The sequence below is a fragment of the Neolamprologus multifasciatus genome, chromosome 12 (genome assembly GCF_963576455.1).
Source record: "Neolamprologus multifasciatus chromosome 12, fNeoMul1.2, whole genome shotgun sequence".
Lineage (NCBI taxonomy): Eukaryota > Metazoa > Chordata > Actinopteri > Cichliformes > Cichlidae > Neolamprologus > Neolamprologus multifasciatus.
The window spans coordinates 16047183-16335540 of NC_140450.1; the positions used below are offsets into that span (position 1 = coordinate 16047183).

Consider the following 288358-nt stretch of genomic DNA (forward strand, 5'->3'; position numbering starts at 1 on the left):
TCACCCACCGTCTGATGGAAAAAAATCTGTTACTTGGACCTAAATGGACCCTAGTTGTGTGGCAAACTATACCAACTGTTTTCGTAAAGGTTGCTAATTATATATACTAAGAATACTAAATTTGTATATGTCATATATATATAATGCATATCACTTTGTTTCAGTTAGGTTAACATGTAGCTTTAAATTTATCCGAATCTTACAAGATAGTTTATTTTACTCCAGACTGGGTTAAAAATGTAGGGAATTTAAGCCACACAGTGTAAATGCTTAGGCAATGCTTTCTACTAGCTGTCTTTTTAACTCAGTTTCATGAATTAAATTATGTAAATACAACCTCCACCTGTCTCCCGCATGTAAATGGCTCCAAACGTTTTTTTAATTTTTAGGCTGACTTTCCATGAAAAGTTCTCACATTGCAAAATTTAACCACCGGGACAATCACACTGATACCTTATACACAAACACACCATGCCACCCACGACCTTTGACCTTTAACTGTGCCACGACCCCATTATGATGATGTACAGCAAGCTCATCATCTCCATGGTAACATGAAGGAGTTGCACAGAGCAGCGCCACAGGGGAGTGTGCACATGTGTGTGTGTTTTAGAACATTCGTGTATGTGTGGTGGAGCTCAATACACTTATTGATGGCAGGCGGCGTGCACAGACTGACACACACACTGACACACACACTGACACACACACTGACACACCAGGGTTCTCCATCTGTCTATGTAAATCAATCCTGACCTTTGCTGAACTCTGGCTGTGCAGTTTGACAGTTAATCACTTGATAAGTGTGCTGTGGTGTGTGTGTCTGTTTTATTATGTGTGTGTCTTTCTGTGTTTGTGTGAGCCTTTTCATTTTATTTGTTAGCACTTAGAAAAATATAGAACGTTGTATACATTTTTATATTTTAACTCTTGAATGTGATTTGGAAATAGTGTAATCCTATACTTGTGTTTGCCTTTAGAAAAATTATAAAACAGTGATTGCAGTCCAACACTTGTATGACAAAACCTACTAAAGAAAAATTATGCACCACTGCTAAAGAAGCACTTTTCACTAAGAGCACTTTCTTACTACAAGCTCATTCATTCATTCACGCATCCAAACACGAGCTGTGTCCTTTGCCTAAGACGTTTAAATAAACATTCACACACTTACACTCCAGTGAATGCATTGGGGGCAACTTGGGGTTCACTGTCTTGCCCAGGGATACTTCGACATGCAGACTGCAGGAGCCAGGGATCAAACCCCTGACCTTCTGATTGGTAGACAGCCTGCAGGCAAAACAGAAGTTTTAAAATCTTGGGGGGAAAACTCATAGAGAAAGAGAGGAAGAGAGTTCTCTGTGCACTTTTATTTATTTATTTATTTATTTGCCAAGTAGCAAAAAGTTTTAATTTATCATCTTAGAAACATGTGCTCAGTTTTATAATCTCTAGACTTGTCATACATGATATTTTTGGGCTTTGACAACTTGCTCTGTGCACAGCAGCTGGGGGTAGCGATCCATAAGCCCTAACAAACTACAGTGTTTTATTCCTCTGGCTGCCTGCAGGACTGATTTTAATATTCAAATACTTTTTTTAATCACTGGAATCAAACAAAACCAGTCTGTATATCAGTATTTTTTTACACGCACCCTTTGCCTCTGCACTCTCTGCAGAAATCAGCCTGTAGCCACTGCAGCTCCAGTCTGCATTGGCTACAGGATCTTAATGCACACGTTTTAAAGTCTGGCTTTAATAACCCCATAATGCCAGTTGTATCATATGTGATGTGGGATGGGTTTTTGTAGGTTTTTGAGACCTCTACATCAAAAGTGTGATTTTTTTTCTGAAAAATAAATTGCACAATACATTTTTAAGCAATAAATTGCACAAAAATACAGAATATAGCAAAAATAATCCAAACTGAAATTGGTTTATTGTTTTATTTGTCAGAAGTGTCAATAAAATTTTTAGGGCCTTTTTTTTCATGGTTTTACAGGGTTAAGTTGGCTGTTGAATTTACTAGTAAATTAGTACTTTGGTTAGATCTCAGATCTTTGGGTTTTCCTTTGCCATTTGAACTTTTAGCAGTTTTATTGTTGTAAATTTGATTTTGCCTTTTCAGTCAGTGCAGCTTTAATGCTCATTTGGGCTGCATCAATCCACAAGAGGTGATACGTACATAAAGCTGTGTTCAGCTGATTAAACCATATGGCAGCTGGTCTAAAGTAAGATAACACTGCTGTGAGAGCAGCATGTCGATATTGGTTTCTCTTGTGTGTGACGAGGTTGGTCAATATGCCCATATAGTTAAATGAGATCTCTGTATTGTTGTGCAGGTCATTATGTCAGTGGGTGCCTGCTTTGTGTTGAGCACACATAGAGATGTCAGTGGACCGTCAGGGGATACTGGTGATGGAAGTAAAATGAACACGATCTGTGTTTTACTCTTTGGCTCACGGACACCGTGTGGAATCTGAGTTTTAGCAGTTTTTAAAATTGCAGGATTGCCACCTCAGACAGAAGTACAGATCTGTTCTGGTCCCTGAGGAGGATTCGGTTTATAACAGAGGGCGACTGTGGACGTTGACTGCGATGACAACTCATTGACAAGACATCAACAAAAAAGCTGTTCGGACACTGAAGAATACAGTCTGGCATCCCCACCGTTAGTCGGTCATGTAATGTGACTCTATCAGCAAAGACATTTTAAAAGGCTGTCTGCAGCTGAGCAATGCACCAGCTTTAATCCTGCCACAGTGCAGCCAAGTTGTCATACACACTGATATACAGTCACACACAAACATTCTCAGATTAACCTGATCAAGTTAATCTGATTAACACACATTATAAAATCTACTAATCCCTGCTCGTCCTTCTACAGAGCTGAACGCTCACCAAGAGAAGCACAAGTGCATCATCTCCTCAGTTATTAGACCAAATCCACATTATCCACAAACAAAACTATTTCCCTTCCCTTCATTTACTGCTTTATGAAAATCGTAGCGGTTGAGCATCCAGCACACAGATGAGTGGCCTGTCACTTAGGATAAGTGTTTGCTGGATTTATTGGACCCTTACAGCAGTTACTATTTATATACATATATATCACATTTATGCATAAGTGAGTTAAAGCGTTCTTTTAGAAAACTGGACTGCAGCACTGATTCCAAGTCTTAGACATATTGACTTCAGTAGTCACCAACATAGCCCAGGTGTGGTTTTACAGTTACAGTTTTACAATTTCCTTCTTGGCAAACAGCATAAAAAATACCAAAAAAGTTGCACAGTTTTGAAATAATTCACAAATTAAGGGCTTAATTTGCAAAAAAGAACAGTTAAAAAAAAAATCTTTCACCCAAATAATAGGCTATATAAATTCTTGTAATTCTACAGTGTATTACAACATATTATACAATGCAATGAGCTAAGCTTGTATCATAGTAGGCTGCTGCCCTCTTGCCTGCAGATCTGGTACAGCACAGTGTTGTTGACTGGCAGCCTGCACTTACAGAGAAAAACATGCAGTTATCATTGTGCAGAGAGAAACATATGATTAAAAAAAATAAATGCAATAAAAATAGTAAACCCAATAGTTCCAGTTAATGATTTTCCACATATGTGCCTTTATTTTAACGCTAACACAGTATCTTCACACACAAATACACACAAACGCGCTGGCTGCACTAGACTGTGTAAGCACTTGTGCGTATCTGACATGGGTGTGGATTTGTACGGACTGTCTGCCTTCCCAGATGTCATAAGAGTGACCACTGGTTCCATTGCATGACCTTTGACCTTTCCAGATGGTGACAGTCCCTGCCTCGATCAGAGGACGCTCAAGGAACATTTTCTGTGTGTTGTTGTTGTGTGTTGTGTGTGTGTGTGAGAGAGTGTGTAGTGTTCCTGAACTAGCAAAAATGCGTCCCATTGATTAAAAATCTGTTTAATCTTGAATTATTTATCTTTTGAAACTTTTTAAGGAGATGCTGAAGTTTTCCCGTTTTATTGTTCTTCCTTAGTGAACCATCAGCTTGAAATCATCAGTGATTTTTGCCGTGGTTCAGTCTGCTGTTGTCACTTTTCTAAACCTGCTGATGGAGAGGAGAAAAGGAGAACCTGCTCCGTCTCCTTTATGGTAATATATTCATTACTGTCATTAACCTTTCGGCTACACGTTCTCCTTTATCTAATTATCCCCCTGCTACCAGTGAACACTCACACACACTCGCACACTGCTCTCAGCTGCTTCTCCCCACACACACAGACCGTCCCCACCTCAGCCACCCCACATGTTGTTTGACAAATGAATGGTCTCGCCTCATCAAGCACATGACAATGTACACAGATGGGAGGTGGAGACAGGGACCCGTGCCAGCTCTAAACACACACACAGAGCGAAATCCTTGACATATGTTGCAGTTATTCAAACAGCCATGCTCACAGACACTTCCAGACGCTCAGGGAGTATGGCTAAACAGGAGGGTCTTTTTTTTTTTTGAGCAGCAATCAAGGAGAAAATATCTGATTTATTGATTTGTCTCCTCCTTTGTGCTGTTAATGGGGCTGCAGATTGCATGAGTATCAGTGAGGAAGAGACAGACAGATGGACAGTCAAATCAAATATCACCAGACTCTTTTGTCTGATATTGTTCTGATACTTTTAGTGTAGCAGTAATACCTTAAATTTGTTTTGATAATTTTTTGTTACCTATTTGTAACTTGTTGTATTTCTCTTCAGAGTTAGTAGAGTTTCATGTTGTACTTTTTGCTTACACAGTGGATATGTCTGGTTTATCTCTGTTATTGTTTGGTTTCTGTTGGGAGTTTTTCCTTCTCACTGTCGCCAAATGCACGCTCAAAGGGTTTCCCTTGATCATTGTAGGGTCTTTAGGTTAAAGTATAAAGTGCCACGGACTCTTATGTTAAAATATGCAACTTTACAGTATTAAAAAACCCATTTAAGCCAGGTCTCTATGGAGAGTTTCCCCGTTCATGGTTCAGTAACTCTGAGTGGAGTTATTTTATCCTCAAACTGGATAACTCAGTTATAGTTCGAACGGTGTGGCCATGTGAATGACAGACCTGCACAGCTGAAACTTTTAGGTCTCCTCCTCTCATGAAACTGGACTTCTTCACTGTGTGTCTGTTGTTGTAGTCTTTTTAATTGATTATCTACTTAATACCATGTCTTGGACTGAGTTCAGTATTCAAACTACTACTACTAGAGCTGAAAACTTCTAAAGCTCATTTTAATGCTTTTCTTTTTTCCAAGGGATGATATGCAACAGGAGATAACAATGAAACTGTTCTTCACATGTGTAACATTTACTTTTTTACATATTTTTGTACCAGTGAAATAACTGAAGAAGAAAAACTGCCTTTCCAGCTCCAACCAGTGATTTTATTTCCGAGCTTACAGACACCGATACAGTCATTCAGCAGTTAGATAATATAACTGTTTTTTTCTCTAATATTAATAAAAGAGATCCATAAAATGAGTTGGAACAAATCACCAGGATTACAGCTTTATACAGTTAAAGCCATACTCTGTTTTCTGCCACCTGTATTTCATGTCTACCTACTCATTGTGTAATAAATTAGTTATTTAAAGGTTTACCTAAACTATCGGGTCATTTCCTAAGATAATAAATTCTACAACACAAAGTTATCTTCAGTGAAAAGACGAAAAAGTAACACTGCTGTGGCATCATAATAATAAACATGGTAGGTTGCGATATTGCACCAGGGTTTGTAGTGATGAACAGAGAACGAGCCTTTGTCACTTTAGGCTCTCCCGTGACTCTTAGTGTCTACGTGATGGCGGTAAATTTTGATATGACCATAAACATAAATAACATCAAACATTTCAAGCTGTACATAGAGGAAAAATAACCGAGCGCAAATGTAATTACATGATTGTTGCAGTGGTGAGCAAAGCTACAGTGCCATGAAAAAGTATTAACCCACTTAGTTTTAGATGTCTTAGTTTTTTGGCATATTTGTCACATTTAAATGTTTCAGATCATCAAATAAATTTTAATAGTAGACAAAGATAACCAGATTAAATACAAAATGAGGTTTTTAAATGTTTTTATCTTTTCTTAATGGTTAAAAGCTATCAAAATCTATTTGGTCCAGTGTGGAAAAGTAATTGGCTCCCGTTGTCATCATAGTTAACAGTTTCTGTGATTAACCACAGAAGCTGTGTGACAAAGTGGAGAAGGCTAAAATATTTCAAAACCCAACACATCGTGCTATGATCAAAAGAAATGGCTGAGAGACAAAGTCATTGATATGGATCAGCCTGGAAAGGCTTATGAAGTCATTTCTAAGGCTTTGGGACTCCAGTGAACCACAGTGAGAGCCATTATACATGAATGGAGGAAACTTGGAATAGTGATGATCCTTCCCAGGAGTGGCCAGCCTGCCAAAATTACTCCAAAAGCACATCGATGACTCATCCAGGAGGTCACAAAAGAACCCAGAGCAAGAACTGCAGGCCTCACTTGTCTCAGTTAAGGTCAGTGTTCATATGCAACGAAGAGAAAGAAACTGAGCAAAACTGACATCGATGGCAGAGTACACAAAAGCTTGTCTCAAATTAACCAAAAGTTTAACAATTTGGAGAGTTTGAGTCCTGTCACATCTGCATACAACTAACACAGCATGCCCTGCCCTCAAGTCTGGACTTAAATCAGATTGAGACCTTAAACAAGTCATTCATGCATCATATCAGGTGGATTTAAACAGCTTTACCCCCCTTAATAAATGAAATCATCATATAAGAACTGAAGTGTGACGAATATGCCAAAAAAAAAAAAAAAAAAAAGAATCAGGAAGGGGGGAACAAACTTTTTTGCAACACTGTATATCAGGATCTGTACTTTCTTGTCATGAACATAAACCAAACTAACTTTCTATTTTCTGCCATGTGCAAATATTTAATAACATAAATATCTCAACCATACTCACTCACCTGGCCTCAGATTTAAACCTCACATTAAAGGTCTACTTTACTCTCACAGCTACCTTTCGCTTCTCCTGTGTCACCTGCTTTATTAGTCAAACACTGTAAATTACACCAAACAGAAAAAGGCAAATTTGTTATAGCATAATGAAAAAAACTTTGACATGGCGAGAGGTTTAAGCCAAGATCCAGCGACAAAGTCAGCGGTTAAAAGATTTAGCAAATAAACGTTTGTAATGTCCCGTCTCTCCACTTCTTTACTTCACCCTCTTAATCCAGCTGCGGTTATTCACATTGATAATTTGTTCCTGCTCTGCTTTTCATGTCTTTTCGCATGTGCACAGTCCACATTAAGTCCAGTGTGGACGAGTTTGATCAGGTGCAGCAGGAGAATTTTGGCTGATTTCTGGGAGCGTCTAAAATCGGCAGCGACTGACGACTGCTTATTTCTTCATAGTTGGCGAACTTTGTTACCTGTCTGTGGAGTGGAAAAAAACACAGGTAAGACAGGTAAACAGGTGAAAGAATGGGAATGTGGAAGAAAAAAGAAAAAGAAAGTTTTACTTTTAAATGCCAGAATGCAGAAAATTATTAACAATTAAGAAAGCGTTTCACTTGTAAAACAAAAGATCAAGCAGTATTTATTGTTATCATACAATGACGTATCCCTTGGTGGACGTTTAAACTTGTTGTTCTTAATGTGTTACTGATCAACACTGGCAATGCTTAGTTAGTGATGCGATATAAGCTGTATATACAACATCCATCCTCCAATAACGAAGTGAAACACCCAACTAATGACAAAATGTTAGCTTCTTAAGGTCTAATTCATGAAGTCCCACAGTTTTGTTTTGTTTTGGAATAATCAGGTGTGTGAATCTCACCTGGCCAGGTGCAGCACGGCCTCCAGGATGTTGGATCCATCTTTGGCGCTAGTTTCACAGAACAGAGTGTTGTATGTCTGTTGGTCAGAGACAGGAAACATTTAATGTTTTAACATTTTTATTTACTGCCATTCATTCCTCGAATTACAGGTTACAGTTTATATGATTTCTCTCAAAGTTGGAGGTGTAACAGGTAACTGTAAATGTAAATGTCTGGTAAAATAAAGGGTTTTTTATTTGTAATTACCATGGCAAGTTTCTCCCCGTAGCTGGCAGGAACGCAGCCAATTCCACCTTGTCTAAGATCAGACTTATTACCCACAAGCATGATGGGAATGTCCTCGTGGGACACATCCTGCCAAGAAAAACAATGAACAATAATAATAATCATATTGAAATCTCTTGTGACAGGTTACGGAAGGTGTGCTGAACTTGTTTTACACTGAGCACAAACTTCTGTACAGTGCATTATATGAGGAAACCACTGACCGAATATACAAAAAACACACACACACAGAACACCAGATCATATTGAATGTATGCTTATCCAACACTTACATATTGGCTGCATGTAAATGAAGAAAAACAAGCAGAATAATCAGTATGACCTTTAAATATCTTTTGATAACACAAATGCTGCCAGCGTCACAGTGGACACACTTAACCATATGACTATATTATACATGTTTCTGATGCCTGGACACCTCATTTCAAAGTGTGTCAGGTGGTAACCGTATAGCTGTGGAGGGTATTGCTTTACCTCAATCATATCCACCCACTCTCTAATATTGAGGAAGCTCTTCTCGCAGGTGACGTCGTACAGCAACAAAACACCGTCTGCCCGGCGGAAGTAAGACTTCGCAATACTGCGAAACCTGAAAATAGCACAGGAGATGGCTCAAACTAGACAGTTACAAACCTCATGTACTCCACTAATGAAGTGCTATTTATATATTTGTCAAGAAACAGCAACACGCACTATCCACACCAACACATACCTCTCCTGCCCCGCCGTATCCCAGAGTTGAAGCAGCACGGGCTCTCCGTCCACGATTAGTGTTTTCATCTGGAAATCCACTCCTGAAAACACAAAGAAGATCCAGTCAAGAAGGAAGCAAGTGAAAGTGTTTAATAGCTGATCAGAATAACTACATTATACTATTTTAATTATCTTACTTCACAGTGTACAAAAATTAAGCATTAACAAGTCAGCTGAAACTTCCTCCAAGCTTTTATTTACAAGGCTTCTTGTAGAGAAGAGGACATGACATTAAAATGCTTGCTTTTAGTTTGTGTCCAGCTCACCCAGAGTTGCACTAGAGTTCATTTTGAATTCATTCTTGCAGAGGCGAAGCAGGAAGCTGGATTTCCCCACAGCAGCGTCCCCAGCTAACACGATCCTGTAAGCCTTCTCGGACGTCATGTAGCCCAGGTCAGTGCTGTCCTTGTCCTCCTTCTGTAGCGGTGACAGGAAGGTAGTGCTCTCCAGGAAACTTTTCTGCACATTTGCTTCAAGTTGAATTCACTTTATCATCAGCAATGATCATTTTGCAGTTTCCTCAACTCTTACTAGCGATGACTTACACATAATAAGTCCATAGCCATAACTACTACAGAGCGAAATGTACCTTCCTCATACATTTTTCTTTCTACAATGTCAAAATGTTAGGAAGAGACGAAGGGTCACAAAGTCTGGTAAGGTCTCTAAATAATTACAAAAACTTTTCTGACCTTTCTTACAAAATAAAAGAACCCTCTTTTATGACTCCTCTCATAATTTTCTCTCGCACCTGAACATTGATGGCACTGAGGGCCTTTCTCGTTGTTGGAGCTGGTGGTTCAGATGGCTTCCAGTCCAAAACTGAGCTGCTGTCTGATCCGAATGCTGATTCCCCATCCTGTGTCTCTGCTGGCTGTGATGTAGACACAAAGTAGCAGATAGTTAAGCATTCAAGGCAAGAATACGCTTTTTCCCCCTGGAGTTAGCTATTTTCACTCTCTATGTGTTTAAACACCAGTTTTTATTTAATCATTAATTATTATCGTCTATGTAGGTTCTCAGTCATCCAGGTCATGGTGGTCTCAAGAGCTTGAAAAAGAGGGAATTAAAATGGTGTATGCATAGGTATCATAGGTAACAGCACTATGGAACAACTTGGTCATCCCTTTTCAAACTGGTTAGTCAGAGAAACTTATTCAAGCATGACGGTGCAAAAACTGGTCCATCCCAAGATCAAAACTCCCAAACACAAGCTAAACATCAAAGTGCAGGAGTACTTGGAGATCTACGCAGGAGAAACCAAACAGCCACTCCACAAATGCATGACACAACATTGAAGAGGCACCTCAACAAGAACAGACTCAGGTGTAGATCTACACTAAAAGGTAAAAGGAAGCTCTTTGGAGGGAAGACAGATGGTTTAAAGGAGGAGCAAAAGAGGCCATCACCATGAACACTGTGTGTGCAACAAAGGTTGGCAAAGGTTTCCAGGCACTTCAACGCCCATTCAAGTCTTTCCACTGTTGCTGTAGGTGACCTCAATAGGTCACATGATAGGGTGGGGCGAGGCCTTACAGTGGCTTCACCCTTAACCCCCGGTGATGGTAACGCCTTTTTTCACAGCATGGCTCATGTGATGACGCACGCGATCAATAGCAGACCAAGAACCACCTCCAAAGGGGACCACCCCCACTAAGGGTTAAATACCTGGGACTCTCCATCTTTTGCTTTTATACCTGAAGAAACCTCTTAGATTGGAGGTGAAACGTCTCCACAGACTTGAATAAGCCCACTTCCTTTCTTCTTCAAGTTATTACATCTGTGGTGTCAAATATGTAGCTATAAGCTGGACATGATTATGGTCTTACCTCAGTGTCAGAGAGTTCTCCGATTACACTGTCGTTGTTATCGTCGTCCTCCTTTTTCTTCTCCGGACTGTGATTCTCGTCTTCTTCTTCTTGACCCTTGACCTCATGCTCTGAGTCATAGCCTCCATGTGAGCCTCTGAGCGTCGACAGGCCACTGTCCACGTAGATCTCAGGCAGGCTGTCCTCCTCACACTCGCTGCTGTGTCTGCGCCTCAGGCCAGGGTCACACATGGCCAAGGCAAGGGTGTCACCGCTGGGCCGGCGGCTGAACAGAGGATACTCGTCCATGCGGTACCTGAGGAGGAGAAAGGCAATAAAAAACACAAATTCAGGTAGTAGGTCATTTCACATATGAAGTAGTTTTGTTGGTTTTCCTGTAGCTAGATGTGAGGGTTTTTTTTTAATGTCCTGGACTTATTTTGGGTTAATACGCTCTTTTGTAATAACATTTACACAGTCTACATTGTTTTTAATGAATAGTAATAAAGTAAAGTAGTAAAAACATATGATAGATCAATTTTTAAGTTATATATAAAACCTGTAAACAATATTTTAAAATGTTATATGCATGTGTAGTTTTTGTATAAAATACATGATCTTGTGTGCACACTCCCATAAATATGTTGTTTTCATATTGCTTCTGCCTAAATGCCTGTAAAAGTGCCAAAAGGCATCACCACAAGCGAAAACTGTAATAATTACATACCTGAATCTTTTTTTAATTAACGTTTCAGAGAGGTAAAACTAATCCTCACATACATTGTATTCACTGGTCAAAAGAAAAGACTTTTATTGTCTCTTTTTAAGATGCAAAAAGTTCTTATTAGTGCAAAACTGGGCCTGAATTTGCTGCTTTATGGTACAAAAACAAAACCTTTATGCCGGATAACTGCAGAATCTCATGGTTCAGCTTCTCACAGCAACTTAAATAAATAACTTGCAGCAAAATCTACTAGACAAATAAAAAAGTCACATGGGAAAAGAAACCTTATCAGTTCCAAATATATATATATATATATACATATATACACATATGTATATATATATGTGTGTGTGTATATATATATATATATATATATATATATATATATATATATATATATATATATATATATATATATACAATTCCATTTTTGGTGTAAGACCAGCTCTAGTGTGCCAGTGCAGAGAATATACAGGTGATTAATGTAAATTTAATGCACAGATGCTCTTCTTTGTCATCTGTGTTGTTTGTAGACCGTACCTGTCTAATAATGCATATGGTGATGTGTAGCAGATGCTTTTACTTCTGCTTCTTTCCTTAAATTCTCCTGGTGATCCTCCGTTAGACTGCTACACACAAGAAACAAAAATAAACTATAAAATGTATTGTTATAATGTTAGATGTGAATGATGTTATGTTGTAAGGCAGTGCACAGTTTTTAATGACCCCTTAGAGCCTAACTGATGAAATAATTCCCAGAAAATTATTATTATTATTTTTTTTTCAAATGACTGATAACTTAAATTAATGAAATAACATTTTGCACATATGAGCTTTTAGGATAAATTTATTTAAAGACTAATTACTTTTTAAAAATAGGCTGCAGTCCAATCAAATGAGTGGATCAAATCAAACTAAGATACTAAAATGTGCTAAGTGAAGACATTTAAAATGTCTTTATTTATTTTGTGAATGAAGTAACTTTATTAAGTGTTCAGCTTTACCCTTGTTATCCTCTCCAGAGCTGCTCTCAGGCCGTCATTGCTGTCATGGAGCTTCCTGTTGGCTGTCCTGCACACACACACACACACACACACACACACACACACACACACACACGCACACACACACACAGTGGGAGAGAGAAAAGACATTTTAAATGTAGGCAACCTTGTAAAATCAGTTTCAGCAGATGTGTGTGTTTGTGTGTGTGTGTGTGTTTGTGTGTGTGTGTGTTTGTGTGTGTGTGTGTGTGTGTGTGTGTGTTATTATCTGGCTTACTGTAGAATCTCAATCTGATTCTCCAGGATGTCTCGTTCATCAGAGAAGTGTTTCATGAGCTCCTCGTCTCTGCAGGAAAACAGAGACAGACAGAAACACAGTTAGTAAGTCTAAAGAAAAGCTTTATACCAGATACCCTTCTTCCTTCTTTTAAGGTGAATGTGTAAACCACTACATTGTGGAGCCAATTGTTACTAAATCTGAACACAAGCATATATTTATCTATCAATTTAAAAAAAAAACATATCTAAAGTGTTACATATTTTTGTATGTTCATCACTGTTTAGGGCCTCAGTTTCTACACAAAGCTTAAACAACACAAACTCCTTAAATGTACGGATTACTTTTATTAACCCCGATTCTTTTGTCCCCATGATAGAACAGAGAAAACCGACTCATAGTGTGTTAAAACATTTATATTTCTTCTTATTCAATCATCTTCCGAAAGAGAGAGACCCCTGCACAGCCCAAACGCCAGTTGCAGGATCTCTAACATTAGAATCATAAACTGTGCCTCATATAGGTGTTATTTTGGTACTTTACACGTCACACAGTTTCAAACATTGCTTATATGGCAAAGTTCCTCTTTTCTGTGTCTTATCTATTAATATGCCTGTGCACTTAAACTTCCTGTTTTTCAGTCTGGCTGAGCACTTAGTTTATGAGTCAAAAGTGGCCTTGCTTTACAAACCTTCATGATTAAAGTTCATAAAACAATATAATGAGAAAATAAGGATACTAAGGATATTAATTACATGACACTTTCAAATGATAAATTCTACAATTTTGACTAATTCTTATATTGTTAAACCAGAAGGGGAAGCAACCAAAGTAAATTAAAGATGCAACACTCTAAAATAAATTTAGGATCTTCAGTCAAACAGCAGCTACTGCAAAATATAACCAACATGGGTACCAAAACCTGCAGTATCTCTAGTGGCCACTGGAGGCTGCTTCAGAAGTGAGGTGATTCCAATAGTAAACAAAAATTGCATACAGCCTGACACAGAAAACTGGCTTTAGCACTATGGTTTTCTTTTATTTACAGTCTGCTGTCTGAAGGCAGGTAATGTAAAATATAAACATCTGGAAGAGGGATCCCTCCTCTGTTCTGCTTTTTCTTTTTCCCCTGCTAAATGGTTTATTGGGAAGTTTTCTCTTATTGTGATATGTAAAAACATAGTAGGTAAAAACATCAATCTTGAATCTATTACATATTTTCAATAAAATCATCATAGTTTCCCCATTAAATAATGGCTGATATTTTTATACAGTCTTCTCCTTTTTTCCACGTCTGTCACAATTTTGCAAAGTTACTGAAAGACACGCGAGACTCCTCAGAGATGGAGGAACAAAAGTGTCAACCTAATGAATCAGAAGCAGGCAGGGTTTTCTCCTCCCTTTGTCTCTGTTGCGTCTGTTACTAGGTAACGCTCCCAAAGATGTTATTGTACGTGTGAAGGCACTCCAGGATATCCTGTTTCAGCTGTGACAACACAATAAAATTCCCAGGAGCCAACATGCAGACAGACAACCAAGAGAGGTTATGCCTCCGTCGTCTGTCTATGTTACACGGCTCAGGGGTGGGGTCGTGTGATAAGGTATAGTGGATTCTTCTAGAGTCAGTACATTTAGCTTGTATGAAGTGTATTCAGTGGTTTTACAAGTGTAAATATTTGTTTTTCTCAAGTTGTCATTAATCTTTAAACAAGGAAAGAAAAAGGTGGAAATACAAACCTGTTCTGCAACTTCTTTTCATCAATAGTGGAGGTTTAGACTTTCATAGTGTGCTGTGAAACTGTATGTGTTTAGAGAGAGCTAAATGATGTGAAGTAAAAATCTTTTTTTCTTTTTTTGTTTCTTTTTTAATCATCGATGTAAAAAAAGTAAAAAGAATAAATAACATGTGGCTAATTAGATCTGGTGCTCAACTTTAACTCCACAGACCACACATCAAAATCTGTGCTGAGGGTTTAAATTATTTAACGAAAGCAGCCAAACCGATTTACCGCTCGGAGTTGATGCTTTGATCGGTTAGCTCGGTCTTCAGCGAGTCCATCTCACTCTGCAGGCAGGCGACTTTGGTCTGAGACCTCAGCAGCTCCTGCTTTAACCGCTGGTTCTCCTGCAGATGCACAGACAAGCAGCAAAACAGAAGATTGCAGCTGTGTGTTGTAAGCAGGAAGCATAATGACTGTATAAATGAGTTCAAATACATTCACTCTGACCAGTGTTAGCTCATTGATCTTCTTCTTCAAGGCCGGGCTCTCGTCTTTCACTGTGATGTTCTTGTACTTCTCCTCTATCTGGTAAAGTTGAAATGTATAGGATAAAGATTATTCGACCTTCTCACTCTTGTGGGCTACTTTTACTTGTACATGCATCCAGAAATGTCGATTCTAATTGATTAAAAAAAAATAAAAAATAAACAGCTCTTACAAATCAGTTTCAGAGGAGTGGGGGAAAAAAGTTTCATAAAACTGATAAATTTGTACTATTTAAACATTTTAACCTGATGACTTTCGGGATGCTTTTTTCCGTGCATGTTCTCAGACCTGATGCTGAGAACATGCATCAGGTCTGAGACCTGAGACCTCAGACCTAAATGCTTGGACACATACACAGATGTCTTCATTAAGACCAACCCAACACAATAACTTGCTTCTCTGTATGCTTGATCTGCTCTTCAAGATTGTATGAAATCACTTCCTTTGTAAACAGCTGACTTAAAATCTTCAGTGAGAAGGACCTTAGTCAGATTGAGAGGCAATAGTAAATTTTTCTCATCCAAATATTTACTGTGAAGTTTCAGTTAAAGAGGTCCAGCTGAGATTTAATGGACTCTGTGAAGCTGCTTCCTGCTTTCAAAGATGTTAAGTTCTGAAATGGACCCAGAAAATGATTCTTCATCTTCAATAAACATGAGATATATAAAATCAATGGTTTATTTACTCAATTAATTAATCATTAAGAAAAATGTGGTATAAATTGAACAGTATACCAATCAAATTTAAACCCAATTCCATTAAAGTTAACATTTTACATTGTACTAATATATTTACTAATAATGTTCTAATATAATTAAAATGAGTTAAAGCCAGCATTTTGGATCTAAATTTGTTTCGAGTGTAAAATCCTTATCGTGTCAGTATCATATAAATATGTTTAAAACCACCACTACAGCAATTATGTTGTAAAAAACCAGAACTCAGCCAGACAAGTGAAAAATGTACCATCTGCATCCTCTGGATCTTACACTGCAGCTCACACACTTCAGTTTCATAACTTCTTCGTAATTCACTCAGCGAAGCCTCTGCTTGCTTTTTCTCCTGCAAAAGCACAAATACAAACCCCCCCAAACAGAAAATATATCAATCAGTTGCATCAGAAAGGCAGTTTACTGTATGATTTGTGTGTTTGTGCATGTGTGTGATTGGTTTTTTGCTTCTTACTCTGCATAAAGCCATTTTAAGGTGGATTTTAAACCCCTTGATGAAGGGTCTGAGGAATCAAAAACTTTTTTTAATGTACAATTTCCAAAATAAATTCCTCCGTTACAGGTGCCAGGATATGACAGTGTGTATATCATGGTGTGAGAGGATACAGGTGACCGCCCTCTAATTTTGTGTGCTTTTCTTAGACAAAACAAATAGTAGAGCCCGAGTTACATGAGTCAATGGAGAACACTTACATAACTTAAGGCACAGTGATAAAACAGAGTTTATATTCACAACTTTTAAAGAAACGTCAGAACCACAGATAAAATCAACGTGTTTAAATAAATTCAATGGTTTGTTTCCTGATATAACAAGTGATGCTTTATGTTTCTGCCAGTCTTTGTCAGCTATTCTTCCTTTTATTGCATTTTATTTCATGTTATGGAAAGCTAAATGCTGTTATCAAAGCTTATCATTTTCCACAAAACACTGATTATGTGTGCTGCTGGATTTTGGGAAATATCCGCAGCTTTCATGAGGCTCCAAATCCAGGGGCTTTTAATTCATAGACGATATATTAAGACATAAACAGACCTAAATTTAGGCATTAAAAAGTTGCTGTAGTAACAAATTTGCCTACTCTAGCTGTGGATGTGGATTGACAAACAGACAGAATTCATAGAGATTTAACTTTATCAGTCAATAAAAAGCAGGTTAAACAATTCAAAGTTCAGGTCAGCCACATGTTGATGTAGCTGACCTGGCTCTTTATAGATTATCATCTTCATCCACACACCACCATCCTTATCACCACCAACACATACAGCCTTATCATTTTAGAATAGAGGATAAAACATGCCCCAGCACCTCGAGCTATCTGCTGTTTTATATCCACAGAGTTGTGAGAGCAGCAGGCGTGTCTGAATTGGGATCAGTAAGCTGCTACACGGCTGCGTATGTTTGTTTGACATGAGGGAAGAGCTGAACAAACGCGCCCTGCTTATCACTTTGCCTACACAAACTCTAGGGAAAGAAACGCATCATAGCAACTAGCTGGAAAAAGCAAACAGTGTAAAAACACAAAGTCACGGGTCTGCAGTGGAGGGTCTCATATGTGTGTCGTGTGGGCACGGCATTGGTCCCACCTTCTCACGTGTTTTTCTCTCGGTAGCTTGAATGCGTTGGTCCATTTCTTCCTCCATTTCACTGAGCTGCATTGATGCTTGGTCCTGCGCTCTGTAACACAGTAATAAGATCACCTCACTAGACTCCAGATACTTCTATCCATGTGATCCAGGCAGCTGACGCTAACTTAACTTTCTGATTTGTGACAGTATTTATTGTTCGCCTGACAATTGGATTGACACAAAAACATTTGTAATTTCTTAGAAAACAAGCTTGACTATCAGTATCAAACAGTCATGCTACTTTTGTCCAATCATACATAAGAACGTTTTTGAGGCCAGATACTGATGTTAGACGAGAGGGCCTGACTCACACTCTTCTTTCCTGTTATCCCTACTCCACCAAACATCACAGCTGGCACACAACTCGGGTTCTCCTGGCACTGGCCAGACTCAAACTTGCCCATCAGACTGCCAGACAGGGAAACGTGATTCATCACTTCACAGAAAGTGAGCTTGACTTTTACTTCCACTGCTCCTATAAGCATTGGCATGCTTTGCACTGATCCATCCAATACCTGACATTGTGCTTGCATTTAGCTCTTGACCTTGGAAACCAATGACACGAAGCTCCCTGAGAACAGTGTTTGTGCTGATGTTAAATGCCAAAGGAGGTTTATAACGCGGTAATTACTGAGCCAGCTGCGCGTTAGAGACTTATGTCCCTCACAACTCAGTAATCCCGCTCATAATATTAAATGTTTTGCCAATTTAGGAACAAGTTGCTGTAGTTCTTTTATTCTTCCACTTTGCGATAACAGCCACTGTGATGAGCAGTTGGAATACTCTCCACTTGTCTCAGAAGTATTGACTTTTTCCACATTAAGCACATTATTCTCTACCTATGTTTATTTGCTATGATTTGCTATTGTCAAAGTAATATTGCTGCACCTACTACCCTGTGTTTGTTTGTGTAAGCTTTATGTTGCCATCAAAATCAAACATTCAGCAGATTAAAGCAAATACTCAGTCACAGGTTGCTTTATATTTTTTAGGCTGCAGAATTAACTACTTTGTGCATACTTACATCGACTGTTCTCAGCCTTCGTGTACGTCAGGTGTAGGGAAAGGCCCAACCAGAGTTTCCTGATTTTTAAAGTACTGATGATGTCATGTCTGACATCAACAGGTCAAACTAAGAGGTTCAGTCTACATTGATGTACTGGTAGTTATATGTTTTACTTATGATCTGGTTGCTCAAGTCTCTCTCCTGTGGTTCATACTTGTCCTGTCTACATCTTTGCCGCATGCTCATTAGGGTGGCTGTAGTTCAGTATGTAGAGCAGGTCATCTGCTAATCATTCACAGGTAATAACTGATCATATATGTGCGTGTGCATGATACTCACCGTTTGATGGCAAGTGCCAAGTTCTCCATCTCTGAGTTCTGCTGTTTGATCTCTTTGGTGAAGTTGAGGATGATTTTCTCAAACTGAGGAATCAGTCTGGGCTCAGTCAGACTGATGTTCTGATACAGTGTTGCTGCTTGCTCACGCCTGGAGAAAAATCAGGAGATAAATGAGCTCTCTGCAAACAAATTTTTGCTAGCAGAAATTGAGGATTACATTGAAGAATTTTGGTTTGTACAGTTTGATTCATTAATATTTTTGTAGTTTTGTCTATTTTAAATTTTAAAAAATCAAGACGCAATTGAAGTGAAGCCTTCCTGCTTTAATTCAATGGTTTTGCAAAAGGATGGCAGTAACTGTTTAGACAATAGCTTCACAAGCAATTGACAATTGACTGACAATTTTCATGGCCAAGTAAGGTCTGTGCCCTATTTCATGACCAATAAAGCAGATAAAAGATCTTAATTCCAAGTGTTGAAATACAATTTGTTAGTTTTTCACAGGGATGCTCAGTATGAATGCAATGACCAGCTCAGCAACACCAAAAGGCCCGAAAGACCACTGTGCATGATGACAGAATTATTTTGATGGTTAAGAAAAAAAGTTTACAACATCTAACCAAGTTAAGAATAAACTCTTGAAGAGGAAGACATATCATTGTCAAAGTCTACAATCAAGAGACATCTTCATGGGTTTACAACAAAATGCCAACCACTGGTTAGATTTAAGAAGATGAAGGCCAAATTAGCCTTAGCCAGAAAACATTAAGAAAATACAGTAATGGAAACATGTTTTGGACAGATGAAACTAAGGTTAATTTGTACCGAAATGATGGGACGAGAAGTTTGTATGGCTGTGACTAGAACTGGGTCACAAGTGTTTACTGATGATGTGACTCCTGATAGAAGTAGCAGGATGAGTTGTAAAGTATACAGAGCTGTACTCTCTGCTAATACTGATCAGGCACAGTGTAAATTCACAGTGCAAATGGATAATGACCCAAAGCAGACTGCAAAAGCAACCCAAGAGTTTCTCAAGCCAAAGAAATGACATAATCTTCAATGGCCAAGTCAGTCACCTGATCACAACCTAGTAGAGCCGCTTTCAGTCATGAAATAAGACAATAAAGGCAGAGAGACCCAGAAACAAGCAGCAGCTGAAGGTGTCTGCAGTAAAAACCCGGCGGAGCATCTCAAGGGACGAAACACAGCATTTGGTGATGTCCATGGGCTTTAGACCTCAGTCACTGACTTCAACGGATTTCGTCTGGGCTTGGTTGTAGTATAAAAAATGTCTATAATTCCTAAACAGTTCATGAAAGTTTTTTTTTAATCCGCTTAACCCTGTAAGACCCAACCAATCAAAAAATAGCCAGAAAATTCTGATTTTTTGGAACTTATAACAAATTTATAACAAAATCCACAAACATTTTTTTGCTATATCATGTTGTGTATGATATATTTTTATGATATATGAATTATATATTTTTTGTATAGCATTTCATACATTGGGTGTGTTTGGCAACTTTATGTTAACAACAGTGTTAATTTTAGACAAAAAAAGAAGTTTTGTCCATAACATTTTGAAATTATGGCAAGTGCTGATGATGTTGATGAGAACGAGGTCTCAGAAACTCATGCGTCAAATATGATACAAAGGTCATTATAGGGTTATATTTAAAGCTGAAAATGCACTCAGTCTTGAATGAAAATCCACTGTAGGGTACACACAGATAAAATAACAAACAATTCTGTCTTTGTTCGGACTCAGCTGAATATGCTCAAAAAACAGACATTATCCAACAAATTCACAAGAGGTTTAATTATTTATTGAATATTTTTTGAGTATTTGTTTTATATTCTTAATAACAATGGCGGTGTGGACACACAAAAAATGTACCTTTTTATTATTAATTAGATAAATGGCAGCCAACAGATTATTTCTTGTAGGTAACACTGGATTACAGTAACAGTGTCAAAAGTCTTTAACTGTGGGAAAATGTTTCAAATGATAAAAATCCTTTTGTTTTCATCGCAATTGTGCATTTGGAGTTCTGATTTTCATTTGATCTGCTAACAAGACTGATGTTACGATATGAAAAATGGAGTGTAACAAATGAGTCAAGGTGTAGTACAGCTTTAATTACACTAATATTAAACAAAATAAACACTAAATAAACAATATTGAGAATGCCTTAAGTCAACACTCCTTTGACAGGTAGACAAACTGTTCTACTTTATTCTGAGTGGCTGAAGAAAGTATTTCATCAGCTCGGTAGAAAGTTTGCTATAAAGTTTGTTCTATATACCTCTCCACCCTAACAGCAGTTAACATAATTGAGATATTTAGCAAATCTACATTTTTGTTGAGCCTTTAAAGATTATTTAACAAGTAGAAAACAAAACGATTTGTGTGTCAGTTTAAGTAATATCTAATGTTGGAATAACTCTTCTAATTTTAAAGACTGATTTTTAATGAATACTTCTTTTCATGTATGTCACTTTGCTTCCCAGTGACGCAGCCTCTCGTTTATTTACCCTGAAAACAAAATAGCTTTCCTGGTGTGTGTTAAACCTGAATACCTGCTACTTCATTATGCAATATAGCCACTGAATGTCGTTTCGGAGTGATTATGGTAATACGGTGATAAAGTGTTCTGTATTTTCACATCCTACACCGATGGTAAAAGTGGGTCATAAAGCGGTAGAGAGTTTGTTTGCTTTCTGATAGGGTGGACTGGCTGTAATCCTGTGCATACATAGACTGCTTCATGTACATACAGTCATACATTGCTATACACAAACGGGTCATGAAAGAAATGCATGCAAACAAACTAACGTCAGACCTGCAAAGGTCAGATATAAACAGGAGCAGTTGTTAGGTGAGTCACATGATCTACAGCTCCTGAAAACTCAGAAACGCAAAAGCCTAAAGTATGAAATCAAATGAAGAGACCCAAATTAAACCCTGTAAAAGCTTGTTTTTATTTATGAAATTTGTGTTCAAATGCAATTTTTGTAAACAGTTGATCATGTCAACAAATGCAGAGTAGAGACATTTGACCCCCCTAGAAGAAAATTCTTGAAAACCGAGCAGTGAAAGCCTTTTATAGGTCAAACCATCTTTCCAGGCTCAGTCTCCATCAGCTGAGAGACTGAACAAAGTTCATAACTCATTAGATCATTCTCAAGCATAAGAAAACTCTAAAGAAGGAAGAAATTGATTTTTTGCTCTTGACTTGTCTTCTTGTTCTCACACAAAATATCTTTTCAGCTCCTGAAAACAGACATCTGTCTGAAGTGAAGCGTGTGCCGGGTTTTCCAAACTATCCTCCCTCAGCTGACTGATGTAACAGTGACTATAAATGCTTGAAGATGAAAGAGTGCATTTATCCGACGGCACCACCGTGACAATCAATGTCCTGATGCCGCAACACAACAGCATGAGAAAAAGTCCCATGTAAGGCCAGTGGCCACACGCACATGGATGGGTCTACAGTGTGTGTAAAGCGAGTAGGCATTATCGAGCCCAGTCATTGGATGTGACCATTTTCAGAGAGCTGTTTTTATCACTTAATACTGATTTATGAATAATTCAAGCATAAAAATGCACCTAACTCACAGGATGAGCCACATACACATAACAAACCACTTAGGAAAACAATCAGTTTTAAACTGTATTTTTAGGCACTTTGTTACTAGCAGCTTGTTACAAAAACACATCATTTATTCTCATTTCCTTAGCTGAATCTACAAAAATGCAAAACATAAAGAGAAACGGAGAAAAAAAGCTGAACTGGACTGAATCAGTTGCACCATGTCTTATGAATCTAAATTTTAAATGTTTGGTTTCAATCATAGTCAGTGTGCACAATGGAGATCAGGAGAGAAGTGCAACAGTCAGAGTCTACAGTCATCTGTAAAACACAGAAAAGGCTGGTTTAGGGGATCTTGCTGAATTTGGAAAGCATGGCGAAGTGGCTTCATGTTTCAGCATGACAATGCTCCCAAACACACTTCCAGAGCAGTAAAAGCATATTCAGATAGAAAAAACACAGTGGAACACAGTCAGTCATGGACCGGCCTCCTCAGAGCCCGAATCTCAATATTATTGAAGCAGTGTGGGATCATCTGGACAGATAATCGAACAAAAGGCAGCCAACATCCAAAGAAGAGCTTCAAATGTCCTTCAAGAAGCCTGGAACTACTGCTGAACATTACTCAGAGAATGAGATGGTGTTAAAGAATAAAGGAAATATCAACTCATAAGAATAGTACCAACTCTTTTTTCCTTATATACTATATTTCCATGTATGACTTCACATTTCAACCAATCCTTTCCCATTTTCCTAACAAAATATAAAGAAAAGAGGAATGACTTTGCAGAGTGCTGTATTTAAATTAGGCCTTATCTGGTCAAATAAGTAGCAATAAAGCCTGAAGAGATGTCATGTTTTTGAAACTGGGTTAATCAAAAGTCAGAAACTGCTCACTTCATCCGACTAAACAGCCTCACAGCAGTTGATGAACTGCATCCCTGAGTTATACTTAATGCATGTTTATATTTTATGATAGTTGATTTTGGGGGGCATCATGAAACCTTAATAATCAGTAAAGAAAACTCAAAGTGATGACATAATAAGAAATTGAATATACTTACCAGGAAGATCTAAGAACTACATGAAAAACCATAGCAGATACAGCGCACCACAGTGTTGTTTTCAATGACACTGATGTATTTCTCTGTGGAAAATGCTGAGTTTGCATATAAAAATATTCACTGGGAGGCCTAACCTGTACAAAGTTTTGAGAAATTATCGGAGAACATCCTTCATTAAGGAGCTAAGGAATAAATAACACTGCAGGTCAAGAGAGAAAAAAAAACCTCCTCCGCTTTTTAATTACTTATTTTTCATGTCACCTCTCCTCCAACAAAGAGCACAGACTTTTAAAACAATTTAAAAACATCACATTAGGTGTTATATTGAAGGTGATTACTACAGTTATGGAAGGTGAAGCACGGAAATGCAGGATGAACACCTTCCAGTCGCACTCTAGTACTCTAGTATCTACTGTCATGACACCGACTACACTGTGCTGTATTATTCACATTCACAGATCCACTGCAGTGGATCTGTACATGGATCTGTTCTGGGATCTCTCTGTGCTTCCATCTGGACACATTAAAAGCCAAAAGGTGAGACCAGCAGCAGCAGCAAGGACCCAACATTGTCTTATTTGTGCCAACAACAGTGACAACACAAACCACACTGATCAAGTCATAAACAGCATTTAGCAAAATAAAATCACAATATGAAATTTGCTATTTGAGTTCAGCCATGATGTCGGTGATGATGTTACACTGAGATCAGCTGTTATCTTGCAGGAGTGTGGCTAAGCTTGGCTTCATGGCTTATCTGAACTAATGCTAAACGTGATTATGTTACTGCTTCAGATGTTTTCATTTTAGTGTCCTTTAGCTTTAGTTAAATAAAAAAAGACATTTCTGTCTACACGAACATCCCTGTACACACGTGACCATTCATATAAACTGGATATAGATGTGCTATAGTGTAAACAGGAACGTCCTTAGAGCTTCCATTCATATTTATACTGGTTGTGTTATTACATGCCTGCGATTCTTGTGGCTATTTCTTTACATACTTACAGATAAGTATTGGCTAAGTAATGTGTGTAATGTGTGTTAGTCCCCATAGGGAAATTGCTCCTCTGCATTTAACCCATTCACCCAGTGAAACAGTGGGCAGCCACCAATGCAGCGCCCGAGGAGCAGTGTGTAGGGATGGTACCTTGCTCAGGGGTACCTCAGGGTAGCCGTTCAGTGGAGTCGAACCCCCGGCCTTCCGATCATGGGACCACCACTCTACCTACTGAGCTATCCCTGCCCCTAAGTTGGTTTATGTGTTTTTAATCTGCTTAAATAAGGTGAAACAAACTCACTTTGAATAGAGATTTTACAACCATCACTGAAAGTGAGAACAGCTTCAGCAGGTCTTTGTACCTACCCAAAAAGGAATGGATGAATTTATTTAGTTTAAAGTGTTTATTTAAAGGAAAACCTCAAAGCAAACTTTTTAAAGCAGTATTATTTTTTTAGTTGGCACAATTGTTAAACATGCTTTGGAGTTTGCTCCCCTTGTCTGCTTTTATGTTAGAACATGAGTGATTTGCACAGCTTGCACCTTCCCATACACCTGTGTGTGTGAGGGGGTTCACCATTAATGCCTCTCTTTAGCTTACATGCATTCTGGAAAAAACAAAAAAATAAAAACTTGAACATCCAGAGATTTTCACACAGGCGCACTCTCATTTTCATATTATTAATAATGATTTTAGTCATGGATGGAAATGGATTCGTCGTTTTGTAGCAGCAAACTTTGAAATGTGCTCTACTGGAATTTTCCCAGAGTTCACCTTTTTAAATTAGATGTGTGCTTTACTTCAGAGGTGCTATTTTCCCTGTGAAGATTAATTGTCACTATCACCTTTACGCACACTGCGCTCACTGTTGAACGCACTCATATCTCCTGAACATTTCCATATTTTAAACACATCCGCCCTTACCGGCCAGAGAACAGCTGTGCACTCTCACCTGGGGATGAACTTGGCCTGCTCGTTCAGTCTGCTCTCAAAGTCTTCCCAAGCAGCGGACGGGTCGCCTCCTTCTGACTCCATGTCCGCCTCGTAGCGGTCGTGAAATCCGCTGATGAACTCTTGCAGGGTGACAGTGCCGTCGTTGTCGACGTCTAACTGGTCAAATATTCGGTCAGCCTCGGCTGCTGACACCTGTAGCTCTGCGCAGATTGTGAGAAACTCGTTTCGTTCGATCTGCCCGGAGTTGTCCACATCGTAGGTGTGAAAGAGGGACCGCAGCCGGTCCTGTTCCTCTGCGCTCATTCCCTTGATAGGGGGCTGTGGCTGGCTGGGGTAAAAAAAAAGAAAAAAAGAAAAAAAGAAGGCGTTTCGGTAAATTACAATCACCACCGAGACGACGAAACCCTGAAACCTTACAGGAACGCCAGCGTTTTACTTTCCAGACACCAGGAAAAAACAAAAGTAGTCCAAACTCCAAACTTCCAGAGTTAATCCGCTCCTATCCAAACATTACCACAGCTGGTGTGCGTTTACAAAAGTTTTGATCAAAGAAATCCATTTTAAACAATCCAAACTATCATTAAAATAAAAGCATTTGCTCCCGCGTAGCCTTCACGCGTGATGTTACAGATTGTTGTAGCCAATGTTCCAGCTGGACGGAAAAAGCTGCGGTGTCTCACTGCCTCAGGTAACGCGCCTGCCATCGCTACCTGCCAGTGTGATCACTCCCCTCTCTCTTCCTAACAATAGACCTCTGGGCTTCAGGCCAAATGAAAGTGGCTCTGTGGCGAAAGGCTATTATCGTTCTAGCTGAATAAACTGAAGTTTCTGTAACTGAGACGAAGAACAGACACGTAGTCTAAATTTCCATTTTTTTCCAGGCATAAATTATTATTTGACTCATCACATTAAATACAGGCGAAGATAAAAAAAACACGTATACATAAATATTAATTTATTTATCAGTTTCAACTCAATAATATTAACTATTTGATAGTAGACTTTACATTTATATCATACTGAGGACCTTTCAAATTCAAATCAGTTTTATTTATATGGTTTCAAATCACTAAAACAGTTGCCTCAAGGCACTTTATATTGTGAGATAAGGACTCTACAAAAACATGGAGAAAACAGAGAAAACCTCAACATCAAGTGTTTGCTCAGGATCACCTATGAGCAAACACTTCATGGCAGCGGCAAGGAAAAAACTCCTGTTTAATAGGAAGAGACCTCCTGCAGAACCAGGCTCATGGAGGGGTGGCTATCTGCCTGGGTCAGGGGAGGAAGACAGGACAAAAAACACTCTGTGGAAGAGAGACAGTGATTAGTAACAACTAAACATGTAGAGAGTGAAAAAAGTCAGTGAGCAAGAAACACTCAGTGCATCATGGGAAGCCCCCAACAGCCTAAGCCTACTGCAATATAACTAAAGGGGGATGCAGGGTCACCTGATCTAACCATAACTATGTGCTTTATCAAATAAGAATGTTTTAAGCCGAATCTTAAAAGCAGAGAGGGTGTCTGTCTCCCGAATCCAAACTGGGAGCTGGTTCCACAGAAGAGGGGCCTGGAAGCTGAAGACCCTGCCTCCCTGCTTCTACTTTGAAATATCCAAGGATCCACACGTAAACCAGCAGTCTGAGAGCGAAGTGCTCTACCTGGTTGATATGGTACTATGAGGTCTTTAAGATGAGATGGCTCCTAATATTTTAAGGTTTTGCATGAGGTGGTAAGGATTTTAAATTAAATTCTGAATTTAACATCGAACTAACGAACATACACCAACATGGAAGAAATATGTTCTTTCTAGTGTTTGTAAGTATTCTCACTGCAGCAATTTCCCATTTCCACTGCAGTTTATATGGGATAATACACAAAAATAAACAAAAACATACTAAAATACTCCAATGTTATACTAGCAGATATCATAATGAGCCTGACGTCCTTGTCTTATAAAGTAATCATTTACAACAGGTTAAAGAAACCTCACATGTAGCTTTCAGATTGCTAAAAAGTAATTGCAGCTTCTACCTTGTGATTGAAATGCTGTTTCTACTTTATTTGTTCATCATCGTCATCACTTTTTGGCACATTGACACAATTGCCTGATTTTCCTGCTCTGCCATGATAACACAGGCCAACCTACTCTTGTTATCTAAGGATGGTTTCCTTGTGTGAAAAACATTAGGATCCACTGACAAAAAAAGCTAAAATTTGCGTGCAATACGTGGAATACAATGAAGTCACCCAGCACATTGTTCAGTTTTTACTGCCTATGGCAGGTTAAGCAACAATCCTCCAGCTGTGGATGCCCACTGACCTGATTTTACAGACTGCTCTGCAAACCAGATACCTCAATTGCATATCTTACAAAATGTGACAGCTGTGATATTGTTAATTTTTGTTTGACACCCAAAAAAAATCTAGATTAGTACATCACACTTTGTTTTTCAGTAAAAATCAGGTTAACGAACCAGATTATTGATTATGCTTCCTGTTTAAGGACATGTCAGCAATGCTTGGTCCACATTTTCATAAATAAATTGTCATCTAATTTATCTTCATATTCAGCTTCCTTTCAGGTCAAAGTATCAGTTTCTGTTATCCTAAACTACACGATCCGTACCCACAAGAATAGTTGGATTCAAACCTTTCATAAATCCTACTCTACCATTAAAGAAGACCGCCGCATGCAGGCAAAAGCATATTTTACACATTTTGCTATGACATGTTGCTGTTAGCTACACTCAGAGCACCCAGGCCTTTTCACCTCTCACCTGGATAGGACCTGCTCTTTTCTATCCCAAGCTGAGGAGTCTGTGTCTTCTTCAGCATCATCTTCTTCCTCCTGGTGCTGTTCTTTGAAGCCACTAAGGAACTCCTCTAAGGTCACCGTGCCATCCTTGTCGACGTCCAGGCGATTGAAAATGCCTTCTGCTTCCTGGGACGAGACGTGGAGTTCTTGGCAAATGGTGCTGAATTCATTTTTTTCAATCCGCCCAGAATTATCCACATCGTAGGCATGAAAGAGAGAGCTCAGGCGCTTTTGTTCCTCCTCACTGTTTTTCTTTGCTGCTGCCATAGTTTTGTTTTTAATTTCTGCAGCAATGTGGCTTTTAGATTTGAAAGCAAGTATTTGCAGATAATAAAAAGAGCGAAAAAAAAGTACTAGAAAAACAGGCAGAACCTACAGGACTTTAGCTGTTAGGTAAAGTGAAATTAAATTTAGAGCTGGATTTCCTTTTGATAGTTGATAGCCAGTAGTAAGGTTAAACCCCATTGTTGGAAGGAGATGGAGTGCAGCTCCACGAATAGACTCACTCCTTCTGATACGTTTCTTTTATATCCTCCCCCTCCCGTCTCTCTTTCTTTTTTATAGGTATGCAATACTGATAATAAACTATTTTAGGACCATAAAATGTGGTGTTGCAAATGCTGTTAAACCAAACAGCATCAAGCAAGAATCCTAACAGTGTGGTCAAAATCTGCAAAACCAGCAACTGCATAAAAACAGCACTTTTTTGTGTTTTGCCCTCAAACAAGTTAAAAGTAAACCCTCGGTATTGTCTCATTAAAGTGCCACTGCTGATGTGGTTCCTCGTTTGACTTTGTAACATAGTTAGCCATTCACAGCATATGAATTATGTGTCCTATCTTTAATTATTAGTACTCATTGGAGCTTTTATTGGAAGGCTCTTTAAACCTGGAGTCAGACTAGTGCAAAACACACTGCTAGTCCTGCTATGATGATACCAGCAATGCTACACAGGAATGCAAATTATAGAAATTCAAAAGTACTCCTGCATCTTTTATTTTTGCCAATTCCATGTACAATATCGTGCCTTTGTAGCCAGACTGTAATCTTTACATTTTAATGTAAAATATAATCAGACATATTATTAAACCCATTGCCCCAATTCCTGTTTTATAAACAGTTTATTAAATCTTAGTATTCTTAGCTTCTGTTTTTAGTTTATTTTTAGTTTATTTGACTCGATTCAGATGAAAAAAATAAGCTCATAGTTTTGCTCTAAGTAGCAGTAACCCACTACGCCACTACAAAGTCAGCGGCACATACAAAAAACTGCAGTTTTTTTTATTTTATTTTTTATTTTAAGTTGTCAAATACGATGAGATGGGTTTTTCCTAACAACATTAACCTGAGTTAAAAGTAGAAAAACAAGCAGCTTTTTAAAAAATTCCCGCAAAGTTATATAATGACAGAAAATATTTAATGCTTAGACGATACACCCTTCAGATTTTTGCACATCTGATAACAATCTTTAAACACATGCAGTCAAGCACATATATTAAATGCTTTTTAGTCATCCTTGAAAATAGTCCCCCAGACCATGGTAGACCTCATTTAGCCTGTTGCTCATGTAATAGCATAGAAAAATAAAACTAATAATGCTAAATCAACATTTCCCTCTTTGATTTGTTCAATAAATATTTCATGGAGATATAACTGTCAGGGTCAGGACAAAGGGGAAACATTAACGGTGCTGTTCACTTCTTTGATCTCGTGTTCAGTGGGTAGATGTGCACAGCCATAGAGATGAAGCACCTTCAGCCTAAAAGGAGACAAACATGGAACCAGATCATAGGTGCCAGCATGCATTTTTCATATTTTGTAACTACAGAAAGACATTTGATTTGGGTATAGATTGCTCCTTTATTCTGCCATGTCAACACTTATTAGATCACTAGCAGCTGACTTTCATAATTTCTAATAATTTCCACCAAACAGATCATCATTGTATTAATTACTGCAGTGCTCACATGCTTTATTTTCATGGTCATTTACAGTGTGCTCATGATAAGATGGAAGGTAAGTCTTTTTTTTTGCAACTTTCGGACCTGAGTTTCACACTGCATAATCATGTCTCAGCATGTAATTTGTTTACACTCATATATGAGTTTACACTCGTATGAACTTCTAAAAGATTGTTCAATTGAATTTAGGAGACAGATACAATATAATGAGCATAGTGTCAACTCAGGCAGACCCATTAAATGGAGCCCACAGTCCTGTGACATCAGCTGACCTCAGCGCCTGTCCTCAATATTTGATGGCTCGGCTGATATCCTTCTGCACATATTATCAGGACATTTTATAAAAGGTTCACTATTTAAGTTGTCCCAGTCTCCCTGCTACATCCCAATTCTCCTTTTCATGTGACACAGCTTCACCAGATGCTACTAGATAAACTACAGTCCATCCAGAAAGTACTTTTTTTTACACATTTGATTGTGTTACAGCCTTATTCTACACACACTGCCCATCATTGATAAACATCATTTATATATGAGCTAATTATAATTTTATCCTGTAAAAGGTCATGGGGGTGAACCTAATGTGTTTGTAACCCTGGTAAGATTTACAGCAATCAGAAGTACAGGGTTCTTTGAATGCATCGTAGTTCTTGTTTGATAGTTTAATTTCCGGGCATGCCCTGAAGGCATCATCTGCAGCTCGGTGCGCGTGAAGGTGTGGTGTAGGGGAACAAAGACGGCAAGGAAAAACTCCATGCTGCCGCGGAGCACGGTTTTCCAGTTGAAAGAGAGAAAAAAAAGAGGTTCAATTAACATTTGTGAGAGAGCTGTCGTTAGCGGTGAACCACAGACGGGTACCTACCTCGAAGGAGTCGGAGTGTTTCTTCGAACTTTTTGAACTATTCTGGTGAGTTAGCCTAGCTCACTTAGCACCGCTATTGCAGTTCAATGCACTGAAATAAATAACTAACCAGTCAGAATAGTAGTAAATGTGTTTAATGATGTTTAAGATGTGTTTTTTATAGTATTGTGATGTTGTGACAGTTTGTTTATTATGAGTGTCTAGTGTTTTTTTCTTTTTTGGGCCTGCTAGTTCAGCCGCGGCCAGCTAAGTGGTTATGCGCAGTTCACGTGCAATAGCTGTGCTGTAGCTGTAACTGCGGGTGATGCACAGTAATACCGGTGTATTTACTTTTAATGTGTCACAAGATGCAAATTTATTTTAATATTTAAAAGAACCAAGGACATTTAAGGAATGTGGACATCTAACATTCTGCGTATTTGTGTGCAGACTGGTTTTTTTTTTGAGGTACAGTTCCATGTGTGCCAAGTGAGGAGCTGGTATCGTGGGTCTAAGACACTGTTGCTGCTGTGGAGGCCTTCTGTGTGTCAGGACGCCAACACGTGGATGCCTGCCGTACCAGGAGGGCGGTAGGGAAAAAAACAAAGGGAAGCCCACCTGAGAGATACTTTATCATTTTCTTTTGCTACTTTTTCCCCGCCTGAGATTCGGGTCGTTTTCAGTTCTTAACCCAGGGCAGTGGGTAACTGAATAAACTGACACCATAAGGAACTGGACACTCACATGCTATTTTCTTTTCTTTTTTCCTTTTCTTGGGGTGTTGAAATATTGTGTTTCTTGTCTTAAATCTATTTTGATTGTTCAATTATTTTTGTTATGCATTTGAGATGGTTACTGCATTTAAAGGTATCCCTACATTGAGGATGAGCAAAGGGAACTGATCCAAGGAAAATATATATAAAGCAAACTTTGTTTCACAAACCTGTGGTTGTGCGTGTTATGTGGGTTGGAAGTCTTATTGCTCTTACAGAGTTGCTACTGCCAATCTCCTTCCCAAACCTAGATTCGGATATTGTAGACATTGCACTTGGGCGAGCAGTATAGATCATCTCTTTATAGATAGAGGGACACACGTCCAGGTTACATGTTCGTGTGTGCTACATTTAGAACTGCAACAGTGGAAAACCTTTGACATTTAAATTTGTAGAGAAATGAATAGAAATTGAGTTTGAAAGCGTGTGAAGAGCAGCTACTGCACTTTTCTGAAACACTGTATTGATACGTCCTTGTGTTCATTCTGCTCAGTGGAATTAATGGCAGTACACAGTGACTCTGCATTCTGTGCAGAGAATAAAGAAACATCTTTGAATGTGTGTTTTTACCTCTTGCAATGTTGGCAAAGCTTCAGTATTTTCTTTACGGTGATGTGGCAGAAACTGAGTTTGATGGTATGAAGATGTCTGTTGCAGTAATTTGCTAGCAGAGAAACCCTGGGTCACATCATGCATGCACAACACACACACACACACACACACATTATGTATGTAGCAGCAACACCAACACTGCTTTAGCTGTGTTGGTGTTTTTGGTTTGAGCAGACAGAATCCATTCAGTTGAGGGTTCACTTGTTCGTCACTAACACTGACACTAGCACATTGATCACATGTGGTGTGACGTGCGTTGTACCCTCTGTTTCCGGTGCTGGTGGAGCTGAGATCCAGCTGCTGAAGTCTTGTGCAGCCCAGAGCCAAAGACTGAACACCTGCATCTGTTACTGCTTTGCAGCCACTCACATCAACAGCTCTAACTCACACAAACAAAAACCCACATGGATATCATAGATGTTAATTGTTAATATGTCAAGTATGAAAATATAAATTTAACGTTTTATTTTCTAAAGTAAAACATATTTTTTATACAGTTCCTCTGGATTTATTTATTTATTTTTGCTTTTAACTGGTCAAACAAACCCACTGTCCTGAAATGTTGTGATTGACTTTAAGGCTGATTTTTATTGATAAGAACACCGCTGGCAACGCTTGGTTCTTATTAATTATGTGCACTTTGCTTCCCTTTGCATATGCGTGGATACCTGATACAAGGTGAATATTTGCTGATGCTATGCAGTGTCAGGTCAGTGACTCCAGGACAGGAACTGAAGGAGAGACTCTGAAGTTCAACGCAGTTCTGGAGCAAAGTATCAACTATGGCATGAGTGACCTGTTAGCGGCAGGGACTACATTTAGAGCACTATTAAAGACAGAGCTGCAACTCCATAAACATTCAATGTGTAGATTCAAATCGAGTCACAGAAAACTATCCACCTGTAGCCCTGTGAGATTCAGTGAAATGAGGCTTTTGAGCCGTGCTGTCAACCCAGTGAGGCTGTTTACGGTGATTTTTGGCACTCGTCCGATGTTTAGATGCTGAAGGCCGGGGCACATCTGGATATGAAGACACGAAGAAATGTACAAGGAGTTACTTTTTCACATGCTAAAGCATGTTTAGTAAATGAAGCTCTGCAGAGCATCATAGTTTTTTATTTTTATTTTATATTAATAGTATGTGTTTTTAACTGTTATATCAAAATTTAGCACCTCATATACTGTCTGTAGCCAGGATGAAGTAAGGAACTGACAGCCAAACACCTCCAACCTGCGCAGGCTAAAAGACAATGTTGTAAACACCAAAAACAACAACATAACAAGCTTGATGTGGTGGTTATTTAATGTCCTTCTGATAATCACGTCTCATTCTTCACGAGACGAAGCGGTATTTATTTCAAATAATAAAAACATTCGGTGTCCAGGAATTCAAACTAAGCTTAAAATAAGGATTGCGAGGATTAACTAAGGATTATCTGAAACATAAGAGCAGCGTCTTTCGAGGCTTAGACTTGAGGATGTGCGGTGTCAGCCACTACAAGCCGTTATCAGAATAACATTATAGTTTTTCTCTTTGATGCAATTCTCACAACTCCTCCAGTTATAAATCAGTTAAGTCAGAGGTTTCAACGTCTTTTTTTGCCAGTGGCCACAACAGCCGACTGTGATCTTAAGTGGGCTGGACCGATGAAAATCCCCTTTCTGTCAGTGCAAAGACATTTAATCCCTGCAATATCTCAATAGAAGAAAAAGAAGTGCAAATTTAACAGTACCTTGAAATTCTCTGTCTGACAGAGAGACTGTATTTCATGTTTTCATGTCTGAAGTGTAATTCATATTTCAACTTGACTAAACTAAAACTCATCTGACAACCACTTGAAGACATCCCCCCAAAAAACCCTTCATGCACGATATTTACAAAGACAGTTTATCCAGAGACAAACATGCACGTGCATTATGGGACACTTTCTAACCCCCACCTAAGCCTACAGTGTAGCATGAGTTACACCACCATTAGCAGTAAATGTGTTAATAGGGAAGGATTCTGACCTGTCTTTGTGTTTCAGGACAAGTTCTTTCAGAGGGGCATCAGTGACATGACAGCCATTCAGGACAACAGATTTTAGGCTGTAGAAGAAGAAACAAAGTTATCCGCCCATGTCAGATTCTTTATCTGGTATTATTACAGAGGTTAAGAAACTGGATGGACTGATTTCAACAAACACTTGGCATCAGTGGGAAGGAAAAACTTAACATTAATAAAACTTAGACAAAACCAAACTCATGGAAGTGCGAACATCTACCGGTTGTGGATGGATGCATGGATGGACAGACCCACAAATATGAAGATATAATATTTTCACCATACAACATGGCCTTCCTTACTCACAGTAAACAATTCAACATGTAAAACATTTTTGTCACTTCACTAAGATAAAAATGACAAGAAGTCAATTATACACAACCTGTGATCAGGACAAAAATCATCCCTTCATCATTTAAAATGACGACATTTTTTAGAGTGAAGGTTTTTACTTTGTTAGAGGTTTAGAGGTTAGGTCAAGGCAGTTAGTGGGAGTTGTTAGGGTCACTGTAACATCCTCCTGTGTGTGTGTACTTGTTTAAATGTCTTCATGAGGACCATAAATTGGCCTCTCACTGTATTCATGGGGACCAACAGTCAATGTGGGGACTAAATGCCGGATTTCATGAATTTGAAGGCATGCTAAAAATGTTGTATTTAGGTTATGGTTATAATTAGGTCATGGTTACTCAGTAAGCCGTGAAAACAAACATGTGTGTGTTTACTGACCCTTTTCTGTAATCCGTCAGAGCCTTCACTCCTGTGTCTGTTGCTCCACTCCAGCTTACATCCACACTAGTCACGTGATCACAGCACTGACTAATCACTGACAACATCTGATCACCATGGAGACCAGGACCAGTACAACTTGTGACCCTGAGTTCCTGAAACGATCGCATGACTTTATATTCACGATATTGGCACTGCTGTCACAAAATACTGACGCAAGCAGCAAAATATCACATTTTACACACTTTACATCTATGAGACTTGTGACCAGTGATGCAAGATGCATTCAGAGTTTGGGTTTAATAAAAAAGTGTCAGCACAAAAAATAGATAATGAATGTGATTTTTTTACATAACAGTCAGACACAACTCTAAGTTATGTGCACAGCCTTTCAGCAGAACTTCCAATCCTGCATGATTATCATTTAGTTATTTACCCTTTTGAATCATATTTTTGTATTATTTTTCTTGTAATTGGATTTTTATTTTATTTTTTACCTTAAGCGAATTCCTACACAGTGAGAAAAACATCTGCAGCCCACTGGAGCAGACAGAGAGGCCACTGCAGCTATACAGAAACAAACTTCGAGGACAACGTCTGCCCACACACAGCAACCACTGGTCAGTTAAAGCCGAGTTTTCAAGCCTTAGATTTTTCCCTTGAAGGAGGAGTAAAACATAAACCTTTGTTTAATGTAAGCAGCTTTTTTGTTCATTCAAAACTCTGAACTGTAGTTTCTATGCATCACTGTGCAGGTCAGTGTAATCATGTGTATGTTTGTTCAGGGAGCAGTAGTGCACACACCAGCTGGAAGCTCTTACATCATGAGAACGTACCATGTGCTGCTACTTGGAAAAGTTTAGAAAATCCCTCTGACATCTGTCCTGTGTTTGATCTGAATTTTAGCAGAATGATACTAAAATCTAGCTGAAGTGTTTACAAAACTACAGGTTCACTCACACAGTGAGTGATCAGATGCCAGTGCATGCAGGCGGTGGCAGACCTGCACCACTCTGGATAAATCCCTATGAGGCAGCAGAGACAGGATGGACAGCCACACCTCATCAGGCAAACACAACCAGCGGTCTCTTACAGGGACGCCTGCTGACTAGCAGGTGTAACGACACCACAAAACAGAAAGTAGAGGGATTATTTCAACAAGACACCGTGAAATGTTACGAGCGGTGTTAAGATTTTTACATTAAAACACCAGATAGACTTGGGTTTAAAAAACTGTTTAAAAAAAGGTTAAAACTATGTGTGCATGTAGTAAAGATTTCCTACCTGGTATTCAAAGGTATTGTCCATACTGACATCCGTGGCAGAGTCTGTAAGTGTGAACGAAAGTTACACATTATATTCTGATGTAAAAACAGCGCTGATTCGGAGCATTTACTTGGTTAAAAAGTACACATTTTATTGGCTTGTTAACCAGAATGTCTGATAAAGAGTGAAATGAATTATACATAAGTTTCAACAGTTGGAGCAAATTTGTCATGTGAGATGTTGGTGACTGAGCTTTCCTTTGATCTTCTGTTTTTTATAGCACTTTATCATCTTTTTGCAGTTTTGTCTGTAATTTTGATGTCAAGCTTACACTCACATGATGTAAGTCCAGAGTCATCATGATGAAGAGTGTGTGTCTGTACAAGTTGTGGGATCGAATTCAGTTTCTTTGTGTACTTGATTGCTTGTTGATGTCTGCAGGAGACAAAGGGTGAAGTTCAACTTGTCATCATCACACACTAGACAAAATTATTTGGCTATTAAAATTTAAATTTTGTTCATATACCCTTAGATAAGAAGAGAAAAGCGTACATCAGGAGAGCGTAGACGTCTGGGCAAGTTTTTCTAGTATAAACTTGTTCGAAGGTTATGAACAACTCTCCACACACTATATAAGCTAACCTTGGAAATCTTTCTCCCAGTGAATTATCAGTGAGGATCCAGCGAGCTCTATCTCCAGCTCTCTTTTTTGGATCTTTGAGAGTCCTCTGATGATCTGTACTGTCTGGATGATGTCTAATCCTGTTTTGAAGCAAACCTGACCACAGACACAAGAGGAGGGAAAGACATATTAGCAAGCTGCTTAAACCTTTTCCTCTCAGCATTCCTTGAATTACAGTATTTATTTATAAAACCCCTTGGCACCTTGCTGTAGAGCACTTGTGAGTTATAAATGACTCCATGACAGGCTGATTTTTTCTTCCAAGGATAGAAGTGAGGAAATTTAGTTTTTGATAAGAAACAAAAAAGAAATGAAAAGCCAAACGTTAATGTCCAAATGTAAAACTTGATCATCTTTTTTTCTGTCCTGTTTATCTCATAACCTAAGGGTTCATTTTATGACAAAGTGAAAGCATCTTGACACCTTGATAGTAATAATTAACAATGCCACATTTTTAATCTTTTGAATAAATTAAAACTATAGCATTTTAAAGAAACACCAATCCATCTGTCTTCTTCTACAGATGGATGGATTTGGATGGTCTTGGTTTGACTGGAGCCCTTTCCAGCTGACATAAGGTGAGGGATGATGGGGTACACTGTGGACAGGTTGCCAGAGACAGTCATTCACACTCACGTTCACATCTAGGGCCAGTTTAGAGTCAGTAATTAGCCTAACCTGCACATATTTGGGCTGTGGGCGAAAGGCAGAGAACAAGGAGAGAACATGCCAGGAGAGACTCCACACAGAAATGCTCCAGTTGGCTGGTGGATTAAAACCCCGGACCTTCTTGCCACCACACCACTGGGCTAACTGGACTGTTGTTTATTAGAGTTTTCAATCATCATTTATTGTTATCCCGTTAAACCCATATTTTACTGTTTTAAATTGTTGTGTAATAATCTAGTTCTTTTACATATAATCTAATTGACTATAGCTTGAAATATTGAACTAATACAATCTTTTAATATTCTTTTTAAATTCTGTAATTTTGATGTGGATTCACTGGAAAATCCAAATTTTCCAACTATATCTTGTCTTTTAAAAGGTTATAGGAACTGAGTAACAAGGCTCAAACATCATGACAAGAGGACTACATATGAATGGAAATTAACTACAAAAGTAAAACACTAAATTAGTAAGGATAAATAAAACAAGAAAACTATGTAGTAAGCTTGACATGCAGGAAAGACAGATGGAAAACAGAGGAAAACACTAAAGAAATGATTCATTAAAATTCAAGCTGTAACTGGAACAAAGAACTAAAGACTCAAAATACTGAGAAAATAAAAGAAGATTAAAAGGAAAATAATAAACAAACTAAAGGCCAAAATACAAGGTCCATAAACTCTAAACTCAGGGTCCACCCCAGGACCATCAACACACGTCGACTGATTGCATACAACATATATAACATATATTTCCATACCTGGGTTAGAAACGGGAGCAGCATCCTTCTCCACACAGTACACATCACCTGGCTTGTTCTCATCATTCGAGGCTCTCTCTTCTGCAGCTTCCTTCATAAAAGCTGTAGTATCTGCAGGTGTTTGCTTCACAGTCAAATTGCTGCAAGATTTAGCATTTCTATATTTGCTAGGAGTTTTCTTGGTGCCATGTGAGCTTCTCTTCTCTGCACTTTCTGCTGCGGTGGCTCTTTTGCTTCCTGTGTTGTTAACCTGTTTTTTAATCTCAGGATTTGTGATGTAAGAGTTCAGTTCAAAGCAAGACCCCGGACAAGCTGGAGCTTTAACATAATCGCCCATTTCTCCAGATGTCGTCCCCTCTTTCACAGGTGACTCAGGCTTGAAATGCTGGCTTATTCTGAGGTGATTTAGCTGAGCCACACATAGCTGGTACTGCTCATACACACTCAAATTTAATGACAATTTCAAGGGATGGATAAAATGGGAATTGGCTGTTTTTGCCGTCTGCTCAGGTATCATCTCTGGCTCAGCGAGGCTTATTTGACTATGTGTGTGATCTGAGCTGGATTCCTGTTCTTTTCTATAATTTCCCTCAATCCTGTCATCTTGTATTTTCTCCTTCTCATTTTCTTCCATCCACTTGTCCTCTTTTCTCCGTACCTTTTGACTTTCTGACACCTCTCTTTTAGCTCCAGCTCTTTTAGAAGTCATGCCACTGAAATCGTTGCTTTCATGTAGCGGTTTTAAGATATTCACTTCACTGTGCGCTGTGCTCTTTTTACAAATGGCATTCCTCCCAGATGATGTGGACTCTTTGATCAAGTGTGTTGCAGCATCAGATGTGAATGTGTGGTCCCTTTGATTAGACATGTGAAATCTGTTTGTTCTGCGGTATTCTTGGCAAGAAATGTGTTTATTGGTGGCATGTTGTTGCTCTTTACTTTTTATATTTTCAGTTTCAGTATCAGGCCAATTTTCCTCCTCCGTTCCTGGGGAAAACGAGACAGGACTGTGGAGGTCATATGAAAACTTATAGCTACAGGAGCTGGTTAGATCATTTAAAGATCTGGATTGACAAGTTGTTTTCATACTTGATCCTCCCCCATATACCTCATGAGCACCGGCATCAAAGGAAACTGGATGATGATATTTAGGTCCAGATGAATGTTTGGGTGAGATTTTCTTGGTTCCTTTGTTTTTCATATCGTTTATCAAACTGTCAGCTCTGCAGAGTTCATGGCAAATCACTGAACCACTGCAGAGATATCTGTTAGCCCAGTCCAACACATGCCTGAGCTTCTGCTGCTCGCTGAAGAGAGAGTCACTGAGAAGATGAAGGCTCAGCTCCTGGTTGATACTCTGCCTACAATTCCCAACATCCTCCAGGAGTTCAGACACAGCACCTTTTGTTGCAGTAGTTAGATCTGGCATTTGAAAAGACGTCTCTTCTCCAGTTTCATCCATTATTGCATGCTTTAGTATTTGGCCTTCCTATATACACCTTAATATGTTCTCTGTAAACGATCAAATTATTTAGATTAATGGCAGAACAGTCCTGTTTATTAGAAGCAAAACAAATGTTTAATGCACGCACTATGCAAAACAAATTGAACACATCGACATACAATACGCTGAAAAAGTCACCCCTCATTTCTTTATATTTTGCTAGGACTATGGGAGATAATGTTCAATGGGGGTCAAGTTGAAGAATGAAGTTGTTTCCAATCAAATGCTTTTCAGAAAGTTTTACAAAGTATATCAAAATCTGATGGCACTTTCTGCATTCATAGTTTCATCGGTTAAGAAGACATTGTTAATACAACTGCTTGAAATGCACTCCCAAACCATTAAGTAGCCTCCACCATGTTTTACTGATGGCTGTAGATACTCACTGTTGTGCATCTTTTCTGACCTCCGTCATACATACTGACAACAGTTTCAACCATGAATGTCAAATCTGGATTCCATCCATTTCCTTCTACCTATGCCAGCTTTCATGGGGCAGAGGAAGGATACACCCTGGACAGGTTTCCAATCTATCAAGAGAAAGATAAAATCCACATTTATACCTGTGGTCAGTGTGGAATCATTTAATCTAACAGCCAGGGGCAGGCCGGAGCACCTGGAGACGATACGCAGACTTCACAAAGAAAGGCTGGAGGATTCAAACCCAGGATATTCTTGCTCTGAGGTGAAAGTGCTAACTACAGCATTGCGCTACCCCAAATTTAGATTTGTTTCTCCATAAGACCTGTTCCACTGATTTTCAGTCCAGTTCTAGTGTCATTTGGCGTACCTCAGCCTTTTGTCCGTTTACTCTTTTTACAAATGGCTTCTTGATAACCAACCCTCCACTTGTTTGTGAATGTGTGATTGGTCCACTTGGAGTTTTTCTGTTTCCTCTTTTTTATTTAAACACAAACTGTTTGATATTTTGCAATGACCCTGATGAAGGCCACAAGCCGAAGCGCATTGGTCACCTAATAAAGTTGTTCCCTAATACTTCAAGTGTCGCTGGAGTCTTCACATCATCCAACCTTTCACTGAGACTGTTTCCAATCAGGCTTTGGTGAACAGCAGCTGGATCAACTAAGGAAAAAAATACATCTCTCAGATCTTTTGCTTTTTCCTATTTCTTACAGACACAACTTTCTGATACTGTTCATTTACTGCAGTTAGTTTTTTAAGCCTGCAGTTTCTTCTTTTGTCCTCTGCTTGTCCAGTTTCCTGGGGGTTTTTTTGTTGTTTTTTTTTTGGGCAGAGACACCATCGATCAAAAATATGCCAGATTTTCGGCTAATAGCTTGTTGGGAAATACCTTGTTGGTGCAAATTATACTATCAGACTACATTATCACACAACCTTGGTTCACTGAAAAAGCGGCCAATGTCAAAAAACCCAAAACCAAATCAAAAAAACTCAAAAAGCCTGGAAAACTTTAGATGAAGATAGAAAAAACAAGAAACAAGTGTTGCTCTCCAACATCCACTCTAAGAATTACATGGTTTGGCTATTTATGCCACAAAAACAACAGCTTTAATTTGAACCAGTTTAAGAGAATATCACTCTTACCCAGAACTCTTTCCCAGCTTGTATTTTGATAGTTCCAGCCAAAGAAAACATAAGTAGCATCTAAAACACATGAAGCTCAGGCTGCAGTAAAGCTCTGAACACACCCATGGAAGTCTTGTGTTGCTCACACAAATATCACCATAGAGATCTCAACACAAGCTGCAGCAACTCCTTTTTACCACAGGAGGGAGGCAAATCTCTGACAAAATGGGAACATGATTTATTAGGATATTAGCAGGAATAACTCGCACAGTAATAACAACATTTCAATGTATATTCATCAGGGAGCTTTATTGTGGCAGTATTAACATATAAAACAAACCATGTTTTCTGTTATAACATACAAACATTCAAAATGTTCACTTCACAAAGTTCATAAGGCTTGGTTGTCCCAGTAAAGGGGGGGGGGGGGGGTCGTTACTCGAGGGATGGTTTTCCCCTTTTTTTCTGACTCTTCCTAAATCAAATCTCCCAGAGTTTATTATTAAAAGTGACAAAATGACAAAAAAGAAACAACAAAATGATTTGACTAACTGATAAAATAACAAAACAATCAGATTTAACAATAACAATCAAAACAATACAGGGACCGTGCAAGAGATTCTGCTACTACTGTACATGCCCACACAACACTGAAATAATATACAGTTTATTTTGCTCTACCATGTGATGTCCAGTAGTTTTGCATATAGTAGACCTGAGTTCAAATATTTAAAATCTTAAATAAATGAATTAAAACATGTATTAGTGTATTCGGTTGTGTATAGTAGTTTTAAACAATCTGATTTCCAAGTGTTAGTTAAGCGTTTTTGCTGTTAACTTTCCAGATATGTAGACAGGCAGTTAAATTTAAGGTTTGTAAATACTTGACTCATGCCGATATCTTCTGAATTTGCACTTAGATGTGACATCAAATTGTATGTGATTTTTTTTTACTTTACTATTTTTTTATTTATCACAGTTTTCTTTATAATTAGGCAACAAAAGTTGTTCTCCCAGTCCATCCTGTATGCTGTTTGTCAATAGCAGAAACCCAAGTTCTGTAGCTAAAAAAAAAAGAGCTGAATCTCAAAGTGGTTCAATTCTCCTTTTCTTAAAGGGTGTTAATGTATAAATGAGCTACAGACTAACATAGTGCTACAGTATCAAACAGACCCCAAAGGCCTTTCTGTTGTTTGCAATGAGTCAGTGGTTGATTCTAATTTTCTAGTTACAAACTAAAGATCTGAGCAAGTTGGAATTAATACTTTACAATTAGTGAGATTAAATTCATTTCTGTGAAGTGAAAGTGAATGAAATCTAGCCTTGCTAATGGCATCAGTGGCTAATATGCTAGCATGCTCTGTTAGCAATGAGGTCTGGCTTTAATGACGTACAAGCACACAGCAAAAGCACAATGTAGCTAACTAGAGGAGCTGCTCTTCATCTGATGAGAATATTACTTAAGTTAACACAGTTAGCAACCACCTGTAGTCTATGTTGAGAAGTGAGTGACTAAAATTAAGTCCAAAGATCACCGCAAAGTGGTTTTTGGTTTCAAAAAGATCATCAGTTTCTCCTCTTGGTAAAAACACAGAGAACATGCATTTATCTATGATGGTTGAGACAGCCAAGACTGTAATCTACAGTGGATTGCTTTACACAGACAAGACACACAGAGGAAAGAAAGAAAGGAAATCTTTAACCAGACTGTTTTTTTCTTTTGCCACAGCTATAAACACAGTATTTACAGATGAAGGGCATGCAACCTGCACTGAGAGGTCAGCAAAAGGAACCAAAAAAGATAGATTCCCTGGTTTAACTGCAGGAAGGTGGAGCACAGAAATAAAGAACCAAGTCCTGCATCTTTAGAGCCGTGAAGAGTCTTTTAATCTGTGGTGAATCTCTTGAGCACTTTGATGCCTGTGCATACACGCTATGAAGACAGAGATGATGTGATCATTTAGCAGTGCATACAGATCAGCTTTGTTCACTCGAGTGAAACCGTTTAAAAAAAAAAAAAAAATCTCAGAATCTGCAGCGTTAGATGCAAACATCGTCATCAGAGTCATTTGGCCCTTTGCTCAGTTTCGCCTTTGAAACTCAGTGCATGTGCTGTAGTAGGAAAATAAATGCTTTGTCCTCAAATAAACTTGTTCCTGTTGTTACTGCATATCTGCTATATATGCATAAAGCTTGTTAATGCATAAAGTCCACAGTTACACGACAACACAGCTGATAACACGAGGCAGAATAGATAGAAGAGAATGTGAGGGCTGTGCACTGCAGAAGCCTCTGTAGCAGCTCACTTACAAAGAGTACGAGGAGTGGAAAAATCAACTTTAAGTGATGATTTTGTAATAGACCCTCGAGACTGGCTAGAAATTATACTCTGTTGCCATTCCCAGTTGTGATAGTAGTGTAAAGAGCATTGAAGTTTATCTATGAAGGCCAAACTGCACGTGCAGGCTCTCAGAGAAGGAGTTTTGTGTAGTATTTTAATGAAACTGACATGGATGCATACATTAGTTATGTGAAATTATGCTACAACAACACAGACAGTCAGCCAACATATTAATGTCTAACTTCACCTACAGTGCTTGGCTATTCTAAATAGCAAGACATATGAGATAAAGGTTATGGATAAATTACATGGTGTGTATATGCATGTTTTTTTTATTAATGACTTTTTAATTTTTTAACACAAACTGCATAAATGCCCTTTCCTGAGAAGTTGATCCAAATCAAACTACATTTCGGACACAACTACATTTGTTTTCATTTGATCTGAAGCCATTTAGCATCATTCAGAGTCACTACGTTGTAACAGACAGCCATCGTCACAAGTTCAACCAACAAGTTGATGGCTGTAAGGTCCAAAAAGTAAACTTTTACTTACTGACAGTTTTGAGATGATCTATACAGACAGCACACACACAGAAACCTTGACTTGCTTTATATTTGACCTCACCTTTTATACTTTCATGGTAGACAAATGTGAATAATTTCCAAAATCCTACACTCTCTGGTCCAGATCAGTTTTCCTATGTATACACATAGCAGGATGTCACTTCCAATGACTTGAGTCGATCCTAAATTTACACACCAATCAACAACAAGTTACAGTTGTGGTCAGATGTTTACATGCACTCGTCATGAAAGTCATGGCAACTTTGGGCTTTTAATGATTTCCTCGAACTGTCCTTTTCCCGGCAAGGAATCAATGTACAGCATACACCTTTAAAGACCGGCTGCACTATTTTGAATGTATTTTGGATTTTGTCTAATCCACACAGGGTGGACACAGGGTGTCGCTTGAATAAATAATAAATAAACTACCAGTTCTGCCAAGAATGGTCAAATGTCCAGCTAGAATTACAACAGACATGTTGATGGCTACCAAAAGCATGAGGTCAAGGTGCAACAAGAGATTTTCAACAAAATATTAGTCAGAGTACATCTATATATTTAAGCCTGCATACTTTTGACTTCGTGAATTAGAGAAAATCCAAAAATAAATTGAAACTTATGCACAAAGTTTGTGTTTTTATAGTCATTAAAGATGTATGTTGTAAAATCATTCCACCCTGAAAAAAACTGCTCAAAGAAATCATTAAAATCCACAGATTATTATGACATTGATGATGAGTCTATGCAAACACTCATACCTGAAGTGAATAGGGGCTGTTTCGCTATGAAACTGTAGGCCTTCGTGTTAATATACTTTGATATCTATCAAGTAAAGCAAATAAAGCAGTGCTGACCTGTCATCCAATATCCTTAGGTCCCAATCTGATCAAGCATTCCCAGGAAACAGAGGATCGCTAATGCTCACTCTCAGAGGATTTTGCCAGTACCTGTGGGGCCTATACAGTGCTAGGAAAGAGGTTTTAGTTTATTTGGTGACTGGTCGGGGTAAATACTTAAGCCAAATCAGAAGTATATATCCATGAACAGAACCTTAAATCTCCTCAAACCAGAATCCCATGATTCACTGTGTCTACACTGCAACATGATACCTCTGTCTTTGGTCACGTCCAAAGATAAATACTCAACATGATGCAACCACAGAACCTTTTAGAAATGTACTCCAGTGACTGTGTCTGTGACCAAACTGCTGATCTTATTCTGCAAGATTAATAATTGCAACTGCAACCGCGCCAATACATTACCTTCATGAGCGGTTTCAGGCCATTAAACGCATCACTTGTCCCACAGTGTCGTTGGAGCACACTCTTTTGAGTCAGCCACACCGACCCATTGTTAGTTTCTCCTGAAACTTATGCACAGCTCCCTGTGAAGTAGCACATTGCTGACTAATCAAAAATGAACCTCAATTCCACGATCATTTTCCCTCATAAACTTCCATGTAACCTTTTCTTCCTTTTTTCATACGTTTACCGCAGACTCTGTCCACACTGTTTGAAGATGCATGAGCGACCGTAAACTAATGAGCTAACATTTAGTTCAGATGACATTTACACTTTCATCGAAACACATTTTATCAAAGAAAACAAGCTGAGAGTTTTTCTCCGGCCTTCCTCATCTTTCCAAAATGACATCACGTAATCTGAAACAGTTGTAATCAGTGATCTGTGTAAAAGATTTGTGCTATAGCCTCTGTAGGAAAAAGCCAGGGTGCTACCAAGCCAACAACTGTTGTTGGTAGTCCTAAAAAATAGTTTCTCAACACTCACACCCTGATAAATCTCAGCAAATTCGCTTTTTTTGTAATCTTTTGTAAACTATTAATTTGAAAATAAGCTCAAAGTAGATCCTCTGACTGAAAAATTCCTGAAAGATCTGATCACATAAAAATGTACAAAATGTTAAAAACAAGTTTTTTTAATTGGCATTATTATCAATATCTCTTGTTTTTTTAAATATATATGTATATATTTATATAATGTACCTCTGACTGTGGATGTTGTTGTTCAGTGACTAATCAATCATAGCTTTCTGCGTCCACCCACTCCGTCATGACTGACAGGCTCTGTTACCAATCAGGTGCTCCAAGGACAGGAACCAATCAGAAAGGTTCGTGGAGAGTCTCCTCATCAACTTATCAGCATCAGGAGTGAACAGCCATTCAAATTTCTTCTTTTTGTGACTTTTTCTATGTCCATTACATCCCTATCCACAAGTTCCTCCTTGAGCATCTACTGTCCTCTATCTTTTCACTTCATCACTATCTGAAGTGTTTATCTTAACAAGTGACTAAATGCTACTATTAAAATCGTATTTCTATCTTCCAAGCAGCAAATTACGCAGCCAAAGAGGTGAAACAAATGCTCTTGTCCCAGTGTTTTTGCCTCATTTTAGGGATCCTGACAGAAATGTAATTGATTTTTTGAATGAAACATCCAACAAGAATTTTGTGAGCCAATGTAGTGTTGCATAAACTACAGTCTCATTTCATCTCTTTGGCAGACTGGTGTTTTTGCTGAATACTAGATTAAATATAAGATTAAATCACATGTTAAGACATACACTTGGACGTATTTGTTTTCCTCACAGTGCCTCTTCTCTCTGCTCTTTTTCTGAATGTCTTTTCCCTTCTCAGTCTGACCACAGGTTCTCCATGGCCATGCTGATCTTACACAGGATCCAGCGTCGGAGCGGGCAGTAATACTCGTAGTGAAACTGCTCAAACTCCGGTGTCTGCCGGATCTCATGGAGGAAGGACACGTCAATATCTGACTCCAGCAGCAGCAGCAGTGTGGGCACGGTGACGAGCAGGACCCCCATTACCACAGCGACAAAGCGGGCCACGCTCAACACGCAAGCATTGACTCTGTCATTGGATGACAGCAGACGCAGACTGCTGGTCAGGACTCTGCTCATTCGACTTCTCGCAGCCAGGCGGGTGCGCTCATAGGCCCTGTCTCGCTCCCTCTCGGCCTCCAGCTGGGCCTGGATGTCAGGATCAGCATGGAGCTCCCTAAGCAACCTGGCGGGGCTTTGAACTGGAGAGGAGAAGAGCAAGTCGACTCCTCCCTGGCTGTCGTCCACTGGGGTGGGAAGCATGCTGGCACAGGGACTGGAGAAGAGAGAGAATAAGCAAACCTGAGCCTATAAACATGTGCACCACAAAAATGACAATTTAAGTTTTATCAGGTAACCATGTGAGAAGAGTTGCACCAGGACCTAATGAATGTTCACCTGTTCACCCAATGAATGTTACTAATGTTCAGATTCAGTGTCTGCTGAATGTCCTGAATCTCACTTATGCCTGAGAGAAACCTTTTGCTCCTAAAATGTTAAAAACTCTAACATTTGTGCTTTGCTAGAGAAAATGGGTTGAAGTTGGAGTTTTCTTTCCAAAAACAGGCAACTGCATCCATCAAAAACACAACAATCTTTACTGTTTACACCGAACACATGAGCCAGAAAATAATCATTCAGCCGAAAGCAGCTGATGAGGCTTTTATAATAATAAAAAAAAGCTGCTTTTGACAGTTTATTATAAAGATTTATTGACCTGTAAGTAAGCTCAGAAATGGTCAGTGTGCCGCTGGCCTCATCGTCTTCCTCCAATTCATGTTCAGCTTTGGGCGTCTGAGGTCGGAGACTTGAGGTTTCCATGGAAACACGAGGCTGCAAGTCATTGCCCGAAGCAGAGTTTCCTGCTTCAGTACTTTGCTGCTCTGCATCTGCAGACCCAGCTGAAGATTTGAGGGGAGACAGGGGGACCGAGTCCTTCACAGCAGCAACACCTGGTGAGGGGTAAACAGAAGTCAGAATATCTTTGTTTTTAATAAACAGTCATAATTATTTCACCTTTTATTTACAGAACAGATGATGAGCAGACTTCGATACTTTTTTAAAAAGTGCATTTTCAGCGTTGTGTCTTGCACAGTTCACAGCAGAGCTACAAAAAGCACATTTAGAGTTTGTAACTAAAAGACAGAAGATTATTTTGCTCTCCAATGTGATCTCTCTTTAATGTAAATATGAACAATTTCACACTTTGCAAAGCTGGATGTTTTAAAAGCAGATTATTTGAATAAAGAATATAATAGTTTTAGTCTAAACATATATTGAGAGCTCTGCCTTTATCACCACTTGCTTGACTTTTTCTTAGTATTAGCAAACTGTGCAGGATGTAATCGGCCTGCAAAAATCAATATTACTTTGTATGCAGCTGGGAATAGAGACCTCTAAGCTTTGCCTTTTTTGTGTGTGTTGCTGTTGACAACATTGACCACAAGATGGCGTTATTCGCTCATGTAAGGATAAAGCTTCGGACTTGGAAAAACAGCAACCGAGTAATAAATAAATACCCAACTGTGGCATCAGCACACAATTTGGTGAAACCATAATAATGCTATGTTGCAAGTGCATACCATAGATATAAGTCACTGCGTTTGGAGCAGTGATATGAGCAGCTGACAACACCTCTGTGAGTGTGAGCAACAGTTGAAGCAGCGATGAAGACCTCATGATTCTGTTGGTGTGTACAAATTTCAGCTAGCAAAATAATACTGTGGTGTGCAGTTACACATTACTTTTTGAGATTGATGAGGTGCGAGAGATTAATGCCTAAATACACACACATTTGTTGATGAATGGAAATATATGAAGTGTGTGTGTGTGTGTGTGCGCGCGCGCGCGTGTGTAAGTGAGTGTTAAAAATAAGCCTAGCTGTCTTCCTGCTGTGGATTAAGTATGAGCTGGGAGGTAAATGTTCAGTGACATATGAGTCAGTCTACACCTGTAATCCATAATCATTCTTGCTGTCTTGTGGTACTCTTGTGTAAGGTCAAGACTCTACTGTTGGTCCCCACAAGCATAGTAAACCTCACATTTTTGGTCTCCACAAAGATATGTAAACAAGGTTACACACACGCGAGCGCACACACACACACAAGCCCATTCAGCTATCTTAGTGAGTACCTTCACTGACATAATGGTTTCCCTAGCCCCTTACCCTAACCATTAAAAATGAATGCCTAACCCTAAACCTAACCATAACCTAATTGTAACCCTGACACTAAAACCACATTTTGAGCCTCAAAAAGGCCTTCAAACTTGTGAGGACCAGTGAGTGTGTCCTCACAAGTGACTGTCGGTTCTTACAAGTATAGTAGAATGCAGATTCCGGTCCTCACAAAGATAACATGTAGCCTCACAGACTGAGAAAGAAGGGTTAAAACCTGATGAGAATACATGACAAACATTACATCTGCAATGTTTTTATGATCCATTGATTGAAAGTGGAATAATATCAGATACAGAAACTCAGTGTCAGAGTGACTAATGAGTTACCATGCTCCCAATTCAATTATAAATTGATAAAAAAAAAAGAAAGAAAAAAAGAAAGAAAGGGCAAAGGAGTGCTGAAGAGTGAGTGGTGACTGCTACCATGGAAACACAGCAGGCAAAAAGCCAACAAGTGTGTGAACTCAGGGAGGGAAAAAAGGGGGGAGGAACAAAAACATGGAAGCTGCAGCAGAAGAAAAACAACACAGTGATGGCGACGACGACGACGATGATGATGATGATGATGCTTGCAGTAAAAGAAAACAAAACTCAGTTGTAATTATTGCAGTTTGTGCCTGTACTGAAATTCTACACTGGACTTGATTTTTGATTATTCCCTTTCCATAAATGTGTTGTCGTTACCAGAGATGGGTGCGTTACTGTAATCCGATTACTTTTTTCAACTAACAAGTAAAGTAAGGGATTACTATTGCAAAAACGGTAATTAGATTACCGTTACTTTCCCGTAAGAACGCTGCGTTACTAAAACTGTGATTTTTTTGCAAGAATGTCTCATGACAGTGACGTAAGCGAGTGCGACGTTCGTGGCAACAGCTGTGTGCAGGTCAACAATGGATCATATATCGAGTGCGGGAGAGTACCGCTGAGTCTTTGACTTTATTTATTTTCTGCTGTGTTTTACTTGCATCTATTTGAAAGAGTGAGTGCAAACACAAAAAAATATTTTATTTTATGTGCTGGAATGTGCAGAAAAAAGGTTTAAATTTCTTCCAGGCAGAGAATGTTGCATATAATAAAAATTTTGCTTAATGCATAAAGTTAAAAGATTAAAACTAATAAAACAAGTTTAAAAAAGAGACTTTTCCATTTGATTACATTTTATATGATGGATTATGCAGAAAAAGTAGAAGTGGGCTGAAAGATCTATCGCTTTATCACCTATTCAGGTTGTAAATCGTGTTTTTAAAAAGTAACTAAGTAATTAATTACTTTTGAAAATCAGTAATCAGTAAAGTAACGGGATTACTTTTGGGGGAAGTAATCAGTAATTAGTTACTGATTACTTTTTTCAAGTAACTTGACCAACTCTGGTCGTTACCCATCACAACACCAGCGGTAAACTCCTCTTATTTTCTTCCATTTAAAATCTTCCTAAATTCTTCCAGTAACACTGCTTAATAATCAGCTCTCAAATCTGTTGAAATGCTAAATGGACTGATACTGACATATCGCTTCCCTACTCTGTTCGAGCACTCAAAGTACTTTCTCACAACAAGACTTGTTCGCACATTTACACGAGTGCTTTTCTTTTAATGAATGAGAACTTTTACAATAACATTCACAATCCGATGAATGCATCAAAGGCATCTCGGGGTTCAGTACCTTGCCCAAGGATACTTCAACACTCAGACGAGACTACTAGACTAGACCACCAACCCTGCGAATGGAAGACCTACTCTGCCTTCTGAGCCACAGACATCTGATGTGGGGAGGACAAAAAGAAAGCACGCAAAAGCAACCAAGGAAGAACTGCTTGGCACACGATACATAAAACATTATATGTAAAATTATGAATCAGAACAGAGTCCCACTCTATGTCAAGCTAACCCTCCGTTCTCTTTCAGTCATGCCTTCCTGTTTTATTGTGATAGTTGCTTTCTGTGACTTGTGTTGCGTTTGCTTCCCCTCCCTCGTTATTTTTCTTTGTTGCATCATCCCTTACTCTTTTTTGCATCCCGTGTGCTATGTGTCTCCAGTATAGTTTTCTAGTTAGTAAATTCCTGGTATCTGCTCAGCTTAGGTTTTTTTGATCCCTGTGAGTCCAGCAGTAAAGCTGTATTTTGAGTTCAGTGTTGCTTCCAAGTCCTGCATATTGGGTCCTAATCTTGATAGCCACACGGCAACATATGACTGCCTCAGGTGCATCGCTTATTATTAAATCTATCTTTCATAAGTGTGGCAGTGTGTCCATTACAGTTGGATGTTTGATTTTATGACACACTGATTGGAAAGCTGACTAACATTAAAATGGTACCTGTATCCTGTTTGCACTGTAACGTATTAGAAATCTATGCAGCAGGGACTGTCGAGTTCACATCATGACCAGCTAAGCCTGAGATTAGGAGTAAAAATAATTTTGTAAATTACATTTACAAAGAAGAAATCCTGAGTTCTGTCTGACTTAACTAAACACATCACTGCTGCTGCAGCTGCTGCTGCTATTTCCCATTTATGATCCAGTCTGTCCTGTTAGCTCACATGCAAGCCTCTCCACAGATGAGGTGATTCACACCTGAGGTGTTAGATTCCTCATGCCTATGCAAACACACACACACACACTAGTACTCAGAGCAGCGGTTTCCCTTGTTATGCAAGTGCCGACAGACCGATTCATCTTTGTCATGTAACCTCATCTTTAGCACTCAAACACTTCAAAAGTAAATTTGTCTCTATGATGGTTCAGAAATAAATCAGCTATCAACTCCATTAACTGTGTGCTCAGCTCTTTTTTTAAAAAAAACTTTTAAGCTCATTTTTTGAGCTGTTTGAAGGATTACTGCTTCATCAGTCGAATTACAAAATCTATTTTTCAACCAAAATCATCGCCGATTTGTGAAATTGATATAACTTTGTTAAGTCAGCTAAACGCACATGAGTGCATAACTGATTGCAGTCTTTCATGATGAGAATACATGTTTTGGCATCGAAAATGCTGAAATATAATAGGTTAGCAATAATTCTTTCTCACTGTGTCTGTAAATGAGGGAATTTCTTTTACCTCTTTCATCTGCATGTCAATTGTTCATAGGATCACTGATGAAGCTCAAAGGATATTTTAGCCAATGGGATAAAGATAGGCGGAGTAAAACTAAAACTATTAAGCATTATCATTAAAAAAATCAGTACTTGTGCTTTTGTTAATCCTTCACTATTTACTAATTTATCTTAATCATTTAATTCATTTAAACGTATTCCCAAATCTACTAATCAAATATTTGAAGTGGCTTATCTTGATCCATATGCTTAATCATCATTTCATTTTAGGTTGTAAATATGCAGAGCAGGGTGCTAAACTTTAGCAGATATTATCCAGCAGAAGTAAATGTCAGATGCAAATGTCCAGTCTTTAACCAGTCAGGTCCTCAGGATGCACAGAGCCCCTGTGACATCACATTGCGCAGATGTGAGAAGAGAGCAGGTAATGAACTGTAAATTTACAGCTAACGAGTGGGTGTCATATATGCTGCTTCCCACGCGCTCCATCCAGCACACTTTCCACACGAGCCACATTTAGTATTTCTAGTGGTGTGAAGAGCAGCTGAAGATTTAATCGTACCACTAGATCCTCAACAATAACCCTAACTTCAATCTGACCTAATTCTAACCCTATTTCATGATTTACTTCTGGGTACCCAGATGTTTAATGTTATGGGAACAAAATCAAGTCCCCATAACATGAGTAATACTTAAACTATGCACACATGCACACTTCTATTAAAGCAGCCTCTTGAGAGTCCCATGTTTGGCAGCTTACATTCACAGTTTGCATCAGGCGGTTGCCACAACAGACCTGGCAACAAACTGCTGAGCTAACCAGGCTCACATATTTAAAAGGCGTTTACCTCCTGGTTAGACTGTGGGAAAAAATGTCAAAGGATACGTTTATTAGGAGCTAAAAGAAACTTCACACAGTGACCTTTTCCACTCGGCTTACTCTCTTCCAGTATATTTCTCTGAGGTCCAGTACTGAATCCAGCGATGCGACCCCCATTGCCCACCAGTCGCACATAGACATCCCGTCTTGTGTGATTGGCTATACGTAGGTGGAGGCTTCGCCTGGTTGTTATCTTCACCTGGCACCTCAAGGCCTCAGCCACTACTATCGATGAGTCTTGCTCATCTTCAGCCTCTCCTGGGTGGAATACTTCAAGAGCTCCAACCTCTCTCTGCTTCATCCCTTCTTCCTGCAGCCTCTCTGGTGTCGTGTCGAGTTCGAGTCCCCCTATTTTGCTCCCGTAATTCTGGGTGTTGTCGACACCGGGACCGTCGCCCAGTTCCAAACTACCCTGCATGAGGCTGCCTTCAACATCACTGCTGTTTCTGTGCCCTAGAAGCTCCATCATTCAGTTTGATGACAAAAGCCGGACCAGCTGTCTGTACAAAGACCCTCACAGCCTGACTGACTGGGCTGCCAGCTGAGCTCCACGCACGCATATACACAAACACTTATAGAGATGGTGAGAGACACACCAGTGCACCAGAGACATTCTCTCTCTCTCTCGCTCATGCACAGACATGGTGGGCCCTCCTGTGAATGTCAGCGATGGTAACAAAGAGTGGAGGGGGCATTAGAGGAGGATCAGGCCCAAAGCTGCAATTTCTAAATATAACCAGGTGGTCCTGGTGGCAAAGGGGCAGCTAATCTAACTGATTACAGGGGGAAAGGCCTGACTCAGGACGGGATGGGGGATCATTTTCTTTTCCTCTCTGCAACCCTCTCTTTATCTGAGTCTTTCCACCAATAAGATAAACCTAATTCGAATTCTACAGCAAACTGGGTACAATCCAACTTTATTCACTACAATACACGCCTCGCTGTGAGACTGAAAATGAAAGATTTTGTTGGATCACCCACAGGATCACATGCTGCATTAACTGCTGCAAAAACATGGATGACGCCTGGATTGTGAGGCGGAAATATGAAGCCTGATGGCTATAAAACATCCATTAATGATGTTCCTAGAGAAAAGTCAGAGTGTATGTGTTTGGATTGTGGTAGATAAGAAGGGAGCAAACTGTACAAACAGAACAAGGTCAGCTATGACCTTGGGTCAGCTTCCTGTTTCCCCTGTAAAGGCTGAGATTAGTGCTCTGAATATAGACTGTGACCCTAAACCATCTTGAGGACACTTTATCTTAAAGTCCTTGCGTCAGCCACCTTAGCAGAATCAGCACATGAAACAGTGATGTGTCGTCCAATCACATCGGTTGGGTGAAAGCAATCAACGTAATTAAACTCTCAAATCACATAACTCTCATCTGACTCCCATGGAAGCTTGTTTTCTTTCTCCTTTTTTTCCCCTGCCATTGATTAGTCACATTTCAGGTTATCATCTCAAAATTTTTACGTATTAACTCCTTAATGCCAAGTGCAAGACAGAACATTCCTATACTGGCTTCCTGTCACGTGTTTTCTTTGTATTATTGTAGAGTCTTGACCTTACTACATAAAGCACCATGAGGAAATTGTTGTTGTGATTTGGTGCTTTTTAAATAAAATTTAATGGAATTGAATTTAATTAATTAGTTTTTTTATAGCTCCACAACATTAGCACAAAAAACCTAAATAAATGGCAAAACAAATGTTTAAAGCAATAAATTGGAAAAACTCACATGCAGATTTTTATTTACATTTTCTTTTTATTTGTTTAGTTCAATGAACACTCCATTTTCAATTTTGTTTGTTATTTCTAATGATTATTTCATGGTTCAGGTTTTAAATGGTGAAGTTGAAATTTGAATGTAATTCATTTTTAATAATAAATTAACATTTTAACTTAGCTCTACTCAGCATCTTTTTTTTTGTCAGTGAGGAAAAAAAGCTTCTATAAACTCCCGTATGCAATGTTGGAAACTTGTGGGAGGAGGACTACAGCACGGGCTGATGTACCTGCTTCACATTAAGACGCCTGTGTTAAGAAGTGCTCTCTCAAATTCTCTTTCTACATTTTTAATGCATATTGTGAGTCTGACATACATGAATATTTAAAAATCTTAATTTGAACAATCTATGTCTTCATCTCTTTTTAAAATGTCTTTTTTCTTCTAAACTCTTCAGTTTATTATATTTACTGTTAAACCTCTAATGTTTTAAAATAATTTACAACTATATCACTTAATATGTAATTACCAGAGGGAAAGGCAGGAACTGCAGAAGGAAACAAGGCATTTTCAAATTTAATCTTATGTTATTTACTCAGCCTGTATCCTGTACAAGGCCCTTTATTTGATGACTGCCTACTGCCCCTCCCAAACCAGCTGAGACAGCCGAGATGGTTTCTACTGCAGGTCTTTGACCCCGAGCCAAGAAAGAATTGATTTTCTTGTAAATGGGATGAAGGGAGATGAGTGAAAAACAGAGAGAAGCAACAAAGAGGAATAGAGGCGGATAAAACGACGGAGTGACCTTAAAATCTGTCAAAAAAAGGCATGAGAGAGAGCGATGAAGTCTATAAATAATTTGTAGACAGTGATGGTGCAACAGCATGACTGCACTGTACACATGCGAGGACCTAATGAATGTGGTTCAGGTGGATTAAAGGTGAGGACAGGAGAGGTGAAAAATACTGACTGAAGTAATAGGAGAGGAGAAGCTCTGAGGCGATGGAAGAGACGTGCCTGGCTGGATGGATATAATTTTAATTGAGGGTAAAATGAGCATCAAATCGTTCTTCATCCACAACAATGTTTTGACCAAGAGTTTTAATCCTCTAATCAACAGCAGCTAAGTGAAGACAGGACTCAGGCACTATCCGTGGTTTGAAAACATACCTCCTGCATGTTGCTAGAAAATCGGAATACCATAACTGATGTAGTAGCTCATGATTCATAACAACTGGAGATAAAGTATCTAAATTTCAGTAGCTCAATTCATGTCCAAGCCACATTCACATTTACCTACTAAAACACCATCAAGCCTAAAATGAGGACACCCAGCGAGTGAATTCACAGGTTATTGTAATGTGTGAAGTACACAAAGAAAATGCTGCGAGAAATGATATTGAGATCAAAGGAGATTTTCAAAAACTTGAACTCTGACCTTTGGCACCGCTCATCTCAACTCATCCTAGATATTTAGCCGATGCACCTATTTCATCCATTTGAACATCCTAGGTCACTTTCTTCTCAAGTTATCTCATTCATAAGATTTTAAGAAAACTTGACCTCTGACCTTGAGGTGGAGGTTACTAAGATTATTTGTAGATACATCTATGGTATCAGTTTTCATTTAAAAACTTCTGAGTATGTGCAGCCTGCCTGGCAGGGTGACATCAACGCCCCATCAGCCTTTTATGTCTGAGTAGGAAAAATGGAATCTTAGTCTGCAAAAACACACAAAGGTGTAGACACATGGAAAAACAGACAGTCAGAATTATAGTGGGATCCTTAGGGGGGATCATGAGAGGGTATTTTTAGTATGTCGCAATTGGTCACCAGGGAGACAGGATTGATGGCGAGATGGGAGCATCAGCTGCTCAATTAAAGCTCTCTCTCTCTCTGAGTTTTGTGCATGGACTTCTTCCTACACAAGGAAGATCCTATGTGACTTCACAAATGTCTCTTAGAGAGGGCATGAGTGCATGTCTGTTGTGTGTATTTGGGTCTGTAGTAAGCAGTATCCTCCTACCGCTGTCTACGGCCGTCTCTTCGTATTCGTTGGTGGAGGGCAGTGCAGGTACCAAAGGTTCCATGTTCATGATGAGATTTTTATGGCTCAGAGAGTTAAAACTTCGACTCTGACCAAACTGAGCTCTGAAAAACATGAATGTCATACATTTTTTAACACCCTTACATAACACCACCATGTGCACTCTGGTATTCATATCTGCACAACAATAGATGAAATTGTCATTATTTTTATGTTTTATATGAAATAGTGTGACTTCAGGTAATTTCTCAGATGTCCTTACCTGCGCACTTCTGGTGGCTCTCTCTGAATTTTGGAGCTGGCTTCTATCACTTCCTTGGCTACTCTGCCACTAACACAGAAAAACACACAAGTTAAAGGTTGGTTTGTGTTTATAAAAATACTGTAATTGAAAATAAAATGTTACGATGGCAGGTCATTAGTCTCCCTACAGGCAGGTATGTAAAAAAATGTACTGCTTTCCATTTACATGCATATTTGTAGAACTATACAAACGTCCCGAGGCCCTTTGTGACAGTGATATGAATAAGTTCACTCTATGCTATCGTCTGAAAAAATAAGCAGTAGCTTATAGAACCACCTTTTGCAACAATAATATGAAGTAATCATTTTCTATAAGTCTCTCACATCACAGGTATTTGTTTATGCGCAGCTCTCTTAAGGTTCCATCACAGCATTGCAGTCAGTTTGAGGTCCAGACTTTGACTGGACCATTGCAACGCCTCGAATCCTTCCTTTTTCAGACAGTCTGTTGTAGTTGCTTGGGATCATTGTCATATTGACCCAAGTTGTTTGATAGACAGCCTCACATTTGAATCTAGAAATCTTTAGTGTGCAAAGGAGTTTATGGTTGGCTCAACGGCTGCAAATGTAGAGGTCCTGTGGCTACAAATTAAGCCCACATCATCAACCCTACCCATATGGAAAAGAAATAGTAAAACTTATAAAAGACTTGCATAAGATGTGGCCTATTTCATACAGTGAATCATATAAGGCTTATATGATTTACTCATGAAAGTGGCCACTTTCTCATAACTTTCATATATTGTTTTAGTAAGTATCCAAAACATACAAGTTTCATTTATATAATTTTTCAACGGCTCTTATATCTGTTTTCACTCTTGTATGCTTTTCATACAAGTTTCACACAAGACAGATACAAACTTTATAAGATTTATATATATCTTTTCCATATGGGTATACTACCATGCTTCACAGTTTGTGCTGAAATTCGGTCCACTTTGACTTTCATCTGTCCAAAGCACATTGTTCCAAAAGTCTTCTTTTTTGGACAGATATAATTTTGAACACCTAAGCTGTACTGCCTTGTTGTTAGAAAGAAGAGGCTTTCTCCTAAGAATCCATCTCACCTAGCCACACTTGTTCAGTTGTTATCTAAATGTACTGTCGCGAACTTTAGCATTTAACATGCTAACTGAGTTTTATAGAGTCTGAGTTTCTCTGAGTACTGCACGATCTGACCTTGGGGTGAATTTTCTGGGATGTCCGCTCCTGCGAATGTCTCGAATGAGTTTTACTTGAAGTAATCATTCAGTTAACGAAGTGCATTTGAATAGCAGCACTTGGCTGCTACTTATACTCTTAATTTATATTAATGCAGTAAGGGTCTATGACGTTTTTCATATGAATGCAGAGTTTCCCATGAGCATTTTTTGTTTTTTAATGTGCTACTATAATTTCACGGACAGTATGTCTGAGTTACACCGATTGCTTCATGTCATAAAAGAAAAGGAGAAAATCAGATTTGATGCTACTCGGCTTACATTCAGTGTTGTTCCTGTTGAGCAGACAGTTTCCTGCCATCAGTCGGCAGCTTCATTAGTCAGACTGTAACTGCACTGTTTAAAGCCAGCAGGCTTCTTCATCTTCATCACCCATTAATCTATTGTTGTTTAGACTGATGTTTAAGTCATAAATTAGGGGGTGATATAAAATATACGCACTTCATTTCTCAAGAGACAGTGGCATCAGCACTGGTGGAAATACTGGAATCAGCTGGATCAACACACATTATGTGAAGACCCGATCTGCTCGGCTTTGCATAAACTGCCTTCATTTATGGGATACAAATCTCAGTCCTGTTTTGCACAAATGACCAATTCCCATTTTTCAGAACAAATTCCACCATATGCTATTACTCATCGCTGAGCCCTTAAACCAAAATGCTTCAGCAAGCTGATGAAATGGGGCAGGCTGAAGTGTAAGCCTGGTAAAGAGCTTTGTCTGAGAGGAGAATCAGGGCTCACTTAGCTTCAATAACAGAGTATATAGAAGCTTTCCGGTGATATTAGAGTCAGTAAATCATAGAAACCGGGATGTACATGCTGATGTGCAATGACGAGAACTCCCATCTTGGTTATTTGGTGTCTTGATGATCTAATTTTCCATCCATTTTTGTCACTTTGGCAACAAATGCAAGGGGTAAGATGATGCTGCTGTTAGTAAAGAGTAAGGTGACAATGTGCAGGACCGAAACACTCTGTACACTTTTACACAAAATTAAATCTTTACATTTCAGTGCTTGAAATTTACCATACCCCCTCGTCTCTGTTGTTCCCAATTCTCTTTGCACATATTCCTTATGATTTCTTTAATCATATAATACACCTCACCTGTATCTGAACCTGCTGCCTTTGAAGAAGATATTACTGCTGGAAACTGTTTTTATCTGACTTGACTTTGCACACCTGTCAGACACAGAAAGGAAGAATCAAAAAGAGACACATTACGTACAGCAGCCTTGCACACTGAACCCTGACTAACACATGTACTCGCAGAATAACAGATTTTTAAAGGCTCAAACTCTCATCACAATAATGTTTCACTCATTTTTTTCTCGCAGAACACAGAGTAGCCTCTCAGCAAGCTTACAGCACGGTGTGTCTTTTTAAAAGCTTATGGCTGGAGGTCAAACCTTCATGTTTCATTCTATATAATTTATCATGTGAAACCAGACTCCAGTGCAGCAGAGAAGGAGCTAGAGCACAGACACACACATGTCTGCTCTCCTTCGTGCACGAGACACCATATGCTGGAAAAGCTCTGCTTGGCTGCCGTTCACAAACTCAATTCACTCTGATTTGATTTAGCGGCTCTGATGCTTGTCTGACATCCAAGCTGACATCCACTCCATCTCAGTCCGCCTTTTAGAGACACATGAGCTGCTGTCATTAGGAAGTAAGTATTCAGGGTTGTATGGGCAAGGGCTATTTTACAAATTCATAACGCTGTCTTCCTTTTGTAAGATTGTCTGCATGTATGGTGCTTCTTGATAAAATAAAGCAAGGCAGAGAGAAAAGCATGTGAAAAGTGAAGAATGCCTGCAGTTAAGAGAGAGCGGGAGACCTTCAGAATGACTGACAGTGTGGAGGAGGAAGGCCACCGTAGAGAAATCCGTCACAAAGCAGCCTCCAGTTCTTGCGTCAAACCTTTGGAAAATCTCATCTCCTTCAGCCTGACCTCTCTCCATCAAATGAGACCAGCTGTTCAGAGCCGCTGAGCCTTCTTATCCCCCTCCACGCCCACACGCACTTTGCTGTTTGGTGCCTCTTCCTTTTCTTTTCACACGGCTCATCTTCTCAGACATGAGCAAAAGATCCAACTGCTAATATCAAGCTCAGGAACAACCTTAAATGAAGAATAGCTATCTTGGTTGTGGAATGATGAATAAGTGTGAAGCTGATAGGAAAAGATGAACGGTTCAGGATCTCTTGAAGATCCTGGGTTGTTATTTTGTGCAAATTTTACATTGCAGATGTGACATCCTCTTGTGTTTTTCCATCTCAGTTGTTTTATATTCATCAGTCTGCTCTCCTCATATTCTCACTGAACTGGGATTGACAAAAAGGAGCAGATCTGTTGTGCTTGCCCACTATATTTGATTCTCAATTACATTAATGAACATAGATGTTAGCATCTTGTCTTGTCATGAACCTTGTTTCCATTCCCTCCATGCCAGTGGGGTCAATAGTCTTTGCAGATGAGATCAATGGCCTTGGAGCAATCAGCTGCTCCCCAGTGAAGGATGACGACATGTCCTTGCAGTACTGGGAGTAAATTAAGGAGAACGGCTGATAATGTGCTAAAATTACGTCGGTTTTGAAGTGAAGCAAAATCTTGGCTCGATATAAGAGCTCAAAACGTTTCTACTGGAAGTGGGGTTTTGGTGTAAGCTGATCCTGCACAGTCTCAGCAGTTACAGGAAAAACTCAATAAAAATACAAATGAATTTGTGTGCGTGTTTGTGTGTGTGCAGACGTACTTGTAAAAGGCCTGGTTCTCCACCCCGCACTTCCATAAGTGCTTACACGCTGCAGGGGTCGAGGTGTGAAATGTCAACACCAGCTTCTTCTACACAGAAAAGGACAAAGACAGAAAGAGTAACAGTGAGGATGAGAAACGAGCTTACTGGAAAAGAAAAAACTGTGAATAAGGACAAGAAAAGAGCTGAACGTAATGTGAGGGAGCTGTGCAAAATGCTGACCCACAGACCCTAAGCTGTAAGCTTGGCAAGATAAAGTCATTCGGTCACAGTGCTCAGCATTAAAAGGCTTCTACCTTGCAGAACATGGGTTTTTATGGACTAAGAGGAGAGATTTATTCCCGTAAACGTCTAGTCTCTGGCTCTGCAAGTCTGGGAACGTGGGACGCCAGATCAATAAAGTTCAGCAAAGAGGATAGAGGCAGAGACGAAGCAATGAAATCAATAACATGAGAATGAGATACTGTAACAGAATATGATATTATACCACTATAAGTGTCTGTTAAAATAAAAAACACTTCACTGTTAAGTTGACAGCAGTAAAAGGGTCCAGTCTATGCCCACTTCATCAGCTATATTGCGCAGCCCCCAAACTGTCACATATCAGTTATATTAGGTATGCAGGTGTGATTTACACACATGTGCTTCAGTTGCCATGTGTGTGTTCACAGGTGTGTGAAGGCGCCAGGACTGCGTGTTAATCTGTCTTTGGTCCCACTTTGGCTGACGTGCAAAAGCGCTGACTTGGATTTTTTTTGGAGAAAAAAAGAGCTAATTGAAAAAAAATCATCCACTGAGGGTAGGAAGAGACCGAAATTGTACATTTTAAAACAAAAAAATCAAGATGTCAGAAATGTATTTAACTACAATAAAGATGATGCTATTTACTCTGTGTGCCTACAGTAAAGGACCAATTAGGTTTATTAAAAGATCACAATCGTGGTTCAAATACAGCCTTTTACAGCTGCAACCACTTCTCTGCAAAATGCTTTTCAAACATGCATGAACGCACAGCAGGGCAGTGTCCTGCATCAGCAGAGCCTATGTGGTCATTGCTGCGCGTTCACCGGTGCGTTGTGACACCTGATCGAGTGGCAGATGGGTTGCTCAAAAACACGTTTGGGGAAAAAAGGTTTTTCTAGAACTGCTCATCCAAACAAATTGAATCAAATGGGATTTGAGGTACAGTAGTTGAGCTAACCTTGAAAACTGAAGTAAGTCTTTTTTGTTCTTTACATATCACAGCTGATTATGAAACTGAGGTCCATGCACAGGGTAAGCCATGCTTGTGTGTTAGGAGTTAACTGTTGAGTCAGCCAAAAAGAAACTGACCAAGAATTTGTGACTTTGATCTCATAAAAGTGTTTCATCTATATAACCTGCAATCAGCTCAAAGTGGGACAGGTGGGTTTGGGTAATCAGAGGAGAGGGAAGAGTGAGGAGTGACCTGCCACATGGTGGAAAATTCAGGAAACAAGCATCGACACACAAATCCTCACATAAATAAAGTACACACACACCCACACAATCAAAAGGATGAAACAGTTATGAAAAAATTGAATGAGATGAATGAGGCATGGATAGAGTTATAGATTAAGCAGCGTAACACTGCATGTTAATCTATAGTTCACTGGAAGTCAGAGGGTGAATTTGATTACATGGTGAACATGACGGGGACGGAAGCCACAGAAGAACTGCGATCATATGAAATGAGAGCAGAGAGAACTTTTATATGACACACAGCAGACAAACAACACTTAACGACAATATCATGAAAAAAGAAATAAAACATGGATAAAAGGTTCCTCCAATCATAAAGTGAGGTGAGGGCAGGGCTGCGGGTAAAGATGTCAAATTGAGGATTTAAATACAACAACGATTTGCGCTACTGTTTTTACTTGTATTTACTCACCAGAGATGACTATGTTTACACACAGAGAGAAGAGACAGAAACACAGAGATAATAGTGCATCTTCAGCCTTTCACGAGGAGCCGAACAGACAGACAAGGCAGACAGACTGACAAGTTAAGCAGCGATGAAAGAGCGGAACTGAGCTTCTGTAATGAAGACAACAGCTTTGACACTCATCGATTGGCTGATTGGTAGATTTAAGAGCAAAATGGCTTTAGCTGCAAGGATTTTCAGGTGTTTTTGAGCCACTTCAGGCAGACTGAAGGTAAAGAGCACATCGGTTGTAAATCCTGAAAAAATAAAGTATGCAGATAGATGAGGCACGGAAACTGCTGCTCAGAATCTACCACAGCTCTGTTGGTTGATAAACATCAAGCAACCAGATGAAGCATGTGTCCCAAATGCAAGACATCCGCTGTTTGAAAGTTAGTACTTGCTTTCTGTTTCAGTTTGGAGACACCGTGTCATATACTGTAGTTTATCTTTGTTAGGGATGCGGTGCAGTGAAGGAGTCTAATATTTGGGCCACAGTCAGCACATAATGTGAATTAGGAGGTTGTAACACACCCACCATCCTGTTACAGTGAATCCTGCCTGTTAAGGAGATCTGAAACAGCGACACACATATACAGTGTGTGTGGTGGTGGACAGGATAACAAACAGTACAGTCACCTAGCACATTTATCTGACAAAACCATTACACAGATGAGGATAGGGGAAAAGGGGAGGGAGAAGGGAGGAAAGAAGGAGGAAAGAGAATGAAGGACGTCCGTTTTGCTCAGGGTTGGCAAACAGTCACTAACACATAACTGATCTCAAGTTCTGCAGACTGACTGTGCAACGTTTGCCTTTGTAATAAGTAATGAACACATGTTAGACGTTTATATCTAACAAGTCAGCAGGATGTTGATGACTTTGGTGCAAAAATTCACAATTCATCATCAGGACATAGAGGAAACTACACATCTCACTTGAGTCATCATTTTTAACCTTTAAGAGATACCTCGCTCACCTCTTTCTGAATGCCAATGACGTAAAAGGTTTTTCCTTCAAACTTCAGCTTGCTAACGTCAGCCCTGCAAACAAACACAGAGTTAAGACTTTGAAATATCTGCAGATGAGAGTTAAATATAGGCTAAATGCTAAACTTAAAGCTTTAAGTACATTTAAAGTACTGCTGTCATCGATTGTGTCATTGTAAAGATGTCTTCACAAGAAGCCACCCGAGCAACACAAGTTCCAGTTGCTGATGTCATAGAGAAAAAATGCCAGTTAAAAGAAATATTGGGTTAAAGGAAACTTTGATTAAAGGAGCAAATGTATATTTGTACTATGGTTGGCCTATAACTGTTAACCAGGTACAAGTATATCAACTTAGAATAGTACCTTTAGGTAGGCAACCTCCTTAAGACCAACAAAGAGCATCACAGTCTGAAGTGATTACACTCACTCTCAGAAAGTTTGGTGGGATTTGCAAATAACTGCAGCCGAACAGATTGGCAACACATTGCAATCAATCTACGTAAGTCTACACTGATGAGCAGAACTTGCTTGCAACGCATCTCTTAGCAACAGAGGACTTCACTCAGTTGGTTGTCAGCTGGTTGTATTCTTTTTATATTCCTATATAAAACCAAGGTTGCTAAGCGCCTATGTCATTTTGCCATTAAATCGCCATCTATCGCCATTTATCACAGTTATTTGCTGTAGTATCACAAACAGATTGCAGGCAATTGCCAACGTGATGCCATTCATTGGCAAATGATAGCAGAGTTCCTATAAAGCAGCAACTATTTTAAACACGATGACTTTGCAAATTAAAGTGCAAGTTCATTGCACTGTCATTTGTTGGGCTGCGTTCATATTCTTTTTTTACATTTTTTTACACACATAGCTCACTTCAAAAACTATTGTGTGTTTTTATCAGTTTAATTACCAATGGTGCATAGTTTAAAATAGCACTCTATCAATTCTTATTACTTTTGATAGATAAACTACATTTTTCTCCTTATTCTTATGAACTTTTGTTTAAAACTATGAATATGGAGGTACTACAACTGCTGCTTAAGGAAAGCATGGCTATAGGAAATGTATGGATTGGTTTTAAGTGTATTTTAACACTTTGTAGCAAGATAATCTTATGGATGTCATGTTTAAATAAACAAACGGTTCTGCCTGCAAGGAAAAGTTAGAGATGATTATTTTCATTTGCTTCTAATAAAAATGATAAGTTTAGCAATACTTCAGCGATAAATCATAAATATAGATTTTTCTGCAGTTAGCTTTGTTAGTGATTAGACATTTAATATTTATGTTTAATGATTGACAATTGTGGCTACACAGTGTAGTGGTTTGCTTTTTTCCCAGCACACAAAAGACTCCCAGTTCAAGACTGGAGACGGTAATCTGTTAAATGCTGTGAAGGGAAGGGCGTCTGGTGTAAGAATATGTGGAGCCTTCTGCTGTGCTGACAACCTGTGATTAAGGGAGCAGCCAAAAGAAGCTTTTTACAGGTTGATGTTTTTACCATTTGAGGAGGTGAATCCTCTTGTTTCCCTGGAAGACCACAAAACCTGTGGCTGTGAACCCAAGAAAGGCAGTAGAGCCTGTAAAGTCCTGAAAAAAAAAAACACATATCGTAGCATGTGAGGCAAGTGGACTATCTATGACCTCATTGGTTGATGCATAAAATCCCATGTTTGTCATTAAACTTTTTAATTAATCAAGAACAACGCAGTTAACCTGCAAAATCTAAATAACAACTTCCACATCATTGATCATCAGTAAATCTCTAAATTTGCATTCATCTCTATATATCTGTGTAAATCCCTCCCTTTCCCCTGTGTGCTTCCCACATCTTAGTGCTTACTTACCTTATCTCCATAGATCTGCATGTGCATGATAGTACAGTACTCGCAGTAACAGCTATTTCCAGCAAACTAATTTAAAAAAGCCTGCCAGACAAAAGTGGAACAGATAAAGGGGATCCTTCCCACTAGACAGAATTTAAATATCTTGTTAATCTGCTTTGTATCCTTTGATTTGTCTGTTCACAAGAGGATGTCCCTATTTCACACTTCAGCTTGGCAGAAGATGAACAGAAAGGATGAGAGCGAGCCATGAGCAAGTTGTAAAATATTGTTTTTCTTTATCAGATGCAGTCTGTTCAATCTATTGGGATAGCGCAAGAAACAAAGAAACAAGTAACAGGAGAATGAAGCAGAATAGCAAGTGTAACATATCTGATAGTACAGTCTAGTTTTAGCAATTTAAAGCTGAAAGACAAATCAATGACACTGACTAACCATGGTGGTCTCTGATCAGTCAGTGAAGTCACTGTTTCCTCAGAACAGTGGCTTCTTTATGGACCTAGTTTATTTAGTTTTCCAGGAGGGAACATTAACTAGCTGGCTTGGATGTGATAGCGTAAATTGCACATAAGCTCTTGGCCTTAAACTATTTCCTAATCTGCTTGGCGCAAGTATGTGAGGCCAGATAGAAAGGTGCTATTATACGACACGCCACTGGATGGCACTGTTTCTTTTGGGAGCAATAGAGACGTTTACGGAATTGCTAGCTTGCGTCAGCACAACGTGTGTGTGCAACGGTGTTTTCGTGTAGTAGTAGTAGCAGTGGGTTACCAGTGTGGAGAGCTATTAATTGGTGACAGCGGTCGGCAAAATATTATTTTCTTGTAAAACCTCCATATTTTCATCTGGACACTTACTTAATCTGTGTCCTGGGCTGGTTAATTTTGCCAGCTGCACAGCTGGTGCTATTGTCCATAAGATACAGTATGTACCATCTGTCTATAAGGTCACAACAAATTTCACAGGCCCAACCATAGACTGTGTGCATAAAAGATGAATGTAGCTGTGGAATGCACTACACACAGGCACAGGTCTTTGTTTTCAGACACCAACTTTATTTCTTTTTGTACGTGATGACCGACACAGTCTGACAGCTGTCGGACACAGCTGATCTCCAGCCCCCCTCCGCTCCTCTCCCGTCTCACTATAAAGGGTAAGGAAAGCATCATCAGTTCAAAACGCCATCAGCTGTTTTCACCTGCGTTTCCAGCACCGCCCCGTTGAGCTTACCGCACCACCCCTCCCCTGCAGCCGCGCCCGGGACCACACCTCCGCCACAGTAGCTTTTGCATCTGAAAAGTTCGTCCAATGCATAATTGCCTTAAAACATGCATACTTCTTAATGGCCAGCAGGGGGCGCCTCATGTTGGTGCAAAAACACTTCTGGGTGTATACAAGTCTTTGGGAATACAGCCCTTGGCTCTCTTGCTCTGTCAGCTCAGCAAACCCTTTTCTGGTGACTTTATGAGCTCAACCCTTAGTTTAAGGTTGTACTTAATAAAATATTACTTTCTTTTCTAAAAACTTATGGTCATTATTAAAATGGAAAAACTATACTCACTGGCTGTTGAGCTGTACATCTGAAATCATTAGTCAATGAGTGTGTGGTTTCACAGTCAGATCCAGCACTAGCTTTTCAGATGGCAAAAATACTCACCTCAAAGCTTTAGAACGGGAGCTCACTAATCAACATATGTCACGGTGGCTACATCCATCTTTTATATACAGTCTATGGAACACGCAACACCCTATGATGACGAAATTACACGAACACAAGTGGATACGCACATGCTTGTGTGCATGGAAAGTATAACACCCACATGAAGCCATCTGTGTGAAACTCAGTGCGTAACCCATTATGTGTAAAGCTACTGTGTACTGTATATATTCTCCAGTTACGTTACCTTGCATGGGTGAGGGTCGACTCCATATGTTTCAAGACTGTGAGCCCTTTGGAGCATATTCAGCTCTGCTAGCTCAGCACACTGGCCCCTGAAAGAAAATAGAGGAAAGACCCAACTTTATACACTGACAGACTGAAGAATTTGTTATTAAGGTGTTCCTATGTTGGATTACTTTCAATTGGATTTCCGTTAAATGTCGGATACAACCAGATAGAGAATCAATACATGCAATTATCTTATTAGAGTTTTGAGATTTAAAGGTCAATATCTAGTGAGTTTGGTTGTGAACAAATTTGCGTTGACTTTTTAGGATTGCTATTTTTTCTCCAGCGGTAAAGAACAGCACTAACCACCCACTGCTAGGCTAGTTTCTTTTACAAGGACAAGGTTGCTTGTCGTACTAATTCTACAGTATTTAGACAATATCTGTTTAAATAAAAGTATTACAGAATTTTTAACCAATTAAAGTGAGTACAATTATCTCTTATTATTATAAAAGGAAACAGTCATAACAAACCAGGCAAAGGGGTTGTGTGTGTGTGTGTGGGGGGGGGGGGGGGGGGGGGCATTAATGCTTTACTTGCTCATTAGTCTAAGTGCTGCAAATTAGGAAAATGAGTGTGGTACACTGGTTCACTTCAAGACTCCAGACATATAAATCAACTTTAAAATTGCACACACATATATTGGATCTGTCTGTGCAGATAAAGGAAAGCATAAAAACCATTATAGAATGCCTGTGGAAATGTAGCTTGCAGACAGAGTGCTTCCCATTCAAAAATCACCTGAAGTCTCTCTACAGCTCAGTACTGATCAACATGCTGTTAATCCTGTCAGTCGTACCCATCGGGCCAGACAGAGGGCACTTGGCATCATCTGCCTCTGTGCTGTGGGAAATGAAGGATTTGTCTTTGATGTTTTATAATCACTGTTAAGTGTGACGGTCACGACATTATTAATCTGCTGCAGCAACACACAAACAACTCAGGAGAGGGGATTTATGTATACAGTACTGCATGTAATGTAATGTAGAAACTTATTCTGTACCTGTAGAGTACATAGTCAATCGACTGAGTACATGCTTTTTTAATGACTTTTTACTCAAACTATTCTTTATTGCAGAACCATTTTCCCTTCAGGAAAGGTAATCACATGGTTGAAAAGAGGCAAATAAGGGTTCAAAGATACAGTTGTGGTACCCAGAATGCCTAGCTTTTGTTCATATGCAAAAGAACACAAGACGATCAAATTTATCAGGGATGACTGATTTTCATCAAAATTTAAATTCTGTAGTAGAAACAAGCGAGGTGTCTAAACGGAGCATGAAATAAATAATTCATGCTCATTCCTCTAAGCTAATGGATGTTTTTATTTACTTTCAAACAAATCTCGACTGAGAATACCTTCTCCAGTGCAATGAAGCTTAAATCTCTGGGTATCACACAATTCTGTGTCTAACCAGAAAGAAAGGGAGCATTTTATTGTCTGCTGTGTAGACAGTTGTCTCAGCAGCCTGTTATAAAACACAGATCACAGGAGTGAGCATAGCACCTGTCACCAACATCAAATGGTACAACAATAAAAAAAATCCTGGCGGCCGGTAGTGCTATCCCTCAGCCTCCTAGTAGATGCTCCTATGGTATAAATGTGCAACTCCTTCATCACCTTGTTATCGTGTTCTCAAGATCTTCAAAAAAGTAGATGCGCCAAAGCTCAATTAATTCAAAAATCCTACATTGCCTTATCATCGAGTTATCACATTCACAAACTTGGCTGTACACACTGCCTGTCTGCCTGGCGAGGTGATAACAATACTCCCAAAATCCCACAATAGACCAAAAAAGCCTTCTCCAGACAAACAGTAAAACCACGAGACAAAAAAAAGATATTAGTCTTTCACCTGAGCTCATTCTTGTGAATTTCCATTATCTTCCTCTCCAGTTTGAGGGATTGTTTAGGGAACAGCTTGAAGTCTCTGATGTAGTCTGATGGGTGCTCCTCTGGGTCATAGTCCCCAAGCTCAGCTATAAAGAGAAAGGGTGATTTTAGTAAAAACAAATATCTGTAAATAGGTCAAATACATCAGGAAATGAGTATATAGTGTTTGAGAACTTATATAAAGAACTAATTTAACACACCTTGACTGCATATATAGTATGTAGCTACAGTTAGTAGTCATGTTGCTCAGGTTAACATAAAAACTGCATTGTAAAGCAAAATTAAATAAAGAAAGACATGTTTTATTTTGCAAATAAGCTTTACTCAACTTGAACGTTGCATATTAAGCAAGCTTATAATTTGTAACTTTAATTTTATAGTACTTATTCCATTTACATGCAACTGCTTATATATTTCTATTGTAGGATTGCAAATGGCTGGGTCAGGACAGTTATAGACTGCAAGCTATTATTAGGCATGGTCACACTGAGTTGTTTTGTATTTGTGTGTAAAGTGTTATAGCTGTGACACCATGAGTGCAGCGGGTGGCTGGACTAACGGCTATGGTAAATGGCCTGTATTTGTATTGTATAGCGCTTTACTCAGTCCCTAAGGACCCCAAAGCGCTTTACACATTCAGTCATTCACCCATTCACACAGTGATGGCAAGCTACAGGGTAGCCACAGCTGCCCTGGGGCGCGCTGACAGAGGCAAGGCTGCCGGACACTGCCGCCACCAGGCCCTCTGACCACCAGTAGGCAACGGGTGAAGTGTCTTGCCCAAGAACACAACGACCGAGACTGTCCGAGCCAGGGCTCAAACCGGCAACCTTCCGATTACAAGACGAACTGCCAACTCTTGAGCCACGATCGCTACGACCATATTAACGATTAGGGTTAAAAAAACTTCCAGTTTCCCCCCACAGAAAGATAGAAAGCTCATATAGCACCAAGTACAAAATGCCCGCTGTAATATTAAACAGCTTTGCATCATCAGCAAATTTCCTGGTTGCTCAATCTAAGACAAAGGCCCAAAGACAGATCTTTCCCTTATTTTATTTTATTTCCACAGAATAAGATACTTATGAGCAATTGACTCAAATAACAGATTATTGTTGTGCTCATTGAATCCACTAATTTATTTTTTTAATGATAACTTAATTAAGTATCTTTATAAAGGTTCAATCAAAAACTTGCCTGGAGTTTAATTAAACAATAATCCTCAAACTATTCCCCAGCTCTATAATCAACACCCTGACAAAGTAGGACAGAGACCTGTCGTAGTTAATCAGAGCAGCCAATGATACACTGCAGACATGCTCTGTTTTGAGATAAGTGAACCAGTCACACTCTCTTCTCTGGGGATATGAGCCAATCAGAGGGTGTTAGCACAGTTCAAGGATTTGTGTATGAGCCACAAGGGTTCATTTATATGATACAGCCCAGCTAATTCTTTTCTTAATCCATATTAAAGCAAGTGGCTCTGCGCTGTGATTCAGCATTAAACGGTTACGTTTAATTGACTGTAGAAAAAAATCTCTTTTATTCCTTTTCCCAGTAGTCCACATACATCTACTTTAAAAAAATGTAGGATAATGACAGTGTGATGCTGTGAAATGCAGCGAAATGAGGACAAACTTAGTCAAACAGGGGTTAGACTGTGGTTACACAGAGGTTGGATGAAAGTTAAGTTACATTTGATATAATTAGGTAAGATCATTGTTTGGTTCAAATACACAGTTAAGCACATTAAGTTAAATGAGTGTTGAATTTTACCCAACACAGTGCAAGAGGATGCTCGAATTTAAAACTATAATTCTGTAACACTAGATTAACAGACTGCGTAACTATACATAGTAATGACAGTTAGCTGTACTTTTTAAATGCTTGAATAAGACATACAAGTATTTATAAATCAGTAAGATGTAAAAAAAAAAAAAAAAAGGTAAAAAAATGTTTTTTAAAACAGCACTTTGACTTATAAAGTTATTTCAGTAACCTAAAAGAGGTATTTTACTTTTAGTTGGCATAATTTTTAAATTTTCTAAACGTTTGTTCTTTGCAAAGATCTTGTTTATTCAAGCTTAATGAAGAAAATGATAAACCTCCAAACATGTGGACTACAGTTGATATATCTGATTTTACATGTTAAAATTGTGTTTTTCTATAAATTACATTAAAAAGCACTGATGATAAAAACATCAGATAGACAAACTAGCATTAGATAGTGTGGTGTTGGTGGGTAGTTGGATATTTACAATCAATAAACAGTATCTCCTCCACCTCACCCCCACGGATAATGTCAGATGGCCTCCTCTCACTGAGGTTTATTCCTGCTGAAAGGGAGTTTTTCCTTCGCACTGTTGCCAAAGCCATTGCTTATATTGGGTCATATCATCGTTGAGGTTTTCTCTGTTTTCTTGGTATTATCTTAGTGTTGTTGTGATTTGGGACTATATTCAAATTTTGATTTAATTTAATTTATTTAATATTTAAATAAATATGGATTAAATAAGGAAATAAATGCATTTGCAGGCACAAACGGTGATTTGTTAGTAGTTATTTTACAGCTTGTGCTTCTTGGACTTCAGCTGATTGCTTTTGATTTGAGGCTACAGACTACAGATTTCATTGTCAAGAATCAACAGCTCAGACACCGTAACTCAAATTTGTAATTACAGTTTCTTAACTTAATTTGATGTGTTCATTCTATTCAAATTATGAAGCACTTTGCAAATGTGCATTCTGGAAAAGGCTAGAAAATATTATCCTTATTCTTATTCTTATTACAGCCACAACCCAAGCAGCTCAGTCATTTCAGTAATAGCAGCCCTTATAATTTACAAATTAAATTGTGTAAATGTATATGTGTGATTTTCATTTAAAACTCCAACATGTCACCAAGGATGTAATTGTGAAATATTGGCTACATCTCTAATACATTCACTATGAGTAAGGCCTCACCCTGTATGATGCAGGCTCCCAGATATGCAGCTTCAGCAAAAGGACACAGTAGACGACCATGATAGATGTCTCTCTTCAGCTGAAGGTACAGGAGATACCTGGATGCACATGCATGCATAAAGTTACAGAAAGAAATTCTTATAGCATAAATACAGATTTTTATTTAAAATAAATCAAATAAATTAAAGATGTTTAATTACAATATACTATATAAAGCCACTGCTCACATTATGAAGGGGAACCAATACTCTGCTTTCACAATTTCTATTTCCAAATAGTTTGGATGAAAATTCACCATCCAATGAGAAAATAACAATCTGAAAATGTTGCCATGGTAGTTAAGGAAAGTATAACTATGGCAACATACATCTTCACCAGCAGAATGTGGTACTTTAGCTACTATGGAAACACCTTCAGTGCTACTGACACGTTAGCGTGAAGACAAAAACAAAGTGGGGAACAGATGAGTTTCCAGTTGGGACGTCACCACTGAGTCAACTGACTCATCAAACTTGTTTTTCATTGAGGGAAAGACGCAGGAGAGGCAAAGCATAAAAGATTGAATGGAGCGAAAACCCTGCTGCTGTAGCTAAATAGTTTTATTTATAGAGTCAGAGTGCAGCTGACTCTATAAATAAACACCATGATCGACATTTAGACAACCTCACTCATTTTTCTTTCTTTGTGCTTCCTCTTATTTTAGGACATTGAGTCAGAATGTCTGCATACACAGATTTGCTTTTCAGGTTTCTTAAATGACTTAAGCGTAGAAAAAGCCAGATTAAGATTTGGTGCACACTTAAACACAGAAATGATGTCGTTATTCTTCATGAAGATAAATTTAAATTCTACAAAAAGAGCGCCTTTATATACTTCAGTTTGCAAGTATGAATGAATAATGTCAATATAGTATAAATAATTGACAAAACATGTCAAACCTCTTCATGTGAGTGTATTCTTTTACACAAATAATGTTAAAATTATTCATGTGTGTTATATTGGCTAGATAAGTAATGAAGAGGACCTTCATTATAGCCTGCCTGACTCTGTAAAATCCTTAGATAACGATTAAGTGCTGACTTTGCCCTTTAATTCCAGCACTGTGAAATATCTGTGTATGAAAATGAACAGAGACACACAGTCAGCATTTGGTGAACTCTGAACTGCATATTTAATTAATAACAAAAAAAGAAGTCCCTATACACTTTTCTGCGGTGCTAAAAATTACACCTGTTAGCAATTAATATCTGTAATGTGAGATACCAAACACCTAATACCATAATCAATAATTACAGATCTATAGGATAGTGGGTTAACTTTTTCATCTATCTTCAATAGTGCTTCATATAGAAGAGTTAAAATTACATCTTGCAAACTTGAGCAGGCACATTTTACCATTAAAAGTTTGGGGATTTTGATGATGGGAAAAAAATTGCTCCCAGACATAACTCCATATTGAGAACTCGACAGGATTTTATTACTGACTGAATTTCCTTCTGAACTTTTCCGACTCATCTCAACTTCATCTTCCACTTCAAACTTATAAGTAGTGTGCCAGTGTGATGCTTTTCCTTAGGACTCTAAGAAGAGGTTGTTTGTTTCTTTAGGACACGTGAATGAACAGAAATGGACACGCAGCTCTTTCAGAGGGAGGAAGAGCTAATAAATAATACATCTGGAGAAAAACTGAAGCAGAATTCAGCTAAGTTGAAATTAGACAAGAAAAGAGGGATAGGTTCCAGAAATATCTCAAGAAAAAAATATAGGACAGAAAGACGCGGAAACATGACTTGAAAGGTGTGAGGAGACACCTGAGGGTGGAGGGGGAGTTGACAGTGAGGAAGAAGAACGATCGACAGCAGGAAGGGAGGAGACACTGGGGGCGGAAAGACAAAAAAAAACAAGCGACGGCAGAGAGGAAAAAGGATGGAAGTGAATGGATGGAGGAAGAGAAAATTAGGACTGATAAAGAGAAGCAGAGTTGGTAAGACGTAGGGCAGAGAACACAAGTCCCTGCTGGGTGAGTGTCTCTAATTATCACCGCGCCTGAGAGAAGCTTTGTGTGTTTGGGTCTGTTTTGGCAGAGGTGGCGCTGGTGGTGAAGTAGACTCTCTCCAAATCTTTTATTTAGTTTGTTTACTTATATAGTATTCATGGGCTCATCTACAGTTTCGAGAGCCTTTACCTCTGGCTCAGTGTATAACACCGGTGTGTTTGGACTGTGTTCAGTCAATGCCCAACTTTAAGTAATCAATCACTTGAGAAAATTTAATAACGCATTCTGAAATAGTTTTATAAGTCATATATTAGTCTGTTTTTAGACAAATCAGTCAGACAAATGTCTTCATCTGTCACTACCATATTTTTATTAGGTATAGCTTGCTAGTACCAAGTTGGACTTTCCTTAATTCTGCATGGCAAAGACATTTTTCAGAGGCTTTGTTTCATATTGACTTCCACTCACTGGATATTTTCAGTTCTTTCAACTCCTCTCTCTAAGGATATTTGTCCATGAAAATCCTCTGAAATACTTTACATTTTTTCTCAGCCTGCCTTCTTTCTCTGCCACTCATATGCCATTGCCAGTGCTTGTTTACCTGGTGAGCTCTTCCTTGATTTTCATTGGCTCATGCGGGTAAAACTTGACCCGGAAGCACATCGTGTACGGCTGCTGAGCTGCTGGAGACAAGAAAGACACGATGTTGAGATGGAAAAACTAAGAGAGACCAGAAACTGTAAGGAAAGCTAAAAGGCTGTTAGAACGTGGAGAAAAAAAGAGGAGATAAGCTTGACAGATATGATGAAGGGAATCAGAAGGAAAGTAGAAGATTTTAAGAAACAGATAAGAAGAGGAAAGAAGAGGAAAGATAAATGAGGGGAAGAGAGGACAGAGGAGCCATGAGGATTATGTAGAAGAAGAAGCTGGGGACAAAAACAGAAACCACAGCATGTCTCCAATACTGATTAGTCACCTCATAATTACAGTAATTACTTTCTCTCTCACGCACACACACACACACACGGGCATGTGCTTCACTTGAACTGGGGTCTGTTTCTTCTCCTTTGATCTGAGTCCTAAAGCATTTCATATCTCTAGGAGAGGATTTGTGCTTTGAATAGTATTTAATTATGCACCGTAACAAACATACACAAGGTTACATAAGCGGTCACAGACACACACACATATACTCAATAACAGGCTGAAGGGTTTGGATCAAATGACAGCGATAGCTTCAACTCCCTCCTGAGGTCTCACACAGCTCATCTGCTTATAAACATATTCAATGTTTACCCTGTGAAGTTAGAACATTTACAAGATATACAAACACCAAAACACTGAAACACTGAGAGGAAACCATCATACACAGCAACAGATTTAATTATATACAGTAATTGTATATAATGTATTATAAATAATTTATACTTCCTGAAGTGAAAATAGCACAGATAAGATTTTTTTAAAAGTCTGAATTTATTTTATTTTGGTTATTAAAGAAATAAAACATCTTAAAGGACCCTTTACCCATCTCAACTCCCATTTGGTGTCTTTGGCGCTTACTTTAATTAACAGAAAAACAGTTAACTGATAGCTTTGGTCTGAGGATCTAGTGATCAAATGCCAGAATTTTGTTCGCTCGATATAAAATTTTGACTCCATGTTTGGGTCAAAGCGTAGATCAAAGCGTTGCAGAGATTTGATGTCACTTCCTGTTTGGCAGCTTTGCAACTGATTTGAATTTTCTGATGGACACAATCAATCCAATTTTGTGGTTTTCTACATTTGCTTGCTTTGGGATACTCTTTGCCAGTTTTGAGAGTGGAAAAAACTGCAGCCTGTGAACTATGTCAGAAAATCTAATATTATGGTTACAGACGCCACGGGGTCCATATCCATTATAGAGGGTCTGTAGCCTCGAATTTGCCTTCTCTGACACATGAATGTTGAAAGCTAATATTTGAAAGTTTGGGGTTTTTCATATCCATAAATGTGCCTCCGGGTTCAGGCCTTTGCTAGTGACAAAGTGTTGAAGGCTATTAATGAAACTTGGGAAAAGGGAATGAAAAAAATGAAATGGAAACTTTTTTGGGTGATTATAGACTAAAAAGTCAGCAGATGAAAAAAAAAATGTTATTATATAATTAACAGCTACAAAACAGCAAGGATGGTTTACAGAAAGACATTTAAACCACGAGTAATAAATCCAACATGACAGCTGAATCACCTGTGCTTTATTATTTTGAGGTAGAAAGCTACAAATCTTAGAAAAATGAAGGAGTTGTTTTGTCTTTGCTGTTCTCACAGGCGAAGTTTACTCACGTACACATGTGAGTTACTTTGAGTGCACATGGAGAGATTTCAAAGAGGATGAGGCAAAGGAGACGCTTAAAACAAAGATGCAAAAGTATCTGATAGGCATTCTGAAGTCAACATCAAGGAGGAAGAAAGTATCATTTCACATGGGATAGAAATCATCCAGAGTGCCCTCACCACTCTCCCTTTAATGGCAGGATCCTCTGCGGTATTATCCAGCTATGAAAAACAGCACACATCTACATAATACATGCTGAGCAATTTGAAAGAGCCAATCCTCCCACCCGCTCCCAAAGAACTTGAGCTGCTTATAATTATTTCTCAAGCTTAAGGGACGAAGAGGTTTTTTTGGAAAACATTTTAGAGAAAGTGAATTGTGCGCGAAAGACATGGCCGTGTAAATGTGACGTTTGCCAACGCACGTAAGCTGGGATGCACAAAGACGAAATAAAACACAAGTGCACGCACACATTGAAACCTAATTTGGGAGTAAATCCTGCCACAGGGAACTGATGTGTCAGTGCAACTCAGATCTATTCAACAACTCCCCTCTAATTTCGTTTTCTTTCTTTCTTTCTTTCACTCTGTCAGCTTCTCTCATCTCAAACCGTCTCTCCAATTTCCTCTTTTCGCTCTATTTTTCTTCTTTCTTTAGTTACGTTATCTATCACTGTCTCCTTTTAGTACTTTCCCCCCCTTGTTCCCTCTCTCTCCCTTCCAGTTTTCACCGATATCCTCAGCCTCCCCCTTCTGTCATCTCACACATGTTCCGATGGAGCAGAATACTTTGCTAATAGCTCTTTTATTAATTTATAACAGGACAGAAAGAACAGGACAGTCATTAAAAGGGTTAGTGAACTTCAGACTGAGACAAGGAAAGAAAAGGAGGGTGGGAGAGAGGGAGGAAAGCCGCTGCAATCTTTCAACACAAGATAGAAATGTAAAGATGTGAAAGAGTAAGTGGAAACAAAGGAAAACAAAGGTGAAAACAAGCACCACTCTCTTATTTACCTTTGTATTGTGTCCTCTTTTAGGGTACTTAGAATGTATGATTATATGTGTCACATTCTCAAGGTTATTATTGTTATACTGAAAAAACACTGGCCAAATCTATCAGAGGCAAACATCAAGAGGGGAAAGGAGGCTGTGCCCAGCTTGAAAACAACCCCTCGGGCTGTTTGTGTAAACTCTTATTACAACGTAAAAGTAAAATTAAGTGACCTCCAGGGACACATTAAATGCCACTCTGGTGACCTTGAAAATGTGAAAACTTGACCTTATTGGGTACTGTGATGGACCCTCTTCTGTTTTCAAAACATGCTTAATTTTTCATGCAATTTTATTAATTTTCATCCATGTTCCACTACTGGATTTAAAACTCACAACAATGAAAGATATTATTATTCCAGATTCTACCCTACCATGTCAGTGTTGCACCAGAAATTAAAACCCTTCAGATCAGGCAACATTTTTTCAATCTTCTACTGCCCAATTTTGGTGAGCTCGTTCAAATTGTTTCCTAATCTTAGCTGACAGAAGTAGTATTCAGTGCTAGAGCAGCAGCAGACCACACCAGGTACAACCCCTGTTCTCTTTGAGTTTGTCATTTTAGTTTAGTTTAGCTTCAGTGTCCTGTTTCCAGAAGATAGGAAGGGTCAAGGAAAGGCATCTTCTGCTGCTGTAGCCCATGTGCTTCTAAGATAAACATGTTGTGTGCTCAGAGATGCTCTTCTGCTTAGATTGTTTCACTGAGCGGTTATTTGAGTTCCCTTCCTATCACCTCAAATTAGTCGCATCTGACATTAACAAAGAACGTTTGCCCAGAGAACTGCTGCTAGTGGGGTTTGGTTAATTGGTGATGCTAAATTGCCCATCGGTGTGAATGTGGGTGTTGATGGTTCAGTGTCTCTATGTGTAATAGGCTAGAGCTCGATTTTAACTTCAGCAACTTGTCTTGAGCATGCCTACATGCCTAAATGCTGCTATGTGATTGGTTCATTAGATATTTGTATTAATGAGGTGTTGTATACGTGTACCTATGTCACTGCATATTTCATTCACATGGATACATCCAGAAAATGAATTTTGTCTTACATCACATTATCCTAAGGACTTGTTAACCAAACAGAATAGTCAAAAATGGGACAACAAAACAGACAAATAAAGTAATCAGATAAAATCTGCATCCTTTTCTGGAGATGGAAAGTAAAAATATCTTTCCTGTTTGTGGTGATTGTTATGAAGCTTTGAATGAGGCCTGCACATAAGGCAGGCAGGCTGTTTACTTGTTTTTGTACTCTCATAAGCTTGTCTTCCACTGCAACGTCTTTGCAACGTGTGGCTTTTTTCCTTTTTAGGCCACTTGTCCCTCTGGCAGTGTTTTGTGTTTCTGAGAAACAGTTCTCTTGTCATTTTGTCTGTCTTCATTGTGTCTCTATTGGTCTCCCTGCGGGACTTCAGAGGAAAAACTCATGTCCAACATTGCCTGACTCTGTCACAAGTGGGTGGGTGATAAAACTCTTAAACCTAGATGATCTAAATGTTTTTTTTTATTATTATTACATAAACAAATAAAATGTATCTGTTTTCAATTAATAACATTAACAGATTTTTTTGTACTCCTATCCCGTCACTTTAACAATGTTGCGTGTACAATGTTATGACCCTGTTAGAGTCCCTGTGGTGGTGTCGGCTTGTTTGCCATGCTTGACCCCTCACACCAGAGTGACCCTCTGGAGACAGATGCACGGCATAAGAAAACACACTCACACTCGCAAATACACAGACACATGCATGATGCTTTGCATCTGTATACACACATGCTGACACAGAAAAGGAAACAGAAAGGGCACTCACACTTCATCTGCCTCACTACGGGTTTATTGGGCTCCAGCCAGTGCTGAAAAAGAGAGAAAGACCAAAAATGTTACCCTAAAATAATCAAATTTATACTAAAGAAACTACAGGACTGGATTGAGAGCTAATTCAAAAATTATCTTAGAAAATCTAATGTGTATCATTGGTAGATCTCTGGTATTTTAAACTGTCATAAATAAGATTATTACTACATTATTACTTAAAGAGACTGATTTAGAGATTTAGGGAGACATGATGATCTTATATTCCTGAATAGAACCAAATTTGACCTTTTTGATCTATCTTACTGTCAAAAGCATACAATTCAAAGTATTATGTTACAGTTTCTGGACTGCATGACACTGCATGTTCAGTTTGTCTTAAAACACATTTTTCCTTATTTTTCCTTCCTCGCTTTGCATTAAGAAAAAAAAAACAGTCTAGCTGAGCTTCTGCTACGATCAAGCGTCTGGTCTGTTCTCTGTGTGGGCTGTTTGAAATATGGAGACTGATCTTGTTATTATTTGGCACTTGAACTTGTAATGTAATGTATCAGCTGCTTCCAGACTGATATTCAACATTCATACTTTGCCTGTGCTGACTCACTGCCACTGTTTCCTGTTAGTAGGTGTGATTCTGCTGTAATGAGCTGAGTGCTGTGTATAAGTGGAATTTCTAAATTGAGGAGAAGAATTTGTTAGCCGGGGTAAAAGAGCAGCCAGATTTAGAGGAAGGAGACTCCTCAAACATTACAGAGAAAAAGATGCTGCACCTTAGGCCTGATTTAGACTTCTGCTGGTATATTTTTAAACCTTACGACGTGGCAGACGTCGTTGCCGGCATTTATGCTTGTGCTTGTGCACCCAGGGTCTGGTTTTTCCACTTCCTTTCACATTCTCCTACGTCAGTTACGATAGCACTCTCCGTCCAGGGATCTGCTGACATTTGTGAGTCGTTATATTGATATATATTGTTATCCTTAATACTGAGACAATAGATGTTATTCTCTCACTGATAGATTCAAAAACTATTACAAAAAAGTAGCCAATCAGTGGTCCTGAACAGTAGGGGTAGGGTAGGCATAGTGTTTCAGAGGGCTTTGTGGTTATGAAGCAGACTTTTAGCAGAAGCATAAATCCCCACTTTACTAAGATGTGGCAGTTGGAAAACTAACCACATACTTATAGACTGAAGTCTTCAGTAAAAAGTGAAAAATGCGCACTTTTCATAAACATACACTTCTCTAAATATAAGTGTTGCTCTGACCGGCTGTGTAGGTCCTGTAATCACTCCTCTGGTAAAGAAGAAAACTCTGGTAACACCTTTATGCTTTACTATTAGTGTTTCCAACTTTTATTTTAGGTTTTACAAGAAAAATGCATGTTTGGTTTGATAAATCCCCATCTAGTTAATGTCCCCACCTCAGTTTGGCTTCACTTGGACAAACAAAAGATCTGGGCTCTGGGAATAAATGACAGGCTTTTTCTGATCCTTTGTGGAAATTAGTCTCAATTGGTAATGAAAATGATAACAGATACCATGCTTATGCGTGTGTAGTGTGTACGGACAGGTGTGTGTGTGTGTGTGTGTGTGTATCATAGTTACCCTTTGTTTCTCGGGATCTACATATCGAATACCAAAGTAGTCTTTCTCAAGCAGGTTGTAGTGATTGCACACATGGTCCAACAGGAACTGGCCTCTGGTGTCTCTCTGCAAAGAAATAAAGCGCATCGGTTTAGGACACGTGACCCGTCTTTTGAGTTATGCTGATAAAAACCATAAACCTCTGAGCTCAGTCTGATAGATGCTGTATGACTGGATCGTGCCCACAATGAACCCTCATGGGTAATTCTCCTCTGATGCTCTCATAATTTCATCACAGTGAAACATGTTAATGGAAGGAAATACGTCAGCACCCTTTTGGTCCCTTGCTGCTGACATATCTGTTATGATGGTGTTCTGGACACGGCCTCCTAATGTGCCAATAAATACAGTCTATTTGCAGGACCTAACACTGTGTAATCAATAAGCACCCTGCATTTAATGCCAGCTGCTTAGTCAATATCTACTCATTCAGATGCTCAGTATGATTTTTCTGCTGAGTGTACTGACCTGCCTACGTCTTAGCATTCTCTATAACTTTGGATATATCTAAAGTCTAAAGATTTGCTTTTTGTCTGTCTATTTTATAGACAGTGTTTTTGTTTTTTTTTATATTGTACTTGCCCCATGTATGTGAAGGGGAACCATCTAGATTACACCACACCTGACACCAAATGTCAGCTGGGACAGTTGGATGAGCAGTTTTTAAAAAATTATGCTTTTTAGCTCATTTAAGGAAATACATATCAAAACAAGTACACATTTAATTTTCACCTTTAACCTCTTGACTAAAGCTAATATTATGTGCATCAAAGATCCCAGCTCTGTGTGTGTGTGTGTGTGTGTGTGTGTGTGTGTGTGTGTGTGTGTGTGTGTGTGTGTGTGTGTTTGTGTGTGTGTCTGTGTCCTATAACTGCTCTATAACCTGCTGAAGGAGGTGGATTCTGTGCTCGGTTTAGCAGAACTGATTGATTCACTCAGATATCATGTCTTTGCCCTTGAGACTGGAATTTACTCATCACCCGGGAAGCATCAGCGTCATCACATACAGTTAGACCCACAGCTGACCAATGAGGGTCAGTGATGAGCTGATGACCAATGATGAGCTGACTCATCAACAAAACTGCCTGTCAGCACGTCGCCTAATCAGGAAACTTTAGTTGGGAATTTGGATTTTTATAGCACTTCCTAATATAACTTACAGTCTAATTTGTGTCTCACTTCCTTTAAAATTCCTAGTAGTTATGCACTACCTAGAATTATTTTTATTACCAGGTGAATTTAATTATGCTGGAATTTTAGGTGAAAAACATTGAAATTCCATTTAATTCTAAATGAGTTAGACTCTTAGTTAAGGGACATATTATACAGTCTTATTGAATATAGCAAAAAAATTGCACAAAAGCAAAAATACATTAACATATTTCACGTGATTGCACAGATAGATGTGCTAAGGACGGCTACATTTTGTGCACTGAGTAAGCAGCACACTCACACGTTAAAAAGCACGACTGTGTGTCGTTTACTTCTAAAATTTATTCAGCTGCACTAACAAAGTCCCGCTCCCTCTGGCTTGACCAGGTCTCACTTGAAAATATTTTTTTAATCTCAATGAGGCTTTTATCTGGATAATTAAAGGATGATAAAAATAAATCACAAGTTCATCTGGATTGAGAATGGTCTGTTTTAAAGGTTACAAGAGCATCCTATATCCTTATGGTGCTCTTTTCTGTCCAGTGGCTGCTTCATCAGCAGTGGTCAGTATGAACAGCACCTCATCAGCAGCCAAGGTAAGGTCGTTAGCTTTGCTCTTTATTTCTAGTTTCAGAGATTTGCAAGTGAAATGCAGTGTAGTGGCTGACATCAGCTGACTTTGTTAAATGGCTTTAACAGAAGCACATTTTCAGCACATTTGCATGGCTGATTGTTTGTCAGACTAACGGCCCTGAGCCTCAGATGTCCCATATATTTGACTGGATTTTAATCTTTAAGAAGGCAGACCTTTCTTTTTTGCACTATTTAGCAAATTTTTCCTGCTCTGATTTTCCTTATTATTCTTTTTCCCACATTGTTGGAGCTACAGTGCAAAGTCTGCAAAAAATAGTAGCATGGACCATTTTCCATCTGGTTTCTCCATCAGCTCTCGACTACTTCATCAGTTTCGGTGCAGTAATGTAGCTGCTTGGAGTTTCTAATTGCTTTGTGCACTAACATTACAAATAAATATCTTTTCTTTTTTTTTACTGAAATCTAAGGTTGTGCCTTTAATCTTCCTGATCTAATGTAAATCTTAAAGGCAATTGTGTGTCATTTTTTTTTATATTACATGTGTTTTCCGCTTGTAGGTAGACAAAAAAAACCCGAACATTTCTCAATTAAAAATTAATTTCTTTCCAGGCACAAAGCCCATGCAAATATGTTGTACTAATACTATATGCCTAGAAGTTACACAGCATCTACAGCCTTTATTTTAAGTACATCAAAGCATCATTATCATCATGCCACAAATTGTGAAATCAGTTCATTTGCTGACTTTGCATTCACTTATCCTCAGTTTTACACAAATATTAATTCCTGTTCATATGTTGAATTCTGTAAATACTGTAATGTTTTTGCCAAGACAACCTTTTAAATACATTTCTTAGTGAGTCATGCTGCATGTCTCAGTAAACAACTCAGCAAACACACTGTTATATGTACTACTAGACTCAAGGTGTTGACAGAACAGCCTCTGAAAATAAGATGTTTGCTGTAAATGTCACAGCAGCCACTCAAAAACCAACAGTTATCTGTGTCCAGGACACCGTGGCTGTATTTGTTACACACCAAATAAAGCAAAGCAAACATTAAACACAGCCTTAGTCAATTCACAAAGATACACTGTTGTAACAGCCAGAATTTCCAGGTCAGTGCAACCAACAGTAAAGGAGAATCAGCTCGATTGTTTATCAGTGCTGGGAGTACCAAATTACTGCTATTTAAGAAAAAGAGGTTCAAAAACATAAATCGTCTGTGTCTTAACATTAAGACGACTGTGTTAATGTCTGATACCTGCGCAGGTATCTGCAGGTGGTTTGAAACATGAGCTGCCTGTGAAGTAGTCTTATTTAGGTCAGTGTACTTTTGCATTAGCCAGAGGATACATGTAAAGATTAGCTCACCCTATTAATATTCAACCTGTTCAGTGGTCCTAAACAGCTTCAGGCAGAGGAGTTAACTGTTACCTCAAAGGTAACAGTTAATGCATACATGATTAAAATACACAAATGACACTAAAACCAAGTACACAACTACAAACATGATTATTAGCTAATGCTATGGCTAAAACAGTTTGCTAAAAGCACAGGATGTATTTTAACTTCTTAAAGTCCATGCTTCTTAGCTAATAGTGTTATTTATGAGTTGAAATTACAAACTAAATATAGTGGATAAACAGCTTTGTTACCTGAAATAAAACTTTTAAATTATTTTACTAAACATGTGATTAGCAGAGAAACTGCTAATGAACCAGGTGAAATTGTAAAGTATGGTTAAACTGTTAAAGGTAAGATTAAAAAAGAAAGACTTAAACACAATAATGAATTAAGTAACTGCTATAGCTATTGGATAGGTGAATGAAACAGCAGTGTGTGATGGTAAGCTGGGGTGTAAACTAGGGTGACCCGATCACAACAAACAAACACCGTGGGACATGTTAACAATGCTCAGAGGTAATCTGAAATTTTCAGATTATCTAAAAAATAATAATAATAATAATCAATTGTGCATGTTATCAGAATGTCATTTAGCATGTATAGGCCTAATATATGTGAAGTAAATATAACAAGTTTAAAAGGAACTCGAGTTTTGGTCCTATGTTCTTACGAGATAATTTCTATAAAGTCTCTGATAATTACTGCAAAACCAGCCAAAATGCAGAATTCTGTTTCAAGATGTGGAACGTGGGCACTGAATAAAAATGCGGTGCAAAGTGACATAAAGAGGAACATCTGTTGACCTGTAAAAGGATCAGGGTTTTTGAATCCATCATCACAGTCACATCACCACCTCTTAAGATTAAATTTTGATCAATCTGTGACACAACCAGCAAGGAAATTGGATTGTGGTTCTGGACATCTGACATCCTTTGAATAAATCCAGGTCCTGAGATACAAAATGCTCAAATTTGTTTGCCAGCTAGTTGCTAACTGTATCTGATTCTGAGTCGATTAGTGCTAAGCATATAGCAGATTTTTGTTTTATAGATTTTTGAGTCAATAAAGAGGCCTGTTGCAAACATGTAACAACACTACAACAGCACTCAGACAATAAAGTTGTGACAGTTCAATGATGAGCCGTAACTCACTGTAAATCCTCGTAAAGATAAGTGGAGCTGCTGACACCACTATGCAACTATTTTCACACCATCATCAAATATGTTCACCTTTTCCTCTGTGAAACCTGTCCAGTTTAATTAAACCATTTTTTATATAATATGTGACGTGGAGGATTTTGCAGGGGTGTTTGGTCGAATACAAGATGCCAAAACTGTATTAAAAATCTTCAACAGCAGTCTTAGGTGGATTTCCCCTGTGGCCTGTGTTATATCACCACATCATCAATTGGCTGTCAGTAATCCTGTTTGCTGCATGTCCCTACTGGCTGGTCCAGGTTTACCAGTATATCACCAGTAACGTTAGTCAAATGTGTCCCAGCTGCAATTGTCAGTGTGTCCATGTTCACCTGTGGGTTGTATGTAAATAACCTAGAAAAAAATCACTCTCTGTCTCTTTAAGCTGCACTTCTCCATCAGCATCCATGCGTTTTGATGTGTATCTGTCTACATCTCTTTAGGATTTTTTTTGGCTGATCCCTGACAACAGTCTTACTAAGATGTTAAATCTGAAGAGCAAACAGAGAGCGATCCATGGAGGGAGGAGAAAAATAGACGAAACGGAATAAAAACAGCCACGCTGTGAGCTGCTTCCAGCCAGATCATCAAACGACACCTTTTCTTCGTCTCGTTCTTGGGCAGACGCTCGTGGAGCAAAGAGTGTTGGACTGACGCCAAGCGAGAATAAAGAGAAACAAACCAGACAGAGTGAAACAGGGCCAAACATACTGAGAGGCTGAGAGCAGCCAACATAAAGCTAAAAGAATGAGTGAATAAAAAAGAGAGACAGACTGGTGAGAGAGGAAGAGAGATATAAAGAGTCTATGTCATGTCCAACAAGGCCTGAATACATATTTTATATATCCAAAGGCTGGGCATTAAAGATTAACCCAGTCATCCTGTCTCTACATGATCTCACCTAATGATGGCAAAGTGCTCTTCTCTCAGCCCCGCTCAAAGACAAAGATGCATACACACTCTGCAAATAGAACCTCAGTGTGGAGCGAAGTCAGTTTAGCACAAGCAAAGTGCACTTTGACATGTGTGCTCGAGTGTGTGTGTCCATCCACTACCATGGTTAACCTCCTTACAGCCAGTCCAGTACAGATTCTGGCCAAATAAACAAAACAAAACAAAAAGCCCCATTAAGACACAGATGTTTTCAGGGTTTCCCCCCAAATCTTCTATTTTAATTTGAGTATTTGAGTACTGTAGTTTTTGAATGTTTGAATGTTTTTGCCTAGTCAGCATGAACATTTTTAAGTGTCTACACAAGGAACAAGTAGCAGCAATGTGGAGACCAACAACTAAAGAAAGTTAATGACACTCACCCATCCTCGCCTTTTTGTGACAAGAGGCGAAATAAGCAATGGTGGCATAAAATGCGTGGGTCCAGACTCAAACTTTACTCATCCTCAAAGCAATTGAAGAAACTACCAACTTGAGGGCAGGATGACAACCAGAGCCTGGAACGTCTGATCAGCCATCAGTGGCAAAGTGATGCAAATTTTCTTGTCAGAATCAGTCTAGGTAACCTTCTGATGTGTTTACCACCCTGTCATATCGCAATCATCTGCATTTTTATTGTCGTATATTAATTGTTGTCTCTGGTCATCACGTTGCTGATGTCATCACGCATCATTCTGCAATATTCCAGGTTCAGGTTGCCTAGGGAACCTTCTGATGTACCTGTCAACCTGTCATATGCCAATTAATGGTATCATTCACTTGCATTTCCACGCCTCAAAGTTGAGAAAATGTTAACTCAGGATCACCCACTTTGTGTTGCCAGCTGTTAGTTTGCCTGTCATCGATTGAACATCATTGACTATTACTGATGATAGTTGCTTCCTGTTAGGACGTAACTCACCAACAGACCACATTATATGCAGTAAATAACTAAATTGTGTACATTAAGTGAATTAAAATAAAATAAATAATCATTAAATTTTTAAACTGAAAATCTGAAAGTGTACATTGTGCGAGTGGGTGTTAAAGTGTCTAGTGCCGTAGTGAAGCCGAGAAGAATCAGGCTGGGATGTGTTAAGGGGTGTGCTGATAGTTGCTTCCTGTGTAAACGCGACTAACCAACAGCCTTGGTGGACTTTGTCCATGAGAAATCACCAGAAACAGTCCTTGGTGGTCTTTCACTCCAGTAATTGTCTCACTTTTAAGCCTCTGTGTGGCCACAGCTGCAGCCTGACTTACACTTTTAGGTTGTATTGCCATCTGTCCCTAAATTGTTAAAATTACTCTGAAAGGTAAGGACAGGGAGATGCCGTTTTCACAGATGCACAGAACAAATTGGATTTCAGACATGGGGGCGGACGAGATTCTGATTCTCCTCAGGAGAAATAGCCTGCTCTACCCCTTAATCAGGGCTTCAGTAATGAAAGTTTAGTCCAGCTTTTTATTGACTTGACTTTTAGAAGTCTATACCTCACTTCCTCTCTGTGTAATTACGCTGGATAAGGTTCTTTGCATTGTCATAGCGCCCAGTGATGAGGATCTCTAGCAGTCTAGGGACCGACTCTTTAAGCAGCGTTTAAACAACTTTTTGAACATTTTGTGAACTTTGTGGGGGGTTTCAAGTACAACGTGCCAGAAAAAAAAAACCTGAGACCAACTTCCTTTAAGGAGCGTCATCATGTCAGTTTTTGAGGTAGGCATGTGTGGCAAGTCACATTACCAATATGTACTGACAATGGTGATTAAGGTACTCCCCCACCCCTGATGATACTCTGACTGTACAGTATGTAGTGTAGCTGAAGTTCATCACAGATATCTTATTTGTTCTGATCATGACTTTGTGACCACTACCAGTTCTGCACTAGGACCCTGGGTACATTGGCCTAGTTAAACAGCGCTTGTTGTTTAATTAACATGCATGCCAGCTCAATTATGACTCCTCCTTATCAACTGAGACGCAATTGCTTCATGACACAGCATACCTAATTGGCTGAGTTGAAACACTGTGTGAAGATCAGTGTTAAATTCCTGTGATGCCCCCGTGAAGAAATCTACTCTCACTCCCATCTGCATCCTCTGGGTGGGTGGTGGGGGATTGAAAAATAATGGTTTGACCTCTTTACCTCCACGCCAACCAGTTTAAAAGCCTAGTAACTGCCATTCAAACAAATGATACACTAATTTGTGGCTTTTCTCTCTTTGTTGTCATTGCTGCTACTCTTCAGGGAAATTGAAATTTAAGTCACAAGTGGACCAATTCCTCCTAATTTGCCAATTAGGATGTGTGCGAGTAGGCTTTTGTGCATGTGTCCTATTATTCACAGTGCCAATATTTCTAAAGCCAGTTTGTGTTTACCACCCAACCCCCCCACCCTGAGCTAATGAATGGATCAATCCAGAGGCTTGACGAGGATACTGCAGAGACAAATCAATGTGTGGGACATGGGATGTGGGGAAAGGAACACACGCAACTAGGAGATAAAAACAGAGCAACACTTTGCCTTTTTCGTCCTTTCCCCACTGTGTGACTGAACTGAATATATGGCATGTTCAGCATTGATTTATCGCAGTTTTTAATTGAATACACAATGTTAACACTCAAAGACTATTTCATGGTACTCCATACATCATTACCTTTCCACCAAATGACTAATTTGATTTGCAGAGATCTATTCCATTTTTTATTCTTCACGGCTACTTTGACCATTTTGATTGTAGACCGCCAGAAGATAGACGGAGATAGTCGGCAGAGTCTAAAACAGATTTTTGAAGTAAGCTCCATAGACAGCGTGAAAATGCATAAGTTATCCACTGGGGAAATGCAGTTTCTATAATTGGAAAAAGCAGCAGAGGATCAAACACTTCCTGTCTGGGAGCTGGGTTATGCAACATCCACTTTATAAGTAGAGAAATCTTTGGTCTGACCTCAGCATCATTATCTCTCTAGCTTCCTATCATCACACCATTTACCCATAAATCTCTGATTAGGAGACCTATGCTGTCTTTGTTTTGCTTTTTTTATTGAAAGGCGGCACTGAAAGATGCAGTGTAAAGAGAAAAGGCAGCATGCCGTGTGTCAGAATGAAACTCACACAGCTTCAGTATTGATCTCAAACGCTGCATTAGAGAGGGTGCTGATTTCACCTCTTCAACCAGTGACCCACAACAGTGATGATGCCTGCAGCTACAGACCAGACAGGACAAAATACTTTTTTCTTTTAAGCTCATTGTGCACTCATAGTCAGACGTTTACAGATACTCATCATGGGAATGGATGTCACAGTAATTTTGGGCTCACAGGTTTTGATCTATTTTGGATTGTTTTTGTAATCCACACAGGGTCAAAAGTATACATGGAAAACTAAAAAATGAGGGACTTGCAAAAATCTATATAGTTTTGATGTGATGATTACAATATTATGTTTTTCCCTGACTGCCAAACCTCTGTAGAACACTTTTCAAAGACACATGAGGAGCGCTTCCCCTGGTTCATGCTGGTTACTATGATTGCAAAAGAAGCATTAAACTACTGTGAACTAAATAATTAAATTGAGCTCACACTGCAGCGACAACGGTGTTTAAGTTTTTCATTACAAAACTGCATGAATTAGCACATCTTGTAGTCAAAGTGTATCAGCAGAATTCAGCTGAGGTGGTGCAGCGACATTATTGGACGGGCCTGGACACAGATGTCGTTTTCCTGCGATATAATGTTAATGTGCCTCCTCTCAAAATCATTATTTTTAAATATATTTACACTTGTACAATTTGGAGCAGCGCTCATGATGACTGTGACCTTGCCTCAGTGTGACAGGAGGGAAACATAATTACCCTATGATCACCTACAGTGCCGTGCTCCAGAGATTCCCATGAACACATTGTACATGAGCTCAAAAGCATGCACAAATTACCCTATGTGATCTTAAACATGTTAATGCACACCTCGAGCTCACGGCTGGGGGCGCGGTCTGTTACGCTTTGTGATAAGAATAAAAAAAATGATCACTATATGGAGCAAGAGAAGCTCCTTGTGTAATGGATTGTCATCAGATTGCGGGAGAAAAGAGGTGTGACGATAATGGCATGACTGCAGATGCAACACTGCTGGTATGAATACAAAGGAAGCACCGAAGCAGCTGTCTTATCTCTGCACCGCAGAATGCTTAAATTTGTGCCAAACGATCGAGAAATCCACGAGAACAGAAAAGAGGAGCCGCGTGTGAAAACCAGTGAGTTATTGTAAACAGACTGTTTGCTCATTTGCATGTTTGAAGCACAAATTAGTCCATCGTACGTATCCTCCTCTGTTCATGGTACAATACGTAAGGGTGTGCATTTCCTCCAGGGAAAAGAGCTGATACACCACGTTTGCACATTCACACGATGAGGCCATTGATGCCGTCACAAAAAACACACAGACTGTTTTGTTCTCTATATCTCTGTTTTTCTTTTTTCTATTTATAGGCCTTTTCTAAATCCAGAAACGGTTGAAACGATGCTTTTTAAGATGTTTTGGAAATGAAGAAGTCTGTCGTCTGCTTCTGTCAGCCTTTGCATATTCAGAGAAATGTGCCAGAAAGCAAAGGGAAGTGCATCTGGGCTCATTCTGTTACCATCAAACCATGAAAACACAAGCACAAATGTCGGTTGTTGGGTTTATGTACACAGCCTCACTGAAAGAAGCATTAATAATAACATGATTATCTTCATGAAATCGAATAAATTGAATGTAGCTGCTTGAAAGTTCTTTCTGTGAACTTGCTTTAAAAGGACAATATTGGCAACAGAAACTGAGACAGGAGCAACCCATCAATCTAAATCCTACCTCTCAGTTTGAGAGTATGGTCAGCATTTTTAACCACATCTGCCAGATGTTTTTAAAAGTGAGGGGGGAATCTATTAAGACAGAGCTTCAATAAACCAGATGTGCTTGCAGCTGAAGATAAGAACACTGTCCTTTTCCTTATGCATGCTTTTTGTATTGCATATCTCATATACATAGATACATTTTTAAAAAGATGAAGAAAAAGAAAGATAACTCTCTGTGTTACAAAGTAATTACTCCCTATCATTAAATCCCAAATTAACCGTGAATCATCAATTTTTTTGGAAACTGGAGCTCAATTTCATGAGCCACACCCAGGCCTGATGACTGAAATAAGAGTTACATGGACAGGTTATTATGTATCATTTAGGGGTTGTTGTTTTTTTCTTTGCTCTACTGGAGCACTCAAAGTGCTTTAAACATCATGCTTCATTCACACATTCACACCAGCACTTTGTTTTCTACACTTAAGAGCTTTCTGTCTAACTTTAACACACATTCATACACCAACATATGCATCAGAGAACAACTTGGAATTCGGCATCTTGCCCAAGGATACTTTGGGATGCAGACTGGAGCAACCACTTCAAATTAGTGGATGACCTGCTCTGCCTGTTGAGCTACGGTCATCTATTAACTACAGCCAGTAGAAACCATCTGCGAAAGGGAAGTAGGCTAAAAGATCTCAAATAGAAACACATTATCTACTACTCAAAAACTCAAAACAGATGAGAAACAAAGTCATGTACATCTATCAGTCTGGAAACAGTTACACAGCCATTTAAAGGCTTTGGGACTGCAGAGCATCATCAAAACGGTCACAGCACTGTATCTTTTTCATACCACTATACAGAAGAACCACAAAATGATGTTTCGGATTAGATATTGGAAATTTTGTCTCTGTGTCAAAATTCTAACTCCTCTACATATTCACCACTGGATCTGTATGTAGGAGTGCAAACGTCTGACCGTGAATGGTCATTAACCTGCCATCTCTTTTGTACAAACTCACGGGCGATTGAGCTCACGTGAGAGGAGTGCAAGTCATGTCATGTGTCTTGCCTCCAGCACACATTATTCATTAACCACCATTGAAACCACAGAGTATTTCCAGTAGCGAGAGCACGTCTGAAGGGGACCATCTCCTGCTGTGAGAAAGTCTAATGACCAACATTGTCTGGAGTTCATGTGTGGTAATAAAAACAACTGTTGCATTAAAATGTTTAAGTGTCTATGTTTGCAGTGGTTTTCACTCCCAGTGTGGTGACAGCCGACGAGACCACGACACTGAACGTCAGCCTGCTTTGTGTGACCTACTTTTTCCACTCCTACTTATTTTTGTCTCTTTTTCCATTTTAAAATCCCAATTTTTCCACCTTTTGTGAATTCTTTTCTGTTTATATACCGCCGCGTGTTCCGGTTTACCCTTCGCTCTTTTCTCTGCCCCGTCTTCCTTTCCCAAAATCCGCTCGCTCTGCCAGTCTCATTTCAAGTCTGTTTCATGTTTTAATCTTCTTAATCTTTTTTTTTTCCACAGCCACGCCACCTCATTTCCTTTCCCGTTCCTTCCAACGCCCTGTTGATTTTTCAATGCCATTTTCATGGCTCGTGTTTCCACCCAACCATGTCATCCTATATTTTTTCTTGTTTATCATCTCATTTTTGTTTCCCGTCCACCCCATTCTTTTGATGTGTCCCTCCCTCTCTATCTCCTGCTGTCTCATCTCTTACTGCTGTCTTTCAGCTGCAAAAAGAAAAAAAACCAGATTATTTCTCTTCACTCGTCTTCGGGAAAGCATCAAAGAGGCACCGGCAAGAAGGATAAGAATAGAAAACTGATGCTATTTATAAGCTTCTCCAAAGAATGCCTATTAGCCAAAACAAGAGCACTGCCTCAGCTTTATTTGAACACATACAGACTGATGTCTACAGACACCTCTCCTTGACCAGCTGGAACGGAAACGCAGTGAAAAACAATGCCATAGCTGATATGCTCCTTTAAATAGACTGTGTTGGGGATGTATTGATGACCTATACTATAATAGAAACAACGCATTTATTACAATATTCCAAAAGTTCCCTGTAATCATGCTTTTGCACTGCCATATCAGTCTTTCTCTTATCTGTAGCAAATTAATATCCATAATTGCAGAACTTTGGCTCGGTGGCAACTTTTAAATCTTTCATGGTCCCTCCAAATGCACACACATCCACATTTGCACACACCCGCATGGTGTAGCGCTGACAGCTGACTGATGTTGGCCTCATGAAGCACAGTGATCTCCCTTAATTATACATGATCTGTCACAGAGGAGAGGGACGGAGAGAAAGAAGAGAGTGGAGGAGATGGGGGGGGGGGGGGCGAGGAGACAGAAAGAAGATATTGATGAGAGGCAGGCAAAAATAGAAAGTGAGAAAAGGTGGTCGGCGCGGTAAATGCGAAGCTGAAAATGGAGCAGAGGATAAGTGGGGTGAAAGAGGGAGCGGGAGTTGGAGGAGCGGAAAGTTAAGATGCCGGGGGAGATGATAGAGAGAAAGAGGAGAAGGACAGAAGAGAGGATGGGAGGAAAAGGAGTGAAAGGAAATCAGAGGACGCCACCGTGTATTGATCTTGACGTTTCCCCTTCGGCTGGTTGGACTTAACATTGCCACTGAACATGAGAGCAGCAGGTTGGACTCATTCACCTTCAACCTCCAGGATGTAGGCTGCAGGCACATGCCACATATCCCGAATCGCTCTCTGCCTGCCTTATACACTGCTGTCAATCTGTTCTCCTAAACATGATTACACTCTTCTGGAGGCTGTCACTGCCCTGTATGACAATATTTTCCCAGTCATAGACTATAGGCTAAGAGAGAGAAATCCAGTCCTCCTTCCTGATACACACACAACCGCATCCCACTCCATATTACTATAACTACTATAACTAGAACTAGAACAGAAGTGCTCGTCGTATATACCTCTTAATATTGCTGAGTCAGATTTATATGTATTATAAAAAGTCTTTCTCAGAAGCAAGTCTCCTCACTCAGCAGCAATCTTAAAATGTCTCCTAAATGGCCACTTATCTGGGAACTTATTATCAATCTGGTCATTAAAATTGGATCAAATCTGATGAAAAAACAAACAAAAAGTTGAAAGGTTTAAAGACTACAAGGCAAAACTGTATCGTTTTATATTTCATATTTCTGTATCGTTTTCATATTTATATCCTGTTCATAGCCTGTACATAGCTTGCACACTCACTGCAGCCTGTACATACTTATAGGTATAGCATATTCATAACATACCTTCATACCGTGTACATTGTAACATACCCATAATAGACCCATATTTTGTACCCTCGTACTTATAACAGACCCATTTCTGTAATCTATCTATATATCTATATTATTGCTAAAACACTTTCTGGGTGGATGCAAAATGCATTTCGTAGCCTTGTACTTGTGACATGACAATGACAATAAAGTTGAATTCTATTCTATTCTATTCTATTCTATTCTAAACATGGTTTTAAAAAGCTTTTGTCCCCTTTAATTTGTCTTTCCAACTTCATATTTGCTGTTGCAGGTTCTCCCAACAGTTACATTTCAGGTTTCTTTGAATGCCACACAGTACACATGATTTGTTTTAGGCTGTAAATGAGCCTTTTTAACAAATTTGTGCACTACAGTGAAGAAAATTGAAAAAATGACAGTGATGTTATGTGTCCTGTGTTCCTCGTAGTCATATAACAGTCATACACAAAAAACTAAGTGTTTCCCCCTGATTCAACAGCCTGCAGAAACACCTTTGGCAGCAAAGGTGTGTCTCAGTGTCTTTATCAGTCTCTCACATTGCTGTGGAGGATTTTTGGCCCACTTTTCATTACAACTTTGCTGCAGTTCATTGAGCTTTGTGGGCTTTCATTTATGCACAGGTTTCTTAACAGCTTTCCCACCACTCAATCAGCTTGATGTCTGCACTTTGACCGGGCCATTGCAACACTTTGATTCGTTTCTTTTTCAGACTTTCTGTTGTAGATTTGCTGCTGTGCTCGGGATCATTGCCCTGTTGTATGACCCAGTTTCTGCCAAGCTCCAGCTGCCAAACAAATGGACTTGGTATACATAGAAAGTCATGGTTGACTCGGAGCCTGCAAGGTGCCCCGTCTTGTGGCACAAAATAAGCCTAAAATGTTGTCCCGTTGCGCTCGGTATGAGGTGTTTATACTTGATTTGTTGTGTTTGATGTTCTCCAAATGTGGCTCTGTGGCTCTTAAAAAAGTCACGCCTTTTCAGTCCATTTTTAATTGTGCATCATGAACTTTAACATTTATCATGCTGAGGCCTGTGAACTCTAAAATGTAGCTCTTGGGTTTTTTTTTTTATTATTATTATTTCTCTGAGCATTGTAAGATCAGACGTTGGGGTGAAATTTCTGGGGAGATCATGGCATGGTCTTAACACCAAACTGAATGATCCAGACCAGCAAACTGTCAAAAATTGTGCTCCATAGAGATGTTTACACTTGCATGAGTATACCTGGCTGCTACGAGCCTTTTTAATTGCAATGGAAATAAAAGTTGTGAACTTTTTCCCCCACTGGACAGAGTCCAGTGAAAACCTTCTTTTTCACATGTTTGTAAATGACTAGAACTTTAAATTAACCTATTGTTTTACTAGGTTGGTATACTTTCAGGTTCTGTCCGGCCCTAATTATGTCAAGACAGTTGAAACCCAGTTTAATTTTTAATCATTTGCTCTTTGCTGTTTGTGAAATGCAAAAACAAAAATAAAAGTCACCTTACCATATCCACTAATGTTTACATTTAACTGATGATTTCTCAAACAGTTTCTGGCATTCAGCATTTAGAAACCAGGGCAAAAATAAATATACATTTAAAATAAAAGAACAATTCAAAGCAATGGACAGCGAGAGGTGAAGAAGAGAGTGCAGGCAAGGTGGAGTGAGTAGATAGTGTCGTGGTGATTTGTGACAGAAGGATAGTAGCACAAGTGAAAGGGAAGGATCGCAAGATGGTTGTGAGATCTGCTGTGATGTATGATGTGGAGACACTAACAGCACTAACAAAAAAAACAAAAATGAGGAGGCAGAGCAAAAGATGTTCCGATTTTTTACTGAGAGTGACCACGAGTGACAAGATTAGAAATGAGTACACCAGAAGGACAGCTCAGATGGAGTCTTTTGAGACAAAGTTAGAGAGGAAAGGCTCTAACAGAAGAGTACGCAAGGGATAACAGGAGGCTGATGATCTGCTGTGGTGACCCCTAAAGAGAGCAGCCAAAATATAAATGATGAATTCATACCTAACCCCATATTTTTATCAATTAATAACAATGACAAAAAGGCATCAGGGTGATCTATAGTCAGGTAAAGGTCAGCACAACAGCAGCAACAAACACATTTTCCCTACATAAATCTGATTTAATCAATTTAAGCTCAGCACAAGCTCTTGGAGTTAAAGTCTGATATTTTCATTAATGGACACAAAGATGTGACAGAAAAACAAACGCTTTATTCTGTTGGTGCATTTTTTCAAATAAATTAATCGTTCAGACTATTTTTATTGTCGACCTGAAAAACCAAAGTGAAACTCCTCGGGCTCTGTAGCCACAAATGAGATGGTGCACCTGGATGACACACTGATCAGCCGTGTCTGACGAATTATAGTCTGACACCAGCTTTCTTAAGCAGTCAGTTTGCTTTCTCTTTATACTGCCAATTAACCTCGAACATACTTCAGTAATAAACAGCACCATACACAATCATGAGCAACTCCAGCTTCAAATTGCCTCAGTGTTTAGTAGCGCTTCATTCTCTTGACTGGATAAAAATTGGTTCTTATTTATAGAACTGAGTCCTAATTGGCTCCTACAAGCTTTCCAATAAGAGAAATACAATGCAAGTGTTATCTGTATCACCGGGGAAGAATGAGATTGGAAAACTTCTAGCAAATATTTGACACTTTCTTCTTCTACTTGATTAAAACTTCAAACAACAGCCTTATAAAAATCAGTCAGTATCGCCTCTTATTTATCTTAGTTATCGAGCCTCTTTTTGGGGATTCTCAAGTGCAACTCCACCAAACATGATGAGCAGAAATCGTATATTTGTTACATTTAAAGCAGACAGTAAATGCACCACATGTAAGGAGACCTCCAGAGTGCAAGATGTTAAATTTAAGACCATTTATTCATAACTTTCACTGTAAAGAAAATAAACTTATCATCCCTTATCATGTCCTTTATATTAAGCCTGTTTTATATCATTCATGTTTACTACCTACACTCACCGGTCACTCTATTAGTCGCACTCTGCTTTTGGTGTGTTGGACCTCCTTTTGCCTTCAGACCTGTCTTAATTAGCAGCAGGCAGCAACAAACAGCAGCAGCAGTTGTTTTTCAGCTGCACATCCATGATGAGAATCAGAGAAAGTGGCTACACTGTGATCATGAAGTAGCAGTAACACTCAGGTAGGCAGTACCATTTAAATTATGCTTAATTGATGATAATATCCCCCACACCAATACATCGACAACAACCTGAACATTTGATACAAAGCAGGATGCTGTTTATGGTAAATTCCGACTCTACCATCCAAATGTCACTGCATAATTTGAGACTCATCCAATCATGCAACCTTTTTCTAATCTTCTGTTGTCCAATTTTGGTGAGCCCGTGCGGATGGCTGCCTCAATTTTCTTATTCTATCTGACAGGAGCGGCACCCAGTGTGGTCTTCTGCAGCTTTAGCCCACCTGCTTCAAGGTTTGAGATGTTGTGCGTTCAGAAATGGTCCTCTGCATACAAGTGGTTATTTGAGCTACTTTTGCCTTTCTGTCAGCTCAAAGCTGCCTCATCATTCTCCTCTGACATCAACAAGGTATAGGATAGGTGTACCTAGCAAAGTGCAAAGCGACTGCAAAGTTGCTTGAATTGTTCAAGTCACTTGAACATCCCTTTGTTTTTTGCACTGCGCTGGATATTGCCTTACAAGCAATTATACTGGGTGGGGTGTTTCGAGACTTTAAAGTCTTCAGGATTATCCATGCAGTGCCAAACACTGTGTCCCCAAAGGGAGCAGCTAATGCGCCAGTGTCTTTAATCCAGAGTCAACTTAACTGATGCCTTAGAGAAAAGTTAAAGGAATCAAGGGCATCCCAGACTGGCATTACACTCTATTCAGTTGTGGTTTGTGCTCAGAAGTACATTTTAGGAACTATTCAAACACACAATTCTTTCAATTTTCCTATTTTCATGACGTGTTTGTCATTTTATTCTGACCTACATATGCAGGACAATTGGGAAAAGCTGACAAAATAAGAAATGCAAAGAGGAAAAAAAAGAGCAGATAAAGTAAGAGATGGAGGTCTCCTAGCAGCGGTAAGAGGAGACGCGCTGTTGTTGAGAAGCAGAAGTGTAGCATGAGGAGCACAGGAAATGTCATGAAATATGTAGGAAGGAGCAGCTCAGCACCGGAACACAAAGCCATTAAAGAAAGCCCTGGAAAATGCAGTCAGCTAGAAATATAAACGTCCATTTCCGTATCGTTCATAAATACTCTCACGGATAAAAGCACACACACGCTTTCACATCTCCTGGAAAAAAAAAAAAAAGTAAAAGCTTTAATACTCATGTACACAGTTTAACACATTCTTGTGCTCTCAGAGATGCAAGCACAAAACTGTACATGCATTATCAGCACTAAACACAAAGAAAACAGAGCCAATCTTGTCTCTCCTCTCTCTGCTCTCCTCCTTCTCTTCCACTGGACCTGAAGATGTTTTGTAAATCATTGATTGAGTACATGCAGGAAACCAGCGAGACAGCTAGTCTGACATGCAGCAAGTGCTCTCGGTGTTTCGGGTTAAACAGCAGGCCAGCGGACAACTCGCTCCGAAGGCGGTTTAGGGCGAGAAGAGGTGGCGCTCTGAGCTCTGAGCACTCTCTTCGCCCTCAGCCCCGTACAACTCACAGGCTTGTCAACAAGGTGCTTCAGCTGTGTGGAGGATTTGGTGCAGTGCTGAAGATGTAAGTGAAAAAACTATAGCACAGTACAATAGAATCCAGTCATATTGTGACTTGGCACTTATTTGCTGTTCAGCATTTCATATATTTTTATGTGTAATAATGCATCATAAACTGGAAGACTGACGGGATTTTATGTTTATCTCTCTGGCAGCAGCTGCAGCTCAGGGCTGGAGGGGCTGTGGAGCCTCACAGGATTTAGTTTGTTTGTGAAAACTGGAGGAAACTATACTTTCCTTTGTTCAAGCAGTCTTAAAACGTCCCAGCGTTAGATCTCAGGTGAGGATAGTTAAAGGATTCATTGACTGGATCCAAGGATCGGGTTTTACAAAGCACCTTGATTTGGATTTGACAGGATTTCAGTTTTGTTGTGGTTTTAATTTTGTGCTTCGGTTATCAGTCTGCCTGAGCGAATGTCTTCACTTATAGTTGACATTTTCATTTCAGATGAAAAAAAGATTACTGTTGCTGGCTATCAGCATGGCTAAATGATCACAACACTGGATGACCTGGACTGCAATCCAGCAAGAGTTCAGAGAAGGTAACAAAACTAATGGAGATGAAGAGAAACAGCATTTATTAAAGCTGTATGTGTCCGCTACAAAACAAGACGAGGGTGACTTCTTCTCTTTGTCTAGTCTATTTCTCCTGATCTCAATTCAGTCTCAAGGTAAATAGTGTTTTCCCCCTTTTCTGAACTAACATATATATTTATTCAGGATCAGACACAGTATCACCACATACTGGACAGTATGGCAGATTTTTTTACAACACATGCCCTTCCTGACACACACCAGTGGGATTTGTGTCTCTTTTCAGAATCGAACCAACAATATTTTGCTTTTTGGACAAACGTGGGACCAACTACACTAGGAGAGCAGCAAAAAATGTCTTCTTCTTCTTCTTCTTCTTCTTTCAAATAAGAGGACTTCTGACAAACACATTACACATAGCAGAGCAAAGGATGCTTTTGGAAAGACTTATGCCACACCTTTATGTGACATTAAAGATATTAAAGCACAGAGTTGATCTTTTCCTGATAATATTATTCACAAGCCCATTTTTAAAGTAATGAAAATTATTGTTTTTCTTCGTATATATGTGGGTACATTTATTTGAACAGAAAAAAAAAACTGAAAGTAAGTTGCAGATCTTTTCAGCAGCTCACGTTAGGTCAAACTGCAAAAAGCAATTGAAAGTGATAGTTATAGACTCGGTTTCTCCACAATGGAGATAGCTCAGCATAAATACCTGCATCACGAACTCAGTGCTTTACAGTGACTGTCTTCACTGGCTGATAAAGACACTTGCTGCTGCTACTGGTGGTAGAGGGTATGTATTATCATCTCTGTGGCAAACAGAAATGAGACCACACAAGTAAAGCACATCAGTGTTTCCGTCTCTCTCCCACTCAGCCAGCCACAGCCTCTCATAATTGCAATCAATAACTCAAACAGTTTCCGTCCATGTTATCACTACTATCATCATCACCACCACGCCCATGGCGCTCCATCGTTTCATCTTCTATAAATCAAAGTTCATGAGACTTCACTCTATGGCAGTCACATCTAGCCACGGTGACCACAACGCAAATGCATGGATCGCTACTGGGCTTGCTGTTTTCTCTCCACTGCCTAATCATCTGAGCAGGGCAGCAACCTCTCCAGTAATTTACAGCAGAAGGGAAATTAAGGAGCAAGCTCTTATTAAACGACGAGTCATAATAATAATAATAATAATAATAATAATAATAATAATAATAATAAGCGTGAGGTTGTTGCAGCCCTCTAGTTTTAATTCTCCATGCCTGCGTAAAATTGATCCACTGCGTCCACGTGACATTCGCAATTATCAAAGACTACGAGATGGACTGGTAGATGAGACGCGCGAGGCTTTAATCTACCTGAATGCTGCAGGAGATCTCGGAGTCGTCCAGTAACCGGATCGTACAGAGGATCTCCTGGTCCAAGGAGCGGAGGCTGGGGCTGCGAAACCGGAGCATTTTCATCCTTCTGTCGGTTCTGTTTCAGCCCCTCATGTCGGAGGTTCCACAGACAAGACCAGACGGGCGCAGAGGCTCACGCACACGGATGACTCACGCACACGCACGCGTCCGCGTATACATTGCCGTTCAGTCGGGTCTCGTCACCCCTTGAGACGCCCTTGGAGATGAATGGGTGGATGGGGTGGTGGATGGTTAGATGGATGGATAAGAGAGCGGATGGATGCAGCAGAGAAGGATGGGAGGAGAGCTTTCATCCGTCTCCAGCCTGCCCACTGATGGATCTACAGGACGGAGGATGGTTTTCCCTCTACTCCTCCTCCTCCTCTCTCTCTCTCCCTCTGGCTCAACCCCACTTCACAAGTGTCTTGTGACCCTTCTCATTGCTCCTCATTGCAATTACGTCCAAATGACACGGGAGACCTGGCGAGTGTAGATTGCCCTGCCCTGTGGATACCCTTTGATTATAACTAGTTAGCAATTATAACAAGTGTTATTATTTCAGAGGTTGCTGATGCTGCAAAAACGGCATCTTTACCTTCCATATGTATTTAAATGTTTGCGTTAGCGATAAATAATAAAACTCATATAATATATATGGATTGTTACTGATATTTCCTCACTGTAACGACACTCAAACTGAGATTAAATAATTAATTCCATCGGTAATGACACCGCGGTCCCTTTAATTGTTAACGTAAGCGACGTGCTTTGTGCGTCATCGCGTCCCTTAGCAAAACAGCCAGAGGCCATGGTCCAAATCGTTCGTTCATGGAATGTTATCGCCTCTTTCATGCGCCGGAGTCACGTTCAGTAGGCAGGTCTCACATTTTTGTTACTGTTTGTTTCAGCTTTTCAGGAAGGCTTGGGTTTTTTTTCGTGACGTAAAACCGAGGCTGTGTTTTCTTTAACGAACAGCAGCTGTAAACGTCCTAAAGTCTGCCAGTAAAGATTGAATTGAATTGAATTTTAGTGGGAGGCTGCACTTCAGCTGGACTTTTAAGAACTGATCGCTTTTTATAGCTACGGAAGCTCCAGCGGCATCGGTTACAGTTTAAACCATAGGTGTCAAACTCTGGCCCGCTGGCCAAATTTGGCCCGCAGCCTAATTACATTTGGCCCGCGAAGCCATACCAAATTACTATCAGAGCTGGCCTACTGGTATTATACAGCTAATATATATATTGTTTAGTGTTAAGCTTTGCTTGTTCCATATTCAGTTTTTCAGCAAAACGTGTTTGAGTCCATAAGAAAAGATTCATTCTTAAATCTGGAGGAAGATTTTTTTTTCAATACATATTAATGTTAGCCCGCGACTTTGTTCCAGTTTTGAATTTTGGCCCACTGTGTATTTGAGTTTGACACCCCTGGTTTAAACGTTCAGTTAACTGGACAGAGGAAAAAAGACAACCCAGGAGATTAGTCCTTAAGGGAACTATCATTAGCTGTAGAAAAAATTTATGCATGCACTCATCGACCACTTTATGAGGTATCACGTCGGCCCACCTTTTACCTTCAAAACTACCTTAATTCTTCATGGCATGAATTCAACAAAGTGCAGATGTTTTTGCTTCACACTGACATGATAGCATCAGGTGCAGATCCCAAAGATGCTCTACTGGATTCAGATCTGGCGACTGTGAACTTATTGTCAGGAAACCAGTGTGAGATTATTTTAGCTTTGTGGCATGACTTGGCATCCTACTGGAAGCACCCATCAGATGATAGCAACACTGTTGTTATAAAGGGTTTAAATGATGGTCAATTCAGTTTTAAGGGGTTCAAAGTGTGCCAAAAAACCATTCCCCACACCATTACACCACCAGCAACAGCCTGTACTGCTGTTACAACGCATGACTTGTTGTGAGCTTTGCTTCTTATCCTGCTGAAAACAGCCATCAGAAGATGGTTAAAGTGTGGTTATAAGGGATGGACCAATGACTCCAGAAAACAGTCATTGGGATGGACGTGGTCACCAGCAGTACTCTGGTAGGCTGTGGTGTTTACTTGAACCTCAGTTGGTACTAAGGGGCCCAAAGTGTGCCAGTGAAATATCCCCCACACCATTTCCACTCCATCTCTAGCTAAAGCTCTGATACAAGACAGGATGGATCAAGAATTTCATGTTGTTTACCCCCAGATTTCTGACTGTGTACCATCCCAAAGAACTGACGCTCATGAGATATTTTCTCTTTTTTAGACCAGTCTCTGTAAACCTTTGAGATGCCTGTGTGAGAAAATCCCAGCAGATCAGCAGTTTCTGAAAAACTCAGACCAGCCCACGTGATACCAACTAGCATGCCACATTCAAAATCATTCAAATCACCTTCATCTCCCTTTGTGATGCTCTGTTTGAACTTCGGCAGGTTGACCACATCTGATGTACTTAGTTGCTGCCATGTTATTGGCTAATTAGATATTTGTGTAAACAAGCAGTTGAACACGTGTGCCTAATAAAATGGCCAGTTAGTTCTCACGATTGTCGTTATTAATTTGACTTAAGTAAAATGTTCAGTGGGTGCTTTTCACGTCTAATGAAGTATTTTTACAGTAATTTATTAGTATTGATTTAAACTTTAAAGCTCTAAAATCTTACAATCAGATATATTTATTTCCTTTTTCTTGTTTAATCCTTTTCAGGAAAAACCTGCTTTAAATATAGTGCATGAAGAACCACAACCAGGATGATCTACATCATAATGGGAGTCTCGGGTTGTGGAAAGTATGTACACAGTATGTTCATGTATTTCATGCATAAGTGCTTTGTGAAACAAAAGTAAATGAGTTGTTTCTGTACCATTATAACCATCAGTATATAATGATACCTTGTTTAATAGAGATTATATTGACAGACAATGGCAATTTTATTTATATTACACATTTTATTACATGTAAACTCAATGTGGTTAACACACAAAATAAAGACATAAAAATAATGTCTTAAGACAGCACAAAAAAGAAGTAGAAAATTCTCACAGCTAAAAGAGAAGGTCCATGTAAATATTTTCAAAATTAGTTAATAATAATATCAGATTTTTATAATATTAAAGGATGCTGACAGTTGTTTTATTGTAACATTTCTCAAATGTTGCTAAACCAGTTTTGTCCTTGATACTCTTTATTTATTTATTTTAAATATAGAAGCACCTTTGGGATCTTCCTATCTGAAAAGGTAAGTAGCCTCAACTCTAACCAACAACCTCCCTACACACACACACACACACACCTCCCTCTTGGTTCCTTGTGTGCCTAATACTCTTCTGTCCATGTGTGTTTACCCATCAGCTGGGTTGGCCCCTGTACGAAGGGGATGACTTCCACCCACGGGAGAACATCGAGAAGATGTCTCGCGGTGAAGCGCTTACAGATCAGGTCAGCCCAGGTGTGTGTGTGTGTTTGAGTGTGTGTGTGCATTCTGTCTGCTTCACTTACATGTCAATCATTTATGGCGTTCAGTCTCTCTTCTGTCAGGACTAAATAAGTCTGTTTGACTTGCAGAAACACAAAACTCAACAAGTAGCCAGAGGGAGCTTCAGTCGTGCAGACAGTGAAAGCAGCAGGGAGCGATGCTGAACTTTTCATAACAGCCGTCAGTCCTGAAATTCAGTTCAGTCATTTATTATCTGTTTGTTCAGGGCTCATCTCCTCCCCGTCCGTGCTGACTTTTTAAATACAGGGAGCCCTCCAAACAATTGTCTGGCTTCCTGCCAAAGTTGAGTATACAGGCTTACAGGCAGAGGAGCCCCCGCCAGCATTTGGCAGCAGTTCACCGGTAGCGGTGTTTGGTGGCAGATGATAACCTCCCACTCAGAGGTCTGCTTTGAACAGCGAGGAGAATTACCCAGGGACGTGCTCCGTCCAACCCTTTGGCATATTTTAAAAATTGTCAACAGTTGGCAGTTTGAGAATAAATGATGTGCGAGGAGTGGAGCAGAAATGTAAATACAGGATTACTGTCAGGCTCTGGCAAAATGTGTCTTTCATGCTACTATTAGAGTTGGCAGGTTGAGGTTGGCGCGACCAAACAGGACATGAGCATGCTCAGAAACCTGCATGCAAGGGAGTGAGATTCCTCACAGAAACGTGGCTCTAGTTCAACTAGAGCTGAACATGCAGCCAAAGTTGGACTAATTCTGTTTCTAATTGCAGCGTAATCAAAGATGTGTTTGTGTTGCCACATCTGTCGGCCTGATCTCCGTTTGATCCCTGATTGTTTTTTTAACCATGCGAGTTGTAAATGCGGGTCGTTACTCTGATTAGACCCACTGTAAACAGTTTCTACCACATTACGCTCACTGCAGTCAGGTCTGTGCAGCCTCTGTGTTTCTGAGGAGCTTGCATAGGTTGAACCATATGTTTGATGATCAAAAGTGAGGGAAGTACCTTCTCTGGGTTTAATCTGCTGAAAACTGTTACCCAGAAGTTATTGTAATAGTCATTAAATCACATCTTTATTGACGGATACCAAAGTGTTATAACTTGTAAATGAGAGTACAGGGAAGGTCATCAAATGTCTTTATGAAGGAAACAGACAAGATTTCAAGTCTTTTCCAGCATAATTCAAAGATTCTCAGTGGGCTTTCGAGGTGGACCCTGTGGTGTCCAGTCACAGAGTTAAAAAGATGTCTGACGCTTCCCTAGTCACTTTCATAATTTGAGCCCAATGAATCCTGGCATTGTCATCTTGGAATATGCCCCTGCCTATAGGGATGAAAATAGTAATTAATGGAAAAACCTGATCGTTAAGTAGTTTCAGGTAGTCAGCTGACCTGATTTTTGGGCATATAATGTTGCTGAACCTTAGACCCGACCAGCTGTAGCAACCCCACTTCATAACAGGCTCGTGTGATAGGGAGTGGGGTTAATGACTGCAGCCCTTCATCCTCTTCTCTTCTTACCCTTTACCGTTTTCTTTCCACTCATTACAGAGTAGATCTGGACTCCTCAAACCACATGACCTTTTTGTTTTGCCTCCAGGAATATCAGAGCTCATTTTCCCCAATTAGCGTCGCTGATATGTGGTTTTCTTAAGGCCACGAGTACTGCAGTTTTTTTTACAATTTGCTTGATACAAGTAGTATCAAGCAGATAGTAGATAGTTTGTGTTAAATCATTTGTTGCCAGCCGAAACACGTTATTCACCGCAGTAATTACCCAGTGGAAGGCTCTTAGTTATTTGTGTAGTTAAATCCATGTGGTGACTTTTCTTTTAGCCATATATATATATATATATATATATATATACACACCAGCTGGTAAACTATTTAAAGGAGTTAAATACACAATCTTAAACTAAGCTGTGCACAACAAAAATCAGTTTTTGTGTTTAGTGTTTGCATTTCTTTGTCTCTGCAGGACAGATTGCCGTGGCTTCTCAAACTACACGAAGTCATTCGGAGGTGAGTGCTAACCAATCTCTACAAATACATAAGTTCTATCATTTCAAAGAACACAACATTGGCTTTTTTTTAACCCATCAGCCTTTTAAAGGTTGATGTGGGGGGTGTTGTCATCACATCAAAGGTTATAAACGGGAAGGCGAGGCGGCAGGATTTTGACCTCGACCTCACAGTCAAGGTCAGAGGTCAAGTTTTCTAAAAATCTTGTGACTGAGGGGGTAAAACTGATGGCCACCAGTGTTTTGTGGCAATTTACCCTAATATCTGCTCTAAGCTTCATGCTAAACTTAGGTAGTACAACTGCACACACACACACACGTTTCATGAAAACAGGAGGTATTTTTTATGACATAAAGGAGAAGATGATGGGTTTAGAGGTAGAGCTGAAGAGCAGAGGAGCGAGGTGAGAATGTGCAGGCATGAAATTGTCGAGAGAGAAAAAATGTCAACGATGGTCGTGAAAATTGAGATGAAAACCAGAGAGCCAGGAAAAACAGTTTGGCGAGTAAAGACAGATTAAGTGAGGAAAAGAGGTGAGGGAGAAGCAAAAAGTGTGTCGTCTTTTTCTAAAAACGTCAGCGGCAACATCAAAGAGTCCTTCTGCTTAACTCTTCCACACTCAGATGCACTTATTTTTCTCCATCCGCTCGTCCTTGCGTCAATCTTTTTGTCTTTAGTTGTTGAGACTAAAGTTTACTTTAAGCTTATTTTTTTTCAGTCTGAACTTCAGTAGTTATTCATTCCTGCCCTCAGCAACTTTGTACATATGTGCATGTCTTCCCGTCACAGAGAGAGGAGTTCAGGCTCTGATGCTCTCCTGGTGTGCTCTGCACTGAAGCACCAGTACAGACAGATCCTCCTCCATGGCTCCAAAGCCCTCACTTCCCCTTCGGAGACAGACCAAGAAATCTTCCCTCCGGCTTCTCCTGATGTCTTTTTTCTTTTCCTTCGTGGTGACTATGAATTCATTTACCAGAGGATGGTGGCCCGGAGGGGTCACTATATGAAAGCCAACATGCTGCGTTCCCAGTTTGATACTTTAGAGGCTCCGTCTGATGAGGAGAATGTGTTGACACTGGACATCCAGAGGGGCATCGATGATATGGCTGTGGAGGTTGAAAGGCACTTAATCAACCACAGGACATGGGATCCTTAGCAGCTCTAACATTGATATTCCAGCAAATATTCAGGATCCTGCAGGATTACATTTGAATGACTTTGGTGATTCCCTGTGTGGCTCTCCACAGCAAATAGGAATTCACAGTTTCCACTTATTTGAAAACATCCAGCATCTACTCGATGGATTGGCACACGAGCTTGACAGTGGACATCGGTTGTTTGTTTTTTTAACCCTCTTTCCCTTGAATATCTTGAAAACAGTTGAGCAGCAGATGAATCCGCATGTTTGATTATTATATTGTCACAGATGCACTTCCTGATGTTCCCCTCCTAGTTACCCAGGCTTGGACAAAGACTGGAAAGTTGTGACTCCACGAGGCTGGTGTGGTGTCTCCTTCTGGGGTCCCTGTGGGCATCCTTAGCATGTAAGGTGAATAAGTTAAATACAACATGGAGCCCATTTTTATATAAACTTAAATCTATATAATCTTACAGAAATATAACATCTCTGTAAATTTTGTAATAGATTTAAAGGCCTCGGGAGTAATAAAAAGTATGATAAATGCCTTTATCAGGACAAAATTAATATTTTTAGACACTTGAAAACTAAATACCTACAAAGCTGTGGTAGAAATGATTAACATGTCAACATGACAGACTAAGTTGATGAACATCAGTGTAGTCACACTGTCATGTGATATTTTAGCACCTCGCTCGAAGCAGCAGTTTGCCTAAGTAGAACAACACAGAGTGTGTGGCCTTTACTGTTGTTCTAGTCCCTTTTGAATACCTAATCAGTGTCTGGTTTGTAGTGAGGATGAGAAATAAATCACTGATTCATTGTTGAGTGTGGCAGGCTTGACGAGCTTTTAGTAAAGAGTGGAATACACAGTATGTGTGATTTTCGAGAGTTCTAGCTGGTTGCAAACATTTAAAACATTTAAATATTTAGGTGCCATTCTAATAAAAGCATTGTGTGTATGTGTGTAAGCTTTGAAACTGAACCGGTTTGTGCGTATTTAAGGATGGTATGTTTTAAGAATATGCCATGGTGAAGATAAAAGGTTTTTACAGCCTGCTGTGATTTCTGCCTGTGGGGGTGTGTCCTGCCTTAGGTACCGCCCTTCTGTACCGCTAAGACCAGAGTGCTTAATTAAGGCCAGATAGATTTGTGTGGAGTGGAAGATGGTGCTAATTGTTTTTTGTTAAGTGACCAGCTTTTAGGTTTTTCTGTGTTTCTCTTCTTTTCATAGTGATAACATGTGACAAATCTCCTTTAGTTTAATCCTTTAACTAAAAAAAACGTATTTCATTACTAATTTTGCCTTCTTTTTCAATCTGGACATTTTTTGTTACTCCTCCACATACCCTGGACTTCTGGACGTTTCGAGTGTTTGATTATAAATGATGTGATGCTGATCTTTTTAATAGTTGGAATAAACACATGGAAGCTCTTAATTTGTCCTGATGATTGTCCACAACAAACCCAAAGATAGTCAGGTCACATAAGCTCAAGAAATAAAACCCTACAAAACTAGAACAGAGAAATTATGTCTGACTAAATTAATTTAGCTTATAATTGGTTTCAGCTTTACAGAAAAATAAATGTTAGTCCTAATAAAAGCTGATCTACATCTTTGTTTGTTTTAGATTCCTAGAAAACTCTGCTAAGAATGTTTCTTTATCATTTTCAGGATAACAAGTTTCTTCTGAGATTGAAATCTTCACACCGACAAAGTCGAATCATTAAAGAGATTTAACCTGAACACTTCACTGCTCCCCTCTGTGAGGTTCAGACCAAACACTCAGACACACTCTTTCACACCTGCACTTGTGGAGCTGTTTTAGTGTTGTGACTCATCTACAAACCTCAACCCGAATATTTTTGGAGCTTCTAATCCAGAAACCCCCCCTCCCGGCTACTCTCGTATCTCACACATTCAGCTGCACACACACTTTGCTGGAGATTAACCCCGCCCCCCCCCCCCCCCCCCCCCCCCCCCCCAGTCTGGCGGCAACAGACAAACACATGCAGGTTGTCAAGCAGAGCGCATCCATCTGATGACAGAGTACGTGTCCCGTGTGTCAGGTAGCTGTAAGCCCCCAAAAGGCAGGAAGGGAAAGCAGAGGAACGCTCTCAGTTTAAGAACATCTTTTAATGTTGTTCAGTGCACAGGTCTGTACAGTTTCAGTAAGTGGAATAATACATTTGCCCCAATTTGTATATCTTGCAGAGGTGTGCATGCAGATGTGGATTTCTGGCTTACATTTTAATACTGTAGGCAATAACATGAGAATAACATGAGAATAACAATGAGTTAACTTCGACCTACTTTGCTACATCTCGGATTCAAATTGATTTTCATACAAGCCATACTAAAAGACTCTAAATGCCACCTAGTGTTTCTAGTGGGGTAGTGCAAGTTTAGATATTAGAAAGAAAAGCTTTGAGGAGTGTCATTTCTGCAATTTTGTGGATTAAATACTTAATCATGCTTATTCTTAATACATTATTACCCAAAAAGAACATTTTGTAGCCACAGAAAATCCTGCTAAACTAATGCTGCTGTTTGACCCTACTGCAGAACAACTGCAGAACATTATATTTGAACACAGAGGCGTGGAGGAAACGCATCTTATACAAAGCCTCATAAATTCAGCAACAAATAGCACGCATTTACATAAATGAGAAACAACAGAATTGAATTCAAAGTAAATAACAGCATTTAATAGTTCTGTTTACAATAGAGCCACGAGTCGTCTAAAGGATGTTGCTCAGTCTGTTGTTTGCTCGTGAAATCCACAAGGAGATAAATGAGCCTGCTCCTTATGGTGCAAAAATACTGCAGCATAGAGCTCAAGCTTAAGGGAGAGCATCACATCAGGCATTTCATGGCTGATGTGTTTTTCTCTTGGCTGTGCAAACCTCACTTTCTGTACCCGTCTAACCTCAAGATAAACACTGACCTCCAAGCAGGTTTGGACTTTGCATGAAGTCATCTTCTTTCTTTGAACGTCTTTTGAAACTGAGTTTACGTTCGAAGACAAACTTTGTAATTATTTACGGTTTTTAGAGCCTGTGGTGCAGAAGCCGCAGTAGCAGCTAGACAGAGTGGGAACATCGCGTAACATATTGCACTCCTGGCTCAGTCTGTTGGCTGAGAATGAGAGTGCGAATTTTCTGCGTGCATCCAGGACATCTGACTGTCTCAGGGTGCTAAAAGCTTTCATTAGACTCTGTCCAGGTGGCAACATGAAGAGGCCTGAGCTTTAAAGTGTGGCAGCAGAGATATTAAATAACTTCCCCTAGGGATCAATAAAGTATAAAGTATTCTGATTCTGATAATAATAACAATATAATATATATATTTCTGCAAACTTGCATTGTTTTATGTCTACAGTCTATGACAACCCTGGTTCCAAAAAAGTTGGGCTGTTGTGTAAAATGTAGATAACAACAGAATGCAATAATATGCAAATCTCATAAACACACACTATTTCTGAAAAAATATGAGCTCATTTTGAATTTGATGGCAGCAACACATCTTAAAAGAGTTCGGACGGGGCAACGGAAGACCAAAAAAGTACATTTTAGTAAAGAAAAACAAAACATTGAATGCTCGTTTTACACCTGATTTTGTTCATCTGCAACAGGTCAGTAACGTGATGGAGTTTAAAAAGAGCATCTTCGAGAGGCAGAGTTTGTCAGAAGTAAAAGTGGCCTGTGATTCACCAAAAAAGTGAGTTTACAATTTGTGGAATAATTCTGATACTTTCCCACAATGCAAAAAATGTGAAGACTTTGAATATTTTGTCATAATATTATCAAAAAAAAATTCTAAAAAATCTGGACTGCATTAAAAACAGACATGATTCTGTCTTGGAAATCCCTGCATGTGATCAGGAAAACTTCCAGTAATTATTGTCTGTGAACACAGTTCACCATGCAGGTTAAATGCAACAAAGAAGCCGCATGTAAACAGTGATCCAGATCCATGCCATTTTCTCAAAGCTCGTTTAAAATGGACAACGTGGAAATTTTTTCTGTGGTCACAAACATTTTATTTTCAAAATTCTGGAAAATACGGACGCTGAAAACTGTCTAAAACTATCTGGCTTGTTATCGCCGTTCAGTTCAATAATGACTGATGATACTTGAGTGCATCAGTGCGTAGGAATTGGAAGTTTGCAAATCCAAAAATTCACCATCAACACTGAAAGGTATGTACAGGTTCTAGAGACGCGTATGCTCCATCCAGATGGCAGCTTTTCTATTTCAGCAACGCAGTGCTAATGCAGACTGTATCTATTACAACAGCACGACTCAGTAGAAGAGTCTGGGTACTGAACTGGCCTGCCATTCAGATGTTTCACAAACTGGAAAGATTAGGAGGATTGTGAAAAATACAACAAAGAAACACAACATTCCTCTCCCAGAAGTCCAGCAGCCGGTTTCCTCGGTTCCCAGATTTTTACAGACTGATTAAAGAAGAGGGGGATGTTACGCAGTGGTAAACATGGCACTGACCCAACTTTTTTGGGAAGGATGATACCATCAAATATAAAGTGAACTTATTTTTTTCATTTTTTAAAATTAATATATGGGTTTAATAGATTTGCAAATCATTGTATTCTGGTGTTATTTACATTTTACATTGTGTCTCAACTTTTGGGGAATTTTGAGTCTACACAGACCACGACTGGTGCATATAAGACAGTGAAAGGCATTGTGTTCTCTTGTTTCTAATATTAACCCACACACTCACACTTCAAGGACAATAAGGATGTAAAAATCCTCCTCCTGTTGTCTCACTTCTCAGTCAGTTTTACATGTACCTGAATACCTCAATATCATAAATGCATACAGCGCTCACCATCCTCAGACCTTTAATTTGTTTGACTGAAGTTTAAAGTGTAAGTGTAGGACAACAAACAGAGTTTAACATTATGTGTGTGATATAAGTTAGTTTTTGAAAGTGCATCAAGTAAGTATGGCTTTTTATTCTCTTATGTTTTTATCTTTTGCAGAGCACTTTATAATCAGTACAGGTGAATCATTTCTTATCATAACGTTCTGTTGTGTAGGTGCTTATGTTTATTGTCGATGTCTGTATTTGTGTGTATGTGCACGGATGAATATGTGTCAGAGACTGAGCAGGTGTTGTACAGCAGTGGTGAGATCTCCTCCTGTGCTGATGAGGGCCTGAAGGTTCGCCTTCCTGTCTCTGAAGCCCATTGAGCTCAGCTGCTCCAGCTCCTCCTTAAACTCTCTCTCTGTGTGATGGACCTGACACAACATGACATGAGAGTTATTTAAAGTCTTACTTATTAAAATAATGTGTGAAAGAATTCAAAATGAGATCATAATTAGTGATTTAATTGTGAATTCTTTTAAACAAATGGGAAAAAATTAATAAACCTTCCCAGATTTAGTGATTTTGTTAACCCAGACACCCAGTTTTGTTTCTGGGTATTTGGGTATGAGTCTCCCTTCAGGTGCAAAAACGTGTGGATATGAATCAGAAGAAAGTCCAGGCGATGTGGGAAACAAAGGTAAATGTTTTGGGGAGGAAAAGGAGAGGAGGCGGCATGAAAATTTTTTTTTTATGAATAATTGAACTCAAAGAGATGGCCAAGTCGCGGAGCACTGCAATAAAATGTAAAGCAAAAAAGAGAAATAAGTCAATAAGTTTGTCAGAACCACACTCCTTCACACACTGGAGTAAGCAGCAGAAAGCTCTGAGGCAATAACCACCAGAGCTGAAGGCTGGCAGCACTCAGCCGAGTTTAGTGGTTCTGCAGGAAAAAAGCGTCAGTATCTAAGAAAGGGAAAGACTAATGCCACTTTCCTTCCCACCAGAAATCAGCGACTCTACTGGGGCTGTAACCCACTAAGTAAATGTTGGATCCACAAGTAGAAGCACTGACTCTGAAACTTTAACGATTAACTAGAATTTGAGTCACTGAGGCCCAGCTGGACCTGCTTCAGTAGGTTAAAATGTGTAATAGTTTAAACCACTGAACAAATTAGACATCATTTGGCTCCATGAGATGTAGTGTGGTACTCTAATTTATCCACATTCATACCAGCAGCTGTTAATGCAAGCTGATATCAAACAGTCAGTCACTCTTTATACTGCGTAGTTTTTTAAAACTACTGAATCACTAAATATCAAAGGCGTGTATCATTTGCCTGCCTATGGGAAATTCTCATTTACTGTCAAAATGCTATTTACTACTGATATTTTAAATTGAGACTCAACGTTGGAGACAGACAAAAAGTTTATAAGGTAGTACCTCGTTATTAGTGTTAGCCAGGGCCTGTAGCATCTGCTGTACAAACCGCTGCTGCTGCTCTGTCGCTGAAGCAGCCTGTTGACCGCTTCCTGATTGGCTGTTCGGAATGGAGTCAGATGGATGCTCAGAAGCGGCACCGATACCTGTTCCAGTGTTTCCGAGAGCATTCCTGCATGATGGGCAAGACTGGCGATAAGGTTGCTCTGTCTTTGAAACACAGTTCTTCCACCGCAATAGATCTCCTTAAGTTGTTTTTACTCACGCAGGTATGAGAGCTGGAGCCTCTGCAGCCAGAGTATGCAAGCCCTGTTGGATCTGCAACAGAGCCTCCATGGCTCTGGGGTTCAACATGGCCGAGAGCAGCTCTGGAGCCTGCATCTGCACATTATTGATAATAGCAAAGTTATTAATCATACCCACTGAGCAACGGAGTCAGAGTAGAATCATTTTCCTGCATTGCTAAAGATGATCATATCTACATGGATTTTATGAAAAACCATGGCATCTGTCCAGGAACAAGAAAATTATTAGTGTTCCTAATGTATTGCAGACATCTAATCCAGCTGAAAGACAGCAGGTTAACAGTTAGAGGAATAAGCAGACCTGCTGCAGAAAGACGGGGATCTCCTTTCTCATTTGCTGCTCCAGCTGAGGATTTCCAGCCAACAAAGGGTGGCTCAGAAGCATCTGCAACAATACAAAAATTAAAGCAGGATGAACTATATAAGACATCTCTGCTGTTTCGGAAGAAGGAAATGTTGTCCTGCAGTTGCCTAGTGAAAATACTGCACATTTAAGAATTAAAGTGTCCATGCATCACCTGTGCAGCCAGGTCAGGGTTCTGGCTAAGGCAGTTTAAAAGACTGCTGACATATGGCCCAGACAGCAGACTCTCCAGTAGACCTGGACTGGCAGTGATCTCTTCTAGCAGTGACTGCATGCCTGAAGCAGGAAGCCATTAATATAATATTTTAAAAAGCAGTTCAATGATATCTTTAAAATATTTAACACATTTAAAAACATATAACCTAAGAATGCCTCAAGCATAAAGCTCATGCCTGCTGTGATGCTGCTTTGAGAGTTTGAACCAGCTCTGGATGTGGCAGTCAGCTCACTGAGAGGATCTGTCGAGTGACCAGAGAACGTCTGATTGGATTCACCCTCCAGTATGTGGTGATTTCTGGGTGATGTAGTCACCGATGCAGATGCTCCTACCTTCTGGTAAAAGGCAAAGCAGACATTAAAAAGAAAACATGTTAAGCATACAAGATAAGTTTAAACTTACCTAATAATAATCATCATTTTCAAAGTCACACCTGTAATTTTGCTTCTGGGTCAGAATTGTCAGTAATGACTTCAGGATTTTCCTGCTCTGACTGCAAATTTTCTAAAGCTTTGTCCTCATTGTTCATCATTTCTTCTATCATGTCAGGGTTCTTGATGAGCTCCAGCAACTGGAAAGAGAGATAGATATGTGCAAAAACATACTCAAAATATCGGAGGGAGAAATCAGGCAAGGAGGAAGCAACTGTACTCATACTGCAGTGAAATTAGAAAGGTTAAAATAACAACATTTTTGCAAGTGTCTACTCTAATGTTAGTGCAGATGTTACAATGCTCTGACATCCACTATACCCACCTGCGTTATGACATCTTTGTCGTTAAGCATATCTTCCACTTCTGGGTTTGTTTGCAGGAGCTGCTGAATTTGGGGATTAGAAAGAATGAGCTTTCTGATAAGTTGAGGGCTAGAGGTGGAGAGGGTGCTCTGCACAAAGGGGCTGCCCAGGAGACGGTGCATCATTTCTGGGTCAGCCAGCAATCTGTTCTCCATCTGGCGCTGGAGCTCCAGGAAGAAGCTAGTCCCGCTGTCTTCAAGGACAAGGCTGTCCAGACCTTCTACTACAGAAACAAGGTGGAATCAACAGAATGACAGATTATAAGTTCACTGAAGAGCTGAGTACAGAGCAGCAGCTGAAGCTCAAACAGAGAAGTCTGGAGAAATGAGAACCACAAACTAGATTTATGAAAATAGTTAAAGGCGAGAAGAGTTCCCGTGTTCTGCACATCTTACCCAGGCAGAGAGGAGAAGTAGGGGAAGGTGTGATGTTATCCGGTTCAGGGTCAAGGTCTGGGTCAGTGGGAGGTGGAGCAGATGAATGCTGAGGCCTAAGACAGATACCCAGTTGTTGTTTTTTAACATAAGTTTGGTATAAATAGATTGTATATCAAAGGAACCTGAAGGCAGAAGTTACTTATTAATTAAAATTACTTCTACAATTTTAATTTTAAAGAGCAGACAGAGTGTACAGATCTCTGACTGAAAATCTTTGCAGACATAATATTTTGTTTAATACTTCATGTGATGGTGGGGTGATCAGATTCTATCAAATTAAATGTGGAGTAAAATGTATATATGTGGGACAAAGTGGGAGTCACTGCCAGTGCTTTATATATACGACCTAAAATGTGACTTATATGTAATGTTCTCCCTGTACTCTAAAATCTCACCTTCCACAAGCTTCCAAAGTAATAAGTAGTTTCCTTGGCTTTTTCATAGATTTATTTGATTTGCTTTGGGAAGACACTCATTAAATTCTGACAAATTTAATATTTTATTTGCTCTATTTTAATATTTTATTTTACTGGGTTTTATTGTAGTTTTTCATGAGGCTATATATTTTTATATATTTATATTATATATTTCCTGCTCTCTGCACAGACATTTTATAAAAGCCAAATAGAAAAGTGAAAGTTCTGTATTGTTGCACTTTGAAAACTAGAGCCAATAAAAATGTGGAATATTCTCTGAATATGCACAATAAACAGCAAAGAATAAAAATGCTGTGTAGTCCCAATGTGGTACATGTGGTATCCAATGTAAGGCAGTGTTTTTAATATTTACTATGACTTAAAAGCAAATAATAAATATGGCTACCGCTAATGAACCTGCAGTTGTCTTTTATTAGTGCCAGATTTGTCTGCAATATTTTCTTAAGAGGTCACACAAGTTGTTTGCAGCTGACCCTGTTGCATAAGTAAGGCACAAAACACAGGAGGAACAATATTTAACACAAGCGCACACACTGATTTACTGACATATGTGACATGTAATTTAAAAAAGAAAGTAAAATCTGTCTTATTTTTTTCTTAATATTAAATGAACTGACTACACTGTGTTTAGAAAACAGCACAATTTTTTGTAAATTCCCAATAAACTCACCACGCCTATGAGCACTATTTGGGTGATTGGACTCACATATAATTTTGCCCCTTTTAGTAAATCTGGACCTATATCTTTATTTTCTTTATCTTTATTAATACCAAATGTTGGTTTATTACTAGTGACGGCATGAACCCATGCCATAAACAGAGCAGGTTGTCCATACCTTTGGATCATGCTGAGGCGTACCGACCCATTCAGTCCTTCAAGGTGACTCAAGGGTTCAGAGTCTTTGAGTACTCGATTGGAGTGGATCAGGACCAGCTCCTCTGCTGAGGCTCCCAGGTGCTCTGACAGACCCCATTTAAACTGCATACACAGAAACACACAACCCACATTGTTATTTAATGGTGTATTTAATGGTGATAACCCCCGTTGTACCAGCTCAAAAATCAGCAGCAAAGACACCAGCCAATATAACTTCCATCCTGGGGTCTCTCCACCAAAACCATTAGATGAGGGCAGTGAAAGAAACAGTAATTCAATATAGCAGAGTATGACTATTCAAGACTTTACTTAAGTACAATTCCAGTGTACTTCTACTTTAAGTGATTCATGTTATGCTGTTTTCTACCTAAATTTACTATATTTTGGAAGCAAATACTGTACTCTGCACTTCACACCATTTATTTTAGGAAACAGTGAATTATTATTTTGAAGATTTTAAAATAGGAATCTACATAGTTATGGAATGCCAGGACTGCCAAAATGAATTAATTAAATACACCATTAAATTAATTCAATGTGTCAATAATTAATTAATTAAATATGTCATAAATATGTATTTAATTGATTATTGATGCATTTAATTAATTATTGACACATTTAATTAATTAATTTAATGGTGTATTTAATTAATTCATTTTGGCAGTCCTGGCATTCCATACATGGTACATTATGCGGTTTGACTATAAATAAAGCGTACATGTAATATAATCATTTCCGGCAGAAAGATTTAAGTGATATACACATTAACAAACCAGTAACTACAATCCAATATATGATTTTGAATGGTGTGACAACAGTAAACCCACTGAATACACCCATATACATATAACATATAATAATAATAATAATAATAATAATAATAATAATAATAATAATAATAACATACAATCAGTGGCCACTTTATTAGGTACAACTATTCAGCTGCTAATCACAAACATTTAGAGTAGAAAACATGATTAAAATGACCTGCTGAAGTTCAAACATGCTGCTGATGTTGAGAGCATCAGAATAGGAAAGAAAGGTGATCTGGCGATGGTTGTTTGAGAAAGACATGGTGATCTGAGCACTTTACAAACTGCTGATTTCCTATGATTTCAGCACATAATTTTCTCTAGGGTTTATAGAGAATGATCGGAAAAAGAGAAAATATCCAAGGAGTGGTCATTATCTGGGTGACAATGTCTTTTTGATGTCAGACGTCAGAGGAGCATGGCCAGACTTCTTCAAGCTGAAAGGAACGCAACAACTCAAATAACCACTCTTTACAACCAAGGCATGCAGAAGAGCGTCTCTGAACACACAACAGGTCACACTTTGAAGAAGATGGGCTACAGCAGCAGGAGGCCACAGCAGGTTTCAGTCCTGTCAGTTAAGAATGGGAAACTAAAAGTATGATTCTTGCTGAATCATACTTTTAGTTTCCCATTCTGGACAGTATAAGATTGGAAAAACATTGCCTGGTCTGAAGAGTCTCAGTTTCTGCTGTGAAATTCAAATGGTACACAGTCAGAATTTGGGGTAAAGAACAGGAAATTACTGATTCATCCTGTCTTGTATCAGAGGTTTCGCCAGTGGTGGTGTAGTAATGGTTTGGGGGATATTTCACTGGCACACTTTGGGTACCTTAGTACAACTGAGCTTCACGTAAACAACACAGCCTACCTGAGTACAGTTGGTGGTCACTGTGACCCAAGGTGACCCTTTATCCATCTTCTGATGGCTGTTTACAGCACAATAAGGAGACATGCTACAAAACTCAAATCCTCTCACACCGGTGTCCTGAACATGACAATGAGTTCACTGTACTCAAATGACTTCCACAGTCACCAGACCTCAATCTAGTGGAGCACCTTTGGGATGTCAAACATGGATGTAAATGATCAGTGGACTGGTTCCTGTGTACAACATGCCTCATTCGTCCATTCATACAGCAGCACTGTACTTCATTGGTTTCTATCAAACATACACACACACATTTACACTCTTATAGATGCATCAGAAAACAACTTGGGGTTAGTATCTCCAGGATATTTAGTACGCAGATATAAAGGGACTGAACCGACCTTCTGATTAGTAGATGGCTTGCTCTAGCTCCTGAGCTACAGCCACCCCCTGTGATGTACAACAACAACTGTGTGATGCTCTCATGTCATGTGAAGATGCTGATAACTGCTTCCAGCACCTTGTTGAATCTATACCACAAACTTAAAGGGCGTCCAGATGTAACTAATGAAGTGGCCTTTGAATTATATTTTGTTACTGGATTCAGGGCCACTCTTTAGCTAGTCCTCAACTTCGTGCGAAATACTTTTTTAAAACAATTTTTTGCCTCTTTTCACAGTTATTCCATTCAAAATAATCTTCCCACGTGCAGAGTCACTTTTCACATAATAAATCTGTATTAGCACTCTGGGCTGCACATGAGTCCAATTCCAATTTCTATACCACATTAGTACCTTTAGTGGTCCGCCCCTTTAGTTCTTTAGCCACGTAAATTAACAAAAACATTAATTTCATTCTATTATGGCATGAAAATAAAAGTCTCAGTGACGTTGTCAGCCTGTTATTACAAGGCTCTGAGGCCAGCTGGCTGATCGTGCTTCCCTGACCTGTCTGACGGTGCAGTCTCCTCTAACGATGAAGTCTCTGCTCTCCGTGACACTTGTGACGGTAACGTGGATCCTTGCAGCCCTGCGGCGGTGTCTCGATGTTGTGGTTTCGTCTTTCACTGCTGCCGACATCACTTGTCCGGCCCGCGGGGCTTTAAACATGGTGCAGAGCAGGAGCGCACGGTCCCGACGCGGACTGCGTGTCTGTCCCGATGACTCGACAATAAGTTGTGCGGATCTGTGCCAGCTGAGGCCACGCCGGTCACTGAGGTGGACACGCAAAGCCCACACCTAGCTGCTACTATGCACAGATCTCATGCCCCTGCTGCCGGTTATAACAGTTTGAGTGCACTTTGACTGCCAAAAATAAAATAAAATACTTAATAATATGCCAGTTATGTAACCAGACTTAACTTAAAGATATAGTGCACCATAAAAATCAAACAGCAGTTCAAATCCTAGATGCTCTCAGTTCACTTTTAAACTCTCATTCCAGGAACAATAATGAATCATTATAATTTTAAAAGCCTCCAAAGGTGACACACAGGTGATAAGTGGTAGTTGATGACAATAGTCTCAATTTTTTTAAATCCTTCTTCCTTTTGAGATTTGACCCAAGCAGTTTTAAAGTATCTTATTTTCATCTGGCTCATGTTAACATCTAATGACTCAAATGCATTTTTTTTGGCTTGTTTGAGGCACTTTTACACTTTTTTAAATTCCTCCCAGGCTCTTCGATGCTTTCACACACAAAAAGTAAAACCATATTTTCACTGAAAAAGTAATTTATTTACTTAACAGTGGGAAAATAAAGAAACAAAACAACTTTGCATTACACACCTGTCATTTTGGCAACAAAACCTTTAAAGATCAGGCACAGAGCCTTCAACAGTACAGGAGATCCAGAGGCACTCTAAGGCCTGAAGAGGGCAGCACGATGTGCCAAGCAGCTACTTTAACACAAGCTTAGAAAGTTTGTCGATATTTCAGAAAGCCTCTTGTAAATCTTATTTAATTGTGTAACATATCGTGCCAAATCTAGCTTTTTCTGTTAGTGTGTGTGTGTGTTTAGGGAGGGCATGCAAAACAGCCTGACCAGGAGTCTAAGATTTAACAACAACAAAAAAAAAGGAACCCTGACTTTGATCAATAGTGGGAATATTCTTCAGGGGTTTCTTCATTTGTTTATTTCATTTTGTTTTCAGGCATTTTCCTTCTGAAACCTTCATAGATCTGCCTCTGAGCCTTTCTTCCCTTTCTTGTTTCCCTGTGAAACAGAAAATTGCAGAAAGGACACAATTATTTATGGATATCAGATCTGTTTGTGTGCTTTTATTAATTCAAGTCGAAAGATTGATGTAGAAACAGAACATAAATGAGGCAAACACAATCTTTATCAACTGGGGAAAAAAGAAAAAAAAAGAAACCATATTAACTTAAAAATAAAGAAAAAAGTGTTCAAATGCTCTGACCTGAATCTAAGCTCACCTCTCCCCTGACTGGGCCGAGTAAACTCTTTATGTTTCTGTCCTTTGGCTTACTTACGCTGACACTTTCTGACTTTACCTGCCTTACAGGCTGAAGTTTTTCTGTTAGGTTTCCACAGTTTCTACAGAAATCCACGAAAGCAATGAGGTGCATGCATGATCATAAACTAGTATGCAGTCAGTTCAGCGTAAATGAAGATGGAGACAACACTTTAACACCAGTTCTTCTCTCCTATAATGAAGATACCACACAGAAAAGTATTTGTACTCTCACCTGGTGCTTTGGTTGTTCTGACTGCAGTCCTTTTACTTTAGATCTCTCTTGTTCGAGGGCAGCGTGCAATAATGTTACCTAATTAAAATGAAAAACACAGATTTACAAATATAAATATTTAGAATCCCCCCCAACACTTTCTCACACACACACACGGTTACACAGTTACAGACCTGTGAAGACAGCTCTTCTTTAATATGCAGTAGCTCCTCTACCTGTAGAAGAATTTCTGCTTTGTCTTTCACTGAAAAAGAGAGAGAACAGAAACATCACACATGATATCTTCATCAGGAAAGGAAAGTCAAAACAATCACTTTTTGGACAATGATTCTCCCCCACAGTGGGTTTTAAATCAAGACAATTGAGATGTGACTCAATCGCAGACAAACACATTACATTCGTTGTTTAGCAATTGCAGACAACAATATACATATTCCTCTACATTCAGAGTCAATCCTACCTTTGTTTGCAGGTCACTCTTACTTACAATGACTTCTCTTTGGATCTCTTATTAGGAGTTGGAGGGAAAAGTTAAGAAATGCAAGTTCACTTAGAACAGCAGCTTTCATCTACTTCATTTGTCATGAAATAAGACGGGAACAGGCCTTAGCTGTCTATGAAAATGCTAGTCAGTCAATTCTGAAAATGGAGGACTGTGCACAAATATATCCATAATTCAGAATCATTTAATGCAGAAGTCTGCACCTCACCCACATCTCAATTGTTTGATTTAAAATCCAGAAGTGTTGTCTTGTTGTACAGAAGAAAAATTACAACAACAAAAAAGTGTCATTGTTCAAATACTTTTGGACCAAACTGTATCTACTGTGTTATCAAACTCACTCTCTCCCTGCTGCAGCATCTTCAGCAGCTGAGCATTTCTTGCTTTCACCTCTTTGTATTTTACCTGCAGAGACAAAAAGAAAGATTCTTTTTGTAGCATTGGACACAACAGTGACGCGATAAGTGTTGGCTGCAGGTGTGGTCACCTTTCCTTTTTTCTGTCACAGTGTTACAGTGGGGAACGCTCATATTAATCATGCATATAGTTTCAACGACGAGTGAAATAAGCCAAAAGCTCAGGGTTCAGACTGATCAACATGCTCACGTTCTGATGTTTTCTTTCAACTCTTGTCTCTGTATGGTGTTACTGAGAGTGGATTCACTAACGGTGGTTATCTCAGACTCACAGCTTTGGCTCTGTGCCGTTAAAGGGCAGTAAATCAGCGGATTTACTGCCCTTTAAGTGGCTCGCAGGGAGAGGAACTAAAACTGCTTGTTTCACACAGTCAAAGAGGGCTGAACAAAGGCAAGAATGAGAAAAATAGTATTTTTGAATTATGAATCCTCCAAAGCTACTCTAGTAGAGTCCAGTGATAAAAATATGAAGTTGAAAATTAAATATGTAGACATATTTTTTTTTTTTACAGAAGAAGTGGACTTCTTCTGTAAGTAACTAACTAACAGTGCCTTAGCAGCCCACAGCCTACGTGAGTTAAGTAAGAACATCTTAATGATGATGACAAACCAACACTAAACCCAACCTGTTTGGCTTTAAACATGGCAGAGATTTTTCTGGTTAACTTCACCGTTTCTACAGCTGTGAAAATCAAATTTCCTTTTTGTGACTCATCATACAGGAAAAGGAGAAAAAAAAATCACTGTCCTTCTGAAACTGAAAGATGAATAGATCAGATAAAAGTTTATGGCTGCTGACCTCCCACTGTGAAATGTTTTTTTTCAGCTTATCAATTTCCTGATCTTTCTTCTCCAGCTCATACTTCAGCTGCTCCGCTCTGGGGTCCTAACAGGAAGAAAAACATGAAATAAAGAAATAAGAAATAAATCAGCAAGTAAAGAAAAAGAAACTTCACTTTGGTAATGGTGCATGTATGCAGTTTCACAAACAGCTTTTCAGATGTACCTTGAGGCAGTTAATCACTAACCAAAACTCAAAGGAAAAGCTAACTTTGTTCACTTTCATACCCGAGTTAATGAGAAAGCTACATGAGTATTTTGTGGTACTTGTGTCCACTCACTGGTTCGTGTTCTGTTGACGTGCTGACTTCTTGTCCCTGGCTGTTCGTATACTGCTCGCGTCTTTTCTCCCGTTGGATTATCCGACTGACATCATCTTCCAACTTATTAAAAAAACGTTCGTCCTGCCCAACTCCCAATGCTAAATTAGCCGTTCTGGAGTCCTGGAAGGTAATTTGGTTGATGTTTTACACATTTTTTTAAGTTACAAACAAAATATTAAAAAATTAATTTTATCTTTAATTTGTCCCTCACTTGTTCATTCACATTCACATTTCTGTGCAATCTATAAAATTCAATTCAATTCAATTTTATTTATATAGCGCCAAATCACAACAAAAGTCGCCTCAAATATAAAGTAAACACAGAGTGGAGCCTGCTCACCTCTTTCTCTTGTTTTCTACTTAAATTTTCTGCAAAGAGAAAACACAATGCAATAACTAGTTACAAGAAAATAACAATATATGCAATGTAGTAAATCATACATACGAGGTCCATATATAAGACTTTAAAGTAATCTGTAAGCTGGTCTCACCTGCACTGCTTTCAGCCTGGAAGTCTTGCAGAGAAACTGTCTTTTTGTCTTTTGCCTGCTGATTCTTCTTTTTGTCCTTCTTGCCTCCACCTTCTTTTCCTGACCGTGACTTTGGTGAGGACGTGTTTGTGTTGCTCTGATGAATGAAAGCAGATGCTTTGACTTCAGTTGGCTCAAGTTCTTGCTTTGCATACCAGGAATGAATTCTGTTTTGTTTTTAACCCACAGAAACTCCAGCATTTAAAACAAGACCCTTTAATCACCAACATGAAGAAGGAATAAGGTAATATGCTGACTTATAATTTAAGTAAACATGTCACAGGTGTGTCAGAGGGATGTACGACTTACGTAAAAGTGAACATACAGCTCTGACATCTGTGCCCCCAAATGTGGCTTTCAAAATGAGAATATTAGTGTTTTTCTGCAGCGTACCTGCTTCTGTTGTTCATACTCCAGTTTACTTAAAATCAAGGCCTTTTCCAAGTCTGCCTCATATAGTTCTGTGGTTATCTAAAAGAAAAGGAAGAACATTGAATTTTAGGGACTTTTCGTGTTGTGTGTAAGGTCAGGTGTGGCCTGTGCTGCACTATGAGGGACAGTCATACAAGTTTTACTATCTCAGTCATCTGTAATGTGAGTAGTTGTCATTTCTAAACCTGCTCGTCTCTCTGCTTCCACTGCTGCCAACCCTCCGACGGTGTATCCTGGTCCACCGACGTAGGATTGAGAAGTTCACCGGCTATTCCTGACAGCGTCATACAGGGAGAAGGGGCAGAAGATTTCTGAGGAATCTTTTTGAAGGCCAGATTACGCAACTAATAGAAAGAAAGATAAAATAACATGATGTCATCATTATTGACATAAACACAAATTCTATTGTTAGCTGTAGAAGCCATCAACTTGTCTATGTGCGCGCAGCAACAACCAAAAACGGTCTGTTTTCTTAGGTTGTATGCTGCCTGTGGTTTGTGTCTGTGGAGTGGAGGAGGATTTGTTAATGTGTTTAAGTGGGTGTTGGGCCTGAACACATTCCTTTTAATTGTGCTGCAACATTGTTATTCTCAGAGCTGAACATTTTTATTTTCCCCATTTTGTTTTTTAATGAATAATATATATATATATATATATATATATATATATATTATATTACATTATATTATATTATATTTACAGATTCCAAAGAGACAGTCTTCAAATCTTCACATTACAGATTCAGAGGCAAGATCATGTTTAACTACCTGCTTATATGAGGCTAATTTCTGTCTAACTACAGTCACATAAGTCTGTCAGATGCAAGAACAGAAAACAGAAAACTTGCACTTTGAACCGGTTAACTGTGCTGAAACCAATTTGTTATTATTTTAGTATTTTTTCCTGGGATTGGACCAATTCCATATAAGAATTTAGTCTGCAAAATCCACTGGATGCTGTCTACTTCTATGTTATTTGATTTATTAAAGATGAAAGCTATCACACTGGCAGCTTTGAATAAAAATCTGGCCAGATATCAGTATCACCAAGAAGGCAGAAAGCATACCTGCATGCTCATTTATGAGGACTTGGTATGTAGGCTTCTGCAATGTAATAACTTTAGATAAGTTCAGCGCTGATATCCAGAGACTAGTTTCACAACCATCACCAAATGATGTTAAAAATCATAGGGCTTTGTCTGAATGTTGAGGTTTTCTCTGTAATATTGCACTTTACAATATAAATTTTTAATGACCTCAACGAAATACAACTTACATATTTATCATCTGAACAGCATTTGTTTCACTTCTTTAGTAGGGAGCACACCAAAAACAAACCACAACCTGTTTACCTCTCCCTGCCCTCAGCAGTTTCGCTTCAGGAGAAGTGAAACGACTGAAGAGCCTGATCTTTCTTCATGTCACTGCAAAATAACACATATGTAAGAGGCAGAGAGCTGCAGGCGGTTCATCTCACTCATTCACCTCATTTGCCTCACTCTGTTGCTGCTCTTTCTTCTTCTTCTTCTTGTCTTTCTTCTTGTCATTGCCCTGAGCAGCTTTCCCTCCGGCTGCACCTGCTTTTCCTTGTCGGGGCTTCCCAGAGGAGTCCCGTCCAGTTTTGGTGGTAGCCTTCCCCGACTCGGAGGTGTCCGAATCCGAATCTGAATCTATCTGTAGCAGGGCAAAGCGGGATGCTGTGGTGGGGACTGTGATCATTGCAGACGATGCCATCGTGAGAAGGCAAACTGAACGATGAAAGCAGATACATGTACAACAATTTATTCAGAATAACTTGGAGCAGGTCATAAAATGACGACTTAGCGCATATTCACAACCTGTTTGTTTGTTGTTGGGGTTTTTTTTAGTACCACAGTATTTCAGCCAACACCTCCATACAAAGCTACACACCGAGTCAGCACTGTGATCTTATGACAACAGACAGTAGTACAGATAAATGTAAACCATTTAAAGAGCTCCGTTACAAACAGTCAGTGGACACAGCTAGATTAGCATCGCATAGCAGCAGCGTAACAGCTAAGGCTTAGCCAGTGTTGTTAGCTCCTAAACAAGTGCAAAAGTGCCGCTCCATGTCAGTTAAAAGCACACGCGTGGACTCACGTTGATCTCCTTTTTTTAATGCGCTCACTGACTTGTGTTAAAGAAGGATTACTCACATGAAAACTGCCTGAGGATACTTTCACCTGTTCGCAAAGGGGCTGAGGGTTATCGTTGGTTTGCTACCAGCGATTGTCTCAAAAGAGTACAGAAGCCCGGTGGTGTCAAAAAGGAAAAAGGCTGGGATTCCCTTATCCTCTGCGCTGCGTGTGCAGAAAAAGAAGTGTTTACGATATGTGCAGATATATCGGTTATTGTGTGCAGCATGTGCGCAGTTTGTTGACCGAATCGCTTTTTAAGGCCAATCGCACAATACTAAGCGATTATCACACAATAACTAGCTGGTTTAGCCTGTTGTCATGGTTACACCTTAGTTGTCGGATGTCCAATCACGACCTGCCGTGTTCGTCATATTACAACAACTATCATATCACCATGACAACCGAACGGAAATACGCATTGGCGTAAAACAAATTGAAATATAAGACAACGATAACCCAAGTAAATATAAAATGTAAATTTAAAGGTTTATTTAATTTATTAAGAAAAGAACTATCCAAACCTAACTGCAAAAGTAATTGCCCCTTAATTCTAATGCTCTTGATTTATACATTTCATTGTCAAGTATGTTGGTTTTATTGCATGTTAAAAAATAGTATTACTAGTGTATAAAATGTACAAGAAGGGAAAGATCACAGCACCCTCACACCAAAATTAGGTTTGAATAAGCCCAGATAATCAAGACATTACAGTGAGGTGAGCATTTTAGTGTGTTTAATAAATTAGATTGTGAAAAGAGTAAACCAATATAAAAAAAATAATAATTTACACAGCAATCAACATAAAACTACATATATAAAGTGCACACAAAGTTTGCATCAAAAAGCTTTATAATCCTGCAACAGTGCAGCATATTAAACCTTAAGCATTCACAATGAAGGATGAAAGATAGTGCTCCATGAACAAAATTGCTTTAATTAATTAATGAAAACCGTCTACATTTTACGAGAATGTTCCAGCTTGCTGACTGACTTTGCATCAATGTAGTGGATATGGATAATGATAAGTATAAGATGATATATAGAAATACAAGAAAAGCGCCAACATATTTATGGCACATTTATGATTTAAGACATTTGAAAACTTGAAAGGTTTAGAACCTCCCCAAAAAATATGTGGGAGGAACAAAAACTTGTAGGATAAAAATTTATAACCACACTGGAAGACAAATAAAAGGACTGAGCAAAGAGTAATGAGATTTTACTGCATCATCTCTCCAAGTCAACAGTTTGCAGTTCTTATTTTTTATGATGGTGCTGTTGTAGAAAGGTGAAATAAAACAGGAAAAAAAAGCAAAACAAAAATAATTATTGTTACAAGAAATTTAAATTCTTCTGGCCTGAACTCTAAAACCCCATTAAGTCATTGTATTGAGTGCCTTACAACATCAAACAGCTTTGTTTACTTCCTGGTATCTACTACAGAAACTGTTCCTGACATCTACATAAATACATCACCTGTCAGTGTTTCTGAGGACTTCTATAGAGTCCACCAGGATTGACTCAGTGCTCATACCCACAGCAGATGGTCGCCTCCCAGTGGTAGAACCAGAGAGCTGCAGGTCAGCTGGAGTGATCTGCTTCAGATCCCTGCGACACAAACGGACTGGTGTCATCTCCAAACCTTCCCCAGACTCATCTCCTGCTCTCCTCCCCAGGGATGGTGAGAGCATTTGGGTGTATTCTGGCATTTTTGTCTTTTTGAGGGTTTGGCGGTTAGCAGAAGAAGAAGAAGGGCACTTGGTTTGGTTTTCATTTCTGTTCATACAGAAATCGTTGTGTATCTTTTTGTCCATTTTCTCTGCATGTATTTTTTTGTATGTTGTTACAATATGCATCCGTGTTTGAACCTCCTCAGGATGAGTTTGGGCTTCATTTGAAGAAATCTGCATCTTTTGCATAGGTTTGTGCTCCTGTGGGCAAGAAGGCTGATCATTAGGCTGCAATGAATCACTGAGGATCACTCTGAGTTTCTTTTTGAGCTGCCGGCTGGTGCTTTTGTAGAAGTAAAGCTCTTTCTCCAGATGCTGCAGTCTGTCTTGCGTTGCCTGTTCTGCCTCTCCTGGAGCACCCTCTGAGCACATATGCAGACATACTGTGAAACCAAGTGTCATAAAACAAATTCAAGTTCAAATCCAGGCTCCACAAATTTCCTCACCTTTAAGTTTCTGCAGCAGCAGCTGGATGTTGTACTGGTGATCTCTGTGTTGCTGGGTGAGCCTGCGATCTGTATCCATGGCCAGACGCTGCATGGCAGCCTCCATCTCTCTCAACAACATCTTTTGCTCTTCTGCCTGAAGTTCCAGCTCTTCACAGTGCAAATGTAGATGGCGCTCTGTCTCTCGAAGACAAACAACCTAAAAGGATGATAAACTTCCTGTAGTAAGTAAGACTATCCATTCATCCATACGTTCATCTGTCTGACTGACTGTCCTATGCTTCTGTTTCAAATCTGGATTCTGTTTACTTACTGCAGCAGGCTCCCAAACTTCTCTCTCCAGCACCGAACGGAACATCTCTCACCTTGCTTGGGAACGGCATTCCCAAGCAAGGTGAGAGATGTAATTTCTCCAGCATGTCCTGGATTTGCCCTCCTCCCAGTAGGACATGCCCAAAAAAGCCTTACCTTGGAGGCACACAGGAGGCATCCTAGTCAGACACCCGAACCACCCTAATTGCCTCCTTTTGATCTCTTTATATTTTAGGGACACTACGCTACAATACACAACAATGTCAGAGGGAAAATGGCAACAATCACACAACCTATTATGAGAAAGCACTTGGCAGAAGTGGGCAGTGGTGGTGCAATAGTGGTACACCACTGAACCACATGTGAAGTGAAAAAGAGGTGAGTAAACTTATTAGAAAAAAGGAAATCCTGCAGCTGTATTTCTCAGCAGAAATGGTCCGACTGCAGGAGGAGGTGGAGAAAGATGGATTGAAGATGGGTTGAAGACAGAGAAAGAGATAATGTGAAACATAAAAATGATGGACTGAAACAGAAAGAGAAGAAGAGAGCTCTCAGATTCCGTATGAGCACCGTAAAAATCGCTTTTTACAGGTAAATTACCAAGTTTTTATCAAAATCTGAGATGATGGGAAAGAAAAGGAAGAAAATTAATAGAGGATTTGAAGACGGAACAAGATATAGAACTAGAAAGGAGAATGTATATGGATTATATGTAAAGCAGAATATTCCGTATATACATATGTATGCAAGTATTTTACGTTACCTTGTTGAAATATTTCACAAGCAGCTCCAGCGCCTCAGGCAGCGACAGGCCCATAAGTTTTCTGGTGACATCACAGAGTTGGGCGGGTTCAGCGTTTTGTGACTGATGCAAAGAAAAGTTTGTGGCCGACAGCTTCTTCTGTTTGTCCTGGATCGAGCGGTTTTTAAACTCAAGTGCTGCATCCAGAGCTGCAATAGCTTCTTCCACCTGGAGAAGGGAATGTGTCTCCTACATGATGACACACACACATCACTTCACCTAAAGCTGTACCAGAAATACACCGTGGTCAAATTTACACCATACACACAACACTCCCTTTGTTCTGACCTCCACAGTGAGCACTTGATTGTCATTCAGCTGGGCGTCCAGAGCGTCTCTTCTCTCTTTAAGCAAGTCTCGCTCTTTCTCCAGTTCCTTCATGGTAGCTCCTGCCTTCCTCCTCTGTAGCTGCTTCTCCAGCGACTCCAACTGCATCGACACGTGCAGCAGGTCCCGACTCAGAGCCTGAAAAACAAATTGATAATAAACCTCCTAATTCTACCATTTATACGTGTCCACCTAATCTTTTACTGTAATTAATAAAGTGACTTGTGATAGTATTTAAATTAAACCATAGCAAACACAGTCTGACCTGACTGGAGCACAGCTTCTTCGTCTCTAATTTGCTTTTCTGTCGCACACACGCCTCCCTGTGAATGAGAACCTCCTCTCTCCTCTTCAGCTCCTCCTCCAGCTCATTCAGCTCTGCTCTCTTCTGAAGAACATGCTCCTCTTCCTCCTCCAGCCAACTACTGCAACACAGCTACAGTGAGAAGGTGAGGGAGGGAGAAGAAGGAAGGAAAAGAGGAAAGGAAGGGGCACAAGGGCCAAAAAAAGGGGATTGATGAAGACACATTTAGACCCTAAAACACTATAAGAAGATTAATACCTGCAGTTTCCTAAACTAAAGTAAACTAAACTAAACGCACTGTCCAAATGACTATTTCAGGGGAACAAGAACAATGTTTTACCTGTTCATTTGTGTCCTCTAACTTATACAGTTTATATACAGTTGAAACTCCAGCACTTTGCTCCTGTAAAAACAAACAAAAACAAACAAACAAAAAACAACCCCCCCCCCCCCCCCCCCATATTTGTCATATATTGTTCAAATCTAATATTTCTCTTAATGATAAAACAGTTTTCAGGTGATCACATTATTATATTATTCCTCCATTTTCTGATTAGTTTAAATACATTAAGGTTTTATAAGATAAAGGTCAAACTGCTTTTATGTGAAGATTATAAAAGCTGACTCATATTTAAACTTTCGTTAAGCAAAGATAAATATGAAAGTGAGAAAAAGTTAGGCGTATGGATGTTTTTACCATTTTGTAAAACTGTGAAAAACTCTATTGTTTGTTTTTAAAGTTGCTTTTTTTTTTTCTAATTATTAACTATTTTTCCTTGGTATTGCTCATTTTGCCCCAACAAGGCAAAAATGCTCACACAAAAACAAGTTTAATAAGTTCATCTCTTTTTTTTTTATTATTATTGTTGTTTAAAATAATCTGTACAGCTAACCTCATTTTCATTTTGTTGGACTTCTTTGTTATTCTCACTGGTCTCTCTCAGGCTGCTCTGAAGCTGTGCTTTCTGCGCTCTCATGTGCTGCAGGCTGTGATACATCTCCGCTCGCAACTCCCGTCTCTGCAGGGAAAGTCTTGCAAAAACGCCGGCTTCTCTGCTGTCCTCAGTTTGCCTGTCACGTGTTTCCAAAGACTGAGTTTCCTTGTCTACCACACAAAAGCACACACTTAGAGATGCATGTACTGTTTAAAATAATAGATAACATGAATAAATTTGTCAGGTTTTCAGTTCAAAAGCCAAATTAATCTAGGGTAGACAAGAATCAGCCTGAGCATTAGAGAAATATACTGTCATTACTTCAAAACATGACTCTGAGATGATCAGTGTAGGCAGGTCATGGATAAGCTTGTGTATAGTAAGTTAATCATTACAATCTTCTTGTCATTGTCATCTTTGAATTTCTAATGATGCTTCTAGAAGCTGCAGGATATTCTGGTTATAAAGATTTTCATACTTTCTTCGATACACCAATAAATCCAGAGGCTTCAATAGTTCCTCACTTAGCAGAGAGCAGAATACAAAGTATGACATTATCTAAACACACCAGTTTGCTCAAGCTCTTTGATGAGCTCCTCCTTCATGCGCATGTTGATTGACAGATCTCGGATCCTTCTCTCAGTAGCGCTTGCTCTTATTCTTGCTTTCCTTGTAGATCTTTGCTTGAGCTGGTTTTCCTTGATGGCTAGAAAAGAATAGCTGAGAATGTCACAGAAAGGTTCTAAGGCAGAAAGCCATCACTATAAAAAAGGATAAGCCTACAGACAAGTGCAAACCAGAGTGCATGTAAAGTGTACCTGTGGCTCTCTGAGGCTGCTGTAGTCCTGGTTTTCCACCACATGTGTGATTTGCTTCTGCGTTTTTCTCTTTCAGAGCTGATTTTTTCTGCTGATTGGTCCATGTTTGGTTTAAAAAGCGCCTGCAGAAATGTCATTATATTAGTCCATGGACATCGTTTGACATTAACTTTATACTGAGTTTTCTGAATCAAAGCTTGACTTAGTAAATCAAACACCTGAAACATTTCCAAAACACCAATCAGGCCTATAATACACACAGAGGGAAAATTATGAGTATTTACAATACATATGTTATAATACCATATGTCAGAGGTGTCAAACATATGGTCTGGGGGCCAGACCATCAATCAAGACAGTCATCTATGAGGTGCCGTAAGGGACATTATTACTGAAACGCTCTCACACACTCCACCGAAACGCTCTCACACACTCCACTGAAATGCTCTCACACACACTACTGAAATGCACTCACACACTCCACTGAAACCAGAGGCATTTCCGCTGAACAGGAAGTTGTTTCCTGACAAGGAAACTAATGGAAAAAGTGGTAAATTCCAAAACACTACAAGGATGTCTACTCAGCAACCTGCTAGTACAGCGGTCCCCAACCTTTTTTGCACCATGGACCATTTATGGTCAACAATATTTTCACGGACCGGCCTTTAAGGTGTCGTGGATAAATACAATAAAATAAAACCAGTACCGGTACCAAAAAAAAAAAAAAAAAAAAAGATTTATTCATAACACATGGGAAAACACCCAGGGAAACCGAGTTAACAATATAAATGATATAAAAATTTAAAAAAAACGATAAATACCCTGAAAACCATAAATTTCAAACTTGAGCCTCAACTCTTGCGACCCAGTACCAAACGACTCACAGACCGGTACTGGTCCAGGACCTGGGGATTGGGGACGGCTGTGCTAGTAGCCTAAGTGAAGCAGCCGCATTACTTAAGAATATATTAGCTTCCTTGAGTCCAGGAATGGATTCAAGTTGCAACACAGAATTCGGCAAGCATGTCCGAATTCTAAGCTTTTTATATTGGCAACTCAACTGTTAACACTATTAATTAAGAATTCTAACGACATACAAGGAAGATACATTTTTAATAAAGACTTCAAAATAAGTCAATTCACAGATGATACTTTTTTTTTTTTGAAAGATAAATACGTGGTAGAGAAAACAAAATTTTCTCTAAAGCTTCTGGTTTATCTCTCAGTATCAAAAAATGTGAACGACTCCCGATTCATACAAGCTCTGACTCCTCAATAGCTTTGGTTAGAGTTGAATCTAAAGTTAAATATATAGGGCTGATAATATCTAAAAACCTAATTAGCAGAGAAGACACTAATATTTCTAACCGTATCATGGAGATGAAGAAATCACTTAGCCACTGGTTAATCAGACACCTTACTATTTTTGGCAGAAACATCCTATCTAAAACTGAAGGCATCTCCAAATTGATTTATCCTTGTCACTCTTTATATATCTCCTCTAAAAAATTAATACGGCTAACACAGTTATTTTCTCATTTTTGTGGAGGAAAAAAACCCATTACATTGAAAGATCTCAGCTTGTGAAGGAATACAATAAAGGTGGTATCAAAGGTCCAGAATTTGAATTTATGGTTGGCACCATTAGAATTAAATGGTTAAAATCTTGTCTGTCAAGATAGTGATCTACCAGAACCTTTTCTGTATTTTACACATTTTTTCATGTAGAAAAACAGAGACATGCTATATAAGATATCTCAGGTATTAAATATGTCATTAAATAGCTTTACACAGAAAGCTTCACTCATCCAGACCCACTTAAGATGAAAGTGGGTCTGGATGTGGCCCTCGATGTAAAATGAGTTTGACATCCCAGCGTTATATAGAGATTTGCTTCAATTAAAATCCACTCACACTCTTCAAATAAACACTTTCCGTACAGTTTAATGTCCTTCACTGACAATTGATGAGGCAAACAGATTCATTCATCCAATTCAGGATCACACGGTGACTCCTTATTTCATTATATGTGCCAAATGCAGAGGAAGATTATCAAACCAAGAGGGTTACTTTAAAAAGTGTAAAACTTGCTTTAGCTGCCGGTTCAAACCTGCAGAGAAATCGAAAAAAATCTAAAAGAATAAAAAGAGAAACTGAAAAACTTGACATTAGATGTTTTTGCCTTTGTGAGACGTTTGCTTGGCTGCACAAACCAAGTGAAGAGTGGTTTGTTGTCTGAACAGGTCGCTGCCTAGCAGCACAATATGCAGTCATCCTTGACAGCAAAATTGCAGCGTGTCGCTGGATTTTCAAGTACACACAACACACTATCCAGCCTTTCTTCCAAAACTGATCTGCAAAGTGCAAAAGCGGCATGGAATAAATGCAGCAGCATCTGAAGAAAACAACTTTTTACTTCTTCAAAGTCCATCCTTGCACTACACATTTAGCTTAAATTGCCTTAGACATGAATAAATGATTTAATGCCTCAGATCTTTTGGATTGCTTGTTTAGCAGAATACACTAAAAAAGATTCTTCAGCCTCAATAAACATAAAGCAATAGTTGTGAATAAAATGCAGCTTAAATATATAAAATCAAATGTTTATTTATTCAAATAATTAATCATTAGGGATTCTATACCAATCATGTAAATTTCATTTAACCAATAAATTTAGCATATTGCACTGTATTTATGTAACAGAATTACAGAGAAAATTGACATGTAGTTAAATTAGTTAAGTCAGCATTTGGAGTGCAAGTTACTTGAAACTTACTACTTACTTTTGCACAAAAAAGAATGCTGCTCTCACCTAAATCTCGGTCTGCACATAAATGTGTCATTTTCATCCTCGTCCTCCATCTCTGGTCTGCCATCTTTGCTCTCTGCCTGCTGTTTTAAGAGCGGGCAGTACACGTCCTCTTTTTCCTCGATTTCAGCCAGCAAGAGTTGGCCATGCATCTTAAAAGCTGCCATTACCCTCTCCAGTGTGTAGGCTGGTGGACTGGAGTGAATCTAGAAGGCACAGGCACAGATAATAAAAGTCACAAAAAAACATAACAGACCAAACAAAAACAACAAAAACAAAAAAAACCCCTCACTTATGGACACCAACCTAACCCACACACTACCCACCGCTACCTACCTTCCTGGGAGGCCTCCACATGCAGCTATGTGTGATCAGAGGGACACTGTGGGGTCTCTTGCCTGAGTACTCAGACCCCCCCACTTCCACTGTTGCCCCTGAGGCTGTCCCCCGAAAGGTCATGAGTTCGCCACGAAGGCGATCAATCATTATCTGCTGGTTCACCAGTTGTTCTGTCTAAACATTTGCACAGAGGCGCACATTTAAAGAACAAACGATAACACAGCAGACATGCCTTAAATTCATCTTTTAATTTTTTTCCTGTAAATAAAATATACGGATTTCTGCATCACAGAGCAGCTCTTTATTGCACTGTTCTCCTCCTCACCTGTATACGTAATCGCTGCTTTTCTTCCTCTAACGACATAAGGTGAGTTTTCCTCTCTTGAAGGAGTTTCTCGAGTTCCTCCTTTACCCGTCTCAGTTCTGCATCTTTCTGCTCCAACAGTTGCTCGTCTATGTGGAGAGCTTCCTAAGCATACAAAAGAGAAACTGGATAGGATAGCAAGCCTATAAACTTGTACAGCTTGGCTTTTGTTTATGTAAACAGTTCCATTTGAGCCATGCTGCATTTGTTCACATCACCTTATCAAAAGCTCTCAGAGGATAAGATATTCCAGACGAAATGTTGACAACTTGTAACGAAACAAAGGAATAACCAATGATATACCAATGGCTTCACTTCTTTCTACAGCCTCAAATCTAAACGGGATGCAGTCATTCTTAGTTTACATTAGCTATGCCAGTGTTTTGTTTTGTTTTTTTTAAATCCATATTAGACTTCAGTTCTTTAACGGCTATTCCATCAGCAGTTTGAATGCGTCTGAATACGCTTCTCCTATTCTGAATAACAGGTATCTATGAGGGTACAGTAATATATAAACAGTGTTGGGGAGTAACGGAATACATGTACCGCCGTTACGTATTTAAAATACAAAATATGAGTAACTGTATTCCGTTACAGTTACCGTTTAAAAAGGTGGTATTTAGAATACAGTTACTTTGTTGAAATAAATGGATTACATAGCAGTACTTCCCTGTTTCATATTGTGGCGGGTCAGGACTGTTTGGGTTTTGTTTGACAGCTATGTTCTGTTGTTCCAGGTGGCAGCGTTACGGTTGCCATGGTTACAGGGTGACCTCTCTCTCTGTCCTGGGTGAGAGAGCGCCTTTTTGTTGTTGTTGTGCTAAGCTAATAGGCAGAATGCTACAGGTATAGCTCTAAAGAATGTAGCATCATAGGCAGTGTAGTCCGTGCTGCAGGGAGAATGGACTGCCATACACGTTATGTGTCTGTGAGCGAGGGAGGGAGAAAAAGGAAAAGTACAGCTGTCATGAGCAAAAACAGGAGCTGGAAGCATGTAAATATAATAATAACCACTGCAGCCAAGAAGAGTGCCTGAGGAACCCAGTTGTAAGTAAGCTATTAAGACTCGACTGTACACCGTGTTCGTGTTTTCCTCCAAAAACAATAAGTTCCTTTGGAGCAGTCTTTCAACGCCTCTCTTTGTCTCTGGCAAGCAAAGTTGACCCAGACAACAAAGTAAAGCTAGTTTTCGGCTACGAGCCCGACACAGAACCCACCGTATTAGTCAGAGGTCCCTTTACTACGGTTCGGAGCCGCGGACCTTCAGTAACAGTAATAAATCACAGCAATAGTACATTCACGTAGTTGTAAACAGCATGATAATATGTTAAGTAATCCAAAGTATTCAGAATACGTTACTCTCATTGAGTAACGTAACGGAATACGTTACAGAATACATTTCGGGGCATGTGTTCTGTATTCTGTAATGGAATACATTTTAAAAGTAACCTTCCCAACACTGTATATAAATAAGACACCAAGTTCATTTACATGCCTTTGTTGTTGTTTAATGTGACAGGCATGTCCACATGTTGGAGACACTAGCCATCTTTTAGGCTTCAAGGTAAGCAAATAAAAATCTCTGAGGTTTTTTGCGTTACTTTTTATCAATTGCTTGTAATCAAAGTTTTTGCGATCTCTTCAATTTAAAATCTTTTATAGTTACCTGGCATTTTTTTAGCTCTTCTCTGAGGTTTAATGGAGCAAAATGGTCTCCCTCCTCCTTTGAACACTCCATACGAGTTGGAGGTGAGTAACTGACAGCTCTGAGTCTCTCTTGCCAATCCTCCAGCCGCTCCCTGAAAGAAGGACTTGGAGAGGGGCCAGAGATATTCTCAAGCAGAGCAGCAGCTTCCTCTGCCAACAGACGGTACTGTGACGTTTCCTCTCGGCTTGCTGTCCTATCTGGTTCAGATACTCCGGTCTGACAGTATGCATTGATGTCACTTCCCTCTTCATATCTCTGACCAGTCTTTGCTTTTTCTGTTTCCACCTCTCTCTCCTTCCCTTTCAACAGCTCTCTCAGTGTCTTTACTTCATACTCCAGCTCTCCTAGTCGAGCATCACTGGGGTGCCAGGTTGTAGTAGGACATGATTTAACCTCTGTTTGATCCGGTGTTTCTCCTGGACGGTTCTGAACGGATCGGGCAGTGGATGCAAACTGCAGGACACCCAGGGTGTCAGCTACAAAGTGGTCGGAGGGGCTTACACACGCCACCATTAGTGTGTGGGCGCTACCTCCTAATGAGTCACGAAGGAGTCGAGTTATCTTGGCATCACGGTATGGTACGTGTGCACTGCAGGAGTTGTTAGTGTGCCGATTTCGACTTAGCTCTGAAAGTGCACGGATAACGTTGCCCAGCGCAAACAAGCCTGTGTTGATATGAGCAGACTCTTTCAGTTGTGTCCCGGTGTTCCCAGTTTTTCCAGCACGTTCCAAGCCTGCCAGGTCAACCAGACAGAGCTTAGAGGAGCGGACAGACGTAAAGGAAGAGTTCTTGCTGTTGTGGCAGGATAACATGACCTGAAGGGTGAGGATGGTATGAGAGCGACTAGAGCGCTCGTTCATTCCTGTGCTCCCGGTGTGCCGGAAAATATTTCCCATCTCTACATTGTTGAGCAGCTCCTCTGCTGAGGTGATAACAACCTCATTGGCTCCCACCACCACTGGAATCACACAAAGAGACTTTTTAGTCAATGAAACAAGACTGTTGCTTCCCGTGTAGGCAGACATTCACACAAAATGCCTAATCTCACTGGATCATTTATCATTCACTCATTAAATGTGCTGAAAACAATTTTACATATTATTACAAGTAGGTGCACCGCAGAGTCGCTGACTGTAAATGATTACGCAGTATATAATATCTTTTGCAGTACTTGTGATTTCTCCAGTGCGCTCTCTCAAACTTTTTATCCTGAAATACATACATGTTAAAAACATCACAACGGTCTATCAATCGGATGAAACTCAGATGGATGGTCGAAAATATAGGATGCAGTTTGTCATCTCTGAAAGTGTATGGTTTCTACTTTTTTATTTCCACTCTGAACATTAAAATATATGTAAAGTAAAGGTAGAAAAAGTTGATTACCCGTGTTTCCCCTCTCATCTTCCCTGATATGAAGCTCTTTGTGGATGGTCTGCAGCTGCAAAAGGTCTCTTAGTTCCTCCCTGTAGACCTCAATGTAGGACACCTTCACTGTGACATCCACAACATCACTTTCCTTCCTCTTCTCCGCCAGGTATAGGAACAGATCCTGGGCTGCATGGTCAATAATTCCCCCCTCTTCATCTATGGAAGGTTTTGGAAAAAGAGAATTACAGTTATAAAGTTAGAAAGTTCAGATGATTAATGGGCCTTAGAGAGCACAAACAAAACTCCTAAAACTGCTGTGTTTAAAGACTCAAGCCCACAGATGTTGGTTTTTCCACACTAAATAAACAACCCCCTGAACCCCTTAGTTCCCTTTTTCCTACAATCCTTGAACTCATCAGTCACTTATCAGTCAGAGTGGTTAAGCTCTGTGTTGGAGCTTAACCAAATTTTTTGGTTAAACTTTGCATTACCTCGGCTCCTTCTGCCCAGTGTGTACGTCTTGCCTGATCCAGTCTGCCCGTAACAAAAAACGGTTGCATTTTCACCGTCGACCAAACGCTCCACCATGCTTTGGACGCAGGACCCGTACACCTCATCCTGGCTGACTGATGGTCCAAACGCGTTGTCAAAGGTGAAGAGTCGGTCCTCACCCACCATCACCTGTCCGGTCCCCGGCACTACACGTACACACACTCTGTGGTCGTGGAGGACTTCTTTGGGGAGCAGAGGCCGGATACGGACCGCCACCCGCACACACCCTTCGCTCATGACGTCCTGATGTCTTTAAAGGAGCTCTTTAACTTGTTTATCTCGATATTAACAAGAATCAATAAACACAAATTCACCGTAAAACCTGGTCACTTTTATTCGGGCAATCGCTTGTCGCGCTCTTGTTAAACTTTTTGACATCTCGTTTGTTGTCGGTCCTCGGTTGCCCGGGAAACCGCTGCCGCCGCCGTCATGAAAACGGAAGTGGGGATGTTCAAGAGTATTCGTGGAAGTCGGCGCCGTTAAGGCGACAGCGCCATCAGGAGTCTGAGATTTACTTGATTTATAGATTTGTTAGGTCTTTTTAAGATATGACTTTCATTTGCCATACAGCGAAACCGATCATATGAGACAACCAACCAATTGTTATTTAACTCTATTTTTAAGACAACCGGACTAAGTTAAGTTTGCGAATAGGTTTCAGCTCTTACTCAAGAGTCTTCTCCAATTCTAAAGATTTCAGTTGTTTTTTTTTTAAATAAAAATCAGTTTCTATTTTACAAAGGTATAGAGCAGTTTTATTTACACAGGCATTTGCTTAGTGGTTAGTATGAGTGTATAGTTTTTTGTCTGGTCATTCTGGATATATACGTATTCTTTTAGATGTACAAGAATTCTGAAACAGAAATGTTTCCATGTTCAAAGGTATAGTGTGGTGAAACAGGCCAAGTCTGTCCTGGGATAAAGTGGAGGAGTGCACAGAAGCTGTTTACAAGAGGGGAACGAGCAGACTCGTTTCCTAAGGAAGCTGAGATCCTTCAATGTGTGCAGCAAAATGTTGGAGCTTTTCCTACAGTTTGTTGTGCTAAGCGCAGCTTACCTCACTGTGGTCTGCTGGAGGAGCAGCATCGGGGTTGGTGACACCAACAGACTGGATAAACTGATCAGGAAGGCAGGCTCTGTGATTGGCTGCAAGATGGACACTATTCTAACTGTGGTGGAGAGGAGATCACTGCACAAACTGTGCCACGGGTCATGGGTAATCCTGACCACCCTCTGCATCACTTACTGGACAGGCAGCAGAGCACCCCATCTAACAAACTCAGCTGGCTTGAAGAAAATACATGAAATCTATTATACCACACGCTATCATCCTAATACAGTATATCTGTCAGGCAGACTGCATCTGCTAGATAATTTATTCTTATTATTATTTCAAATTTTAGCTTAAGCCTCTCAATATTCAGCTTAACACAATATCTGTACTCCTTCATTATGAAGACTGCAGAAATCTCTCATCTGAAAAAGGTTTCCATCTTTCATCACATTTTTGCTATATTCAGTGCAGGCTGTCACTTTTTTCTGTTCCCTTTCCAAAGAGGAGCAGAAAGCAAGATGCCTCTATATAACTTGTATTAAATAATATTTCACTGAAAAGAGAAATGACCAAAAGCTTTATGTTACCAAAAAAAAAAAGAGAGAAGTAAAAAGAGCTGCATGTTAACATCGGGCTTATCCATTTGCACTCATGAAATGCATAATACTGACTACACTGAATTTAAAAAACACTCTGATTACACTCCATTTAAAAAAGACAGTATCAAAAACCAAAGTACTCTAATCCTCCTCCAGTTTGATGAATATCATTTATTGTTAGACTGTTATATACTTGCAGAGCATACGCAGATTGGCATAATATGATAATTTTCTCTACATCGAGAGGTTTGTGAGAAAATATGGCCGACATATTTGAGACCGGAAATGAACAGCAGTGCCCACTTAGAAAGACACGCTGCATTAACACTTCACAGCTGTTTCCACTGCAGCCAAAGAGAAGTCTGTTTGTATGTATACCTGGCACAGAGATGTGCTTGGCTTCAGCCCAGCGAGCGGCAGACTGAGAAATGCAACCTCCTGTATGTACGGCTGCCAGCCAGCTCATCAATAGTAAATACAGCGTGTGTGGTGTATGGGAATGTGGGCCATCTCTTTGTGGTGCTGCTTGGCGTAAGGCCACAGGTAAAAGTCGATGATAACCGAGTTCACACTGCAGGGCTGTCCATCTCTCTCCTGCACCAGCTTGTGGAGACAGTCTTTGATCAGCTCCACGCACAAAATGGAACAACCTCGGATCTCTACTTCTCTCCGGTCTCCTGAAGACAGAAGCTCACCTGAAAGCAAATATATCTCGTGATTTGAAATATTATCTTCAGTAAGAGAAACAAGTGCATAGACACACTACTGTCTCACCGTTCTTCAACGCCTGCATCAGCGTATCAGAGTATCGTAGAGCTCCTAAGTAGACAAGTGCCTGAGGAACCCTGTAGTCCGCAAACATGGTGAGCCAGTCCATGTTAATGATGTCACCCTGTCCTCTGGCCGCCATGATGCCCCAGTAATCTGCCACAAGAATCTGGGCTCGCTTGTAGAATGAGATCCTTTTACCCTTACACAACCAAGGTGACAAAATGTCAACATTGTATTTGTCCTTAAGCCATAAATATTTATAATTTGGCAGGTGTTCTTACACAAATATAAAATTAAAGAGTATAATGCTCTCCTCTGACTGTATAATAAACTGACAGCATCAGTGTTGCTGCACTGTATTTGACCAGGAGGTGGAACTCTCACATCACAATTTATTTTAAATTCTCCAAATGCATATATTTGATCACATATATTTCATATATGCATTTAATATGTATTATGCATTGTGCATAATCTATAAAGCAATATACAGGCTGTATCATTAGGCTGAAAACTCAAAGTATCTGCACAGTTATGTATTTATGCTCCGTACTAATAAAAAGATCAGTTTTCCAAATATTTGGGGAAATTACAGTTTTATGCTTGCTCACTGTGACCTATTCAACCATAAGTGATTGTTTTAGTATCTAAAAACCTGTAAATAAGTTAATCATTTCAACTCTTTCCTCTTGTACCAACTTGACATTTCTGAAAAGCCAAACAAGCGCAGCAAATAGAGGGCGTCTCTTTTACTTTTTGCACATTCCCAATTAGAAAAGGTTCCTAATTTGTACAATGATCCTGCTAAACTCTCACCTCATATGTAGCCTCATCCCTGTACGAGGGAATCTTCTCCACAATGAGCTCCACCATCTTTTGGGCGTCGTTTCCGGCATGGCTGATAAAACTGCGGAAGCTTCCACCATGTTCCAGCAGCACACGGCCGCCTTCTGTCAGCACCTTGTTAAAAAGATTCAGCATGTGGCTTCTTTAAATATAACTAATGTAAATTTGTGTTTATAAATGTAACAAAACTAACAGACTCAATAATTAATTGAACCATAAAATCACTTTTCTTGCTTAATATCAAAATAAAATTTGACATTTCATATAAAGAAAGGCAGAAAAATGTGCCAAATATGAATATATGTACCGTGATGTATATAAAAACACGCCATCCTTATTCAGTCTGTTGAATAGAGGAATGTAAAACCTTGTTTATTTCTAAAATAAAAAGTCACTGTTGCTTTAAAAAAACACTCCTTTCATTTTGTAAATGCTGAGACTGCCCTGACTGAAAAGACAGCTTTTAGATTTAAAAAAAGTAAAAAAGCAAAGTAAAATCAAAACTGAAGCATTACTGAAATCCATATATTGACCAATTGAATCATTATTTGAATATCGCATTAATATCAGAACCTGGTGACGCTCCCGCAGCATCGGCATGGGTGTTTCATTGTCTGACCGAAGGACACGTCCCAACTCCTCCACGTTCATCTGAGAGAAATACTTTGGATCAGTAATAGGTACACCTGTGGAGTGTGGAGAAGAGAAGGTGCAAGGTGGATTAATCTTAAAACAGGAGCTACCCTCGGTGTGCAATAATAAGAATATAACTTCACAGTGGCCATTGCTCACAATAGACTCAAAATACATAATTTGCTCTGATCTCACGCTGTCAACCCCCCACCCCGAGATTCACACTGGAGCCAAACTACCTGTGCTTTTCTGAGAAAATCTCTTGTAATTATAAAGGCCATGGCGACCACACACTGAGAGCTATTCCATATGAGACATAATTGATTCATATCCGGAGTCATTCATGCTAATTATAAATGATGCACAGGCACATGCAGAGCTACAAGCAATTTCCCAGCAGTCGTAGATCAAATAAAGGGCACAAACACGATAATGGGTAATAACAAAACTGCACAGAATAGAGGGACAATCAAAATATACATTTTGTTCTCCAGAGACTAGGATTAAAACACCTAAAATTATGTATGAAGTAAAGGTAAGAGCATGGTTGTAACTTTGCTGCAAACAGTCACAGCGGCAAACAATTTATAAATCTGACATTTTCATCCTTCGTGTTTATGCTCATCAAGGATTGTTACATTTCTGGCTTTCTATGTATAATGCTGAAGAGTCTTTACCTTAAAATAGAAAGTGCTGTGAGTTGACTACTGCTATTTTCTATAAGTCTGTATAATATAGTAATTAAGTGGATGTACAGGTATGTACTCTTACCTTCTTCCATGGCTCTGGTGATGGCAGCACACAGGGTCATGTAGCCTGTGTATGTGGTGCCTTTATAAGTCACCTCACACTGCTGGGTTTCTTCCTCTGGCCAAAAGGAAAAGTTCATGGTGTCTACTACAAATACCCAGTTCAATGCCTGCAGTGGTAAATTGCACAAATTATTAAGAAAGTATACAAAAAAGGAAAGAAAAGTGAATATACTGTAACACACTGTTCAAAAGAGACAGGGTTTCTCCACTGAGGTTTTAAAAATTTGTATTAAATGAGTGTTTTAGTCAATATTTTAAAAACCTGTACCCATACAAAATACAATCAACGACCACTGCAGCTACTGTCTTTTTGATTAATTCTGGATGTCAGTAGATACAATCATTTCATAAATCCTTCATTGTGTCCAGACAACAGTTGAAAACCTTAATACTTTATATTTATAGTAACGTAAAACGGAGTAAAGCAACATATATTCACAATCTCACCACCTGATTAGCTGCAACTATTAAATAAGCCCCCCTTAAAACCTTTTTTCTTTTCTTTTTAAATTTCACAATAATAACCACTAAGTTCTCCAAGATTAAACTCCATCAGGGGTCTAAACATACAGCCTTCACAGGGTCCAGTCGGCCTTGGAAATTTCAAAAAAGCAATAAAAGAATCATTCCAGTCTTCCTACTGATAAGCCATGGCCTACAAAAACATTAACGTTTAAACATTTAAAACAACATTTTAAACATTAGTCATATTAATATAAATAAAACTTTCTTTTTTTGCTATTTACAATATAATTTTCAATTTGTTACACAGCAAAAACTGGATGCTTTTGGTGACTTCACAGATGATTCTGTGAAGTCCTTTATTTCTTTATTTTTACAAGCCCAGTGATGTGCTGATGAGTTTCTACTACAGCAGAATTTCTTTACAATGTTAAAAAAATTGCTTATGTAGTCCATGATGTAAAAACGGTTTGACACCCTGTTTGTATAAGTCTAACAATTTTGAAGGTCAGGTCTGACCACCTTTATTCTTATTAACTCTTTTAGACAAGTTTTCTTGTAATTTCCTTAAATAGTCTTCAGGAATAGTTCTCCAGGCTTCTTGAAGGACATTCACAGCTCGTCTTTGGATGTTGGCTGCCTTTGTTTGATTCTCCGTCAAGATGATCCCACACTGTTTCAATAATGTTGAGGTCCAGGCTCTGGGAGGCCAATCCATGACTGTTTGTGTTCCACTGTATGTTTTTCTATCCAGGTATAATTTTACTGCATTGGCAGTGTGTTTAAAAAATGAAGCTGCTGCTAATCAGATGCTATCCAGATGGTATTGCACCGTGGCTCAAAATCTGATGGTGCACTTCTAAATGGCTCTCTGGAAGCAAAATTTTGATAAGATCCCCAACATCAGTGGCCAAAATGCAGCCCCAAACCATGACAGAGACTCCACCTTATTTTACAGATGGTTGCAGACTCATGGCTGTACCTTTCTTCTGACCTATATTGAAGATTATTTGAACAAAAATGTCAAATTTAGATTCTTCACAGCTGTTGCCACTGATTTTCAGTCTGGTTTTGGCTAAAAGCTCTTTGGGAATCATCTTGTTGACGCAAAAAATACAATTTTATGTTATAGATTCAACTAAACAAATGGGAGCATCATGGTCAGGGCTCGCAAAATCGCTGGCCTGACGTCCCGGGGCTAGCAATTTTTCCAGTCGGGCTACCAAACTCTATCTCTGCCCTGCCCGTTGGGCTATCATAGGAAGGAAAAATATATGTCAGTGCTTTTGCATTCTTTCGGAAATGTAGCTGGGTAATTATGTCATTGGCATCGGTGAGCCACTGTCAATATGTGACATATTGAAATCGCGTTTGAATTTGCGCTTGTTTTTTGCTTTCACTTTGCAATCGCGCGAACTGTGTATAGAGAGCGACAGCACTGATTGGTGAGTGACGATAATTTGCGCACCAATTCTTCTGACGTCGTCTTATCAATCGTTAGCTTACTATGCAAACATGACAAGTGAAATCTCCCGCAGCAAGCGTAAACATGTGAGAGGTTGATCGCGCAGACAATCGCTGAGCGTTATGTGAGTGCGTGTGTAAAAGCAGCAGGATATGTATTTTAGTTCTGCTGAGCCAAATAAGACAGGTCAGGGTGAAGAAGTGACAGCCCAAGAAAAGCTTACCACAAAACGGACAAAGTTATGACAAATCGGACTATAAGGCAAAAAGAAAGTGCAGCTTTATGGTTTCATGGACAAAAGTATTTCTGTGGCTGCAATATGACGAGCTAAATAACCAGGGCTGCACATAAGTGGTCCGCAGGTGCGCATTCGCTGTTAAAATAAAAAACATGCACTAGATAAGAAGTTGCAACGCGTGTTTGCGTACATAGTCAAAGGAGCTTGCAAAGAAAAGCGTCTGGACTTCTTTAAGTTGCTTGAAGATGTTTCACCTCTCATCCGAGAAGCTTCTTCAGAACTGAAGAAGCTTCTTGGAAAAGTGCAAGCTCCTTTGACTACAATGACCTGGATGACTGAGAACCTTCACAGACATTTTGCGTACATAGGATTTTGTGGAGGAGGACAGACATTTGTTTAGAACTCTTAAAGATGGCGAAGAAGCTCCTTTAAGCAATTACTTTGGTTTTCCTCCACCTCCAAAGAAATGTCAGAAGGAGTCCGAACCGCAAAAGAAGCGCGTATTCTCGGAAAAGTGGTTGCAGGAGGTGAGCTGGCTTCAAACAAATGATGAACGCACAGAGATGTGGTGCAGAATATGCCGTGAAAATCCCACTCTAGCGGACAAAAACAGTGCCTTTTATATGGACGCAAATGCGCGTTGCAACTCCTTATCTGGTGCGCGTCTTTTATTTTGACAGCGAATGCGCACATGCGGACCACTTATGTGCACCCGTGTAAATAACATAATGTTCTGCTGGGTGTGTTGTTGGTTTTCCCTCGATTTCTGAGTCGACAAGCGCCTTTGTTACTGGGACCAGTAATTTTAAGAAAGGCCCCCATTAGAACCCATGAGAAATGTAAGAAATACATTATTGCTCAGTCTGTAATATATTTCCCAGAACAAACACCAATTGCAAATAACATACTAAAAATAAACCTGAAAATCAGTTTAGAACAGCGTACTATGTTGCAAAGAGTGAACTACCACTGGCAAAATTTAGCAGTCTTTGCAAACTTCAAAAAGCAAATGGCCTCGATCTTGGTTCCACTTGCCTCTTACCCGTGACTTCAGTGGAAATTTCAAATTCAGGATCTGACACAGACTGATTCATGTTCTACACAGTTCATAGAAATTTCTGTTCAATTAGAACCAAGTATTTGAGTTGATGATTGTAATTTTTATACAATGTTGTAATTTGTGTTTCAACTATTTTTTGATTAATGTTTTGTTTTGTTTCCGTTACAATATTATACATTGTAACGGAAACAAAACAGGAAACAAAACATCAATCAAAAAATTGCTCTCTTTTTTATTCGGGCTACTTAAATTTATTTTGGGCTACAAAAAACTGAAGCGTCTCTGCCCGAAGGGCTACCAGGGATTTTGAAATTTTGCGAGCCCTGATGGTGGTAGTACCAAAGTGCCAGATACAGTACAGTTTATGCCTTATATTAGGTACCCCTTCTCTGCTTGAATTATTCATAGGTCAGTGTTAATTGGCTTAACCACAAAAAAAATAAATAAATAAATAAAAAAAAAATCACATCCATCTTTCTATTTTCTACTGCTTATCCAGGTTCAGATCGTGGGGGCAGCAGTCTGAGCAGAGAAGCTCACATTTCCCTCACTCTTTGAGCTCATCTGGAGGGGCGACACTGAGTCACTCCCAAGCCAGCCAAGATATGTAATCCTACCAGCAAGTCCAGGGTCTGCCCTGGGAGCCCATCAAGGAGGCATCTTAATGAGATCCCCAAACCAAAATATTTCTTTGAAAATGGCTAGGTACAAGGACCGGACTTAAATGAAGTGAAAAAGCAGCCAATGCCCAAAGACAGCTTAAAAGGGAATTGCTCAAGAGCACTTCAAAAATTATAAGAAAATATGGCTCTCTGGAAGCAAAATATAAAGAAATGAGGGGTGACTCAAGACTTCGGCATAGCACTATAGTCAGGGGTGCACATTCACTGTCAAAATAAAAGACGCGCACTAGATAAGTTGCAACGCGCGTTTGCATCCATAAGATTTTCTGGAGGAGGACAGACGTTTGTTTAGAACTCTTAAAAATGTCGAAGAAGCAAGCTCCTTTAAGCAATTACTTCGGTGTTCCTCCACCTCCAACGAAATGTCAGAAGGAGTCCGAACCGTAAAGTGAAATGCGCACCTGCGGCCCACTTATGTGCACCCCTGACTATAGTAGATATAATGCTTGGTCTAACTTATATATAGGTATAACCAAGGGAAAAACTAGGGAACACACGGAGGTCGACATCTGGAGGGGAAACTGATGAACCGACAGAGACAGTAGATAGGGATATTCGCTGAGGAGTGATAGAAGACCAGAAACTGGTGGAAAAAATGATGAAAAGAATCTTCTGAAAGGTCTTCAGAACGACTGAAGAACTATTGCTTAAAACCATTTTAAAACATTGCAAGAAACTCTGGCTCCTTGGAAGCAAAACATAAAGAAATGAAGGATGGCTCAGCACTTTTGCACAAAACTGTATACTATGAAGAATCTTTTCATAGCCTGGGTGCTAGTACACTCCCCTGGTCAGATGTGGGTGCTGGGGCCAATGGATTTGCTTTCTTCCAGCCACTGGCTGTCAGCTCGTCACTGTGTTGGAGACCGTAAAGCATCTCCGCCACCTTCTGCACTCCTTCATCCTCGACAAACACATCCCGACTCTGCTCTGCTATGAACTGGCCAGACTCTCGTGGTAACAGAGGCTTCTCCATGATGGAGACTGTAAGAAGCAGAAATTAAAACAAGCATGCATAGTATGAATGCACTCCTCTGTGAGTCAAAGAATGTAAGTGTGGGAATAAACACATCTATCTTTAATATATGCAAAGACTAGAGTTGATGAAACATGTATGGATTGAGTAAATCCTTTACAAACTAAAGACTCATTATTTGAAATAATAAAAATAATGACCAAAAAATGGATGCAGATTATAAAAAAAGAACAAACATCGTCTAATAACATTCTCCACAATGAAGTGCTTTGGGCCAACATTTAAAAGAAACGTGGATTTATTTTGAAGGTTCAGGTATTCATCCTGTGTAAGCACTTCAAACATAAAAGCGACGCATGTCTGACCGACGTCACTCCTATTCCTTTTCCCTAAAAGAAGACAATTACACCCCTCCAGGAGTTCTCAAGTATGTGATGACTGTGATTTAATGTTCCCAGTGACGCACAGCTCCGGTTGCCTGCTGAATGAACCCCATTTTCTACTCCTCTCCTCAGTGCACATGATTTGCCTCTCACTTATATGTTTCATTCACTTTTAAGACTTAATTATTTGTTATGCAGGCCAAATTTACGCCATCGCGTTTATTTGAGAAACCTGTAGGTGCAAAGTGCAACTACCGGAGCACTCACGCGGTCTCTGCAGTTTCACGACCATTAAGGACATTTCTGAGCGTATATAGTCATCGTCATTAAATAAGAAAAACTGTGTTCTAATATAAACGCAGTGGGCAGCAGTACTTTTTTTTTTAATTCCTGTGCAAACTATTGCTACTCACCGACGTAAGCACGACACCCGCGCTCTACTGTTCCCACTACCTGGTTTCCAGATATTGACCAATCAGAGCCTCGCTTGTGGCCTTAGCTGGTTAGTGAACCAATCACAAGAAGCTAAGAGAGGAAACAGCAAAGCAACGTCCGTTACAACTGCCTGCTAGTGTAAAAATGTCTCAAATATGGTGGTATAAATCTCATGGTTTGAGGAAAATGATTGTAATAACACCACATGAGGACGATCTGGTGAGCCAATAAGATTTAACTTTTCTATTTGTTTTTTAAGAAAAGGAAAGAAAAAAATATAAATCAATAGACTTATTTCTGCTGGCTGAGTATGATCAACACAAAATTATTAAGTAAAAATTTTAATAACAAAACAATCTGAGTAATTATTCAGTCAAACTTTCATACATTTACTCCGAGAGTCTATTGTGAGTGTATTTTGCTTTTCTTCAACTCACAGGAAATTAACTTTTTAATTTCTTTTTTTTTTTAAGAAAGTGAAATAAATTCCACTCTCTTTCAGTTCTAAGGTTTTACACGTCTGAACATAAAATGTGGTTCTTGCTGGGTGTTAAAATTAGGTAAATACAGCCTCAGATGAACAACAACATATGCCATATTAGATCGTGGTGTTATCTAACGGAAACTAACCCAAAATGTAGTCAGTGTGTGAAAAACTAAGCACACTCTTACTGCTTCTGTATGAATTATGAGGGTAAGTTGTGGCCAGGTGATGGTGAGCAAATGTATTTATCATCAGCAGGTGCGAGCACCTCTACAAAAGCACAAGTTATAGTAGTGTATTTGTCTGGAGCATTCAGGTGTGCGTTAACAAATTGCCAAAGAAGAAAGACATCAACAATGATCTTAGACAAGCAACCGTTGCTTCTCTAAGATCAAGAGCGTGGTTTCAGTTTGCAAAGTTTTATCTGAACAAACCACATCCAAGACTTCTGGAGCACCATCCAAGAGAACTGTGTATAAACAAATACACAGAAATCTCAATAAAATGAACCCGATGTGTAAGGAAGATTGGGCCAAATTTCCTCCTCAACATCATCAGACTGACAGTTGTACAGAAAATGGTTCTACAGAAGCACAGGGTCTACAATTTGAATGTTTTGTTAAATAATGAGTGTGATATGTCATGTTGTTCATCTGAGGTTGTACTCACATACTCACTCTTCAATCACATGCCTGCAGTATTGTTGGGTCTTTATCATACAATATAAAGTGCCTTTAAGCAACTGTTGTTGTGTTAGGCAGTATATTAATAAAACAGCATTGAACTGAAGACACTTAGAAACTGATATTGACCAGAAATGTGAATTAAAAAATAAATAAATAAAAACAGAAGTTCAAGCTTTAGTAAAAAGTGGCATCATCTTTATTCATCTTATAATTTGAAAATGGGGAGTCTACAGCATGGGCACATGGAGAGCAGGAAACTGCAGGGACAATGAGGTTCAATATCCTTTTTTTTTTCCTCTTCTCCTTCCAACGTTCTAATAAAATGCCAACAAATTTCTAGCTACATTTTTCCCATTTGTGCGGGAAAAAAAAAAATCAAAGATTTCAGCTGTTTCATCAGACAACTGCTATATTCACACAAATCCCAACATAAACATCCCAAAAACCCAGTCTGACAGTTCTCAAAAATAAAATAAAAAGAATAAGTTTACGTTCTGCATGTTGCACAGAGTGGTAATGTAGTACAACTGGGTGCGAAGGAACCAATATAGACTACAGAAAGCACACCAAACCCACACACGCCGACATGTGCTTACATGTACGCACAAAAGATAGATTTCCACCAAGTCACAAACACACACGCGTCATTTTAAAAAAAAAAAAAAAACACAAAGCCATCCAAAAAATAAAGGTTATGTTTATTTCTGTGAAAAGTCTGAAGGATAATTTGTTATCTGTGTTAGAAAAAAGCAAGTGTGTATCTGATAAACTAATGGATTACACTCTTAAAAATGCAGAACATCTACATTTTCTCTTATGCACAGGAATGTTGGACATTTATTTCATTAAAAAATACAAAAATAAAATTAAGAAAAAACCAAAAGACATCCACAATCCAGAATAGTCTGAAGGTGATGTGCTGGGAAGGGCAGAAAGGTTGAGGGAGGAGGGGCAATCTCGTTCTTCTTCACTCTGAGCCTCCTTTGGTCTACAGCAAATGACCAGAGTACTGCTTCACACTGAAATAAAAAGAGTGAGAAAATAAACAACACACACACAAGGGCGGGGGGGGGGCGGGGCGGGGAGAAGAAAAAAAAAAAGAAAGAAATGTTGCACATTGCAAGCAAATGGTATTGTAAATATGAGTGGGAGCATGAATGTGGAGTGGAAAGAGACCGCAAATAGGAGAGAGGCAGAGGAAAGAGGATGAAAATGTGACTGAAGTGCCTGAAAGAGAATGAGGAAGACGAGGAAAATAGCAGGGTGTGGTTAGCCCTTGTGTCTAAGCAGGTGCAGCACACTGAAAGGGAGGAAGGAGAGAAAGGAAGAGGGAGGAAGGGTTAGTTAGCATGGCAACACTACCCTACTCAAGAGAAAGGGCGGCAGGTCTACAGTTGTATTAGCATTCGGGCAGTAGCATCAACAAGGAAGTAGTGTGTATTATACGTGCCTACTGGTTGCCAAGGGAGACAGAAGAGGAGGAGCCTGTGCTGTTTGGCAGACTGTGATTTGTTGTCGGTTGCTCTAACTAAAAACAACAAAATCACTAGTCTTCCACACAGCAGCAGCCAGGGGAAGAATCAATCCACTCCCTGCTTCACAGTGAAACGGCTCTGATGGCAAACGGACTGTTTTCTTTTTTCTGCTTTTTTTTCATAATAATTTAACAATCATATTTCAGGGGATAGATGTGACAGTCAACGAAATATGCCTATCACATCAACCCTTAAAAAAAAATAAATAAACATGTTACGTGATATGTACAACAGCTGTTAAGCTTGTCTGTTCCGTCACAGCCATTTCATGTAAGAGGAAAGTTTGTACTAGTTGCACGTTGCATGGGAAGAAAGGAAGGGGGTTAGTGAAGAAAAGACAGCAGGCAACAGAATTTCAGAAACCCAACGAAAAGTGGACTAACAGGATGTAATTTCAATATAACATATTTACAACCTCAACCAAACCTTTCCCCTATTAATGTGAGGTTCAATGAATTGAGGGAAAATTAATCTTCCACACATGAGCAGCTCTTCTCAGCATAAGTAAACGAGAATGCACTTTCTGCATTATACTTTTAATGATGCAACCCTCACTCATGAGAGGTCAGTTGACAACTGAACAGTTTGACTGAGGTTTTCTAAAAGTTCGAAACTAACATTACAAGTTACTGAGCCTTATAAACACAACTTGAAGATATAACTACCACTAGCATGCTATACCAAGAATTTCTAAATCAAAAACAGGATAAAAGTCACTGGAATATACCGAGCCTATGTCAGGACTTGCCTGTTCTGTAGGAGGTATTGGGCATTCTGGATCTGATCCTGGGTGCCAGAAATGGTAATGATTCGGTCCTCAGAACCTTCCAGAGGTTCATCGATCTTGATGGAGGCCCCAGACTCATGGCGGATCTGTTTGATCCGCTGGCCTCCCTTACCAATGATAGAGCCAGCCAACTGTACAGAGTAAAAAAAAAAAACAGGGGTGGTGAACAGGGGGCGGGCAAAATGTTAAATTATTTTAGGTTCTGTGACTAAAGGTGCATGTAGGTTGACAAATCCAAATTGGAGACGCAAAACATAGAAAAACTTTACTCAGGAAAAAGGGGGGTGTGGGGGGAGGGGGGGGAATAAATAAAAATACATCTTGAAATTATTTTAGGTAGTGTTTCGTTTTTTAATAAAACCAATAATTAGACATTAAATGACTTGTCTACTGTGGATATTCTGTTGGCAAATTTTAGCTGCTGCACACCTAACAGCAACTCTCACACACACAAAATTAAATGCCACTTAAATGTCATAATGATAATAACATAGTGCAGATAACATGCTTGGATTGCAATGTACAGTTCCAATCTTTATAATATGGGGCACAGTAGACAAATAAAACAGATCTTCCCTAGGTGTAAGTTTACAGTTCCATATTGTCATTCACTCACATCTTTAGGGATCGTCACTTGTGTGGTAATGACAGGGCCACCCATGTCGTTATAGGAGCCACGACCACCTGATGGCAAGAAGAAGAGGAAAGGTAAGAAAAGGGAAGGAAAAAAAAAAGAAATCTTTTCTAATCACATTGACTGATGAAGTGTAGAGGCTCACCTGACTGGTAGCTATCCCATGAGGAACTGTTATCTGAGCAGAAGAGGAAACAAAAAGAACACTCAGTGATCACCACCAAGACAGGCCAACAGTTGTTCAAATGATCCCCCTTGATACTAAACTTAAACCCATAAGTGGGTACACATGGCAAAGAAATCAAGAAATGTGTTAAATCATATTTAAATCTCTACCTAATCCTTAACATTTGCTGGAAACATGTTTAAAATCAAATGTCATTGCAAACAAATTTCTTTAAAATTCACAATACAGATTTAAATTAACATCCCAAATTCATTAGCTGCAATATCCTTTTAGCCCATTTATATTTGCAACATATGAGAAAATTATTGTCACCACACTAAATTATTAAGAATTCTCCAACCTGCACTGTTGATTAACACGTTAACAGCATTGTAACCACATCCTTGTCACACAATACAGGATGTTTAGCACTTACCATATCCTCCGCCACTCTGTAAGAAACACACAGAAACACAGACCGGTTACATACAGCACAATGAAATCCTTTCATCTTTACATCCCACAGATCGTACGCAAAAATGCACGGATGCTGAAGCTGCAGCATCCATGGAGTAGACTAAACTAAAAGCCACCCAGTATTTCATCCATAATACAGACTCCTCCTCCTTCTCTCCCTCCATCCCCCCTCCCCATCTCTCCTTGCATCTCCATCAGCCCCCATTTTCAGCTGCTATTCAGCTGCTGCTGTCACCAGGGCAACAAGCAATTCAAATAGCTGTTGCTGAGCAACGGCAGGCAGTATCCTGCCAGCTCTCAGAGAGGGAGAGGGAGAATGAGGGAGAGAGACCTTCCAGTCTGTCAACAAAGCATTATTAGTGCTTAGCAACCAACCACGGCCACCCCCTACCTCCCTACCCTTCCAACACCCTCCCTCACTTTACAGGAAAAACAGGCTGGCCGTGAAAAGTACACAGTAAGAGGGCAATTATAGTTGATTATTATGGGGTGTCTCCGGCTGTGGCGATTACGGTCATTTGGTGGGATGGTTTACACCATGCCAAAGCTAGCTTGGATCCATGGCTCATTTGAGTGTATGCACATTCATTTGCATGAGTGACGACGTAATGTCAACTAGAATTACCACCTTGTTATTTTATTCTTCCGCCAACCAATCAAATTTCAATTTACATCCATGCCTGCCCAGCCCTGCCCTTATCTAAAAAGTTATCACTTAACCATTTTATACTCTTTGGCATTTATGATCAGTTTCATGGTTACATAATTACACAATATATAATGAACTGTTTCAAACTGTTTTTGATCTTTGGCCGCCAAAATGAAATCAGTTCATACTCTAGTTCAAACAAACTTGTGCCAAATTTTAAGAAATTCGCCTCAATCAGACAGACGTACAGAAAGAAAACCTAGAAACAAATCCCTCTGTTATGGCAGTTGATCACATGCCGACTTGATAAACCATTATTGTCATGACAGGATAATGGGACAATCACAGCATATTGTGTGGCGATAGGACCAACAAGTATGCTAGGTTGTGGACACTGGCACCCAATGAGATGCTAGTACCAGAGCCGCATGCATTTAGCAAAGGGTCACTAACCATGCTATCGCTGTAGCGATCCGGTCTGCCTCTTCTGTCACTGGTGATGGAAGGGAGGGGTGGGCAGAAACAGAGAGAGAGATGTGGGTTGGGGTGGAAAGAAATAGAAAAAGCTTAGAAAAATGCTTGACAACATTCCAAAGAAAATTTCTGGTCCAGGTCAAACTGCACACACACGCTGAGCAAGATTACAGTATAAACACATTTCCTCTCAGCCATCTTCCCACACAGTAACAGGAACAGCTCTGACAGTGTTATGGTGAGAGGAGTGACAGGTGGTGGTGATGATGATCAGAGCCAAGGGCTGCTGAATTCCCCCCCCCCCCTACACGACTGAGCTAAAATAAAGAAGACTGAAGAAACACATTTGGATGTACTTCGTACTTTTGCTTTTCTTAAGAACATACATGCACAGATGTTAATATTGTGATAAAAGTCTCATCATAACCTAATATCATGTAGTGCTTTTGCTACACTCTTTCCCGACGTTTTGTTAATAATATCAAAGCTATCTTGACACTAGAAAAAAAAAAATCATAGAGATATCATCAACAAGGCTACTGTCAGGGTATCATAATAGCTTTGTTCTTGTTTTGTCATCGCAGAGCTTACATTTTAGAATTTTTAATAGCCCCGCCCATAGTTTGACACGCAACATAATTTTCTTAAATTGGTTTATTTCAGGTTGGATTTAAGAGTCCAAAATGATGCAACATTATACATCTCTATATATTAAAAATATTTTAAATCAAAAGCTGCCATGTGAAAACATACCCCTTAGCAGGGGCTGTAAGTGACAAGCATCACATCAGCACATGACCCTCACACACCACCACAAAATAACCATCTAATGAGTAGCACAATGAATGTGTTACCAACACAATAAAGAGCTTGTCATACAGTGTTGCTGTACTGTCCTACAAAGCACTCCAAGTAAATGGGCTGAACATGTGAATGAAGGTTAGGGTACTACAAAACAAACCGTAGTATTTAGTAGTTAGCAATACGAAAGAAGAGTAAATCTTTTAGTTTCTCAAAAATGAGCAGAAAAATGTGTAGAGCAGAGGAAACGTGGGGATACCTTAACAATTAATTTTCATAAACTCCAGAAAAATTATCCATTTCATTTGTGAATGTAAATTTAGGCTTTCAGCAGCAGCGAATCACTCCAAACACACACCGATGGGCAAAATCCCACTGGCGTTAACATGAAGTGAATTACAGAACATCTACTTATAATGCGACAAATGCAGATAATACAAACCAACGGAAAATCAGAATGTCAAAGTATCCCTGTTGAGATTAGTTAGGAGGTTTAGTCAAAGGTTTAGGGGCAGAAACTTACTTTGACCTCTCATCTGAGCCACGGTACGAGTCATAGTAACGATCATCTCTGTGGGCAAGATGGAGATGGGGGTCGGCAAAAACAAATAAACACACAAAAAAAAAGATACAAACACACCCAGATAATGATGAGCACATACACTTAATGAAATGATAACCACTCAATAACATACAGAATACTGGACTTAGTTCGTCTTACACAAGACAACTGAACTAAGTTGACCCTAAACAGAATGCATCTGAATGGAAAGAAGGCACCTGAAGAGATTAAGCTCTGTATATGGACATGTAGGAGGAAAATGAGCAAGTGCTCTCGAATATAGAGTTGCTGTTTTTTTAACATATCAAACTCAAGAAGTGCTAAACAGGAGTAAAAGGACTCAACTTCGAACTCAAATGTTTATATAGAGATTTAAAATGTGATGTCATTCAGGGGTAAAACCGCAAAGGATTCTGGGAACTCGTGGCAAGAGGTACTAGCGCACGTAGGCTTTTAATTGAAATTACATTACACAGCGATAAAAAGAAACACAAAAAATGGCAAGAAGCTGTTGTATTATTAACTGCAATAGCCGGTCGCATGACAGCCATGGGAAGCCGACGGGTAAAGAGATCGGTTGTTATCGGATTACGTCGTTGAAGAGAAATTGTTCGAGCCATGTTTCCGAAGTAACAAAGAGGCGACGGATGGCCTGGATTGCAGCCATTCAAAGACCAAATATAACGTCCCAGAACACTCCAGCTCACATGTTAGTCTGCTCCAAGAATTTCCACAAAGGTCAGTGTTTTGTAGTAGTTAATACGTTATTTTTCATAACATAATTGGTGATATAGGTTACAAGCAAGTCTGGCGCTGAACAGAAATTGTCGCGCTATGCTCCTTTGTTTATTGTGCATAAATAGTGAATTGTCCTGACACAATATTGCATTTCGCTTCTGTTATTACCATGGTACATTGACAAAAACATGTACTTTTATTCACAGGATAAAACATGTTTTTTTTGTATCACTAATTGCCCAGTATGATTACAGCATACAATATTATTGTCACTGCTACATTTCTGTAATGCGAACCAGAAATTATTTCCACTACTAATTAATTATTGTTGAGCTTAAAAGTCCTATTAATAAACGGTTAACGAATGTGTATTTATGAAGACAATTTGTGAGACTGGTAAACTTACCTTTGTTCGTACGATGGTCTTTCGTTCTACACGGTGCATTTCAAGGCCCTGCACCCATCCGTCTGTAAACTGTACCTGGGCTTGTTGCAGTGACCTGAAGTTGCTAAACTTCATGAGTGTATGCACTCACTCCAAGAACCGTATAATTATAACTATGAGCGTGGTGAAAGTTGGGCAGCACGCTAACGTCTTTTGTCCACTCTGTGTGCTCATAAAGGTCTGACCCTTCCACTCCTTTGATTTTTTCCTCATATCTTTTCTTTGACTTTTCATCAAGTCTGTCTTTGTGCTGACCGGCATTGTTCTCCTTTGTTTTGTACATAACTTTTTTGGGGGACAAAGAAAAAGCAAGAAGGTATTGGAACCGGAGAATGAACGTTTTGCGGTGCTGCAAATGCTTGCGTTTGATGCATTGTTTTGATTGTTTTGCCACGAGTACCCGGCGTGCAATGCGCAAAAATCACGTGGTCTGTCAATCTCTATAGTCATTAAGCTCTATAGTATTCAGCAAATCAGTGAATGCTTACAAGATGGGCAATGTATTCTTATTATAACAAAGTCACTTAAGTGGGAATGCCTTGGGACAAGACTGATTTGTGCACAAGAAAAAGCAAAGCAGGAGAGCAAACTGTATGTTATCTGTGCTCATCTCTTACCCTCTGTGTGGGTGTCCCATTGGCATGTTGCGTCCACGGCTACTCCCTCTACCAACCCTACTCGGATGTGGTGGGGGAGGACCTCGGCGGGGGCTCATTTCATCGTAATCTCGACGTGAGGGAGGCATGGGTCCCCGTCCCCCTCTACTTGAGGGCATTCGGTCAAAGCTGCGCTCTCCATGGCTGGACCGGCTACCGCGCATTGGGAAACCTCCCATTGGTCTGCGTCCACCCCCTCTCTCCTCAAACATCATGGTAAAACCACCGTATTCATATGTTTCGTCGTAGAAGTTGGGGTCATAGGGCTGTGTACGGCCCTTTATGGGAGCCTGAAACAGGGAAACAGAACATTCAGGCCTGCCCAGAGCGTCAATTTAATTTACAAGAAAACAGAGGGATCATGTGCAACAATATTATTATTTACGTATTATTTATTATTATATGGTTTAAGTTCTGTGAAATTATCATGGATTTCATATTGAATTAAAACTCCCAACCAAACCTAAGGCAACTTAAAAAAAAAAAAAAAGAAGAAGAAAAAGATTCCCATAGATCAGCAATTTTCATAAATATATGAAAATATTTAAATATTTTAATTAAATATTTTAAATATTATAAATAGCCGCAAAGATAAATAAACAAACAAACAAACAACTCCAGAATAGATAACCTTACTTCAGATATGAGCTCCAGCATAGTCTTGATACACTCCACCACTCTCTCCGTTTTACCACCAACCAGAACTACACGGTCTGTCGACTGGGGACAACACTCCTGAAACAGCTTGATGCTGGTCTTTGTGTTCTGGAGACAAATACAGACACACACACACACACACGAGTGGACAAAGAAAACAGATGCTCATTTAACAAAATCACAAGGCTGTCCATTTATTAGGGAAAGACAGATGAACAAAAGATGGCATTTAAATCAAGTCTAAGAATAATATAAAATTTACAAACATAACAAAAACAAATCTCCATTTTTTGAAGATACCTCACGCAGCTCCTTGATCTTGGCTCCCTTCACTCCAATGATAGAACCGGCCAGGCTTTGGTGGATCAGCAGACGGAGCTCACAGTCAAAATCCATCCCATTGTACTGCTGGTACTGCACGGGACATTTAACATATTCAAACCATAATACAAATTTTATACATCGTTACATCCTCATACACCTCCTGATTGCCAATGGGAACACATGAGCATACTCAACCTAAAATGTAGCTTAGAGGGAAAATTCTAATATTTATTCTTTAAAAAAAAAAAAAAGAAAAGAAAAAAAAACCAAACAATTAATGGTAGATAGAGGCACATAGAAACAGTGCTATACATAGTCACATCAGACTGCCGACACATACAATCAGAAAGCCTTTAAACCAGTGAAGTTTGACCTTAAAAACGACATACTAGCAAACACGCTCACACCTACAACAAGCATATGAAATTTTCAAAGTATCTCTGCAAAGCAACTCACATTTGCAACTAGTTTTGCAATAACTTAAAATTCGGAGGGGGAAAAAGAAATAATTAAATAAAACAGGGGTATAAAAGTGCTCACCTCTTCCAATGTTGGGATAATCTTCAGCAGGATTTCTCCAACAGTTTCAATGTCTGCACTGATGCTCAGGATGCTTCAGAATTCATCCATGCGTAAAAATTAGAGGGTGGGGTTGGGGTGCCGGCAAGGCATCCCAGGAGGAAGGGAACAACATTTTAGATTATAGAATTCATACCATCCCCCTTTTTGCCATAGAAAAAACTGTCAAACACCAAATAATGATTCAGTGAGACTAACACAGCTAAATTAAATATTTGCGTCCAGTTTTTTTTTTTTTGTTTGTTTTCTAAACTTTACATGTTAGGTCAAGGTTGTTTTTTAATCTCTGTAACTGGCAAAAAGCTGGCACCCAAACAATGCAATGAAAAGGAAAGTCTTTGTCCAGAGAAGGAAAGCAAAGAGACAAAATTAAAGGACCCAAAGAAAAGTGACTGCATTTGGTGACCACTGAAGAGGGGAGACAAGGGAGGTTTGAGGAGGAACTGGCAGGAATGAGCACCAATGGTGCCAAAGAGAACTCTAAAATCTTAAAGCAGAGTTTGGTGGATGCAAACCACAAACATTTTGACCACAAAGACCCCAAAATTTGCAAAACAGTATGTTTAAAAGCGGAGAGGAAAATCAAATAAATAACCCCATCGCTTTTTTTTTTTTTTTTAATTACACACAACCTTTTTTCTTTAAAATAAATAAATAAATAGTTTGGACAGTCAATTTGTAGTTAAAATGTTGGTGTCCACACCCACCTAGTGACAGTACAATAAACACTAGTTACTGAGGAGGAAAACTTAAGCACAGTTTTTACATGGGAGCAGAATGTTGGCAGTTGAAGAGTAAAAGAGCAGATTACACCATGGTAAATGAAGTCTGCCACCACTCGAGTTTGCTTTGGTTGCTTTTTAAGGGGATGGGAGAAGCAATAAATATAAAACCAAAGAATGCAAAAATGAGTAGGACAGAGATATCCTGTATTTTCAATGGCTTCAGCAGTCAACCAAGTTCAGATAAAGCAGAAGACAGGAAAGGAAAAAAAAAAAAAAAAAAACACAACACTTGAATCTCAGCTTGCCTTTTGCGTTTCAGAATGGATGGACTACTGTAGTTTATCAATATAAAAGAAGGGCTTCACAAGGAAGGAATGGGATGATGAAGCAAGTGAGCACATGAAACTAACAAAAAATTAAAAATAACACCAGTATATCCACTCTGAAAGGGGGAGGGAAGTGAAAACACGAAAGATAAAGAGGATAGATGATCAATTTAAAAACAAACAAACAAAAAAGAAACCACAAAAACACACGGACATATTGCACAGATTATAGCAAAGATTTAAAAAGATAGTGGCAGAAAAACCCTGACAACACCAGCCTAAGTTTAAATGCTGACGTGACTTTAAAAATGGCATATAAAAGGTTGTTCACATGGCTTTTACTGGATCAACAGGCAGATTTGGACATGAAGGTATTTAGGCATTTTGACTCAGGCTAATATATTGTATGAACAGGTAGTTTAAAAATACAGTGACTGGACAGAGGCAGGATGACTATTCATCTCTTCTTGTTTATTTGACCTGTAGTCAGGCAGTGAGAGGGAGGAGCTTAGGGACATACCGCTCAGGCCCACTGCTGTCTGGGACTGACACACTGGCTTTGTACTGGGCGTGGCATGGGCAGGGGCCAGGGCCATTCGAGCACAGATGTCAATCAAGTAAGGCGCCCATTTAAGGACAGGGCACGATTATGGGCAGGGCCAACCAGGGTGTCAGGTGGGCGGGCGCAGGAGGGGCCATCCAGAACATGGGCAACAGAGGAGGAAGTGGGCAAAAAAGTAAACAGTAAAATAATAAACAAGGGGAGAGGGAAGAGGGAAGAGGAATACATTTTTAATATACAGGCTCTACACTGTTCAAATGTTACTTTAATTTGATTCTCTCAGAGATTGGTTTGTCAAAGAGAGAAAAGGAGGAAAAGTGACATTGGAAAATGGGTAATGGCATATCATTATCATGAAGAGTTCAATGTTGGGGAATAAACCAGAGACAGTGAGAAAAGAGGGGGACAACAAATTGTTGAGGGCTAGAGAAAGTCAATGAAACTCAATGAATTAACAACTGGCCTGTTTGTCTAAACACAAAAAAGAAGGAAAAAAGCAGCACGTGACCTTACAAACTCAGCACTGTGCTCATAAATTTAAATTAATAGGAGCACCAGTGTTTCCACAACAGCAGTGTGACAATAAATTATCATTGTGAAGAAACAAATGGACATGAAATTGGGCCTTTGTGCCTAGGGATAGTTTAGCTTAGATGATTACATAATGTTTATGTGAGAAGAAAGACAAAACAAAAAACAAAGATAAACACAACCCCAAATGGTTTGTCAGAGGACCTAATGGACAGGAGGCTTATAAACTGTGCTTCAGCTATGCACTGCCTTGTTTACATGGAAGAAAATACCAAAGCTAAATATTTAAATATATTTGAATAGCTATTACTGTAAAAATAATAATAATAATAATAATAATAATAATAATAAAAAATGAATAAACAAAAACTGCTGTCCCATAAGAGAGGCTAGTCAGGTTTTAGAGGCCAGTGGAAAGAGAGAAGGAGATAGAGATAGAAAAACTATAGAATAAAAAATTAAAATCCTAAACAAAATTAAAATTCAGGCTGCATAGAATAGATGTACTCACGTCTGTACGCAGGGCTTTGATGTTTTTGCCACCCTTCCCAATTACAGCTCCTGCATTCTAAAAACACAAAGAACAGATAAGAAGAGTAAATATTAATTATGGTGCTGCAATTAACAGACATTACAATTAAATGTGAGGAGAAGTATTGTATGAATATAATGAAGCCTGGAAATTAATTATTCAAAAGGTATAAATGTAATGAGGAGAACAGAAAGAAAACCATGAAAAAATACATTTAAAAAAAACAAAAAAAACAAAATGGTCTGAGTAGGAGACATTGTCAGTCTTACTAAAGGGCTACCCACAAGAATGAGACAAAAATATAAATAATCACATAAGGGTTCAACATGAAATGTGAAATGAAAGGGGAGCTGATTTACTTTGCTCTGCAGGAGGATGCGAAGCTCAACCATCTCATCCGAGTTCCTGGAGCGCTTGAATGATTTCTGCTCATCTGCATCCTCAGCGGGGCGCTTACCTGGCAAAAGGAGATAAAAACACAGCATGACAACACTGCGCCAGCATGCACGTGCGCACACACACACACACGCTTCAACAAGATAAATTAAATATTCAGTCGAAAGAGAAAAGTGATTTCAAACTGTTCTCCCATTATAAGCTAAACATATACAAATCTCCCTCTGCACATCTAAGAAAGAAAAGACTTCTTTGAATACACAAACACAATTTTAAACATAGACCAGTGAATATTTAGATCCCTTACTGTAACATAAAAAAGTAATTACTTTAATCTCCAAATACACAGATTTGCCAACCGTGTCCAAAATCTGATGTATTTAAACAACATGCGAAACTTTAGAATAAGGTTTTTACCGTTAGTCTCTGTGTTGCTGAATGAAGCCTCTTCTTGCTGATCAATATCTGTCTCCATGGTCTTCTAACAGAAGAATAGAAGAGCTGAACACCTCGATCAGGGATAGAGATGGTAGCAATTGGGAGGGAGAAGCAGAAAACTGGCCCCTGTGATCTGAGGTTTTTTGTTATCATTGTAAGAGCAAGAAAAAAAATGAAGAAATTAGACAAATTATCTGAGTAAAGTAGATCGCAGGACTGACATGGAAGAAACTGGCCGATCCCAGAGACTCACCGATATTTATTAGGAGAACAAGGGCGTGTTGAGAGGCGGAACTACCGGAGCAAGAACCAAACAACTCCTGCGACCTGAAAGAGAGGGAGAGGCTAATTTAAAATACTGAAATGATGGCATATAAATAGAGAGCGCGAGAAGACAGTTCGGTAAACACCAATGATGGGTTTAAATTCTTATATTTTATCCGCAGTGACCGATAATCAACTAAGACCACTGTTATCAGAATGAACACCGTTGCTAAATGTTATCAGCTGTAATGTGATCACGCACGGGGTTTGTCTGGCTGAAGAGGGAGAAACCGCGTCAGCTTTATAATCAGGAGTTAAATAGTTAACACTAACATATAATGGCAGACCAAAAAATAACTTATTGCTAAAAACAACAAGGCGAGTGTTGTGTTTTTTTTTTCTTAATATAAGTAATATATACACTATATTAACCAACAGCAGCCAAAAGATAGTGAACTGGTGACCAGATCGAAAGTAAGCTGGTCCGGTTAAAGCTAACAGGGACCGTTGCCTAAGCTGCGGTTAGCCCGCAGTGAAACGCTTCGAGTTCTTGCGCTCACATTAAAATTTAAAACTTCACTACTTCTCTGCACCACTTTGCTCTTCAAATGCGAACAGTAACGCGACACGGATCTAACGTGAACGAGTTGCTAGAATATAACCAATCGATCAATACAAAGAGTACACTAAGTCGCACACGCTAGCAGCTAGCTACTTTCGCCATGTTGTCTTAATTTCGGTTCAGCACAAACGCAGCCAAGCAGAGCGGGTTGCACCAAACAAGCAATACAGTGAACAAACAAACATTAAAAGTGTAGTTCTCATTATAGTAGCCGTGCAGTTCAACAACAAAAGGCACAAAAATATATCTTCAAAACACAAACCTGCAGCAAACACCTCGCTCGTTGCCTCTTCCTTCTCCACCGAACCTGGAAATAAAATGATAAGACGACTCACCGTGTGCTGATTGGCTGAACGGAGAGCGACTCAAGCAGGCGATAAATCCGATTGGCTACAACGAACGCCAATCACGAGAACCGTGGCGGTACGTACCAGTCTGTTTCCGGACACGGATCGACAGCTAACAGTGGCCCTTCTAGTTATTCCAGTTTAGAAAGATGCGATTTGCAAGGCTAATGGTCACGTTCTTTCGACACGAGTGTTTGGTTTAAGTCCTTCTGTTGTGAGTAGGGACTTCTGCCGCTGGATGCTTGTGTTCAGGTTTGTTATATAAGTAGGCTGGGTTAATCAACTTTGGCGCCTTTCTACCTACTTGTGCAATACTTGATGGACGAGTCTGCCCCCGTGCTTCTCAGGTAACATATACACACCAGCTAAATGGTTATAAACACTTTTTTTTGGTAAAGTTTTCCTTACCTGATATCCCTTTCATGCTCTCCAACAGCAGGGCTGGACAATGTTGGGAAAAATATATAATTTTTCTGATATTTTCGCATTCCCGATTTGATTTGAAATGCATATTCTCAAAGCTGAATTTCCTCTTGTTTTTCACACTTTACGTTTAAAAGCACAACTGCATGAAATACCTGCAAGACATAAACATAATTTTGTAAGGTAAGGATAATGATAAAGACATCCGAAATATTTGTCGTAATTGAACTGTTTTCATTGGCGATTTTAATTTAAAATTAATAAACAGTTCAGTCCTGCAACATCTGTTTACGTCTGCTTAAGATCACGTGCAGAGACAGTGTGGTTACCCTGTTCAAATAACCCAAGAAAACAATCAGATACAATAATATTATGTTCTTGTTATAAAACAATCTTTTCCAAATGGCCCCAGTGGTTTGAGGGCTTTACCAAGAGACTAGTGTACAAAAAAGCTCATCCTGCAATCTAGTGAGGGTTAACATTCAACACTTTACCTTGAATTCTTATTAATTTTTTTGCCTATTTGGAGTATTCACTTAGAAAACAAAATACGATAAACGGCAAGGCCAAATTTATTCTAAGATTTATTCATTTAAAAGCTAACATGTTAAAACACAGCTTAACTATTAATCCGTCATGGGTCACTGGGGACTCAGCTCAGGGATCGTTGTAAATTAAATGTAGAATTTTATCCCTTCTTATATTTTGCACTTACAATACAGTCAAGTTAAAACTACATTAAGTAAAACAAACAAAGAAACAAACAAACGGTGCACTACAGATAACTACTGTGTTGCATTTTTTTTACCTGACCACCACCAGACACCTCAGCTATGCACTTACATATTTTTGTAAATACAGTTTTTATTTATTTATTCTTTACTACATCTTAATTTATTTTTTTAGTGTTTACTGTGTAATAGACAGTTACACTACAGTCTTTTTAACCTTTTGTTGTGATTTTGTGTGTTTTTTTTCTGCACACGTAATTTTGTTCAGTCAGTGCATCAGTGAATCATTGACTGAATGACAATAAAAAATGTGAATGATTAAAACTCTAAATGTGTTATTGAGTAATTAATGAGAAGTGCGACTATGATATGAATACCTGAATTGAAATAATGTGGCTAAAGCAGCTTCAGAATAAGAATGTGGCTAAAGCAGTCTGTGTATTCTGACAGAAAGCAGCTGGGAAAGCAGAAGAGAGCCAAATACACTTAGAGGAAGAGATGACTCCTGGGATTCAGGCAGTGGTACGTGCTACCCAAGCATGGCTGCAATCCTCCTGGCATGTCCAGGTGCCCTTTGCCTGGCTAGAAGCCTGTGTGGAGTGGCTACAAGGAGAGGCAGGAGGAGAAGCTCATCTGTCCCAGCAGCAAACCAACCAGCAGGTAGGCATGATGTGCGACTGTCTCAGTGTACAACTCGATAGACAGAAATCAAATGCTTTTTCTTTTTGTCAACAAAAGTCTCAGGATTCCTTTACTACCTGTTTCTTGATATTTCTCCAGAGCTCCAGAAACTCCAGTATAGATTAAGAGGTCTTGTTTCCACTTATTGTCTTATAAGATGTTCGCTCACTTATTATGACATGGGTTAAGTATGGGTCACATGATAGAAGGTGGTCAGGGGGTGGATGGTTACCCCACTTTTTCCTCAAAGATGGTTACTGGCTTCGATGTGAACATGTGGATTTGATGTGGTTCATGCACATTTTATCACTCTTGGTAGAATTACCCAGTTTGAGCTGAATAACATCTGTGACACAGCAGTTAGTTCGGTGTCTCTTCCTTTTTTGCATTCATGTGATCTTCATATTTGCAAAATCCTGCACAAATATGCAGCTAGCAGAAGGCAAAACTCAAACAACCCTGGGGCTCATAACCAAGAAACAGAAGCCCAAGACCATACACATTTCTATCACTGTTAGCTGAGAACAAGGAGCTCATGCTAGAGTAGGTAATAATGAACAAATGTGCGTGACTGAAGAGTGAAAGGACACATTCTGGTCTGACAAATCCTGGTTTCTGTTACAACAAGCTGATGGCAGCATGAATCCATCCTACTCGGCGTCAGCTGTCGCAGCTTGCGGTGGCGTCATGTGGGGAATATTTCCCTGTATTGACGCATCATTTGTATGACACAGTGTACCAAAATATTGTTGTCGAACAGTTGTCTTTTTTTGTTGTTTTTTTTCCACTACATGCTTGGAAGAGGACAACGTTTCTTGTGGGGGTTTTTTGTTTTTTGTTTTTTTCAAGGCACAAATAATCACCTCATGGTTTCAGGAGCATGCCGGTTCATTCAACCGGTCCTGAGATCTCAACTCTGTAGAGCGCGTTCTTATTATAAACAAGAAATAAAATATCTGCAGGCATTGCTAACACTACCGAAGCACTGAATTCATCCAAATCCCTGTGACATTTCTTTCTTACTCTGTTAAATCATTTTTCTGTAGAGTTTCTACTTTTTTTTCTGGGTCTGAGTCACCGGTATCTGCAGGTAGCTTTGCACTAAAGCTTCCTTTAAAACAAAGGGTTGTTTTAACTGTGCGTCATTTAAAATACATATACATATAACAAAAGAATAAATTATGGGACTGGAAGTGAACATAATAGGTCCACTCTATGTGTAACTGCTGCTGAATGACAGTAAGTGAACCAAAAATGAATCTCACTGCTTGATGTGGTTTTTCAGGCGCTGGACCAATGGCTGTTAACAGACCTCAGAGACCTGGACTTTCCTGTCCTGCCTGAAGGGCTCGCTGAAGCCCAGAAGACTGAGCTCAGTGGCACCTTCTGCGTCCAGGTACAAACTTTCATGTTACATAGTTCATCCAGTTTCTTTATTTATTCTTGTTGTTGTTGGGGACAGTTCTGGTCATATTTTCAACAAAAAAACCAAATTAAAAAAAGCATGTAAAAACAGCAAACAATAGACTGAGAACAATATGTGTACCAACAGCATAAAACCCGAGCTAAATCACATAAAGGCAAGTCACTCAGCTTTTCACATTGGGAGGGGGGTATTTAGGCGTTCCTTCTGCATTTATGTAGTCTAAAATTGGAGTTTTTGTGTGTATTGTGTGTACATTTGTTATTGTTGTTATTTTTGCTTTTTGCATCGGAGAGGGAAAAAAATTGCAAAGCAAGCTCTTGAGGAAATATAGCGCTTGAGTTAATGGTGATGATTAATTTGGGCTGTGCATACAGATAACTCACCTTGCTGGTAACACCAACGCTCGGTTGATCATCGTGCACGGAAATGGAAACATGACAAGAGGTCCAACTCTGTTTTAGGTCGACTCATTATTGGACATCAGTCAGCCGGCGTATGGTCAGCTGCAGAAGTGGAGGGGCACAGATTGTGCCAATGACGAGGTGTCTGCAGTCACACAGACCACCCAGAGGCCCTGGGAAGCCAAACCCACCCGTATGCTACTACTGCAGGTCAGAGTCTTATGTGAATCATAGTTGCCATTAAAAAAAAATCTCAATTGAGTTACAGTAAAAGCCTTTTGAATTAATGCCTTTATGTAAATAACAGTAGCATTAACCTTAAAAAGCAGGTGTTGAATATGTGATGATGCTAGTTGTCTTCTTTCTAACTAAGACACAAGTTTGGGTCACAAAAGGGAGATCAAAAATTGCAGATTTAAAACTTAAAATTTCATTTTAAAGCTTTGGCTTTTTGCATCATCCAGCATCTTGTATGTCTGTGTCTTAGTAGCTTTTCAGCATCTCACAGACAAACAGAAAAACATTCAGGCACTTCCTGTAGAGACAGAGCTTTAAACTGTGTTGTTAATAGAAAATATTGTCTGGACTCGTCTTGACTGCAGTGGCACGCAGTGTGTCCAGCACTTATCTGTGACCAGACTTTATCTTTGTATGTTCGGTTGAGTGGAATAATTCTGCTTCTCTTCCTGACTGAATCAGAGCGGACGGTACCATCAGTGAGAGCATATGAAAGAGTAAATTGCAGGAATATATGAGGCAGACTCTAATTTCCACCATAAGTAATATACTTTTCAGTGCATGTTTTTTTTCTTTTCTTCAAGAACAGTGCAGGTGTTGCTTAGAAACGTTGCTGTGGCTTTTAATATTATTTTAACTGTTTCTCAGACTATTTTTGATCAAAGAGTCGTAGATTTGACCAGGACAGGACAGCCAGCGTATATAATCATATTAAAAGAAATAGAAATAACAGTTATTTCCATACTGAATCAGTCTACATGGGTTTTAGAGTCTAAACAACCTACAGTGCTGTGGAAAATTATTTATTATTCACAATTTCTTTTTCTTTTCTTTTTTTTTGCATATTTGTCACACTGGCATGTTTCAGATCATCAAACAATTTTGCATTTTTAAACAATAATAGAGAAACATAAACTTAGTAAATATAAATTACTGTTTTAGAACTGTGTGTGAAAAAATAATTGCCCCTAAATGTCAGATGTGACACCTTTGTCACCAAGAACTGCAATCAAGTGTTTGTGATAACTGAGTGAGTTGTTCACATCACTGTGGAGGAATTTTGACCCCCTCATCTTTTCAGAGTTATTACCATTCAGCCACACTGGAGGGTTTTTGAGTATCATTGACCTGTTTAAAGTTATGCTACAGTATCCAGAGTTATTATAAGTCCAGACTTTGACCACGGACACTCCAAAACCTCCTTTCTTCTTTTTTTTTTTTTTTTTTGAGTCATTCAGAGGATGATTGGCTCACGTGTTTAGGATCAAACTGATGGAAGGACATTCTCCTTCAGGATTTTCTGGTAGAGATCAGAATTCATGGTTCAATCATTTACTGCAAGTCATCCTGAAGCAGCAAAACAGCCCCAGACCATTACACTACCACCACCGTGTTTGACCGCTGGTATGATTTTGTTCCTATGAAATGCTGTGTTAGTTTTACACCAGATGTAACGAGACTCAAACCTTCCACAAAGTTCAACTTTTCTCTCATCAGTCCACAGACTCCCCCCCCCCCCCCCCCCCCAAAAAAAAAAAAAAAAATATGTACATACATCCCAAAATAGATGTTGTTCTGGAGTCTCCTGGATGAGCTGTGGGTGAGCTCTTAGAGTAATTTTAGCAGACCATCCACTTCTGGGAAGGTTCACCACTGTTCCACGTTTTCTCCATTTGTGGATAAACTTTAAAAATGGTTTTGTAATCATTTCCAGACTGATAGATGTCAATGATTTGTTTCTCAGCTGTATTTCTTTAGATTGTGTTAATTTAAATCATTTCTTGATTTAGCAGGTTTGGCAGTAAACCTGGTTGTGGCTAGTCTAATTGAACTCAGTTTATTTTTAGATAGTCATATTTCCCTTATTTATTGAAATTGTAAATTAAATAAAATATACTAACTTACACAAATGCACAAATAATCTACTATGTTTTTTTTTGTTTTTCTAATTTTCCTTTATGCCTTAATACGTCTACATTCATAAGTAAAGAGCAGTTACAGAGCTGTTAAGTTTTGGCCCGGATATTTCTGTCTAAATCCAAACCCTCACATATTTATGATAGCCTCCAGACAACAGCCCACGAGGTCTCAGATCACTGCAGAAAATGAACTGAAAAATTCACACAACTGTCTTTTAATCTGTTTAATTCACACAAAAAGAGAAACACAGTTTTATTATAGATTTGCATAAATGTCATCACAATCTTTTTAGTATTTACGTGTTTTCTGATCAAACATGTTTGATTGCACAGGTGACAGATGGAGTTCAGAGCCTGGAGGCTATGGAGTATCAGCCGATCCCTGCTCTCAGCGCGGCACTCAGGTTAAGGATTGATCTGTAAAACATGTTATTGCAATATCGTGTCTTTTTACTGCTAGTTATTTGAAAAAAAAATTAAAGGGCACATGTCTGCCTAAAATGAAATAAAAGTCTTTTCCTCCTAACAATATTGCCTCGAGTTTTATAGAAACACAAGTATCCAAGCACAACGAGAAATGGATGAAATGTTGTTTTTATTGTTAATTAAAAATAAGAACTAGACATTTTCCTGAAATGTTGCTGACTCTTGCAGGCCCGGTGCAAAGCTGCAGCTGCAAGGAAAGATCGTTTGCAGACTTGGTGTTTTGCTTTTGGGGCCGTCCAACATCAAAATCCTCGGTGGTGAGGTCGAAGACCTGGTGGACAGGAATAACCAGGTAACCTCTAACGATTTCTCGTACGTTTGGTCTCATTTAAAATAAATGTTTCTTTTGATTTCTCTTTTCTTGTATAAAACTACACAAAGATATTATAGGATTTTGTATAGCAATAAGATGGAGTAGACCATACACATTCAGTGGCTTATTTTGATACTGTTGTGATAGGGCAGGGTGCTGTGTCGGACACTGGGACTTCCTGAGCAGGAACAGGAAGGAGAGGAGGCTCCAGCACAACAACAAGGTATATGTATCAGACTCTGTGTATCTTCAAAGATCATCCATCATCTGCACAATGTGACACTACATACACTTTATTAGAAATTTAGACATTCTGTCTTATATGGCTTTGCTTTTTTTTTCTTCTGTAATCTAACCTGCCCATTTTTTGAAATTATACTAACATATATGTTGTTGTTGTTGTTTTTCTTTTTCTTTGTTTTAAGGTAACCAGGAAGTGGATGATCTGGATCTTGATGATGCAGAGCTGTTAGCCAGTCTCGAGGCCCAAGAGGAAGTTGAAATGCTTCAGGTTGAACCTGCCCGAGACAGCGGCTACAGCACGCTGCATGAGGCTTCCACTCAGTCTTCGAGAAGCTCGTCCATCAGGAGCCTTGTCCCAGCCGCTTCGTCCAGGTGGGTGGTAAACAATGTTATGTCTTGACATTTCGATGCTGCAAAGCCTCACTTTGCACTGTCGTGGAAATCGTGGCATTTCTAGTTTTAACATCACTTTTATCTTCAGGGAAAAAAAAGACTTTAAGATGGTTTTAATGCATTCGTCTTACAGCGTCTTCACAAAGTTTTCTAATAAAATGTCTTTATGTCACTGCGGCCGGTGACGAGAACAACATTCTTAACAAATACGTACTGAAGGCAGTATACCTACAGCAGGAGGAGAAATCAAAGGGTAGATTCAAATGTCACGACAATTTCCGTTTTATTTAAAGTTCATCAATTTCCTGAAGAGACAGAAGCTGCTGAGAATAAAGTGGAACGTACACCGGTCATTTTGAGGAAGGAGGAAAAAGACAGTTCATATGTCATGATATAAAATGCTAAGCGAGTTGTGCAGGGTACAATTATTTCCAGGAGGAATGAACTGCAGAGTCACTAGTTTACACTGGCCTCATTGACTTGCACAGAGAAATAACATTGTCTCATATTTAGCTGTTATATCGCTTCAATGTTGTGATGATGAATATTCAAGGATAGGATGATGCAAAGTGTTGTCGCTACAGTTTTTTCAAATTTATGTCTGTGTGAACATCTTTGTCCAGTCTTCTGTGTGCGCTTTGAACAATGAGCTGATTAACCCCGATGATTTAAAAGCCCTGTTAACTCAGTCCAGCATAATTTGCTGTTGTCTTTCAGAAGTGAACTCTCCACCCGCTCTGACAGAGGTGGCTCGATCCGAAGCAGCAGAAATGGTTTAGACCAGGGTTACCTAAATGATGACGAACACGCGGAAGCTGACCTCTTTGACTCAGTCCCCCCCGATGCAGTTCATCAACAGATCCAAGATCACAGCATGGCAGACGAAGACTTTCCTGACGAAGACTTTGACGACCTTCCTCTGGAGGAGCTGGACAGTGTGATTTTCCAGGAAAATGAAAGTGTCCCCACACCATCTGACAGCAGTTACAGAAACACACCACAGAACAGCAGAATAACAGGAAATCCCAACAGAGCAACAAAACCCCAAGCTGCTCTGTTTGAATCATGCACTTTGAGTGGCTCTGAGTCACGACTTGGGTCTATCAACTCCAGATCCAGCGCAAAGAAAAGGGACACTAGAAAAGCTTCAGAGCAATTAACCAAGACAACTCCCGAGCTATTTCTTTCTCCAGCAGCTTCAGAGGCAGCACGTGAATTATATTTGGCTGCTAATGACGAGATTGATTTTGTGGATGAAGATATGAACTGCATTTTGGAAGAGGCAGAAACCAGTGGGAAGACTAGTGGACCAAATGAGATCCCTGTTCACCATAGGTCTAGTAGAGACACCGAGAGCACTAGCTACGAAACAGAAGCTTCAAGACCGTCCAAACAAAATGCTCGGAGTGGCAGCACACTCCCTCCTGTCATTCTGACCTCTCCACCCTTTACATACTTGTGCTTGCTAGAAGATTTAATGTCCAAACCACTTCTCCACACCATGGAGATCCATGTCAAAGCTTTCATTGTGACTCTCTTGGGAAAACTGAGCAGCAGTAATGGCGTTTGGAGTGTTTTTGCTACAATATCTGACGGGACCGGTTACCTGGACGTGGAGCTGTCCAATGAAGTTTTGACAGGCCTTCTGGGCTTCTCGGTAGCAGAGAAGGGAGCCCTGAAGCGTGACCCATCTCGGAGAGGTGAGCTGGATGCGGGGATGAGGAAATGCCAGGAAGAGCTTGTGGACATGTGCTGCATTATGACTGTTATTGTTCAACCGGAGGGCAGGAAAGCGGTGGTGACCAAAGTGGACCCCGTCAGCGAGAAAATACTCCAGGAGCTCGAGCAGAGGGTGAGGGACGGGAGAAAATAAACATAGTGGTTGAGGGGAAGTGGACGATAATGAGAAAATTGCAGGCAGCGGAAAAGTATATTGCCCTTAGGCAGAGATAAAAAAATTGCCAACAAAACTGTGGCAGATGTAACATCACTCAGTGGCCTTGAAAGTTTTCTTTTCATGTAATGAAACTAATAGTTGCGTTGCGTGGAAGGAAAAAAATCACGCTAGTTTCAGACTAAGGTAGTTATTTTAATTGGTGATCAACCTGCCCTTCTGCTTCAGATTTGGAGACCAGAAGGTGTGAAATGATGATCAGCATCCCATCTGCTCCATGTGAATGTGACGTTCTGCCATTTGTGATTGGAGGATTTCATTCATCTATTCATTGTGTTGTTTCCCACTTAGAATGCGCCGCATTGCTCACAAGCACACTAAACAGATCCAAAAAACAAAGGTGGTTATGTGCAAATCAGATCAGACATCCCGGTTTTCAAGGCCCCGAATTCTGCTTAATGCTGAAAACTACCCAAAGAGCAGGGCGAAGTATACAAGATGAGAGGAGGGATGTTGGGGGGGTGGGGTGTTAGTCGTCTGATTGTGGTAATGAATTGCCAGCCTTTGCATTCATTCAGTACAACCATTACTTCTTACTGAAAAGTGATTGAATAGCCAAGGGCAATGCGGGTCTTTAATAAACTCCCTCAGAGAAGAATGAGTGGAAAGAAAGATAAAGGAGAGGCCATGAGCTTCGATTATTTCTGTTCATTACAGAGTCTCGTCTGTTTTCGTCTTTTAAGAACGCGCATACCACAAATTTAATACATTGTCTGCATTTACTGTATCTTCAACGTTTTTATATATACATTTTTTTTGTCTTGCGCTCTGTGACTAATAAAAATGTGCACGTCCTTGTTGCTATGCTTATCTTTCCTTTCTGAGCGTTGTGTTTTTTCCAGTTTAGCTGAATAACGTTATAAAGCAGACTGCCTCACAGATACACCGTGTTTCATTTGGTCTGTATCAAACGCAGCTGTTGGATATGCACTGTTTAAGCACACAGTGTTTAAAAGTATCTCTAATTACTACCTGGGCTTCTTTAGAGGAGTCAGAGCTCTCACTTTCAGATGAAACATTTTAAGGATTTCTGCTACATAAATTACTCAGTGTCTCTTCTGCCTTTTCTACATCTTCTCTTAGATGTGATAATGAGCAAAACACGGGCTATTAAAATGTATGTTATATGCTTAGAATTGTGTTTCTGTGGTGGGAGCGCACCTGCATGTATATTGTAGTCTTATGCCACTGTGTGCACTTCCATTCAGGTAGCCGGTCTTGGTTCATTAAGAGCTAATCAGCTTGAACATCTAAATCAGGACCCTGCTATGCATGTTGATAGCCTGTTATGTGCTAATGAAGCTGAATTTGGTGGAGGGCTGAGTGAGGAAGGGGGAAAGCAGCAACCCATAGGGAGATACAAGTGGAATAACTATTGGGTGATAGAGTAAATGAACTGAGAGGGGAGTGCTTGTTCACCGGGTATGAAAGCAAACCAGCAGTCTGCTCCCCATATTATTGGGTGGCTGTATGGTGAGTAACAAGGAGTACCCAATACATTTATTTCCTGTTTATATGCAGTCATGCTACAGAAACCATGAGTGCACTTTAGAAGTACCATCAAGTTTAAAGAGCTGTCACTGATTTAGCTCTGTTAGCACACAATGGTTGTTCACTCATAGCTGTTAATTACCCAGAGCTATAAGAGTCTAAAGAGAACGCTCAATTTAAGAAAAAAGGTTCAGTTTTAAACACAAAGTTGTAAGGTTTTGATTTATTTACTAAATAAAAAATACAAGTTTATTTCATATGGGTGTAGAGCAAATAGGTCCATCTCATTTATTGACTTCACTGACCCTAGAGAGTCACAGATTACTGTGGAGAGATTGTACACAGTTACCTTGATTATAGATATCAGTGTGTACAAATAAAATAAATTTCACTCCAATTTAATAAAGGTTACATGTGGACTTCAGCCCTACTGTTTATATTGTAAGTAAATGATTAAAACTCACTTTATTTTCTAATGAAACTATTATATATATATATATATATATATATATATATACAATGCTCTGGAAAAAAGTTGAGAAGAGCCTCTGAATGTAGTGGAAAAGAAACTGAAAACTTGGAAGAAACTGAGGTTATTAAATTCTAGCAAAACGTGTATGATGTTTAGTAGCAGGGATAATAAAAATTCCAATGCCTTTTTTTTCCGGGTTTTTCAATCTCGGGTTGGAGGAATGCAAAATAAAGTCAGGTTTATGATGAAATGTTGAAATGGGAAGATTGTATGAAACTAGATTTTTAACAAAAAGATGGCAGTAAGATGTAGCACAGCGGTGTGGTCATTAGCAGGATGCTTCAGGTTGAGCGGTTCAAAGACAAAGTTAGAGAGGCAAGGTGGTTTGGGCATGTGCAGAGGACGGACGTTGTATATACACAGGGCAAAAGGTCTTAGATCTGGAGCTCCCAGGCAAGAGTATAAGAGGAAACCTTAGAGAAGATTTGTGGATATAGTGAAGGAGGAGTGTGACAGAGAAGGATGCTATGGACTGTGGTGACCAGCCGAAAGTAAAAGTGTGAAATCAAATTTGATAACTAACCATCATTTATGTTGGAAGGCTCATAAACAATTTAAAAAAGCGCAAAACTGTTTCAATATCCTATAAAACCAAACATATCTTAATTCAGAAATCCTTATAGATACCAGCTCCATACTTGACCATCTGTGTGGAGGAAACACATTCAAAACAGACACTAACCCAGTTCATATCCTACAGAATAAAGCTGTAAAAATCATAGCCAATGGATTATTCAACACTGCAGTGATAATGTACAACACACAAAGTAATCTTCTTCCAAACTGTATTCAGCGATGGTTTGAAATTGGAGCGATAAAGTATGAACCCAGAGGGACAGGCAGGACATCTGGAGTGGTTGTGACAGGAATGTGTAGCTCGCTATATTATTTATTTATTACATTTTTCTCTTTTTTGTTGTTGTTGAAAACATTTTACTGAAGTGAAGGGTTTGAGTACTTCTTCCCCCACTGCTGTATATGAAGCATTTTAGTGAAGACAGTCAATTACTACAATGTACGAGGTCAGGGAACAAATAAAGAGGAGACAAGCCAAACATTTCAGCATTTTTGCCATTACTATGACCTTATGACTAATTCCTCTAAAACGTATGGCTCATGCACTATGGGTCGGGGGTTCTTTTGAAAGCAGACTGAAAGTTTTGTGGGGAAATAATATATATATATATATATATATATATATATATATATATATATATATATATATATATATATTCTTTTTACCTTTTAAAGGTTTTTCAGTAGCCCATGATAAAAAAAAAAATACATTTAGAAGCAGCATGAGAAAGTACTCGAATGCCCTAGCCTTTCATTTTGAAAATGATTTCCTTGATTATGTTGGTTTTCCACTTTTGTCTCAGTCCAGAGCGGTAGCAGGGGGACAAAATAAGCTTTTTCATTCCCCTGTGAGTTTGGATGTACCTTTCCAAATTGCAAATAGCGGGCCAGTCGTGAAGGGACGGAGCACATGCAGGCGACAGAGAGAGCACCGTGTTAATTTTCTAATGTTCATGTACAGCTGCACTGAACCTTTCTGGTCATTACAATTATCCGTGTAAAAAGTACATGAACAATTCTAATGCCCCTCCTGCTGTAGCAGCTGTAATTTTCTTTGCCCTATTACATTCAGTAATGAAAAATCCACTTAGACAGCTCAACCTCTCTTTTAGGCCTCCATCAAAATGAGCAAATGGTTTCTCTTTATGGCAAAAACATACCTCTAAATGCCTATGTGTGTGTGTGCGTGCCTGCTGTGACTTGAGAATGTGAATCATTAAAGGAATAGAAAATTATGAGGAAATTGGACATGGGAAACAATAAAGTACCTTTCCACTTTGATTTGCCTCATCTGGGTGGATGGAGAAGATGATTATTGTGCTTTTAAAAAGAACCAAGAAAAGACCCATTTCGTGCTCAAATCAAAGTTTTCAAGGGCTTTAGGTTCATGTATAAAAGTTTTCCATGTACTATGTATATGCACTTCGCTGTGATGAAATGTATTGTATTTTTCAATTCAGTTCTGCCTTATTTGTATAGCACACATTTGCATTAGTAGTTATATCAAGGTTTTTTATACTGTATTATACGATTTGTAATACACAATAAAAAATATTGTATTTTGAATCTGTTAAATAAGAGAATGTCAGACATTTATTTTCCAACAATAATTACAGTGATACATCCTATATGCACATCTTTTCTTCTTCATTGTCTGCCTCACCTGCCTTCATACCACCCATCTCCCTACCGCCCTGCTCTGTCACACCAACCCTCTGCATGTCCTCCTTCACTTTCCTCCTGCCTGGCAGCTCCATCTTCAACATCTTTTTGTGCAGCATATCTACTGTCCCTCCTCTGCACATGCTCAAACCATGCCACTCTAAATTAGTCTCCAATACACACATGAAATTTAAAGAAAGGAAAAATCATACATCTTTAATGAGGATTTTTTTATTGTTCACAAGAAAGTAAAACCAGACACTCAAAGTACAGCAGTGTAGAAATATTTGCAGCTGAATGTTATAAATTCACTAATTTATGTCAAATATGGTAAAAGCACTTCTTATACAGTGTATAAAATGTTAAACTCTTTAATTTTTATGTAAAGATAATTATTGAAGAAGTAAAAATACACTGTAAAAATATTGCATCATGTATGATTTTGAAATGAAGGATTTTTCTATATTCAGCATTAACAGTAATTTTCTTCATACTTTTTAACCACACATAGAATTTGACCATTTACAGAAAGCTTTAACCCTTTAAGACCTACCATAGAACCAAGTCCGCCAGAGCTTATATTATATTTTTACATGCTGTAGTGTCATTTTTGGGAGCATTTCAAGTTGCTATACATCAATGCATCCATTACAGCCTAGATTTTAATAATATGTAGGAATTAAGTGCATAGTGATTACATAAATTGCAAAAAAGTGCAATAAACTACAAAAAAATTGAAAATCGTTTTTGTTTTTTTAACATATATTTCTAGTTAGAGAAATTTAAGAGGCTTATCCCTCAAAACTGTAAATACAAAAAAGTTGCACAAAATAGTTTCCCACCACAGGAAATTTATTTTGAGTGCCTTCATAGTTTTATTTTTGAAATACACCAATTTTTATACACTGCAGGAAAAACGAAAATAAATATTATAGTGCAAATTTGCAAAAAAGCAGCATATGCATCAAAATAAACTATTTCCAGCAGTGCAATATGAGTCCTAAGCATCCCAGAAACGATACAGAAAGTCATAAAGTCAAACATAACTTTTAAAAACACCAGTACAGGCTCCTTGAGGCCCGGACGGTAAAAAACTACATTTCCGCAAAAATGACGTCACTTCCGGTTTCGGGCGGGTCATGGCGGAAATGCGATAGTTTGCGCTGACGTCTAATCCAATGTAGGAAGTGTTTTGAACAGCTGATTGGATCGGCAAAGCGTGTTTCTGGAATATTATGTTTTTGTTGCTGCAAGCGCTTTTTATGCAGTTTTTGCAAAGCTATATGTGGAAGGAAACTGTGACTTAGGACAAGCTGATGGCATAAGATGTAAGTACAACTCCTCAGGTTTCATATGCAAAAAAAATTATTGTGCTAGCTCACGTGGTTGCAGAGCTACCAGGATTTAAAAATAGTTACGCAAAACAGAGCGTGCCCGCTCCTACCGGTTTTAAAGGGTTAAAAAAAAAACCCAATAATGTAGAAGCAGAAAACATTTTACATTTTTTGTTTTTTTTAGTTAGTGTTTTTTTTGTTTTTACAGTGTAAGTACCGCTTGAGCTGGCATAATAAAATGGGGATGTTTTGATTTCATTACAAATGTTTTACTAGTCTGTTTATTTTTTTAGTCTTTAGTCTTTAGTCTTTATCAGGACTAATAAGCTGATATGCATGTGTATGTGTTGCACCTGTACAGTTTATGAATGCTGCTTTCTAACCAAGTTTGCTAGCATTAGCTGATAACTGAGCACTCAACCCTTTTTTCTGTATAACACAACTTTTATTTTTAAAAAACAAAAAACAACACGATGACAACCAAAATACTAAAAGCAAAGCTTCAAAATGCTTTGTCCAAACATGTTGTGATGGTCAGAAGTGGTTGACAAAATGTACCCCCCTCCTGGTAATTATAAGACAAATCAAATGCTTTCACATTGACACGGTCTCTGATCTGTGTCCATCTTTTATATACAGTCTTTAGTTTTCAGTCTATGTTCCTGTGGTGTTTCAACCTTCATAATCTTCTTAAACATCGAACTGTCTCATTTTCCCGTTCAGCTCCATGGTTTACCTCCGACCTGCGTCACCTTAAAGCTAAAGGACGCCAACTCGAACGTCTATTCAAGAAAACCGGACTTACTGTACATAAAGAAATGCACAATGATCATGTTTTGTTCTATAAGGACTGCATTGCCTCAGCCAAATCTGCTTACTACTCTGGTTTAATTAGTTCTAATGAAGGTAACTCCAGGTCCCTCTATTCATTGTTCAGTAAAATTACAAAACCTCCAGACACATTCCCCTCCCACATGTATTCTGTAGATTCTTTTTTCCCTTGTAAAATCTCAGACATTCACCGTCAACTTAACTCTTTAGGAGCTCCTGACTCTAAAGTAGACTTCCTGGTTCCCCCACTGTCTTCCTGTCAGCTATTTTCAAGCTTTACTCTTCCCTCCAAAACTGATGTATCTAATCTCATTAAAAAATCTAAGTCAACACCTGTCAACTTGTGTTGTTAAAGCCTGTCTTCCCTCGTTAGCACCTCTCATAACCAATATTATTAATTCCTCCCTGAACACTGGAATTGTTCCTGAAGCACTGAAAAAGGCTTCTGTTATCCCAATTCTCAAAAAGCCTGGCCTATATCAAATCTCCCCTTTATTTCAAAAATTCTTGAAAAAGTTGTCGCTGCCCAGCTTCATTTACATCTCAATGACCATAATCTTTATGAACAATTTCAATCTGGTTTCCGCCCCAATCATAGCACAGAAACTGCTCTGTTAAGAATTACCAATGACCTTCTGATGGCAGCTGATTCTGGTCTCCTATCCATTCTCATCCTTCTTGATCTTAGTGCGGCGTTTGATACCATTTCTCACATTATTCTCCTGAACCGGTTAGCTTCCATTGGTATTAGTCATACCCCCCTTGCCTGGTTTACCTCCTATCTCTCAGACCTCACTCCAATTTAAATCCCATTCTTCAACTCTTTATCCTGTTTCTGCTGGTGTGCCCCAGGGTTCAGTATTAGGGCCTCTTTTACTCATTATTTATATGCTCCATCTTGGTTATATATTCCGAAAATATAATATAAATTTTCACTGTTATGCCGATGACACCCAGCTCTACCTTTCTTCTAAACCCAATTCATCCTTCCCACCTACCTCCCTCTCAGACTGTCTTATTGAGATTAGATCCTGGTTCTCCCCCAATTTTCTCAAACTTAACAGTAATAAAACTGAAGTTTTACTTGTTGGTACACCATCTATCTTAACCAAATCCCACAGTTTTTCCATTAATATTGAAAATTCTCCTACCCTTCCCTCCCCTTAGGTTAAGAGTTTGGGTGTCATACTTGATAATACTCTTTCATTCCAGTCTCACATTAATTACATAACCCGGTCTGCTTACTTCCATTTCCGTAATATTAACCGACTCCGTCCCTTCCTTACTCCCCATGCTGCTGCCATCCTTGTCCATAGTCTTATAACGTCCCGTATTGATTACTGTAATTCCCTCCTATTTGGTCTCCATAAAAGGTCCCTTCATAAACTCCAACTTCTTCAAAATTCTGCAGCTCGGGTCGTAACTTGCACTCTGTTAAGAGCTCATATTACCCCATTTCTTCGGCAGCTTCACTGGTTGCCCATAGAAGCCAGGATAAATTTTAAAATCTTACTTCTTAGATACAAGTGTATCCATAAATCTGCTTCTTTATATTTGTGTGACCTGCTCCATATCACTACTGTTTCCCGCCTTCTCAGATCATCATCTGCTATTCATCTTACTGTTCCGTCCTCACACCTTATCACTATGGGGAACAGAGCTTTCAGTCACTCTGCTCCTCGGCTCTGGAACCCTCTTCCTTCTGCACTAAGAAGTATTGACTCCCTCTCCGTATTTAAGACACAGCTCAAAACACATCTGTTTAAACTGGCTTATTCGCTTTAATGCTGATTTTATCTATTGTCAAGCTCTGTTTTGTAATTTTAACTTATTTTATGTATTTTATGACTACTGTTACTTTTATTAATTTTGTTTTTGTAAGGTGACCTTGGGTTTCTGAAAGGTGCCCTCAAATAAAATGCATTAGTATTATTATTATTATTACTATGGAAGAAAAAACTCACAAAGAAGAGGAAATCGTAGCGCATTAGAGTAAACGCTGCAGTGTCATCGACTACTACAAACTCTGGGGATTAGGTTTTAATAAAATTATGTAAATAATTCATCTAATTTTTTTATTATTTTTTCTTTTTCTTTTTATTTCTTGAGCAGTAGTTTTATTATAAGTTGATTCATAGTTTCATTATTTTGTTTTGATTATTTCACTTTTCTGTTTTAGTATTATAATTATTGGTTAAGCAGTCTCTGAGTTTGACTCTCTGACTCTTTGTGTTGTAGTTTACTGTAGCATCCAGTGTGTTTTTCTGTGTTTAGCTGAGTGCTAGCGTCTCATCTCTGTCTAGTTATTTACTTCCTGTTTTATTTTTTTGAGTTTGAGTTTTGAGTTTTGTCTCTTTTGCTTTTGCTATAGTTTAATTTCCTTGTGTCTTGTTACCCTCATATTTCCTATCTCTCTGATTGCCTCCTGTGTGTATTTAAAGCCTCAGTTTGTGTACTGTTTCACGATATACTGTGTTTTAGCCTTGTTTGCTCTCAGTCTATGTTCCTGTGGTGTTTTCGTCTGTTCTTTAGGACTTTGTTATCTTGTCCTCTAGATTTTCAACAGTTCACTTTTTGTTTATTCCATCACAGTTTTAGTCCATCTTTAGAGTTTCTTTCTGTCTTTCGTTTTTTGAGCAGGGAGACAAACTAATAAGTAGCTAGTAATGGTGACTGTGTTGAGGTTGTAAATAAATTGAGGAAAAATGTCATGGGATTAAAATTAAGTGAAAAGTATTACAATTGCTATATTTCATGCAGAACCTGAGACAGTTTTACACACAATAGTTATTTCCTATTGTTCACTTCTAGAGACCATTTTTGGTTCTCTTTCATGGGCTGGTATGTGTCTTTGTTTGTAGTTATTAAGAATGAATTCAGTTGATTTTGTAAGCATCTCCAGCAGCACCCTGTCTATTCTGAATATGAGTTACTACCATCAGGACGCAGGCTACCACCTTTGCAAATTTCTGATTGCTCTGACATCTTTTGTACCTACTTTTATAACTAATTTAACCAAATCTAGCTTATATGCTGTGATGCTTTGAGCCTTGTTAATACATATTAATATACATGTCTGTAAATGTGATGTAAGATTTGTTGTGGTTGTATTTAACTGACAGTTGCCGCATGCACAAAAATTAGTTTTTGAAAAGATAATAGACTTTACAGATAATAATATAAAAACTCCAGCATGTGTGCAGTGGTTTTAAATTAAGCTATGCAATTAAACTAGATAATAATTAATACAACATAAATATTTATGTTAATTTGATGAGCGCATATTAATTAATTTCACAAAATTTCTACATTATATCTCACAGCGAAGTTATAAAACAGTGTGAAAAGACTGTACTAATTCTGGAGATGTCGCAATTAAGCAGAAACAACAAACCCAGTCTTTGACCTCATTCTGATGACTTAGGTAAATGATGGTTAACCAGACTTAATGGGGGAGCGTACTTAAGAGGCAAGTCTGAAAGAGTGCAGACAAACGATTGACAGGCCCACAATACAGCTGGCCTTTCTCTACATCCTGTCCTCTACTACCAAGCCATTACTAACATTTAAATAGAGCTGGATGTACTTGAGAAGCAGGACTTTAAAATAAAGAAAGCAAGGGTACCATATAAAGAGCTGAATGAATGATTTTGCTGTGACAAGAAAGAGAATTGTTCTCTCCCCCCACTTGTCCTCAGAAACGAGTCGGTCTGACAAGCTGGCCATTAGGAAGGTAATTTAACAAGCTGAGTAGAGTGCTTTTGCGGCTCCCTTACACCTCTTGAACATCATCAAGCCTTTTTCTGTACCCCCAGATAATATTAAGAAAATACACATCCTGGAAAAGACTACAGATGATGACAAATGACAGCCAATGTATCAAGCATATGTCCTGCTCAGATCAACACAGATCTTTGAAATCGGTGACTCTCACACCAGTGAGTCAGTCAGTTGTCAGCCAGCGGTTGAGGGCTTGTGCACTGCCACTGAGTTAGTGTTACGGTTTATTCATGAAGGAGATTACTGCACTTGATCTCGATGTGATTTGGTTGCATTTTCAGGTGAAAACAGTGGAGTCATGCATGTCATCGGGATGTTAATTTCTAGGTACGAACACCTGTTTGCGCATGCCTTTATGTGTGTGTGCGCGTGTGTTTATTGGCTGACTTAATGGCTTTAATTCATGAGGCAGAGTACGAAATGAAAGGTCACCATCAGGAAACCACTGGGACGAGAAGGAAATAAGAGGAAATGAAGTCCATCACAGGAGAATTACATGGTATGGAGATTGCATAGAGACAGACAGAAAGAAAATACAGAAAAAAACAAAATAGGAAATGGTTAATGTAGCTCTCATCTTAGAGGATATTTTTGTATATTTTGTGGACCTTTTCAGACAAGGCTGGAAGAGAATTAGAGCTCAACACGAAAGATTTTTTGTGAGTGTGAATCCAAAACGCACATAGACCCACACACACACAGACACACATTACTCTGACTTACATTAATTTTCTAGAGACTAACTGTACCCTTAAATCAAGATTTCTGCCTTAAATTTATACAATGATGACTTACATCTTCTCCCAAACAGAGTGGCGTGCCCATGCAATCTGACTGTGTAATACAAGCACACAAACATTTTAGTTCAAATTACAAAGTCTTCAAAACCATATACCTCCAAAGAGTATCCATAGGTAAAAAGGTAGCTTTTACATGTGCCGGTGTAGATGCTCACTGACATGCCTCAGTCTCAAGCTGTCACAAATTTCGTTAAAACCTCTCAGCAGTCCACTGTCAAGCACTGAATACCATTTAGTGCTATTTTATACAGTGGAGCATTAATCTTGTCAATACATATTTTTAAAGTTTTGTTTTTTAAAACTAACCATGTGCTTTAACCCAAACCAAACCAAAAAAAGCTAAAAAAAAAGAAAAAAAAAAAAGCTCCCACTTGGGATTGAAACTGTAGTTTTCAGTGTTGTGATTCACAAAAACTTGAACATGACATTCATTTGATGTTAATGCAGCCAAACGGGAAAGTAGAAAACTCAAAGACATGCCTGTTTTTTAAAACCTTTACAGGGAAATGAATATGTTTTCTGCTGCTGATAACATAACTGCTAAAATCTTTTATGTGAGCCTGGTTTTGCTATCTATCAGCCTTAGACATAAATGACTAACCCTTCCTTATCCAAACCCTGGCCTAAAACTAATAATATTCTGAATCACTGCCAATGCATATTAAAGCTGCTGGGTTTTTACTTAAATTTGCATTAATTTTCATTTCAAAACAACAAACCACAGAAGTGAGAGTGAGGAGATGTTGTTGTGGTTAGCTGCAACTGCAACCCACCACCCAGCCTTTACTTTATATTATTGACGTGTTATTTTGTGCTTTTATATTCTCTTCATCCTCCATCATCTCTTTATCCAGCTCGTTCTTTCCCTTTCTTCTTTTTCTTCTTTCTGCTCCTTTTTCTTTCTTGCCATTACATTCCCCTCTCAGACTATTAAAACTGGTGCTGTGTGTATTCTGGGCAATTTTCAGTGACAGGGAATAATTTAGCAACAGCTTATTATGTTTTTGGACCACACTGCAGCACAATTTAAAACTTGCTTTAGGCAACGCTGCATTCCTTTTTCTTTCCAAAAAGTAGCCTTTTGTATTGCAACTATAATACAAAAGTTTCAATAATAAAATAGAGACTTTGTACTGTAACTGCAACAAAATTGTTATAAACGATCGAATATTCTGAAAAAAAAAATTGCACCTTGCCATTATTATCTATTCAAGGAGTGACTGATTCATATTCATACATTCTGATGTTATCAAACAAAAATATCATATTTTCATTGTGTTTCCCCCCCTGCTTATTTCTGTAATGTTGTTTATTGGCCACATATTGATTTAATGTTTTCTCGGAAAGCCTGGAAAAGTGAATTAAAAACTTTGATTAAGCTGCAATCGTTGACCTATTAAGTGTTGCAAAGCCAAAACCTCTAAAGTTGATTATACTGTTTTGTTTTGTTTTTCTTATTATTTCTTAGTTATACCACAACTCTACAGGAATGAGAATGTTGCTCTGACATGCTGACATGCAGCTTTTTTCTGTGTGATGTATACATTTTAAAAAAAAAAATGAGGCCGTTGCTGTAGATAAAGCAGAACTTTTTATATAGGAAAGAAACAGAAGGAACCTCAGCAGCCGAAGGATCCTTTTTCCAGGACAGACAGACAGAATGCCTACATTACAGGTATATATATTGATAGTTTGTGTGTTGTTTTAAACATGAGACTTCCTCCCACAGCTAATCAACTATGGGAGTAAATCTCCTTCAAATAAAATCTAAAACATTTACAGTGTTCAACTTTGCCGATTCCTTAAAATTTTATCTAATGCCCATCGTCAAGTAAAGAACTCAATTTGTGCAATAATTTAGTCTCACGCCTTTGTTTACTGCAGTGGGAGAAAATAACTATTTGATCCTCCCCTGCTGAATTTGTAAGTTTGCTCACTGATAATGAAACAAGCACTCTCTGATTTTTATGGCAGTTTCATTTTGTTGGAGAGAGACAGAATATCAACCAAAAATCCAGAAAACCCCCACACAGCATTAAAGTTTTATATTGGTAAATGGACTGATTCTTATATAGCACTTTTCTATTCTCCCGGAGTACCCAAAGCGCGGTATACCACATGCCTCATTCACACCCACTCATACAAGCACTTCTAAACTCAAGTGCAAACTAACCAACATTCACACTCAGATGAACACATCGGAGGGGAACTTGGGGTTAGTATCTTGCCCAAGCATATTTGACATGCAGACTGGGGAAGCCAAGGGTCGAAACACCAACCTTCCAATCAGTAGCTGACCTGCTCTACCACCTGAGCCACACCCATACTGAAAGCCATTGATTTGCATGTCACTGAGTGATAAATACTTGATCCAAAATCAATGAACCAATGAATTGCCGATACTCCTAATTTCGACGCATTGTGCACACCTCTCCACGGGATCAATTCCAAACTCTCCACCATGGGCAAGACCAAAAAGCTGTCAAAGGATGTAAGGGGCAAGATTGTAGACGAACACAGGACTGGAATGAGTTACAAGACCATGAGCAAGAAGCTTAATGAGAACGTGACAACTGCTGGTGCGATTATTTGGAAATGGAAGAAAAATAAAATGAGCGTTAATCGCCCAAATGCTGGAGCTTCATGAAAGATCTTGTATTATGGGGAGAAGATGATGAGAAAGGTGCTTGTTAATGATCTGAAAGTAGTTGCACCACAGTCATTAAGAACACCAACGATAACAAACCCTTTAATAGACTGTTCTTTTACAGTGCCCGCGAGATCACCCTGCTCAAGATGGCACATGTACAGGCCCATCTTAAGCTTGCCGGTGAACATCTAAATGATTCAGAGAAGGCTTGGGCGAAAGTGGAAAATCGAGGTCTTTGGCATCAACTGGACCTGCCTTGTTTGGAGGAAGAGAAATGCTGAGTATGACCCAAAGAACACCATCCTGGCAGTCAAGCACAGATGGGGAAACACATTGCATTTAAAGGTTGTTTTCTGTTAAGGGTACAGGTCAACTCCATCACATTTAGGTCATGCACTGTAAAATCTTGGACAAAAACCTTCTTCTCTCAGCGAGAACACTGAAAGATAATGACCCAGAACATATCCACGAGGTAACAAATGAGTGACTAACACTAACTAACATCGCAGTCCTGTACAAAATCTGTGGAAGGAGCAAAGGCTTTGAGTTGCCAAGTAGCAAGTGGAGTTTCTGTACAGAGGAGTGGGCCAAAACCCTCCTGAGATGTGTGCAAACCTGGTGACCAACTACGAGAAACGTCTTACTGCTGAGCTCGCCAACAAGGGTTTTCCCACCTAACACTCAGTCTTGTTTTCCTTTAGGATTAAGTACTTATTTCACTCAGTGGCATGCAAATCATTTCATAACTTTAACCTCATGTCTGTTTTCTGGCTTTTTGGTTGATATTTTGTCTCTGTCCATTAAAATAAAATTCTGTGCATTTCTTTGTAATAAATCATTATTTCCCCGACTCTATGCTCAGTGTTACAGCCTCAAGCAGTTTTCTGTGCAATGCCACCCATTCTCACAGTAAAATACTGAAACATACAGTCGTTGTTATTTTCAGTGTTTTAATTCAAAATGTTTCCTTTTATTTAAATGATTTAAAAACCGGCTTCTACTTTGCTGTCGCATGTTTGTCTCAGACTGCAGGCTCATGCTTCAGCACCTGTAAGGTACCAATGATCAGCGTCCCCTGTTGGGATTTTTTTAGTATGTGTTTCTATGGTGAGTCACAACTTTCATGGTGAGTTGTTACCACGAAAAGAGCGATGAATGACAGATTGAAAGAAGCAGGGACTACCTACGCTTGGAGATCATGGAGGATGGCGCTGATAGCTGTGTCAGTTTCGCTCTGACATCCTAAGAAGCACCTTGTTGTTCGAGGTCTGTCTTTAATTGTAATATCTTCTGTTAGTAGTCAACAGTTGCCATAGCTACATCACGACTTTACACAAGAACAAATAATCTGCGTAGCTCACTAACCTTTTAACTAATGCAGATTCCTTTCAGTTTATTCCTTCTAGTTTCTACTTAAGTTTTGACAAACTTGCATGCTGTTGGATATATAATGTTTGTGTTTCAGCTAGACTGCATGTGGAAGTTACTCTCACTCACACACACATCTGCACCAAACTACTGCAAGTAGGGACCAGCAGGTTTATGTTGCTGCTCAGGGAAAAATTATTCCAACAGTGAAAAATAGTAATTAATTTATGCACATTCACACACATTGGAGACAAGTCTTGGATTTGGACGGGGACATTTTCAAGTCTTATTAATGGAGCTGATCGGAAATGACCCAGCTGGCCGCTATGTATTGCTCACCCATTATCATGCATTATCACACTCTTGCAAATGTCTTGCCCCATCATCATGTTAGTTTTTCTATTGACTGCAGTGCTGCCTAAAATTTAAATCTACCATCTAATGGATCATTTATTTTACCATTAGTAGTAGTCATTAGGTATTATTTTCTGCTTGTGTTTTTCAGCATTTAAACACAGGCCGCAGGTAAATATTTCTTTTTGAGGGGTGGTTGATAAGGGATTTTCTCCAGATTTTGAGGACGTGTTCATTCTTAGTTTGCTCAAGTTGGAACAAAAGTGAAACGGCTTCAAAACTCTATAACTTACAGTTGGCTATTCAAAAAAGATGTAACTATGTAGTCCCCATATTTATTTGTAGTATTTTATATTCCTACAGCCTTCCATCCTGCTTCCATCTATTCAATTCAATCATCTGTTAAGAAAACTCAGATGCCTCTCACTCTGAAATCTGATTTGATGAGCCTAGAGGCAGTGTCGAGGAGAATGGGGGGGGGGGGGGGGGGGGCAAGAAGTTTGAAGGAACTATAATAAGGATGGAAGGAGGAAGCAGAAAAAGCTGAGAAGAGATTGAGGGAGAGGTGTTTGGTGTAGATGAATAGGGAGTGAGGGCTTGTGACAAAGCAACAGGAAGGCGAGGAGAAGAATGGGTTTGAATTGCATGTGTTTATGGAGACATTGAGGGAAAGCATCTGAGTGAATTCATGTAAATGCATCTAGCAGATGATGACACTGTTGTCAGTTTCTCTTCATTTAATTAGCAGTTTCATCAGCTTGTGGAGAATTTAACGCTGTTAGATAGATCCATATTTAAATTGCAGTAAGCTGTCTAGCACTTGGTTTTTGAAGCAGGACTGATTTGTCATGATTTTTTATTAAATGTAGACTCCCAGGACAAAATCCAGCTTTAGATCTGGACACACTGAGATACTTTTGGCTTCCAGTGTCAACTCAGGACATTTTTAGGCAGGGTGTCAACATTTATATTATTTATTTATTTTTGTCTAAATGTATTTTCCTGTCTGTGTCAAGGAATCACTTTTATATTAGCACTTCGTTTTTTAAAAGATAATCCTCCTCAGGCATACACTGTCTATTTTTGCAACATCTTACTGTAGTCTTTATGAACTTCTTCTTCTATACCATGAATTTTATTTTAAAGCGATAAAACCCCCAAAACCCTGTCATGGCAACAGTGTGCTATAACAGCACTAATGTCACAGTTGTCTTCATATACTCATCTCATAGATTTAAGAGAAAACAGGCAAGTTATTCAAACATCTTTTTGTTATTTGAACAAATATGAAGTTAATTTTCATATAAGAGCTTACTGTTTGTTTATGTCTGTTCTCATGCATGTGTTGGTTACTCTGTGCGTTTGCCAGCATTTGTGCTACTGTGTGTTACTGAATTATTCTGTGTGAAACTTCATAAAACAAAGGTTAATATCACTTTTCAGTAATACCATTGCATCCTTAGATCTCTCTCAGACACAGAAACACACACTCACACATCACATATGACTCTTAACTGAATCCTGACTTCCTGCTCCTCAGACTTGACTCTGCGTGCTACTCTTACTTGCGCTCACTCTTCTCCAGTTCCCGGTCCTAACTGTGGGAACGACCCTAACAGTCCAATCACGCTCTTTCTTCCAGGAAAACATCTTGTGCCCATTCACTGTAGGTTGGTACAGATTTCTGTTAATGCATGGTTAGATAGCTTATACATCCCACCAAAGCATTAACTTCAACATACCTGATTCAAATAATAATAAGTTGATTTGAAATAAGTGTTTGGAGTAGGAAAGTGTCTAAAAACCTAAAACAAGCAGTCCTCAGATAAATGAACACCACAATGTTAATTTGAGACTACAAACTAAAAAAGGCCCCTATTTAAAAATAATATTATTAATTCAAACATGTATAAAAGTTATTAAATTTTTATATAATAATTTTAATAATAGTTTTTATATTATTATAATATATTATATTATTAGTTTAGCAGTAGTTGGGTCAAACCTCATTGTACTCCTCAGTTTACTGAACTAAATAAATAAATAAAAATAAAATTTTAATTGGCAGTGTTATAACTAAAATGTGGTTTGTTGCTTTATTAGCAAACAGAAACAATTCCTGTTATACTTGAGCTTCATGGTGGCACTAGTTACCAAATAGTATTTCTGTTTGTCATATTCAGGGACGTACACTTTTATTTTTTTTAGGTTATTGCTAATGCGCCTTTCGAATGACCGCTAAAAATATCCTTTTAAAGAGGGTTATTGTCTGCCTGCCTTACTTGTATACGAAGTCCATGTTCTGACCATGTGATTAACTTATCTTTCTACTTTCACAAGCATTTTTTTCCCAGTTAATTTCAGTTAATTTTGCTTTAGCTTATGCATTTATTCTGTAGGTTTATATTTACAGTCAGATTATTTAAGCACAGAATTCTTTATTTCGATGCGCGTGGCTCTTGTGGTACTCCATACTTGTGGTCCTCCACAGTCCACAACATCTAGGAATGCAACAGTTTACTCCGTAATGTTGTTATTTGTGCTATTTTCTAATGAATACCTTTAAAACCTAGTTAAAATGTATCTATAAATATCACAGTGTGCGGATTTTATATCCTAATACACACACCTATACACACACGCAGACACACACCTCAGCAGGCTCTAATTTACTGATATCAGTCAGGCTGTTTCATTTACTTGAGCTTATCTTATTCTCTGAGCTTTGCTTTTTGTTTTTGTTGCCGTGCTACATCTTGTCTAAAGCTAATCTTGTTTTTAAAGTCTTTTTTTGGTTGTTTCTTATTTAGTTTGTTTTTCCTGTTCTGTCTTTTTCAATACTTTTTCAAAGGTTGCTGAAAAACACAAGATGTTTTTCCTGAAATATACATAGACAATAGTTTCAGAGAAACTTTCTGGGAAAAACAGGTTATTTCACTGCTGTTAATGATCAGGGCTGCAAATGATTACTCCTTTGAAATGATAGAAAGTGCTTGACTTCATGCATTTCCACCTATAGAAAAATAAAAGCAGCAATTACGCATTTATTCTTTTTTTTTTTTTTCAACAAGCAGCCCTGACTACTGACTGTCCTGATTTTCTTTGTTGTTATTGCAGCTGAAATTCCTCTTGTTCTGATTTTCTCTTGTTCTTTATCTTAAGTAACCACCATAGTTTTCGTGCATTCAACTTCCACCAATCAGACACAGAATTCAGTCCAATAACAGATACGGAAGAATAACATTGATCATTTTGTTACAATGAAATATTCTGGTGAAAAATATTCGGACACCTACCTGAACATACACTTGATAGATGTGCATTAGAATTGCAGAGAGACCTATAAATGTCACTTTTCATTGAAACTCCATAGATCGAGCATCTGTGAAGTTCTTATAGATATCCTGCAAATCTCAGAAATTGCCTGCCAGGACCTCAACCAGTCAGGGCAGCACTTACACAGTATTTGGCTTTAATTGGTTGATTGGTGAGTGCTATATTTTTTATATTTTACTGACATTTATATATTATATGCAATTTGATGTCTTCCTTTATATCTTGTTACCAATTTAAAATTCTCCAATTTTTTAAACTAGCGTTCTAGGTCGTGGAATTATTTATTTTTTTCCAATTTTTCCATCTAAGTTTCCACATGCATAATTACCTGCCCATTCAGACTGCGCTGAGTGCAGCTCATAGTTAGGATTTCCAGGTAGAGACAATAACCCGTGTTTGGGCCCTTGAAGCAGGCTCAATACTCCGTTTAGCTTACAGCGAAGATGCCTCCCCTTCGTCGCAAGAAGGTCCTAATGCATTCTCAAGAGCCCTCTATGTGCTCTGCTGCTCTGGTCACCATGGAGATTTGTGTATTTCAGCAAACGATAGGGTTAAATAAGTACGCGTTCAGTGAAGCACGAGTAGCAGCAACAACATGTAAACACTTGTTGCATGCCTGGAACAACGGGCAGCATTGAATGGAGGGACTCGATGCGATGCTTTGATATGCTTTTAGAACTCACATCTGTCTCCCCCCACCATGGAGCCATCTTTAGCTGTTTGTGGAGGGACCCTAAATGGGATCCAAATTGATGGAAAGATGGGCAGAAGAGCTGCTGGAGGGAAGGCACAAATGTAAAGCCTGAATAGAATCAAAGAATTAAACAGCACTTGATATTCTTCGGGCCTCTGAGCCCATTAGGAGAATGCCGTTCTCTCCAAATTAGAGTAATTAGTTATTAGAGTAATGAGGAGTTTGGTACCCAGCTAGCTACATGAAAAACAGGCAGGAGAAAGGAGGGAGTGTAGGATTAAGACAGAAAACACATGATTTTTTGGGGGGGGAGGGGAGAAAGTGAGAGAGGGCAAAATCACCACATTTCAATCACAAGTATCTAATTGGCCCTATAGGTTCTGGAGCAGTTCACTGATGAGTTTGTGTGCAGAATACATTTGAAACACTCAGGTTTTCAAAGGCACCGGGGGGCACAGAGAGCTGGGAGAGCTGGGAGAGCTGGGAGAGAGGCTCCAGCGATAAGAGAAAGAAGGAAGCAAGAGATTGGAAGGAAGACAGAGACAGAAAGAGAGGGCGAGAGAGAGAGAAATGTGAATCACATGCTGCTGCTCTGATCCCAGCATGTGTCCATCCCTGTCCTAGCCAGACCACCCGCCTGGCCTACAGGGAGTGTGTGTGTGTGCGCGAGAAAGAGACTGACAGAAAATGAGCGCGTGCATTGACCAACAAGCACACGCACACACGTTGATGTGTTTACGCTTCCGTGCAATTGTGCGTCTGTGTGAGCTCTCCCAGCAGGAGCGAAAGCACATGGGATGAAGGGCACATGCGGCTAAACACGAGTTTAGTCATAAAACAGTCGCTCGTCAGAGAGGTTTTTCCCAGAACCTGCCTCAAACAGCCTATGTGTTGTTGAAGGGGAGAGAAAGAGAGAGACAGACATCATTTCTGAGAACAAATGGAAATGGGAAACAGTGTTTGCTGCTGAATCCGGCTCGATGTGAACGGTTTAATGGGCACCATCTTCACTCCTCACTCAAGCTTGAAAAGTTCCCCTCCAAAGTTTTTGCTGATACACAGAAAAACTAGTTTCATGGGGCTACGCTGAGATAGTGTTTCACAGACTCTACTTTTTGTCAGAAAAACATGTAAGTTTGCAAAAAGACGGATTGCGCTTCGGTCAACTCCTGAACTGTCAAACACATTTGCATTCTTTGTGCAAGCCCGGTGCGACAAAAGATGTCCACTGTGAAAGAATTCGGATGATATCTTTCGTGGTCGCTCCACACTGCTCCCACAAAGTCAAATAAGCTGAAGGTTGTCTATTGTAAGTACTTCACAACCCAGAATACCCTGTCTGTGTCTGTATCTGTTGTGACCTTGACCTTGTCCACCTATATTAGACCCAACTGTCAGTCCTGGTCTAGAAATAGTCCCCTGTAACTCCTCTCTCTAAAAGGGGGACTGTGATGTCATAGCGTTAATAAAGATACAAATAAGTAACAGTTTTTAAAATGTATTTCTTGCCTTATTAATTACTAAAAACGTGGGATACTACTTACTGCACTTACACATATACTATCTACATGTATCGCTAATAATAATACCCCATTTAAAATGATATGATGCTGGAGATTTCCCATAACAAAAAAAATAAACCAAAACACCTCTATGCTTGTTTGGATATAAATGATGCTCGGGCCATACTAACACGATTACTGCTGTTGTGTGTAATATTCTAACGAGAAACATGCTTCTCCACTTTCTACTATAATTAATGCACCAGATCAACTGTTTGTCTGCACACGTTTGTCAGGGATTCTCCTGTTTAATTTCTCACTCTGTGCCAAGACACATCCGTGTAATTATGTGTCAATGAGCAATTAAGCATCAATTAAGGTTTATTAGGCTGAGAGCATATAACCAGGAACAGTGATTAGTATCTATCTATCTATCTATCTATCTATCTATCTATCTATCTATCTATGCTTTTACCATTTCTCTCTTTTCTTATCTTGCTTTTAAGTGCCTCTGTGAATCATGCCAAACTTTATTTTCTGTTTTCTGCCGACCCTGAGTCCAACTCCACGCGCTTCTGTCATCCCAGCAGCCTTCCTCAGTCTGTTCCTCTTCCTTTGTATGCTTTTTTAGAGTACTGGCTGATGCAGCTTCATCTCCATTATTCGGTGCATCTCTGGTCCCTTTCACTTCCCTCTTCTTCTTGAGTGGTGCTACATGACAATCCAATATCTACCAACCTTAGTCTCCTAAATACTCGGCCTTTTCATCTATCCACCTTTATCTTTCCATTAATCCTTGAATGTCCTCTCTGCTGCTGCAGGAAATATCTTTTCTTTTCTTTGCTCTTTTTTTGGGATTGGAGGTACCTCGTACTTACAGAAATGTTCTCGGTAGAATTTGCTTTCCCTTCTCTTTTGGTTTTCGAAATTGACCAGCTGTTACTTCCCACAAGGTTACACTCTAAAATGCACATTGCATCAAAAGCATTTTAGTGAAACCATTTGGGGGCCAGGCTGCAAAGCTTTCTAGACACTCATAGTTTTTCTACCTTCTCCCATTTATCATCATCTTCTTCTTCTTTTTCTTCTTCCTCTTCTTCTTCTGCTTTTGGAGGTTATGGTCGCTCCTTAAATCATAGGACAGTCGCCTTATCTTCAATTCAGTTTCACCAGTATGGCAAATATTGGAGGTCATCTATTGAAGTAACTTGAAATCAGAAAACATGTTTCTAGTTTTTAAACAACATGGTGCTGATGGATTTCTGTGACCAAGCTGATCTTAAAGCATTGTGTGACATCAATGTCCACCATAGAGGCAAAAGACAGTTAGTTCTAAGCGTCCCAAAGAGCGGAAAACTATTTGTGGCTCTGACTTTAACAAAAAAAAATCAAAGTAAAGGACACAAAAATATTTTCTATAAGCTGCCAAAGTGTGAAATTGAGCCTGGCAAGATTCAAAAGTGAAAGCTAATGATAAGACATGCAGCAGTAAGAACAGGTAAGCTGTGGGATCCTTATGTTCACTATGGTTACATTTACACGGAGTAGATGTTCACTAATAAGTCAAATATCTAAACATAAATTTTAGGCTGTTATAATATTCAAAGTTAAAAGTAGTGCTGTGTTTGGAAACGTTTTAGCTAACTGTAGCTTGATAACGGATAGCTAGCATTAGGTTTCCAATAGCTAACTTAAATGCTAGATTCATAGTGCTAAAAGAACCCTAACCCAAAGTAAAATCTAAGATTTTTAACAATTAACAGCTCAAGTTTACTATTCAGTTAATAGTAGCTTCGTGGATGTGCAGCAGTTCTGGAGCATGTTTGAGGAGGACTTTGGAGCCCGTGGGCCTTTGAAAGTGAGACTCTTGTTAGTACTCAAGTTTCTTTGAAACTCAGAGGAGGTCATTCATCAATTCATGCACGGTCTCACATGAAAATTGCTAAATAAATGGAAACGTGTTGAGGATGTTCTGAACTTACAGTTAGCGACCCCAACCATCCCAGTGTGTGGTGAGATCATCAATCCAAATCTGCACCAAGAGAAAATGTCTCTCCTGCTTTGCACGCTATGCAGTCAACGACACATACGTTTGCACTTTTATAGCTTTCATAACTATGGCTCTTTGTTTCTCTGAGAGCACACCACACGTGTGTGGATACTTGTTCATAATGTGATTTAAAGCAAGTTGTGCATGTTTGAATTTTCTGCACGTCTGTAAAGGTGGCCCAGTGTATGATTATGTGGGATTAACTTTTATGGCACTGGTTTAAATGTACATTTACCTTTTGTGCCTCTGCACATTTTGTGTAACTGCAAATAAATTTTCACTTTTTAAAAAATGTTTCTTAATGAAATAATAAGCTAAATTTGCCCCCCTGGTCAAAGTCGGTTTCCTGTTCAGTTGATATGCTTTGATGCCAATCCTGATTTAAGAGTAGAATATATCTCTGATTCTGTTTTAATTATTACATTTTATAAAATAAATAATTAAAAAAATACATTGAGAAAAACCTCACACTCAAATCAACTAAACATACAAGTTAAAGAGTGAAATTTGTTACAGATTTGATGATAAAGCTCTCAAACACAAAGTAAGTTTGGTAAGTAAGTCAGATTAAAAACCCATACTTAGGTTGTTAAATATATATCTATACAACTGGATATGTATGATATAATTTCCACACAGCCTTCCAGCAAACCATGCATAGTGTTACAAAACAATTTTTAAGAATTGATTAAATCAGAGGGAGAACTTGGCTGTACAAAGAGGGCTGCTGAATGTCTGCTGTATACAGTAAATATACACCAGCCTCATTTTTAGATCAGATCTTTCTTACTTTATTGTACAATAGGTTTGATTAACGTGTTTTGAAAATGAAAATGATTTAAATCTCAGAGGATTAAAGGAGAAGAAACTTGTAGAGTGAGTTTATTCTCTCCATTTGATGGTTTGTTTGTGTGTGTGTGTGGGTGTATGTGCATCTTTTAGATCAGCCAAAGATATTTACTAATTTCCCTTCTATTTGAATATCTTTAAACTAGCTCATAAAAAAAATAATGTGCCATAATATTTTTTAATGTGCCAGTATTAGCCACAAAGCTGTTTTTCACTACCTGGATAAAAACAGAATATTTTTTAACATGCATTTCTTTTACCAGTGACAGTAAACACAGCTAAACATAGCTGGTCATGGTGTGCCAAAGAAAAATGTTATTAAATTGGTGAGATTATTCCTATAATTAGTTAACAAGGAAAAATGTAAATTGTCTCCTTTTGTTATATATTACAGATGCAGAGAAGTCGTCCAAACTAAACGGCTCGTTGTTTTAAACACACCGATTTCCCTGAAAATGAAGACAAAATGATCGATGCATGTTTTCTTTTTTTTTTTTTAGAGGTGCATATAGAAAGATGGAGCCTAAACATGCCCTATGTGTCAGTGTCTCATGGCTGAGTTCAATGTTCCCTCTTTGTGGGTGTGTGAAATTCGCACATGTGAACACACCTCCTGCCCACCGAGAAGGGAGCCATCTGACCTTTTGCTTGTGCTGGAATTAATGAAGAGACTGTCATTTGTGATCTCCATGATTGCATGCTCATCTCACACATGCAGATGTTGTAAATGTACAGGCCATGATACCTTCCTCTTTGTTCTGTTTCACATTTCCTGAAATCCCCCATCGTTTTTCTCAAAACCGTAAAGTTCAGAATCACATTTTCAGATTACACTCACTTCGAATGCGACTTCTGGCAAGATCATATTCAACTCAACATTTTTTATCTTTCTAAAAAATCCAACGTTGTTTTCTGATCATACAGACAGAGAGGGTAAAAACTCTACTGGGATATGACTACCGGCTAGATCAAAAACAGATTTGACGTACAGATTTTCCAGCTAACTGTGAATGAATGAATAAAAAGCATTTTATTACAAAGATATAGGCAAACATGTTTACAGTATGCAAATGCTAGAGGCAATCTTGAACGCACGGAGTGAAAAAATACATTACAGCAAAAAAGATCCAGAGAGTTAATTAATGAAAATCCAGTAACTTTAAACATTCCTGGATAGCCAAAGTTACAAGTCTTTGTGCACCTTGAGACCAGACACCAGGCTTTGACGTGTTTCCTGCTCAAATAGGACAAAGTGTTGCTTGGGAACAAGGCAATTCCTGCTGATTCCTTCAAATTTTGCATCTACATTTATGTGTTCAAGAAATGTGTTTTTAAAGGACTTTGTCAGTAATGAGAACCTGTTGTTGTTGGGAGAACAGAAGAGTCTCCTGGTCTCAATGTCCTGGTTATAGAAGCCATAGAGAATCTGCTGAAAATGGGTGCATATATGTATTGTATGGTATTGGTTTTAACAGTTTTGAGGAACTGAGTGTAAGTACTGAGATGGTTGCTTTACTTGTGTTTAATTGGAAGGCATCGGAAGTCTCTCACTGTGAAAATAGGTATTATTAAGAGAGCATTAGGAAAATAAATATGACCAAAATATGACCATGTGCCTCTCAGAGTGGGATTTAGTGCTTTAGCAATTCAGTAAAGCTGTAATGAGCAAGATTCTTGGACAATCTGCCAGTCGAACCAGTGTGCCTCCATAATGACCTGATATATCCAGCGTTTAGGTTGCTAAACAGGAACCAAAAGACACCAGTGACATCTAGTGGCTAATCAGTGTGCCGTTACTGAAAAGTTCTCCACTCCAGGCAAGGCAGGAACAAGTTGTTAGAGGTTAGATCCTCTCTGTCAAGCGTGTAATTAAACAGGTTTTGCAAGTTTTTCTCATTTTTGTGCTGGAAATTACTCTGATATAGTTTTTTGTACCATGAGATTTTTGCACTATTTAGAAACTGGCAAGCTTTAGAAACACATGTACGACACATTAGACATAGAAAATATCAGTCACATCATAGCAGTTTGAAATGATTGTTTACATAATGATTGCTACAATGTAGAAACAAAATAAAGGTAAAAATTTTTTTGAAATATTAAAGTGCATATGTATTATTTTCAAACTATATAGTAATAGAAGTAAGAAAAGGATTTATGACAAAAAAGCCACTATATTTTAAATTATTATAAAACAATGCAAAAAGTGTGGGTGAAAGGACGTTTTTGGCATGTTTCATTTTTACGTTTTTTTTTTGTGAAAGAAAACTTAACTTTAAAAAAGAAAAACACCCTAAAAAGGATTTAACCTGTAAACAGCACATCTCTGTAGCACTGGAGTGTGTGATTTACAGCATAAGGCTGCAGTTGAAACGTTCAGACGGCGTGAGCGTGCAGCAGCCCAGCAGACTGCTCTGACTGAATCCGTCCCCTGTTGTCACGTTCCATGGCTCATATACTGTCACACTGCAAATAAAACACACACATGCACGAGAAAATGTCCACTTGGTCAGACGAGTGAGTTGTAATATCGTTTTAACTGGGCAATAGTAATAAACAGTAATAAACACACACACACCTGTTATATAGTTCTGTGCAGCAGGCGTGCATCTGTGAGCTGTTGGTCATGCTGGTGTTGTTGAACTCTACACTCAGCAAATGTGGGCACTCAGAATCAGGGATGTACAACATACCTAAAACAAAACAACAAGTTATGGTTTTAAATGTTATGTATGTAGGTTTATTATTTGTTTTATAAAATATGCCAAACAGATACATTTGGAAGATTTAAAGATTTAGGAATCAATTCAATGTAGCTCAAAATGTTACATTTTAAAAATATTTCTGTTATGCCAGATCACTGTATAAAAATGCACATAAAGATGCAGATGAAGATAAATTGAAAGTACTTATTAAATTGTGCGCAGAAATGTTGAAGATTGATCAAAAGATAAAAATGTAAATTTTTGCATAGTGTATATTTTAGTGTACTATCAATAAATGTTTCTTGTTGTGTATTGTCAGTATTATGTAGTATGTAATGACCAGTGTTGGGACTAACGCGTTATTAAGTAACGCGTTACAGTAACTACGTTATTATTGTGGTAACGAGCACGGTAACTAGTTATTATGCCAAAATCAGGAACGCGTTAGTCGTTACTGGGATTTAGATAGGGTCGTTACTCGTTACTTCGTGTGGTGGCTATCGCGGAGCTTCCACAGATTCAATAACATTAGCAAAAGGTTAATGCAGAAGGAAAAGAGACCCGAGGCGGCCGCCGGTCCAAGTGTGAACTTCAGGTAAGAAGTTCTGACCTGCAGTCTATCTGGGTCAGATATAAACCAAGTTTAGGTGGAGTTTGTTTTCGTTGTTCTGACTTTTTCCGTACTGCCTGCTAGCTAGCATGACGGAGTTTCTATACAGCTGGGTGGGTGCTATGATGTTACTGATGTTGAACTTTATTTTGTTCATAAGTTATTAGAGTTGCCAACCGTCCCGTCTGGTATTCAGAGAAAATATTACGCGTTTCTTATTGAGGTGAAAAGGATCAGTTTGTCCCGTAATTCAGCTACAATGAAAAAGACACAAAGCTGGAGTTATTCTGTGTTTGCTGCACAGCTGCCTCTTCTTCTTTCATTCTCCCCCTCCCTCTCCCGTTTCTACTTCAATCATGAAAACTGATCAATGATCAGCTGATCGGCTCTCTTGTTTGTTTATCACCCACTTTGCACCAGAAAGAGGAAACCAGCGGATGTCGCGTTAAACAACAGCAGCACATTTAAGCTTGATCAGCTGTTGTTAGAATTTATTTAATATTAATTTCTAGTATCAGCTGATGTTTGCTGGAGCCACAGCTGTAAAGCTGCTGGTCATGATGGTTTGGATATGTGGTGAGAGGGAAACATGAGGATGAAACCAGGAGATGTCCTTACTGAATCATCAGAGCTGAACAGGTGATGGAGAAACAGGTTTACCTTTTAGGTGACATGAATGAGTTGAAGTTATAAACTGTTTCTGAGAGACAGATAACCCCAGGATCCTTTTTTAGGTAGCTGACAGCTGGTAACTGTGCAGGTGCGGATCTAGCAAAGTTTTGCCAGGGGGGGCAGGTAGGGCATTAACAGGGAGAGGGGGGCACAAGGAAATACTTTTCTTTCTTATTCTCATTTAAAATGTCTCGCTTTTAAAAAATAATTATCTGAATCTTACAACAAACAATTGATAGATTGATACATATATACCATCAAAACAGTGAACATTACTGTCACAACAGCGTTTGTTTTCATTCAAAGGCTTTATGATTTTTCCTATAATGGCGGCCGGTCTCTAGTCAAAATGCCCGGGCCGATTTTTTGTCCCAGTCCAGCTCTGTATGCAGCTCATCTGCAGTCTGGTGTTACCTACATCTTCATATTCAGAAGGCAGAATTTCCGAGTTCTGAGTACAATCAAAGCACCACGACTGCAGTTTTTGTGTTAGATGTAAAAAGCACACATGACGCTGTGACGTAGGCTAGAATCATGGCAGCAGTCAATGACGGTCCAGGCGTGGGATTTCTCTCGTGGAAACATGCACATTATCTTTTCCTTTCTATTGGTAGGTGGCACAGTGCACCTGTGGCAAGTAAGCAGCTAGAAGACTGGCAAAGTTATGGAAGCAACACATTAACAAGAGAATTCTGAGTAAAACCAAAGTTACTTTCCCTGGTAACTAGTTACTCTGAAAGTAACGAGTAACTTGAAGTAACTGAGTTACTTTTGATAGAAGTAACTAGTAATGTAACTAAGTTACTATTTTAAAGTAACTTACCCAACACTGGTAATGACATAGTTCACCCATTGAACTATAGCCTATTTTCATGTAGGATATAAAGAAACACTCGACACTAAGGTGACTGATTCCTGAGTAGTTAACAATGAATAATGACTAAATCTTAATTAAGGAGTATTTTACAGATAAAGATAAATTATTACATGCCAAGTAAGTAAATATAGTGTTATATATGCTTAATTGTATTATTTAACCCTCAAACTCTCAGGTACTTACTAAAAAGCTGGATTTGAACTGATTTTTAAATAGTAAATTTAAAAATGTGCTTAAAACTCTGCAGTTGTAAAAGCTAAAATAAATGTTTTTGAACTAAGAACAATGTCAGTATACAAGGTTAATATACAGTTGCTGAAAATTTAATGCACACTTTCTGTAGAAGTGGTTGTTTGATCCAATAAAGATATTTGTACTTGATGAGGAAATATATCAAACATAATACTTTATTACCGAGAAAATCAAGCCTGGCTGAAGAACAGATGTTACCTGCGATACAAGCTGTCATGAAACAGGAGATGCTGCCTGCAATCAGAGCTCTGAGGCCACAGCTGGAGATATCAGATCGTCTGTCTGGAGCCATGGCAGCTGGGGAAAGAACAATTATGCCGTACAGTTAGGTGTTTAAATTTCATATTGACATTTTGTTTATAACTTTGGCTCTGTGCTCCTACAGTATGTTTGAACCAGCAATCATTGTGAAATGGAAATTCAGACCTTCAGCTGTAGTTCAGCGGGTTAAAACGATTAGAGGAATTAAAGGCAGTTTTATACAAGGTGCAAATGTAATTGGACTATTCCCTGAAAAGCTGTTTTATGGACAGGTGTGAGGGAAGGACCTCTCAGTGGGGGTGAAATAGGCAACAAAACAGCTATTTCCATAAGACAGATAGTGGGAGCATTCTGGGAAAAGGGTCACACAGGTGAGCTGTGCAACATAAAAAGATAAGGACATTCAGGTAAGACAACAGTGGTGAATCACACGATCCTATTGTAAAGAAAACCCCTTCAACATCACTCAGCCAACCTTACAGGTGGTGGGCAACTTTTACCTGAAGGATGGCGGTGGGAGATTATTGAGAAGCAAATAGCAGCAGATTGATGCACAGGTATACATATTTCCCCAGCAGCTGAATTTCACCAGTGCTTATTGAGGATTTGATAGGAGAAAGAAGCAATTCTGAATTCTGACACATATAGAGCTAAACTCAGCGGTCAGATTCAGATGAATACAGTAAAATTGACTGTGCAAGTAGTCCAGACATACTGTGAAAGCAAACCAGGAGCTTCAGTAGTGCTACAGGCACCGAGACAGTCACCTGATCAAACTACAGACTGGAAGATCCGCAAACAAACAGCTGAAGACAGGACCACCAAAGCATCAGGAAATCTATTCTCTGGTGATGCTCGTGGCTTCCAAACCTCAGACTTGTCCTTTGTAGACCAAGGACAAGTTACTATTATATTAGACTGTCCTGTTACGTCTGCACAACCGCAGAATGACATGAAAAGTTAAAATTGACAGTTTTTTTCTTACTCTTCTATAATCAAGACTTTTTGCTTATTTTCAGTCCTTTAATACTTGAAGGATCCCTGAGCTGTGTCTGGAGAAGAAATTGTGAAGATGTTTTTAAAAGTGCATTTATCAGGTTTGGCCTTGTCATTGGAAATGTCAGGACCGTTGCAGGATTGTTCATCTTTGTAACTTCTTCGCTACACTTCATCAAAATGATGAGTGTGGAGTTTTTTCTCAATTTAAAGTAATCATTTTTTCATAGTCACGGTCTGTTCTTTGACTGAAAAGAAGCACACAAATTAGACTTGTCCCATTACTTTATATAATAATAGTTATAAATGCGTTTGTTTAAACTTTTGATAATTTTCTGTCTATTTGAGAGTTAGGGGAATTTGGCAGCTACAAGCCCATTCAGCCCACACACTGTAACTTGCCTTAAATGTGACAGATGGGTTCCTTGTTGTGCCAACCAAAAACATCAAGGACACCCCCTCCATCCCACCCCCCAGTCTGTTCATGTGGTGGAGATACTATCAAAAAATTGTGTGCTACAATATAGTTCAGAATTTTTCCAACATCATGAAGTTTAATGTTTTTCTATTTTTTTTCTGCTCAGCTTTCTTAACAGGTGTCACTCACACAGCGCTCCAATCGACATCCCCAGTGAAGCAAAGTTGGAAAATCCACACAAAGCGTACGTTGCAATGGCTTCAGAATGGACCTGGAACAGAGCAAATAAATCTAGTAAAGAAAACGCATGAGGAGGGGTCATGATTTCCAAAAGCCTACATTTGCACTAATACAGTTTGATGTAAATAAATGTGTATACACCACCCTCTGGTGTTCAGCAAAAAAAATTGCGCTGGGAAAATTCACAGGCGTCACTTGCCCAATTGACTGACACCTGACTGTCGAAGTTGTCTCCAAGCATTCAGTGCAGCATCGAAATGGACAAATGGTAACATGAAAAAACAAACAAAACAAAAAAACCCTCCTACCACCGAGACACCGGTCACTACCACCAATCAGCTCATATCTGCATTTGCCTGTGACTGCACAGGTGATTGTTCAACAACAACGTGTTCGTCAGATTGGGATGCTAGAACAGATGTATCTGTGGATACTAGCCAAGTGACTAGCATAGCTGGAGACAGTCATGTGGAAAGTGATGAATGGTCTGATACTGTTCTGTAAACAGAAGGACAACTGCAGAAGTTATATTTCAAAGCTGGATACATTCATGGACTTGTGTGGGACAGATATGTTGGCATCTGCACTGATGGCCGTGACTGGGAGACACGGAGCATCCACCGGCTGTTGCTACAAAGGTAATACCTGCCCATCTGAAACATGTTTTGAACACCACTGTAAAAATGGTTAACTTTGTGAAAGCCAGGCCGCTGAACTCCCGCTTATTTGCTGCGTTGTGCAATGAGATGGGCAGCGAGCATGAGACTTTATTACTCCACACAGAGGTTCGCTGGCTGTCAAGAGGGATATGATCAATATTAATCAGTGTAGTTACTGTAACCAGAAGTTACAAGTCTCTAATTTTAATCATAAACACAATAAAACCACATAAATTAATGTGGAGTGTAATTATTTTTGGTCTCAATGCGATGTCGTCTTTGTCCTCGAGGACAAGGACAAAACAGTTTTTCTTGTATTTTTTTATTTCCCTGTTTAGTTATAGCTCTCACTTCCTGTTTATTTAATGTTTTTTTAATGGCATCCACAGTTGTTTATCCTTCCTAACTGGATAGACTGATATCTGTGAAGTTCTGCTGACTTTGTGTGGTATCGTGATGACAGATGACTGATTCACTGTTTTGTGAACAGTGACTAATCATACTGAGCAAACCAGATAGGGGAAGAACTAAAAATTAGAAGAGAAATAGTGAGAACATGAATAAAACTTACAGAAATGTATTGTTTCACATTGTTCACATATTCTGGCCCCCCTGCCTTCCTCCGGTTTATCAACTCTGACAGCTTCTGATAGGCCACAAACTCATTAAGGAATGTCTTAATGCCCATCAGTTCAGCAACAATGAAACTGTCCTCAAAGGAAACACCCATCATGAAGGAGAGAGGCATGAACACGTAGGAGCAGATGAGCTAAACAAGGGACACAAAGAAGCAGAAACAATAGAATAATAGTCACATCAAGCTGTGTTTTATTATATTTATATAAAGTTTATTTTGGAGGGTTGGTGTGTGTGTTTGTGTATATTCACTGAGAAGCTGAGCTGTGGATAGTCGAACATCGCTCCCAGCCAGGAGAGGACAGCATCAAAAAAGGCCAGCAAGGCCATGAAGGCAATGATGTTGGCTAAAACGCTGGCCACTAGTGCGATTGCACGAGATGCACCAAGGGATGCCGCCTCCAACAAATTCTTGCTTTCACTGACGAAGAAGTCAGAAAGTCAGAAAGAAGTGACAGGATGAAGCAACAGCGAAATTATGTAAACAGAGTGAATTTAAAGATTAAACTGTAGAAAACCATTGTAACCATTTGAATCAAGTATAAAATAGATGTTGTATGGTGTAGTTATCTGTGTGTTTACTGTGATCACTCTTACCCACCCCTTGTCCATTTTGACTGGTCGATTGGACCTTGAAACTGTAGTTTCAGGCCAGAACATCTTGGCAATGGCCAGAGAAGCTGGAGCAGACATTACTGTTGCTGTCAACAAGTGCGTTGCATCAACCTCAAAAGAAAGGCAACAAATGGCACAGATTCATTTTTCATTTTTTTTATCAAATTGTCAAATTCAGTCACAAGCCTTAAATGAAATTAGAAATGACTCCTATACATGCTATTTTTTGCATCCTGCTCTTTGAAATTGAGCATTAATAATTACAATAAATGTGACCTTTATTCAGCCATGAAGAAGAATCTCTTTTGAGAGAGAGACCTGGTCAAGATAGAGAGCATAACTTTGGATGTTTTTTTGATGTTAGGGTAAACTCTGCCCACTGTGTTGCAAAATTTAAGCTGCCCAGGTCAATAGAAAAGGATGAGAAGATAGAAATTGTGTCTTGATTTGAGTTTTCTGTTTTATTTCTGAAAATACTCACGTATTACTTTCCAGTTCATTAAACTTCTTGTTAAACTGCTGTCCAGTTATCACATGCGAGGTTGTCTTTGAACTTCTTATAGCCAATCTTTTTTTTTTTTAAATCTTGTCAATCACTCTTGTATTTTCCCTCTGCGTTCCCTGTGTATACTTTTCATTGCTTTTAGTTTAGCACTTTCCCAATTCCCATTTAATTATTCAGACTTGACATGACTTTGCCTTGCGTCTGCCCTTATTCCCTTTATTTGTATTTTTATTTGTTTTTGTTTGTTTATTCACGAGAATAAAATTTTAATCAAGCGCACACAGGACAAGTTTGGGTGCCTAAACACTTTCCAAATACGCCTAACTCTGACAACCTCAACACTTCTTCAAATCCGCACCCCATCCTTTCAGCACATCCTCTTCCTCACCCCAAAGGAGATGAAGGCTCCCAAAATGGTACCAGAGATGCTGGCAAAACCCCCTGTCATCACAGCATGGATCTCTGAGAGAGTTAGCTCACTGATATATGGACGAATCAGGAGAGGTGAGTCGGTCTGATGAGAGAGATGATGATGAGGACAGACAATGGAGTCGACTGAGATTAGTTGATCAATACAGTTGACATTAGTGTACTATTGTAAATGGTTACAGTTGCTTACGTGTCCAAGGAATATATTTCCAGCTGCAGCCATTGATTCTGCTGGAGATGTTCCCATGGTAACCTGCATTATGAATCCAATCTGGGGAAAAATCAGTGACGGAATGTAAAACAGGGGAAAACTGTAATAATAATAATAATAATAATAATAATCATAATAATGTGATAAATATAACACTATTATCATTATTAATAATAATAATATAAATTCTCATTCCGTGCTGTCTGTTACTATAACAGTCAACAGTCTTTCATTTCCTATTTTTTTATGTCTTATTTCTAAAATAATGCTTTGAAACAATTCATCTGACTCCTTATACAGCATGTCTTTTTGTGTCTGTGCTCTCCTCCATTCTCACCTTACAAATGAGCCAGGCCATGAAGCCAATGTAGTAGAGCATGGAGATGACAGAGCTTAAAAATACAAGTATTGGCATCACCTGCAGAGAGTCCACAATCAGCAAAATATTTGTAATGCTTCTAGTTATGTTTATACCTTGATATTAAAAACTAGATTGTCCTTTAAACACATTTAGTCACATGTGCGCTTTCACTGGATCGTCATACCCTAAAGGCAAAGAAGTGGTCCGTGTAACTTTCACCAAACACAAACTTTGATCCGGTATCTGCGAAGGACATAAACGCCTGCATAGAGATTTTCAGTTTTCAGCAACAGAAAAAAAGAAATTGTAACAGATGATTTTTTTTTTACATTTTAAATGTAGCGTTTCCATCATCTTAACATTAAATGTCAAATATATGCAGGAGGAACATTTGTTTTAGAAAAGCAGTGATTGCTACATCTGCAAATTTATCAAAAGCAACCATACAAACCACTAAAAAAAAGGATGTCTGTGTGTTTAAATATATTTGTGTGTACACCTCTGCTTTGTTTCCAAGCCACCGCAGTGCACCTAAACCAAAAGTGGTTCTGAGAATGAGAAGACCAAAGATAAACTGCAGCCCAGTCCCAAAAAACAGCGTTTGCCAAGACCACTGCAACACACATGAAAAATACATTTGTCTATGTGCAAAAATGTGTGTGTGAATTTGTGCATTTATGCAATTGTAAGCATGTATGTCCATCTTTTACCCTGAAGGGGTGTTTGGAGAACAGGAGTGTTAAGAAGACGAACAGCAGCAAGCCGAAGAAAGATACCAGCTGTCTAGTCCCCCGCTGGGCCGTGTCCAGAGCAAGCCAGCACACCACGGCTACGAGCACTGACATATATATTATCCTGAAAGAGAAAGAAAGAGGGGAAGTGGAGGAATTCAGAGAGAAGAACACAGAAACTCTGTACAAACACTATAGTATGCAGTGTGTATTCCACGTTATGTGTATAATACTGTTATATATCTAAATTTGTGTCAGCTTAGAAACAGAACAAATACACTATTGTGCAAAATCTTGAACCAACTCTCATTTCTTTACGTTTCACTAGGATATCTGGAAATGGGTGCAGTGATTTACTAGAATGTGCAAACATAAATAAAAATACCGTACATAAGGCAAAACCAGAGTTAACGGTCAATATCTGGTCTGACCACCTGTATTCTTCAACCTGAACTCTTTGGCAGGCTTTCTTGTCATTTCTTTTAAGTACTCTTAAGGAATAGTTCTCCAGGCTTCCCGAAGGACGTTCAAAGCTAATCTTTGGATGTTGGCTGCCTTTTGTTCTGTTCTCTGTCAAGATGATCCCACAGTGCTTCTATAATGTTAATGTCCAGGCTCTGGGGATGCTAATCCTTAGCTGATTATGTTCCACTGTGTGTTTTTCTATCCAGGTATGCTTTTACTGCATCAGCAGTGTGTTTGTGATCATTATCATGCTGAAAAATGAAGCTGTTGCCAATCAGATACTTTCCAGATGGTGTTGATTGGTTGATCAGAATCTGATCATACTTTTCTGACTTCATAATGTTATTTTGACAGGATCCCCAACACCATCAGCTGAAATGTGGCCCAAACCCATATTTTACAGATGGCTGTAGACACTCACAGTTGTATCTCTCTTCTAAACTCTTCCACACATATTTACATTGAGAACAAATGATGTGTTCTTGTGACAAGCTGCTACTAAGAAAGCATACAGTTTAGATGCAACTTACAATCTACGTTGAAGTTAAGTGGTTTTTTTTTTTTTAGGTGCTTGAAAGATTCATAGGTCAGTGCTACATGGTTTAATAAAGAAAAGCGGGGGTGGGTTGGTGGGTGGTGGTGGGGGTACCCTGATCTTGACTTTCACCGGGTTGGCCGGCCTCTAGCGGCATTGGCTACCCGTCACCCCTGGGACTCCCAGCCATTGGCCGGTGGTGCACCATCTAGGGTCTCCCTCCTACTCTTGCTGAGACGGGTGCTCAGATATAACTGACAAGTTTGGCCCCAGGCCTTCAGTGTTCTTGGGGCTGCAGATGGTCCTGGATCCATCTCTGTCTGCTTCTGGCTCCTAGGGGGCATTATTGCAGGTTCTCACCCTCATTATCAAGTACATTTCGTGACAAAAACACACTCTCTTTCTCTCCCTCACACTCACACACCTGGTGTTGTATGTTTGTTTTTCTTACAGGAGTGGCAGTTGGCAATACGTTGTACATTTCTTTATTTCGCCCGCCCCCCTTTTTTCTGCTTGTCCTGCCTTAGACATTGTCATACAGTATACCACATATAATGTAATATCTGAAATGACACAAATAGAAATGAAGACATAAAGAGATAAACCCTGAACTAGAGGAGCGTGCAGAGAATTTATGTTTTTAACATGACAGTGCATTCAGACCATAATTCTGATCGCAAAAGCTATTAGACAGAACAGGATTTTAAAAGAATGTAATATGGTTTGTAGACATTAGCCAAAGGCTGTACTGTAGGTCAAGCATTGATGTTATGAATAATAAAGCAGTATATATATTTAAATCATCGCTTACCATCTACAAGATAAAGAAAATTAAAATTATCCGGGTGGGGTGCATTTCAGCAAATCATTTTATTGTGTTTACTGCAATACTCATGTCAGTCTCACTAATCAGAAATTTTATCAGTCTGAGGATGCTGTGATTTTTAGAAAACGTTTCTTAGTTTTCTAAAAATCACAGCATCCTCAGACTTCCACATCCTCAGACTTCCACATGCTGAACTGTCTCGCACATCATTCACATCAACGAGGGATTTTTGATATGCTATCTTTACAGTCCCTCACATTTTTTGTTCCTGTGTCATTATGGTGAAAAGATCAGTTCTCTCAGCCCACCTGGCCAACCCCTAGGTGCCCAGTTCCTTTGCCGTAGAAGGTGCACATGGGAGCAGAAAGGCTGAAATATGATTTGCCTCATTTCTCACCATTTGATCCCACACCAGTTCCTGCTGAGAAGGTCTCTGATAGGAGCAAGAGCCTCCCACACTTGCTCACCATATCGTTCCATCATCCAATCCCAGACCAGGAAAAAAATGGTTACCAAGGAGATGACCAGCAGCCCAACAGCCCGATGGAAGTTCACAACACATGCCGCTATCACCATGGCAACAAAGCCTGAAACAAATATAGAATCAATGTGAGTTACATCCTCGCATGACCCTCAGACTACTGACATGTTAATGAAATGTTTTTATTTAGACTACTGCATTATCTGTTTTGTATCTACCAGCGAGACATGAGGGGGTGTAGTTGATGTGAAAATGGAGTGCACAGATGACACATCTTCCAGCAGGCAAACGCTACTTAAAGGTTCATATGTATGATTCAGGACTCCAATTCTTACTAGATTCCTCGACTGAACAGGTCTGAGCTGAGAGGTTAACTAAAGGTAGTCTAGTAGCAGTAGAAAATCTAGCACACAAAAGCAATATATAGAGAATTAGTGGTGGCAAAAAAAAACAAAAAACAGAAGAAACAGCTGAACACTGTTAGCTAGCTGAACACTGTTCGCTAGCTTTGCTAATTAGCTTAGCTAGTAACATGAATAAACAAATTCAATTCTTACCTGAACATTAAAATGCAAACTATACTATAAATAGCTAAAATGTATAGGTAAAGAAGAATGAATTAATGTATTTTATCAAAGGTGGTGTAAGATTGATAACTGTTTACAAATGGAATTCATGATTAAACTTTTTTACTCAAATAAAAGTAAAAAAGTACATGTTCTGAAATGTATTCAGCATTTAAATGTAATCCTTTTGTAACAGTCACAATCATGGACTGTAGAAAACATGGACGACGCGACCCCGCCTCCTACCATTGTGCAAAAATGAAGCCAAAATACCCCACTTGTGGAGGCTGCCATCTTGCAAATTTGGAGCCAGAGTCTGCGCAGTAGTGACTTGAGGTGGAGCGACTGTGTCATGCTCCTGCACACACACCCACTGGACGTGACCGCAAACACGCCCCCCTACACTTTTTATGTAGCCCGGCTGCTCGAGTTTTTTGCTGGTTTACCGCGACTGACGACTCGTTTAATTAAGGTAAATACAACCATGTCACTGTTATAAAAAAGACACACAGCTTATCATCTTATAGTTCTAAAATCACAATGTTGTTAATTTGTTAGTTAGCTTAGCCGCTAGCATACGCACTGTGTTGAAGGCTTGTTGCTAGCTAGTTAGCGATGCTACACACCTGCTACTCTTAACTTACTGAAAAAGTACAGCGGGGCCTCGGGTCCTTCTGTCAGGTAGTCCAGTTTACTGAAGAACACCTCAGGCTGTCAGGTTAAAACACTCGGTCGTGTTTTTGTAGCGTAAACGCTGGGCATCCTCTCAGAGCCTACGCTCTATCTGCTATTCGCGAACAGAGATACGCAAGTTTCTCCGTGACTGCAGCTGTCAGTCAAAGCTCTTATGATGAGGTTTCACCCCAATTTAACATCACCGCGGTAGGAATTAGAATCAAACTTATGGGAAAGGAGACCCCTTGAACATCAATCAGCGTGATGAGAACTATTGAAAACAATAGAAAGAATCTTTGGAAAAAAATTATCTAAGGAGAATTAATTTATTTTAGTCTGACCGCAGTCCCATCCGCTAACATGGAGGAGGCGGGGTTTATGACCTATACTGCAGCCAGACACAAGGGGGCGATAGAGACGTTTTGGCTTCATTTTTGGGGAGCTGTCGCGTCGTCCATGTTTTCTACAGTCCATGGTCACAATGGTGTGGTGTCTCTTTAAGACAACCCGTCAAGGGTTAATGTTGTCATCAGTATGCGCCACTGACTCTCTCTGTGATTGTGTGGACATGAGGAGGGACGGGTTTTATGTTTTACCTCTCCACACACCTTTTTTTTTTTTGCAACGTATGGGTTGTACGAACACTGTGCGCTGTTTGTTAAGCTGCAGCCATTCAACCGGGCTTATATGGTTGACGAAGAGAACGTGTATTAAAGAATACACTGTGGAATTCCCAAAGCCAGCGTGAGCGTGTATTCCTTCGACTATCCTGCTCATTGTTTTGCCGCCTCCTCTCAACCACTAAACACAACCCGACGTTACAAAATGGCGCCCGAACATATTCCCTTGGACCTCAGTGTGCAGTATCTTCGAGCAGCTGATGATTGATACATGAAAAGGTACATCGCGGCAAAGTAGATGTCTGCCATACTTCGCGGAAACAGACCAGGCTGGCCTCGACGTGGACGTCGGGAAGATCACAGATTCACCGGATCACAGAGGTGTGTTTCCATGGCAACGAGTGAAGCCGCCGCAGCGCTGTTTTCGGGATGTAATTGTCGCTACCCGATCCGTACCGGAAACCCGATCCGTACCCCGCATGCGCAAATCTTACGTCACTTCCTCTCTTTGCCAACATTACGACATTCAGTATATTTGAGTGCATTGTGTGCCGGGTGGCGGCCAGGAGCGGAGGCCCTGGCGGACTGACCCCCGGCTGCCAAGACTGGCAATAGGGACATGGAATGTCACCTCTCTGGTGGGGAAGGAGCCTGAGTTAGTGCGTGAGGTTGAGAGGTACCGGCTAGATATAGTCGGGCTCACCTCTACGCACGGCTTGGGCTCTGGAACCAGTCTCCTGGAGAGGGGCTGGGCTCTGGAACCAGTCTCCTGGAGAGGGGCTGGACTCTGTCTCAGTCTGGAGTTGCCCCTGGTGAGAGGCGGCGGGCTGGGGTGGGTATTCTAATATCCCCTCGGCTTGCTGCCGGTACGTTGGGGTTTTTCCCGGTGGACGAGAGGGTTTGTTCCCTGCGCCTTAGGGTCGGGGAACGGGTCCTGACTGTCATCTGCGCTTATGCACCGAGTGGCAGTTCGGAGCCTTCTTAGAGTCCCTGGGGGGGGGGGGGGGGGGTGCTGGAAGGTGCTCCACCTGGAGACTCTGTTGTCCTGCTGGGAGACTTCAATGCTCACGTGGGTAACGACAGCGAGACCTGGAGGGGCGTGATTGGGAGGAACGGCCTCCCTGATCTGAACCCGAGCGGTGCTTTGTTATTGGACTTCTGTGCTAATCACAGTTTGGCCATAACAAACACCTTGTTTGAACATAAGAGTGTCCATAAGTGCACGTGGCACCAGGACGCTCTAGGCCGTAGGTCGATGATCGATTTTGTAATCGTATCACCAGACCTGCGACCATATGTTCTGGACACTCGGGTAAAGAGAGGGGCTGAGCTGTCAACTGATCACCACCTGGTGGTGAGTTGGGTCAGGTGGCGGGGGAGAACGCTGGACAGACCTGGTGCACCTAAACGCGTAGTGAGGGTGTGCTGGGAATGACTAGCAGAGGCCCCAGTCCGCGAGATCTTCAACGCACACCTCCGGCAGAGCTTCAACAGCATTCCGAGGGAGGCGGGGGACATCGAGTCCGAATGGACCATGTTCAGCGCCTCCATTGCCGAAGCTGCTGCATTGAGCTGCGGCCGCAAGGTGGTTGGTGCCTGCCGTGGTGGTAATCCCCGAACCAAATGGTGGACACCAGAGGTGAAGGGAGCCACCAGGCTGAAGAAGGAGTCCTATCGGGCTTGGTTAGCCTGTGGGACTCCGGAGGCAGCCGACAGGTATCGACAGGCCAAGCGGAATGCGGCTCGGGCAGTGGCTGAAGCAAAAACTCGGGTGTGGGAGGAGTTTGGAGAGGCCATGGAAAAAGACTTTCGGACTGCCTCGAAGAGGTTCTGGCAAACCGTCAGGCGTCTCAGGAGGGGAAAGCGGTGCTCTACCTGCACTGTGTATAGTGCTGGCGGAGCGCTGCTGACGTCGACTGAGAAAATTGTCAGGCGGTGGAAGGAATACTTCGAGGACCTCCTTAATCCCACTGACGCGTCTTCCGAGGAGGAAGCAGAGTCTGGGGATGAGGGGAATGACCCGCCAATTTCCGGGGGCGAGGTCACTGAGGCAGTTAAACAACTCCTTGGTGGCAGAGCCCCTGGTGTTGATGAGGTCCGCCCCGAGTTCCTGAAGGCTCTGGACGTTGTAGGGCTGTCCTGGTTGACACGCCTCTGCAATGTTGCGTGGAGATCAGGGGCAGTACCCGTGGATTGGCAGGCCGGGGTGGTGGTCCCCATCTTTAAGAAGGGGGACCGGAGGGTGTGTTCCAACTACAGGGGGATCACACTCCTCATCCTCCCCGGGAAAGTCTATGCCAGGGTGCTGGAAAGGAGAGTTCGTCCGCTAGTCGAACCTCTGATGCAGGAGGAACAATGCGGTTTTCGTCCTGGCCGCGGAACACTGGACCAGCTCTTCATCCTCTCGAGGATACTTGAGGGTGCATGGGAGTTTGCCCAACCAGTCTACATGTGTTTTGTGGACTTGGAGAAGGCATTCGACCGTGTCCCTCGGGGTGTCCTGTGGGAGGTGTTGCGGGAGTATGGGGTGTCTGGCCCATTGCTACGGGCCATTCGATCCCTATACAACCGTTGCAAGGGCTTGGTTCGCATTGCCGGCAATAAGTCGGACTCGTTCCCGGTGGGTGATGGGCTCCGCCAGGGCTGCCCTTTGTCACCGGTTCTGTTCATAATTTTTATGGACAGGATTTCTAGGCGCAGCCAAGTGGCGGAGGGCTTTCGCTTTGGTGGCCTCAGGATCTCATCTCTGATCTTTGCGGATGATGTGGTTCTGTTGGCTTCATCGGGTGAGGGCCTCCAGCTCGCACTGGAGCGGTTCGCAGCCGAGTGTGAAGCAGCGGGAATGAGGATCAGCACCTCCAAATCTGAGGCCATGGTTCTCAGCCGGAAAAGGGTGGAGTGCCCACTCCGGGTCGGGGATGAGGTCCTGCCCCAAGTGGAGGAGTTCAAGTATCTCGGGGTCTTGTTCGCAAGTGATGGGAGAAGGGAGCCGGAGATCGACAGACGGATTGGGGCTGCGGCTGCAGTAATGCAGACGCTGCACCGGTCCGTCGTGGTGAAGAGGGAGCTGAGTGTAAAAGCGAAGCTCTCAATTTACCGGTCGATCTACATCCCTACCCTCACCTATGGCCACGAGCTGTGGGTAGTGACCGAAAGGACGAGATCGCGGATACAAGCGGCGGAAATGAGCTTCCTCCGAAGGGTGGCTGGCATCTCCCTTAGAGATAGGGTGAGAAGTTCGGCCATCCGGGAGGGGCTCAGAGTAGAGCCGCTGCTGCTCCACATCGAAAGGAGCCAGCTGAGGTGGTTTGGGCATCTGACAAGGATGCCCCCTGGGCGCCTCCTGGGTGAGGTGTTCCAGGCATGTCCCACCGGGAGGAGGCCCCGGGGCAGACCCAGGACACGCTGGAGAGATTATATCTCTCGGCTGGCCTGGGAACGCCTTGGTGTTCCCCCGGATGAGCTGGAGGAGGTGGCTGGGGAGAGGGAGGTCTGGGCCTCTTTGCTTAGGCTGCTGCCCCCGCGACCCGGCCCCGGATAAAGCGGATGAAGATGGATGGATGGAGTATATTTGAATGATACGGTTAGCGCCCAGTTAACTCCTAGCATTTCTCAACAGCTCTGCCTCCTTTTCGACTGCCCGGGACATTTAAACAATGGATAATCCGTATACAAACAAATTCATGCTTTTCTCCTCAACAGAGAGCGTTCCCCGATTGAACAAAAGCGCCGTAAAATAAGAAGAATGGCGCCTAATTACAGACTTAATTATATTGACTTAGCAATGTGTCACGTGAAGATTCAGCAGCCAGATTAAGTGTTTACTGACAATTGACAGTGATAGCGGACATCATCATCACTATTCCAGTCAATCCTCTCCACACAGACAAGCATAAACACACTCGACTATCACTAAATCAAATTTAACACACGTTTGTAATGACGCCAATTCAGTTTACAATAGGGTTCATTCGCTCGGTCAGCAGGTGGCAGTATCCTCGTACACTGGGGAGTAAACTGCCATTAAACGAACAGAAGAAGAAGAATACATCTGCACATGCGCAGTACAGATCGGGTAGACCCGATTTGTATGGTCCGACTTTGCACATGCGCAGTAAGGATCGGGGAGTCCCGATCCGTAACTATCCTTTTATTTTTCGTTTTTGTCTACATTGTACTGAAATGCTTCATTATTGCAAACATTTTAAGATATACTTATTATTCTAAACATTTTAACAGATACTCTGACCCATAACTATCATAAAACGCTACGACCGGAAGTAGACATCTTTTGCGCATGCGGGGTACCGATTGGGTTTCCGGTATGGATCAGGTAGTGACAGTAATATTGTTATCTGCTGAACGACTTTACCGTGACGTTTTTGGATTAACGTGGATTCGTGCTACCTGGACACGAGACGGATGCCGCTTCTTCATAGTTTCTGAAGTGCATGTATGCGAAGTGAAGCGCACCGGATTTTTTCTTCCTCACCAGCTGAGCTGACGCTGCAGACTTTGCTTCGTCCGTACGGTCTCTGCAAGTGGGAACTTTTCCACGGGACACAGCTCTATGCCGTGTCAGGACTGGACAAGTTTGGAGTCCTCTGGAAAATCACCGAACTGATGTTGTGAATGTATATTAAAAAAAAAAAAACAACTAACTATTTCAAACTGATTCATTATTGATTCTCACTGACTTAACTGTTCTTATTGAGATGCTGTTTAAGTGCATTTGACTTGAAAAGGTGTTACTCATACACAGTTACTCATAAGTTTGGATCTATTTTGCAGCTAAACGCTTTTGATTCGGGGTGTTTACTTCTTCTGCCTCCACGTTTCAAAGTCAGATAATACATTTGCTGCTTAAATTAAGAATTCACATGTTTAGGATATTATTGTGTGATCAGAACTGAAGTTGATTTCAGCATAATTGCTACCTTATATAGATTTGGGTCTTGATAAGTGTGTATTATGGCTACTCATCCTGACTTGACTGACATGTGTGATGATATAGACCTTATGTTACACCCCAACCGACTTACTGCCAGACATAGTACTGCTGACCTTGGGCATAAAGTGCAAAGTCTACAAGCAGAGGTTGATATGCTTCAGCAGTGCCTTCATGACTCTTTGGACCTCCAGAGGAATATTTTGCAGCCCCCATGCAGCCCACCAGGGCCTTGTCCCAATCCCAGTCAGATTCGCGGGAGCTAATTAATACAACCAGAGTCCTTGCTGCGGCATTGCACCAAGCTAAATTAGAGCCCAAAGTGTTCGCTAATGATGGCAGTCTTCACCCAGAAGAATGGCTACAGTCTGTTAATGCTTATAAAACCTCCTTAGACCTAACAGACGCTCAAATCCTCAGAGAGCTACCACACTTCCTAGCTAAGGAACCAGGAAAGTGGTTTAATGTGCTCATTCCTCATGTATCTACATGGGCTAATTTTGTGAACTTTTCAGAACTGTCTTCTTGCCTGCTGACAACCAGGAGCAGATTTTGAGAGGCATCCTGGACTGTTTCCAGCACCCCGAAGAGCCTCTGCCAACGTTTGTTGCCCATATGCTCAGTGAATTCAGGAGACTGAGGAACCCCCCATCTGAACAGGAGCAAATTGAGCTCATCTGTAAACACGCAGTGGAGAAGTACAGAGTAGCACTGTATGGAACGCCTGTAAGGTCAGTAATTGATCTAGTGCTGCGTGCCCATGAGCTGCATTCTGTTCTTGGCACCAGCCTTTCACAGCCTTCCCGAGTTCAGCTGAAAAACAGAGCTGAGGGAGGACCCCACTGTTTTAAATGTGCCATGCCTGGTGTTACATCTCGTACGTGCCCTAACTGTTCCACTGATTTTTAGTGAGCTCGACACTCTCCCAGGACGGCTCCGGAGCCTTCTCAAACGCTGCCTCCTGACCACCATCCAGTAACTCAGGCTGCAGATCCAGATGAAACTGGCGTTGTCAGGGAGACGAGACCAGCTGGCAGGAGGCAGGGAAACTTCAGGGGGGGAAGAGTGTTTCACAGGGGCAACCCTCCCCCCAACCAATAACTCAGCCCTCATTGCCTATGTCAGATCCAAGTGCTGTGCTCAATCACGTTGAAGATGAAAGTTCACAATCACCATGGAACACCCCTCTCAGAGTTAAAGTGAACTTTAATGGGGCAGCTCTGGATGCCACACTGGATACAGGGGCATCTCTTTCAGCAGTAAATGCAGACCTGTTACCTGAGAATAACCAAAATCAGTCATTAAAGAATCCGTGGGATTCTCCACCCATAAGACTGGCCAGTGGCACTAACTGCAGTCCATTGGGAATAACCTGGTTAACCATTGGATTTATGGGCAAGCGAGTCTATCAGCGGTTTGTGATAGTGCAGGACCTGTCATCCCCCTTTGTTCTTGGGATGGACTTTATGACTCGCACTTCACTAACAATACATGTCCCAACAAGAACTGTAATTATGGATGATAACCCCCCATGTCTTGATGAACTCTGTGAAAATGGCTTTGTGGAAGCTGATCTTGAGTGTGGAACTATGACCTTGCAGAATACCCTGCAGCTCTCCCTCCCTGATAAGGCTGGAGAAGCTAACTTGGATTCTGAGGAGAGGGAAGAACTGTTGGAGTTGTTAAATAGTTTTGGTGACCTGTTTGACGGCCACCTTGGTCGCACTTCTCTGGCAGAACATGTCATTGTAACTGGGGATGCAAAGCCTGTTAACTTGCCACCATACCGCACCTCACCAGCTAAAAAGCAAATCATAGAAGAGCAAGTGGAAAAAATGCTACAGGATAACATCATCGAACCTGCATCAGGACCATGGGCAGCCCCCGTGGTCATTGTGAACAACCCCCCCCCCCCCCCCCCCCCCCGTGAACCATGGTTCTGTGTTGACTTCCGCGGTCTAAATCAGCTGACCGTGAAGGATTCTTACCCACTCCCGCAGGTGGATGACTCACTGGACTTTCTGTCGAGAGGGAAGTTTCTCACAACACTAGACCTCGCTCGAGGTTACTGGCAGGTCCCCATTACTGAGGAAGCTAAACCAAAGACTGCTTTTATCATGCACTGTGGCCTGTTTCAGTTCAGAGTCCTTCCTTTCGGCCTGTGTAACGCCCCTGCGACTTTTCAGCAGCTTATGAACAATGTTCTAACTGGCCTGATTTAGAAGTCCTGCGCGGTGTATCTAGATGACATTGTTGTTGCATCACCGACCTTTGAGCAACACCTGCTTGACCTATAAGAGGTCCTTGATAGGCTTCAGTCCGCTGGCCTCTCTTTAAAGCTGAGCAAATGCCAATGCTGCCTTTCAGAACTCACCTTCCTTGGTTATCGGGTTACGCCGGCTGGCATTCATCCTGACCCTGACAAGGTGATAGCCGTGACTTAGTTCAAAGTGCCGACCACAACAAAGCAGGTGCGACAGTTCCTTGGCCTAACTGGCTACTATCGCCGCTTTGTACAGGACTACGCCCACCATGCAGAGCCACTCTTCGCCCTCACTAAAAAGGACGTGCAGTTTCACTGGGATGACAAGTGCCAGGCAGCTGTGGACTTTCTGAAACATTCTATAACCTCAGCACCAGTCCTCAGGTTCCCAGATTTTTCGCGTCCATTCTTCATTCACACTGATGCATGCGATGCTGGTCTTGGAGCAGCATTAATGCAGAAAGAATGGGATGGCAAAGACGTTGCTGTGGCATTTGCTAGCCGTGCTATGCACAAATCGGAAAAGCCCTACTCAACTCCAGAGAAGGAGTGTCTGGCCGTGATCTGGGCCTTGGAACATTTCCGACCCTATGTCGAAGGCTTGCACGTAACCATTTACACTCACCACAGCAGCCTCAAGTGGTTGATGTCTCGACCAAATCCCTCTGGCAGGCTTGCTCGGTGGTCTCTTCGCCTTCAAGACTTTGACTTCAGCATTATCCACAAACCTGGAGAACGTAATAAGGTGCCCGATGCACTTTCACGTAATCCTCTACCAGATGTGGATGCCCCCATTGATCTTCTCCCTCCCTATGCCGTGATTGGGAGCATGGACCTTCGTGCTCTGCCTTCTGTAATTGTTTCAGACCGCCCGCATGTTCGTCAACTGCAGCTTGAGGACCCAGTCACAGGCTCATTGCTCAATCAGCTGGAAAGTGACCAACAAACTGGGGAGGATAATCAAGATCTGGAAAAGTGCGTTGTCCATGATGTTCTCCTCTATTTCCTCAACCCAAAAACAAAATGTGGTCTCCACCCACTCAAGCAGCTTAAACTGTTTGCTCCTACTACACTCCGTGGTTATCTGCTCAAGTATTACCACGATCATCCTACAGCCGGACATCTGGGCATTGCAAAAACGCTGGCACGCTTGCGTCTCAGATTCTTCTGGCCACACATGAACTCTGACGTGAAAAAGTATGTGGTCTCATGTTGTTCATGTCAAGCCACTAAGCCAAGTCAAAGAAAAACAGCAGGTAGGCCTGCACAATATCGTCGCGATATCAGGCTGTGCGATGGGCCCATCGCAAAAGACGGCGTAAACTGCGATAATTGGGTACCTTAAAATGTTTACACACGTGCTTTAAATAATTTACCAATCAAAGAAACCCATTTACACATTTGACCAGTCGAATAATGCCTTCACGGCATTAACCAATCAAATGGATTAGAGGCCCGCTTCCTACGTAGGTGGGGCGTGAATAACGCTGCAACGAGTCAGAGTTGTAATGGTTGCGAGCAAGACGCGTGACAAGAATGCTACTGAACTCGTGGCTAAAAAAAAAAAAAAAATAGTACCTCACTTATTTGGAGGTACTTTGGATTTGATAAAGACGACATTCTCCAAACACAGGTACTCTGCAAAACTTGCCGAACACTCGTGTCAACCACCAGAGGAAACACGACTAATCTCCACCATCATCTTCAACCACAGAGAACTGTTTGAAGAGTTCCAGAAAGACAGCGCTAGCCAAACAAAGGTTGCTAATGTTAAGACAAAGAATGCAGCAGTCCAACAGCCGTCTCTGTATCAGAGTTTTTCAAGTGGAACAACTTATGAGAAAACGTCGAAGCGCTACAAAGAAATAACAGAGGCCATTACACATTTTTTGGCTAAAGACATGATGCCTATAAATACAGTTAGCAGAGAGGGCTTCACCAGTCTGATACATAAAGTGGACCGGAGATACCACATCCCCTCACGAAACTACTTTTCCCATGTCGCCATTCCACAAATGTACGAAACATGCCGGAAGACCGTCATGTTTGAACTGAGCCAAACTGAAAACTACGCAAGCACTACAGACCTATGGTCAAGTCATACAACGGAACCATATATGAGCTTCACAGTGCACTTCCTCACTGAAGACTTTGAACTGAAAACACGGTGTCTAGAGACTGTGTATTTTCCAGACTCTCGCACTGGTGAAAATATAGCCCATGTATTACGTGAGGTGTTAGCCAGCTGTGATGTTAAAGAAGACCGACAAGTGTGCATCACCACAGACAACGGTGCCAATGTTGTGAGAGCCACGGAGCTAAACAACTGGGTCAGACTTCAGTGTTTTGGACACAGGCTACACCTTGCAATCAGTAAGTTTTATTCAAGGCAGATCTTTTTAGCAATGAAAATGTGCTATACATTATTATCAAATTGATATTGATAAGGATAATGTTACCTTTTTTAGACAACTTTAGTTATAAATTTCGATTAGTTTAAAAAAAAAAAAGGTTTTAAACATGACAGTTTTTTTGTTTCCTCTTCTTTCTCCAGAAAATTCTATCAAAGATGATTCCCGCATTGCCCGAGCCATTGGACTTTGCAAAAAGTTAGTTGGACATTTTTGCCACAGCTGGAAAGCAAAGATGGCTCTGAAAAAAGCACAGCAGAAGCTCAACCTCCCAGAGAACACACTCATCACAGAATGCCCAACCAGGTGGGGTTCCAGGCAGAAGATGATTGAGAGAGTCCTGGAGCAGCAGCGGGCCATTTCTGATGTCGTCTCAGCAGACAAGAAATCAAGACACTTGATTCCTACTTGGCAGGATCTTGAGGTACTGGAGTCTGTCAACCAGGCATTCCACCCCCTGCAAGACTTTACAGATGCCCTGTCTGGTGAGAGTTACGTTAGTGTTTCATATGTAAAACCAGTCCTTCATCTGATGAAGACGTCGGTGCTTGCAGAGAAGGAAGAAGATAGTGATTTGACAAAATCAATTAAGAAGAAAATCCTGATTACTAAATATGAAAATCCAGCTACCCAGGAACTTCTTGACATGGCGTGCTTCATGGATCCCAGATTTAAAGTCAGCTACATCAGCACTGATCGAGTCTCAGACATCAAGACCAGAGTGATGTCAGAAATGGAAGCAGTGGCACAGAAGGTATTCATGCATGCTTATATATAAAACCTTTCAATTCATATTTAGTCCAAAATGTTTACTTTTCCTATAATCTGCTTTCTGTTCCAGGAGAGAAGCTCCGCTGAACCAGAGGCCCAGACAAATGATCCGCCCAATCGTCCCCTGAAGAAGGCAAAAAAGTCACTGGGCAGTTTCTTCAAGGCAGCTCCAATCCCTACCTCCTCTTTTATGCATCTCTCACAAGCTGTTGAAGCTGAGCTTAACAGCTACTTGCTATCCACGGCCATAGACAGTGAGGAAGACCCCTTGGCATGGTGGAAACTCCACAAAATGACATTCCCACAGCTAAGCAAGCTTGCAAGGAAGTATCTCTGAATACCTGCAAGTAGCTCACCTTCAGAGAGACTTTTTAGTACATCAGGAAACATAGTACCATGTCAGCGCACATGTTTAAAACCTTGGAGAGTAAACATGTTGGTTTTCCTTACCAAGAACTTGCCATGAAAAACATTCACTCAGGAAAGATGAATGCAAGATAGAGAAACTTTTTTTTTTTTTTTAAGTACAAACATACACTACCTACATTGTTCTTAATTGTTGATAATATTAGTCTTGGCCAGTACGACCACAAAGGTAGACAATTGTTCTTTGGTGTGTTCCCACAGCAAACAAGTTCTTACCTATAGTTTAATCTAGTAAAGTTTCCACTCCAGTTTTGACTTACATCATAACTACTTGGTGGGTGGTAAAATGATGAACAACTGAGATAATTTGCAGTATAATTTAAGTTATGTTTATTTAAAACTAATTATAGAGACCGGGAAGGATGTCTTTCAGAATTCAAGCCTCAGAAAATTTTTTATGGGGGCAATGTTTCAATGTTAAAGTGCACTTTGTTGTTACACTGCTAATACAGCAGCTTTCTTTAAATAAAACTGTTGCAGTAAAACGGAAATTATGTATTCATTTTTTGTTTGTTTGTTTGTTTTGCTATTTATTTTATCGCAAGTCATATCGTTATCGCAATATTGATCACAGTTATCGCACATCACAGGTTTTCCTAATATCGTGCAGCCCTAACAGCAGGCCTTATGGTCCCTATCCAGCCACAAAGACCATGGGAGTACGCTGGGGTGGACTATGTTGGCCCACTGCCCTGCACACAAAGAGGGAATGCTTATATCCTTGTTTTTGTGGACTATTTCTCAAAATGGATCGAGGTGAGTGCTGTGAGAGAAGCCACTGCTCAAGTTGCTGCGAACAAGTTCATTACTGACATTTATGCCCGACATGGTTCTCCCTCCTACGTTATTTCTGATAGGGGAACGCCTTTCGTCAGTGAACTCTTTGAGCATGTTTTGTTGACTCTTGGGACTGAACACAGACTAACGACTGCATACCATCCTCAAACTAATGCGACTGAGCGTGTGAATTGCACTTTGAAAACGGCCATTCGAGCATATGTTGGAAATAAGCACACTTCCTGGGACAAATATCTTCCCCAGATCTGTTTTGCACTGCGCACTCCGCCTCATGAGAGCACAGGCCTGAGCCCGTCCATGATGCTGTATGGGTGAGAGTTGGACACACCCTTGGACCTTGTCACTCAACCCTCCTGGGACAGACTGAGTGACCCTGAAACGCCTTACTCAGATAACCTGAGAGCTTCACTTCGGGATGCTCATGAACATGCTCGCTTGGTGCTCGAAGATAGTCATAAAAGGCAAAAGCACTACTATGATCTGAGACGTTGCACAGTCTCTTATGAAGTTGGAGACCTCGTCAGAGTAAAGTCGCACCCAAAATCAGATGCATCGTACAACTTTTCTGCAAAGTTGGCCCCCCTTTACACTGGTCCCTGCCGCATCTCCAAGAGGATGTCTGATGTGAATTACTGTCTCACCACAGTGGACACTGGGGAAAAAGTTGGAGTTTTTCATGTTGCAAACCTGCAACCATTCTACATCTGGGACACAGCTTTATCTGGCAAGCATGCAAAGCTAAAGGCTGCAGCAGCTTTGGATCTCGGTCCCCTGGACAGCAGCTTGCCTCCTGCTCTTTCAGTCCCAGGCCGCAATGCCTGTGACGCTGTTGACACAACCCCCATTGTCTCTAGCGACACCCCTGCTGAGACTGACTTTGACTGTACTGACACTGTCCCGCTTTTCGAGGACCAGAACTCTTTCCAAGAGACTGCTGACATTGCTCTGGAGACAGAGGTTAACAGTTCACCTCCTGCTGACAATGGGTGTGCTGTTAGAGGTTCTTATAACCTCAGACCAAGACGAGTTCCTCGAGTCACCACTGACTGGTCAGTCAATAGGTGGACCAACCCTTTTCATACTGACAGATTTGACCTAAAGTGACCTTATTTGCTTTTTGATGTGTTTCATGTGGTCTACTGTTGTAACAGGACCGTTGTTTGAGTTTTCTACAATTCATGTTGGCAATGTTTTCATGTTTTGGTACTGTGTTCCTACTGACTGTTGCAGTTTTTGAAAAAGAGAAACGCAATGTAAGAAAAAAAGGGAATTTCATTCTGTAATTGTCCTGGCTGTCCTGAGTTTATTTTATTTCTATAACATTTATTTAAATGGACATTCACCATGTGGGACACTGTCATGTATGCCAGTTTGTCATTATTGCACTGCACATTTCCCTGTTTTGGTTTCAACATCTTATCCTGCTGACCATGTATGGAGGCTGGTTAAGTCTGGCCTGTACCTTTGCTGTGTTTGGCTGGGGACAGCCTTTGTTTAACCCGGGGGAAATATGTAACAGTCACAATGGTGTGGTGTCTCTTTAAGACAACCCGTCAAGGGTTAATGTTGTCATCAGTATGCGCCACTGACTCTCTGTGATTGTGTGGACATGTGCTTGCACGCTAGTGCATGAGGATGGACGGGTTTTATGTTTTACCTCTCCACACACCTTTTTTTTGCAACGTATGGGTTGTACGAACACTGTGCACTGTTTGTTAAGCTGCAGCCGTTCAACCGGGCTTATATGGTTGACGAAGAGAACGTGTATTAAAGAATACGCTGTGGAATTCCCAAAGCCAGCGTGAGTGTGTATTCTTTCGACTATCCTGCTAAGTGTTTTGCCGCCTCCTCTCAACCACTAAACACAACCCGACGTTACACTTTGAAGGACTTTTAAGGTGGCTATTTATGTGTTAAGCTAACAGACAAACGTTTTCACTTCCTGTTATGACGCTGCTAAAAGTACTTACAGCTATTTATTTATGCACAGCTTTTTAAAGGTCCAGCCATAGGTCTGGCCACTGCCACCAACACATTAATTCTTTTCTTTTTCAGCCAGACTTTTGTATATTTGCTGTTTGATACAATTTGGGCCAAGCTTTAAGTGTTGGATAGATGACCTCACATTTGGTTTTATAATAATTGGTATACAGAGGAGTTTATGTTCAGCTGCAAGGTATGGGGCGCCTTTTGTAAACTGAAACATGCTGCAATTAACAGCAGCATTTTTTCACGTTTATCTCAAAAGCTTACAAAAACATGTTTTTTCGAGTCATTTTTTACAACATTTACTAAAATATTTGTAACTTTTTATATCTAAAATACAATTTTAAATGTTAAATCTAAATATTATGTTTAAAACTAAATGTTAAAAGTTAAATCTTAGTATTATATTTAAATCTAAATGTTACCAGAACCTAAATATTTAGCTAACATGCAAATTTATTGTATGGGTCAACGCAAATACCAAAATAAAAGCTTTGCTAAAAAATCCAGCGCTAAGGTGTGCCGATAGTGATCAGGTTGTATGTCTGCTCTCCCCTGACAGTACGTCAGTGATGTCCAGCGATTTAGCTGCTGGGGGTGCACTACTGCTGAACCTTTGGATGGCCGACAAAATGGCTCATGGCAGTGAGATATGACCATCAGGGGAGAGCAGACACACAACCTGCACACTTTAGCACTGGAGTTTTTCACAAAGCTTTTATTTTGGTATTTCCGTTGACCCATACAATAAATTTGCAAGTTAGCTAAATATTTAGTTTCCTTATACATTTAGAGTTCACATTTAGATTGAAATATAATATTTAGATTTAATATTTAAATTGTATTTTAAATATATATATTCAGTTTACAAACAGCGCCCCTTAGCAAGGTGCACCGGTTCTGTGGTGTCAGAACAAGCCCATATCATGACTCCACCACCATGCTTGAAAGCTGGTGTGAGGTGTTTGCGTTGATATGTTGTGCTTGGTTTTTGCCTGATGTGATGCTGTGCATTATGGTTAGACATTTCCACTTTGGTCTCATCTACCAAAGGACAGCGTTCAATAGGTTTTTTGGTTTATTCAGATGCAGCTTTAGAAACCTAAGCTGTGCTGCAGTGTTCTTTGTCGAGGGAAAAAGCTCTCTCCTGGCAGCCCTTCTAAACAAGTCAGTTGTTCAGTTTTTTCCACTAATTGTAATGTCATGAATTTTAACACTTTACTTTTCTTTTTCTTTCTTTTTTTTTCAATAAACGTTTTTTTCTGAGTATTGTCTGGTTTGACCTTGGGGTGAACTGATGGGGATGTCCATTCCTGGGAAGATTGTGCCTTTGTGTTAACACACACCTGAATGCTACAGACCTGCAAACTGCCAAAAACTGCAGAGGTGCTCAGGCTTGCTGATCATCAGTTAATCAAGTACATCTGATTAGCAGCACCTGCCTGCTAACTACCCTTGCTATAGAAGCATCAAGGGTATAATAAATTTTCAGCACCACTCTAAAAAAACCATTTTTTTTAACATGATGGTATGTTTTTTTTCCCTTTTAGGTCTACATCAATTTACTTCAATCAAGTGTAATAACTACAACAAATTGAAACACTGTAAGATCATCTTTTATATGTTATTGGTCCCTCCATTTATATTCAAATCAGTTTGATATCACAAATGTGTGTGAAGTACTCAGTAGCAAGCCTGTTCTAAAGTGGAAGAACAGAGCATTAAGTAAAGATATTTGTATGTAGACAGTGAAAGTAAAAGGATGTCAGAAAAATTGCGAAGTAAATTACTGCAAAGTATAATAGCATAGTGTTTGTATTTTGTTACCGCCCACTAATTTTTAATCAAGTATAGGAGCAGTTTAACTTTTAGCTAGCAAGCAGTTAGCTAATAGTAAACGTTAGCTGAGGCTAGAAGCAAGACTGTGAGCTAAATATAATTGTAAAAAATGCATTTTAACATGTGTTTAGTTGAAGACATTTGAACTTGAAAATTGTTGAGAACGGGCTTTTGAGTCCGTCTGTCACAGCTGTGGGGGTTCACGTGAAAAAGGCTGGAAACCATAGAATGTACTTTAAAGCCTGTGCACGCTAAAAAGATGATTTTACATTTCATTTCCCTTCTCTGGTTATTTTTGTATTATGGACTCATGACAAGGTGTTTTGAGCTGGAATCTCTTATCTACTAAAGATGAATTGAGATGAAAAAACATGTTTCATTAAAGCTCATATTATCTACATGTACTCCACACACTCCTATCCTGAATTTTTGAATGTTGGCACTCACCACTAGATGTGTTCAGTACTCACCACCTGGCAGAAAAGCAGGTTTGGGGTCATCATCAGTGCTAAAACATTAACTAAACTTTTAACCGTTGATACAGTCAAAGGTTAACAAGGCAGGTGTTTTGAAAATCAGATATCCTACAAAGGGACTCAGATAATGGAATAAATAATTGCCTATATTTCGTGGGATAAGAAATGTCATTTTGTGTCTGCCTGGACAGACCTCGACAAGTCCTTTTAGTACACACCGCACATACTCTGATAAACCAAGTCTTGATTTTTCCACTGACAATGAAAGTGATTTATAGTAAATTAAACTTTGATTTTTTTCAGTCTGTTCCACAAAAACATGCTCACATCAATCTGCTCTAAAGGCGAAGAACATGCAGGTCCACTCACCTGTCAGGCTAATTTGTAAATTTAACAGCCCTTTACAACTCTGTACAAAATTAGAAATAGATTCTCCTTTTATGCCTTTGTATTTTAGCCCTATGCGGCACAACTATAACCTACTTAGGGACCTGAGTTACACTTTAACAGATACAAACACAGACAATTTACCAGCAGCTAAAACTAGCTGGATAATCAGGTGAATCTGGTCTTTGTGCTTTGCCATATAGCCCTGGAGTGCCTCCACTTTCTTTTCCAGCAAGCTGTTGACACACAGATAAGAGGAGTAAGGAGAGAGGTCATAAATGTTAGATCAAAAGGCTCACGGAAGAAAAGCTGGTGATTTAGAAGAAATGAAGAAACACTGTGTTTTTGGTTAAAATGAGAAAGAAAAAACCTCTTGTTGTGTTGTCCCGTCTTTGCTGATGCATCGTCTATACCTTCAGATGAGATTTCCACATCAGTGGATATGTGCTGCTGTTCCTGTCACACATGTATTGAGGATCATTCATATTAGAAATTTGGCAGAGAGGACCCAGAAGTAGTCAACAAACTTGTCTTACATGGATGTTTGGTCAGTGCGGCAAAAAAAGATCAAGAAAAGGATGGGGGGGGGGGGGGGGGGGGGGTAGAGTCAGTCAGAGAAAGCTGACTGGTGACACACTGGTGCACAGAACTGGCAGGAAAGTCCACTTTGAGACTGCAGTGACTGAAGTTCTTGAATGGGATTGTTTACACAGCTCTTGCACAATGACATTCTTCTTCAAACCCTAGACAAAGATTTATTTTTCCTTTTGCACAATGACCATTGATTTTTTTCCCATTCTTTCTGTATTATGTGCCAGGTCATTTTAGTTTGTTTTTATTACTGATTAAAAGGATTTCGATATTATTAGTTTCTTCGTTTTAGTTTTAAAAATGTATTTAGAATGGGGCATTTTTCCAGTTATAAGATTTAAGCAGTTCAAAACAGAGTGAACTTCCTATTTGTTTGCCAACACAAACACACCAGTGCCACCTCAGTGTTTGTTTTTTGAGAAATTTGGTTGATTTTAATGACTGAAATGAAGACATTCCTGTATATTTATTTTGCTTTATTTAGGTTTTTAGTTAACTGCAATCACTGTGCCAAGGTTGAATCTCCACGCGTTGGCTGCAGGTGTAAATATGCCACTCTAGCTTAAAAAACATTTGAGTTGGTTTAATCATCCTCAGAAGCTTCAAAGTTAATTGTCAGCTTCAGTAAAAGTCAGAAGATAGATGTTATTTTAATTATTAAATATAAAACAAACAAACGTAGCTCAAACCATCTTGTAATGGAAATGATCGAAAGAGTTCCAGTTCTTTTAAGATTGTTTTATGCCTTACTTACCTCTGATTCAAAGGCCTCATTGTCATTTCCTTGTTTTCCATCTTTATTTTCTATTATATCCAGCTCCATTTCCTTGCTCTTAATTGATTGTATGTCAGGCACTCACTGGAAGACTTTAACCCCACCTGTCCCAACCTTTTCCCCTCCCTTCCTCCTTTCAACTGACTTCACTCCCCTCTCGAATAGTGTCCAATGCCATGCATTAGTAACTATGTTACTAACTATGTTACTAATTAGTAACTATGTTACTAATGCATGGCTACTAAATGGCTTCTTCTTTTTTTGGACTGCTGTCTGCTTGGATGATCAGATTATGTAGTTAAAAAGTCACAGATGGGATACTTCATTGTTCTTTTGCTGACAGGGATGGTTATTGGTGCATTACTTTCTAAAAGCTTCAGTCATTTCCTTTGGTCCTTTAGCAGCCTGAGAGGACACTCTGTATATGTGCAGACTTTCTAAAATGAAACAAAGCAGAAGTTCATCACTTATTAGATTAAACTCCCAGCTCACTGGAAACATTGTGTTGTACCTTCTGAAAATTGGCTTTTTAAGTATCCCGTCTGCCACTAGAGAGCACTGGTGTATAATCTGTCAGTAGAACCACAATTCAAATGACTTGTAGAGGTTGAAATAAGTTCACGAACCCGTGACACGCTGTACAAAACCACAGTAGTAAAGAAACATCAAAACAAAACATTTAAATGAAGGAAAATCGATAACAGCAGAGCGTAACTGGAGGCATGTTGAACCACTGACAAAAAAAAGAAAAATAAAGAAACTTTTAACTTGACTTTCTTAAAGTTAAAAGAAAATTAAGAATAATTTCCAAATTTTACTTCCTTTCATATGAAAATTGCTCATCACGTCATGCATTTGTTCCTTTTAATCACAGCTCTGCAGTAATAATTCTGTTCAGAAAGTGACATTCAGACAATTTTTAATGAAAAAATATATTTCATTTTAATAAAGACTTGTGGGTCCCACTGAAGACTACTATCTCCTCATACTTTGATGTAGCCAGAAAGCACATTAGAAAGAGAAGAGAGGAGGGAAATAGTCCGGACCGACTGAGGTTTGTCTCTCCACGGGTCGTGTGTTGTGTGCCAAACCGCCCCACATTTACTGAAAGAAGAAACACATTCAGCTCAGTGATGTTGTCATTATATACTCCCATCTACTCACTGGTCTGCTGTTCCAGTCATGACCCGGGTTCTGTTACTCTCAGCTTTGGGCTAAAGCAGCATATCAGCCCCTTTCTGGTCCCAAATAAATAAACCGTAACAAGTTCTGGTAAAGGTTTGGACTTGAAAATGACAAGACATTCTTCCTCATCTTGTGCAAACCTGAGGTAACAGCCGTAAGTACACATATTATGTTCTCAGTCAAAGAAAACCCAAGAACAGAATATGATACAACAACAGGAAGCAGCACAGGTGGCTTTAATGGAGCGACATGATTGCGAAGCAGCGGCCAAAGCAATTATGACTCAACAACGAATGACTGTGACGATAAAATAGGCGATTGGGATTCAACAACGTCTGATCTGAAAGGAACACAGGGGAGACTGTGATGATTGTATACTCGACTGTCATCACCTCGAAGTTTTACAGCATTTGATGGATATTTCCGGGAGCAATCTAATCCTGTATCTAAATGGACCCATCAAGAGATTAATTGAATATTATTTTTAGCCCCAGTTTGATGGTTATTTGCAAATACTTGTAAAGATACAAAATAGTTGTGAGCATAATGAATGAAAACCGATGCAATTCACCAGTCTCCACACAGCCAGAGGCAAAGATCCTTACATCATGATGCCATGCTGCTATGGAGGGAGCTGGATGACATCATGAGAATGCGCACATACATCAGCCTCAAACAGAGTTCATCGTTTATTAATAAACAGATTTATATATTTATATATTTAAATACCATCTCTGATTTTTATTTCTAGAGCTGATTCATTTATGACTCACCCACTAACATTTTGCAAATGGATGTGTTTTTCTTTTCTTTTTTGTGAGGCAGAACTCATCCAAAAGAAAGTACTTTAAAGGAATGTCCCATCTAATTTCAATAATTAAAGTCTGACTCTAGATAAGCTGCTTATTTTATTCATTCATTTTTGGCAAAGGGTTATCAAGATATGACATGGATTAAACCCTATACTAACTGCCAGAGGGGTATGGCTGCCAAATGAAACGTCCAAAGAGACACCTTTAACATATTTGAATGTCAATTTATGCGCGTACAGTTTAAATACATTGAAAGTGGTGATTTAAACCATGAAACATGCTGATTCACAAGAAGCCAAATGTATTGTGTGCTGTGGTAGGCGCACAGTGCTGTATGGAAAACCCATTCTGAGGATGACAGACGGTTCGCCTGGTGTTATTAATATATCACAGACCTGTAACACAGGTTGCATCCTGTAAAGGAGCAGAGAGGAATCTGAATATTCTGTTTTTGTCAGACACAATTTCTTTTTAATTGGTACACCCACGCTGCTCTGTGCAGAGTGCGTACACCCCAGTTTGTGAGGCAGACACCCACCAGATTGGTTTGCACACAAACAGGGCTCCATAATTACGCTCCTCTATTCAGCAGCACTGCCTGTGCGTCAGCACAAACGTCATATTAGAGCTGCACATGGGGGGACGGAACATTGGAGAGGAAAGGAGAGGAGAGGAGAGGAGAGGAGAGGAGAGGAGAGGAGAGGAGAGGAGAGGAGAGGAGAGGAGAGGAGAGGAGAGGAGAGGAGAGGAGAGGAGAGGAGAGGAGAGGAAGCCTCGCAGATGTGGCGTGCTGGGGCTGCTGCTGCTTGCAGGCAGATGTTCTGTCATCCTCTGCCTCTCACTTATAAGGTGAACGACTGTGGAGGAGTAGCTCTGTTCTCCAGTTGTAGACAGCAGGGAGAGACCAACTCTTATGTTAGCAATGCATCCAGCTGAAGGAGATCTGGCCTATAGCAACAGGGTGACTGGCATACAGCCGTATAACTTGCACTCTAAGATGACATGTTATTGATTCAGGTCTGGTTTGGCTGAGAGCCTCTGATCATTATGAAATATGGCCTAATGATTTAATATGGTGACGCCAGGTGAAGTACATGCCAGCTAAAGACCTGATGATCAGTGATTGCTCACTCTTTCTCTGTACATATTAAATCCAGCCTGCATCTTTAAGCATCTCTCAGCTCAGTTAGAAATAAAGCTCCAGGATATTTAAACACAGTCGGCTACTCTAAAATGTCGAATGAGGATTAAATAGGAAGCGACTGCGAAAAACAGCTTTGTTTTCATTGATTAGCTGTGTACAGTTCCAGAAGTATTACAGCCAGATGATAATCATCATGACGATGGCAACAGTGTTGATGAGAATGATTACGACAATTAGAGCCTCTAAATTGATAGCCCCTTGTATCTCATTTACTCAACGATCTGAAGCCAGGTAGCGGATAAATTAAGTAAGCTGTTCAGAGCACAGGTCTTTTCCACAACTCTGTCTTTCTCTTTATGTCAGATAAGGACGCTCACATCTTGCTACAAGGAAACTTCAACTAAACCAAATGAGGATAAATTATTAACCAGAGAACACGCGTGGAGAGCGAGCACAGGCTTTGGTGAGGTGCCCCTTGAGCAAGAAACAGTTGTGCTCTTCCCCTGACCCTTCCCCCGGACCTTCCTGAGAGCAGGGTACGAGAACCGGTTCTCTAAGAGGGCATCGGTGATGTTTATTCACGGCGTGCATTGATGCTCCTTCATCGTCTTCATCCCGGCAAAGCGCGCGGAAACAGCGGTGAGGTGCGGTGCTCACCTTCTGACTGTCATTTTGTACACCTACATCACCACCACCACTAACAACAACCCTCCACACACGACAACTCTGTCGGGAGGAGGTTCCGGTGCTTGTCAGCTGAGAGAGAGAGGGGGAGAGAGAGAACGAGAGAGAGAGCGATCCTCCTTGGCACACATTGCCAGTGTGGCAGTGAGATTTTGACTAACTGGCTGACTGACTGGGGGATTCTGGAGGAGTCACACGGGGAAGGGACGACACGCTCTCCGGTTTTCTCTTTTTCCCACCCCTTTCTCTCCTTCTAATCTGTCATCACCGGAGAGGTCGATGGTTTTGTAGCTGTGAAGCCTGCATCCATCTCAGCGGCGGATTTTGTTTTATTTCTCCTCTCCTCGATTGGCCGAACCGGGGCTGATCCCAGCCAACCTGGGCCGGGCCGTGGAGCTGTTCAGCGAGCCTTATAGCTGAAGTTGGCGGCACCCGAGATGAGCGCCTTGAGACCCGGGAGCGGGGCTCTCTCCTCGCCGGGGAGACGGTTTGGGTCGTGGCGGTGCTGCTGCTGGTGGTGGTGGGTATTGGTAGTCGGGGTGGCGGTAGGTTCGGGTGATCCGTGGATGTCCGCCGAGGCATGCCCCTCTTCTTGTTCCTGCAGCAGCACCAGGATCTCTTGCGTGGACCCGGAGCGGGGTATCAATGCCTTCCCCGTCCTGCAAACCGAGGCAGAGATGGAGAACATCACCGACATGTGAGTTTCCCTCATAAGCACCGGTTCACGGAGAGATGTGAAGCTAATGCGTCAGGGGCAAATCAGCATATTTTCCTGACTTTATCCTTTTCCAGCGGCCCACATTTCCCAGAACTTCCCAAATAAAGAAACGGCACCCTTCACCCCTATTCTGCCAATTGTATGGGGAGCTGACAGATACACAGCAAAGAAAGCGGCCCAAATGTTGTTTATTTCTGCTCTGAATTTTAACCTGATGAATGGATTTTAAAGCAAATTCGTAAATCCATATCACTTCAGGTAGGATTTTAAGTAACCGAAGCCTACACTTCTTTCCTCGTTGGCAAGGGTTTGCCTCAGAAAGGCATCAAGTGCAACCCACATTGCATAACAGACTCTTTGGCATCAAGGGGCACATCAGTCTTTCGGCACCAGCAAGGAAACAAGCTCGTTTAGAAATGAAATGCAACTGAAGCTGATGGGCTTTATTCTGACAAATAGACAGCTCAGTCTGCGCGCGTACGTGCTCGTGTTTGTGTGGAGACGCCAGACACTACAGTCCAAATATTAGCACAGACACTTCTCAAGATGGCTTATATGAGTGTAGGCTATCTAAATGAACCACACAGGCGGAGAGAATCGATGCTGAAGAAAGAAAAAAAAAAAAAAGAAAAGTGACGTTTTTCTTGTCAGACTCAACATTTTGCTGGCAGTCTCTTTAAGGTTGGTCGGGCGCAAGATGCCATAAATCTCAGTGTGTGTTTAGATGTACTGTATCATCTCCTCTCCGGGCTGTATTTGAGCTTTTTCCACTCACATTTAATGAAACGTCACTTGGCCTGAAAATGAGCTGAGGCACCTCTGCAGCCGAGACAAATTAAACGGGAGATTAAGGTTTTTAATTGCGCCAGCATATTTCTTGGCAAAGATAAACGGCCTTGTTGGTAATGACTTATGTCGGAGATAAACAGTTTTTATCGGCGGCCTTGAAGAAGCCTTGGAAGCGCTTTGAATGAGCCAGTGTGGTGAAAAGCACTGACTGAGTGCTTGGCTAATGTAAACAGACAAATTACTGATGACCGTGGAACTGCTAATTCCGAACGACCTTGCCAAAAAAAAAAAAAACAACTCGGGGGAGATACTGTAGGTCATCGTGCGCCCTGTCGTATGTGCCGTTTTTGGTTGGACTTAGTTTATGACAGCTGATCTGAATCCTCAACAACTGGTCAGAAATCGATGTGCTGTATGGGTGTAACAGCTCACACAGTCTGCGGTGATGTCTCTTTTGTGCCCTAATGTGTAGCCTGCAGTATGTATATGCTCAGAATTCCAAACAAATCATACTTAGTCACCATCTGTTTAGAAAATATCCTTTAGGGGGGATTCAGGGAGGTGGCTGTGCTAATACAGACAATCATAAATGGCAATATGTTTTGTTACGCACAGAAAATGCCCTCCTGATTAAATACTGAAAACATAACCACGCGTACAGAAATTTCCCAGAGTTTGTATATTCACGCTTGTACCCCTACACCGACAGACAAAGGAGGCTAACGCACATATGTGGGTATAATAATGGTTATTTAAAAGCTCAGTTAAATTCCTCCCAGCTCACTAAAACAGACATTCAGCGACGGCTTCGTCAAACATGTGCACACTTGTGTTATTTGACAGCAGCGTTATTATTCATCAAGACTGTCTGCTGTTCTCCTTTAGACACTTTTGCAGGTGTTTATTTTATTTTATTTTATTTTATTTTATTTTATTTTATTTTATTTTATTTTTTAAGCGCAGACACCGAGTGACTAATTGGTGATTTATTTCCGATGGCAAACGAGTTCGTTCCACTAAAATCATTTTGTCACATTGTCCATGCATCACTGCCGTCAGGCAGTGTGCTCCTTATTGAGAGATACATTTCATTATCACCAGATTTTTTCCCTACTTTTTTTTTTTCTAGTGGATTGTGATGGGAAATGAGGGGAAGGAAAGAATAGGTGTTGTGCACAAAAGGTTCTCTGCAACACCCCAGACATGCAGATTGCATGGTGTACTTTTTTAAGGAATTCTATTCTTATTTAACCCCCTGTATCTATGTTATTACCCCCCCCCCTTTTTTTTTTCAAAGGGGCAGCAAACAGGCAGCAAAACACTAAGTAATCGGAAGTAAACACAACATCCACTTTATATGCAAGCCAAACCAACTGCATTGCAATTTAGAGCAATCACACTGACCAGTGCTACTGTGGTAGCAACCCCCTAAATTCACCAGGACCCCCCTGCTAAACAGGCCATGTGCTGTCCCTTCAGTCCTAACTCATTTATTTTTTCACTTGCATCAACTAAAATGTAATTATTATGGCATACATTGAGAAACATGAACTAAAAGTTACACCTGATGAATTTGCAATATTTCCCAAAAGAATTGCTCCTCCATTTCTACAGCTTTCAACAAATCAATCAATAGAGATGGTTTTTCTCACTCACTGCTTGTCTACCCCCTTGGAAAAAAACACTTTATTTACTGACCTTGTGATTTAGCAAGGGAGTATGTGCAATAAGTGTGGAGGTTTGTGCAGGACAAAGGGCGGTGCTGTGACCGTTACAGTGTGTTCCCTTGATGGGAAAGACTGTCCAGAGCTTTTGTTTAGCTCTAAATGTTCTCAGAAATCCGATCCCGAAGCTGTGATATTCAAAGATCACATATACTGCTTTCCAGCACACATTCACACAGCTAAATTCATTCACCCAAGGGAGTTGCCCACAATCATCTCCTGCTGGCTCTAGAATCAAGTGCCATGCACAAGTGCTGCTGAGGAAAAGAGGCGAGAACTGTTCCTTTTTCACTGCCCCCCCCCCCCCCTCTCCTACGTACCACCTGCACGCTCTCCAGAGTCCTTTTTTTTTCATTCTCATTTTATTTTGGTCCCTCTGACTTTTTGAAATGCTTCTGTTTATGCTTCCACCTGTTAATAAATGAGCCGTCTCACCGACGCTTGGTTCTCTTGACAGTTACATCGCAAACCAGAGCAGCTTCTCCTCCATCAGCGACAAAGACCTGCACTACTACAAGAATCTCAGGAACCTGTGAGTCTTTAATGGCTTATATTACCCATGTACCCTTTGAGGTCTGTCTGAATTATTTTAAAGTGTTCTTGTCCAATGTTGGACCCAAACAATAGGCAGCATTTCTATGCACATTCTCTCCTCTTTTTACTAGTCTTATTTATTTCAGCCTTGTTGTGTTTATCACTGCATCACACAGTGTTTTGTCCAGTTCTGCACTTCTTTATCTTAATTTGCCTCTTTAAAAGAAAAAAAAAAACTATAACCACGAGCAACCACTTTCTTGTACCCTGAAGATAAAATCTGTTAGGAAAACGCTACCTAATTTCTCAACCAGTATCCCATTTGCCAAGCAAATTAGCACAAAGCACATATCCACAGCGAGTGTGCTGTATGGTTTTTATTGTGGCTGGACTCATGCAAAAACAGCTATAAATGCAGGAAGTTTTAAATGCTGTGTTTAAGCTTCTATCTGAAACAAATGTCCTGTGTGTCTATGTCATGCTGCACAAACACTTACACTCTGTGCTGTGTTAATGTAATAGTGTGTGATCTGACTAGTCATACAACAATATTTTGTTATGATTCACACTTTTAATGACTAAACGCTCAGCCCAAGTGATGCCACACCATCAGCTGCAGGAGATAACATCGCACCAAGCGGCAATATTGTCTTACAGCCTCACCTTAACTGATAAAGGGCAAAGACTTTATGCATCCCGTTATAGCATCGTTGTGTAATGCCTGTTGTGTATTAATATAAATTTTTTATGTACATAAAAGCATTTCTATTGGGGTACCATTTACACTAAGCCCAGCGGATCCAGTGTATTAGCTTCGATTGGCTCTGATGGATGCAGTTTTTATTGGCGTTGTTTATATAAACGTCATTTTAACAGTAAGGGAGACTGATATATCATTTTAATATGAAAAACAACCTTTGTTTGTCTCTGTCTGTTTGCATCACAGACATCCCTATATTGGACACCCAATAACAGAAAGCGTGTTCTCTTTTAAAGCCCTAAATGTTCATCATTTGATTAGTTCTTTGGACCTAAATTGTTCTACTTTCTAAAAAAAGTGTTGTGTTAATATATATATATATATATCCTGGTTGTGGTTTGTAGGTCATATAAGACAATAAGGAGAGCAGAATATGGGTTACCAGGTTCTTATTGCTGGTACATATCCTCGTCTTGGCTGGCTTGTGATGTGAGACATGTGTTCATGAAGATACTGATGATGTTCTTGCTTTTGTTTTGTGCCAGAACGGTGACCAACAGCAGGCTAACATATGTATCAAAGCTGGCCTTTCAGAGCAACTTTAGACTGCAGTACTTGTGAGTAAAAAGTCATGCTGTTTATTCCTTCCCTTCGATTGAAAATGTGTACCTTTGCAACGCAATGTGAACCAGTCACACTGTGAAGAGAAAATTAATAAGTAAGAAGAAAAGCCAGTGAAGGCAGTGAAATTGATGAAAAACGAAGTCCGCTACAGGTTAACAAGATTTATAATTGATAGTCAAACAATTATGCAGAGTCAATATAATTAAAGTTTAGTTTGATACTTATTATATTTAATTAATGTGACACTTAAGTTTAATTGTGACAGTCTGTGACAATGTGTGGGGAAAACTTTAAACGAGAAATATAATACAGGCTTATTAGTGTAGATAGAAGCAGACATGTGCTATTAGTCCTAACAACAATCCACTACTTTGCTTTCGTGCTGCAAACACAGTCTTCTTCCCTAATGTTTGATTTAATTTCTAGGAATCTGAAAGATAACAACCTGTCATCCCTGTCCTGGAGGATATTCAAACACCTCAACATCTCTTATCTGTGAGTTCAGAGGAACCTTTGCTATCAGTCTTTCTATCCGTGTGTGTGTCTGTTGGTTTACCTCCTAGTTACTATGAGAGTCTTTAGATAAACACAAATATATACAGTAGCATCTGTAATAGCATCTTAGGTTTTTAATCTCATTGGTTTATAGTTCTATTTAGTCCGTAATTTTCCTCAAGCAGGAAAATGGTTTTTTAGAAGTTCTTGATTAAAGAGGAGCTGACGTTTTAGTTGCATTCAGAGTCCAGTCAGATCCTAATTTGAAACAGAGAGTCAGAAATAGTGACATAGTTGTTGCAGGATAGTGATTCAACTACAAACTTAGGTTTATATTGGAACGCAACCTGTTGGTTGTATAGTAAGACAAAACCCTACAATAACTGAGTTGCCTGTTGCAAAGAAACATGTTGCAGAGCAGTCAGATTGATTGCAACTTGCTGTCAATCTGTCTGTGTTTATAAATTACATGGAAGTTATCTTTAACTCTTTGGCAATCTGTCTGAGGGTGATTGCAGTGAGTCTGAGTCAGACTGTGATTGTTTGGAGACCAGTTGCCCGCCACCAGACAACCTGTCCAATCCCTTTGCAATCAAAAGTGTTCACCCAGGAGGTTGAGGTTGTATTTTATTCTTAGATTTTTTCCCCCTGTTTCTATTTTTCCCCCTGATTTAAAAGCTAAATAACAGCACAGAGAGCATGCAGAGATGTTAGTAGGAAAACCTTGTAATGTGACAAAAAAAGAAAAAAACAAATCCCAGAAACACTGAACATTAGTGGTGTCGAACAGTTACAATTCCTCTCTTTCTTAAATCTTCCAAAATGTCTGTTACTCTTTCGTGCTTTGCTATGCTCTGCTTCTCACAGATCTTCAATGTGTGTGTGTGCTTCTAGGATCCTGTCTGGAAACCCCCTCCACTGCTCCTGTGAGAACATGTGGATCAAACTGTGGTTAGGAGAGGAAGCAGACATTCAGGAGCTACGCTGCATTGAGGATGGAGGAGCACGCAAACTGCTGTCCAGACTGACATTACCAAACTGTGGTAAGGGCGTGCACACACACACACACACACACACACACACACACACACACACACACACACACACACACACACACACACACACACACACACATAGGGTAAGGACCTGGAAAAAACATTCACAAGCTGTAGCAGAATGTAAAGCGTTGAAGCACCTGGAGGGAAAAAAATCAATCCTAATAGTTTCCTGTGCAAATATTTTTCCAAGGGCTTGCTTAGATTTTGTCATGTTCTTATGTATTTTTCATATGTCTGACACATCTGTTTTTATGTGCACAGTTTGTATAAATGTGTATGTACACGTGTGCGGTATGAAACTTGATATTTGAAGACAAATGTGCTAAGTGTTTTGGCAATTCTCAGGAGGTGTGGGGGTTGAATGAATAGAGACACTGAAGTTTGCTGTTAACACCTAAGAGGATAACTGTACAAAGAGTACAATTCATGCACTGAATACAGCCTCTGCAGTAATCAGTAATATATACCTACTGGTATGTGAGTGGGTGCTGCACGGACAGCATTGCACTTACACGGAGTGTCGCTTAGCCTGTATATTGTAATTTCCCAAGACACTGTGAAGTGCAGAAAGCTACAATGTCTTATGCATGAGCAAGCAAACAAATGACCAAATAAAAGCACGCACGCACACTTAGAGCCTCGCTTTCACAGGGCTTGAACATGTTGTTTGCTCTCTGTTGTGTGTCACCAAAATGCCATCAGCGCTGCACAGACTGATTTATCTTTGTCCAGTTGGGATTTTTCCTCATGCGATGCACAGATTAGCTGCTAGATGGAGTAAAGTGAAATGACCGACACACAGGTTATACATGTGTGTGCCGTTTGTGAGTGTGTGAGGGTTGTGTTGTCCTATAATACTAGGCGGGGTAGTCTTAGCCTTTCTGGACAGGTGTCCAGCCATCCAATCAAAAGTTACGAGTGTTCATATTCCTGTTTGCTCTAAATTTCATACACTTATGATGTGTCATAGCGCTCTATTTCACTCCTCTGGTTAACCCAGCATGTTTAATGTGATGATAGGTTTTAAAAAATGGCTGCAAGTTCTGTTAAACCTGTCAGAGATTTTCTCTAATCAGATAGGCAATGGGAGAGGGGCCACCACTGTGTTCATGTATTAAAATTTTAATTTGGGGAGGCTCTGACTCAGGAGGTAGAGCTCCAGGTCCTTCAGCCTGCAAGTCCAAGTATTCTTGAGCAATAAACCAACCCCCAAATTGGTCCTGATGCATCCACCGTAGGGTGAGTGCATCCATGATAGAAAACCCTTGGCTTGTAGCAAAAAGCTCTTCAAGTACCAGTCCATCTACCAATTAGATGTGCGTTAGATGGGTTCAGTATTCTTGTGTAGTTCTATAAAAGTACATGCTTGTATATTGTATCAATTAATGATCCCACGAGAATCAGTTCCTTTTGATAGATACATACCACTGCATGCTGGGAACATTGCGCAAGAGCTGCAGTTTTGCACGACCCAGTTGTCTAACCATAATTTGGCCCTTATTAAACTCAAATCCAGGCGCCACTATGAAGAGGTAATCAGTGTTATTCGCTTCACCTGTCAGTGGTCATAACGTTATGCCTGATCGGTGTATCCTTGTAGTAAAAAGGTCTATAAGTACCAGTCCATTTACCAATTAGATGTGTGTTATTTCCAGTATTCTTGTGTACTTCTGTGTAGGTACATGCTTGTATGGTGTATCACTGAAAGCTCTGTCATTACATTGAATGTGCTAGATTAACCAAAGGAGAGAGAGAGCATCATGATGTATTGTACGGTACATGCTTGTATGCTTGTAGTGAAAAGGTCTATTTACCAATTAGATGTGTGCAATGTTTAATATTCTTGTGTACTTCTGGGGAAGCATTGTATTGAACGAGCAGGTGAACAACATGAAAACACGGCTTTTATATTTATTATTATATTTATATGTACATGTGTAACCTGGGGGAGGAGATGTTTAATGAAGCTATTACATTATGTCTCAGTGAGCCGTCCCTATTGATTATTTTCCCTTTTGCTTTTACTACAGAAACTACGAGGGTATCGATTGTAGAAGTATTCGTCCTAAGTATTTTCACACACATGTACTCAAAAAACAATCTGGCCTGCTTTTATTCTGGAGGTTTGCAGAGAGCCTGACAATGTGTGTGTGTGTGTCTTAGCTGTGCTGCTATTCTAGAGAATAAACGCACAGATGTTGATCGTTGCCTGTAGAAACCATCATTTGTCTGCTACGTATGTCAGTCGTACGTAGAGCTTACTTAGAGATTTTGTTTTGTGTTCCTTCCCTGTTCTTTTCTTCGCCACATGCAGAAAACAAAGAAACGTCAGTTTAGTCAGGATTTAGTTTATTTAGCTTATCGTTATCAGAGATCATACAAAACCTGCCAAATTTGTGCATCGCCTTGCCTAAGTTGCTCATCTATTCCTTCTTGATGCTCACCTGCAACAGCAGCATGCTTAGGACTATATGATGCTTTGTGTAATTCAGCACATAGATGACATCATTGACTCTGAAAGTTGCTGACTGTATGTACTGCAGTAAAATGAAGTGTTATAAAGACCATCTGCACTGTGTCCCATAGCACCGGTGACCTGCTGTCACGCAGCAGATTTCATTTCCTTTTCCACTGAATCATCATGTTTTGTTCTCTAGGAATAAAAAGCAAAAAACCCAACTTTTCTAGATTTATGGAAAGCTGCAATATTATAAGCAAACCCCACAAAGATGATCACATTTTAAAAGCAAGAAAAGACACTTTCCACAGATTTAATCAAGAAACGTTTCTTTGACCTGCCAAGAAACACAGTTAATATTATAATAAAGGATTATGTCTTTACAGTCGTCCACATACAATTACTTACCACATAAGTGTAATTTCAGTTTAAGTACACTTCCAGGACAGGCTTCTACAAACCACAAGGCTTTTATGCTTATGGGAGTGTTTATGAAGCATGAATGTATAAATGTCAGCAGTTATTTGACACTTTATTCTTCCCTTCTTTATATCATCTGTATGAATTTTTCATGAATCATTCTATTTTGGACACTCTTCTGTTCATAAGATGTGTCAAATTACAGCTTGACCTGTCTCAGAGTCTGACCTGCTCTCATTCTCTGGATTTGTTGATTTTGTTTCCAATCGTGTGCACTGTATCTGGCTCAATATGGCATTTAGAGCTTGAGTTTGACCAGAGTAAGCAAATAAAACTTGTTTCCGCCTTTCGGAAATGAAGAAATAAAATAATAAACCCCAGTTTATTTTAGTAACGTGGCATTATAAAGGAATTTTCATGTCAGACTTCATGTCAGAATTTATAACAAAAAAAACAAACAAAAAAACCATCAGTCAAATCCGCTTTATGAGCCTAAGCATGTTTTGGGGTTTTGTTTTAGCATCTTTGTTGTTCACAGAGGAATCAATCTGGTGAAAAATAGCTCTGGGCAATCCGGACGCTCAGGGCACAAACAATAAGTTAGCTTGCAGGAAGCTAACAATGTCATTGATAACTCCTATTGATCTGTCCCCTCTACCTTCCCTCCATTAGCAGAGGATATTTTTGGCATTAGCACAGTTACAGCAGGGCCTCTGGAGAGGTGGGCGGGGGACCCCCTGGCAGAGTGACATATGAGTAGGAGGACATGGTGGGGCAGGGGTGCCAAATAATGCCCCAGGGCTAACAGTGATACACCAAAAAAGACCTTTCAGTCTGGCCAAACTGCTGGCCTCGCGCTCCATGCTCATAGTTCTTCCTCTTTATTTGGCATTTTCCATCTGCCTGTCTGCTTTATGTAAAACCTTTCTGTCTGTGGGCCTGAACATTTCTGAGCGACATTATGAAGAAGGCACAAAGAGGAAATGCCCATCGATGCCCTCGGGCCGACACTGATCTCACAGGCGAGACTCATACGATTCTCCGTCTGTATTTCCCCATGGACTGTTTATGGTTGGAGCTCCGCCCCGAAAGGATTACAAACACAGAGCCTGTTCAATGTGCAAAATAAAAACATCAGCTGTGTCACTCAGCAAAAATGTTGGCAACGGCAGGTGTTTAACACTCCCGCTGTTTCTTAATAACGGGGTAATTAAAACAAAACAAAAGAGCCATATTTAACTCTTTATAAAGTCTTTCATTTTGTGTCCTTCCCTCAGTTCCTTCTCTCTTTAATGCCACGCTTGTTAATGGTAAGAAGGGTAAGTTTAAGCTTTTTCCACCATCGCTCTTATAACACCTTTAGCTTCTGCTAAATGAATCAAATTCCATTAAAGTGAATAACTGAAACCAGCTGTCCTGAGCAAAGGGTGCTTTTTCCCGGCGCTGTAGAAATTATAGCAGATGTATTACCAGATTCCCGCTGGGCACATCACAGCACAGGTGCACTCTGCCTTCATCTGTGTCTCTCTCAGTTAGTCATTCCAGTCAAACACGCAAAATGACAGTCAGTCGTTGCCCTTAATCATCTATTTTTCTGATTGCTGTTCAAAGAATTTTTTCCTCTGTTCCCGTCATTTCCTTTCTGACTTAATTGGCTTTACCATCCAATCTGTGCATAGGCTTTTGAATAGTTGTATAGTAGATAAAACTACAATTCATCAGCACAGGCAAACTCAAAACAGACCAGATGGCTTCTGTAAGAGTTTGTGGATAGGAAATGCTAATTACATATGTGAACTTTCTTACATGTTAAATAGTAAGGAATAAAGCAAGACACAAAAGATTTAGTAAGTAAATTAAGTCAGTAAAGCAGCTGGGAGGCACAACACAAAAACACATGACAGATGAGGCAGATTGTTGTATTTTTAGCTTGTAACCTTGTTTTATGAGGTAGCTGAAGTTAAAGTAACAGGGCTGTGAAGTTCAGCTTAATTCAGTTAAATTGTAATTATCTTTATAATGTAAGATGTAAGACTCTACAATAAAACAGAGAAAACCACAACAGTCAACAACCGCTTGTGAGCAAACTTGGCACTTGGCAACAGTGGCAAGGAAAACTTCCTTTTAACAGGAAGAAATCTTCAGCAGAACCAAGCTAGGGGCAGCCATCTGCCACGACCACTTGGGGTGAAGGGGAAAAAAAGAAAACAGAGGGAAACAAGAACCACTCAGTGCATTGTGGGAAGCCCTCTGCTGTCTAGGCCTATTGTATCGTAACGTAGAGAGGGCTCAGGGTCACCTGATTCAGCCCTAACTAAATACTCAAATTTTAAGCTTAATTTTAAAAGTAGAGATGGTGTCTGTCTCCCAAATCCAAACTGGAAGCTGGTTCCACAGAAGACGGGCCTGAAAGCTGAAGGCTCTGCCTCCCATCCTACTTTAAATAGGAACCACAAGTAAACCTGCAGTCTGAGAGCAAAGAGCTCTAATGGGGTGATGTGGTACTCTGAGGCCTTTAAGATAACATGCAGCCTGATTATTCAAGACCTTTAAGTTTGATTTAACGAATAAGTTTGATTTAGACGAATTTTAAGTTTGATTCTGGATTTAACAGGGAGGCAATGAAGAGATACAAATATAGGAGAAATGTGCTCTCTCTTTCTAGTCCCTGTCAGGACTCTTGCTGCAGGATTTTGGATCAACTGAGTTCTTTTCAGGGAGTTTTTAGGACATCCTGATAATAATGAATTACAGTAGTCCAGCCAAGAAGTAATAATGCATGAATTACATTTTCAGCATTACTCTGAGACAGGATATTTCTAATTTTAGAGATATTGAGCATATGCAAGAAAGCAGTCCTACATATACGTCCTGGTCTAAAACGACTGCAAGAGTCCTCACATAGTTACTGGAGGCCAAGGTAATGCCATCCAGAGTAAGCATCTGGTTAGACATCATGTTTCTAACATTTTTAAGGGTCAAGCACTATAACTGCAGCTTTATCTTAATTAAGAAGCAGGAACATAGAGGTCATCCAGGCCTTAATGTCTTAAGACATGGGCCTCCTGCTTTCCTTCTAAGGACATGCTGCTGTCATTTTGAAGTTTTCATAACTGAAGGACTCAAGAGAGATTAAGAAGGACAGTTTGTGGGAAAGAGGACAGGCGGTCAAAACAATTCAATAAACAATCTTTATTAGAAATGGAAGAAAGTAAGTTCTAAGATTTTGAAATGAGCAGGAAGGATGTCTTTTTACATAGCTTAACCCTTTTAATGTGGAAAGGAATTACAGCCATTTACTTTTCAGTGATTGTGTCTCATTCCCATACAGAAGACTGTGTAGAGAGAATCTTTCTCAAAGCTAAGATGACTTTTCAATGCTATTTAACCCAAACCGCAACTTAGCCTTAATTTAATTGCCATAATAATATTTCCCTAAGAATAGTGACTGCTTTGTATTTTAATGCACAGCATTTATGGTGTGAAAAAATGCATATAAAATCTTTAAACCTTTCCGAAAGGCAGTAGGACCCCTAAAAGTCTGAACCTAATCAGAATCAGAATCAGAATTTATTTGTCACATGCAGGTTGCCCCGCAGTAAAATGAGACACCCCATTCCCCCCCCCCCCCCCCCCCCCCCCCGACCTTACACACATAACACAGACATTACATGGGGGTTACAAGTCGGAGATCGGCAGAGTTACGGAAAAAAACACTGAAATGTGCACACAATGGGAAGGTACAAGAGGAAAAAAAGAGACCTCTACTCATGCTGTGCTTCCATGTTAGGACAGCACGAGAACAGGAAACAAAAAAACTCCTCTGCACAGAAAACATGACTGTTCACAGCACAACATTGTGAAGACATAACAAGCCACAGGGTTGGGTAGGGGGATGAGGAGTAATCCCAGGCAACACAGCAGCCATCCTGCTAATCAAACAGTGCTCAAAACGGGAACAACAACTTTAAACACTGAAAACTGAGACATACAGAACATAAATCTGATTCTCCTGGTTTAAAGTTGTGTTTTCATTCTCAGTTAGATATTTTATTCTTTACACTACTGCAATTTTCTTCCTTCCTGGCAGAGAGAGCTTTTACCATCACAGAGGAAGCAGACTATGTTTGCAGGTGGTACGTGTCTAAGTAGCATCCACGTGAAATACAGGACCTGTGGTTTCCCAGCAGAACATCGCCAAGAGCATAGCACTGCCTCTGTTGGCTTGAGTTCTTTCGATAGCGTATCCTGCTGTCATCTCTCCTCCAGGAAGACGATGTGCACACAACCCGATGTCCATGTGAAAATAAAATAAAATGTGATTTGTCGACTCAGATGCTCGGATGCCCGATGTAGATGTATTCAGTAGTGGATATATGGGTCAGCATGTCTACTCTCAGAGTTCTGCAGAAAGCACTGTGTTCTGACACCTTTATATCAAAGGCAGCATTAAGGTTTTTAGCCACGCACCACACACAGGCCAAGCATAATGACGTTGTAACCATGTCTTTGCTGCCAGTTCACCAGTCGTCCTTCCTTGGACCCATTTGGCCAAGAATACTGAGGAACTTGGTACAATAATTTAAATGTGGCCTAATTAAAAAAAAAAAAAAAAAGTGTAGAGAGATTCAAAATTTTCGAATGATCTGATGCTGGAGTTAAGTGTCAGCCTAATTGACTGTAATCTCAGACAAGAGATCAGCAATCATTAACACATCATCCTCCTCCCTTTGTCTCTGCATCATTTGTGAATCCTTCACAGTGCATGAACTGCAGAACATTCACAGGCAAACTTATGGACATACTTTGTGTTGCGTGCCTCTCCAGTGCTTTCCTCACCTCTCTCTGCTATACATTTTTTCAGAAAACTCTCTTTCTGCCTCTGCATCGCCTCAAAAAACACATCATTATGATGGAGCAGAAGGAAGGTTACATAATAAATGCCAACATTTCTCTAAACATCAATACAAACGTGCCTATTGTGGCCTGTAGCAAAAGCTAGCAACAATGACACTGAGTAATGCTGTCGTTGATGCCGTACTTGTAATTCATCACCCATTCATTGAACATAATCCTGGAAAATGAATGCAATATGGATTCCAGGTGTCAAGGAGTGTCAAAAGCTAGTATATGCATAGGTAATGTCATGCATCCAGGGGTCATTTGTGAAGTTTTCTCCACTTCTCTACCTGAGAGGTTGTCGTTTACAGAAAAGAAAGCTCTTTTGTAACACTAAAATATAGTCTTTAAGCAACGTTTACCAGAGCAATATCACAGTTTCTACTTAAATTGATCATTCTTGCTTATTCCAGTGTAACCTAGTAGTCAACTGACGATGCACAGTATCAGATGCAATATTAATAATAATAATACGTTTTATCTGAAAGCGCCTTTCAAAACACTAAAGGTCGCTGTACACAGTAGAATAAAAGCAAGAAGTTTACAGAATCATAAAAGCATAAGACATAAACAAATAAAATAGGAGAGTGGAAAGGTTATGTGGGATAAGCTATTTTGTACAAGTGGGTTTTGAGTTTGGACTTAAAGAGAGAGAAGGAAGAGATGTTTCTTAAATCAGGAGGTAGGGAATTCTAGAGTCGTGGAGCAGAGCAGCTGAAAGCCCTGCTCCCCATGGTTGCAAGACGAGGGGAAGGGACGGACAGTGAAAGGGAAGAAGAAGATCTGAGACAACGAGATGGGGCGGTGATCTTAACCAGGTCAGAGAGATATGGAGGAGAGAGATGATGAATAGCCTTAAATGTGTACAAGAGTATTTTGAAATTGATGCGATATTTGACTGGGAGCCAATGAAGCTGCTGCAGGACAGGAGTGATGTGGTGGGCAGAAGGGGTCCTGGTGATGATACGGGCAGCAGAGTTCTGGACGCGTTGGAGCTTGTGGGTGGATTTTTGAGTAAGACCAAAAAGAAGTGAATTACAATAATCAATCCGGGAAGTAACAAGGCTATGGACAAGAATGGCAGTGGCATGTGGGGTGAGAAAAGGACGGAGAAAATTAATGTTGCGCAACTGAAAATATGCAGACCGAGTAATATTATTAATGTGTGAATTGAAAGATAGAGTACTGTCGAGGATGACACCCAAACTTTTCACAGAGGAAGAAACAAAGACCGGTGAGTTATCGATAGCAATAGAGAAACTGTTGGTTCTGGATAATGTTGATTTAGTGCCTACCAAGAGGAGCTCGGATTTATTACTATTGAGTTTGAGAAAATTAGAAGAGAACCATGAATTTAGTTCAGCTAAGCAGAGGGTGAACTTTGCCTCTTAACTTTTACGAGATTCAGTCTGAATTAGTGGTAAAGCGATGCATTTTCTTTTTATCTAACCCGTCTGATGTGGGCTTTGTGACCCTTGGCTTAAAAGTCAGATGTGCGATCCAGTTATTCAATTCAGAGTCATGGAAAGGTTGGAGACAGTCCCAGCTGTCACAGGGTAAGATCCAGGTTACACCCTGGACAGATGCAATCTGTTGCAGGGTTAACACAGAGAGACAGACAGCCATTGACACTCACACCTACAGTCAATCTAGATTGATCTAATTAACCTAATCCCATGCATATCTCCATACAGAGCTCCAAGATTAGAAAAAAATATTTGTTGTGGAATCTTTAGACATAATTAATGTTCAGTAATTTCCAAAAGACCAATCTTGATGGTACAACCAAGTTATTTCCAGGGTTTTATGTGTCAATATAAGATTAATATAAAACAAGGACACAAGGACATCGATGCTATGCATGACAGGAAATAACCTTAAGAATAAGAAGAAAACAAGCAGTTCGACCATATCACTCAGATTTTTGTGCTCTTTAACCTTTATTCTTCCTTAGCTCTTATTGCATGTCGTCTTTATTTGTCTAAACTTATGTTTTGGAAAACATTAGCTTAAACGGTGACTCTAAATTGGCCATGGTTTGAGTGGTTTGAGTTTGAGTGTGAATGTGAAGACTGTCACAATGTAAATGTCTCACAAGTAAACAGACCTACATCAATAACCACCGCAAAGTTCAGCCATGCCTTCACAAGAGATATGGCTCAACACTACTAACAGAAACATAGCCGGGATTTTTTAGTCAAAAGACTGAATGAAAATCCACTTAGCTAGTGTCTAACTCTCTTGCATGAATATAAATGTCGTGCATCCCTTGCAGACACCCGACTGCCAGAATTTCCTCACAAGTGGCTGCAGGTGAACTATAGTGCGGGCTCAGCACTGATACACGACACAGTTCCGTATAATTGCTGGTGTTGTCACAATTGCAGGGCGATCTACCGTCCATAATTACAATAAAACCCTTTTCAATCCCACTTGTTGATTCTGAAAACATCTAAGCAGCTAAAGATTCAGGATCACACACTGGCATGGATGATTTAACTACCATAATTGAACATGAGGTCATAACGATCCTGCTGCACTTACATCAAAATCACGGTGGTTTGCAGAGGTTTTATGCTAATTTGTTGGCTTCAGTGGGAGATGTGCGTGTGAGTGTGTGTGTGTGTGTAATGTGCAGCCTGCAGATGGCTGTAGTGGCAGTAGAAAGCTGATTTACTGAGACCCTGTTAAGATATGTCGTTCTGATATAGTAGCTGGGCTGCCACCAGTGAAATGACTGGTTTTTACGGCGTCTCACAGTGATTGAGTGGGTTGCTGTAGTGATAAGTGGGTTGCCCTGGTGATAAGCATTCTGCCGACGGACAGAAGAGGTTGGAAACGGGTGGGGAGAGGATGGGGTTTGATAAGAAATCTGTCCAGTTTTTTATCTGCAGTAGCTGTCGACACTCTTCTCTTCTCTTCTCTTCTCTTCAATGATGTTATTGGACAGGGGACAAAAGTGGCAAGACTCTGATTGAGTCTGATTGGTCATGCTCAGGTCACATCCTGGTCAGCTATGTAGACACACACACACAAAAATATATGCACACACACACAGTCACCAGTGTCTTTGCTTTGACAGGGGCTTTAGACTGTGTCCAATCAATTTAGTAGTTGGGCTGCTGAAGACATGCACTAGTAATCAGTGTAACCATCACTGTGTTTGAACTCTGTCTCTTTGTCTGACTGTTTGATTGGGGTGAGTGTGCTTAAATGAAAGCGAGAGAAAGAGAGCGGGAGATTGAATTCGAGCTCTTTCTTTGTGTGTCTCTGTGGTTGCGTGTGTGTGTTTGCCTGCTCTTCTCTTGTTGTCTAGGTTCTTACGTGATTTGTATTTCAACTGAGAAGAAAAAAACTGTGGCCTTAAACAGGCCTTAAATCCTAAGTTTGCTTCCTTTCCTACCACTTCCTGTCCTGTCCTGTCGCCATCTCTAAACTTTACGTTCTCCTCACTCTTCTCTCCTCCTTTCTGTCCCCTTGCTATATGCAGAGGTTCCCACGGCAATGTTAACCCCATCCAATTTGACCAAAATGGAGGGTGAGAATATGGAGCTGTTGTGTACAACCTCTGGTGTCCCATCTCCTGAGCTGTTCTGGGATATGATACGTGTCGGCAACTATGAGGTTAGGAGACACACAGACACACACACACACACTTAAGAGATTTTCCTTTACATTTTAGGTTTATAGTTTTACTGTTATTTTACAGTGTACCAGCACTGCTGTCCTACTGTTACAGAAATTATGATATTGTGCTCTATGAGCTTTACATTTCAGCATTTCAGTATTCAGACCATTTGTTGCTATGATACTGTTATTTTAATGTTCCTACTCTGATTTCCAATAAATGGCTTATTACCATTAATTATAACTGCATTTTGGTTGCTTGTGTGTTGAAGACTTTGTCTCTTGCAATCCCCCAAAGTCAGGGAACAGGTTTCACGAAAATGTAAAGATAGACTCTAGCCAGGCATTTTTGCCCACATGGCTGCCCATTACTAGCTATCTCACAAGTCTACAACAATCAAAGCCTTACATGTAAAAGATTGTAGTAGCTTGCAGCTAGAATTTCTTCCCCCAAAGACAAAAGCATGTACACTGATTGATCCCCTGCTGAATTTGTAAGCTTGCTCACTTACAAAGAAATGAACAGTCTCTAATCTTTCTGTTAGTTTCATTTTAATGGAGAGAGACAGAATATCAAAACAAAACAAATTACTAAAAAAGTTTGACAGGATTTGCATGTCCATGAGGGAAATAAGTATTTGATTTCCCCACAACCCAAGAAGAATCTGGCTACCACAGACTGGCTGTGTCATCATAAAAACAATTAGCAATTTAGAGTATATTACTGTCAACACATATTTTTCCCTCTTGTTTAAAGTGCTATGAATGACATAACCCAGCGTTTCTAGTGTTTTATGCACATATCATGAACATTTAACAGCTTGAGCGTTATTGAGGTCCACTCTGATTTAAAAGTCAATTTTTACTTAATGTGGCTCTTGGACCTCTTAACATCACGATCTGACGTTGAAGACGTTGTCTTCTAATAAGCAATCAGTTTTTGTTTGTGCGGCTGCTCTTTTCTCATGCAGATAGCGACATCGGGCCAGACTTCCAAGCTGCAACTGTTTAACCTGTCTTCCACGGATCACAACAGCAAGATCAGCTGCACAGCTGAAAACATTGTAGGAGACAAAGAGTCCTCCGTGGTGCTGAATATACTATGTAAGTTTATCCTCTGGCAAACTGCCCCAATTTAGTGAAGATTAATTTGTCAAAGCATCCCTCGATGCAGCGTAGTCTTTAAATCACAGAATTAAAAGCTTGAGAAGACAACGTTTCTTCTCATCTTTTAATCTGTGTTCTTGCACGCTTTGCTAGTTTTTACCTTTGCCTTATCTTAGTTCTGTGTCTTCTGTTTGAATTTCACACTGTTGCTCTTAAACTCTCTGTTCTCTCCGCTGCAATCAGTTCCTCCCAAAATCACAAAGCTGAGTGACGCAATTCCAGATCATCATTGGTGTATTCCCTTCAGCGTGACAGGTACGAGAGATGTTCACATGATCGTATTTAGTCATATTCTGATGTTTGATTTCTGTGATTTCACAAGTTCCCAACACAAAAGACTTTCCCCAAGTCACACCAGTACCTGAGTAAATAGGGCAATGACATCTTTTTAAATAATGAAAACTAGTTAACGTTACTGGTTCTTTTGTATTGTTTTCACTACCTCTCTTTAGGAAACCCTAAGCCAACTTTCAAGTGGTCACAGAATGGTAAGCCAGTGAAGGAGGGGGAGTACATCTTCACCAGGATCCACGACTACGCTGAGAGAGAGTACCATGGCTGCTTGCAGTTGGACAGCCCTACACACATCAACAATGGGCGTTACAAACTAGAGGTTGCAAACCCCTATGGCACAGACGAAAAAGAAGTTGATGCTCATTTCATGCTCATGCCATCCGATGGTAAGATACAGCATTATTGGATGTTTTATTTTCTGTTTCTACACCACTATCATCCCGATGTCTGATCTAGTTCTTAAAAAATTATCAGCAAGTTCATTTTTACTATTTTTTTCAAGAACATATGATATACCACTTCTTTTTTAACTAAATTATTAATTGAGGAAAAATATTCTTCATAATTAATAATCACAAGAACTAGACTATGCAATTTCTGGAGAAAGAGTAGAGTGATTAATGCTACTGCTGGACTCGCTATGTTGTTAAGAAATTGAAGCTAAGTAGACTGTCCCAAAATACTTTTGATAGTTGAAACTCTGGCACCTGAAACCATTCTGATAAATTCATGTCTAGCTAAGTTTTATTTGAAATATATTATTTATTTATGAACATCCTGTTAATTGTGAAAATCTCACATTATTAAAGCATCTTGACAATGTCCAGTACACAATTGGAGGCTCTGATTTCGATGAACTCTGATGAATTCTTTTGAAAATCAGACCGAATACCTTTCTGTATTTAATTAATGGCTTTTATGTTGAAAGATCTACATGTTTTAAAGCTTACTGGTCTTCCATTAACAAGCTGGAGGATTTTGTTTTGAAAATCTTACAGCAACACAGTCCCTGTTGTTAGCTGCTGGTGCGGTTTTTGGACTGTTTTGTGTTTTCCATGTGTGCATATGAGAAAGAGGCAGACAGGAGAAGCTTTGACTCTAAGTAACACCGTAACATATGTAAAGCTATGACTCCGTATCTGTATGGCTATGGAGACAAACAGTCAGGAACACTGACAGACAAATAAATAAATTGTATGTAAATTTACTGAGTGGCCCCAAAAGTTATATATATATTTTTTTTTTTTTCTTTTCGTTTTACTTGTGTAGACCCAGAAAAAGACGTATTTTCAGCTTTTCTCAAAAAGTCCTAGATCAAAATATAATGGATCTGTTTTCGCCAGATAGATGGCACTGCTCTCATTAAGATGCCTCCAGGTCAAAGAGTGCAGATCAACTGGCATTGAGAAAAACACTGTTTGAAAAAGGAGAAATGTTCCTACTTTGTAGTCATGCAATGATGCCTGTAAATTGAAAACCATGAGCCTAGCAACAGGTTAGAGTTAAAAATTTTAGAAGAATATTTTTCCTTTCCCTGTCTGACAGTTAATTAATGTACTCTAGTACCACACATTCCACCCACTGAGATTAATGTGTTTTTTGTGCATTAATTGTAATAGTTTGGAAGAACATCAACGAGAAGAGTGGATAAATGAGCTGCTTGTTTTGGTCTTTGAACTACAATTCTGTGACAAATGGTGCAAAACTTTTTTGTCCCTTTGCACCATAAATGGGGTTTTTTTCCTTTACGACAATCCCACCAAATACTGCATTATGGCATTTTTAAGTACTGTATTTGAAGCAACGTCCAAACTTTTCTAGTCTGTTTAGCCCGTGCTGAATATTTTTAATTTGATCATTTTATAGCCCTTTAATCTCAAGGCAAAACCTAAGAAATCGCCCCTTTTACAGTTATTTTTGCCGTTACAGATACTTTTTAATTCTTTCCTATCTTTGTACAATTACAATCAAATATTTCTGTTTAGTATATAGGAAATGCATTTAATTATTACCACAAATAGACTCTTTCATATACTTCTCAGTCACCATCCTGATTCATCATGACTCTGTTTCACACTTTAAATATTGCTGCAGACTGTGTATATTTTGCCATCTGGGTTATGCTCATCGATTTATAATGAGGGGTAGTTGCTGGCATGAAATCAGATAAAGGAATGGCAAACTGGCAGTGTTCTGTTTTAAATCTGCCTTTATTGATAGCAAAGGTGGAGCTGCTGAAAGAAAAAAAAATCTTGCTGATGCTTTTATGTTATACTAGACTATATATGTGCAGGTATAGCTACATACAGTGAAATAGTTTGTGTTGATGCACAAAGTTGGCCTGGTAAAACAAATGTCATCAATGTAAATGTTCTTTTTTTTTTTGCAGCAACAGATCCGGAGCCTTACTATTATGGTAAGTGAGTATGTTTTGTCTTTTTTAAGTGCAAAATTCTTAAAAGAGGCACATCTAGTTTCCGTTTACAGACACTGTTTTTAGATGTTTAACATCAGCATTGTGCAGGGGTTAAAGTGGGATTTGGCAGGTGGGGGTACTGCCCTGCTACACTGTTCAAGTGTAGCAGGGCAGTGAGGGAACAACTATATTCTACAATATGTAGACCCACATTATATTTGCCACTATGGCTGCTTTCCAACCCCCAGCCAGTAGAAAGCTGCAATTTGGCAACTGTTACTAATGAACACGAAAAGCTTAAATAAGCTTAAATTAAAATCAGTGACATTGTCTACTTAGCAGCCGCGCATAGATTTACTGTTATTTTGAAGCATTATCTAAATTATCTTTCATTTCAAAAATCAACAGGACATAAAAATTACAGGCACGTACAAAATATTTAGTAAAATCTGATACAGATCAGTTCAAAGTTTGCATTCGACCACTATCTAAATATCTTTTAAATTTCAATTCAGAATTAAAGGGCTTATCTCTCTTTTATAATGTTTCTGGAGATACGAGGACCCACCGAGCATTGAGCCAGGACACCACAGTCTGCACTTTACAACTCCAACATAGTTCATCACTGACCCACATTACAGACTGCACGTGTATAGACTTTGGATAACATGAATTAATATCAACTAATTTGCTTTCAAAAACATTTTATGATGTGAAACATCCAGACAATATTAGAAACATGTCATATAGCAATCCAATCTGATTACCAAGCTGTAAACTGAACTAGAACATTACGTGTAAGCTTGAAATTTCTACCTTTATTAGAGCATTTTTCTCTCAAGTCTTCCCTCTGTTCTCCATCTCACAGAGTAAAATGATCATGCATTAGCATTTTTTCTTCCCTGGGAAACGCAGTCATTCTGCCCTCAGCTACCAGACAAATTATGTGTCAAACTGCAAAGAAACTGTTTTCGTGTCATACATATTGAGCTGTTTGAAATGCTGAATTTTCAAGTACTCTCCACTTCAAAAAAGTTACTCCGATTATGCTCACCGCACTTCTGTAGCTCTAGCTAGATGAAGCATCTCAAACACAGCTTTGCATCTGAACTGTGGTGACTTAACTGTCTCTGCAGCCCATAAAGACTGAAATCACTTAAAAATATTGTGTATTAAATTGCCAACCTGATTTAATTACTCATTAACTGAAAGTGCCGGAAAGTTCAGGCTCACTTTTACAACTGGTGTCGTCAACAAACACAAATTACATTTCAGCAATCTTACTCTCATGAACTCTTTTGTTTTTCTTAAGATGTTGAGGGGTTACGTACGCGTACGACCCTGCAGCTAGAACGTGTGCATGTTTAGCATGTGTTGTTTGCATGTCATGTTTGTGTAATGACTAATGAAACAAGCTCAGAAAACAGAGTGCTTGTCTTACAGTTGAAATGTGTCTGAGAACTAATTTGTTTCTGTCTGTGTCTTTCTCCAATACGCCCTCCAACCAGCAGATCAAACCACAGGTACAGCCATATCTTTTAGTTGCTCACTCTTATCCACAAGTAACACAGACAATGAATTATTTAGTTTTGTTTTCTATTTTTGCACATCTGCCACTAGATTTGAAAGACAGAAAAAAACTGCAAAAACAAAAAAAAGCATCCATCAGTTTGTGATATACGCTCAGGTAGCATGTTAATGAGGCTAACTTTACGTCTACAAGTTGTTGAGTTTGTATAAAGTCAGTAATTAAGTAAAACGCCAGATGCTTTGGTTGCTTGGACAAGCAATTTGAGCTTAATTGTTTGTAATGTTAAGGTAATTTTCTCTATTTCAACAAAAAAAAAAGGCTTTGAGGAAGAGGTCAGATCAATATGACCGGAGTAAACCACCTTGGATGATGAGGCTGTGAAGTTCTCTTAATCTAACCTCATGAAAATCTGACCTCTTGTTGGAGCAGCTTCCACATGGTGGGATACTTCTGTATAATGATACTCTTGGTGTGCTTTTTGAAAAGCATAGATGAGTTTACATACCTGAGGTCAACCATCAACCCTCCAGTCGGTGGAGAATAATGTCAGGGATGATTCCTGACAGAAGGATAGCAGAAAGAGTGAATGGGAAGTTTCACAAGATGTTAGTGAGACCTTCTGTGATGTACGGTTTGGAGACTCTGGCACTGACAAAAAAGACAGAAGGCCGACCTGGAGGCGCCAAAGTTAAAGATGTTAAGATTTTCATGGGGAGTGACCAGAATAGACATGGGAATAAATGGTTTAGACATGTGTAGAGGAGGTATAGAGGATATATTGGACAAAAGATGTTGAAGATGGAGCCCCCAGGAAGGAGGAAGACCTCATGTAATGAAGAAGCACATGTGGAGGGTTGGTGTGACAGAAGAGGATGGTAAGGGCTAGGATGAGATGGAGGCAGATCATCTGGTGTAGCAACCTCTAAAGTGAGAAGCCGAAAAAAGAAGAAAATATAATATTTTAGCTTATTTCGTTAGAAACAGATAAACAATTTTATGCTTCAGATGAACAGTAAATCTTATTGTATCAGTTGAAACCATATCTTTGTTTGACAGTGAGTAAAAAACACTCCTTTACTTGTCCTTAAATCACATCTTGAGTTTCTCCTCCTCTCTGATTTCTCTCTCTCTCTCTTGCATCAATAGACACCCCTCCTCTGAATCAACACGAGGACAGAGTCGCTGTAAGTCACTTCTATTTTCCTGCAGCTCTACGGTTTTGCTGTTTGCCACTGCAAGTTATTTATGGTTTGTGCCTGTTTCTCTTTCATTTATTTGTGTTTCGTGTCTAGAAACACCTGAGCTGGCTCTATTTTTATGTAATGTGTAATTGAATGAACCCAACACATTGAAGATAAAGCAGTCCTTAAGAAAATCTGCCTTTCTTGAGCAGTGATATAAACACAGCCTGTGGCCTATACCTTTTGTTGTGGTGGGTTTGGCATTTGGCTTTGTGTAGCTGTCAGTGTGTTTGCTCACCTCTCCAGGAGATTTATAACCCCGGTTTCTCATTGTACAGGTGTACGTGGTGGGGGGCATCGCTGGTGTAGCCTTCGTTGGTTTCCTTGTAATGGTGATTATTCTCAAGTTTGGAGGAAACTCCAAGTTTGGCATCAAAGGTAAGACTTCTTGCTCTAATCTTGAGTTGTGGTATCTGAGCTCTGTGGGAGAATGAACCGGTGATTTTAGTTTGATGTGGACGGCTTCATGGATACATGAAAACATTAAAGCCTGTTATTAATTGGAGGGAGAGAAACTATGTTATGTGGTCAAAGATATTTTCACTGTATGAATTAACCATATATATATATATATATCTTTATATATATATATATATATATATATATATCTTTATATATATCTTTATATATATATATATATATATATATATATATATATATATATATATATATATATATATATATATATATATATATATACAGTGGGGCAAAAAATACTTAGTCAGCCACCGATTGTGCAAGTTCCCCCACTTAAAATGATGACAGAGGTCAGTAATTTGCACCAGAGGTACACTTCAACTGTGAGAGACAGAATGTGAAAAAAAAATCCATGAATTCACATGGTAGGATTTGTAAAGAATTTATTCGTAAATCAGGGTGGAAAATAAGTATTTGGTCACCTCAAACAGGGAAAATCCCTGGCTCTCACAGACCTGTAACGTCTTCTGTAAGAAGCTTTTCTGTCCCCCACTCGTTACCTGTATGAATGGCACCTGTTTGACCTCATCATCTGTATAAAAGACACCTGTCCACAGCCTCAACCAGTCAGACTCCAAACTCCGCCATGGCCAAGACCAAAGAGCTTTCGAAGGACACCAGGAAAAGAATTGTAGACCTGCACCAGACTGGGAAGAGTGAATCTACAATAGGTAAGCAGCTTGGTGTGAAAAAATCAACTGTGGGAGCAATCATCAGAAAATGGAAGACATACAAGACCACTGATAATCTCCCTCGATCTGGGGCTCCACGTAAGATCTCATCCCGTGGGGTCAAAATGATCATGAGAACGGTGAGCAAAGATCCCAGAACCACACGGGGGGACCTGGTGAATGACCTGCAGAGAGCTGGGACCAAAGTAACAAAGGTCACCATCAGTAACACACTACAACGGCAGGGAATCAAATCCCGCAGTGCCAGACGTGTTCCGCTGCTGAAGCCAGTGCATGTCCAGGCCCGTCTGAAGTTTGCCAGAGAGCACATGGATGATACAGCAGAGGATTGGGAGAATGTCATGTGGTCAGATGAAACCAAAGTAGAACTTTTTGGTATAAACTCAACTCGTCGTGTTTGGAGGAAGAAGAATATTGAGTTGCATCCCAAGAACACCATACCTACTGTGAAGCATGGGGGTGGAAACATCATGGGGACAGGACGACTGATCCGTGTTAAGGACAGAATGAATGGGGCCAAGTATCGTGAGATTTTGAGCCAAAACCTCCTTCCATCAGTGAGAACTTTGAAGATGAAACGAGGCTGGGTCTTCCAACATGACAATGATCCGAAACACACCGCCCGGGCAACAAAGGAGTGGCTCCGTAAGAAGCATTTGAAAGTCCTGGAGTGGCCTAGACAGTCTCCAGACCTCAACCCCATAGAAAATCTGTGGCGGGAGTTGAAAGTCCGTGTTGCTCGGCGACAGCCCCAAAACATCACTGCTCTTGAGAAGATCTGCATGGAGGAATGGGCCAAAATACCAGCTACTGTGTGTGCAAACCTGGTAAAGACCTATAGTAAACGTTTGACCTCTGTTATTGCCAACAAAGGTTATGTTACAAAGTATTGAGTTGTATTTTTGTTATTGACCAAATACTTATTTTCCACCCTGATTTACGAATAAATTCTTTACAAATCCTACCATGTGAATTCATGGATTTTTTTTTCACATTCTGTCTCTCACAGTTGAAGTGTACCTCTGGTGCAAATTACTGACCTCTGTCATCATTTTAAGTGGGGGAACTTGCACAATCGGTGGCTGACTAAATACTTTTTTGCCCCACTGTATATATATATATATATATATATATATATATATATATATATATCCTATATGATAGGATAGGGTTAGGAACACCAAGCCTTAATACTAAAAGTAGGCCAAAGTGCTGGACTGGATAATTTGAAGTTTAGATGTAGATTAGGTGCAGTGCTGTTACCCCACAGTAAGAAGGTCGAGGGTTTAAATCCACCCGCTGGCTGGAACCGGAGTTTCAGTGCTCTCCCAATGCCTATGGGGTACTACAGTTTCCTCCCACAGTCCAAAGACATGCATGTTAACTGGTGAGCCTAAATTTGCCATAGTGAGTGACTGCACAGCTAAACTCTGCTATATGTTGGCCGTTTGGCTGGCTGGTGATTTCTTCAAAGTTTACCCAACCTTTTGCTCTGTCACAGCTGAGTAAGACTCCAGATTCCTTGTAACCTTGTAATACGTGGATGTATCGAACATTAATATGCCAACATCAAAAGCATAACCAAACAGTGTTTGTCACTGACCACTAAAGACTTGATTTGTGGTTTCACTTTTGAGGAGGCAAAATATACAGAAATCTGAGTTAAAGGCAGGATGATGTCAAATTAAAGCAATCAGAACTTAAAAGTCTTTGATCATCATGATCCTAATTTAATATGCAGGCCCTCATGTATCCACGAATTCACCCGGTTCGGATGGAAGCAGCTGCTGTTGTGATTAAGTTTCTCTGGGTCTCAGTTCTGCTGGTGCATAACATGCATGTGGACTAAAATGAACTGTAGTCTTTGTCATGTTGATGTGAAATTGATTTGGTACTGTAGCCACTGTTGAAGCCTCCACACACACATGCTTGCACACACGCCGTCTATCTTTTATGCCACATAGTTTTCCTCTTGTTTGAAACAACTGCTTCTGCATTGGCTACAAGTGTCACTAATCTGTTTCCCTCATCTGGTATTTACTATTCTGACTTACTACAGCAGATTTGTCTTTTCTCATTTTTATGCTTCGCTCAGATTTTGTCCTCCTTCTTGTAAACTAACAATAATCACTGAACCACGGTCCTTCCATTTTTCACATCGTACATACAAAAATGGTCATGCTTCTTTTTAATGCTCACATATTCTGTGTGTAGCAATAAAACTACAGGTGAACACATTAATCTTTAATTTTGAAATGAGACCTTTCAGTCTTTCATTCAGTTTGGTTGAGAAAATAAATACGCAAAATTTACATTCAGGGCAGACGGACCATGAACTCCTCATCTTGAGGAAGTAGTTTTTTGCTTTTTAAAGATTTTTGTTTTTAGGAATAAAATGTTTCTTGGCACCGCTTGAGCCATCACCGATATTTCACATTCAAATTAGCGAATCAAAAAGTGAATGCAAATGTAGTCACAGAGTTACTCGATGTGCGTTGCCAAGTGTGTGCGCCTTTATGTGTGTGACTCTCAGTTACACTGTAGAAGTGCAGTATTTTGACAGTGATTGATTTATGGGCCCCCGGAGAAGGAAGGATGTGGGACAGCAAAAGGATACACATTGTGTTTGTGTGTGTGTGATTTCTTAGATGTCTTAGTATCATATATACAGTATATATTTGTGTGTGTGTGTGTGAACATCTAAGCATTTTTGCATCCTGTGCAGGAGGTTAGGTCACATTACAGTTTTGCCCTCTGATTGCTTCTCTTGACTCTTCATCTTCCTTCCTTTCAGCCCTTCCACCTTCCTCTTTCTGTTCACATTCCCCACACATGTAGAAATACAGATGCATGTGCCCGGCAGCAAGTTTACGCTGCAGTAAGTTTATGGAGAGAGAAATTTGGAGAGGCCTGCATCAGTATGAACAACAGATCTAGACAGGGGGTTCAACAGCTGCGAGTAATCCACAGCAGCACTGAGCACACTGAAATTAATCTCAACAAGAGAAACACAACTGCTGATGGCAGCTCCTCACCAGTCCTAATCTAAAACAAAAACTATTTTGTCATTGCAAAATAACTAAATCACCCCCACATGATGATGGCGAACTTGTGATCAGAAAGTGTAAAGAGTGCGTGTCAGGCCTTGTACCAGGTGTGCAGTGAAAAATCGTCACTCGCCTCACTGAGCTGAGGATGATTTGCTGACCGCCTCTTTTTGATAGCTGAGTAAAAAGCTGTGGCTGGTTTACATTATTTATGCCGACTGCATTATTCTGCTCCTCTCTCATCAATAACACATGGACAACGTTTGGTACAGGTTTCCTTGCATGATCTCTTCGTTGCTTCTTGACACTAGAAGAATGATTTCATTTAGTGTGTATAGTAGTTTGTTTTCTCGTGTTGGCACAAAGGAGTAGGTAATATTTAATGTAAAGTCTGCAGTAGGTTCACATGTGTGCATGCATCAGCAGCGGTGACATGTTGCAGTGTTTACTGTTGTAATCTGATCGAGCCCGTCTTCGTATTGGAGATAATTTATTATCCAATGGTAATTTCCTTGTTTTAGCTTTGGAGACACTCATGTGGAGCCTGCTGCTGTATGAAAGCTATATGTAATAATCTGAAAGCATCAGACTTAGCTTTGTCCTCATAATGTTTTATTAAAAAACAGGCTGCATTTAAGGCTTTATGATTTTTATTGGTCACTGCTGATGCTGACATATGGAAAAAATGCAGACTACGTCCTGAGTGCAGAAACATGCATAGCAGAAGCCTAATGATTAGGGTTGGCTTGAAACTTGAAAGCAATAGGCTGGAAAATAATTGATATTTTCATTATTATATGAGGAAAAGGTGACAAAAATAAAGATCATATCTTATGATACAAACAACATAACAGTCATAAAGCTGTATTTGTGAATGCATGTGTGTGTGAGTGTATATAGTGCTTAACAAATATATAAATTACCTGTAAAAACAAGAAACTGAACTGTTTTAGAAATGAGACTAAAGCTTGTTTAAAACTAAAATATTATTATTATTTTTTTGAGGCAAATAACAAACTGCAATTCACATTTTTTAATCAAAACTTGAACCAGCACAATGGACTAATCAGAGAATCACTAATCATACATAACATTCAGTCACTAAAACAAAATTTTCTCTTCAAGAATGCAAGTAAATAACTATAATTTAGCATCTTAATAATAAAAAAAAGCTTTTCTATTTTTTCTGCTTTTTTGCAAAACAGTAAATCTGAAAACTCATGGATAACAACAATAATTATATTTTAACAGATTTATTTTTTTTACCGGTGGATTAACCATTACAGAAACATTTTTTTTTTAAAATGACTTTGGTAAGTAACAAATCTTTCAAAAGACAACTTTTTAAGGTTGTGTGGTAGTGCTGTACCTCTGTTTACACTAGTGGTGTGCGGATCGATATTGAAATGTATCCATTCCTCCGATACCAGTTATTTATGTTCTAGAATAGATTCTCATATTAAAATATCGATATTTTAGTAATTTGGGGTAAATTTGTAGTTTATCATTAACAGGAACACAGTGGAAATAAACTATATCATTGAGATCGTCTAAATTGGAACTACTTCCTCTTCCGCCTTTCATAGTCATACTGTAAGTGAGCGAGTGTGAAATTGGACGCTCAGAATTACGTCACAAGCTCTCGGTGGAGTGAAACTCTGCCGTCTGCTCCTTGCTATCTAAAATATAACTGGACGCTGGCGTAATTTCTCGAACATCTCACATTTCTGTTTAATCAGTTTTCTGTTTGACGTTCATTCAGTTGTATGAAGACCTCCTAAGGGATTAATAAAGTTTAATTTAATCTAATCTAATCTAATAACTTTAATCTCAGCCAAACCAATTTACTTACAAACAAATAAAACACTGAAAAAAGCCAAACAATTACATTTTTAAGGTATCCGAGTGACTTATATATCATGTTTAACCTGAGAAGCGAAAGACCACACGGGTCTGAAAACGATGAAGCCGGGGGTTCGCTGTTCTCACTGGCTCGAGTGACCATTGAACCCCCCCGGCTAGCTATCGAGCCAGTGTTGCCAACTTAGCGACAAATCTGCCGACTTTTTCTGGTATTATTGGAGACTTATTTATGACGATTTTTTGATGTGAAAAAACGTATCGCTCGTACTCTCAACAAGCATGCTGTTTTGTGGATCACAAGGTTTAAAACTACTTATAAACACACACACACACACACACACACAAAGTAACTCCACCAGAGTGCCTCCGAAGGATGCAGCCTGGGACACAGCTTCTGTCTCTCGCTAGCAAAGTTGACCCAGACATTTAAGCTAGATCTCGGCTACGAGCCCGACACATAACCCAAGGTATTAGCCAGAGGTCCCTTTACTATGGTTTGAAGCCGCAGACCCGTTCTGTTATATACGCACAGAATAGTTTTCTATACGAAATTGCTGCAAAAAGTGCAGCCTTACCTAGTGTCCACTCTACTGTTACTAATTTTATATTAAGATTTAAAAATCTAGTTGGTATTGGTATGACGAGTAGCCTTCGGTAGTGATGTGCGATACTACTGATTTCCTTTCCGATCCGATACAAAGTAAAATTCAGGGTAGTATCGACGATACTGATCCGATACCAATACTCTGTACAAAAACTTAATGTTTCATTGTATTTCATAATACAATATATAATTTCATTATGTAATTGTAGTAATAATATAAGGATATAGCTTCATAATGATTACAGTACATCAGACTACTTGTTCTTATTGCTCAATAATGCAGAATAATCATATAGAAATAAAAAAAAACTTGAGGTTGTGCGCTATTTGAACACCTTGCCTGCCTGCAGCACTAAAGGACTCCGCGAGAGACGTCTGTCTCGCCCTAGCAGCACCTGTCTTCACTTCGCCTCAAGATAAACTCATCATATTCTGTGATATGATTTACTCATGTTTGACGAGGTTAGTGGTGTTGCCAAAACACATCACTCTTGCCACATGTATTGCAAACCGCGTCTTGGCTGTTTGTGGAGGTAAAATACGTCCACACATGACTCCATTTATGCTCAGCCATTGTTTTGAGTGTGCATGCCCTGTGTATTTTATTTTATTTGTAGATGATTGCCCAAGAGCAGCAACACTCACAAGATGCCTTGTAGAGATGACTGTGAAGTACCTCCAGCCTCTGTCCATAGTGGAGGACCAAGGTTTCCAGGGATTTGTGAGAGCTCTTGACTCAAAATATGAACTCCCAGGAACAAAAACACTGACAGAGACTCAACTTGTAAATTTGTTTGATGAATGCAAAGGCAAAGTAAGAGCATCTTTGCAAAATGTTTCTAGTGTTGTACTTACCACTGATATGTGGACCTCACTGTCCACAGAGGCATATTTGACTGTAACATGTCATTTCATTGAAAGCTGTCAAATGAGAGAATTTGTCCTAGAAACTCACTCTTTCCATGGGCAGCAGATGATATCAGCTCAGCGCTTAAGCGCATCACAGAAGAATGGTCCATTACTGAGAAGGTGGCTGCAGTTGTGACAGATAATGGTGCAAATATGGTTGCTGCAGTGCACAAAGCTGGATGGAGGCATCATCCCTGTTTTGTACACACACTGAATTTAGTTGTAAAGGACAGTGTAAAATCTGTCCCGGAAGTGGTGCAGGTGCTGGAAAAATGCAGTGTGATCGTTTCACCACAGCACAAACGCTACAGAGAAGGTCAGGGATATTCAGCAACAGTTGAAAGTGGCAGAACACAAGCTAATTCAGTCAGTAGATACCTGCTGGAACTCTGTCTTTCACATGGTGGAGAGGCTGTTAGCAAAATGAAGCCGTGACCACAGCCCTCTGCCTTTTAGGGAAGAATGCATTGTGCTTAAATGTGGGAGAATTATCCCTCATCAAGCAAACAGTTGATGCACTTCGGCCATTTGAAGAAGCAACACAGGAAGTTTTATCTGAAAAACACGTTTCAGTCTCCAAAGTGATTCCACTTGTGTCACTCATTCACAGGGCTGTAGCAGCCTGTGAACGTCAGGGCAGCTCCCTTGCCACACAGCTGGCACAGCAATGTCAGCACAGATTCAGTGGCATTCACTGTCTAGTGGCAAGTACATTTCTGGATGTTAGGTTTAAACACCTTGGTTTCCGAGACAAAGACAATGTTGACATATTAAATAAACGTCTCCACACTGAAATGCAGGAAGTGTATCAGACAGGACAGTCTGCTCCCACTTTAACTGTAAGCTCAACACCTACTGTTAGCTCTGCCTCAGGGCCGTATACTTCAGAGTCTAGACAGAGTCCTGCACCCACAGGTCCAGCTGCAACAAAAGGAGGGATATGGATAGATTTTGACATGGCCAACATCACCGGTCAGCTTCTAGTGATGTACTCTAGTGATGAGGAAAAACTCATTCCCCGAGATAAGGATCCACTGGTTTGGTGGCAAGAGCACGAACAAACCTTCCCATCCCTAAGCAGACTTGCAGTGAGATGCCTAGGAATCGTTGCTTTGTCTGTACCTGCTGAGAGAGTCTTTTCAAAGGCAGGAGAGGTTGTGAGCAAAAAACGGAGCAGACTTGAAGGGGAAAACTGTAAATATGCTGTTGTTCCTAAACAAAAACCTTTGAATAAGGGAAAGTGTTACTGTCAAATGTTTTTGTTGAAATGTCCAGGCACGTTAAACATTAAATGACATGTTAAATTACGTGTTCACATAGCACACAACTTAAGGTTTTTTATTTGTATGTGATAATTCTGCATTATTAAACAATAAGAACAAGTAGTCTGATGTCCTGTAATCATTATAAAGCTATAATTTGAAATACGGTAAAACATTACATTGTTGTGCAAAGTATCGGTATTGGATCAGTATCTTCAAATTTTACTTGGCATTGGATCGGAAGGGAAATCATTGGTATCGCACATCACTACTTGGCATCACATTTTTCTTGCTCAATAAATAGAGCCATTAAAGTAGCCTGTCGCTGTTTCTGTCTAGTTGCTGACTTTTCCTTGCTTCAGTCTGGCACTTGAAGAGAGACAAAATGCTTTTCAGATACAAATAATTGTTTTACTTTTTTAAATGAACAGTTTCTTAATGTTACTGACATTTGCTGCATAGCTCCCATAATAATTGACCCTGTGCACGAGAAAATGCTAACTTCCTGGTTTGAGACCGGATGTGGGGTTGTGCATTTCCGGTAGCTTTACTTTGCGGTCAATCGCTACTGCGAAGATATACTCCAAAATCATGTCCAAAACTCGAAAACGGAAAGATCGTGTTAAGTTACAAAGAGGAGAAGGTGGGAACACTCACTACTGTTGTGTCATAAAAAAATCTAATGATCAACTTTGACGTTTAAAGAGTTTAAATCAATCAGTTGTTTACATCACTCAACACAAGCAGAACTGCATCACCGCATGCAGAAGACACATCGTCCACATTCAGAAGCACATCTCTGTATAGTGACTGGTCTTATGATTTAAACAGGCAAATGTTCAGCATTCAAACTACAGGTGAAGAATAGTCAAACCAGATGTTTCCCCCTTATGTGGATATCAGCTAGTCAAGTACCCACCTACACAGCATGTTAACAAACCGTGAAAAAAAGCCACACAAAAAATGAATGATTGCTGGTAAGGGTTTCTATACATTAGTATTTACGAAGGGTATGTTGTGACTTACCTTCAAAATTACAGCGGTCCCTCGCTATAATGCGGTTCACCTTTCACCTTGCTGTTTCGCAGCTTTCTTAGTGCAAGTTTGCATGCTTATTTTTTACATCACATTGTGTCCTGCGTCCTGATCGCTGCAGACGATCTCCGTGACGTCTCTCCTGTACAGTATAGAATCGCTGCATCCATCGCTAGCAGTGTGACTCTGAAGTGCAGTACTGTATGTCCACGATGTCCACGAAACGTTTTGCACCGTCAAAAAATAAAATTGGCTACTTGATTTCACCTATTGCTGGTTATTTTTAGAACATAACACCCGCTATAAACGAGGGACAGCTGAGAAATATAACATTTGAATCCCTTTTCTCTTTTGCTCTGAAGCGCGGGGGAAAAAATATCGACAAGTCGATGAACATTATTTACAGATATATTGGGTAAATGCCCAAGACATCTATAGAAATGTAAATCGCCGCTTGATTCATTCATTTGCGTAACTTGTTTTGGACCGCAAAGCTCCCCACAGGAGTTTCCGTACCGGAAGTAGCATATGCTAACGTGCACATAGTCAATAATGTTATTGTTTTATTACTAGCCATAGCTGCTAGCTGTCGGGCAACTGCTATCCGGTCGTTAAGTGATGACGTGACGAATCCTACTTCCGGGCCTAAAGTAGTCTGCGTTTAATATGGCTTTTGTGTTGTTAACATGTTTAATGTTTTGTATTTTCTTCTATTTAATCTCAAAAAGCTCCTAAAACAGTCAGTGATCACTGTTGACCTCCCTCGGCTTTTATTACCGCTAATCATTTATTTAAGCTCAGTTTTTAAAACCTTAGGATGTAACTACAGCCCAGCCCATGCAGCAGTATATGAATGACTAACCTTGTATTGTGGATGGATTATCTCAGATGTTCTCCTGGCTGAAGTTTGGTCCTTTTACAGCATCCTGCCATGTGATTACATTTGTTCCTGACCACCGAGAACACTCAGGTTAACTTTTATCGAGTGGAAAAAAAGTTAGCTTGTTTATATTATGCTAACATAGCTGTGTCGCCAGCGGTCACGTAGCACATCATTATATACCAGCTAGCCAAACTTCAGTAACCCTACAAACGTCACTGCTGTTTAGTTTTCTGTCTCCATTTATGTTGGAAGTGATAACAGAACTGTACGTTTTAATTTGTTTCCAAAACCCCGCAGTCAGGACATGCTATATTGTATTTAGATAGAAGCTAGCGAGCTAACTTCCTGCTAACTTAGCTAACTAACTTAACTTCCTCCGTTAAATGTCATAAATTTCGTTTTCATGGATGCCTGGATGTTAAACTCAATTGTTACACCTGGTAGAGCAGAACGCTGATCATTTTATTAAAGATGAAAGATTTTAGACAGTTTTTCAACTCTCAGTAATGCCATAGTGATCGTTTGATATATGGACCTGCAGCAGAGTTTAGGCCCAGACACGGCTAGTGACGTCAGACTTAACGACCGGATAGTTAAACAGTATGTATGCCAGTCATGCTAACATTTCTGATAGCTGTTCAACAGTTAAATGTTGTTGAAATGGAAGATTTACTGACCTGGAATATTGTTTTAGAGTTTTTTCAGTGTTGTGAAGGTCAGCTACTTCAGCTGCTAGCAAGGTGAGTGTGCCTCTCTGTCTGCAGCAATGCTGTATGAGCTATGTGTCATCGGAAGAGGCGAAGACGGTAGTTTTGTACTCATTCTGTTACAAATTAGTATAGAAATGAGCAATTATAATTTTTAGTATCAATTAGTATATGAGTATAAATACTTTTTAAAAACACCTCTAAAGACACAGTACGAGTAAAAGTATATTTTGCTTATTGTTTAAATTATTAAGGTTGAAAATATGTTGAGTTTAGTCCAGTTTAATCTCTTCGTAAACGTGAAGTGTTAAAAAAATCCCCTCCAAAAAGGAGTCTACATGGAAATTACTGTGTGTCCCATTTAATCTTACCTCCATAACTTTAAATTAAACAATAACAACATTAAGGGTATGCTATTCAGAGTAACAATGACATTGTTTATGGATGAAAGCATGTCCAGTCAGTAAGATCAGAGACAACACAACTGATTAGCCTGTTAAGAGTTATACGATCAGTTAGCTCTTTGGATTTAAGACAGAGACACTAAACTGTGGAATTTCTCCCACCATTTGAGTTTCCATGGTACTTGTCAGTATCATTTAGGATCTAACCTGCTCCCAAATAAGACTAAACCTGCCTGATCGATACAGCCCCAGAGAGAAAGCAAACAAGGTTTTTGGAGACTAATTGTGTGGTCTGCCACCTCGTCTGTGTCTGGTTCCACAATACCAAGGCTGCATCTCTTGGAATAAAATTTAGAGCTGTATTGTGGATGAGTCCTACTTTACCACAAGATTCAGACCCTGAAAATTAGAGGTAGAACAGGAACACACTGGCTTAAATAGGCCAATTGAAAGCCTAACAGTTTTCACCAAATTACACATAACAACCACTCAAAACTAAATGCAAAGCTCTGAAAGAGGGACGAACCTAGTTACGTGTAAGTGGGCATGTAGGGAGAAAAGTACAACACCAACGACTGTTATGTGGTAAGAGCGGGGCAGAAATGTCAAGACTGGGGAGGAAAATGATTGATTAAAAGTTTTTTTTAAAAAAGTAAATATGACATGTGGAAAGTGTGAGACAGTTGGAGAAGCAGAGAGAGAGAGTGAATGTTAAAACTGACATTTGACATGTCAGACTGAGAAAAACAGAGAGTCAGCAAGGAGGTGAGAAAGAGGGAAAGACATTAAAATCTAGCCCAGAGCGGGGCAAAGAGAAATAGGACAAATTGGCAAAAAGAAAGAGATGAAAAGAAAAGTGTTCTCTTGTCCACTTATCAATGATTCATCGTTAGTGCAGGTTTCAGTTTTCTCCTTGTTTGGTGGAGTTGCACGCCTCCATCTTTCTCTCCCTCTTTCTCTCACATGCGCACACAGCGCCTCACTGTCAATCGATCAATACAACACCCTCAAGGTCAGCAGGCCTTCATTCTAGGCCCAAGCCATTACTGAGCATGCTCAGGGTACCCACCACTGCCTCCACCTCCTTTCCCTTAACTTCCTGTAGAAAAGCAGTACTGCCTTCAGTTGTTCAGCGTTTTAAGAAACCAAAACAAAATCTGAATGAGCTGAACTACAAAGTCAAGACTCTGAAAACAGTCAGTCTACGGCAGAGTAACCTTCAATACCTTTGCAGCACTGACTGAAAGGCGTCAGCACCAAGAGATTGTTAAAAACCAAATACAGGAATCGGGTGCCAGATCAGAGTGTCATTTTTTATGAACAAAGAAAATAATCTATAGCCATGCTTGTGGCAAAGGCACAACATAAGCACAACAGTGCATGCTAAAATGTTCTTGTGGTAATGTAACATTTACCATGTTAGCATATTTGTATATTATTTGTATATTAGCAGTAAGCTAATGGATTATAGTTCAAACTGGTAGCAGGTTTGTGTGGGATACATTTAGCCATTAAAGAAGCAAACACAATTTTTAGCAGTGATGCTTTGAACAAATTAAATCTGGGCCAAAGTGACACCACTCCTCGAGTCATGACTGTGCTTAGACCTGTGGGTACAATTTCCATCTCTAAGAAAGAATTTTGTTATTTTTGTATTAAAAAAACCCTTGTATGAATTAGTTTGGAATAACAATAATTTAAATAGTAATGCTTAATTTTTTACATTTTAGGCATAATTTGTGACTAACTTATTTGACTGAGCCATTGTTTTTGAACTGCTGTAATTCTTCATGGCATATTTCCAACAAGGTGCTGGAAACATTCTCTGGGAATTTTATTGACATGGTTGCACCACACAGCTGCACATCGATGATGCGAAGCTTCTGCTCCAGCAAATCTCAAAAGTGGTCTATTGGATTGGGATCTGGACACCGTGGTGGCCGTTTGAGTTCAGTGAACTCACTGTCATGTTTGAGAAACCAGTTAAAGATTATTTGAGCTTTGTAACATGGTGTGTTATCCTGTGGGAAGCACTCATCAGAAGATGGAACACTGGGTTAAAAAGGGATGGACATGGTCAGCAACAATACTGTTGCTTTCAGTGATGCTCAACTGGTACAATCCCCGCATCATTACACCACCACTGACAGGCAGGGTGGAGCAATGCTGCCATGTTGTTTACACCAAATTCTGACTCTAACAACTGTACGTCACAACGGAAACTGACACTTGAGACCAGACAGCATTTTTCCAAATTTCTACTGTCTATTTTCTAGTGTTGTTAGTTGAGGGGCGTGGCACCTGGTGTGGTCTTCTGCTGCTGCAGCCCGTCTACTTTAAGGTTTGATGCATGTGTGTTCTAGCATGCTCTTCTGCATATAGCGTAATGAGTAGTTATTTGAGTTATTATTGCCGTCATATCAGCTCAAAGCAGTCCAATCATTCCTCTATCTAAACGAGAAGTTTTCACTCAGAGAACTGTTGCTCACTGGATATTTTCTTTTTTCCAGACAGCATTAAATTTCCCAACCGTTTAACACTAGGTTTACTAACCTGCGCAAATTTGCGTAACTTCCCTAAACCCAACTCCCCCTAGAATTACTGGCTTTTTTATTTTCTGGTGCAAGTCCCGAGGTGTTAATCACCCCTGCTGAGATTTTCACAGGTCGTCAGCTCGTTTCTCCTCCAGCTTTTGTTGTGCAAACCACCCATTATCCTTGAGGCCTGGCACATTTGCATTTGTTTACTCTGAGTTGCTCAGAATCAAGTCAGGCCAAACCTCTGTGTTACAACTTTCAGAAATGCCTGCCGTATCTATAGAAAATATCCCACACATTGACTGACCTGCAAATATAAAAGACACACATTCACACCTCATTGCCATATTACATATGGGTTATATAAACCCATTTAGAGTGAAGTTCATGTAAATTTACCATTCTCTATTTGTTTATCTTCTGACAACGTAAGATTACAAGTGTGCTCCAAAGCTTCCTTTGCCTGTTAGACGTGGGAATGCTGCAGACCATCAGAGACTGTACGGTACATCAAGCCCGCAGAACAGAGCCGGACTGGAATTTGTCAGTTCATGAACTGATGGCATTCATTTCAATCCTGTTTGTAAGAGCAATCATGTGTCCTGTTGGTGCCATTGTGGATTGCTGGTCAGGAGGATTTCTGGTGTCAGTAATCAAAGAGACAATGCCCCGAGATAGATTCATTTCAATTATGCACCTTCGATTTGATGACAGGGACACGCGGGCAGAACGGGTGAAAACAGACAAATTTGCGGCGATCTCAGACATCTGGACACGCTTCAACGAGAACTGTGCTAAGAGTTTCACTCCAGGAGAACACATGACCATAGATGAACAGCTGTTCCCTACCAAGGTTTGTTGTCCATTCACACAGTATATCGCAACCAAGCCAGACAAATTTGGGATCAAGTTCTGGATGACCATGGATTTGGACACCAAATATGTCTGCAGTGCATCTCCTTACTTGGGAAAGGACCCCAGTCATCAGAAGGGAGAGAGGCTGGCAGAGAACGTGGTCATGAAACTGATGGAGCCGTTTTTGGATGATGGGAGAAACGTCACAACGGACAATTTCTTTACTTCACTGTCACTGTCGCACAGACTGCTGCAGCGCAAAACAACGTTACTGGGCACGGTGAATAAAGTCCGGCGTGAACTTCCTCAACTTGCAAAAGATACTGCAAAGCGAGAGGTATTCTCCACTTCAGTGCTTAGAAGTGGCGGTGTCTCCTTGACAATTTATGCACCTAAAAAAAACAAGACTGTGTGTGTTCTAAGTTCCATGCACCAAGACGTGACGACAGAAAGAGGAAACCCAACACGATAACAGACTATAACCACATGAAGGTATGTGAATGTGTGTACAATTTTACACCAGTGCTACAATGTTTTCTGATGTGTGCTATACAGGCCTATAGAAAAAAACATATACTCATGACTCTCTCTCTGCTTTTACAGTGTGGTGTAGACGTGCTGGACCAAATGGCACGGATGTATTCCGTAAGAGCAGCAACACGCAGGTGGCCAGTAGCGGCTTTCTACAATATGCTGGACCTGGCGGCGGTGAATGCCTACATTTTGTACAAGGCATGTACAGGGTGGACAGGCAAAAGAAGATTGTTTCTGAGTCTTCTAGCTCAGCAACTTCGTTGCTGATTCATGCAGCTCAAGGAAATATTAGCACAGAGGCAGGCTGCTGAAGCTGCTGCAGCTGCTGTGCCAGGGACTGTAAAGACAACGCAGTGCCAGGTGCAAGAGAGCTGCAACAGGAATCGCAGCAGGTTTACCTGTGCAACATGTCAGAAATTCACTTGTGCCAAATGCAGGGATGATGGACACTGGGTCTGCAAACGCTGTAAAGTCGGAAATACTTTGAAATAAAAAAGACTTGTGTACCCATATATTGTGAATGTGTGTCTTTTCTATGTAGGTTGTAACACAGAGGTTTTGCCTGCCTTGGATCTGAGTAAACAAATGCCAATGTTGCACAAACACACACACACACACACACACACACACACACAGCAAATCTACATTTATTTGTCCCACAAGTGGAAAATCTGCATTGTCATTGCAAAAAAGTGGACAGTGCAAGACAAAAGCAGCTAAATAAAAACTGTACAAAGAGCACGGTATAGAAAGTGCACTATACAAACAATCTGGAAACATAAATATGGATACGTGTATTCAAAAATATTGGTGTATGTATACACACACACACACACACACATCTATATCTACATATATATATCTATATATCTATATCTATATCTCTAATATATATATATATGTATATATATGTGTATATATATATATATATATCTATATACATAGATATATATATATATATATACAGATATATATATACATATATATATATATATACATATATATATATATATATATACATTTATACATACATACATATATATATATACATATATATACATATATATACATATATATACATATATATACATATATATATATATATATATATATTAGAGATATAGATATAGATATATAGATATATATAGATATATATAGATATAGATGTGTGTGTGTGTGTGTGTGTGTGTGTATAACTAGACTTTATGCATAATATGTAAGGTGTGGCTATATAAATATATGTACAACTCTGTGTATATGTGTTTATGGGCAGGCAAGCAATGTAGTGACAAGGATTGACAAGAAGTACCATGGTGTATTGTACGCTGCAAGTAAGGAAGGAAAGTAGCCTTGCAGGGAAGGAAAGACCTGAATCTCTCATGGTTGGGGGTTGGGGGAGGGTGTCTTTGCACAACAAAAGCAGGAGAACAATGGAGCTGAAGACCTGTGAAAATCTCAGCGGGGTGCCAAGAGGTGTTAGGGTCGGGGGGGGGAATTTACGCAAATCTGCGCAGGCTAGTAAATCTAGTAGTAGGGACTGCAGCAGGGAAAAAAAGGCTCAGTAATTCTAGTGTTAAAAGCAAACCTAAACCCTGTGGTGTTAATTTTATTAGTGTGGGATTGGATTCAATCTGGTCAGATCTGTTAACTATGTTGCAGTTAACTCTTATCAAATTTTCCATCCATTAAATATCGCTATGCAGTGATTGTCTGCACAATACACAGTACTGCATTTCTGAATGGTTAGGGTTATATCACTGCCTGATGCTTCAGTGTGTTCTTGAGGGTTTTTTTTTCATATGGGATAGGGACATATGGAACAGATATTTTCCAAAACAAAAGGAGTAAAATCTTTCTAGCCTGAGCCTTTAGACTCTATGTCAATGTATTCATAAATAAGAAGGGCTCATGTAAAGGTCAGCTGGTTAAGAGTTTTTGTGGTGCCTTCCAGAGTGAAGCTGGACTTTTCTTAGCAACGTTAAAACTTGTTTGCAAGTCAGCGGGTTATTTGTGCTAAATGGCCTAAAGCTCTGCTATTCTGAAATTATAGATACTTGAACTGCCATGCAAAATTGCACACAATTATTTTCCACCTGACAAACTTTGTGCAAAATGAGCCTTGAAAAAAATGCAGATGTAATAAAAAGTGCTTTAAATTGTTTTACAGCAGGTTCTCATTCAGAGAAACTGACGTTTAACTGACGTCGTGTTTATTCCAGTTAAAGAGGGTCGAGTCTGGGCAGTTTAGTGAGCACAGAAACAGAACTGCACAAATAGGTTTGTTGGAGAAAGATGACTGTGACATATTCTCAAAGGAACCGGCTGTTTATTTAAATTTGGGTTTTAATTTTTGTCTGTGAGATTGTCAGTCTGCTCATGTCTGTTGTTTATGTGCTTAGGGACGTCAGTGTGGCCCCAGATCTCCTCCTTAAAAAAGCATCATAACTTATAGCCCCAATTGCTGAAGCTTTAACTATAAAACAGTTTGCAATAAATGGTTTTAATCCTCTTCAATGTAAAATTTATTTTAGTGAAAGTTGATATTTTTATACCTTTTAAACAAAAAATACAAACTATATTAACAACGCTAAGCAAACCCTTCTGCAATGCCTACTGCAGGAAATGGCTTTAGCCCCATGTGACCCCTTGACATAAAGCACTGATGGATGGCTAGAACAGAAGCCACCCATCTTGGTGGTGTTTGTTTATTATGAACTTTTAGTCGTGGAAGTTTTTCAAGGAACAGTTTGGTTTGATTGAAGATTTTAATGTTGAGAGCTGGAGAAAGAAAATTCAAAATGCCTATGGCAGATCCTAAGGGCAGCGATTGCTTGAAGTGCTCTGAAAATGGAAACTGCTCTTTTCCAAAGTGAAACGTTGCCTGAAGACCGTGTCTGTGCACTTTCCTGACTGCAGCTTTTTCTTTTTGTTCACGACGCTATATAAGTGAATGTCTTTGCAGTCTTTTCCACATTCATTTCTTGCGAGTTCACCTCTGCAGACTGACATATTTGAATTTGTGTTGTTCTTTGATCAGTTGTTGAAATGCTGCAAAGTTTAACAGACACCACAGAAACGTGGCGTGATACTGTAAAATGCCATCATTTTCAGAAGCTGTTTTCAAAATGTCTCATTTTTGCAGAAAATTTCGGAATCGGCTGAAGACAGGAAGTGAAGTAGGCATCGGCAATGTTTACTCATTACCTAAAGTGCCTCCTGTGGTTTCATTTTCTGTTATTTTGTGCAGGATTTGAAAGCTCTCTTCTGTGAAATCAGACAAAGCGAGCAATCAGAAGCCTTGAGAAGGCCTGTTTTGAAAAAGGAAAAATGTTTCTGGTCAGATTCAAAGATGACTACCATCACTTGGTGTTTCTCTCCTCATCTCTGGTTATGCAGCTGTATATCTTTTTGCTGTCTTATATTGGTCGGCCTGGCCTTCGCTAAGAGTCAGAGCTGTGAAAAATTAGATAGCTCAAACTGTGAATGTGAGAACAGGACATTGTGTATACATACTATTTAAGCAAGAACAGATGAAATTATTACAGAGCAGCTGAGCCTTTAAAATGTTCTTCCACTTTGAAATATGGAGGCTTTTTAAATTCGATCAGTCACTCGGAAATGCTCAGCGTGACCTCATTTTAGTCTTTCCACTGATGGCTATACACATCAAAAACATAAATGATCGTATAAGTAAAACCATGGCCTCGCGATGCTTACAAAGGATATATTTATCTGCATTTTTAAGACATTAACAACGCTATAGTCTGGGACATGAGGTTCTCTGGTGGCAGTTGAAATATATTAATGCAAATAATTTTCAGTAATGTTATCTTCAGATGGATATCTGCCCCTTAGGATAGATCAGGCTGGAAATAATAACTTGACCGTCAAGTAATCGCTACATAAACATGAGCATTATTTTCTTCAGAGTGCAGCTGTTGCTCGAGAATATTCTGATATTCACTTGGCAACACAGCAAATATAATTAGACTCTCTTTTTGCTGAACTGAACTCATTGTTCCACTATACCACAAAAAAAAAAAATCATCTGTGAGAAGAAAAATGAAAAAGCATGAAGGGAAATCGTAGAATTCAGTTTCATCAAAAACACAGAAAGGTTCTTACTCTGTTTACTTGAAGGCCAACAGTTTCATCGAAACAAATATAACATCTAACAAAGGCTAGACAGCGGTTTGTTTACCACATACACAACAGAGGTAGTCTTTTACTGGTTATGATAAATGAAACCAGGAACTAAACAAGCAAACAAATAAATAAACAAAACAGAAGTATTTGTCCTTTTCTGATTTCTTTGGAGGTGTTTTTCATACTGGTCACACATGTTTCAGATCAAACACATTTTAGTGTCAGATTAAGATTAAATATAAAATGCCGTTTTTAAATATTGATTAATTTATTAAGAAAGAAAAGCCAACCAAACCTACTCGACCCTATGTGAAAAAGTAATTAACCCCTGAACTTAATAACCGGTTATGCAAATCCTGGCAGCAAGACCTGCATTTAAGTGTTTGCAGTAACTGCTAATGAGTCTTTCACATCACTGTGGAGCAATTTTGGCCCACCCTTCTTTGCAAAATTGTTTAAATTCAACCACATTTGAGTTTTTTCCAACATGAACAGCCTGTTTAAGGTGACGCCAAAGCAGTTGAAACCACCTTGAAGCAATCCAAATTCTTCATTTTTTTTGAAATTTCAAAAGTCATTTGAAGGTGGCATGATGTGCTGCTTTATGAAAACTTTTAGCTTCTATTCAAGTGATTGTTTTTTATTCAACTGGTCTGGCAGGAATCATGTCTGGGTGTGGATTGTGACATAGAGCATGAAGTAACTGTGGTTAACCACAATCACTTCGTGATTTAACAAGGGGGCAATTACTTTTCTGCACAGGGGCATGTCAGTTTGCAAAGCTTTTTTTCCCTTTAATAAATGAATTCATCATTCATATTACTTGCTTGTATATTTGTATAACTGTGTAGTGGCAACTTGTGAAGTTTTTTTGTTATAATTTTTAAGAAGTAAAGTTCAATTTCAGAAACAGACGTTGGAGCTAGTGTGTCATACCAACACCAGGCAGGTTGATTGCTTTCTTAGATTTGTAAAACTTTTAAAATAGTATTTTAAATAATAAAAGTTACAGGTACTTAGATTACGCATGCACTGTATGTATATTTTTTGTTCTCACTGATATTTTTCTCTATCAATCCAGTTTTGTATGACTTTCATCAGTCTCTGTATTCATAATCATGTCACATCAGTGCTTTTTAAAAATCCGAAATGTTCTGGCATCCCATAGGGACTCGAATCAAAAGCACCCAATTCTGCCTAAGCAGTTTTAATAAACAGAAGTATTTATTTGGTTAATAATTGCCATGGGTCTTAAAGTAAACACAGTATCAAGTTAGGTGTGCTCTTTCAATTACTTTTAGGAAGAAAGACTCTGTTGCTGCATTGATCATCTGGAAATTATCAGAATGTTGGAGACCTTGCCAGATGTCTTGTACCTATGACAGCTGTGGCATGACCTGGTCACACCATACATGAAAAAGAGAGCTGAAACCTTGCATGCTCTAATCCAAGAAGCAATGACCGTGCTGGGAGTTATCGCCATCTGCTCATGTGACTGTCAAATGCTCAGAAAATCTGCTTGGAAAAAAGTGTTACCTTTGTCCTGAAACACAGAGAGGAAGGTATCAGCTACTCTGAAATCGTGTGCTTTAACTGTGCTGTGTTTAGCTTGGTTTGTCCGGTTTCTGGTCCCTGTATATAACTGTAGTAAGAGCTTGTTTGCAATGCCAGCAAAAAGTCAAACTCATCGTCGGTGGGTCCCTGCTGGGCTGCCCTTTGTCAAAAACTCTGTTCAGAACTTTTACAGTAGGAGGTTATAGGCACAGCCAAGATGTCGAGGGTTCCCTGTTTGATTCCAGAATCTCGTCTTTGCTATTTGCAGATGATGTTGTTCTATTGGTGATATCAGGTGGTGAATGTCCATTGGTTTGCTTTGCAGAATAGTGTGAAACAGCCGGGGTGAGAGTTAGAACATCCAGGTCTGAGGCCATGGTTCCCAACTAAAAAAGGGTCATTTGCTTACTACAGGTTCAAAATAAGGGGAGGGTGGAGCGGGAGATTAACATAAAGATCAGTTTGGTGTCTGCAGAGATCTGTGTGCTGCAACAAAGAATGAGCTGGCTGTCAAAGCAAAGTTGACAATTTACAGTAGAGCTCTGTGTTCGTACCTACTTTTGGTCATGAGCGCTGGATAATGACTAGTAGAATGAGCTCGTGGATACAAGTGACAGGGTCATTTAGGACTCAAGCGTAGAGCCACTACTTCAGTAGAAAAGAACCAGCTGTGAGGTATTTTGGACATCGCATCAGGATACCTCCTAGACGCCTCCTAGGTGAAGTGTTTCCGGCATCTTGAACTGGCAGATGGCCCTGAAGCAGAGCAAGACATACTGGAAAGATGAACTCCTTGTGGCTGACTGATTGCATGTTTATTTAAATGTTTTTAGAGTCAAAGTGACCCTGACTGGTTTGGGATTCAGAGGTGGTCTACTAAACAGAGGTCAATTGCTCAATCTGTGGCTCCTTGGACAAGATACTGAACACCAAGTTGCCTTCGATGGATGGAAGTGCGACTGTGTGAATGTTAGGTTAAAAGTGCTCATAAAACACAAATGTATAGAAAACAGCCATTTCATGAATCTGTGTGTAAATGGGTGAATGAGGCTTGTAATGAGACAGATCTCAAATTGAGCAGAAAAGCACTATATAAGCACCAAACACAACACGTAATGGTTACCTGACTGAATGATCCAAGGATAGGAAATAAGCTTAAGTGGTTTGTACTTAAAATATAATTTGAGCATTTTCCTGGCTTGTGCCAGAGTGATTCACGTTGTATTTATTCTCAGGAAATTAGCAGTTGGAATTTTTTTTCTTTTATTAGGTTTTTAATTCTATAGTCATCAGATTTCGAGTTCACACCATGGGTGCTTGCCTATGCAGAAGGATTTCATGTGTCAACAGGTACACCATGTCAGCGTGATGTTGTTGCTCAGACAGTATGACAGTGTCTTGCTGTTCAAGGTCCTGCTGGGTGCTTAGGACACGTCATTGCTGCCAAAGAGTGTGTACGTTGAATCACGGTTTGGCTTTTTCTTGGCAGCAGGTTGGATAGCCGTATTATAGCCTCTATGTTAATGAGGTTTTAGCTATCAATCAACCCCTAGTCCTGCTGGAGTAAGGCAGCTACTCGAGAGGCCAAGAGACACAGAGAGAAACACACATGGAAGTGTAAAGTTTTCTTGAATATGTATGAGAGTTGGCAAAAGGGCATGCCAGTATTGTTTACGGTGTCTGGCTGCTTTTGCGTTTCATATTTGTGCATTTGTGTAGCATTTTCTGCACAGCGGGGGCCAAAAAAGTGGTGAGAGAGAGAGAGCATCAGTGCAGAGCAGTTGGGAACAGCACTATAACAGATAGAGGTTTATTGATGGATCAATTGATCGTTTGCCTGCCCAGAGAGAGCCAGGATGCTTCTGTCTTCTTGGCTCTGTTTTCATATAGTGGCCTAATGCTAAGGTCAGCAGCTCTGTTTTTGTGGATTCTGTTTTATGACCTTGCGTATCTGGAAGAGGCAGCTTGAAGCCGGCACAGACAGAAAAGCAAATGTCTTTCCTAAAAAACTGATTACACTGAGTGGTAGTCAGAGTACTCTCAAAGTTATGAGGAAAACATCATTTATGTGAATCCCGTACGCCTGACACTGTTTTTAAAATGCTTTTAGGACAATCAGATCTGGTGTGGATGACACACCCAGTGTAAATGACCAAGAAGATGATCTGGGATGCAATTTGTTTTTCCCAGCTGGTCTGTTGTCGACTTGCTGCTGTGCTTGGAAACATTGTCATGTTGCATGATCCAGCTTGGGCCAAACTTTAGCTGTCAGACCGATGGACTCACATTTCACCCTAGAAATTATCGTGTCCCAACAGGGCTTTGTATATCAAACACAACTGTTTGATACTCCCTGTTAAACAAATACTTTACTGGTGACATAATAACTCTACAGAGTAGGAGCTTTGATCTTTAAGAGGAATGCAAGTAAAATATAAAAACTATTGGTAGTTGTGTTATTACTCCTTCCAAAACTGAAAGACGTCTGCAAATATTCATAGTGGAGGTTGAGAATGACTTATTAAATATCAGATTTTCACTGTAACGAGTAGCTGTGATTCACAGTAATGTACAGCTCTTTGTGATAACGGTTAAACGCTGTAAATACTTGTGGGGGGAAAATAACAAGCTATTGTATTTTTTTGTTTTTCCTTACTTAGTGTGACTGTTTTTGTCATTAACAAGCACATAGACACAGGGGAGTGTAATATAAATATTAAAGTAAAAAAAAAAGTTCTGGGCTCTAAGGAAAGCTAATGTATCATTGTAATGACCAAGCTGCTGAGACCATTACTCTGTACAGTATCTAATAAGACGAGAGGCCTTTTTTAAAAAACATTTTTACAGTTCGAAACATTTTTAACTACAGTGGCGTCTCGACACAGACACACTACCAAACTGAGACAGTGACAGATGTCTCACAGCTGTCTCCTTGAGCCAGTTTTGAAGTTTTTCTCTTTGTCTCATTTAGTGCAATACAGGATTGACGTTCAGGGGAAGTGGCAGTGAAAAGGCAGTAAATAATTGTGTAGGGAGATTTTCAGTGCAGTTCATTTTTAATGGGAATAAAATGGAAACATTGATGCTGTTCAGCTCCTGGCTTTGACATATAGTGTAGTTTTTCTAATGCATGGACCAGTGTTTGTATGTGTGTTCGTGTGTATAGTTGTCAGAAGGTCTACAGTGTGACATGGTCAACTTCCATTGCCCATTGCATACTGTTGCCGTGGCAACCTGCGTCATTGCCAACTCGCGCCGCTCCAAAACTAAATCATTATCACTTGCTGAGTATGAAGGTAGTGATTCACTCCTCTTGCGCATGCACACACACACACACACACACAGATATACATATATATAAATGAGGACACATGAACTGACACCTGGTACCGACTAAAGTCAGCAGTTGAAGCTGAAATGAGAGCAGACAAAAGACGTCAATTTGTAAATCCCAAGTTCATTACTGCAGCATGGTGCCTCAAGCAGAGAGATCTTTTGCTCCATTTACTGGCTTTGTTTATGAAGTGAGTCATGGCAAGAACAACATTTTTCGCTCTTCCTACACGGACCGGCGATGATTGGCAGCAAAACATGAGACTGATTTGGATTTTGAAGGTTGAAATTACACCTTTAAATCTGGCTGGTGTGCTGTTTTGAGACGCAGAGTAAAGAAAGTCTGGCACATCAAGTAGCAAACTGTATTTGTTTTAAATATATTGAAGAGCGAGACAAACAACAGGCAGCTGCAAACCTATTTATGAGTGCCCGTCCGTAAATAGACGTAGACAGAAGATTTCCTTTTTCTCACACCATTTAAACCAGTGGTAAGATTGGCACTCTCAGCGAGTAGAAAAATCAGAAAATCAGCCTCTATCTGAAATCAACACAACGAATCTTTAAAAAACACATCAAATTTTTAAAGAAGCCCAGACCTTCTTACGTTTCAGGACTTTTTCAGTTGACAGCCTGGATCGTGACACAGTCCTGGCTTTGCTAAAATACTAGAGATGGCACGATACCACTTTTTTATGTCCGATACCGATATCATAAATTTGGATATCTGCCGATACCGATATGAATCCGATATAGTGTGTTTTTTAATCAGTAAAACTGTTTTTTTAATATCTTGCTGCTTTTTGTATAAGTTCATACTCAAGTTAAAAAACAACAACAACAACACTAAAGCTATTCTGTTATACCTGTATGTAAAAAAAAAAAAAACACACTGCACCCAAAATATTTCATAGATCAGCAACACTGATCAATCTAATAAAGTTAAACCTACCCCATCCTCCCTATTCTGGTATTTTAAAGAGTACTTAGCAGAAATATTAAGCAACCTAACTAATAGGGTTGCAAACTCCCAGCAAAAGAAAATAGGGAACCACCCTCTTCCTCATGATGCTTAATCAATGTAATCAACTTTAATTTGATGCAGGGTGAAAAAAATTCACAGAAATAAATTATTTTTCAAGAATAATTAAATAGATTCAACATCTTTCTTCAACAGAATTGCAGACTGCACAGATGGTGCCTTCCCAAAGGAAAAAGTACTACTACTAAAAAGTACTAGGGTATATTAGACTTAACAGTTACTCTATACAGTAATGGACTTCTATACATTTTACATCAGATTAAAACTTTGGGTGTAAGATTCAGATAATTATTAAATAATTAAAAGCTAGATATTTTAAATGAGAATAAGAAAGAAAAGTATGTCTTTGTGCCCCCTTTTGCCTGTTCATGCCCTATCGGCCCCCCTGGCTAAACTTTGCTAGATCCGCCCCTGCACAGTTACCAGCCGTCAGCTGCATAGAAAAAGATCCTGGTCTAGAAAGTAATATTAAATAAATCCTAACAACAGCTTATCAAGCTTAAACGTGCTGCTGTTGTTCAGCCGCTGGTTTCCTCTTTCTGGTGAGAAATGGGCCAAAAACAAAGAAGAGAGACGGACTCGCGACAGAAAAGCCGATCAGCTGATCATTAAGCAGTTTCACGATTGAAGTAGCAGCAGGAGAGAGAGAGAAGAGGCAGTTGCTCTATATATCGGTTGTTAAGCTTAACGCGGGAATGCTTTACAAACATTAAGAGATGAACTTACATACTTGCTTTACTTCTCTCTGAGATAACTTCCTGGGAGATGAAATGTTTGCTAGCAGGCTACAAATACACACAGCCGCTCTATCACGTGACCACACTGCTCCGGCTCGCCATGTCGCCAAGTTTTGTGAGGTGCTTTTTTGATATTTAATGGATCGGATTACATTTTTTATTTCTCTCCGATATCCGATCCAGTAATTTAGGTCAGTATCGGACCGATACCGATACGTAATATCGGATCGGTCCATCTCTATAAAATACATAAACCATCTCATGGAAACCAGTAAACACCTCCCACCGCACCTCCCATGTTACATTCCTCTGCTGTGTGCTGGGGTGCCAGCGTACTAAACATCCAATAATAATCCTCAGCTGAATTATTATTTCTTACATCTTAGTAACAAATCACAGCTTTAAAAGTGTCGCTTTTATTTGTAACATCACCACAACAAGGAAGCTCAAGACACTTCCCTCGCGGGGGGCTAACTGGGTTTACTGTCTCTGCTGTCACTGCCTGCTGGTAGTAAAGTGAGAGTCTGTTGTTTTCTGGCATGTTTACTTTTAGTCCACTGCCAATCTGGAAAATTTTCTTTCAGTTTTTGCAAAAAAGAAATGACAAACACAGCTTAAGGAGGGGAGCCGAATGTTGTTTTTGGCTCACCTCGCCGTTTCCTTTATCATAAAGTGTCAGCTGTCTGGAATGGTTTTCTCCTTTACTTTCCTACCCTGACAGATGCCTC

At 39.7% G+C, this 288358-nt stretch overlaps 14 protein-coding genes and 2 long non-coding RNA genes across 36 annotated transcripts in view; 5 read left to right on the forward strand and 11 right to left on the reverse strand.

Moving 5' to 3' along the window:
- Window positions 1-4308: 4308 nt before the first annotated feature.
- On the reverse strand, window positions 4309-28455 carry rasef (RAS and EF-hand domain containing). Of its 2 annotated transcripts, XM_085179001.1 has the most exons (19): window positions 28073-28455; window positions 25291-25620; window positions 18679-18825; window positions 17292-17382; window positions 15943-16038; window positions 14938-15015; window positions 14719-14834; window positions 12710-12778; window positions 12433-12499; window positions 11969-12057; window positions 10726-11020; window positions 9648-9770; window positions 9163-9313; window positions 8856-8937; window positions 8618-8732; window positions 8105-8212; window positions 7858-7934; window positions 5666-7451; window positions 4309-5567 (listed from the first exon to the last, which is right to left on the reverse strand). In XM_085179001.1, the coding sequence occupies exons 1-18, from the start codon at window positions 28375-28377 to the stop codon at window positions 7349-7351; spliced, it is 2442 nt and encodes an 813-aa protein (XP_085035127.1). In that variant the 5' UTR covers window positions 28378-28455; the 3' UTR covers window positions 4309-5567; window positions 5666-7348. The 2 variants fall into 2 exon arrangements, with proteins under 2 accessions (XP_085035127.1, XP_085035126.1); XM_085179000.1 differs by lacking the exon at window positions 28073-28455 and having other exon boundaries at window positions 4311-7451; window positions 25291-26146.
- Window positions 28456-29142: 687 nt separating this feature from the next.
- LOC146506679 (F-box/LRR-repeat protein 4-like) lies at window positions 29143-35514 on the reverse strand. Of its 2 annotated transcripts, XM_085179025.1 has the most exons (8): window positions 35071-35514; window positions 34308-34385; window positions 33471-33537; window positions 33198-33317; window positions 32966-33093; window positions 32560-32676; window positions 32256-32363; window positions 29143-29869 (listed from the first exon to the last, which is right to left on the reverse strand). In XM_085179025.1, the coding sequence occupies exons 1-8, from the start codon at window positions 35238-35240 to the stop codon at window positions 29773-29775; spliced, it is 885 nt and encodes a 294-aa protein (XP_085035151.1). In that variant the 5' UTR covers window positions 35241-35514; the 3' UTR covers window positions 29143-29772. The 2 variants fall into 2 exon arrangements, with proteins under 2 accessions (XP_085035151.1, XP_085035150.1); XM_085179024.1 differs by lacking the exon at window positions 29143-29869 and having other exon boundaries at window positions 31663-32676.
- Window positions 35515-36047: 533 nt separating this feature from the next.
- LOC146506680 (uncharacterized) lies at window positions 36048-41672 on the reverse strand. 2 transcript variants are annotated; one of them, XM_085179012.1, is made up of 4 exons: window positions 40338-41672; window positions 36979-39959; window positions 36674-36771; window positions 36048-36398 (listed from the first exon to the last, which is right to left on the reverse strand). In XM_085179012.1, exon 2 carries the CDS (start codon window positions 39907-39909, stop codon window positions 38281-38283), a length of 1629 nt encoding a protein of 542 aa, XP_085035138.1. In that variant the 5' UTR covers window positions 39910-39959; window positions 40338-41672; the 3' UTR covers window positions 36048-36398; window positions 36674-36771; window positions 36979-38280. The 2 variants fall into 2 exon arrangements, with proteins under 2 accessions (XP_085035138.1, XP_085035137.1); XM_085179011.1 differs by having other exon boundaries at window positions 36979-41672.
- A 770-nt stretch (window positions 41673-42442) lies between these two features.
- Window positions 42443-102275, reverse strand: frmd3 (FERM domain containing 3). Of its 7 annotated transcripts, none has more exons than XM_085179005.1 (16): window positions 101889-102275; window positions 81792-81896; window positions 80187-80229; window positions 75616-75694; window positions 73019-73116; window positions 70017-70140; window positions 68117-68204; window positions 65870-65958; window positions 64355-64418; window positions 63914-64027; window positions 61431-61519; window positions 59782-59856; window positions 57411-57479; window positions 57128-57252; window positions 47978-48212; window positions 42443-47536 (listed from the first exon to the last, which is right to left on the reverse strand). In XM_085179005.1, the coding sequence occupies exons 1-16, from the start codon at window positions 101991-101993 to the stop codon at window positions 47056-47058; spliced, it is 1983 nt and encodes a 660-aa protein (XP_085035131.1). In that variant the 5' UTR covers window positions 101994-102275; the 3' UTR covers window positions 42443-47055. The 7 variants fall into 7 exon arrangements, with proteins under 7 accessions (XP_085035131.1, XP_085035132.1, XP_085035129.1 ...); XM_085179006.1 differs by having other exon boundaries at window positions 63914-63949; window positions 75616-75697; XM_085179003.1 differs by having other exon boundaries at window positions 75616-75697.
- Window positions 102276-102602: 327 nt separating this feature from the next.
- On the forward strand, window positions 102603-110169 carry LOC146506682 (putative gluconokinase). 4 transcript variants are annotated; one of them, XM_085179026.1, is made up of 6 exons: window positions 102603-102808; window positions 104628-104709; window positions 105129-105159; window positions 105273-105359; window positions 107343-107386; window positions 108176-110168. In XM_085179026.1, the coding sequence occupies exons 2-6, from the start codon at window positions 104672-104674 to the stop codon at window positions 108540-108542; spliced, it is 567 nt and encodes a 188-aa protein (XP_085035152.1). In that variant the 5' UTR covers window positions 102603-102808; window positions 104628-104671; the 3' UTR covers window positions 108543-110168. The 4 variants fall into 4 exon arrangements, with proteins under 4 accessions (XP_085035152.1, XP_085035153.1, XP_085035154.1 ...); XM_085179027.1 differs by having other exon boundaries at window positions 102603-102804; XM_085179028.1 differs by lacking the exon at window positions 102603-102808 and having other exon boundaries at window positions 104631-104709; window positions 105273-105369; window positions 108176-110169.
- Window positions 110170-110520: 351 nt separating this feature from the next.
- LOC146506683 (ubiquilin-1-like) lies at window positions 110521-121515 on the reverse strand. 2 transcript variants are annotated; one of them, XM_085179013.1, is made up of 11 exons: window positions 120863-121515; window positions 118192-118334; window positions 116877-116971; window positions 116442-116704; window positions 116119-116256; window positions 115861-116020; window positions 115623-115744; window positions 115406-115489; window positions 115065-115180; window positions 114803-114971; window positions 110521-113792 (listed from the first exon to the last, which is right to left on the reverse strand). In XM_085179013.1, exons 1-11 carry the CDS (start codon window positions 121022-121024, stop codon window positions 113649-113651), a joined length of 1596 nt encoding a protein of 531 aa, XP_085035139.1. In that variant the 5' UTR covers window positions 121025-121515; the 3' UTR covers window positions 110521-113648. The 2 variants fall into 2 exon arrangements, with proteins under 2 accessions (XP_085035139.1, XP_085035141.1); XM_085179015.1 differs by having other exon boundaries at window positions 110522-113792; window positions 115861-116017.
- A 114-nt stretch (window positions 121516-121629) lies between these two features.
- On the reverse strand, window positions 121630-128159 carry gkap1 (G kinase anchoring protein 1). Of its 4 annotated transcripts, none has more exons than XR_014877085.1 (13): window positions 127843-128158; window positions 127151-127413; window positions 125852-126010; window positions 125628-125705; window positions 125196-125331; window positions 125045-125073; window positions 124663-124824; window positions 124341-124427; window positions 123467-123530; window positions 122797-122867; window positions 122624-122701; window positions 122335-122471; window positions 121630-122129 (listed from the first exon to the last, which is right to left on the reverse strand). XR_014877085.1 is itself a non-coding variant. In XM_085179018.1 (13 exons), exons 2-13 carry the CDS (start codon window positions 127397-127399, stop codon window positions 122053-122055), a joined length of 1254 nt encoding a protein of 417 aa, XP_085035144.1. In that variant the 5' UTR covers window positions 127400-127413; window positions 127843-128159; the 3' UTR covers window positions 121630-122052. The 4 variants fall into 4 exon arrangements, 3 of the variants coding, with proteins under 3 accessions (XP_085035144.1, XP_085035145.1, XP_085035146.1); XM_085179018.1 differs by having other exon boundaries at window positions 122408-122471; window positions 127843-128159; XM_085179019.1 differs by having other exon boundaries at window positions 122351-122471.
- Window positions 128160-128540: 381 nt separating this feature from the next.
- Window positions 128541-142318, reverse strand: LOC146506685 (kinesin-like protein KIF27). Its single transcript, XM_085178999.1, has 15 exons — window positions 140582-142318; window positions 140106-140306; window positions 138677-139677; window positions 136972-137115; window positions 136644-136820; window positions 136311-136513; window positions 133499-133620; window positions 133249-133386; window positions 132639-132850; window positions 132086-132148; window positions 131707-131877; window positions 131403-131579; window positions 131076-131303; window positions 130001-130199; window positions 128541-129916 (listed from the first exon to the last, which is right to left on the reverse strand). The coding sequence occupies exons 1-15, from the start codon at window positions 140877-140879 to the stop codon at window positions 129297-129299; spliced, it is 3954 nt and encodes a 1317-aa protein (XP_085035125.1). The 5' UTR covers window positions 140880-142318; the 3' UTR covers window positions 128541-129296.
- Window positions 142319-142450: 132 nt separating this feature from the next.
- qng1 (Q-nucleotide N-glycosylase 1) lies at window positions 142451-151118 on the reverse strand. Of its 2 annotated transcripts, none has more exons than XM_085179022.1 (7): window positions 151038-151118; window positions 150061-150249; window positions 145317-145472; window positions 144486-144598; window positions 143883-144026; window positions 143070-143265; window positions 142451-142990 (listed from the first exon to the last, which is right to left on the reverse strand). In XM_085179022.1, the coding sequence occupies exons 2-7, from the start codon at window positions 150239-150241 to the stop codon at window positions 142761-142763; spliced, it is 1020 nt and encodes a 339-aa protein (XP_085035148.1). In that variant the 5' UTR covers window positions 150242-150249; window positions 151038-151118; the 3' UTR covers window positions 142451-142760. The 2 variants fall into 2 exon arrangements, with proteins under 2 accessions (XP_085035148.1, XP_085035147.1); XM_085179021.1 differs by lacking the exon at window positions 151038-151118 and adding an exon at window positions 150892-151003.
- Window positions 151119-152402: 1284 nt separating this feature from the next.
- On the reverse strand, window positions 152403-166461 carry hnrnpk (heterogeneous nuclear ribonucleoprotein K). 2 transcript variants are annotated; one of them, XM_085179016.1, is made up of 17 exons: window positions 166372-166461; window positions 165477-165550; window positions 165203-165356; window positions 164749-164846; window positions 164369-164425; window positions 163285-163328; window positions 161675-161747; window positions 161111-161224; window positions 160790-160918; window positions 160115-160443; window positions 158276-158323; window positions 156931-156970; window positions 155788-155803; window positions 155331-155363; window positions 155168-155235; window positions 154513-154682; window positions 152403-153248 (listed from the first exon to the last, which is right to left on the reverse strand). In XM_085179016.1, the coding sequence occupies exons 3-17, from the start codon at window positions 165258-165260 to the stop codon at window positions 153218-153220; spliced, it is 1308 nt and encodes a 435-aa protein (XP_085035142.1). In that variant the 5' UTR covers window positions 165261-165356; window positions 165477-165550; window positions 166372-166461; the 3' UTR covers window positions 152403-153217. The 2 variants fall into 2 exon arrangements, with proteins under 2 accessions (XP_085035142.1, XP_085035143.1); XM_085179017.1 differs by lacking the exon at window positions 158276-158323.
- An 85-nt stretch (window positions 166462-166546) lies between these two features.
- On the forward strand, window positions 166547-176261 carry rmi1 (RMI1, RecQ mediated genome instability 1, homolog (S. cerevisiae)). The gene is made up of 9 exons (XM_085179002.1): window positions 166547-166803; window positions 168061-168270; window positions 169577-169687; window positions 170179-170328; window positions 172608-172678; window positions 172929-173052; window positions 173221-173296; window positions 173499-173688; window positions 174427-176261. The coding sequence occupies exons 2-9, from the start codon at window positions 168109-168111 to the stop codon at window positions 175580-175582; spliced, it is 2040 nt and encodes a 679-aa protein (XP_085035128.1). The 5' UTR covers window positions 166547-166803; window positions 168061-168108; the 3' UTR covers window positions 175583-176261.
- Window positions 176262-199683: 23422 nt separating this feature from the next.
- On the reverse strand, window positions 199684-232654 carry LOC146506689 (solute carrier family 28 member 3-like). Its single transcript, XM_085180757.1, has 17 exons — window positions 232469-232654; window positions 231494-231579; window positions 231268-231359; window positions 212874-213063; window positions 210630-210774; window positions 210419-210532; window positions 210104-210181; window positions 209896-209976; window positions 209538-209618; window positions 209307-209432; window positions 208400-208524; window positions 208051-208219; window positions 207734-207931; window positions 206453-206534; window positions 204787-204885; window positions 202051-202165; window positions 199684-201938 (listed from the first exon to the last, which is right to left on the reverse strand). The coding sequence occupies exons 1-17, from the start codon at window positions 232535-232537 to the stop codon at window positions 201821-201823; spliced, it is 1968 nt and encodes a 655-aa protein (XP_085036883.1). The 5' UTR covers window positions 232538-232654; the 3' UTR covers window positions 199684-201820.
- Window positions 223308-225733, forward strand: LOC146506690 (E3 SUMO-protein ligase ZBED1-like). Its single transcript, XM_085180758.1, has 2 exons — window positions 223308-225194; window positions 225282-225733. The coding sequence occupies exons 1-2, from the start codon at window positions 224550-224552 to the stop codon at window positions 225546-225548; spliced, it is 912 nt and encodes a 303-aa protein (XP_085036884.1). The 5' UTR covers window positions 223308-224549; the 3' UTR covers window positions 225549-225733.
- A 3500-nt stretch (window positions 232655-236154) lies between the features above and the next one.
- Window positions 236155-288358, forward strand: part of ntrk2a (neurotrophic tyrosine kinase, receptor, type 2a) — a 110934-nt gene continuing 58730 nt past the window's right edge. The window contains exons 1-13 of one of the 3 annotated variants that reach the window (XM_085179389.1): window positions 236155-237011; window positions 240003-240077; window positions 241325-241396; window positions 241830-241898; window positions 242793-242941; window positions 254224-254357; window positions 255332-255464; window positions 255711-255782; window positions 255980-256207; window positions 258211-258237; window positions 259746-259760; window positions 260915-260952; window positions 261288-261387. In XM_085179389.1, the coding sequence (XP_085035515.1) occupies window positions 236752-237011; window positions 240003-240077; window positions 241325-241396; window positions 241830-241898; window positions 242793-242941; window positions 254224-254357; window positions 255332-255464; window positions 255711-255782; window positions 255980-256207; window positions 258211-258237; window positions 259746-259760; window positions 260915-260952; window positions 261288-261387 (1372 nt within the window). In that variant the 5' untranslated portion in view covers window positions 236155-236751. The remainder of the gene's footprint in view (window positions 237012-240002; window positions 240078-241324; window positions 241397-241829; window positions 241899-242792; window positions 242942-254223; window positions 254358-255331; window positions 255465-255710; window positions 255783-255979; window positions 256208-258210; window positions 258238-259745; window positions 259761-260914; window positions 260953-261287; window positions 261388-288358) is intronic. The other 2 variants (XM_085179390.1, XM_085179391.1) reach the window with 2 other exon arrangements.
- LOC146506692 (uncharacterized) lies at window positions 242950-254216 on the forward strand. The gene is made up of 3 exons (XR_014877115.1): window positions 242950-243799; window positions 244215-249373; window positions 249759-254216. It is a non-coding gene; the product is annotated as an uncharacterized LOC146506692 (long non-coding RNA).
- On the reverse strand, window positions 257526-261356 carry LOC146506693 (uncharacterized). The gene is made up of 2 exons (XR_014877116.1): window positions 261248-261356; window positions 257526-260690 (listed from the first exon to the last, which is right to left on the reverse strand). It is a non-coding gene; the product is annotated as an uncharacterized LOC146506693 (long non-coding RNA).

Coding starts and splice junctions, on each gene's coding strand:
- rasef (XM_085179001.1), bottom strand. CDS start 28,377: ATGGCAGCAGCAAAGAAAAACAGTGAGGAGGAACAAAAGCGCCTGAGC. Junction 18,826..25,290: donor CAGGCCAAGTTCATCCCCAG/GTGAGAGTGCAC, acceptor ATTTTTCTCCAG/GCGTGAGCAAGCAGCAACAC. Junction 7,452..7,857: donor GCCGTGCTGCACCTGGCCAG/GTGAGATTCACA, acceptor TCCACTCCACAG/ACAGGTAACAAAGTTCGCCA.
- LOC146506679 (XM_085179024.1), bottom strand. CDS start 35,240: ATGCGATCGTTTCAGGAACTCAGGGTCACAAGTTGTACTGGTCCTGGT. Junction 34,386..35,070: donor CTGACGGATTACAGAAAAGG/GTCAGTAAACAC, acceptor CTTCTTCTACAG/CCTAAAATCTGTTGTCCTGA. Junction 32,677..32,965: donor AAATATTCACCTTGTATCAG/GTATCCACGCAT, acceptor TGTGTGAGTTAG/AGCTGTTGATGTGAGTGGCT.
- LOC146506680 (XM_085179012.1), bottom strand. CDS start 39,909: ATGGATGAAACTGGAGAAGAGACGTCTTTTCAAATGCCAGATCTAACT.
- frmd3 (XM_085179003.1), bottom strand. CDS start 101,993: ATGAAAATGCTCCGGTTTCGCAGCCCCAGCCTCCGCTCCTTGGACCAG. Junction 64,419..65,869: donor AGGATTCACCTCCTCAAATG/GTAAAAACATCA, acceptor GTTTGTTTGCAG/GGCTGACGTTAGCAAGCTGA. Junction 48,213..57,127: donor AGAGACGGCCGTAGACAGCG/GTAGGAGGATAC, acceptor ACCCCTCACCAG/GTGTTGCTGCTGTGAAGGAC.
- LOC146506682 (XM_085179026.1), top strand. CDS start 104,672: ATGATCTACATCATAATGGGAGTCTCGGGTTGTGGAAA. Junction 105,160..105,272: donor GGATCTTCCTATCTGAAAAG/GTAAGTAGCCTC, acceptor TTTACCCATCAG/CTGGGTTGGCCCCTGTACGA. Junction 105,360..107,342: donor GTGAAGCGCTTACAGATCAG/GTCAGCCCAGGT, acceptor TTGTCTCTGCAG/GACAGATTGCCGTGGCTTCT.
- LOC146506683 (XM_085179013.1), bottom strand. CDS start 121,024: ATGTTTAAAGCCCCGCGGGCCGGACAAGTGATGTCGGCAGCAGTGAAA. Junction 118,335..120,862: donor GAGACTGCACCGTCAGACAG/GTCAGGGAAGCA, acceptor CTGTGTATGCAG/TTTAAATGGGGTCTGTCAGA. Junction 116,021..116,118: donor ACCCAGAAGCAAAATTACAG/GTGTGACTTTGA, acceptor GCCTTTTACCAG/AAGGTAGGAGCATCTGCATC.
- gkap1 (XM_085179018.1), bottom strand. CDS start 127,399: ATGGCATCGTCTGCAATGATCACAGTCCCCACCACAGCATCCCGCTTT. Junction 125,706..125,851: donor GGAAGCAGAGAGACGAGCAG/GTTTAGAAATGA, acceptor CTTTTCTTTTAG/ATAACCACAGAACTATATGA. Junction 125,332..125,627: donor AGTATGAACAACAGAAGCAG/GTACGCTGCAGA, acceptor TTCATTCATCAG/AGCAACACAAACACGTCCTC.
- LOC146506685 (XM_085178999.1), bottom strand. CDS start 140,879: ATGAGCGAAGGGTGTGTGCGGGTGGCGGTCCGTATCCGGCCTCTGCTC. Junction 132,149..132,638: donor TCCAACAAAATGAAAATGAG/GTTAGCTGTACA, acceptor TTGTTTTTACAG/GAGCAAAGTGCTGGAGTTTC. Junction 131,580..131,706: donor AGAAGCTGTGCTCCAGTCAG/GTCAGACTGTGT, acceptor TTTGTTTTTCAG/GCTCTGAGTCGGGACCTGCT.
- qng1 (XM_085179021.1), bottom strand. CDS start 150,925: ATGTCCTTAATGGTCGTGAAACTGCAGAGACCGC. Junction 145,473..150,060: donor ATTGGCCCCAGCACCCACAT/CTGACCAGGGGA, acceptor TGTGCAATTTAC/CACTGCAGGCATTGAACTGG. Junction 144,027..144,485: donor TGCTGCGGGAGCGTCACCAG/GTTCTGATATTA, acceptor CTTTTTAACAAG/GTGCTGACAGAAGGCGGCCG.
- hnrnpk (XM_085179016.1), bottom strand. CDS start 165,260: ATGGAGACAGATATTGATCAGCAAGAAGAGGCTTCATTCAGCAACACA. Junction 164,847..165,202: donor CAGCAACACAGAGACTAACG/GTAAAAACCTTA, acceptor TCCTTTTGCCAG/GTAAGCGCCCCGCTGAGGAT. Junction 156,971..158,275: donor GGCTCAGATGAGAGGTCAAA/GTAAGTTTCTGC, acceptor TTCCATCACCAG/TGACAGAAGAGGCAGACCGG.
- rmi1 (XM_085179002.1), top strand. CDS start 168,109: ATGACTCCTGGGATTCAGGCAGTGGTACGTGCTACCCAAGCATGGCTG. Junction 168,271..169,576: donor AGCAGCAAACCAACCAGCAG/GTAGGCATGATG, acceptor GTGGTTTTTCAG/GCGCTGGACCAATGGCTGTT. Junction 172,679..172,928: donor GCTCTCAGCGCGGCACTCAG/GTTAAGGATTGA, acceptor TGACTCTTGCAG/GCCCGGTGCAAAGCTGCAGC.
- LOC146506690 (XM_085180758.1), top strand. CDS start 224,550: ATGACAGTTTTTTTGTTTCCTCTTCTTTCTCCAGAAAATTCTATCAAA. Junction 225,195..225,281: donor TGGAAGCAGTGGCACAGAAG/GTATTCATGCAT, acceptor TTTCTGTTCCAG/GAGAGAAGCTCCGCTGAACC.
- LOC146506689 (XM_085180757.1), bottom strand. CDS start 232,537: ATGGAGCTGGATATAATAGAAAATAAAGATGGAAAACAAGGAAATGAC. Junction 210,533..210,629: donor TCTCCAAACACCCCTTCAGG/GTAAAAGATGGA, acceptor TGTGTGTTGCAG/TGGTCTTGGCAAACGCTGTT. Junction 206,535..207,733: donor ATGTGAAACAATACATTTCT/GTAAGTTTTATT, acceptor GCTCTGTTCCAG/GTCCATTCTGAAGCCATTGC.